Here is a 277043-nt window from a genome sequence, read left to right as displayed (position 1 = left end):
AAACATTAAACTATTTTTGAAAAGATGTAATGTGAAATTAACTTTCTAAATGAGTATGGCTTTTCATATAAAGATTAACTAGTCAGTGGCCATGTCCATGTGAGCATAGACATTACGTCGGTGTCAAGGAACCGTCCTTTTCTTCTCCAGAATATAAAACCACCAGTGACGAAATAAAACATTTATGCCAAAGAGACTCAGGCAAGCCAGATGTCTCGAGTGGTTAAGACCACGCAAACCACGGTGTAAACTAAGGTTGCAAATGGTTAAACTCAGATTTTTCGAACAGTACAGAATAAGAGCAAATCTTAGATGTATAATTACTAGTCTGCGGCTAGAAATTACGTAAATCTCGAATGAGAATACTGACAACCGCCGAAGCATCTATTTTAGGAGTACATTTCCGAATTCTAACCACCTACAACAACGACAGACTGTGTTCCCCCAGAAGTCAACCAGACTTTTGTTGACTCTCTCCAGCAGATGGACCGGCGAACACAGCGAGAGACAACAAGACATACTCGTAAATATGTAAATCGCAATTTAAATTTTCAAATGAGCGGTTGTTCATGTAAAGTATTAGCAATTTCTATGAGTGTAGTTATAAGCTAGGAGTTTCCCACTCTTGAGAGGTCCACACCCCTTCCCTTTGTCTACCAAGCTCTCATATCAGCTTAGCACACTAGAGACTTTTCTATCATTGTTAGTAACCAATATCTGTTATGTAATTGTGTGTGATTATTTAGTTAGTAAATAAATAATTAAGCCAATGTATATGGCTGATTCATAATGGAAACTAGGGTTCGTGCAGATATCTGAATGTCGTAAAATTCTTGTTTGAGACTGATAAAAGGCAAAGAATAATTAATGACTGATCGATGACTGAAATGTAAGAGATCTTTAGATCTAAGAGTTAATTCGGAAGACGTAACTCCTTAAATAAACTTAATCCGTGGCGCCCCAGGTTATTAATGAGTTAATTGTTGCATGATTTAATTCAATCAGGTAGTCAATTAAACGTTAGGTAATCGATTTGATAAAATAGCACGTCATCACATTAAGGATACTAAAGACACAACACCACAAAAGCCTAATAAAATACTTCAAAACAGTAGGCTAACTGCATATCGGGTCTCTCACTGTGTGGTGACTTAAGTACCTCTTTGCCATGCAAATGAACTGAATCCCAAAAACACATTTCCACTGCATTTCAGCCCTGCCACAAAAGGACTAGCTGACATCATGTCAGTGATTCTCTCGTTAACACAGGTGTGAGTGTTGACGAGGACAAGGCTGTCTGTCATGCTGATTGAGTTTGAATAACAGACTGGAAGCTTCAAAAGGAGGGTGGTGCTTGGAATCATTGTTCTTCCTCTGTCAACCATAGGTACCTGCAAGGAAACACGTGCAGTCATCATTACTTTGCACAAAAGGGCTTCACAGGCAAGGATATTGCTGCCAGTAAGATTGCACTTAAATGAACCAATTATTGGATCACCAAGAACTTCAAGGAGAGCGGTTCAATTGTTGTGAAGAAGGCTTCAGGGCGCCCAAGAAAGTCCAGCAAGCGCCAGGACCGTCTCTTAAAGTTGATTCAGCTGCAGATCGGGGGACCACCAGTACAGAGCTTGCTCAGGAATGACAGCAGGCAGGTGTGAGAGCATCTGCACGCACAGTGAGGCGAAGACTTTTGGAGGATGGCCCGGTGTCAAGAAGGGCAGCAAAGAAGCCACTTCTCTCCAGGAAAAACATCAGGGACAGACTGATATTCTGCAAAAGGTACAGGGATTGGATTGCAGTCATTTTCTCTGATGAATCCCCTTTCCGATTGTTTGAGGGCATTCGGAAAAAAGCTTGTCCGGAGAAGACAAGGCGAGCGCTACCATCAGTCCTGTGTCATGCCAACAGTAAAGCATCCTGAGACCATTCATGTGTGGGGTTGCTTCTCAGCCAAGGGACTGGGCTCACTCACAATTTTGCCTAAGAACACAGCAATGAATAAATAATGGTACCAACACATCCTCCGAGAGCAACTTCTCCCAACCATCCAGGAAGTTTGGTGATGAACAATGCCTTTTCCAGCACGATGGAGCACCTTGCACCTGCATTGCCAAGGGCTAAAATAGGAAGGACTTCTATTTCTGACGCAGATCGCGCTGCAAGTCCTGCCTCTCCCATCTCCTCATTGGTTTATAGAAGCAGGTACCCTGATTGAAAGACAAACTGTTTTTCCAGTTGTCGTGGTAATAGTGAAAGTTTATGTGAATATGAAAGTTTAGATGCCAATCACCATATAAGTTCAAAGACGAAAAAAGCCTGGAAGGAGGAGAGGGGACTAGAAACGATTTGGTTGACCATTTTATGTGTGGATTAATTGTCGGAGTAGAGGACCTTGTGCATTTCAGGTAAAACAACAACCAAATGTTTTTTCTCAGGACAAATTAGCTAGCATGTGCAAGCTAGCTAGCTAAATTTCCATACATGTTTCATGTTTTTCGACCTGTCCCCAAATTAATGTAATTGGTTTAGAGTTTGTTTTGATATTTTAACCTGCGTGTCGTGATCGCGTTTGGTGTGGGGGGACAAAATACATTTATACACGATGGTGCACGCGCGCAGCCGGTTTGGGTTCCGTGTGAGGCAGCAGACTTTGTGAAAGTTAATATTTGGGTAATTCTCAAAACTTTAGGCCACGACTGTACAGTAAGGCGTCAGCTTATCTGAACTAACACTTCTGAATTTCTATTGGTGTGCATTTTTAAAGTGCTGAACAAAGGCCTATCTTGTCGCAGCTCGTTTGCTTGCACTTGATTATACTTATACCATTTAAACACGGCTCTAACGGCTCTAACAAATTTACTGAACATAAATGTCATGTTTGTGTATTGTTCAACAGTCATGCCGGCATTCGTTATTATTGAAGGAAAATGCAGTTCTTATCGAGTTACACAAATCCAAAAGGAGCCAGTAAAAAACATTTATTTAAACTAAATCAGCCGTGGTTTTTAAAAAGAGAGTAAATGAGGCTGAATAACTTTGATACCAGACAAGGCTCCGCTGAAAGCCAGGTGTAGCGGTGGTAAGGATTCACACCATGGGGCTGAAAGAAAAGCTCCACTGTCAGGACAGCTTTCTGTAGGCCTTAACAGTTTGTGGGCACCCTTTGTCATCCTTATTGTGCAATTAATGTATTGTTTAGTGTTGTGCCTTTTGTTGGCATGCATCTAAAATACAGGTTGAGTGTGTGGCACCATGATTTACATGCTAAAATCACCACTGCACAGGAGGAACCCTATGACAGCTTCCGGTGTATTGGTTGGGGGGGGGGTAGCATTTCACTTAGTGTAATCAGTATCACATATAGCCTATGTTACTGTGCATGTAGATATGGTTGGCCTTGTTTGATAGGGCAATTGGACGTCTTTCAGTGATATTGCTAAACACACAAGCTGACACATTTCTCCAGGCTCTGAAAGACTACAACTGGGGTGGGGCGTTGCGTCAAGCTCTGGCCCCTTCCCTCCCCAAGGCAGAATTTTTTGAATGGGGGTGTACACTAACAATCTTTTGGGCAAAACTGAAACTGAGCAGACAATGGCTTCAAGTGATTCCTCTAAACAAGGGTTGACAGTGGTTATGACTATGCACATGGATGCATTCCAAAATCACAAAATTATAGGCATGATGCAAGAAATGATTCCAAACAAACAATTGTTGGCTATGCAGCAAGCTAAGTTTAGTAGCTAACAGTGAGTGAGGAGAAACAATACAACAATTAAACTGTTGTAAATCTCAAACTGATACTACTATAAAAAAATATATATGCCTGTTAAAAACATGGCTGTAGCTAGATACTAACTACTTACTTACCTAGGTACATTTGTAGGGTCTGTTCACTGTGCAAAGGTTCAGGTTATGCCATATTTCTTCCTATTAGGCTACATATTGTTCTAAATGCAATCTCTGTGCCTACGTACTTTCACTAGTCTACCCTAATGTTGTTATGCTTGCTCAGTCTTATAGACTACAACGTGTGGTGTATGGGATTCTTTCTGGAGTGGATTCTTGGGAGAGAAACATAATTCCTTTGCCTGCATGTGTCATTGTAGCAAAACTGTATCCCGTGAACTGTATCCCTCTTGATGGACTGGACATGCTGGACTTCATGCAGAAGATGACTCGAGAGGACCTGAATGTCAGCTTGATCATGACAACACTCCAACAGCTTTACAAGTGTTCCCTGAACTTAGTGTTTCTTTGGAATAGCAATTTCATCATGACCACCTCTCCCCATCATCTGCTAACAGATGTTATCAGTTATCTTAGCTACAGCTGTGATTTAACACCAGATGTGATTTACCCAAAGATTTACGGGCGATGCAGTCTTGGTCCTCGGCGTAGACTGACGGATTACTTCATGAAGCAACAAAAAAGCTTTTTAATAATTGAGCATTTTCTAAAATTCAAATGGACACCCTGCAACTGGACACGGACATTTAGACTCCAGTTTCCACTAATCGAAGACAAAGACTGCATCGCCAAGCTAAGGATGGTAGAAAATTCTCTGTGCTACAACAGGGCCTAGTCCTGTAACTCCCAGTATTTTTTGAGTCATTAAATATTATACACTCCTGTATTTTAGATTGCCAAATCAACATTTGGATATATCTGAAACCAACATATTGATGATGGTACAGCTCACATAAATACACTGCTAAAAAAAATAAAGGGAACACTAAAATAACATCCTAGATCTGAATGAATGAAATATTCTTAAATAATTTTCTCTTTACATAGGCGAATGTGCTGACAACAAAATCACACAAAAATTATCAATGGAAATCAAATTTATCAACCCATGGAGGTCTGGATTTGGAGTCGCACTCAAATTTAAAGTGGAAAACCACACTACAGGCTGATCCAACTTTGATGTAATGTCCTTAAAACAAGTCAAAATGAGGCTCAGTAGTGTGTGTGGCCTCCACGTGCCTGTACGACCTCCCTACAGCGCCTGGAGATGCTCCTGATGAGGTGGCGGATGGTCTCCTGAGGGATCTCCTCCCAGACCTGGACTAAAGCATCCGTCAATTCCTGGACAGTCTGTGGTGCAACGTGGCGTTGGTGGATGGAGCGAGACATGATGTCCCAGATGTGCTCAATTGGATTCAGGTCTGGGGAACGGGCGGGCTAGTCCATAGCATCAATGCCTTCCTCTTGCAGGAACTGCTGACACACTCCAGCAACATGAGGTCTAGCATTGTCTTGCATTAGGAGGAACCCAGGGCCAACCGCACCGGCATATAGTCTCACAAGGGGTCTGAGGATGTCATCTCGGTACCTAATATGAGGATTCTGTGTTATGAACTATAGCCCGTTACCATATATGTGATTGAATATTATCTGCTGTTGGCTTGTGTGGATGTATGCATGTGTTATGCAACATAGCTGACTTGAAACATTGTCAACAGTTTCAGGGCCATGGGCCTTTCTCATGATGGAAAAATACAGAATAACATGAAGACAGGAACTGTGCAATGAGTTGGGGGGGGGGGGGGGGGCACATTCAGAACGTAGTGTTGCGAGAACAAACGGTCTTTTGTTAGATAACAGGAGCCAGGTGCGAGATAACGGTATCGAGCATGAGCGCATAGATATTCTTCACAGCAACAGTTACATCTATCAACTGAAGCGTTTAGGGGGCTGGGACCAGCCTCTACGCCAACAATCAACAATAGGCTGGGTGAGTTTAAACCACGCCCAGTCTCTACTCTGACAGGCCGGCTCGGAAGCAGGAACTATCTCTGTCAGGGTATATTTATAATATCTTTGTCAAGAACAAGTCAGTTCTCTGTTTGCCCTGCGAGGTGGGACAGAGAGCCCGTATATACGAAAATTGCATTTACCACTTATTGCCTAGCTAATAAAAAAGACATAGTATTCAATCTGTGACTCATTGTCATATTTATCCTGATACCAGATTCAAATTGACGCAACTCTAACACTAATGGCAGTCAGGCTACCTCTGGCGAGCACATGGAGGGCTGTGCGGCCCCACAAAGAAATGCCACTCCACACCATGACTGACCCAACGCCAAACCGGTCATGCTGGAAGATGCTGCAGGCAGCAGAACGTTCTCCACGGCGTCTCCAGACACTGTCGTCTGTCACATGTGCTCAGTGTGAACCTGCTTTCATTTGTGAAGAGCACAGGGCGCCAGTGGCGAATTTGCCAATCTTGGTGTTCTCTGGCAAATGCCAGGGCTGTAAGCACAACCCCCACCTGTGGACGTCGGGCCCTCATGGAGTCTGTTTCTGACCGTTTGAGCAGACACATGCACATTTGTGGCCTGCTGGAGGTAATTTTGCAGTGCTCTGGCAGTGCTCCTCCTTGCACAAAGGCGGAGGTAGCGGTCCTGCTGCTGGGTTGTTGCACTCCTACGGCCTCCTCCACGTCTCCTGATGTACTGGCCTGTCTCCTGGTAGCGCCTCCATGCTCTGGACACTACGCTGACAGACACAGCAAACCTTATTGCCACAGCTCGCATTGATGTGCCATCCTGGATGAGCTGCACTACCTGAGCCACTTGTGTGGGTTGTATACTACCTTTCTCATGCTACCACTAGAGTGAAAGCACCGCCAGCATTCAAAAGTGACCAAAACATCAGCCAGGAAGCATAGGAACTGAGAAGTGGTCCCGTTGTCACCACCTGCAGAACCACTCCTTTATTGAGGGTGTCTTGCTAATTGTCTATAATTTTCACCTGTTGTCTATTCCATTTGCACAACAGCATGTGAAATTTATTGTCAATCAGTGTTGCTTCCTAAGTGGACAGTTTGATTTCACAGAAGTGTGATTGACTTGGAGTTACATTGTGTTGTTTAAGTGTTCCCTTGATTTTTTTGAGCAGTGTATATTCTGTGAATCGATAAAGGCAGACACATTGAGGTTTGATCGAAAATATCCATATTTATTTTATGGTCCTTTATCCAGCTTCGGTACACTGGCAATGGTGTTTGACTTGGTGGGCTGTGGAAGCTGAGTGCTTAGGGGGAATGGTCTTGTCCCGTCTGTGGTGTACAGCCAGCTGGATAAGACTGCCGAAAGTGGTGTAAGGCTCGTAGATCTTAACCACAAACTGTTTGGACCTCTCGCAGAAGATTCGCTGGTAATGCACGTCCACTGGAAAGACATGGTTGTGTTGGTACCGTTTTACACTTTTTGTGGAATGGACGTAGGGCAACACACCATTGTTGGTAAAAGTGTCAACCGATTGGGAGACAGACTAGTGTAGCGATTAGGGACAATGAGGGACATTGGCAGCTACTTTTGAGAGGAAAGATCATTCAAAGTGAATGGGCTGGGGGGCTGCGGAAGGTGTGAAAAGTCTTAGTAGTGCAGTTCTTAAACAGTATGTATTTATTAAGGATCCCATTAGCTCCTGCCAACGCAGCAGCTACTCTTCCTGGGATACAGCAACATTAAGGCAGTTTAATGTATTGTTGTGTATGGGAGATTGAAAAGTGCTATTTCTCCTCAATCGATTGTTCTCATTCACAACAATACCGTCTATGTACAAACAAAACCCCTTCCTCACCTCAAAGACCTGTAAAAGATCTGTAAACCTCCCCCTGCCCATTGACTTTGACAGGTCATTCTTCTCAATAGTAGCAGGGGATTTTTGTAGACGTGTATTGTGTTTTGAGAATATACATATATATTTTATTTATTTAATAAAATATTTATTTTACCTTCATTTAACTAGGCAGGTCAGTTAAAAACAAATACTTATTTACATTGACGGCCTACTTTTCAGCAGGGCCCGTGGACGGACTCCAGATAACCAGTTTTTGAAAAGGTCAAAAGAGAAAAGGGGTAGACTAAATTAGTCTGGAAGGTGCGCGGTCCACAAGCTACATCTAACTAGCTATGACCCCACAACACAAACCCATGCAAAAGCTTCCCAATTCATGTTTATGCCATGCTTACTGTAATTGAGCTATCTTAGTCATCAACGTGTAAATATTTTTGCCCATTTACCTTCCCCTTGTGCAGAGCAAGGGGTTGGAAACACATGCTGGTGGAATCAAATAATGTACCACCTACAACAAAAACAATTTAAATCACCCCACTAATTGTATTGATCTCTATTAAATTGTCTATCTTAGCACACCGAACATGAACATTTCAATATTATCAGTTAGTTAGCATCACTAGATTGGCAGAAAGACTGCTAGCCAGCTGAGAACCAACTTACCACCCATAGCTATTTATCTTTACTACCAACACACCGAGGGCGAGTTAGCTATTTCGACAATTCTATTTTTTTGTAACAGAGCGTTTTCCATACAAGTGTGGAATAGATGGCTACCAGATTGAGTTACTCTTATTTTCTAACGTTAGCTAGCTTACATCAGCTAATGTTAGCCCAAAAGGTAGAACGAACAGACAAACATGTTTACTCTGCAGAAGGTACCTAGCTAGCTACCTACCAGTCTAGAAGTGACTACCATGGCATGCAAGAAAATGATTTTCAGTGCGTATTCAAAAGATAACTAGCTATATGATTTAGCTGATGGCTTTCAGGACTGTAACGTTACCTAGCTAACGTACCTAGTCCAGCTAATGTTATGTTACCTCTACTGCAATTGAAAATCTTCTTTTCGAAGGGAGAAAACAATGGCACCGCATCACTTCTCAGGTCTCGTCGAAATGGATTCACTATCTGTTCAGCCTGAAAATACTACTGATAATCTTTGGTCACCATAAGCATCATTCTTGATAGCCGAAAAACCCCTGGCAGCATAGGGGTAAATCGCTGGTTGGTAGAATGGTAACTCATTTTTGCGCTTATTTGTAATTAGCGCAGCCAGAAGGAACAAATGTTGCGTCAAGAAGCAGTGCGGCTTGGCAGGGTCGTGTTTCGGAGGACACATGGCTCTCAACCTTCGCCTCTCCCTAGTCCGCACGGGAGCTGCAGAGATGGGACAAGACAAACTACCAATTGGATATCACAAAATTGGTGAGAAAAAGCGGTAAAATAATTACAAATAAGTTACAAAATGACAATGTATAAAATGCCTAGAGAAGTTCTGAGATTATTGCGTGTTGGCTGTTTTAAGTAAACAATGTCGTTTCTACGAATGCTGGACTTTGTGGATCGCTATGAACAGACGAATACACAGGAAGTAAAAACTTCCCAATTCTACCAGTGAAATGAAGATGCGCTCGTTCCAGCTTGGGGTTTGGATAAAGTTGATGTTAATGACAAAAACGTAATGTTGCTAATTTAGTAGGGACTAAATGCCATGGCAGAGCCAGGGTAAAATTCACCATTAACTAATTTCCTGCATGGTGATGTCACCATGGAACGCCAAAACTCCATTCCACCGAAGTAGGCTGAAATTTCAGGCCGTCTATTCGAACAGCTCTTACACTAAAATTGCATTATGTTCACAATTTTCCAGCATTATTCCAACCTCAGTGTGAAAATATATTTTAAAAAAACATGAAGTTCACTGACTGCACTGGGCCTTATCAAACTTGTATGCCATCTGTACATACGAATAAAATGGTTACATTAAGAGCCTAGCTGGTTAGCCACAGAAAAAGTGAGCAGCCTTCCCGCTAGCCATGATTGGCTGGGATGAGTGGGCTGGACATGCCGAGAGTTAAGTTTGGATTGGTCTGCCACATAGCACGCATCTGTCTATTGGAGCTGGTCAGTATGTTTAGGTAATCGTATCAAACGCAGCTTTAAAAAAAAAAGAAATTCCACATTGTAAAACTGCATAAACCTAATGTCAAGTTAAAGTGTAATGTTAGGTTAGCTTGCTGGCTCGCTATCTAACGTTATGTGTATGCTCTCCACTTTCTGGAGAACCGAGTTTTGAAAGTGGAATTCGAGTATGATAGCTAAGGAGATGGAAAAAACAACAGTCTGGATAACATCGTAAAACTAAGGCAACCATGCATGGCATCACACAGGAGAGGCGTCCAACCATGATGTATACTGGTAAGATTCAGATATTTCACGTTTCTAATTTTGACAGAAAGTGGTTTAATTTCAAGTGTACTGTTAACAAATTAACATTAGCTGGCTGGGTCGCTAGCTAACGTTATGTGTATGATCTTATTCCTTGCATCTCAGACACATTTGCTTAGCTAGTTATAGCCATAGAATCTGGTTGGTTAACTACCTGCATTCATGCAGGGTAGTAACGTCATGAGTTGTGATTATGGTCCATTGTTTAGCTAGCTAGCTACATATCTTAACTAATTTTGACAAAGTATTTTAATTTCAAGTTACAGTGTACTGTTAAGCTAGCTAGCTAACATTAGCTGGCTGGCTTGCTAACTAACGTTATGTCATGCATTGGGATTCATTGTTTACCTAGCTAGCTATCTAGCTAAATTTCTTAACAAAGGTCTCGCGTCAGTGTGCCAGAGCGCAGAATAACTGATGCCTTTTTGAAAGCACAACACCCGTTGAATATGTCTGGTGTCAGTGAACTTCGTCAACAAAGCATTTTTAAATTGTTGCCAACAGCAGTTACAGTCACCAACACTCTGGATAACATGAAAAAAGCCTAACCAGCTCTGCTAGGGCGAGTAAAACGGTCAGAGTGGGGTGTTCTCTCATACGTGTCTGGACGTAGCTAGCCAATGTCAGCCAGTTAGCTTAGGTGCTTGACTGTCGTGAGGTCAGAGCTCTTAGAACAACCCTACTTATTGGCCAGAGTGTCCAGTGTGCGCTCTGAATGCGAAACCACAGATAAAGTGAGTAATGTTCAGTGAGCTGTTCTTTCTCTCTCTCTTAGATGTCTGGAAGTAGCTGGCAAGTTTGTACAGAACTGGGATCAACCCTCAAAGAGATGTGTGGCTAAGGCTTAAGAGGGTGTGAACAATGCTGAAATGGGTGTAGACAAAGAGGGGCTCTCCTCTCCAATAGTAGTACCAAAACATTGAAAGACGGTTCTCTCAATAAGGAGTTGATCAGCTTTCAAAGCATAATTTCTTTCCCATTGTTTCCTCAAATGTAGTGTATGATAACCATTTCGTAGCTCTGAGTTTCTACTTTTATCCAATGTAGAAAAACTGAAATTCAAATGTTGCTACATAAGACCGAATACAGGTGGTGAGTCACATATGCTGGGCTAATTATTGTCGATGTGTTAACAAAGCTGCATCTACCCATGAATTTCACACCGCGAAAGACCCCCCCGAGACAGAAAGTGCAGGAAGATCTCACTCTGTAGGAGCTGGATGCCCTGAGAACACCCCACTCCTCCGCGGGTAAAGGGCCTTACCTTATGAACACTCTTGGGGTCCTCTAGCCATGAATAGTACATCTCCTCCACATAATTGGAGCTTGTTCCATTGAGGAAAGGCTCGGCAGCCACAGGCGCGGTGTAGCACCTAAATGGCTGAAAAGTCCTTGGTACGGCCACACGCCTCTGCTGTGAAAAGTTCTGAGCAGTCTGAGAGGCTGTCAGCGGCCGCAGCCGGGCAGCGCAAGTCCTTAAGCGATGCATCGCAGTCCTTTAGCACACAACTCGCCTGTCTCTCCAAAACAATCACAGAGAGGGATGGAGACTCCTTTCACTTCAACCAAACTGCAGTCAAATGATCCACAGGAAAACTTTTTCCAGGGGGCCTTTGGTTTTCGCTTGTCAGCGGTGTTTGTTTCCTAACCTGCAAAAGATTGAGAGGTTGTGTGATTATATAGGCAATGTGTAATGAGTTAACAGAGTGAAAGGGACAGCCTGATGCATTAAAAAAAACAGGGTAAAGCAAACTTATGTCACAGCCAGCACCTGCATATACACAGAGTAATAACAACTGTCAATATTAAATTGCATTATTGGTTTTAAGGGAATGAAAGTACTATTTAATGAGTGTCATCACTGATCCTCCAGGGATGTGAATACTGCATGCACAATGTTGAACTGTGTTATATTTGCTTTACTGGTCAAAGAGATGACTGAGCGCTCTGGTTAATGCGAGTGTTGGCAATGTTAGTCTAGAATGTGTTTTGTAGCATCAGAATATTCATTACTCATGACAATATACACAGGTTGGGCTCAACTATGCCGGTGCAGCTGGATGTGAACTGTTGGGCATTTGCAATAATACATGGCCAATTTAAGCAGTGAGTTGTGTAAAAAATAGTAATATGCGGGTGGGCTATGAAGGACACAGGGATTCTTATGTTTACCTGATCGCTAAAGTGTGTTATTCTAGACAGAAACTGATATGTTTGTCTTATCATAAGCAGGATAAATTGATGGAAGGGTAATCAGTCAGTGTAAAATGAATCTGCCTGCTTATTTTCCTCATAAAATTGAGGCAACTACTCCCACCTCAAATTAAATACAGGAACCTGCTCACATGAGTGACAAGCTAGCATGCTTAGCTAGCTACTTCTTGACAAGTTAGATATCATGTTAGCTAGTATGGAAATAGCTGGAGAGAACATGTTATGTGTAAAGAAAAAAAGGTAGTTAAGAACCCATTTTAACAATATATGTGGTCTTCCTGTATCTACAAGAACATGTATCCCTTCCTGAAGCTACACCTATGTTTTGAGCATATCCATACTTGTAACCTAACATAGCAGGACCACTGTGAAGCAGGCAAGAATAACTAAGTACTTCCGGGTCATGGATTTTTAGAATCCTTCAGAATAAAATTCTTGACCTGTGTACTTTGTAAATTAATAATTAGGGTGAAAATTATGGAAAATGTGCACAATTATCGATATATTTTATACTAGTTATCATAAAGAATAATTTAAATTATATGATAAGCGATAAATATTTTTTTAAGTATTTTTTGTTTTGTGAAAATTGTGCATATAGGCTCTGTATTTAAATATAATTAAATACAAATTCAACAAAAAATAACTTGTTGATGCCTTTGAATTCATTTTTAGAAACACAGGTTTTGCCAGTCTGTGGCTTCAGGCTAATGCGATGGTGCCTGGAGAGCCGGCCAGCAGCGGAGTATATCCTCTCCACACTTGCAGAGCCACTTGGGATGTGTAACACCATTTTTGCCAGTCTTGCCAGGCTGGGCAAAGATGAAGATTATTTTTCTATAGGTAGGCCTAAAAAGGTTTTTAGGCTAAATAACTCAATCAAAACAGAAATCTCCTTGAACGTGGGAATACGCCAAAATCAATAATGGCCTATTGTATAGATAATAGAACAAAACGTTTATAAAAATCGTTGCTACAATGACAATTATCTACCCACCTAATTTATTTTAGCATGCGCAGGTAGTAAGTACACCATCATACTTTTGGGATAAGTGTCTTTTCAGATCCCACAATGATTCTTTAGTTGTGGACATTCTTGCTCTTTGTCCTCAACTTTGTAAGGACACCTTGATATAACACCTGTGTGTTTTATCAGTTTCTTTATGAAAATATTTAGCGAACTCCATGACCGTGGCTAAAGCAATCTAATTCCACCAGCATGCGTTTCCAACCCCTAGCTCTGCACAAGGTGAAGGTAAATTGGCAAAAATATTTACAAGCTGACAGCTAAGATCGCTCAATTACAGTATGAAAAAAAAAAACATTTAACTTGGAACAACTAGCCCACCTAGTGTCCATTTAAAAGCACAACTAATGATGGAATTGAACTCACCCCTAGGTGGCCCATAAAGGGTGGGAAATCAGCTGAAAAGCAGTAAATTTGGCAAAATGGACTCTGAATATATGATTTGTTGCTGTTGCATTTTATTGTGTTGTAACATGCGGTTGGCTACCTGCAAGGCCTGGGAAAGGATAAGATAGTTGGTTGTGGGTGATTGGTGTTGGCCTATGTATTATAGCCAAATGAAGAGTTTCTACTAGAGGTCGACTGATTAAATCGGAATGGCTGATTAATTAGGGCCGAATTCAAGTTTTCATAACAATCGGAAATCGGTATTTTTGGAAACTGATTTGGCCGTTTTTTTTTTTTTTTTTTACATCTTTATTTAACTAGGCAAGTCAGTTAAGAACACATTCTTATTTTCAATGACGGCCTAGGAACTTGCTGCCTCGTTCAGGGGCAGAACGACAGATTTCCACACAGTCAGCTCGGGTGAGTTAATCTTGCAACCTTACAGTTAACGAGTCCAACGCTCTAACCACCTGCCTCTCATTGCACTCCACGAGGAGACTGCTTGTTATGCGAATGCAATAAGCCAAGGTAAGTTTAGTAAGACAAGCAGTCTCCTCGTGGAGTGCAATGAGAGGCAGGTGGTTAGAGCGTTGGACTCGTTAACTGTAAGGTTGCAAGATTGAATCCCCCGAGCTGACTGTGTGGAAATCTAGCATTAAACTTATCTTATAAAAATCAATCAATCATAATCACTAGTTAAACTAGTAATATCGTCAACCATGTGTAGTATCTAGCGTGTCCTGCGTTGCATATAATTTATGTGGTGTGTATCGTTGCTCCAATGTGTACTTAACTATAAACATCAATGCCTTTAAAATCAATACACAGAAGTATATATTTTTAAACCTGCATATTTAGCTAAAAGAAATCGAGGTTAACAGGCAATATAAACCAGGTGAAATTGTGTCACTTCTCTTGCGTTCATTGCACGCAGAGTCAGTGTATATGCAACAGATTGGGCCGCCTAATTTGCCAGAATTTTACGTAATTATGACATAACATTGAAGGTTGTGCAATGTAACAGGAATATTTAGATTTATGGATACCACCCGTTAGATAAAATACGGAACGGTTCCGTATTTCACTGAAAGAATAAACATCTTATTTTTGAGATGATAGTTTCCAGAATTGACCATATTAATGACCTACGGCTTGTATTTGTGTGTTATCATGTTATAACTAAGTCTATGATTTGATAGAGCAGTCTGACTGAGCGATGGAAGGCACCAGCAGGCCCGTAAGCATTCATTCAAACAGCACTTTGTGCGTTTGCCAGCAGCTGTTTATGACTTCAAGCCTATCAACTCCCGAGATTAGGCTTGTGTAACCGATGCGAAATGGCAAGCTAGTTAGCGAGGTCCACGCTAATAGCGTTTAAAACGTCACTCGCTCTGAGAATTGGAGTGGTTGTTCCCCTTGCTCTGCAAGGGTCGTGGCTTTTGTGGAGCGATGGGTAGTGCTGCTTCAAGGGTGGCTGTTGTCGTTGTGTTCCTGGTTTGAGCCCAGGGAGGAGCGAGGAGAGGGACAGAAGCTATACTGTTACACTGGCAATACCAAAGTGCCTATAAGAACATCCAATAGTCAAAGGTTAATGAAATACAAATAGTAGAGAGAAATAGCCCTATAATTCCTATAATAACTTCAACCTAAAACTTCTCACCTGGGAATATTGAAGACTCATGTTAAAAGGAACCACCACTTTATATGTTCTCATGTTCTGAGCAAGGAACTTAAACGTTAGCTTTCTTACATGGCACATATTGCACTTTGTTTTTGCATTATTTAAACCAAATTGAACATGTTTCATTATTTATTTGAGGCTAAATTGATTTTATTTATGTATTATATTAAGTTAAATAAGTGTTCATTCAGTATTGTTGTAATTGTCATTATTACAAATAAATAAAATGTAATATATATTTTTTAATAAATTGGCCAATTAATCTGTATCGGGTTTTTTTGGTCCTCCAATAATCGGCATCGGCATTGAAAAATCATAATCGGTCGACCTCTAGTTTCCACTCTATAAATTGATGTGTTTCGGTAAAAAAGTGTGTTTCTTAAACATAAAGACAAAAATGTCTATACCTTTCAGCTCTTTAATACTAGGTTTGGGCATCGTAATACCATCAAGGCATTTACACTATTACCAGCTTAGTACACAAGGGGGCGCCCAAAAAATGCCAACAAGCACAATAGCGAATTTCCAAGGAGGTTGTTAGTTTGACATGCTAACGAGGGAATCCAGCTCATAAAGTTATACCTATAAGTAGAAGCTATTTAAATGTAATTTTTTGGTGATTTTGGACATTTACAAGCAAATGTGAAAGAGATAATATGCAAATGAACAATGATTTGACGCATTAATGGCTCTCCAGCAGCATGTCTACAACCTGTGTCTTTGTGGAGTCTGGAGTTGCTGGTAAGTGAATGAGCTTACAATGAAAAGGCATTTTTTTCCAAAATGGATGCATTGCTATCACATTTCTAATGTTTAGGCCTATCAAAGAAAGCTACATTTCCTAATGTTTTGCTTAAAGTTAATCTTGCAATTTACCTGAGAAAGACAGTCTGGCTACACCGAGAAAAATAACGGAGAAAAGTAGCTACACATCATTCAGAGCCCCGTCTGCTGATAGAATGCAATTTGTGAATTGTTGTGAATTGAGTTAAGAAGTACAACTGAAGCACAAACTTAGTCTGATGCCGAGCAGAAATTGCAAACATTTAAAATCAACATTTACAAAACTCAGCAAGACAATTCTGCATTAACACGACTCCACCCCACAGGGCCGACATCCCCGTTATTTGCAAGAGGAAGCGACGCAGGTACAGAGGACATAGAGCCGGATGCCTGGTCAGAACCCGGAGAAGGCGAGTGGGACAGCTGCCATTACCGTCAATACTACTCGCCAACGTGCAATCATTGGACAATAAATTAGACAAGGTACGAAAACGATTATCCTACCAACGGGACATCAAAAACTAATATCCTATGTGTCACGGAATCGTGGCTGAATGACAACATGGATATTCAGCTATCAGGAGACACTGCACCGGGAAGATAGAACAGCACACTCCGGTAAGACAGGGTGGGAGGGGGGTGGTCTGTGCATATTTGTAAACAACAGCTGGTGTACGAAATCTAAGGAAGTCTCTAGATGTTGCTCGTATATTGTGATAAATTGCCGGCCACACTACTTGCCTAGAGAGTGCTCAGCTATACTTTGTGGCTGTTTATTTACCACCACAAACAGATGCTGGCACGAAGACTGCTTATTTCCTTATACAGCTGACTGAATGCAAACAGGAAACCACTCAGAGGCAGAGCCCCTAGTGGCCAGAGACTTTAATGCAGAGGAACTTAAATCAGTTCTACCAAATTTCCATAACAAGTTTAATGTGCAACCAGAGGGAAAAAAATTCTAGATCACCTGTACTCCACACAGAGATGCGTACAAAGCTCTCCCACACCCTCCATTTGGTAAATCCAACCACAACTCTATCCTCCTGATTCCTGCTTACAAGCAAAAATTAAAGCAGGAAGCACCAGTAACTCGGTCTATTAAAAAAAAGTGGTCAGATGAAGCAGATGCTAAACGACAGGACTGTTTTGCCATCACAGACTGGAACATGTTCCGGGATTCTTCCGATGGCATTGAAGAGTACACCACATCAGTCACTGGCTTTATCAATAAATGCGTTGAGGACATCGTCCCCACAGTGACTGTACGTAAATACCCCAACCAAAAGCCATGGATTACAGTTATCATTCGGACTGAGCTAAAGGGTAGAGCAGCCGCTTTCAAGGTGAAGGACTCTAACTCGGAAGCTTACAAGAAATCCTACTATGACCTGCGACAAACCACCAAAAGCGTCAATACAGGGCTAAGATTGAATCATACTACACCGGCTCCGACGCTCGTCTTATGTGGCAGGGCTTGCAAACTATTACATACTACAAAGGGAAGCATAGCCGAGAGCCGCCCAGTGACACGAGCCTACCAGATGAGCTAAATCACTTCTATGCTCGATTCGAGGCAAGAAACACTGAGGCATGCATGAGCATCAGCTGTTCCGAATGACTGTGTGATCACGCTCTCCATAGCTAACGTGAGTAAGACCTTAAAACAGATCAACATACACAAGGCTGCGGGGCCAGACGGATTACCAGGACGTATGCTCCGGGCATGTGCTGACCAAATTACAGGTGTCTTCACTGACATTTTCAACATGTCCCTGATTGAGTCTGTAATACCAACATGTTTCAAGCAGACCACCATACTCCCTGTGCCCAGGAACACAAAGGTAACCGGCCTAAATGACTACAGACCCGTAGCACTCACGTCCGTAGCCATGAAGTGCTTTGAAAGGCTGGTAATGGCTCACATCAACACCATTATCCCAGAAACCCTAGACTGCATCCCAAATTGCATTACAGCCAAACAGATCCACAGATGACGCAATCTCTATTGCACTCCACACTGCCTTTTCCCACCTTGCCAAAAGGAACACTTACACGAGAATGCTATTCATTGACTACAGCTCAGCGTTCAACACCATAGTGCCCTCAAAGTTCATCACTAAGCTAAGGATCCTGGGACTAAACACCTCCCTCTGCAACTGGATCGTGGACTTCCTGACGGGCCAACCCCAGGTGGTGAGGGTAGGTAGCAACACATCTGCCACGCTGATCCTCAACACTGGAGCGTGCTCAGTCCCCTTCTGTACTCCCTGTTCACCCACGACAGCATGGCCAGGGACAACCAACACCAAGTTTGCAGACGACACAGCAGTGGTAGGCCTAATCACCGACAACGAGACAGCCTATAGGGAGGAGGTCAGAGACCTGGCCGGGTGGTGCAAGAATAACAACCTATCCCTCAACGTAACCAAGACTAAGAAGATGATTGTGGACTACAGGAAAAGGAGGGCCGAGCACACCCCCATTCTCATCGACGGGGCTGTAGTGGAGCAGGTTGAGAGCTTCATGTTCCTTGGTGTCCACATCAACAACAAACTAGAATGATCCAAAAATACCAAGACAGTCCTGAAGAGGGCACGACAAAGCCTATTCCCCTCAGGAAACTAAAAAGATTTAGCATGTTGCATCACTGCCTGGTACGGCAATTGCTCAGCCTCTGACCGCAAGGCACTATAGAGGGTAGTGCGTACGGCCCAGTACATCACTGGGGCTAAGCTGCCTGCCATCCAAGACCTCTACACCAGGCGGTGTCAGGGGAAGGCCCTAAAAATTGTTAAAGACCCCAGCCACCCCAGTCATAGACTGTTCTCTCTACTACCGCATGGCAAGCAGGACCGGAGTGCCAAGTCTTGGACAAAAAGGCTTCTCAACAGTTTTTACCCCCAAGTCATAAGACTCCTGAACAGGTAATCAAATGGCTTCCCGGACTATTTGCATTGTGTTCACTGTAAGGTCTACCCGTTGTACTCAGCGCACGTGACAAATAAACATTGATTTGATAAGTTTAACTTGATATACATGGAGACTTGATCAAGCTAGACCGATTGACTACCTCCTTGTCTCTTTCTCTCTTGAATCACAATGTTAAAAAAGTATTGATAGGAGAGCATGCAATCTGATCATCTAATTGGCCTTCAATTAACTCACAGAAATTCCACGCGGACGGGGATATCGGACATTTAAAGAAAGTCTACTGGAGGACAATTTATTCTTAACTAGGACAAAATCATTTATAACTGCATTTTTTTCAGTACAATATAAACTCAGCAAAAAATAAATGTCCCCTTTTCAGGACCCTGTCTTTCAAAGATAGTTTGTAAACATTCAAATAACTTTACAGATCTTCATTGCAAAGGGTTTTAAAACACTGTTTCCCATGCTTGTTCAATGAACCATAAACAATTAATGAACATGCACCTGTGGAACGGTCGTTAAGACACCAACAGCTTACACACTGTAGGCAATTAAGGTCTCAGTTATGAAAACATATGATACTAAAAGAGGCCTTTCTACTGTGCTCAGATTGTCCACAATAGGCTGAGAGAGGCTGGACTGAGGGCTTGTAGGCCTGTTGTAAGGCAGGTCTTCACCAGACATCACCGGCAACAACGTCACCTATGGGAACAAACGCCAGACAAGACTGGCAAAAAGCACTCTTCACTGATGAGTTGCGGTTTTGTCTCGCCAGGGGTGATGGCCAGATTCGCGTTCATCATCGAAGGAATGAGCGTTACACCGAGGCCTGTACTCTGGAGCGGGATCGATTTGGAGGTGGAGGGTCTGTCATGGTCTGGGGTAGTGTGTCACAGCATCATTGGACTGAGCTTGTTGTCATTGCAGGCAATCTCAACGCTGTGCATTACAGGGAAGACATTCTCCTTCCTCATGTGGTACACTTCCTGCAGGCTCATCCTGACATGACCCTCCAGCATGACAATGCCACCAGCCATACTGCTCGTTCTGTGCGTGATTTCCTGCAAGACACGAATGACAGTGTTCCGCCATGGCCAGTGAAGAGTCCGGATCTCAATCACATTGAGCACATCTGGGACCTGTTGGATCGGAGTGTGAGGGCTAGGGCCATTCCCCAAATATACGGGAACTTGCACGTGCCTTGGTGGAAGAGTGGTGTAACATCTCACAGCAAGAACTGGCAAATCTGGTGCGGTCCTTGAGGAGATGCACTGCAGTACTTAATGCAGCTGGTGGCGACACCAGATACTGACGGTTACCCCCCTTTGTTCAGGGACACATTAAATTTCAGTTAGTCACATGTCTGTGCCACTTGTTAAATTGATGTCTCAGTGGTTGAATCTTATGTTCATACAAATACTTACACATGTTAAATTTGCTGAAAATAAATGCAGTTGACAGTGAGAGGATGTTACTTTTTCTTGCTGAGTTTATGTTCAGGAAATCCCCTTGTTTGGGGGTACCTTTAAATGTACCTTCAGAGGTCATTCAATTCAATATTCATCAATGATAAAAAAAAAAGCAGTTACTGGCTTAAGAGACAAGACTAAAGGGAAATACATTAACTAATAGCACAGGTAAATAGAAATGAAAAAAGGTACTTTTGAGATACAAAACAAATTAGAGGAAAAACAAAAAGAACTGGAGGAACTTCTTGAGTAACGATCTAATGTAATCTATTACAAAAATACAAAACAAATACAAAAAAGCACCAAATTCTTCTAGGATCTCCAACACAGGAATGCTACCAAAAATAATTTGCAGAAACTAGTCAAAGACAGTCATCTATGATTCTCCGAATTAAATTTTAAAAGAGGAATCTAAGTATTTTAAGCAGATGTTCCCTTTCAGTCTCATCCTTTCAATGACGATTACGGTAAGGAATCTCCACCAAAAAAATATTATTAACAAATGCACAAAAAAATCTGTGTGAAGGCAAAACTAGAGGAATAACTTTAAGGCTTTAAGTCTAGAAAAACACCAGGGCTTGATTGAATACCAGTACAGGTATGTCAAGCATTTTTTGATATACTCAAAGCCCAATGATTAGTATGTTTTAACTACGCCTTTAGAAATGGTAGCCTGTCAGGAACTCAGAAGGAAGGTCTGATTTCACTATTATTAAAACAAGACCCGGATGGCAAATATAAAAGATCAAATTCCATCTAAAAAAAAAACTGGCCTTTCGATAAAGCAAGACTGGATTTAATATATAAATGCTTGGATTTTTTCCATTTCAGTGAGTTTCTTATTCAAATGGGTTAAAGTAACGCATTAGCAACCCCAGGCATAAAACAATAAATAGCGGCTACTTATTAGAGTTTTGAATTGTCAAGAGAAGTTAAACAAGGGTCACGATATCTATTCGTTATGGCCATCCAAATTTTAGCTATTCAAATCAGATCAAATAACTGTAGAGGATTAGAAATCCAATGCTTAAAAACAGAAGGTGTCCATGTATGCTGATGACCCAAGTTTTATATTACGTCCGCAAGCTAGATCCCTGCAATGTCTCAATGAAGATCTAGATCATTTTTCTGTACTCTCTGGACTAAAACCTAATTATGATAAGTGTACAATATTACGTATTGGATCTTTAAAAAATACAACTTTTGCATTACCCTGCAGTTTACCTATAAAATGGTGAAGTAGACATACTTGGTATTCATATCACAAAATATATAAATGAGCGCTCCACAATGAATTTCAATAAACAAGATCCTGCAACCATGGAGAGTTAAATACCTGTATATTTATGGAAAAATTACACGGATTAACTCCTTAGTCATATCATAACTCGGATTACTCACTTATGGCGCTGCCTACTCCTGATGATTCGTTTTCCAATCACACGAGTAAAAAATATTTCGCTTCAACTGGGATGCTAAACCAGACAAGAGCGTGCCTATCTATAATGAATATGAAATGGGTGGGTTGAGATTATTAAATATAAAAGCAATAAACCTCTAAAAAGCTTCACTTACACAAAAGTTTTACTTGAACCCGAAATGGCTCTCAAGTAGATAACTAAGAGAAATAATCCATTGTTTAAAAATTGCCCTTTTGTGCCGCTTACCACGTCTCATTTTCGATTAATTGAAAATGAAACCTTTACAAAATCTCTCCTTTTCAAACAAGCATTGAAGAGCTGGTTACAATTTCACCCCCCTGAAAAGATAACAAATATTATGGTTGAACTCAAATGTGCTGGTTGAAAAAAATATATTTATGGAAAGATGTTTGAAAACTTCTGTTTTTAAACGATATTGTAAATTGGAATGGTAGAGTTGTCTTTTATGGAGTTACCGGAATTGTATGCGAAGGTCTGCTCAATCCAAGATAACCAATTGATTAGAGGATTACTCGAAACATGGAGGAGTTCGTGGCAGTGGGAGGATGTAGGGAACTGGTCTGTGTGTCCAATTCAAGGATCAAAACTGGCGGAGGAATACAAATAGCATAAATAGGATGGTTGAGGTGCAACACTAATAAAAATGATATTTTATAACAAATGCACTTTCTTCAGCGGTGGAAAGCGGTCGGAGTTTCTCTGTTATTTGAGCGGTTCTTGCTATAATATGGACTTGGTCTATAACCAAATTGGGCTCTCTTCTGTATTCCATCCCTACCCTACAACACAACTGATTGGCCCAACCACAATAAGGAAAGAAATTCCACAAATAACATTTAATAGAGAAATCAAAACAATGAAATGACATACGAATGAATCATGTAGTAACCAAAAAAAAGAAGTGTTAAACAAATCAAAATATATTTTATTTATGTGATTCTTTCAAGTATCCACCCTTTGCCTTGATGATAGCTTAGCACACACTTGGCATTCTCTCAAACAGCCTCATGAGGTAGTCACCTGGAATGCATTTCAATTAACAAGTGTGCCTTGTTAAAAGTTAATTTGTGGAATTTCTTTCCTTCTTAATGCGTTTGAGCCCATCCGTTGTGTTGTGACAAAGTAGGGTTAGTATACAGAAGATAGTGCTATTTGGTAAAAGACCAAGTCCATGTTATGGCAGGAACAGCTCAAATAAGCAAAGAGAAATGACAGTCCATCATTACTTTAAGACATGGTCAGTCAATGTGAAAAATGTCAAGAACTTTGAAAGTTTATTCAAGTGCAGTCGCAAAAACAATCAAACGCTAGCTATTATGAAACTGGGTCTCATGATGAAACTGGACCGCCACAGAAAAGACCCAGAGTTACCTCTGCTGCAGAGTTACCAGCCTCAGCAATTGCAACCCAAATAAATGCTTCAGAGTTCAACTAACAGACACATCTCAACATCAACTGTTCAGGGAGAATCTGTTCTTTGGTCTGATGAGTCCAAATTAGAGACTTTTGGTTCCAACCGCCGTGTCTTTGTGAGATGCACCGTAGCTAAACAGGTGATCTTCGCATGTGTGGTTCCAACCGTGAAGCATGGAGGAGGTGGTGTTGATTTATTTAGAATTCAAGGCACACTTAACCAGCCTGGATACCACAGCATTCTACAGCGATACGCTATCCCATCTGGTTTTTGCACTTGGTGGGACTATCATTTGTTTTTCAACAGGACAATGACCCGAAATAGACCCCTAGGCTGTATTAGGGCTATTTGACCAAGGAGAGTGATGCAGTGCTGCATCAGATGACCTGGTCTTCACAATCACCCGACCTCAAACCAATTGAGATGGTTTGGGATGAGTTGGACTGCAGAGGGAAGGAAAAGCAGCCAACGAGTGCTCAGCATGTGTGGGAACTCCTTCAAGACTGTTGAAAACGGACTTCCTCATAAAGCTGGTTGAGAGAATGCCAAGAGTGTGCATAGCTGTCAAGGCAAATGGTGGCTACTTTGGAAACACTCAAATATATTTAGACGTGTTAAACACTTATGGGTTACTACAGGGATCCATGTGTTATTTCATAGTTTTGATGTCTTCACTATTATTCTACAATGTAGAAAATGGTAAAAAAAATAAATAAATAAAATAAACTCTTGAATGAACAGTTGTCTAAACTTTTGACTGCGATTGTATATTTATGTACTATTATAGACAATTGTATGCTGCTTTTGTTGTTAAGGGGAGTGAGGTGTTTCCACAAGTATAGGGTATAAAATGATGTATCTGTTCAATTTGTATTTCTTTATATGTCCAATAAAAATATTAGGGATGCACGATAAAAAAAAAAAAAAAATTAATTTAAAAAAAAAAAAAAAAAAAAAAAAAAAAAAAAAAAAAAAAAAAAAAAAAAAAAAAAAATCGGTGAACATATTGGAATTGGCCAATAATAGCTAAAAATGCCAAAATCGGTATCGGCCAATGATAAAAACAGATGTCCCAGCTGCCATGTATACCTATATAACGTTGGTACATGACGTAATAACAGCACGTAAAATGTTGAGCTGCATGTGCAACACAGCATTCCTAACCAAGTCCACACAATGTCTGCTGTGTGGATCGAGCAGTCATTTGAAAAATAAAATTTCAGCGAGACAACTCAAAGGCGAAATCCATTAAAGCCAACAATGGAATTCATGCCCTTGACAATCAACCGTTCTCTGTCGTAGGTGATGTTGGTTTTCGCCAACTGGTCGAGCACCGGTACCACACTACCAACTGGGCTATTTTTCAGATGTTGCCCTACCGGAGTTAGACAGTAACAGTGTCACTGTTATTAGCTTCACAACATATATATACTACGGAACGCTGTTTGCGTCTTTGCGTGTCAAAAAAGCTAAAGTAGCACTGTCAAAGCTTTTCTGAGTTTTTGGAGTCAACCAGTGCTCCCGCACATTGGCTAACCGGGCTATCGGCAGTGTCCCACCACCAGCCAACCACCCTTTTTACGCTACTGCTACGCTCTGTTCATCATATATGCATAGTCACATTAACCATACCTACATGCACATACTACCTCAATAAGCCTGACTAACCAACCGGTGTCTGTATGTAGCCTTGCTACTGTTATTTTCAAATGTATTTTTACTGTTGTTTTATTTCTTTACTTACACCCACACCCACCTTTTTGTCGCACTATTGGTATGAGCCTGTAAGTAAGCATTTCACTGTAAGGTCTACACCGGTAGTATTCAGCACACGTGACAAATAAACTTTGATTTGATTGGTAATAAACTAAGAAATATTCAGGGAGTCCCATTGCTTTAAGACTTGGTCAGGTGGTTTAAGCATGTCCCAGTTTAAGTCACCAAGCAGAACAAATTCAGACTTTGTGTAAGGGGCCAGGATAGAGCTTAGGGCAGATAGAGTACAGGCCAGTGCTGATGGAGGACGATAGCACCCAGCAACAGATAAGTTATTTGAAAGTTTAATGAATAAAACCAGCTAATCACATTTTTAGTGTACAGACTTGGTTGAGACAACCGAGCACTGAAGGTGATCCTTGGTAAAGATTGCCACTCCCCCACATTTGGAAGATCTGTCTTGCCGAAAAAGGTTATAACCAGAAAGGTTAACGTCAGTATTCAATACACTCTCTCAGTAATGACCAACACATCTGGATTGGAGCTGTGAACACACTTTCAATTGATCTATTTTAAGTAATAAGCTTCTAGTGTTAACGTGCAGGCCCAAAATGAAAAACATACTGAACATAGTGTAATACAAATGGGCTAAATAACAATGGGATTTAAAATGTATTATAATAGTAATATTATTATACATCATGTTTTATTTTAATTACTGTTACCATAACTCCAGTAATCTTTCATTTTAATGCTGTTAAAATATAATGTCAATGTTATAATATTATTTGTGCTATTATGGCTATTCACTTTGATATTGTTAAACAACATTTCAAGTCTGCTAACATTTCCTAATAAAATGTTGTCGACCACTTGTATATATTTTTTAATCATCTTTGCGTGACTTATATTTTGAAGGGAAATCGCCAAGGTCAGCGCTTTATTCTTGCAAGGTCTTGCTATGACCTCTGAGAAGCCAGCAAGAATAAGCAAGTGTAGAATGACGCCTACGCAGAGTCCCTACTTCCGTTTTTCAGTGGAAACGGAAGTTGTAAAATACTTAGAGATATTAGAGAAATGAGATAGATATCACATTGGATATGACAGGAGGAACATAACGCCTCAGCTAGCAGACTGTTGATCAATCGCGTTCACATCGTCATGCTGCGTCACTTGTTGATAAGAACGTCGCCACGCACTCACTTCTCAAAGTCAGGCTATGGATCAAGAAACCTGCCCATTTTTCTCAAAAGTAGGTAATGTCACGCCCAATTGACTGCCATTTCTTCCTTGAACGAGAGCTCGCCTTGTCTCGGAATATCCCAGAATGCACCGCTCAACCCGTGGCCGACGCATGGGCAAAGTACACAACGGGGCGGGGGCTTTTGTATGATTTAAATTAAGTTTCCCCATCTCCTCAAATGTATCTCTGACAGCAACCCTGAAAACCGGATGTTAGCGCTTTTGTGGAACCGCATAGGTTACCATACTTCAAACATTCTCCACTCCCCTTCATCGCCCAATGCGAACCCGCCCAAGTTATTTTCTGAGGAGCCCACTGGTTCTCTAAACGAAATCCCGGTTAAAAATAGGACCAGACCTCATGTACCAGTCGTCCTGCAAAACGTCAATCACTTTATCCTTTAGACGTTGGTTTCCAAAAATATTTCTAGCTAACAAGCTAGAAACTGTTTTATTCTCACAACTGTTGGTCTGTAACTTCATATGAGTTATATAGTCTACTAGATAACTTGACTAAGCTATTAAACAAAGGGGAATGACCTGCTTCAATTACATTATCACTCACACCAGATAGCTAGCTTGCTAACTATCCAGCTACTACGCTAGCTAACCAACGTCGTTACCTAGCAAGGTTGTAGCCACTAACTATTAACGTTATCTACTATGACTGACCAAAAAACATAACGTGTGAATGTTTCTAATTAAAAGATACAATTGGAAAATGTGGAAAAAAATATGACTTTGCTAGTCTCTTTTGATTCGCTAGTTTAGCTAACGTTAGCTAGCTAGCCAACTCCCCGAGAAACGCTAACGTTAGTTAAGCTAACGTACTTTATGGCAGTGACTGCCGGGCCGACAATGTTCCTCTTTCAAGCAACAAAAGCACTTAATTCAAATATCCAGACGTTTAAAGATTTAAATCACGGCTCACCAACTCTGTTCTGCCGCGTTGCCCTCTGTCTTAATGGAAATGACAGCGAGTAGCAACACCAAAAGCAACTGCGGTGTGAGAGTCGAGACACCAATGTGAAGCTAGCCACAATGAGGATTGGCCACAGTTGTGCAATTTGCGGTTTACCTTCAAAATAAAAGTTCCTCAAAGAAAGTGATGCAAATGATTAGAAAAAGTGGAATCATTCCATATTTGGACTAGAATATGCTGAACAAGGTTGGAGTGTTATATAAATTCAACAAAATATAATTAGTTAATTTGACAAAAGAAATCACTCTGTGGCTGTGACTTCAGATTTGCATTGTGGGCATACTATTTCACTGCACAACCTTACCTATGGATTGTGACTCAATGAAAATAGTTATCATTCTACTCAGTGACACCCACAGAACACAACTGTGAACGATTTACACAAATATTAGCGTTGTAGCTCTTATTGCGGGACTGTTGATGTGGGAAAATATACTCCCCAGTCAGAATTTTGTTCGTATTGACATTCATTTTGCACTGAACAGCATTACCTATGGATTGTGGATCAATGAAATGTGGTATCAGTGCCTGGTTTCCTCCAAATGTGACGATTGGCAGTCAGACAAAAGAGTTCCATCTTGGTTTCATCAGACCAGAGAATCTTGTTTCTCATGGTCAGTCCTTTTAGGTGTTTTTTGGCAAACTCCAAGCGGGCTGTCACGTGCCTTTTACTGAGGAGTGGCTTCAGTCTGGCCACTCTACTGTAAAGTCCTGATTGGTGGAGTGCTGCAGAGATGGTTGAACATCTGGAATATTTTTTTGGTACCCTTCTCCAGATCTGTGCCTCTACAAAATTATGTCTCAGAGCTCTAAAGACAATTCCTTCAACCTCATGCATGGCTTGGTTTTTGCTCTGACATGCACTGTCAACTGTGGGATCTTATATATCAATTGAATTTACCACAGGTGGACTCCAATCAAGTTGTAGTAACATCCCAATGATAATCAATGGAAGAAGGATGCACCTGTGCTCAATTTCGAGTCTCATAGCAAAGGGTCTGAATACTTATGTAAATAAGATATTTATGTTGTTTACTTTTCATACATTTGCCCAAAAATCAAAAAACCTGTTTTCGTTCTGTCATTATGGGGTATTGTGTGTAGATTGAAGAGGAGATTTTTTTTATTTAATCCATTTTAGAATAAGGCTCTAACGTAACAAAATATGTAAAAAGGGAAGGGGTCTGAATACTTTCTGAAAGCACTGTACATAACTGACTGTACCATCAGTGTCAATCTCGAAAAAGTTGAAAATTACTGGAGGCCTGTGCTACACAATGCTACAACCATTAACACTATAAATCCCCAACATGTAAGCTAACATTGACCGAAACCAACTAGCCTAGGGCTAGCTAGAGCCCAGCCAAGCTAAATTCGGTAAGCATCAAGTATGAGGATTCTGTGTTATGAACTATAGCCCGTTACCATATATGTGATTGAATATTATCTGCTGTTGGCTTGTGTGGATGTATATGTGTTATGCAACATAGCTGACTTGAAACATTGTCAACAGTTTCAGGGCCATGGGCCTTTCTCATGGTGGAAAAATACAGAATAACATGAAGACAGGAACTGTGCAATGAGTTGGGGGGGGCACATTCAGAACGTAGTGTTGCGAGAACAAACTGTCTTTTGTTAGATAACAGGAGCCAGGTGCAAGATAACGGTATCGAGCATAAGCGCATAGATATTCTTCACAGCAACAGTTACATCTATCAACTGGAGCGCCTGGGGGCCGGGACCAGCTCTACGCCAACAATCAACGATAGGCTGGGTGAGTCTAAACCACGCCCACTTTATTTATAATATCTTTGTCAAGAACAAGTCAGTTCTCTGTTTGCCCTGCGAGGTGGGACAGAGAGCCCGTATATACGAAAATTGCATTTACCACTTATTGCTTAGCTAATAAAAAAGACATAGTATACAATCGGTGACTCATTGTCATATTTATCCTGATACCAGATTCGAATTGACGCAACTCTAACACAAGCTAGCGAACTGTTAAACGTTATTTCTGTACAAATATCAACACTTTACCACATTTTATTGTCACATCGCAAATATGAGCTAAAACGATGTTTAAAAAAGTTCAAAAAGTTCAGACGCCAGCAGTCTAAGGCACTGCATCTCAGTGCTAGAGGCGTCACTACAGACACCCTGGTTTGACTCCAGGCTGTATCACAACCGGCCGTGATTGGGAGTCCCATGGGGCGGCGCACAATTGGCCCAGCGTCGTACGGGTTTGGTTGGTGTAGGCCGTCATTGTAAATAAGAATTTGTTCTTAACTGACTTGCCTAGTTAAATAAAGGTGGGACATTTTTTAAAATCTTTTCTTACATATAAACCATTATCAACCTAGCACACCTCCTATCAACCTAGCACGCCTCCATTACTTACAATGGGGAAAATACCAACAAGTTTTTCACTCGATTAAAACTCTCTCCAATGGCCTTCAAACATCACCAAACTTAAGGACTATGTAATTAACCATGTTACCTCAATATTTTGAGAGTCATATTGCACTTTTGTACATTACATACCTGAATTAACAGAATAAAATGATGAGACAGAGAAAGGTTAGAGGTGTTTAGTAGTAGGCATTCTCCAAGATTGAAGAAGAACCTCCAAGCAAAGCAGTATTGCCAACTCCACAGTAAGGAAAGTAGCTATTGTCTGTCCTAAAAGTCGCAAAATGACGTCATCACATAATTTGCATAATTGGCCATGTGCATGTAATTGTAATGGAAGCTGTAGGAGAGAGGAATAACGTTGCGGGAGAGACAAAAAGTGAGTAAAAAACACCCTAAATATGTTTAGAACTGCAAATGAACTTTCTTCTGTCAATTCTTGTTTTATTTAATGTCACAATTCCAATCCTCCTCCTTTATCCGGGCTTGGGACTGGCAAAAGAGACACTGGGGGACTTATTTGGTTTTTTATTTGATAGTTTTTTAGTTTAGTTTTCTTAATTTGGTTTGGTTTTTAACCTTATGGTCCACTTAGGAGCCTACAAGAAGTCACAGTAAAACATTAACATTTTTAACTATAACATTTTTAACATTTTTTTGTGTACAATCTACATTAACAATAATCTAAATTAACCAAAAAGAGACAATAGAAAAAACTGTCAATGGCAATGTGAGAAAATGATGGTAACTAGTCTGGCCCTAATTCAGGTTAATTGTTTTTTTTAAATGTAAGGCAGGGCGGGATCAGACAGTGGCGGCTTCCCGCGTGCGTGAGGGTGGGGCGGGCCCATGGCAGCACCTGCTGCTCGTTGAGAAGAGTAAGAACAATACGTGCTTTCACGTCAGAGTCTCCAAAAGTCTCCAATAACACCAGAAAAAGTCGCTAGATTTTTCGCTAGTCACTTTTTTGAAAATGTGTCGCTAGAGGGGTCTGAATACTCGCTAAGTTGGCAACACTGCCTCCAAGACCTCACAATCTCACTAAAGCTCCCATTTGACGTCACAGCTCCCCCTAGTGGCAGTAATCATATACATTATACCTAGGAGGCCTAGAAAATGATACAAGGGATGGCCTCATAAAATAACAAAAATATAACAAAAATATGACAAACATTCAGTGCAGATACATTCTCCATAATGTCCATCCTAGTATTCTAATTTCTATACTGCCAAAATAATACTTTTATGTTGGGAGCTGAGGGCCACCAAAGCCTGTGAGCTCCACCACCTTGCGGGGGCTGCTGGAGTGTGTGGTACACAAGGGATGACACCCACAGTTAACACAAATATTAGCGTGTTTAGTATTATCTAGAACCATTTGGTTCACTTTCAATTATGGACTTTTATTTTATAGGTGCATTGCAAATCCCACTATTGTGGTTAATCCTTATTGTGGCTATTTTAACATAGTGCTACACAATGTCAAGTGGAGTTGACTTCAGATTTGTAGTCCACCAACACTTTGAGCCAGGCCAGAAATGGCCAAAAATTGGGATTTGAGTTGCAGAGTCACTGAAAGAGCCTTTTCGTGAGAGTAGTGATTAAACAATGCAATTTCACACTCAATTCAGGCAAATACAGTACCACTCAAAAGTTTGGACAACCCTACTCATTCAAGTTTTTAAAAATGAGTTTTTACTATTTTCAACATTGTAGAATAATAGTGAAGGCATCACAACTATGAAATAAAACATATGGAATCTTGTAGTAATCCAAAAAGTGTTAAACAAATAAAAATATATTTTATATTTAAGATTATTCAAAGTAGACACCCTATGCCTTGATGACAGCTTTGCACACTCTTGGCATTCCCTCAACCAGCTTCATGAGGAATGCTTTTCCATCAGTCTTGAAGGAGTTTCCACATATGCTGAGCACTTGTTGGCTGCAACTCATCCCAAACCATCTCAATTGGGTTGAGGTCGGGTGATTGTGGAGGCCAGGTCATCTGATGCAGCACTCCATCACTCTCAATCTTGGTCAAATAGCCCTTACACAGCCTAGGGGTGTATTTCGGGTCATTGTCCTGTTGAAAAACAAATGAAAGTCCCAACAAGCGCAAAAACCAGATGGGATGGCGTATCGCTGCAGAATGCTGTGGTAGCCATGCTGGTTAAGTGTGCCTTGAATTCTAAATAAATCAGTGTCACCAGCAAAGCACCCCCACACCATCACACCTCCCCCTCCATGCTTCACGGTAGGAACCACACATGCGGCGATCATCCATTCACCTACTCTCTATCTCACAAAGACATGGCGGCTAGAACCAAAAATCTCATCAGACCAAAGGACAGATTTCCACCGGTCTCGTGTTTCTTGGCCCAAGAAACACGAGACACTTCTTATTATTGGTGTCCTTTAGTAATGGTTTCTTTGCAGCAATTTGGCCATGAAGGCCTGATTCTCGCAGTCTCCTCTGAACAGTTGATGTTGAGACTCGTCTGTTAATTTAAGTAATTGAAGCATTTATTTGGGCTGCAATCTCAGTTGGAGTAAACTCTAATGAACATCCTCTGCAGCAGAGGTAACTCTGGGTCTTACATTCCTGTGGCGGTCCTCATGAGAGCCAGTTTCATCATCGCGTTTGATGGTTTTTACGACTGCACTTGAAGAAACTTTCCAAGTCCTTGACATTTTCCAGATTGACTGACCTTCATGTCTTAAAGTAATGATGGACTGTCATTTCTCTTTGCTTATTTGAGCTGTTCTTGCCATAATATGGACTCAGTCTTTTATCAAATAGGGCTTCTGTATACCACCCCCACCTTGTCACAACACAACTGTTTGGCTCAAACGCATGAAAATGAACTTTTAACAAGACACACCTGTTAATTGAAATGCATTCCATGACTACCCCATGAAACTGGTTGAGAGAATGCCAAGAGTCTGCAAAGATGGCTACTTTGAATAATCTCAAATATAAAATATATTTTGATTTGTTTAACTTTTTTGCTTACTACATGATTCCATATGTGTTATTTCATAGTTTTAATGTCTTCACTATTATTGTATAATGTAGAAAATTGTAAAAAATTATGAAACACCCTGGAATGAATAGGTGTGTCTAAACATTTGACTGGCATTGTATGTACAAAAAGTATTTCAGAAGATTTTGTGTTTTTTTGTGTGGCTTAATTCGTGTGAAAATACACACTTTTTTGTGTGTGTCACGTCCTGACCTTGGTTCCTTTTGCATGTTTCTATTTTAGGTTGGTCAGGGCGTGAGTTGGGGTGGGCATTCAATGTTTTTGTTCTATGTTTGGTATTTCTATGTGTTTGGCCTGGTATGGTTCCCAATCAGAGGCAGCTGTCAATCGTTGTCTCTGATTGAGAATCATACTTAGGTAGCCTGTGTTCCCCATTTTGGTTGGGTGTTTAATTTTCTGTTTAGTGTTTTCTGCACCTTACAGGACTGTTTCGTTTTTTTCGTTTATTCACGTTGCTGTTTTGTATTTCAGTGTTCAGTTAATAAAATCATGAACACGTACAACGCTGCGCTTTGGTCCACACCACAACCGGACCAAGCAGCGTGGTAACCAGGAGCAGAGGGTTCTGGACTCCTGGACTTGGGAGGAGATTTTGGACGGTAGGGGACCCTGGGCACAGGCTGGGGAATATCGCCGCCCCCGGGAAGAGCTGGAGGCAGCCAAAGCCGAGCGGCGGCATTATGAGGAGTTAGCACGGCAGCGCAACAGGGACGGGAGGCAGCCCCAAAAATGTATTGGGGGGAACACAGTCTAAGTCAGGTAGGAGACCTGAGCCAACTCCCCGTGCCTACCGTGGCGAGAGGTGGATCGGGCAGGCACCGTGTTATGCTGTGAGGCGCACGGTGTCCCCAGTACGCAGGCATAGCCCAGTGTGCTACATCGCAGCGCCTCGTATCGGCCGGGCTAGAGTGGGCATCGAGCCAGGAGAAATGAAGCGGGCTCAGAGTATCTGGTCTCCAGTGCGTCTCCTCGGCCCGGGGTATATGGCACCAACCCTAAGCACGGTGTCGCTGGTTCGCCAGCACAGCCCAGTGCGGTCTGTTCCACCCCGCCTCACTTGCCGGGCTACAGGGTATCCAGCCAGGACAGGTTATTTTTATTTTTTTACACCTTTATTTTATCTTTATTTAACTAGGCAAGTCAGTTAAGAACACATTCTTATTTTCAATGACGGCCTAGGAACGGTGAGTTAACTGCCTCGTTCAGGGGCAGAAAGACAGATTTTCACCTTGTCAGCTCGGGGGATCCAATCTTGCAAACTTACAGTTAACTAGTCCAACGCAATAAAGACCTGCCTCTCTCTCGTTGCACTCCACAAGGAGACTGCCTTTTACGCAAATGCAGTAAGCCAAGGTAAGTTGCTAGCTAGCATTAAACTAATTTTATAAAAAACAATCAATCATAATCACTAGTTAATGACACATGGTTGATGATATTACTAGATATTATCTAGCGTGTCCTGTGTTGCATATAATCTGACTGAGCATACAAGTATCTAAGTATCTGACTGAGCGGTGGTAGGCAGAAGCAGGTGCGTAAACATTCATTCAAACAGCACTTTCGTGCGTTTTGCCAGCACTCTTCCTTGTGCTCAAGCATTGCACTGTTTATGACTTCAGACCTATCAACTCCAGAGATGAGGCTGGTGTGACCGAAGTGAAATGGCTGGCTAGTTAGCACGCGCTAATAGCGTTTCAAACTTCACTCGCTCTGAGCCTTGGGGTGGTTGTTTCCCTTGCTCTACATGGGTAACGCTGCTTCAATGTGGTGGCTGTTGTCGTTGTGTTGCTGGTTTGAGCCCAGGGAGGAGCGAGGAGAGGGACGAAAGCTATACTGTTACACTTATCTACTTGAGGCTAAATTGATTTTATTGATGTATTATATTAAGTTAAAATAAGTGTTAATTCAGTATTGTTGTAATTGTCATTATTATAAATACATTTTTTATTTAAAAAACAACAACATTAAAATCGGCCGATTAATCGGTATTGAAAAATCATAATCGGTCGACCTCTAGTGTCAATCATGCTTTTTACTCAGGCTACTGTAACAAGGCATTTGCCAGCATTATCGGCCTACTGCCTCTGCTCAGACCTACTAGGATTTCATGGAAATGGCTGTTCGAGCTCACAGCGCCACTCGGGAGGCCATCCATCCTGTTCTGATCTAATGAGATGGATGTAGGATTTTCAACGGCCTAGAATCGAGGCCTTTCCCAGTCATGAAGGACGAAGCTAGGCCCCTCTTGGTTCTCAATGGTGAAGAGTGAACTCAAGTTGGGGTTATATGTCAGATTCTCTTATACCACTTTGCCCAACATGTTATACCCCAGAGGTTGTAAATAAACCCTTATAAAGGTGATATAACTTGAATCATTATTATAGGGCTATGAAACCCTTAGCTGAATGGCTTTAGACTGAGCATTTCTCAACATAGCCTTGTATAAAATGCATAATAAAGAAAATTGTGTAATGGTGGCTCCACAAAATATGTCATGCGTTATGAAGAAAATTGTGTAGGCCTACTGTTGCCTACAGGGAAAAAAGGGTCTTTCTGACGACAAGTGCACCAGTACCCCAAATTATTAAGCGAAAACAAGCATAGAAAACAGTATTGGCATTAATAAACAAAACAACAATGTAAGGCTACTATTATATCATAATTATTTTGGTGACAACCTGATTGATTAACAATATTGGGTTGTTAACACGTTTAAAAATATATATATATAAATAAATGTGGGACACAAAAAAATACAGTGTAGAACATCATTGCCCATCATGCATTGCTCTAATAACTTTCTAAATATTGTTCCTTAGTTTGCCCCCAAAATATGTATTTTCCTATGAATGAAGTCGCACAAAAATGAGTATTTTCCTACATATTAAGTCGCATAAAGATGTGTGTCTTTTAACATGAATTAAGCCACACAAAAACCCGAAATCTGCTGAAATATTTTTGTGCATATTTGCACAAATTGAGTGTCATATTGTGTATATGCTTTTTATTTATAGGTTGGAATAATACTGTTAAATTAGCATAATGCACTTTTAGTGTAAGAGCTGAAAGACCACCTGAAATTACATCTTGCTTGGCTGGGTGTTTTTATTTTTTTATTTTTTACCATTAACAAAGAGAGTTATCCCAATACGTTGCATGGACTCACTCTGTGTGCAATAATAACGTTTAACATTATTTTTGAATGACTACCTAATCTCTGTACCCCACACATACAGATAATTGTACCTCAGTCGAGCAGTGAATTTCAAATATTTTCCAAGCATTTTCCAAGCTGTTTAAAGGCAGTCAACTTAGTGTATGTAAACTTCTGACCCACTGGAATTGTGATATAATTCACTGTAAGTGAAATAATATGTCTGTAAACAATTGTTGGAAAAATTATCTGTGTCATGCACAAAGTAGATGTCCTAACTGACTTGCCAAAACTACAGTTTGTTAACAAGGAATTTGTGGAGTGGTTGAAAAACGAGTTTTAATGACTCCAAATTAAGTGTATGTAAACTTCCGACTTCAACTGTATATATTTCATTTTATCATAATGCACTTTTAGTGTAAGAGCTGTTTGAAAAGACTGCCTGAAATTACAACTTGCTTGGGTGGGTGTTGTTTTTTTACATTTTTTACCATTAACAAAGAGTTTTCCCAATAGGGCACAGACGACCGGTTCCAGTAAGATAATTCTCAATGTAATCACCCGTTGTGATAATAAATATTAACGATAGCGATATTACTGTGCCACAAACATTTCATTTTATCCCGAGATTGCAAGATCATTTGCATGTTGATGTAGTGCCCATCGGTTATGAATGTTTCAGCCTCTGTTGAGAATTCATGTTCTTACCATCAGATGCTGGTGCAAAGAGCACCAAAAAACGACGCTAACCATGAGCGTTGTGGTCTGCATCGTTCAATCACAGAGCAGATACAAGTCACGTGATCCGCGAGCGAATGCATACGTGTGCGTCACTTGCATCTAACTTTTATTTTTTATTTTTATTAATTTCAAATCAATACATAAAGCACATGAGGGAACACAAGCATACATAGATTACAAACAATAGACAATCGAGCTAGGGGGTACAATATCACATTACAATTACACAAGAACCTTAAGGGACATGCATATACTTACAATTCTAACAGCTTTTTTGTTAGTAGAGCATTTAACTGTCTTAAAATACAGTTCAATTTCTTTTTGTAGGGTACGAAAATGTGGTTCTGTTTGTAAATTTACATTTGTGTATATGAAATTTGGCCAAAAGAATAATTACATAAAAATGATTCCGCTTATTTCTATTGTATGTAAAGAATCCAAACAGTACATCTCTCCACAATAGTGTAACATCTTCATAAATGTGTTCAATTATAAATCTACTGGTGTCTTGCCACAGTTTTCTTATGTAACGGTTTTCTTGATGAGAAGGAGAGTCGGACCAAAATGCGGCGTGTCTATTGCAATCCATGTTTAATGAAGTAACACACTAAACACAAACACTACCAAAACAATAAACTTAACGAAAACCTAAACAGCCTATACTTGTGTAACCTAACACAGAACAATGACATCAGGACACTAAGGACAATCACCCACGACAAACTCAAAGAATATGGCTGCCTAAATATGGTTCCCAATCAGAGACAACGATAAACACCTGCCTCTGATTGAGAACCACTTCAGACAGCCATAGACTTAGCTAGAACACCCCACTAGCTACAATCCCCATACATACACACCACATACAAAAACCCATGCCACACCCTGGCCTGACCAAATAAATAAAGATAAACACAAAATACTTCGACCAGGGTGTGACATCTTACATGCATACAATGCCAAAAAAGATGCACAACTGTTTCTGGGTGGTCATTACAAAAAGAGCAATTTGAGTTTATGTTTTCCTTAAACTTCTTCATATAGTGGTTGGCAGGATAATATTTATGAATAATTTTAAAGGAAACTTCCTTAATTTTGTTAACAAGTAGGTATGTGTGTGGCAACATCCAAACTTTTTTCCAACAGATATTATCAATAAATCCATTCCAATAAGGCATGACATAAGGTATAATAATAATACAACAGGCATAATACAACATCCTGAAAAACACATCTGTGGATTCCTGACAGTACGTAGAGCTATACAATTTTCTGTAAAAATTGCTGCAGTATTTAGCGATACATTTTTGGTCATCTGTAATAACACCATCAATGTTTAACTTATGGATAGTGTTATTTTTAGAGTGAAATTTCTCAAGTCTAAAGAAATAGGATGAATTCTGTTCTCCCTCCTCAATCCATTTTTTCCGAGATCTAATAAAGGCTCCTTCTGCTTTTAATCTATATATATTATCCAGTTTATTTTGTAACTCAATTAGTTCCATCTTCTCCTCCCCCAAGAGGTCAGCTGGGGACCTCTGAGAAAGGGAAGTTATCTTAATGATCACCTTTTCCTCCTCAGCTCTTCTGGTCTTAGCAAGATTACTACCATATTTTCTAAGATATTTAGACACCTCAAATTTAAAGAGCTCCCAGTTCTTGCAATAAGATTTTTCTTCACAAGCCTTTTCCCAAAAGTGTGAGAGCAGATCTTTAACCTCAAATGTAACTATATCATTATTTAATAATGAGCTATTTAGCTTCCAGTAGGATGCTCTACCAAGGTTCGTATCAGGGGTAAATATTTTGATATCAATGTAAATAGCCTTATGGTCTGTGAGGGGAGTAGTACAAATATTTGTAGTAACACACTCACTATCAATACATTTGGATATAAGCCAATCTATTCTGGATTGTCTGGAGCCTGTTTTGTTACTCCAAGTGAATGATCTTTCGGCCGGAAACCTCTCTCTCCATATATCAGTAAGATCAAACTTTTCCATAAAAAGTATTAAACCCAAATTCTGATTGGTTGGCCTACCTGGGGGCCATCTATCAGTTGAATTATCTATTGTAATGTTAAAGTCCCCTCCTATCAGTAATAACGAATTGGGAAATTTAGATAACCAATGAAGTATATGTTTCTCTATAGATTCAAGCAACTCATCATTCTCATGTTTGGTGTTGTACCCGTAGAAGTTTACAGTAATGAGCGTAATGTCATTGTCACTGATCACAAGACAAATAAAGTGACCAAAGGGGTCACATTCCGAGTGTAGAATATTACCACCAAAGGTGTTTTTCATTGTAATGACACCAGCAGAGCGTTCAGATCCATGGGAAAGCCAAATATCGTTGCCCCACTGTGACCTCCAGAAGTTGGCATCAGCCAAAATTGAGTGAGACTCTTGAAAAAAGCAAAAATCTGTTCGAAATTGTTTAGCAAATAAAAATAAGGCCTTGCGCTTCACACTGTTTCGTAACCCCCTAGCATTAAGAGATAATATAGACAAAGACAAAACAGCAAAGATTATATAAAAGTACAAACTGTAGTAGGATGAGTCAAAGACGTAGGAGCAGTGAACGTAAACGATAAGGAACCGAGATCTGCACCATTTAAGTCAATTTAAAGTGAAAATAGCTTATTCCATAACCTTTGAAATTCAACTCAACTGGAAATTATGTTCAAGACCAAACCATGGGTTCTTGTAGTAAGAGAGACTAAAAACCCTCTTTAGTATAATCAGGAACTATTCTGAGAAATAAAACAACAAATAATAATTTAAATAAAAGGGTACCTACTATTTTAAGTACATATGAAAACTGGTCATAAAATAATTGAATAACAAAATGTTTTACATATAAACTTTCTTAAGACCTTTTTTGGAAATAAGTATTAATAAATAAATAGAACAATAACCGTGTAAAGTCAGAGCAGACCTGTATACCATTTAAAACAGTATCTTGGTTACTGTATACATAAAACATAAATTCAGCTTTCAATCTTCTTCGTAATTTTGTAAACAAAATAGGTATTCTGGTCATACAAGAACAAACTAATGAATTTAAATTCCTGAGTATTCCTGTAAAATAGTCACCTGATGCTTGTTAGGTAAACCACATAAGGAAAATGAGAATACCATGGCAGAATACCATGGCAACCTGTTCCTTCTGGTGATATTTTAGGGAGGAATATGGATTTCTGAACCGTTGATGAAACCTCGTCCTCCGACGAAGTAAGCAGCCTTCCCCTCACTTCGTGCTATCTTGATCGTTGGCCACAACTTGTTCCTTCTTTCTATGTCTTCCGGGTTGAGATGCTCGGCGAAACGCATACCATGGCTCTGAAGGAAGGCGTTCTTCCTAGCAGCTTTCCAGACAGCATCCCTGTAGAATCTAGAATCTGGTAGTGAATAGGATGATGATACCCCTGGGTCTTGAATCGTTTTGCTGTTGCTTCTTGCCGAGGCGATGTACAACGTCGATGGTATCACCAACTTTGTTCTTCTCTGCAGGCAAAACTTCTTGGCAGATACGGATAGCCTCTCCTCGCACATCTTCATTCTCCACCTCTGGCAAGCCGTAGAGTCTCAGGTTCCATTTTCTTTTATATTGTTCCAGATCAGTGAGACGTCTATGGTAGACATTGTTATTATTTTCCACACTTTCCACATTTTTTAAAACTTTTGCCACTCTCGTTTTCACATCATTAATTTCACCACATGCAAACTCCAGTCTTTTTCAAGCCTTCGATAACCATGGTGTTCGCGCTTACCATTTTCTCAATGGCGTCACACCTGGAGTTGATGAGTAAGGAGAGGGTAGCCACGATGTCAGAGTTCATGTTGGGTTTTTTGGAGGGTGGAGGTTTGCACGGAGTAACCGGTGAAGAGGAGAATTCGTCATCTTCAGCATTCGAAAGCATGCTATTATCCATAGGCGAAGCGCAGTTTTGGCTGTTGTCTATAAGCACGTTTCTCTCTTGTTGATTAGCAATAGAACGGCTAACTTCTTCCTTTCTTTTTTTGTCACGACTTTGCTTGGGCATGCTGAAATAAATTATCCAATTATCATTCCAGTCACAGGAAAGGTCTTATATATTGAACAAATAAAAAATAATAATGACTAAACTTTTTTTTTTTTTTTCACAATCTTTCTGAAGTTTGGTACGGAGCTCGGTAAAAAAAGCGTCTGTTCAAGCAGCCATCTTGGCACCTGCCGTCACTTGCATCTAACCCGTGATCGGATACAGCAGCTATTGCACTGCATAACGTGCTCGCCATCAGATCACGTGACTTGCATCTGCACTGTGACTGGACAACAAAGATCTCAATGCAGTGTGAGAGGAGTAGTTTGTTTGCCTCCTAACTCCGATTATGTACACTACACAGTTTTGTTGTACCCTATTTTTAAAGGCGATTTCTAATCATTTGAATTAGTGATTCACCCCAGAGACTCGGAAGAGAAAAGGTTGAGAACCCCAGGTCTATGGTCCAGAAGACTACAGATACTGTGGAACTACTTTGTGAAAAGCAGAGCGTAAGAGTCATATGAGAAAACTATCATGGCACACAGCTATATTACAGTGCCTTCAGAAAGTATTCACCCCCTTGACTTTTCCATATTTTTGCTGTGGTACAGCCTAAATTTAAAATGGATTCAATTGAGATGTTTTGTCAACGGCATACACACAATACCCCATAATGTCAAAGTGGAATTTCACTATGTTGAAAGTATTCGCCCCTTTTATGGTAAGCTTCAGGAGAAAAAAAAGCTTAACAAGTCACATAATAAGTTGCATGGATTCACTCTGTGTGCAATAATAATGTTTAACATGAGTGTTGAATGACTACCTCATCTCTGTACCCCACACATACAGATAATTGTACCTTATTTGAAAAATAGATTAAACAAAGACCAGGGAGGTTTTCAAATGCCTCGCAAAGAAGGGCACCCATTGGGGGGGACATTTAATATCCCGTTGAGCAATTATTAATGACACTTTGGATGGTGTATCAATATACCCAGTTACTACAAAGATACAGGCGTCCTTTTCCTAACTCCGCTGCCGGAGAGGAAGGAAATGGCTCAGGGATTTCACGATGAGGCAAACGGTGACTTAAAAAAAATGAAATAGTTGCAAAACTGCAAACCCAGCCTACAGTGCCTTCAGAAAGTGTTCACACCCCTTGACTTGTCCAGCATTTTGTTGCGTTACAGCCTAAATTTTAAATGGATTAAATGTAGATTTGTGTCACTTATCTACACATAATACCCCACAATGTCAAAGGGGAAATACATTTTTAGAAATTTCTACAAATTAATAAAAAATGAAAAGCTGAAATGTCTTGAGTCAATAAGTATTCAACCCCTTTTTTTATGGCAAGCCTAAATCATTTCAGTAAAATGTGCTTAAGAAGTCACACAATGCGTTGCATGGACTCACTGTGTGCAATAATAGTGTTTAATTAACATGATTTTTAAATGACTACCCCATCTCTGTACCCCACACATACAACTATCAGTAAGGTCCCTCAGTCAAGCATTGAATTTCAAGCACAGATTTAAGACCATGGAGGTTTTCCAATGGTTCACAAAGAAGGGCACCCATTGGTAGATGGGTAAAAAAAAGAAGCATCCATTGAATATCCCTTTGCGCATGGTGAAGTTATTAATTACACTTTGTATGGTGTATCAATACACTCAGTCATTACAAAGATACAGGCATCCTTCCTAACTCAGTTGCCGGACAGGAAGGAAACCGCTCTGGGATTTCACCATGAGGCCAATGGTGACTTAAAAAGTTACAGAGTTTAATGGCTTTGATAGAAAACTGAGGACGGATCAACAACATTGTAGTAACTCCACAATATTCACCTAATTGACAGAGTGGAAAGGAAACCTATACAGAGTATAAATATTCCAAAACATGCATCTTGTTTGTAACAAGGTACTGAAGTAATATTTTCCTGAATACAAAGTGTGATGTTTGGGGCAAATCCAAAACATTACCGACTACCACTCTATATTTTCAAGCATAGTGGTGGCTGCATCATGTTATGGGTATGGTTGTAATCTTTAAGGATCTGGGAGTTTTTCAGGATAAAAAAGAAACGTAATGGAACTAAACACAGGCAAAATCCTAGAGGAAAACCTGGTTCAGTTTGCTTTCCACCAGACACTAGGAGATAAATGAACCTTTCAGCAGGACAATAACCTAAAACACATGGCCAAATCTACACTGAAGTTGCTTACCAAAAAGACAGTGAATATCCCAGAGTGGCCGAGTTACAGTTTTGACTTTAATCTCCTTGAATATCTATGGCAAGACCTGAAAATGATTGTATAGCAATGATCAACAACACATTTGACAGAGCTTGAATAATTTTGAAAAGAATAATGGTAAAATGTTTCACAATCCAGGTGTGGAAAGCTCTTAGAGACTTATCCAGGAAGGCAGCTGTAATCACTGCCAAAGGTGCTTCTACAAAGTATTGACTCAGGGGTGTCAATAATTACACTACATTCCACAATTAATGGCATTAATATGGAGTTGGTCCCCCCTTTGTGCTATAACAGCCTCCACTCTCCTGGGAAGGCTTTCCACTAGTTGGAACATTTCTGCAGGGACTTGCTTCCATTCAGCCAAAAGAACATTAGTGGGGTCGGGCACTGATGTTGGGCGATTAGGCCTGGCTCGCAGTTGGCATTCCAATTCATTCCAAAGGCCTTCGATGGGGTTGAGGTCAGGGCTCTGTGCAGGCCAGACAAGTTCTTCCACATCGATCTCAACAAACCATTTATGTATGGACTTCGCTTTGTGCACAGAGGCATTGTCATGCTGAAACAGGAAAGGCCCTTCCCCAAACTGTTGCCACAAAGTTGGATGCACAGAATCGTCTAGAATGCCATTGTATGCTGAGGCGCTAAGATTTCCCTTCACTGGAACTAAGAGGCCTAGCCCGAACCATGAAAAACTGCACCCGGATGGACCATCATTTCTCATCCACCAAACTTTACAAGTTGGCACTACGCATTGGAGCAGAGTTCTCCCGGCATCTGCCAAACCTTGATTCGTCTGTCAGTCTACCAGATGGTGAAGTGTGATTCATCATTCAAAGAATGCGTTTCCACTGCTCCAGAGTCCAATGGCGGCAAGCTCAACACCACTCCAACTGATGCTTGGCATTGCGCATGGTGATCTTAGGCTTGCATGCCATGGAAACCCATTTCTTGAAGCTCCCGACAAACAGTTATTGTGCCGATGTTGCTTCCAGAGGCAGTTTGCAACTCAGAAGCGAGTGTTGCAACCGAGGACAGGCGATTTTTACGCGCTACAGCACCCGGCGGTCCTGTTCAGTGAGCTTGTGTGGCCTACAGTACCACTTCGCTGCTGAGCTGTTGTTACTCCTAGACGTTTCCACTTCACAATAACAGCAGTTATAGTTAACCAGGGCTGCTCTAGCAGGGCAGAAATTTGACGAACTGACTTGTTGGAAAGGTGGCATCCTATGACGGTGCCAGGTTGAAAGTCATTGAGCTCTTCAGTAAGGCCATTCTTCTCGCAATGTTTGTCTATGGAGATTGCATGGCTGTGTGCTCAATTTTATACACCGGTCAGCAACGGCTGAACTAGCCAAATCCAGTAATTATTAGGGGTGTCCACATACTTATGTATTTAGACCGCTTCACTTTTTCCACATTTTGTTACGCTACAACCTTGTTCTAAAATTAATCGTTTTTCCCTCCCCTCATAAATCCACACAAAATACCCCCGTAATGACAAAGCAAAAAATACATTTTTTCAAATGTTTATAAAAACATCTGATAAACTATTTACAAAAGTATTCAGACCCTTTCCTTTGTACTTTGAACACCTTTGGCAGCGATTATAGCCTGGAGACTTTTTGTCCTTACGGAAGGTTCTCCCATCTCCACAGAGGAACTCTGGAGCTCTTTCAAAGTGACCATTTGGGTTCTTGGTCACCTCCCTGACCAAGGCCCTTCTCCCCCGATTGTTCAGTTTGGCCGGGCGGCCAGCGTAAGGAAGAGTGTTGGTGGTTCCAAACTTCTTCCATTGAAGAATGATGGAGGCCACTGTGCTCTTGGGGGCCTTCAATGCTGCAGACATATTTTGGTCCTCTTCCCCAGATCTGTGTCTCGACACAATCCTGTCTCGAAGCTCTACGGACAATTTCATCGTCCTCATTGCTTGGTTTTTGCCCTGACAACTGTGGGACCTTATATAGACAGGTGTGCGCCTTTCCAAATCATGTCCAATCAATTGCATTTGACACAGATGGACTCTAATCAAGTTGTAGAAACATTTAGGATGTTCAATGGAAACAGGATGCACCTGAGCTCAATTTCGAGACTCATAGCAAAGGTTCTGAATACTTACGTAAATATCTGTTTTTTATATATACATACATTTGCTAAAATATCAAAAACCTGTTTTCACTTGGTCATTATGGGGTATTGTGTAGATGGGTGAGAAAAACATGTAATACATTTTGAATTCAGGCTGTAACAACATCTGGAATAAGGGGCATGAATACTTTCTGAAGGCACAGTATATGGGGAAATCTTGTTTGTTATCATGGAATAACCACACACATTCAGCAGTGTGAGAAGGCACAAGGGCCTTCTCAGTCATTAATATCATAGACATGCTTTTAGTACAAAGCTTAAAACACGTTATACATTTAAATGATGGCTGCATTTATGTGAGTATGTGGATTTTTTATTTCATATGCATTTACAAATCACCACCACCAATTAGTCCAATCAAGGCAGTCATGACTTTCTTTGAATCACAAAGTGTCAGACATTTTCACTATTGCCAGTTATCACATCATCATAATCATATAGAGAACCTGGAAGATGTAGGAAATGCAGTTCTATCAGGCCAATCAAACCATTTTCACATTCTGCAAACATAAAACATGAAATGTCAACCACAGACGTACATGATCCTCAAATGTCTACTTCCGCATGTAGCCTACACATGACACATGATGACATTTGTTCTTGAAGAAGTCAGTCTTTATTGTGGCAAAGGAAGTTGGCTGTTGTATGCACCATTAAAGAGGTGGGAGGATTGCCATATTGCTATAGGATGCCTCAGTAACGTTTATGCAGGCAGTGTCTTTCAAATGTCTGAGACAGGATGCTTCTAAAGCCACTTGACCTGCCTCCTTCCCGTCATTGGAAAATCATCATGTCCGAATATACAGTAAACACATTTCAGAATGTTCACCAGTTTTCAATGCATAGGCCATTGACCTCGATATAGTTTCTCAAAATGCATACATGGCATGATCACATGAAATGTTACATAGCCCTTAAATATTGACTTATTTTATGTCATATTTTTTTCAAACAAATCAGGGATACAACAAAACCAGTCAAATAAAATGGACACACATTAAAGTGGCAATCAGCAGCTGAAACAATTAAGCGAACAATGGGTATATATCATTAATTCATAAGTCAAAAAATGTGTGTAGCTTGGGTCTAAAGGAATTCCATAGCGACAGCTTGCGAGATAAGTCATGCACTAATGACGGTACCTGTTGGGGCTCCCAAGTGGCGCAGCGGTCCAAGTACATTTTGGGGCGCCCGAGTGGCGCAGTGGTCTAAGTACATTTTGGGGCTCCCGAGTGGCGCAGTGGTCTAAGTACATTTTGGGGCTCCCGAGTGGCGCAGTGGTCTAAGCCACTGCATCTCAGTATGAGAGGTGTCACTACAGACCCTGGTTCGATTCCAGGCTGTATCGCAAATCGGCCGTGATTGGGAGTCCCATAGGGCAGCGCACAATTGGCCCAGCATTGTCCGGGTTAGGGTTTGTCCAGGGTAGACCGTCATTGTAAATAAGAATTTGTTCTTAACTGACTTGCCTAGTGATTGGTCACTGTTTGCATCGTAGAAAAGTGAATAAACTATTAAATTCAGCTTTTAGATGCTACCTCCCACCTCCTCAAATCAAAACCAATTCTGGATTCTATATTGTGTTCTCATTTTGCTGTGTTTCACACCTGTCTGTCAAGCTAATCAGCCATGGAATATAGGCACCCTGCGGGAAATTGAGGAAATTTGCACGCACAAAGCGACAACAAAACACTGGCATCCATATTAGATTTTGATTTGGGGAGGGGGGTTAGCATCTAAAAATGCGATTTGATAGTTTCTTCACTGCTCGGCGATGCAAACGGCAACCTATGAATCATACCCGTCTACCGATTATGGATGTCATTTCGGACGCCGTCACGCATGCTACTAGCATGTACGTTCATTGGACCATGGATTATCTCACAAGCTGTCGCAACGGAATGCCCTTAGACCCGGTTTATTAATCAAATTATTAATAAAGGTCTAAATTTGGGCAATCCATTGGGGGGTAATGGCTAAATTGGAAAATATAAGTATCCTATAAAATGTATTGAATAGAAGAACGGTAACAAAGGGACAGGCTATGAATATCTGTATTGGGTCAGCAAATGCAGAAACCATTTATCAGTCAAAAGGTCCAGGTATAATCTCGCTCATCATCCAATATGTCCACGATATTGTCTTAATTTCCAAAAGGTGAAAAATGAAGATTGATATCCAGCATGGTTTTTAAGCTAAATTAACAGCAACATAAGATTAAGGTTGTAAGAGCAACATTATTGTACTGTATGGGACACACTTATAAGACAACTAATTCAAACAAGATGTAATACTGCAAAACTTTAAATATCTGAGGGTTATCAAGTGATGAAAGGCTGCATATTACCATTAACCAAGTGAAAATTTAAAAAAAAGTTATGTTAAACTCATGTGGCCTGAATCTGATAAAAGCATCTGAGTCGTCAACTGTCTTCAGGGAATAAAGAACACAAATCATCATACAGTAGGACCAAAGAGAGGGTAAACTGCAGGCAGTATGATCCAAACCAGGTACATTTCTGCAGTATCAGTTAAGCCGGCGCATGGATTACCTTCCCACCAGCACCATCAGGTTTGTCTAAAATGTTAATTAAAATGTTTTACTTAACCAACACAAACTCCCCACTATGATCATCAAGGGCTTGTGTGTCATCATCTTGACATTCCTATGACAGTTGCTCAAGGTGAAGTGAAGTGTATGCAATTGGTAGCAGCGGTCTTATGTAGCCAAACATCATCTCTGCTTCTTGCAACAACAACAAAAAAGACACCTTGGAGTGGATCAGAAACTGGTCCGGTTCGTTTTACAACTCTGTATTGCAGGTGTGCCTCTTATGTCAAGTGACTGCATTTCCTGTGTAGATTTTGGCTGACCGCGTTTCCATGGGCTAGACTGGGGGTGGGGGCGCAGGTCTTTGAGGCACAAGTTGTGTTGTAGCAGGTGTTGGTCTAAGAGAAAAATAAACAAACATTTGTCAATTGAGGGCTGACACTTACATCATATAAAAAGGTAGGCCTAGTAAGTACAATCTTTACTTTGAGTAGGGAGGAGGTGGTCTGACAGCATAAGACGGCACAGAGACGGTCCTGCTCGTCTGCACAACCTGCAATGAACAAATATCACTCTCAGTGGAAGGTAACACCAAAACAACTTCAGCATAACAATTGTGAGCCTATGTATCGGGTGCAGGTAATGGCAGCTGTGGGTGGGTGTGAGGGTTAGGAATCATAACTGAGGAAAGATTGTAATGCGGGGATGAATACATGAGTAAACTCACTAAATAGTGGGATTCCCCAAACTAACATTCAATAAATGCAACATACCCTCAAAACACCTATTATTTGTCTATTTCAAGTTTACTAACATATTTGACTCTTATGTGAACAAAAAACTCTATTCCATCAAGATGAACAGAAAGTCTGCAATTGAAGTGAATAAATGTCTATATCCTGCTTTGAATTTGCCCTGAAAATGTGCAGCTATTTTCCAGCATAGACAGAAGAGGTGGTAGAGAGACAAAAGGTGACGGAACAGAAAACCAATAAACACAAAGCAACTTGCTGTGATCTTACCACCAAACCTGGGTCAAATATAAAAGTCAAATACTTCCAAATGAGGTGCGCTTGTTTTGGCTTTGACTGTACACTTTTGGGACTATTCCATTGGTATAATTGTACCAGGCAAACTAAATAATGTGCAGCTCAAGCACTTTAAATTATTTGAAAGATGTTCTATATTTTATTATACAGAGGAGAGATAGTGGGAAAGATAGATGTAGTGTGTGTCACAAAGACATTGTGCCAGATTCGAACCCATGCACATGTGCAAACGGGTGTTGGTGGCAGCGGCACTAACTGCTAGATCACCCCAAACATGATAACTGAAAGTATTTTACATTTGTACGTGACCCAGGTCTGGTTACAACATTGATTAGTATGGGAGTAAATGACTATGGTTAGGATAGAATAGGACAGCATGCGCCCTAACAGCAGAACAGCGGCAATTCAAAACTCCTCAGTTGAAAAGGCTATACTGAGCCACGTTGCATTACTGCTGTGTTTCTGCCACTCCAGTGGGCTGAGAGAGAATCCTCTATTTAAGTTGGGTACAGTAGATGCCAAAACATTTAGCATGTATAGTTACATAAGCACATTCATCATTTTAAACTTTTCTATAGAAGAAAAGCCCAGAATAACACAGAAAGCCCAGAATATTCAAGTGGTGTTCAAATATTTGTGTTGTGTCTTATTCAGCAGAGCCCCAATGATTGGTAGAAAATAAGAATAAAAGGGAATACAGAAGCAATGCCCCACAGACCCTCTTAAGAGCAAATGTGTGTATTTTACCTCCTCTGGTGGTAATAACTGAGCTTGGTGCTTTACATGGGGAAAGAAGAAGGAGCCTCGTCATTACCAAACAAAGAATCCATCAATACAGGTCTGCGTCACGAATGGCACCCAATTTAATGCATACAATTTGACCAGGGCCCATAGGACTCAACCAAAAGTTGTGTGTGTAGGGACCCTGATCAAAAGTAGTGCACTATGGAATAGGAATTAGGGTACTATTTGGGACTCAGATTAGGTCTATGACTTTCAAGACAGTTAAAAATCACCAAGACCTGGTCACACACTCAAGTGACTAAAAACATAAAGTGGTTACAGTAAACATGCCTCAACTTAACATAATGTTGCAACAATGGACTCTGTACATGGTAAAAGAGGTCGCTTTCAGCTGGGGTAGGAATCGGTTCAGGAAACAGAATCGAAAAAGGGTGATTGATTTTTTTTCAAGTAACAGAACCAGAACCGAGGACGAAAGCGATCTATTCTGTTACAGAACAGAACTGTTATTTTAAAAGAATGGGAATCAGGTAATCACGTTCTGCAACAAAGTGCCTATGCAAAGCCCTCACTGTCATTAAGAAACTTATTCCAGTGTCTTCGAAAACTCTAGGCGGCATTATGGTGTAATGTAATCACATCAAATATGTCACATGCGGCGAATATAACAGGTGTAGGTAGACCTTACCGTGAAATGCTTACTTACAAGCCCTTAACCAACAATGTAGAGTTTTCTTAAAAGTAAGGTAACATGTATATATAGGTAGGGGTAAAGGGACTATGCATAGATACTAAACAGCGAGTAGCATCAGCGTAAAGGGGGGGGGTGTATGCAAATAGTCTGGGTAGCCATTTGATTAACTGTTTAGTAGTCGTATGGCTTGGTGGTAGAAGCCGTTGAGCCTTTTGGACCTAGACTTGGCGCTCCGCTACTGCTTGCCATGAGGTAGCAGAGAACAGTCTGACTTGGGTGGCTGGAGTCTGACAACTTTTAAGGCCTTCCTCAGATCGCCTGAAATATAGGTCCTGGATGGCAGGAAGCTTGGCCCCAGTGATGTACTGGGCCATGCGTACTACCCTCTGTAGCTCCTTGCGGTCGGATGCCGAGCAGTTTCCATACCAAGCGGTGATGCCACCAATGAGGATCTTTTCAGTCTCACAACTGTCTTGGTGTGTTTGGACCATGATAGTTTGTTAGTGATGTGGACACTAAGGAACTTGAAGCTCTTGACCCGTTCCACTACAGCCCCGTCGATATAAATGGGGCATGCTCGGCCCTCCTTTTCCTGTAGTTCACAAACAGCTTAGTCTTGCTCACATTGAGGGAGAGGTTGTTGTCCTGGCACCACACTGCCAGGTCTCTGACCTCCTCTCTGTAGGCTGATCGGTGATCAGGCCTACCACTGTTGTTGTTGGCAAACTTGGTTTTGGAGTTGTGCGTGGCCATGCAGTCGTGGGTGAACAGGGAGTACAGGAAGAGACTAAGCATGCACCCGAGGGGCCCCATGTTGAGGATCAGCGTAGCAGATGTGTTGTTGCCTTCCCTTACCACCTGGGGGCAGCCTGGCAGGAAGTACAGGATCCAGTTGCAGAGGGAGGTGTTTAGTCTCAAGGTCCTTAGCTTAGTGATGAGATTTGAGGGCACTATGGTGTTGAACGCTGAGCTGTAGTCAACAAACAGCATTCTCACTTAGGCGTTCCTTTTGTCCAGATAGGAAAGGGCAGTGTGGCGTGCAATAGAGAATGCATCATCTGTGGACCGGTTGGAGCGGTATGCGAATTCTAGTGGGTCTAGGGTTTCTGGGATGATGGTGTTGATGTGAGCTATGACCAGCCTTTCAAACAATGTTGACCTGTTTAAAGGTCTTACATTGGCTACAGAGAGTATGATCACACAGTCATCCGGAACTGCTGGGGATATCATGCTTGGTTCAGTGTTGCTTGCCTCGGAGCACAGAAGGCACTTAGCTTGTCTGGTAGGCTCGCATCACTGGGCAGCTCGCGGCTGTGTTTCCCTTTATAATCCGTAATAGTTTGCAAGCCCTGCCACATAAGACAAGCATCAGAGGTGGTATAGTAGGATTCAATCTTCATCCTGTATTTACGCTTTGCCTGTTTGATGGTTCGTCGTGGGGGCATAGCGGGATTTCTTATCAGCGTCCAGATTAGTGTCCCACTCCTTGAAAGCGGCAGCTCTTGCCTTTAGCTTGGTGCGGATGTTGCCTGTAATCCATGGCTTCTGGTTGGGATATGTACGTACGGTCACTGTGGGGACGACGTCGTCGATGCACTTATTGATGAAGCCGGTGACTGATGTGGTATACTCCTCAATGCCTCCCAATGAATCCCAGAATACATTCCAGTCCGTTCTACCAAAACGGTCCTGTAGTTTAGTGTCCGCATCATCTGACCGCTTCCGTATTGACCGAGTCACTGGTACTTTCTGCTTGAGTTTTTGTTGTAAGCAGGAATCAGGAGGATATAATTATGTTAAGATTTGCCAAATGGAGGGTGAGCGAGAGCTTTGTGCGCATCTCCGTGTACATATTTTCTCCTCTTGTTGCACGCGACATGCTGTTAGAAACGGATTGAGGTTTTCCTGCATTGAAGTCCTCAGCCACTAGGAGCACCACTTCTGGGTGAGCATTCTCTTGTTAGCTTATGGCCTTATACAGCTCGTTGAGTACGGTCTTAGTGCCTGCATCAGTTTGTGGTGGTAAATAGCCAGCTATGAAAAATAGATAAACTCTCTTAGTATATAGTGTGGTCTACAGTTTATCATGAGACTTCCTTAATATTAGAGATTGCGAACCAGCTGTTATTGACAAATAGACACAGACCACCCCTAGTCTTTCCAGAGGTAGCTGTTCTGTCTTGGCGATGCATGGAAAACCCAGCCAACTGTATATTATCCATGTCTTCACTCAGTCAAGACTTGTTGAAACATAAGATATTACAGTTATTAATGTCCCGGTCGTAGGATAGTCTCAAATGGAGCTCGTGCAGTTTACTCTCCAGTGATTGCACGTTCACTGTTGGACAGTAGATAAAGGCGGATTATCCACTCGCGGACAAATTCTCACCAAGCACCCAGATCTGCGGCCCGTGTATCAGCGTCTCCTCTTCATGCGAATGACGGGGATTTGGGCCTGGTCCAGAAGGAGCAGTAAATGTTTCACCTCCGATTCATTAATGGAACTGAGAGGCATGATCAAGGGCTAGCTCTAGTCCAACATTAGTTAAGCCAACGCTCTGAAGTTCAAAGACATTCAAAGTTCCTTCATAGAAGCCGCTCCCTCCGTAGGTATAATTCCGTGGGTGTAATTCAGACTTGGCATGTCATAACATCAAGATGCCCAGCGCTTCATACACAGAGCGCTCCTCGCCGGCAAAATTTCAGTCGCACCCTATGCAAAACACTTGTCTGCTAAATGCATGTACATAGCTTTCCCGCTCCATAGCAAGCTGATCTATCCATTGGTGAAATAATTTAATGTCGAGCTAAGTGAACAAACAAAAAAATATTTAAAAAAGGAACGATGAACTTACTTTTTTGGTGTTTAAACCGTTTCAAAATGGAACAAAAAAAAAATGGTACTGTTCAGAACAAAATGATTGGAAAATTATTTTGGTTGCAACCTCTGCTTTTCAGACAACCTGGTGCATAGCCCGTTTAATGTTTCTCAGTCAAAGACAGACAGATGATGAGATAGAGGGCGAGAATCTACTAGACTCAACTCTGTCATTTATGGGTTAGAGAATTATTTTAAAACATTTTGTGGTTTTAAAGATTACATCCATGCCACCATGAAACTTTCATGGGGAAAGTTTGGTGACTGAGACTCACTCTGTCTTTGACAATGGTGTTGGGGTTGGCTCTCGGAGGAGGGCCTCGGCTAGTGTTGGCCTGAGGTCTGCTGTCGGCCCTGTGCACAGGAGGTAAAAAACAAGTATTTCCTATTATCAAGTTTTGTGTTAATTTCAGATACAAATGCAAGATATAAATCTGTCATTCTCAGTAGCTAGGTTTCCATCCGATTGGCAACAGATTTTCATGCAAATTTTCTAGAATCTGCATCAAGAAAATATGAGCATTTTCCCACCAGTGGTATGTTTCCACTGTTCTTGTATTCTTGTACAGAATAAACATTTAAAGTTCAATGCGTTTCCATCGCGTTTTCAACTGTACTGATAGTTTTGTAACAAAATCTATTGCGTTAAATAGCAAATGTGCCTACTCTGGTCTTGGCACCTGCGCTCTAGTCAACAGCTTGCAGATACAGTGCGGGTATGCTGTGAGGGTAGGCTAGTCTACATGACAAGATTATTACGGATAAGAGCGAGAATATTTTTATTTGTCAAACAGCAGTCAAGCATCGATCACCATGTCACCAGTAGAAGACCCTCAATATTTGTAGGAAAGCGGCATTAAGCTCATCACCGTGCCACCATGTCGAACGAACAAATCATCTGTCGGCATTAATAAAATTATACCGAAACTTCCTGTTTCCATCACAGCTGTCGTGATTATGTTTTTAAACGACATGACTTTACTCGCTTAAAAATTGTGGATGGAAACGTGGTTAGTGACATCAAGTCTGACAAGCGGTAGATCTGTTCTATGTGTACTATTTGTATGCTTGGCCTTGCTTCCCCATAACTTTCGTTTTTGTTTCTTTGTAGCATCAACTTCAAAAGCTAAAAATATATTCTTTGTTATTGAACACATATTTCACAGTGGTTTAGATGGTACAATGATTCTCTACACTTGCTTGTTGTGTCACGTAAGCTGGAATCAGGCAGAAACTTCAGAATTGTTGAAACCAGTAATCGTCAGAGCTAAATTCTACATATTGCGTCTTTAAAGTAAGTCAAGGGCAATCATGAAATAAATATGGTGTATATGGCAAAAATTCAGAGTATAGAATAGAATAACATTTGGGACGCTGTTAATGGAATTTATATGTTTAAATGAACGATTAGAATATTCCACCCTGAAACCATATAATTGTATGAAATTGATTAGGATCATAAAATTATTATTAATGATGCGTGTAGTTTTAGTCAGAATTAGGGTAAAACAACAATTGTACAATATGTCTCTATTGTATCTTAAACACAGACTGCCTGAGCAAAATTCTGTGCCGCCCTTGGCTAGGGGCCACAGAGATTTGGGAGAGGGCAGGGAGTACTTCTCACGGCCTCCCCAATCTTGGGGGAGGATAGGGAGTGCTTCTCACGGTCTCCATAATCTATGACGGCTGGGTAGGGAGACAGTATGTGCGTAGGATACCTTCTGTTTGTGTGTGAAAGTATGTGCGTAAGGAGCCAGTATAAAATGAATGGTTTTGTACAACGAACTGGCGCTCTCGTGAATAAACATTTTTGCTATCATAGCTGGGCCTCCGTCTGTTTCATTCAACCAGTATCTTACAAATCCTGGGTCGCAGACCGAGTAGTTTAATTGAATTGGGTTATGAACATTGAGAACATAATTCTCATAACAGACGCAGACTAAGAGAAGTTGATGAAGTGGACTCACTCGTAGCCCTGGGATCTTTTCCTCCTGCAGAAGCGCCTCTGCAGCTCATTCCTCCTGAAGAAGACGAAGAGGCCCAGTGCCATCAGAGGCAGTACCAGAAAGAAGAAAACCAGCAGCCCATCCCTTGTGGCGGTGTCCTTGTCTGTAGGGGGTAGGAACCAAGTCAGGGGTAGGGACCAGCAGTCCCAGTCAACCTGTCTAACAATACTGAACTTGAATGTATCCTGGGAAATAACATAGACTGACAAGGTCTTGCATCTCAACTGGCTTCAAGTAGCGTCTTATTGTCCTCTTTGAAATGTAAAAAAAAATCTGGACAGGTAAGACTAAATGAGTAAATTCTTACACCCATTTGGTATCCAAAACACACAGATGTCTTCAGATCATAGCAGGTAGATTAGGAGAAGAAGATTCTTCTTTGGACTATGATTCAGATGCGCCCATGGAGTCTGCTCTGAGAGGGCCTTTGTGCTGGTCACTCACCGTTCCACGTAGGGCCGCTGTCCACGCTGCCGCCGTAACCTTTAGCTTCGCAGTAGGGCGGTGCCCAGCCGTTCTCACAGTGGCAGTTCCTGTTGCTGTTACACACCTAAAAGTGGAAAAGGCAAGCGTATTAGACAAAGCCCAGACACCTGTAGGACACACCCCGGGAATCAATTAATTTAGTAGTAGTGAATGACCTACCCCGTGACTGTGGCATTTCTTCTGGATATCACAGTCGTAGTTGAGCACATCGGCGCTCTGACAGTCGTAATTCAAACAGACCTGTGGAGCGATAACGTGAGAAGTCGCTTAGCTAAACGCTCCTACGAGAATGGAGAACAGCGTACCTAATTCTGTACGCAGACGCAAATAACTGCATCTGGGCTTTGCAACTACTGTATCGCCTGGAAATGGTCTCTAACAAAGATAAGACTATGGAATTGAATGGAATTTATTTGGGTGAAAAAAATTATACAATGTACAATGGCTCCCCAGAGGATAGCTCCTAAAACCAACCCATTTCCAAAGTGGTCCTGCAACTGGTTCGACTGGCACCTCTTACCTTGTTCTCCCCACACTTGGTCCCCTCGTTCACCATGCCAGGGTCTGGAACGTCCGAACCCAGCAGAAAGTCAACACCCCAGCACTTGATTCCGGCGATGGGCGTCTGGATGATGGAGGGCTCTATGCCAAAGACGGTGACTGACTGGACGTTCTCACACTGTAGCTTCCCACACATGGCATTCCTATACAGAGTGACAGACAGGTGCACACACAAGTACACATTTTCCTCATGCCGTCAACATACATTGTTGACAACTGTATTTGCTGCCGATTATACATTGACAAGAATGCAAGTCACAGAATTTGTCTGACCTGCTCTCACACTTCTTGTAGCCATTGTTCTGGTAGCCGCAGTTTCCAAAACGATCCCCCTTGGAGTTGACATCTTTGAAACACACCTCTGGGGCAGCCTTTGCCTCTGTACAACAAGTGGGAAATGGATGAATTAACAGTACAGTGTCCATTGATTTATTTGCACTGATTTGTCTATAAATATTGTACTACCAGGAGAAAGAGAGTAGGAACAGCAGGGAGAACAACTGTACCACTAGAGGGCACTCATAAGCAATTGTTCTGGACATTGTGATTTAGAAGGCAGCAGAATTCCTCTTATGCAGAGCAAAGGGGAACTCACTTGGGCCAAAGATTGCCCGGCATTGTCCATCGTAGTGCTGGCACTTCCCATTGTAGCAGTAGGCCTTATCCACTTTGCAGGGGTGGCCATTCTGCTTGAAGACGTCGCTTGGACACAGTGCAGATGAGCCGTTGCAGTACTCCGAGAGGTCGCACTCATCATTGCTACCTCTACACACTGAGCCCCCTGGCAAATACTAAGAGAGTAAAGGCATCACATGAACAGTGTGAATATTATGAACAGTTCAAACTAACTTCAGTACTTTAGCTGGGCTTGACTAAGTTTGCCTGCTGCAATGAAAGTAAATGAAATAGTTGCAAAACTGCAAACCCAGCCTACAGTGCCTTCAGAAAGTATTCACACCCCTTGACTTTCCCCACATTTTGTTGTGTTACAGCCTGAATTTTAAATTGATTAAATGTAGATTTGTGTCACTGATCTACACATAATACCCCACAATGTCAAAGGGGAAATGTGTTATTAGAAAGGTTTCCAAATGATTACAAATGAAAAGCTGAAATGTCTTGAGTCAATAAGTATTCAACCCCTTTCTTATGGCAAGCCTAAATAAGTTGATGAGTAAAAATGTGCATAAGAAGTCACATAATACGTTGCATGGACTCACTGTGTGCAATACTAGTGTTTAATTAACATGATTTTTAAATGACTACCCTATCTCTGTACCCCACACATACAACTATCTCAGTCAAGCAGTGAATTTCAAGCACAGATTCAAGACCAGGGAGGTTTTCTAATGGTTCGCAAAGAAGGGCACCCATTGGTAGATGGGTAAAAAAAAAAAAAAAAAGAAGCAGCCATTGAATATTCCTTTGCGCATAGTGGAGTTATTAATTACACTTTGTATGGTGTATCAATACACTCAGTCATTACAAAGATACAGGCTTCCTTCCTAACTCAGTTGCTGGAGAGGAAGGAAACCACTCAGGAATTTCACCATGAGGCGAATGGTGACTTAAAAACAGTTACCGAGTTTAATGGCTGTGATAGGAGAAACAACATTGTAGTAACTATTAACCTAAATAACAGTGAAAAGAAGGAAGCCTGTACAGAATACAAGTATTCCAAAACATGCATCCTGTTTGCAAAAATCTATGGCAAGATTTGAAAATGGCAATGATAAACACCAACTTGCTTGAAGAATTTTTTAAAGAATAATGGACAACTATTATAAAAAAAAAGAGCAAAAAGAGAAATGTCCATTTTTCAGGACCCTGTCTTTCAAAGATAATTCGTAAAATCCATAAAAATCCAAATAATTTCACAGATCTTCATTGTAAAGGGTTTAAACACTGTTTCCCATGCTTGTTCAATTAACCAGAAACAATGAATGAACATGCACCTGTGGAATGATTGTTAAGACACTAACAGCTTACAGACGGTAGGCAATTAAGGTCACAGTTATGAAAACTTAGGACATTAAAGAGGCCTTTCTACAGACTGTGAAAAACACCAAAAGAAAGATAACCAGGGTCCCTGCTCATCAGCGTGAACGTGCCTTAGGCATGCTGCAAGGCGGCATGAGGACTGCAGATGTGGCCAGGGCAATTAATTGCAATGTCCGTATTGTGAGACGCCTAAGACCGCCTTACAGGGAGACAGGACAGATAGCTGATCATCCTCGCAGTGGCAGACCACGTGTAACACCTGCACAGGATCCGTACATCCAAACATCACACCTGCGGGACAGGTACAGGATGGCAACAGCAACTGCCCGAGTTACACCAGGAATGCACAATCCCTCCATCAGTGCTCAGACTGTCCGCAATAGGCTGAGAGAGGCTGGACTGAGGGCTTGTAGGCCTGTTGTAAGGCAGGTCCTCAACAGAAGTCATCGGCAACAACGTAGCCTATGGGCACAAACCCACCGTCGCTGGACCAGACAGGACTGGCAAAAAGTGCTCTTCACTGATGAGTCGCGGTTTTCTCTCACTAGGTGTGATGGTCGGAGTCACGCATATCGTCGAAGGAATGAGCGTTACACCGAGGCCTGTACTCTGGAGCAGGATCGTTTTGGAGGGTCCGTCATGGTCTGGGGCGGTGTCTCAAAGCATCATCGAACGGGGCTTGTTATCATTGCAGGCAATCTCAACGCTGTGCGTTACATGGAAGACAGCTTCCTCCCTCATGTGGTACTCATTCTGACATAACCCTCAAGCATGACAATGCCACCAGCCATACTGCTCGTTCTGTGCGTGATTTACTGCAAGACAGGAACGTCAGTGTTCTGCCATGGCCAGCGAAGAGCCCGGATCTCAATCCCATTTAGCACGTCTGAGACCTGTTGGATCGGAGGGTGAGGGCTATGACCATTCCCCCCAGATACTGACTGTTACTTTTGACCCCCCCTCTTTGTTCAGGGACACATTATTCCATTTCTGTTTGTCACATGTCTGTGGAACTTGTTCAGTTTATGCCTCAGTTGCTGAATCTTATGTTCATACAAATATGTTAAGTTTCCTGAAAATAAACGCAGTTGACAGTGAGAGGACGTTTCTTTTTTTGTTTAGTTTACAATCCAGGTGTGCAAAGCTCTTAGAGACTTACTCAGAAAGACTCACAGCTGTAATCGTCAAAGGTGATTCTAACATGTATTGACTCAGGGGGTTGAACACTTACCTAATCTAGGTACAGGTGAATTCATGAAGTATTCAGACCCCTCCCCCTTTTTTTACATTTAGTTCCTAATAGCCGTATTCTAAAAAAAAATGGCCCTCTTAAATCGACACACAATACTCCATAATTACAAAGCCATATTTACGTAAGTACTCAGACCCTTTGCTATAAAATATGAAATTGAGCTCAGGTACATTCTGTTTCCATTGATCATCCTTGAGATGTTTCTACAACTTGATTGGAGTCTACCTGTGATAAATTCAATTGATTGGACATGATTTGGAAAGGCACACACTTGTCTATATAAAAAGGTCCCACAGTTGACAGTGCATGTCGGAGCAAAAACCTAGCCATAATGTCGAAGGAAGTGTCCGTAGACAGGATTGTGTCGAGGCGGAGATCCGGGGAAGGGTACCAAAAAATGTCTGTAGCATTGAAGGCCAAGAAAACAGTAGCCTCAATCATTCTTAAATGGAAGAAGTTTGGAACAACCAAGACTCTTCCTTGAGGTGGTTGCCCGCCCAAACGGAGCAATCGGGGTAGAAGGGCCTTGGTCAGGAAGGTGAACAAGAACCCAATGGTCACTGACAGAGCTCCAGAATTCCTCTGTGGAGATGGGAGAACCTTCAAGAAGGACAACCATCACTGCAGCACTCCACCAATCAGACATATATTTAAATAAGTCCTGAGCGCTCTGGAGCAGGTTCTCAGACTGGGGCGAAGGTTCACCTTCCAACAGGCCAATGATCCTAAGCACAAAGCCAAAACAACATAGGAGTGGCTTCGGGACAAGTCTCTGAATTTCCTTGAGTGGCCCAGCTAGAGCCCGGACTTGAACCCGATCGAACATCTCTGGAGAGACCTGAAAATAGCTGAGCAGCGACGCTCACCATCCAACCTGACAGAACTTGAGAGGATCTATATATATATATATAATATATATAAATCGTTTTGCTCCATCATTATGGGGTATTGTGTGTAGATTGATGAGGGAAAAATAAATGTAACCAATTACAGAAAAGCTTTAATGCGGAAAAAGTCAAGGGGTCTGAATACTTTCAGAATAAAACTGTATATTAGTGTTTTATTTTTCATAATGAAAAAGTTTAACATTTTCTTCCACTTTGACAGAGTATTTTGTGTAGATCGTAGACAGAAAATTATAATTAAATCAATTTGAATCACACTTTGTAACAACAAAAGGTGGAAAAGTCGAGAGGCTTGAATACTTTTTGAAGGCACTGTATCTAGCAAACTAGGTAGACGAAAGCAAACGCTAAAAGTATTTGAAAAAAGCTTAATCGTATTTAATTATTGAAGTATCTGGTGAATATTGCTGCTGTTCAAATTCCTTTCTTTCTAATCTGTCCCTAAGTTGTAGTTCATGTAAAAAAAAATGTGATGGTTGACTTGGTTTTTAATACCAAATAACATAGACAGCAGTGCTACACTAAATGGAAGTTACCTGACAATTTTTACAGCACTCTCCATAAGCACACTGTGCTCTACCCTTGAGCTTGCAGGTCTTGGCTTCACAGCACGGGTCCTTCTCACATTCCTGTAGGGGGAGAAACAAACACCATGAACAATCAGTGAGCAGGAGGCCACCATCACAGACTATTACGGCATTCTTCAAAAATACTGCTGTAGTCCGAAACGGCACCCTACTCCCTATATCAGGGATCGTCAACTGGCGGCAGTAGTTCTGAATGGGGTTAAGGAGAAAAAGAGCAAAATGTGGCCTTAATTAGCTGGCTTGCTTAGCTAGCTAGCTTCTCTAGGCTACTCCAGTCAATTCAGGCACTGTTATATGGGATGATAAATAACATTGTGGCTGGCTGCTACGAATTAGCTAGTCTTGGCTGTAGCCGATTATCATCTCACTCTCTATGTCTCACTCTCTATATGTTTTTTAAAGTAGTTAAATGTCCCATATTCCTAGCACGCCTTGTGACTTTACAAACTTGTTGAATACATTATGCATTATGTTTTGTGTTTTAGATGATGTTGTGACCAGTAGAAATTAAATGGTAAATAATGTATTGTGTCATTTTGGAGTAACTTTTATTTTGCATAAGAATATATTTCTGAAAACTTCTATATTAATGTGGATGCTACCATGATTACAGATAATCATGAATTAACCTTGAATAATGATGAGTGAAAAAGTTTGAGGTCATACCACCAAGATATGCGAATCTCTAACCATTACCAATAACAGGGGAGGTTAGGATTTTTGGAGAGTATGATATTAATCCCTCTAACTTTCTCACTCATCATTCATGATTATCTGTAATCATGGTAGCACTTTAGAGCCCTGTCTATGGGCCTATCATCATATCAGGGTTGGAGTATATTCAATTTTAATTTAGTCAATTCAGGAAGTATTCCTCTTTTTCAGTTTACTTCCTGAATTGACTTACCTGAAATGGAAATGATACCAACGTTGCACCATATCACTTTGTAACGGTCACCTTGTCTGAGCCACAGTCACACTCCTCTCCCATGTCCACCAGTTTGTTGCCACAGTAGGGGGCACTGTAGCCCTCTTCCGGACGCGGGATGTTAAGCAGGCAGCTTCCTCCCGTGTTCAGGATCATCTTCTCAAAGTCATCGGCACTGCAGCTGCTGAAGTTCCGCGAGCCACTGAGAGGGAGTAAGAGACAGAAGAAGCTGGGTTAGTACCAGGATATGTGATGGTGTAGAGTGAAGTTTCCCCGAGACGACACTGATGCATTTTCCCCACTAATGGTTAAAGCTAGGATTGGGGCTGGGGAAGCTGATCCTAGATATGTTCTTTGGGGAAACTTTGCACCACAGTAATATTTGACCCTCCTTATGTAAGGACAGATCAGATGGGAAAAGTGGTGAAATTAGTCTGAGGGTCGAGGAAAACTCACGTGGCGCCCGAGTTCATAATACAACTGGTGACCCCGCAGTGGCAGTTACGCTCGTTGTCGTGGTTCATGCCCAGGTTGTGGCCCAGCTCGTGGGCCACGATGGACGCAAAGGACGGGATGTTGTTGTTGGTGAACTGAAGGCAGAGAAAGACAAAGAACACTCATTAGAAATCAAATGAGGGCTATAGGCTAAACAGCGTGGACACACAATTGATACATCCCAAATGGCACCCTATTCCCTATATAGTGCACTAAATTTGACCAGGCTCTGGTCAAAAGTAGTGCACTACATAGGGAAAAGGGTGCCATTTGCGACACACACCCTGCCCATCTTTACTCTAATTGCGTGTAAGACCAGTTCAACTTGACTTGGGTGTTAAGGGCTGTCCACACCAAGGATGATAACTATAACAATAACGAGTGAACAAGAGTGTTCACACTACAACGATAACTACAAAAGCAGTTGAGAACGATAACGAGAGCCAACGTTTGGATCACTTTCAGAGAGATTCTTTATAAAACATTGACAACCAATCAAAAACGCATTCTATTGAAGTGTACTTGGTTGTAGGTGCGCGAGGATGCTCGAAGAGGAGAGAGTGGAGTCAATAGTGGAGCTTTGATTCTTGCACGTTGACAGGTTAATATTTTTAGCACTAATAAGCTTCTTAAATTTGGCTACACAACTATAGCCTCTATCTTCCAGCGGTTACAGTGCGCAATAGACTAACGTAACCTCACCCCATTCCGTACAAATGTGCGTAACCCCGACATTCAAACGAGGCTGCACTGAAAACTAAAATGGGACTGTAGTGACTGTGTTGGCATCAAACTCCGGGGTGTGAACTACGTTTCGATTCAGAGTTGATTGAGATGGTCATGGACTAACAGTATTGGAGGAAAAGATGAGAAAACTGACCCATCTGACGCTGTACGTTACATGTGTCACTACGTAACGTACAGCTCGCATTTGCAACTCATTTTGTGCCGTACAGCCTCTTTCCACCAGGGGTAGCCGTTCTCTCGCAGATTAAAATCATGCTTAACCATATACAGTGCCTTGCGAAAGTATTCGGCCCACTTGAACTTTGCGACCTTTTGCATTTCAGGTTTCAAACATAAAGATAAAAAACTGTATTTTTTTGTGAAGAATCAACAACAAGTGGGACACAATCATGAAGTGGAACGACATTTATTGGATATTTCAAACTTTTTTAACAAATCAAAAACTGAAAAATTGGGCGTGCAAAATTATTCAGCCCCCTTAAGTTAATACTTTGTAGCGCCACCTTTTGCTGCGATTACAGCTGTAAGTCGCTTGGGGTATGTCTCTATCAGTTTTGCACATCGAGAGACTGACATTTTTTCCCATTCCTCCTTGCAAAACAGCTCGAGCTCAGTGAGGTTGGGTGGAGAGCATTTGTGAACAGCAGTTTTCAGTTCTTTCCACAGATTCTCGATTGGATTCAGGTCTGGACTTTGACTTGGCCATTCTAACACCTGGATATGTTTATTTTTGAACCATTCCATTGTAGATTTTGCTTTATGTTTTGGATCATTGTCTTGTTGGAAGACAAATCTCCGTCCCAGTCTCAGGTCTTTTGCAGACTTCATCAGGTTTTCTTCCAGAATGGTCCTGTATTTGGCTCCATCCATCTTCCCATCAATTTTAACCATCTTCCCTGTCCCTGCTGAAGAAAAGCAGGCCCAAACCATGATGCTGCCACCACCATGTTTGACAGTGGGGATGGTGTGTTCAGCTGTGTTGCTTTTACGCCAAACATAACGTTTTGCATTGTTGCCAAAAAGTTCAATTTTGGTTTCATCTGACCAGAGCACCTTCTTCCACATGTTTGGTGTGTCTCCCAGGTGGCTTGTGGCAAACTTTAAACAACACTTTTTATGGATATCTTTAAGAAATGGCTTTCTTCTTGCCACTCTTCCATAAAGGCCAGATTTGTGCAATATACGACTGATTGTTGTCCTTTGGACAGAGTCTCCCACCTCAGCTGTAGATCTCTGCAGTACATCCAGAGTGATCATGGGCCTCTTGGCTGCATCTCTGATCAGTCTTCTCCTTGTATGAGCTGAAAGTTTAGAGGGACGGCCAGGTCTTGGTAGATTTGCAGTGGTCTGATACTCCTTCCATTTCAATATTATCGCTTGCACAGTGCTCCTTGGGATGTTTAAAGCTTGGGAAATCTTTTTGTATCCAAATCCGGCTTTAAACTTCTTCACAACAGTATCTCGGACCTGCCTGGTGTGTTCCTTGTTCTTCATGATGCTCTCTGCGCTTTTAACGGACCTCTGAGACTATCACAGTGCAGGTGCATTTATACGGAGACTTGATTACACACAGGTGGATTGTATTTATCATCATTAGTCATTTAGGTCAACATTGGATCATTCAGAGATCCTCACTGAACTTCTGGAGAGAGTTTGCTGCACTGAAAGTAAAGGGGCTGAATAATTTTGCACGCCCAATTTTTCAGTTTTTGATTTGTTAAAAAAGTTTGAAATATCCAATAAATGTCGTTCCACTTCATGATTGTGTCCCACTTGTTGTTGATTCTTCACAAAAAAATACAGTTTTATATCTTTTTGTTTGAAGCCTGAAATGTGGCAAAAGGTCGCAAAGTTCAAGGGGGCCGAATACTTTCGCAAGGCACTGTACACTTGTAAGAAAACTTCATTATTCATGATTTTTGTCTAAATTAATATAATTATTGTTAATATTAAACTAATATTTCATGACTAGGGTGCCAATTGCATTTTTTTGCACGCCATTACTGCGAGCCATCATGACACTCAAAAGCCAGCACAGCATTCATTTTGTTGGAAAGGGGAGAAATTGTGCTTTACAATGGCATTGATATTACAGTTGATCTGGAAGTATTACGTTTTTTGGGGCGCAAAAATAAGGTCAATTGTACGGACCAAGGCAATGTGCAAAAGTGAGTGAGTTTACGTTATAAGCTACGGACGCAAGCCTCTTTAGTATGTGCACGTTATTCGAATATACGAACTGATGTGTGAGTATGAATTTCTGTGGCCCAAAAATAGGCCTATTTTAACATTGAAAATGTTTTTCTCCATTAAATTGAAATATCCACATGACATTGTTACTTACAAGGCTATACCATGACATTTATAATGATCAATTTAATAAAACAAACTTTTAAATGTCGTTTTTAAAGACATGCGCCCCATAAAAAAGCCTGGTAGCCGTCCGGTAGCCTTCAAGTGTGTAGCTTGTTGTTTATCTTGGCCAATCAAAGCAGCAAAGAGTCTCAATGTGTAACAAGTGTAGTGGCAGTTCACTAATGCAATGCCAGACGGAATAAAATCACAGAGTTAAAAGTTAGCGAAATGAGAAAGAGTAGACTACAACGAGCAACCTTCAGGTAGGCTGTTGTTTTATGTTTTATTTGAATGGGGTCTCCATTGGCTACTCCAGTTAATACAGGCACTGTTATATGGGATGATAAATGACATTGTCTGCTACAAGTTTGCTGGTCTTGTAGCGTCTCACTCTCTGCCTCCGTCTGCTGGCTCCCATCTCACCAGGCACCTTTGCAGCAATAGTGCACCAGGTTTTTCCTCAGGTAGCAATGCTCAGGTTAAAAACAGCCATTTTAAAAAAAAAACATGTATTTTGAAGATCCGGATATCCAACAAAAATTCATGATACTATTCGAATTGTGAAATTATTTAAAATCCTCATCCCTACTCCGTTCTCGTGAAATTCCAGGAAAAGCTATAGGCTACAAAAGACTTACGATGTTTATTTCATGTATTTTGTATTCTAGTCCTAATAGCCTTCACATGGAGAGAAGCAGGCTTGCTGCTGTTAATTGCTGAATGTAGGCCAAATGAGCTGTCGGGGATCACTTTTGGCAAGGGATAACATTTTTGCAATGGAAATGGTTGCACAGACAGAGATGAGCAGAGTGAAAAAGATCCAAACAAATTGATAACCAGCAGAAAAATAGAAATCACTTGCAAACCACTTGAGCAACGAGGAAAGCAATAACGTAAAAAAAAGGTGGAGACTTTCCTATAGTGTGGATGCTCGCCAACGTTTTATAGTTAAATTATACCCATCATCCTTAGTGTGGATGCTCGCCAACGTTTTATAGTTAAATTATACCTATCATCCTTAGTGTGGATGCTCGCCAACGTTTTATAGTTAAATTATACCCATCATCCTTAGTGTGGATGCTCGCCAACGTTTATAGTTAAATTATACCTATCATCCTTAGTGTGGATGCTCGCCAACGTTTTATAGTTAAATTATACCTATCATCCTTAGTGTGGATGCTCGCCAACGTTTTATAGTTAAATTATACCTAATCATTATAGTTATCATCCTTAGTGTGGATGCCTGCAAAAAATAAAGGTTGTCAGTTTCTATATGATGAAAGGCTGTTTAGTATCTATCGAACAAGAAGCAACTACGCAGAGACATGCACGGAGTGTGAGGTGAGGATATTAAAGGAATACTACACTCAAACTATATCTGTTAGTATTTTGGTCATTAGTCCACTGTTAATGCAATCCCCCAAAATGTTGCATGTCAGCAGTTAAGATGGAGCACTTTCAGTACAGAGAAATAACAGGTATGATGTGTTTTACATGACATGATGCATTTGGGAGAGTAATCAGTGGAGTCTCAAGGGAGCAACTGTTAACTCGAAACACAACGACAAGGTTCCAGTTTAACAAACTTTACTATACCATATGAACACACTACAAGGTAGCCATCGCACTCCAGGCTAGGTCCATCAACAGCAAGACTTCCCGCGCAGGCGCACACTTGACAGAGTGATGGCACCATAATAACAGAAATATAGGGATACTTAAACCATGAACTAAACAATCTCCCACTTTTCTTTAAAAACAAATAAAACATAATTAAATGTCCAAGATTATTCAAGTTCCCCATTACAAATGGGTTGTGTGACAAAGTTTTTATTTGTTTTACTCAAGCTGCCACTTTCCATTACCGAGAGCTTGTAGTAGCACAAGACTGGATGCTCCTTTTTTAGTCAGACAGTGGTCGATCATAGCATCCGCTGGATTCTCTGTGCTTGAATAAGTTCCTTGATGCTGCTAATCTCAAGTTTAAGTATTTTCTCTGTGACAGACTTGGTTAACTTCACAGCATCAAATAATGAGTAGTTGTCAGTGACACAAACTACAGGTAGAATGTGCCGTTTTGTCTCATCAGTGGTAAGCTCTGAGAAGAAAGATCACATTGTCAATTCCATCCGCAAGAGCAAGAGTTTCTCCAGCAAGTGTGCTTCGGACAACCCTTCTTATCCTTTTTGACTGCCAAAAGAGGTGAGAATCTTCCTCCTTCACCCATTAACACAATTAGATGTCCACCTTGTGTGCCTCCATCTGTAAGGTTCCCTAGCGACGCATCACTGAAGACAACTAGTTTCAAATAGTCACCTTTTCCAACAAGCTGAAACTTTAAAGTCACTCGTTGTAATTTCAGTTCACAAACAACTTTGTTTGTCTCATGAATGGTTTGTACAGTGGCGTGTTTTGTGTTAGATGCCAAGATGCAACCATCAAATAACAGGTCTACTCTGTCTAGCAACCCATAGGACAATTTCTATCTTTGACCTCAATTGATCAGCTTCAATTCCAGAGGGGAATTCCTTTGTACGGCTCTTGAAGAATCTGTGGATGGGTTGAAGATTCTTGATATAGCTCTCCTGTTGCATCAGTATTGCTCCATCAACTGTAATAAACTCTATGCCAACATAAAAGTTATCATGCTCCTCACGGCCGACCTGGAAAACAGCTTTGAGGTGTGGAGTCACAGTTGTAGCAAAGGTCTGTGAGCCACCCCTGATAAAGTCATCAACATGACAGGCAAGTACTCTAGTCACATTGCAGTCTTGATCAAGCCAATAGAAGACAGCAGGATCCACTTGTGACATTTTTCCACCTCTATTCAGCATTGTTGCCTTGACTTTGTTGTACCAGTAGAGTGATGCATCTGCCAGGCCATACACACACTTTTTTAGTTTCCACAGTGTTCCTTCGCTCTTAGCTTCAGGCGGAGGTCGGATGTGAATGTCCCTTGACAGCTCTGTTCCCTGCAAAAATGCAGATTTGATGTCTATGGGAATTAAGTTTACATTTTTTCTGGCAGATCACTGTCATCAGCAATCGGAGTGACTCTGAGGCGCATGTCGGTGACTCTTTTGGGTGTTCTTTAGCAGCCAGCTCCTCAAAACCTCTAGCCACTAGACGTGCTTTAGGCACTATTCCAGTTAAGGATTCTTTAAGGGTACACATCCACCTTGTTGAGACACATTTTTGGCCAATGTCTTTGACTTCCTCAAACACTCCAATTTTTCCTCCAATTACTGAGCTCATCTGGCTTTGCTGAGTCAAATTACACATCCTTTGTTTCAAGAACATTATCATTTGAATGTCATTCTGCTTTTCTCTATTTTCCATTGGTTCAATTCTGAGATTATCTACCAGTGACAGGTCAGCTGACCCTGTTGTACCAGAAAGTGTAGCTGGCTCAGAGTACTTGTTGTACCAGTTCTGGTGTTTTCCTTTTGCTTTTCCTGCTCGTCCAATGGCGGTTGCTGTATGTGGAATACCACTTTCTCTGTCCATGTATTTAACAGTTTGTCCAGTTTTGATTGTCCAGATTGGAACAACCATGTTGTCTTAACACGTGGCTGTTGTTAAATGTTTTCCTCATTTGAACGCTCAACAATATTATCTGTGGCATGGTTGAAGGGCTCTGCTCCATTTCCTGTGGCAGTTTCAGTGTCCATATCATTGGACGCGACATCTGGTAGGTTTGTGTCTGTTACTGTGTCCTTTTTGTCATTTTCATTAGGAGACTGATTCTCAGCAACAGCCCCTCTATCTTGTTGATCATTTACTTTCCGCAATCTTGAGTGATGCACCCTGACAATGGTGCGCCCGTGCCTCACAAATATCCCCACACCATCTTGGCCAATGACTACTCCCGGTCCTCTCCACTCGACAGTCAACTCGTTTGTAGTACACTTGGTTTCCAGTTTCAACTTCTCATATTTACATGGACTCTGTATGATGTCTTTGTCTAAAATGTTTACACAACAGTGGCCTGAGGTAGTAAGTTCAAGAGTCACTGGTTGTTTAAACATCACTGCCTTGTCATTTTTTATGTCTAGTACAGCCAATCCATTCTTGAGGGAAGCTTTGCATAATAGTAAGGGGATATCTGTAGGGACCACCTCTGTTTCAATGTGACACTTAGTCTGAACAATTTTTGCTGGTATCTTAGCTCTCTTGGTAGAATGGACGATTCTCCCATCTCCAAATTTGAAAGCTCTGTTGCTTGGTGTGTCAATCATATTGTGTACTTCTTTCATATTTAGTTCACTGACATAGCTATCATGCCATTTTGCACCACACACTGTCCGTGTACATGCAGTATCAATCACAGCAGTTTCTAAAGATTCAACTATAAAACTCTCAGTATCAGAAGCAGATTCGTTTGAAAACAGTGTAATTTTACACTGCTCTTCCTCTGTTAGTTTAACTTGTTCATTTTTATGAGGACAGTCTTTAACCCAATGATAAGTGCTTTGACAAATAGCACATTTTGATCTTCCATATTTGTCCAGCGGATTTGTGCCGGGCAATGGCGCCCTCTTCTGGTTGTCTTGAGAACGTGACTTGTTGGCACCTTTTCTCTGCTGCTCAGTGTAACATGCTGCGTCACTCACTTGCATTCCATCTGTTATTGGCGCGACAGACGTCTTCACCAAAAACTATTTTTAGTGCCGACTTCATTGATACAAAAGTCAGCACAGTACAAACAGTTAAAGCCAACTGTTTCTCCCTACCATATAGACAGGCAGTATCTAGCAACTTGAAAGCTAACACCGCATCCGGGAGAACCATGTCGTACTTGCGCATCCTATTGTACCTCTGTTCAAAATCAATGATGTAGTCCGTCATTGCAACCGAAATATCTCTCGTAACACTGTCAAAGTTTGAATATGCCTCGTAGGCACGGTCTTTCTCTTCTTTAAGAAATACAGAATCCAGTGCTCTGATCAAAGTTCCCATACCATCCTCTTTGTTCAAATCCTCAACGGTATTTCCAGTGCTGTATCTCTCGCTCTTCCCTCGAGCGATAATACCACCACAAGTGCTTGCTTTTTAGTAACCCGTGTCCAGATTCCTCTCTTCTCGTCGAAGCGAGGTGGCACATTGTAGTTATTAGCCATCCTCTGCTACCAATGTTAACTCGAAATGACACAACGACAAGGTTCCAGTTTAACAAAGTTTACTATACCATATGAACACACTACAAGGTAGCCATCGCACTCCAGGCTAGGTCCATCAACACTTCCCACGCAGGCGCACACTTGACAGAGTGATAGCCCCGTAATAACAGAAATATAGGGATACTTAAAACATGAACTTTAACAGCAACTTACTGCGTTGATCCCTCCCCCGTGACTCCGCGAGCAGACAGTGCTGACAAAGGCCATCCCAGCAGTGCCCCCAAAGCTCTTCTTCCTGGAGAGACAAAAAATACAGAGAGTCTATGTAGCGAGAGACATAATAAACCCAGTGAAAAATTACTATTTTGTCTCTCCTGGGCCCATGTTCATCAAGTGTCTCAGAGTAAGACTGCTGTTCTAGGATCAGGTTCCCCTGCCCATGTAATCTTACTTATTATGATCGTAAAGGCAAGACTGGTCCTAGATCAGCACTCTGTATTCTATGAGGTTAAAGGATAACTACACTCAAAAATGATGAATATATATATATTTTTTTTGTTGATGTCAGTGGTTAAGTTGAAGCACTTTCAGTAGAGAGCAAAAACTATGATGATGTATAATGCCTCATATGATGCAAAACTGTACAAGGACTCACAGAATAAGCTGGGCGCTGTCGTGGCGTCGCCGTGGCACCAGCTCCTTCTCCCTCCACTGGACAAAGCGGCTGAGCACCTCCCCGGCGCTGCCCTCAATGCTGATGGGGTTCCTGCTGGTCCAGATGTCCAGGCCCACCAACACCACACGGATGTTTAGCTCCATGTACATCTGCATGTTACAGAGAAATGGGAAGAGTGTCACAAATTGAGGCAGATCTATAGACACATCTAGGGTGTCATTTTCGTGCAAAAAATACTGTGTCATGACGTGGCCCTCCCCCTCACCACCCCTCTCTCCCTCCCAGATTCCTGGAGGAGACTCTCCTCAGGGCCAGGCAGTATAGAGAGAGAGTTTCACAGTAGAACAAAGGAACTTCTTCTACGTCACAGAACTTGAGAACTGAACAAAATCCATGTTTTGGAGAATGTGTAAACGGTCGGTGGAGAAGACAGCTACGACGGGTCTGTTTTGTTTCATGTTGTGATCTCATGGAAAACGATACAGCCACATTACCATAACTCTGTTTATACAGGAGCCTCTGTTATGGAGGTTCGCATCTAATTATTGTATAAAATGAATGAGTAAAGATGAAGTCATTGGCCCGCCCCATGAACACAGACATTGATCTGGCGTCATGGGACAGCCCTTTTCTACTGTTTTCCGAATAAATCCTCTTTAGAGGACCTCGGTACGCTGAGGGGGCGAAGGTTTGAGTAGAGACCACAAAAAACTTCAGTAGAAGCAAACCATGTGGAGCATTGGCTACACTGGTGGAAATGGTTGAACTCAGACTATTGATACCGACAGAATAAGAGCAAATCTTCGATACTAATTACTAGTCTGCAGCTTGGAATTATGTACCATGGAATGCGAAGACCGACAACCGCCGAAACATCTATTCTATAAGAACATTTCTGAATGGGACTCTGAAGAATCCATTCTAACCACGAAAGACTTCTTGGAAGCAGATGGAGAGACGAGCGGATGAACTTTCCAACAGAAAGACGGATGATTCCAACAGAGATCTCTGATGACACACTGAGCGTAAATATATATTGATTGCAATGATTCCCGAATGAGTGAGCGTTCATGTGCAAAGGATTAGCATTTCCATTTTTAATTATCAACTTTGTAGTGACTCGTCTTTCCCGCCCTTCTCAGTCCACACCCACTTCCCTTTGTCCATCAAGCCGTCATATCGGCTTAGCCCACTAGAGAACCACCCCTATCATTTCCTTTTAACTATATCTACTGTTTGTTTATGCATTTCTGTGATTATTTAGTAAATAAATGATTAAGACAATTGATGTATGGATGATTCATAGTAAAGGCTGGGTTCGTGCAGATAACCAACAATTTACGACATTTGGAATGAGACCAACGTGAGGTAAAGAATAATTCATTAATTGATCAGATATTAAAATATCTGAAAGTTATATTAGGAAAACTATAACTTTGTAATCTGAAGATTTTCCTTGGTGCCCCGACTTTCTAGTTAATTACATTTACATGATTAGTTTAATCACGTAATAATATTTGATAAAATATTTTTTTAAATAACAGTCTTCACTTTAATGATGCCAAAGACACGACAAAGACACAACTGTTAACATTTATCTCGTAGTGTGATCAATAATTAAAATGAGCATTTTTTACTATACTAGCATTTATTAAACTTAATAGTTAAAAAAAAAATAGATATCCCCTCTTTATAATGCAGATTGTTAAAGAAAAAATTTAAATCACACTTCCAGATTATAATGAGGTTTATATTATATTTTGCACTGTGCACAATTCCTATGCAATATGAAACAATCTATGAAGAAATCATTGCTGTATATTCTTGGAATTGGCTTGTTTGGTATTGCAAACGTTGACTGCAACTCATACCATACTGTGTCGGAGGGTATTTGACCCTGATTGAGCACTTGTTGTATGCATATTTTTTTGTATACTTACACTGTCAACGTAGTTTGCAAGATGAATCATCTCGTCTCGCACTGCAGTCTCATTCCTGTGCATGTAGGTGAACTGTAGAGGGAAAGGACAGAAGTAAGCATTGGCTAGAGTTTCCTTTAGGCCTCATTCAAAACGTTTAAAACGGACTGGACCAAAAGTTCTTAAGCCCAATGGATATTTCAATTAGCCTGGGCATCATGTTTGTGCAATCATGCCACTCCTTGTCATATCTTTGGCATTTGGCAAAGAGTGTAATGATAGCAAAAATAGGTCTGGTACCAAAGCTAGAATTCACACAGGCCATCAAGAAATGAATTTAAGGGGTTTTTCTTGATCAAAAAGGGGATTAGGTGGTGGACGTGGTAATGGGTGCGGTCGGCCAGTCGCTGCAACTGAATTTGCTCCGGGCCCTTGGCAAGAAAACTTAAGGCCCCCACCTTGGTGAAGTTGGGAAATGTTCGCATTTTTAAGCCAATTCACTGAAATTTTACACATTTCTCCATGGAGCTGAGAAAATGTTGCAGTTTTAAAGCTAATTGCCTGTAATTCTACATATTGTGCCTTGGAGTCGAGAGAAAGATTTTATGTCATGGCTAACACTGTTTTCTGATGCGCAAACATTTTAAATTCTCCCCCGTCTAGCTTGAATTTTGGTGATAGTTCTCAAATAAACTCATCAAAAAAAGAAACGTCCTCACTGTCAACTGCGTTTATCTTCAGAAAACTTAACATGTGTAAATATTTGTATGAACAAAACAAGATTCAGCAACTGAGGCATAAACTGAACAAGTTCAGTCCTCATGGACTGCACCAGATTTGCCAGGTCTTGCTGTGAGATGTTACCCCACTCTTCCACCAAGGCACCGGCAAGTTCCCAGACATTTCTGGGGGGAATGGCCCTAGCCCTCACCGTCCAATCCAACAGGTCCCAGACGTGCCAAATGGGATTGAGATCCGGGATCTTCGATGGCAGAACACTGACATTCCTGTCTTGCAGGAAATCACGCACAGAACGAGCAGTATGGTAGGTGGCATTGTCATGCTGAAGGGTCATGTTAGGATGAGCCTGCAGGAAGTGTATCACATGCGGTAGGAGGATGTCTTCCCTGTAACGCACAGCGTTGAGATTGCCTGCAATGACAACAAGCTCAGTCCGATGATACTGTGACACACCGCCCCAGACCATGACGGACCCTCCACCTCCAAATCGATCCTGCTCCAGAGTACAGGCCTCGGTGTAAAGCTAATTCCTTCGACGATAAGCGCGGCTCCGACCATCACCCTGGTGAGACAAAACAGCAACTCGTCATTGAAGAGCACTTTTTGCCAGTTCTGACTGGTCCAACAACAGTGGGTTTGTGCCCATAGGCGACGTTGTTGCCGATGAGGTCTGGTGAGGACCTGCCTTACAACAGGCCTACAAGCCCTCCGTCCAGCCTCTCTCAGCCTATTGCGGACAGTCTGAGCACTGATGGAGGGATTGTGCGTTCCTCGTGCAACTCAGGCAGTTGTTGTTGCCATCCTGTACCTGTCCCGCAAGTGTGATGTTCGGATGTACCGTTCCTGTGCAGGTGATGTTACACGTGGTCTGCCACTGCGAGGATGGTCAGATGTCCGTCCTGTCTCCCTTTAGCACTGTATGGACATTGCAATGTATTGCCCTGGCCACATCTGCAGTTTTCATAACTGTGACCTAATTGCCTACCATCTGTAAGCTGTTAGTGTCTTAACAATCGTTCCACAGGTGCATGTTCATTAATTGTTTATGGGTCATTGAACAAGCATGGGAAACAGTGTTTAAACCCTTTACAATGAAGATCTGTGAAGTTGTTTGGATTTTTACGAATTATCTTTGAAAGTTAATTATATTTAAAAAAAAAAATACAGATCTCATACTACCCCCTTCACAGAACAGAGCAAAATGGCTCTAACCAGATAAGAGGAGCCATATCTCAGACTGGCCAATAAAAAGCGAAGATTAAAATGGGCAAAAGAGCACAGTCACTGGACAGAAGAACTCTGCCGAGAAGGCCAACATCCCAGAGTAACCTCTTCATTGTTAACATGGAGACTGGTGTTTTGCGGGTACTATTTAATGAAGCTGCCATTTGAGGACTTGTGAGGCGTCTGTTTCTCAAACTGGACACTCTAACGTACTTGTCCTCTTGCTCAGTTGTGCACCGGAGCCTCCCACTCCTCTTTCTATTCTGGTTAGAGCCAGTTTGCGCTGTTCTGTGAAGGGAGTAGTACAGAGCGTTGTACGAGATCTTCAGTTTCTTGGCAATTTCTGGAATAGCCTTCATTTTTCAGAACAAGAATAGAAGAACGAGTTACAGAAGAAAGTTCTTTGTTTCTGGCCATTTTGAGCCTGTAATCGAACACACAAATGCTGATGCTCCAGACTCTCAACTAGTCTAAAGCAGGCCAGTTTTATTGCTTCTTTAATCAGGACAACAGTTTTCAGCAGAGCTACTATAAATGCAAATATTTTATCTAATGCTCAATTAGCCTTTACATTTAAAAAAAAACTTGGATTAGCTAACACAACGTGCCATTGGAACACAGGAGTGATGGTTGCTGATAATGGGCCTCTGTACGCCTATGTAGATATTCCATTCAAACATCAGCCGTTTCCAGCTACTATAGGCATTTACAACATTAACAATGTCTACACTGTATTTCTGATCAATTTGATGTTATTTTAAATGGACTTTTTTTTTGCCTTTCTTTCAAAACAAGGACATTTCTAAGTGACCCCAAACTTTTGAACAGTAGGGTACATTATCTTATCTACATCATTTGTCAGATTTGAGTAGTTTAAGTTTACACTGAAATCTTTCTTCCATAAAAATAATAAAAAATAAAAAAATGTTTTGTTTTACACTGTATTGATTAAGCCAGCCCAAAAAAACAAGTATGTGTAACTGCCGTCCAATACGGCGACCGGAGTTTGGGCGAGTGGGTGTATGGAAAGCGAATCAGCTAATTGGACAGATTTGTTGTCACTCAAGACGGTTTTGTGGTGTAAGATGTGGAATTTTAAAAAACACTTCTCAATCAAAACCGCTTTAAACACAACCACATCCACTGCTTTCCAAAATGTACTGTTGAGGGAAGAGATTTTAAATGATGTATAAAACACAGTCTAGGTTTATCAGTCGTTGGACATTCACTCACCCTCTCATTATCCACCACCAGGAGCAGCTCTACATAGTGTGGCTGGAGCAGCACTGCCCGCTTTCTCTGAAGGGAGAGAAAGCACATACAGTACCATAAGCAGAAAATCAGCACGAAGGCACAGGCACACTTAGCACGCACACATACACACCGTGGTAACTCACCCTGAGGAGGTGGCTGACAGGCTGTTTGTGTGTGTCAGAGTGGGTGTGATGCTCTGAGTGGTCCTGTTCAGATGGGGCTAGTTGTTCCGTGTGTGGAGTGCCACACACCAGCGGCTCCGACACCACGTCCTCCAGCCGGTACACTAGGTGCTGGAAGTCCGAGGAAGACACCAGCGGCTCAATCCCATAGCTGGAGTTGTCCATGCGGAGCACCCCTCTGGAGGTTCAAACACAAAAGGCTGATCACACCAGAGTCATAAGGGGTCAATATTATTCATTATTAACTAAATGCTGATTGGTTAAAAGGCTGTGGGATATCAGATCGTATACCATGGGTATGACAAAACATGTATTTTTACTCTTCAAATTATGTTGGTAACAATATTATAATAGCAATAAGGCACCTCAGGGTTTGTGGTATATGGGCAATTTACAACGGCTAAGGACTGTTTCCAGGTACTCGGTGTTGCATCCTGCACAAGAACAGCCCTTGGCCGTGATATATTGCCCATATACCACACTCCCTCGGGCCTTATTGCTTAATTACACCATGGCATTGTTAAATACTCGTTTCTGATTGGCTTGAATGGCATTCGAGAGGGTCCATTTTTTCCCTATAATGCATGGTATATCAGCATGGTAGAATTCAATGGCTATAGTTCATTGTTACATGTTCAATGTTTGAGCTGTTTTTGAATGCAAAAGTCAAAATGAAAACATTGGCATTGTTGAAGTAGATGTTCATAATAGCAAACAAGGACTGATATTTGGTTAGCAAAACTAGCAAGTATGTTTGTTTGGTTACCAGGGCAACTACTGCAGCTATATAGTAATCTCTCAAGCAACTTCAGTGGATGTTAACAAGTCTGGGTAGTCCCTCCCCGTTTCAGTTAGTTTAGTAGGGGAATGGCACATACAGAACAGAATAATTAGCAGTTTTGAGAGGAAGGATGGTACAGGTTCTTTCCTAAAGATAATCAACTAACGGTCATTTAACTAAGATGTTAAATGTTCCACACCCACAAAACATTGCATAAACTGGCTTGTCCTTGCTGTGATACAAAAGCATGAAAGCATGATCATATGGTGTGTGGGAGGTAGGTGAAAAAGACAAAAACAAAACAGCTTGAAAACTGAGCCTGTTAATTACAATTTAGGCCAGGCACTACAAACTGAAATTACATTTTTGCCTCTACCTATACATTATGAGATTTGTTGGTATTCTGGTCCATTAATATGAGTATTTTCAAAAAAGTACACATTAAAAAAAGGTCAAACACTTGATGAAAATGTATATTTTCTTCAGTTAATCATACTATCACCAACATTGTAATGAATGTTAAACACTTTAAAATGGACATCAACTCAGCAAAAAAAGAAATGTCCACTTTTCAGGACCCCGTCTTTCAAAGATAATTCGTAAAAATCCAAATAACTTCAAAGATTCTTGAAATCTTCGGGACTGACTGACGTTCATGTCTTAAAAGTAGTGATGGACTGTCGTTTCTCTTTGCTTATTTGAGCTGTTCTTGCATTAATATGGACTTGGTCCTAAACCAAATAGGGAGATATTCTGTATACCAACCCTACCTTGTCACAACACAACTGATTGGTTCAAACGCATTGAGGAAAGAAATTCCACAAATGAACTTAACAAGGCACACCTGTTAAATTAAATGCATTCCAGGTGACGACCTCATGAAGCTGGTTGAGAGAAAGTCAAGAGTGTGCAAAGCTGTCATCAAGGCAAAGGGTGGCTACTTTGAAGAATCTCAAATATTAAATGTATTTTGATTTGTTTAACACTTTTTGGTTACTACAGGATTCCATGTGTTATTCTCATAGTATGATGTCTTCAATATTATTATTACATTAGAAAAAAAGCCTTGAATGAGTAGGTGTGTCCAAGTTGCAACTGATACACCACACACACACAAAAGTTTGGGGTCATTTAGAAACGTCCTTGTTTTTGAAAGAAAAGCAATTTTTTTGTAAATAACTATTGTAGCTGGAAACGGCACATTTTTTATGAAATATCTACATAGGAGTACAGAGGCTCATTACCAGCAACCATCACTCCTGTGTTCCAATGGCACGTTGTGCTAGCTAATCCAAGTGTATAATTTTAAAAGGCTAATTGATCATTAGAAAACCCTTTTGCAATTATGTTAGCACAGATGAAAACTGTTGTGCTGATTAAAGCAGCAATAAACTGGTATTCTTTAGACTAGTTGAGTATCTGGAGCATCAGCATTTGTGGGTTCGATTACAGGCTCATAATGTCCAAAAAGAAAGACTTTCTTCTGAAGCTCATCAGTCTATTCTTGTTCTGAGAAATGAAGGCTATTCCAAGCGAGAAATTGCCAAGAAACTGAAGATCTCGTACAACGCTCTGTACTACTCCCTTCACAGAACAGCGCAAATTGGCTCTAAACAGAATAGAAAGAGGAGTGGGAGGACTCTGTGTACAACTGAGCAAGAGGACAAGTACATTAGTGTCTAGTTTGAGAAACAGACACCTCCCAAGTCCTCAACTGGCAGCTTCATTAAGTAATACACGCAAAACACCAGTCTCAACGTCAACAGTGAGGAGGCGACTCCGGGATGCTGGCCTTCTAGGCAGAGTTTCTCTGTCCAATGTCTGTGTTCTTTTGCCCATCAATCTTTGCTTTTTATTGGCCAGTCTGATATATGGCTTTTTCTTTGTAACTCTGCCTAGAAGGCCAGCATCCCGGAGTAGCTGGAGTAGCGTCACTGTTGACGTTGAGACAACATTAACAATGTCTACACTGTATTTCTGATCAGTTTGATGTTATTTTTATGGACAAGGACATTTCTAAGTGACCCCAAACTTTTGAACGGTAGTGTATATATTCTTGGATTAAATTGTTGTTTTTCTTCTCATCAATCTACACACAATACTCCATAATGACAAAAGCAAAAACAGGTAATTATTTTGTGCAAATTATTATATAAAAATATAATAAAAAAAACAGTAACATTTACATAAGTATTCAGAGCCTTGACTCTGTACTTTGTTAAAGCACCCTTAGCAGTGATTACAGCCTCGACTCTTCTTGGGTATAACGTTGCAAGATTGGCACAATTGTGGAGTTTCTACCATTCTTCTCTGCAGATCCTCTCAAGCTCTGTCAGGTTGAATGGGGAGCATCGCTGCACAGTTATTTTCAAGTCTCTCCAGAGATGTCCGATCGGGTTCAAGTCCGGGCTCTGGCTGGGCCACTCAAGAACATTCAGAGACTTGTCCTGAAGCCACTCCTACATTTTCTTGGCTGTGTGCTTAGGGTCGTTGTCCTGTTGGAAGGTGAACCTTCGCCTCAGGATGAGGTCCTGAGTGCTCTGGAGCAGATTTTCATCAAGGATCTCTTTGTACGTTGCTGTGTTCATCTTTGCCTCAATCCTAACCTGTCCTTGAAAAACATGTTGCTTCCCCGTAAGGATGGTGCAAGGTTTCCTACAGACGTGACGCTTGGCATTCAGGCCAAATAGTTCAATCTTGGTTTCATCAGACCAAAGAATCTTGTTTCTCATGGTCTGAAAGTCCTTTAGGCGCCTTTTAGCAAACTCCAAGCAGGCTGTCATGTGCCTTTGACTGAGGAGTGGCTTCTGTCTGGCCACTTTACCATAAAGGCCTGATGGGTAGAGTCCTTCAGAGACGGGAGAACCTTCCAGAAGGACAACCATATCCACAGAGGAACTCTGGAGCTCTGTCAGAGTGACCATTGTTTTCTTGGTCACCTCCCTCACCAAGGCCCTTCTCCCCTAATTGCTCAGTTTGGCTGGGTGGCCAGCTCTAGGAAGATTCTTTGTGGTTTGACACTTCTTCCATTTTAGAATGAGGGATGCCAGTGTTCTTGGGGACCTTCAATGCTGCAGACATTTTTTGGTACCCTTCCCTCGACACAATCCGGTCTTGGAGCTCCAAGGACAATTCCTTTGACCTCATGGCTTGGTTTTTACTCTGACATGCATTGTCAACTGTGGAACCTTATACAGACAGCTGTGTACCTGTCCAATCAATTGACTGTACCACAGGTGAACTACAATCACGTTGTAGAAACATCAAGGATGACCAATGGAAACAGGATGCACCGGAGAGCAATTTCAAGTCTCATAGCAAAGGGTCTGAATACTTGTGTAAATTAGATATATTTTTTATAACTGCTTTTGCTTCGTCATTATGGGGTTTGAACCCCGCTCTCCGGTGGGGAGGCCTATTTGATAGCACCTTGTTTTGCTACTAAACCACAGGCTTTGAACACCGTCCTGGTAATCTTGACAGCTTAAATCCCCCCAACCTCTCAAGTCCAGAGCGTTGTCACTTTATAACCGAACACACAAAAAAAGTATTTGTTCTTGCAAATTTGCTGCAAACTAGATTGAAAAATATAAGCAAAACATGCAACAATTTCAGTTCACATAAGGAAATCAATTGAAATAAATTCATATTCATAACACTATGGATTTCATATGACTGGGAATACAGATATGCATCTGTTGGTCACAGATACCTTCAAAAAAAGGTGGTGTGACCTCATGCAGTGCAACATCGTCGCATATAGTTGATTATGGCCTGTGTAATGTTGTCCCACTCAGCTTCAAAGGCTGTGCAAAGTTGCTGCATATTGGCGGGAACTGGAACTCTCTCGTACATGTCAAGCCAGAGCATCCCAAACATGCGCAGTGTGTGACATGTCTGGTGAGTATGCAGGCCATGAAAGAACAAACATTTTCAGCATCTAGGAATTGTGTACAAATCCTTGCAACATGGGGCTGTGCATTATCATGCTGCAACATGAGATGATGGCGGTGGATGAATGGCACAACAATGAGCCTCAGGATCTTGTCACGTTATCTCTGTGCATTAAAGCTGCTATTGATAAAATGCAAATTGTGTTTGCAATTGTTGTCCATGGCTTATGCCTGCCCCATACCATAACCCCACCACGGAGAACCCTGTTCACAACATTGACATCTGCAAACCGCTCGCCCACATGACACCAGACACTATGTCTGTCTGCCATCTGCCCTGTACAGTTGAAACTGTGAATCATCCATGAAGAGCACACTTCTCCAGCATGCCAGTGGCAATCGAAGGTGAGCATTTGCCCACTGAAGTCGGTTACGACGAGGAACTGTAGTCAGGTCAAGACCCTGGTGAGGACGATGAGCATGCAGATGAGCTTCCCTGCAATGGTTTCTGACAATGTCAGAAATTCTGAGGTTATGCAAACCCACAGTTTCCTCAGCTGTCCTGGTGGCTGGTCTCAGATAATCCAGCAGGTGAAGGGGCTGGATGTGGAGGTCCTGGGCTGGGGTGGTTATACATGGTCTGCAGTTGTGAGGCTGGTTGAACATACTGCCAAATTCTCTAAAATGATGTTGGAGGTGGCTTATGGTAGAGAAATTAACATTAAATTCTATGGCAACATCTCTGGTGTACATTCCTGCAGGCAACATGCCAATTGCGCGCTCTCAAAACTTGAGGCATCTGTAGCAAAAACTACACATTTTAGTGTGGGCTTTCATTGTCCCCAGCACAAGGTGCACCTCATATGCCACACCAGTCAGGTGGATGGTTTAACTTGTTAATGTACAATATGTGTATGGAACATTTGACATCTTTTATTTCTCCTCATGAAACACTTTACATGTTGAGTTTATATTTTTGTTCAGTATAAATAGTGTGCAACAAAATGTTGGCAGAAGTTTGCAAATATATGCCACTAGTTGTGAATCTGGGGCACACGTGGCAACAATATTTATTGGCACTAGTAGGAAAAATATTACCAGAAGCCATTTCTTGTGATCACGAGTTTGAAAACCAGTAACTGTTAACGACCAGTCAAGCTAGCTAGCTATCTAGCTACCTACCGAAGTTGTCCAAGTTATTCAACTTCCAAACAACTCTTAAATTGTGTTAGCTAATTGATACGTGGCTAGCAATGTCATGTTTTATGGGATAGAGTGCAACACTTTTTGTTGCTATATCAATCTGTCACCACCACTAACTGGCTAGCTGGTGTTAACATATTTCAAGTTTCAAATGTTATTAGTAGTATGTAAAGGTACGCATGGTATACATCGTCCAACAAAATGCGTTTTTGCAGATTCCTCAACAACGCAACAAAATTATGGACAATAAGAATACAAAATGTTGCAAAATGTATGTGATAGCTAGCTAACTAACTAATGATTTGCTTAAAACACTGATATTTGTAGGTGTTAAGTTGCTGTCTTTAAGCTAATACCAATAATATGCATGCCAATATGCTAGTGTCACTGTTCAGAGGCATGTTAGCTAGCACAACAGCTAAGGTAGCAACAATATGAGCTGACTTGGCATCAAAGCAAACTTTCACTTTTGCAGATGGATACTCTCCCCCTACCCGTGGTGTTGGAAGAGGCTGTATTGGGAGAACACTGTGAGAACAAGTTAAAGGAATGATTGGTTATGGGTGGATTTTTCCTTTAAAGTTATGCGAGTTGGTTTGGAGATACAACATTTCAATATTGTTAATACACAAAGTAACCAAAAACCTGATCTAATTGGCATATCCATAATGAGTTTGCAGCAAATTTTCAGCAAACAGAATGTTCGGCACAAATTTGCCGCAACAGTTTTCCACAAAACTCATATTTTTACATGCAAATTAGCTTACCCCAAATTTGCGGCAAATTGGCAAAAGATTGGCCAGAAGCCTGTTTTTTTTTGTTAAGGGTTACCTTAGTCCAAAGCAGATACTCATGGCCACAGATGATCCCTCCACGCCCTCCACATAGCCCCGATAGTGACAGTGATCCTGCGGAAGGGATAAAAGAGAATGGCGGCTCAGTAATGTCTTAAAGAGTCAAACAACCACATGTATCAAGAGAGGCTATAGGGGAGATGCTCGAAGGCAAGGCCCCTACATGAGGTAATGTCAACCTGGCAAGGCCATTGTCAGTGTTACAGTTGACTCAAATTGCATGGCAAGTTATATCATCGTGTTAGCCACAGTCAATTTAAGAGCCTAATTTCTTGTGACAGAAAATGTGAAATCTTTGGGTGAGGTGATGAATCTTGATTTGGTGTAGCGCCAGGCAAGCGCGTCACTCAATGTTGACGATTCAAGATGGGGCTTGACGTGGAGGTAGAGATTTGGTCCTGAGTTCATGTCGAGGTTTGCAAATAAATTATGAGGCCTACTTCTAACCCATGCACATATTTCAGAGCAATGTCCTTTCAAAGTTAGACATGATTTTAAAAAGTCAACTGAAATGGTTTCACGTGAACTGACAGTGTTGTAGGGGTTAATTGAGTTCCAATTTAAATAACACCATTAAACATGTTTGGCATTTGTCTGTAATCTCCCCCTGGCTATCTATAGGGAAATGCTGTGTCCTATCCTTTTAAGCATTCTTGGCAGCACCCTGCTCTCTAACAATAGCATTAGCTAATTGTCTTAGCCTTCATGCCCAGCATGTAGAGAGTTAGAACTATGGGAGCTCACTGAAACAAAGGTTCAGAGAGTTTCCTCTCAGAGTATAGGGCAATCGGATGGTATGGTAGACCCATCAATAATTCTGTCCATATAATCTTAAAGGCAAAACGGATCCTAGATCTTACACAGACACTTTAGGGATATACACATGACCAAATGTATCAAGACACATTACAAAATCATGGGCATTAACATAGAGTTGGTCCCCCCTTTGCTGCTATAACAGCCTCCACTCTTCTGGAAAGGGTTTCCAATAGATATTGGAACATTGCATGGTTTCTAGGATAATGGTGTTGATGTGAGCCATTACAAGCCTTGCAAAGCAATTCATGGCTTCGGACGTGAGTGCTACGGGTCTGTAGTCATTTAGGCAGGTTGCCTTTGTGTTCTTGGGCACAGGGACTATGGTGGTCTGCTTGAAACATGTTGGTATTACAGACTCAATCAGGGACATGTTGAAAATGTCAGTGAAGACACTTGCCAGTTAGTCAGCACATGCCCGGAGCACACGTCCTGGTAAGCCGTCTGGCCCCGCTGCCTTGTATGTGGACCTGTTTAAAGGTCTTACTCACGTCTGCTACGGAGAGCGTGATCACACAGTCGTCCGAAACAGCTGATGCTCTCATGCATGCCTCAGTGTTGCTTGCCTTGAGGCGAGCATAGCAGTGATTTAGCTCATCTGGTAGGCTCGTGTCACTGGGCAGCTCGCGGCTGTGCTTCCCTTTGTAGTATGTAATAGTTTGCAAGCCCTGTCACATCCGACGAGCGTCGGAGCCGGTGTAGTATGATTCAATCTTAGCCCTGTATGGACGCTTTGCCTGTTTGATGGTTCATTGCAGGGCATAGTGGGATTTCTTGTAAGCTTCCGGGTTAGAGTTCCGCACCTTGAAAGCGGCAGCTCTACCCTTTAGCTCAGTGCGAATGGCTTCTGGTTGGGGTATTTACGTACAGTCACTGTGGGGACAATGTCCTCGATGCACTTATTGATAAAGCCAATGACTGATGTGGTGTACTCCTCAATGTCATCGGAAGAATCCCGGAACATGTTCCAGTCTGTGATAGCAAAACAGTCCTGTAGTTTAGCATCTGCTTCATCTGATTACTTTTCTATAGACCGAGTTACTGGTGCTTCCTGCTTTAATTTTTGCTTGTAAGCAGGAATCAGGAGGATAGAGTTGTGGTTGGATATACCAAATGGAGAGCGAGAGAGCGCTTTGTACGCGTCTCTGTGTGTGGAGTACAGGTGATCTAGATTTTTTCCCCCTCTGGTTGCACATTTAACATGTTGATAGAGATTTGGTAGAACTGATTTAAGTGAATAACTGATGAATTTACAAACACTCAACATCCGTTAAAATATGGTTGTGTCAGTAAAAAGCGTAATTCAATTGTTGTCAACATCAGTTAGTCACCAAAGCGCTGGATAACATGAAAACAGCCTAACCAGCTTTGCTAGGGTGAGTAAAATGGTCAGAGTGAGGTTCTCTCATTTGTGTCTGGAAGTAGCTAGCAAGCTAGCCAATGTTAGCTTGGGTGCTTGACTGCCATTGTGAGGTCAGAACATTCGGATCAACCCTACTCATCGGCCAGAGTGTCCGGTGTGCATGCTCAACGCTCCGAGAGCGAAATGCTTTGAATTTATTAACGGACAATATGACAGCACAGTTGCAGTCACCAACGCTCTGGATAACATAACAGCCTAACCAGCTCTGTAAGGGCGAGTAATGTTAAATGTGAGCTGTTCGGGCATTTGCATCTGGAAGTAGCTAGCAAGTTAGCTTGAGTGCTGTTAGTACAGAACGCTCAGATAAACCTTTAAAAAGATGGGTGGGGCTAAAACTTAAGAGGGTGTGAACGATGCTGAATGGGTGTAGACAAAGAAAGGCTCTCCAGTAGTAGTACCAAAACATTCAAAGGCCGTTTTCTCAAAAGTGAGTTTACAAGTTTATCAACTTTCAAACCAAAATTATCTTCCCATTGTTCCTCAACTGTAGTGTATGATATACAATTTCCTGGCTCTGTCTCTCTACTTTTATCCAAAGTAAAAAACTATTTCAAATTTGGTTACATAAGACCGATTTGAGCCGGACGGTCACATTTCTTACTTCCTGTGACTCGCTCCATAAAAGGTTTGTTAAAATAACAAAACAATATGAAGTTAACAAATCACACGTAGAGCAGAATTTTCCCTCTCAATTCTTTGACTTCATTTAAAAATGTTCTCATTTGTATTGCATTTTCACTAACAAATGTTAGACTATCAAAAAGATTGAGAGCTGAAATACTAGAATTAGGGTGCCCAATCTAAAACACATTTTGACCAATGGGTAAAATAATATGGTCGTTGTGTCGATAATCCTTTAAGACTAATGGTCCAAACCTCATGTATTGAGCATAATCCGTATTTCAGAGGAGAAAAAAAAGTATGCACCATGTCAGCTGTGTTGGATTCTGTGCAAGAATTAAAGGCTACCTGACAAGCTCACTTTCCCATTACACTAATCTTCCTTGAATCCGCAGGACAAGCTATAAAAAGGTAAGATGGATATCGATTGAGACATTACATGTAGCATTTTAGTATATGCTTTTCATATTAGAAATTCCTGTAATTCTTAGATTTCTCACAAAAACAAGAGTATCTGAAATTTCAACGGAGCACTGAGCGTATACCAAGCTTTTTAATTAATTCAGCTCGTGTCATGCACATTTTTCGACCCGCAAAAACAACTTTGACCACAAAATGTTAAATCCTCAAAAGTTGTTACACGAAACTTGCACTGTCAGAGCTTGGTGTTTATTATCAGATGGTTAAGAAATTAGGTTACGAAATTTGACTTTTTGGATATAATGTTAATGATACAGTATGTTAGAGAAAGACCCCACTGAAAAATATATGAATAATCATATTTGTCTTGGTAAAATGTATAACATAAGGAAGTGAAGTTACCACCAAAGTGTGTTTTCACCCACTTTGGGTAGACATCATACTATAGCACACTGACAGTATCCAACACAAACATATATTTCTTGATCCTGATCAACCTTGTCCTACTATTTCGCCCCAGATCCAGTGACGAGAAAATACCCGCAAACTCTGGTTTGCCGACAACTTCAAAATCAGACTCATTTTTGTGGCACAAAAAAAAGTCAGTCGTAGAGCAGGGAAGATATGAGCTATATCAAGGGAAGGGATCCAAGTTAAAGCATTACAGGAAAATCCCCTCTTTTCCAGACATCCTCCATTGACTTCTTCCCAGTAATACCAAAACAAAAAGTCCTCCAGCATGGCTGAGGAAAATGTATTGTATAATAAAAATAGTATATCAGAATATAGTAAGTATAGGCCCCATTCACATTTTGTTCACAGGAGTGTCATTTTTAAACTGCCAAAGTGAAAAGGTCAGTATTTAGCACTGTACACCATGTCTAAATCTCTGCGCTTTGAGATGTTTAAACAGAATAAAACAACTGAAAGATATCCTAAAAAAAAAACTCTAGTCGTATGTTGCAACTGAGAATGTCACATTGCGCCATGGCCCTGCCCAGTGTCTGTGAGAAGGTTCTCCAGGTGTTGATAATAGGAACAGCCTTCTACAACAGACAGAATATGGCAATTTTTGTCATTCTAGGCTCTTGCTAACATTTTCACGACAGTCTGCACAATTAGATTATATAGCTCATCTGCCGATGCCCTTATGGCTCAGGAATCACAATTTGGTTGCATTTGAAATGTAGGCAATGGCATGGAGGCATCAAACAGACCAGTTCCAACATAGGCTTGATGTAGAATTGAATGAGATTGGCAATACAAAAATAATATGATAGGCCATTTCTTGCCTCCTGCTGTGAACAAAGGAACATGTGAGACTCCCGATTGTCAATTACAATAACATTTGACTGACTTGATCACAACAGTACTGATTTTAATCAAAATATTTAAGTGTGTTTCCTGTTACTCAGCATTTGTCATTAGACAGCGATGTCACAACATGCCAGTACGACCATGAGCCTTTAATCCAGATCCACAAATCCCCCTTTCTGATAGGCTCCCTGGGGATCCTGAGTCAGACGACGGGGGATCATGACAACCGGACAGCACAGCCTTCTACAGTCCCACCCTCTAGGGGTCAAACAAAGAGTCTACAAACGTCCTGCCCCCATCTCTGTAATGTCTTGTGATATACTGTTAACATGGCAAGATTACCATCTCTGTGACCTTCTCAATGTAAAACAAATGCAGAAGATGGACGTCTTCACACACCACCCATATTTCATCTGTCTAGCCAAAAAGGAGAGAAAGTGCTGGGGATGGTCTAGTTCTATTCTATGTCCCTCTCCATCACTTCTTCAGTGATCAATAAAAGACTACACATTTAAAACATGTTTTATTTCAAATTAAATCGTTTAAAAGCATTCCTGACTGTACAGTAGGTCTGTCTGTATGCCAGACGGTTACATCATCTTCCCAGAACTGCTGCTCTTAGTCATGATTTTTGTGAGCTAAGTTTGGACTCATTATGAATATGCAGAGGGGGAAACCAGTGCTTAAAGTAAGAACGCGCCATACGCTTTCTTCTGCAAAATGCATACATTTCCACAAAACATAGCTGATACCAGTACTAAAATGTCAGCGTCATATAGGAAGTAAAACAGAGTCAGCAGTAAATAGTGTGGAGGACAACAATGATGACGTGATGAATGTGTGTGTCTTTAACCCAACACAACTCCCTTCCTCCATCAGAATGGGAGTTGCTTCCGCCTGTTCTGGCTCCATCCGAAAAGGAAATTAGTGACGCACCAATATTACATTTTTTTGGCCGATACCGATATTTTCCTTGCCAAAAAAAACAATAGCTATAACCGATATGTAAAATTTTAGCGGCTTTTAAAGCATTTTAGTACAGTTAAATAGTCACACACACACGGACGCAGCGGTCTAAGGCACAGCATCTCAGGGCAAGAGGTGTCACTATAGTCCCTGATCCGAATCCAGACTATCACATCTGGCTGTGCTTGGGAGTCCAATAGGGCGGCGAACAATTGGCCCAGCGTTGTCCAGGTTTGGCCGGGTTAGGCCGTCACTGTAAATAAGAATTTGTTCTTAACTGACTTTCCTAGTTAGAGGTTAGACACACCATATTGACCAAAAAGTTATTTTGGCATTTACGTATGTCCCCATTTCTTTCACTTACTTGCTGTGCTGTTTCGTTGTTAATTTGTTCAGTCGTTTCATTCTCAATCAGGATTTCTATGGAACACCGTTTGGGTCTTTGCATGTCAAAAAAGATACATTAACAATAAGCTTGTTGACCAATCAGGACCTGAATATGACTGCAGATAATTTAACACGTTCATACCTTGTTTACGTAGTTATTACACATTGATTACACTATCAATTGTATTTCAGGTGTCTCGCTGGTGCTGGTCATAAAAAGTTTGTTAGCTCATAGATGCAAAGAATGTTCTCCAAAAACATAGCAAAACGACATCTGTTTCAGTAGCTATATAGTTAGCTAGCTAACTATATAGCTACTGAAATATAGCTAGCTAACTATATAGCTAGGTGTCATCTAAAATAACCCTAATTTATAAGACAGTTCTTATTTGTTTAATGGTGGTCGGACCCATCTAGTTGAAGGTAGCCACAATAAGGATTAGCCACAATAGTGGACTTTGCGGTTAGCCTTCAAAAAAAGTGTCATTGACAGTGATGCAAATGCATACAAATAGTAGAATTAAGCAATAATTGAAAAGATCATGCTAAATGAGGTTGGAATGTTGTTACATAAAATCAACAAAAGGCAATTTGTTAATTTGACAAAAGTCTTGAAATCACACTGGATGTATTATACTTTAGAATTTCATTGGGGGCATACTTATTTCACTGTACAGCCTTGCCTACGGATTGTGGATCAATGACATGGGGGTTTCAGTCTACTCAGTGACACCCAGAGAACATTATCATAGCTCTTATTGTGGGACTGAAACAACTGTTTATTGAGCCAAATTTATTGTCAACCTATGTGTATTGAACACTATTCCCGAGGAAAAACAATACTGCATGGATATTTTGGAGTCCGATAACTGAGGACGTTGGGAGAAAATCTTGGGTATTGAGTAGAGGTCGACCGATTATGATTTTTCAACGCCAAGACCGATTATTGGAGGGCCCAAAAAAAAAACGATACCGATTAAAATGGAAAGATTTTTATATGTGTAATAATGGCAACAATACTGAATTAACACTAACATTAACTTAATACATAAATAAAACCAATTTAGTCTCAAATAAATAATGAAACATGTTCAATTTGGTTTAAATAATGCAAAAACACAATGTTGGAGAAGAAAGTAAAAGTGCAATATGTGCCATGTAAAAAAGCTAACGTTTAAGTTCCTTGCTCAGAACATAAAATATAAAAGCTGGTGGTTCCTTTTAACATGAGTCTTCAATATTCCCAGTTAAAAGGTTTTAGGTTGAAGTTATTATAGGACTATTTCTCTATACCATTACTATTTCACATACCTTTGACTATTGGATGTTCTTATAGGCACTATAGTATTGCCAGACTAATCTTGGGAGTTGATAGGCTTGAAGTCATAAACAGCGCTGCGCTTCAAGCATTGCAAAGCACTGCTGGCAAACGCAGGAAAGTGCTGTTTGAATGAATGCTTGCAAGCCTGCTGCTGCCTACCACCGCTCAGTCAGACTGCTCTATCAAATATAAAATCAGACTTAATTACAATATAATAAACAAACAGAAATAGGAGCCTAGGTCATTAATATGGTCAAATCTGGAAACTATAATTTTGAAAACAAAACGTTTATTCTTTCAGTGAAATACGGAACCGTTCTGTATTTCATCGAACGGGTGGCAATCCTAAGTCTAAATATTGCTGTTACATTGCACAACCTTCAATGTTATGTCATAATTATTTCAAATTCTGGAAAATTAATTACGGATTTTGTTAGGAAGAAATGGTCTCCACACAGTTCGTAACGAGCCAGGTGGCCCAAACTGCTGCATATATCCTGACTCTGCTTACACTGAACGCAAGAGAAGTGACACAATTTCCCTAGTTAATATTGCTTGCTAACATGAATTTATTTTAACAAAATATGCAGGTTAAAAAAATATATACTTCTGTGTATTGATTTTAAGAAAGGCATTGATGTTTATGGTTAGGTACATTTGTGGGACGAATGTGCTTTTTTCGCGAATGTGCTTTTGTTAAATCACCACCCATTTGGCGAAGTAGGCTGTGATTCGATGTTAATTTATCAGACACCTCATTGATTATATGCAACGCAGGACAAGCTAGTTAAAACAGTAATATCATCAACCATGTCTAGTTAACTAGTGATTATGTTAAGATTGATTGTTTTTTATGAAAAGTTTAATGCTAGCTAGCAACTTACCTTGGCTCCTTGCTGCACTCGCGTAACAGGTGGTCAGCCTGCCACGCAGTCTCCTCGTGGATTGCAATGTAATCGGCATCCAAAAACGCAGATTACAGATTATGAAAACTTTAAATCCGCCCTAATTAAATCAGCTATGACGATTAAACGGTCGACCTCTAGTATTGAGTAGACTGTTACCCCATGTCATTGATCCCCAATCCTTAGGTAAAGCTGTACAATGTGAATGTCAATACACACAATAGGCTGACTGGGGAGGTGATTTCACAAGGTCATGCGAAAAGAGCTACAACGCTAATATTTGGGTAAACTCTTCACAGTTGTGTTCTGTCACCGAGTAGACGGATACCCCATATCATTGCTTCACATTCCAATCGTGTTTAACATTATCTAGTCTAAATATGGCATGATTCCACCAATTGTAACCTTCATCACTTTCAAAGAGGTACTTTAATTTTGAAGGCAAAACACAAATTATCCTATTGTGCCTAATCCTTATTGTGGCTAGCTTCACGACACATAACCCGGTCAGGTCGAGCCTCACAAGCAAGCTGCCTGCTTATAACATTGGCTTTGGGCAACATGGTTAAGTAGCAGGCTAGCTATGTATTTTCATGAACTGAAGTTCATTTGGCGAACAACAAGTGACTACCTAGATTCCTAAATCATTTCTAAGAATAATGAAAACGACTGCAGTTTCTACTGGGCATTGTTTTCAGGCTGGTTGTATTGATGCTAGCTCGGTACCAAGCTAAAGCTAGCTACCCCAGAAGTTGTGGACGAACAAATAATGCTTTATTACCAACGTGGCATTGTAAACACATAGCTCGTGGCCGGTGTTAGCTTGTTTGAATAATGTTTTTTACAGCTTTGACAGTGCTACCAATAGTAGTGGTGGAGCTTGGCTTGTATGTGCAAATAGTGTTATTGCCAAATAGTGTCATTTGACGTGTATCTTTTTTGACACGCAAAGACCTAAACGGCGTTCCATAGTATGTCGTGAAGTTAATAGCAGTGACACTATTACTGTAACTCCGGTAGGGCAACATCTGAAAAATAGCACACTTAGTAGTGTGTACTGGTGCTCGACCATTCACGAAAGCAAACTTCACCCACGACAGAGAACGGTTGATTGTCAAGGGCAATGAATTCCATTATCTTGGTGTTAATGGATTTCGCCTTTGAGTTGTCTAGCTGAAAGTCTTACTCTTTCAAATGACTGCTTGATCCACACAGCAGACGTTGTTGGCTAGGTTAGGAATGCTGTGTGGCAGGTGTAGTGCAACATTTTACGTGGCATCATTACCTCATGTACCTACATTATATAGGTATGCACGTCAGCTTTGACATCGACGTTAAACTAGACATCGGGACGATACCGATGCTGGCATTTTTAGCTAATATCGGCTGATTCCGATATACCGTGCATCCCTAGAAATGAACGCCAATTAATTAGTAGATAGAACTATTTTATTGTACCTTCACGATCCTGACAGCAGGGCTGTAACAGTCTTGTAGCGCACAGGAGACCCAAGTTCAACCCAGTCGGTCTCATACAAATAGGACATCCAATCAAAAAGACTAAGAATTCACTGTGGATGGTTGTACTGAAGTGACTGTTTTTATCGGATTGTATGATACTTTTAACATGAGTTTCTGTTTTAAAGAAACATAGTTATCCATTAAATCACACAAAAACAGGTTGGGTAGAAGAGGCCATTTCCACAGCACACGTTTCTATACAAGGCAGTCGCAAATCAGTCAATAAAAAGCTATGAGAAAGAAGTGCATTTGAGAGATGTTAAATGGGTGATACATTGTCAGTGCCCTGTTGGGTTAGGTGATGAGCATACCGGTATTATCATATATCCATGATATCACGATAAATGATAGTCAGGTCCAAAATTATTGGCACCGATTATAAAGATGAACAAAAAAGACTGCATAAAATAAATGATTAAAATACTGAGCTAAAATGTATTTTTATTATACTAATACAATTGCTCATGAAAACAGAGCTCTTTGGCCATACATACCAGTGGTGGGTTTTGGGTTGAAAAACCCCCATACCTACTACAAAACATGGTGGTGGATATTTGATGTTATGGGGCTATTTGGCTTCCACTGGTCCTGGGGCCCTTTTTAAGGTCAACAATGGCCTCTAACTTTTTCCAGTATCAGGACATTTTATCCAAAAGCCTGGTTGCCTCTGCCAGGAGGCTGAAACTTGGCCACAAGTGGATCTTCCAGCAAGACAATAACCCCAAGCACACATCAGAATCCACAAAGAAATTATTAATTGACCACATAATCAACATTTTGCAATGGCCATCTCAGTACATAAGCGCAGACAAAGCATATCAAGGTTCTGGTAAGATTATGTTTGGAGAAATGGTCTAAAATCCCTCCCAATGTGTTCTCCAATCTCATAAAACATTATAGAAAAAGGCTCAAGGTATTCAAAACAGATGTATTAGTTAAAGAATATAATTTCCCAAATTTTGAGCATGCAATATAGCTCAGTATCTGTATTATATATTTGTGCCAATAATTTTGGACCTGACTGACTGTGCATGTACACACACACAGAGTGTACAAAACATTGGGAACGTCTGCGTTTTCCATGACAGACTGACCAGGTAAAAATCTATGATTCCTTATTGGTGTCACTTTTTAAATCCACTTCAAATCAGTGTGGCTGAAGGGGAGGGGACAGGTTAAAGAAAGATTTTTAAGCCTTGAGACATGGATTGTGTGCCATGGAAACCCATTTGAAATCTAAGATTTCCCTTCAGTGGAACGAAGAAAAAACTCCAAAGACCATTATTCCCCCTCCACCAAACAATACAGTTGCCACTATGCATTGGGGCAGGTAGTGTTCTCATGGCATCCGCCAAACCCCGATTCAGACTGCCAGATGGTGAAGCATGATTCATCACTCCAGAGAACCCGTTTCCACTGTATACCTCCACTACACTACTTTGATACACATCCGTAGGGATTAAGTAGTGAGTATAAGCAATGCCCACTGAACGAAATGTGGGTATACGGATTATACCTGCGTCTACAACACTGGCCCTTCGCGTTTTACAAAAAGTGCACTCCTACATGAGTGCGCTGGCATTATGGTTTCTGTCCTTTCAGAATCAAAAACCTGTCACACACTGAAGGCCTATTGGTTCGCCACTGTGCAAACATGTCTATAATAACAGATAGGCTGTTAAGATATTCATGTTTCAAGTAAGGAGTATATACAGGTGCCTTCGGAAAGTATTCAGACATTCACTTTCAGCACATTTTGTTATGGTACAGCCTTACTCTAAAACGGATTACATTTAAAAAAAAAAATCCTGAGCAATCTGCACAAAATACCCCATAATAACAAAGCAAAAATAGGTTGTTCAACATTTTTTCACATGTATTAAACAGAAATACCTTATATAAATAAGTATTCAAACCCTTTGCTATGAGACTCGAAGTTGAGCTCAGGTTCATCCTGTTTCCATTGATCATCCTTCAGATGTTTTTACAACTTGGATTCCACCTGTGGTAAATTCAAATCAAATTTTATTTGTCACATACACATGGTTAGCAGACGTTAATGCAAGCGAAATGCTTGTGCTTCTGGTTCCGACCATGCAGTAATATCTAACCTAACAATTTCACAACAACTACCTTATACACACACAAGTGTAAAGGAATGAATAAGAATATGTACATAAAATATATATGAATGAGTGATGGCCGAACGGCATAGGCAAGATGCAGTAGATGGTATAGAGTACAGAATATACATATGAGATGAGGAATGCAGGGTATGTAAAGATTATATAAAGTGGCATTGTTTAAAGTGGCTAGTGATACATTTATTACATCAATTTTCCATTATTAAAGTGGTATATTGGTCAGTATGGCTGCTGCCAACATAAGTCAGTATGCTGGCAGCAGCCACTCAATGTTAGTGATGGCTGTTTAACAGTCTGATGGCCTTGAGATGGGAGCTGTTTTTCAGTCTCTCAGTCCCCGCTTTGATGCACCTGTACTGACCTCGCCTTCTGGATGATAGGGGGGTGAACAGGCAGTGGCTCGGGTGGTTGTTGTCCTTGATGATCTTTTTGGCCTTCCTGTGACATTGGGTGGTGTAGGTGTCCTGGAGGGCAGGTAGTTTGCCCCCAGTGATGCGTTGTGCAGACCTCACTACCCTCGGGAGAGCCTTACGGTTGTGGGCAGAGCAGTTGCCGTAGTTGCGGTGATACAGCCCGACAGGATGCTCTCGTTTGTGCATCTGTAGAAGTTTGTGAGTGTTTTTGGAGACAAAACAAATTTCTTCAGCCTCCTGAGGTTGAAGAGGCGCTGCTGCACCCTCACCACGCTGTCTGTGTGGGTAGACCATTTCAGTTTGTCCGTGATGTGTACGCCGAGGAACTTAAAACTTTCCACCCTCTCCAATACTGTCCCGTCGATGTGGATAGGGGGCTGCTCCCTCTGCCGTTTCCTGAAGTCCACAACCATCTCCTTTGTTTTGTTGACATTGAGTGTGAGGTTATTTTCCTGACACCACGCTCCGAGGGCCCTCATCTCCTTCCTGTAGGCCGTCTCGTCGTTGTTGGTAATCAAGCCTACCACTGAAGTGTCGTCTGCAAACGTAATGATTGAGTTGGAGGCGTGCATGCCCACGTAGTCGTGGGTGAACAGGGAGTGCAAGAGATGGCTGAGAATGCACCCGTGTGGGGCCCCAGTGTTGAGGATCAGCGGGGTGGAGATGTTGTTACCTACCCTCACTACCTGGGGGCGGCCCGTCAGGAAGTCCAGGATCCAGCTGCACAGGGCGGGGTCGAGACCCAGGGTCTCGAGCTTAATGACGAGTTTGGAGGGTACTATGGTGTTAAATGCTGAGCTGTAGTCGATGAACAGCATTCTTACATAGTTATTTATTTTGTCCAGATGGGTTAGGGCAGTGTGATTGCTATTGCGTCGTCTGTGGACCTACTGGGGCGGTAAGCAAAATGGAGTGGGTCTCGGGTGTCAGGTAGGGTGGAGGTGTTATGGTCCTTGACTAGTCTCTCACAGCACTTCATGATGACGGAAGTGAGTGCTACGGGGTGGTAGTCATTTAGCTCAGTTACCTTAGCTTTCTTGGGAACAGGAACAATGGTGGCCCTCTTGAAGCATGTGTGGACAGGAGACTGGTATAAGGATTGATTGAATATGTCCGTAAACACACCAGCCAGCTGGTCTGCGCATGCTCGGAGGATGCGGCTGGGGATGCCGCCTGGGCCTGCAGCCTTGCGAGGGTTAACATGTTTAAATGTTTTACTCACTTTGGCTGCAATGAAGGAGAGCCCACATGTTTTGGTAGCGGGCCGTGTCAGTGGCACTGTATTGTTCTCAATGCGAGCAAAGAAGTTGTTTAGTCTGTCTGGGAGCAAGACACCGTGGTCCGCAACAGGGCTGGTTTTTCTTTTGTAGTCCGTGATTGACTGTAGACCCTGCCACATACCTCTTGTGTCTGAGCCGTTGAATTGCGACTCTACTTTGTCTCTACACTGACGCTTAGCTTGTTTGATTGCCTTGCGGAGGGAATAACTACACTGTTTGTATTCGGTCATGTTTCCAGTCACCTTGCCCTGATTAACTTCATTGGGATAGGGGGCAGCATTTTCACTTTTGGACGAATAGCGTGCCCAGAGTGAACTGCCTCCTACTCAGTCCCAGATGCTAATATATGCATATTATTATTAGTATTGAATAGAAAAAAAACTCTGAAGTTTCTAAAACTGTTTGAATGATGTCTGTGAGTATAACAAAAAAACTAATTTGACAGGCAGAAACATGGGAAAAAAATCTAAACAGGAAGTGGGAAATCTGAGTTTGTAGGTTTTGAACTCACCCCTATTGAATACACAGTGGGATATGGGTTATTTTGCACTTCCTAAGGCTTCCACTAGATGACAACCGTCCTTAGAACGTTGTTTCAGGCTGCTCATGTGAAGGGGGGCCAGATGGGAGCTGTTTGACCAAGGGGTCTGCCTGCAGCCTCATTCTCAGTCACGCGCTTTCACTTGAGAGGTAGCTCTCGTTCCATTGCTTTTCTACAGACAATGGAATTCTCCGGTTGGAACATTATTGAAGAGTTATGATAAAAACATAGTAAAGATTGATTCTATACTTATTTTGACAAGTTTCTTCGACCTGTAATATAACTTTTTGAATGTTTCGTCCGAATGGACCAGATCGAGCTTTTGGATTTGTTTACCAAACGCCCTAACAAAAAAAGCTATTGGACATAAATGGACATAAATGATGGACATTATCGAACAAAACAAGCATTAATTGTGGAACTGCGATTCCTGGAAGTGCATTCTGATGAAGATCAAAGGTAAGTGAATATTTATAATGCTTTTTATGAATAATGTTGACTACCCAACATGGTGGATATTTCTCTGTCAGGTTTGGGCTCTGAGCGCCGTTCTCAGATTATGCTTTTTCCGTAAAGTTATTTAAAAATCTGACACAGCGGTTGCATTAAGGAGAAGTGTATCTAAAGTTCCATGTATAATAGTTATGAATATCTCTGAATTCATGTGGCTCCCTGCAAGATCACTGCATGTTTTGGAACTACTGAACGTAACACGCAAATGTAAAATAAGATTTTTGGATATAAATACTTTCCCAAACAAAACATACATGTATTGTGTAACATGAAGTCCTATGAGTGTCATCTGATGAAGATCAAAAGGTTAGTGATTAATTTTACCTCCATTTGTGCTTTGTGACTCCTCTCTTCGGCTGAAAAAATGGCTGGGTATTTCTGTGAGTTGGTGTTGACCTACATAATCGTTTGTGGAACTTTCGCTGTAAAGCATTTTTGAAATCAGACACTGTGGCTGGATAAACGAGACTTTTATCTTTAAAATGGTGCCTAATACTTGTGTGTTTGAGAAATTTGATTTATGAGATTTCAGTTGATTTGTTTTTGGCGTCCTGCAATTTCATTGGTTGTAGGCGAGGGGTTCCGCTAGACAGGTTAAAAGCTGTGGTTCGCTCTTTGGTTGGGGAATATTCAAATAGACTGGACATGATTTGGATAAGGCACAAACACGTCTAAGTAGTTAAAACGCTGTCAGTTACACGCCAAACTTTAGGTCACACTATTACTGCCTGCAGATGATATTCCGCTGAAACTAGGCAGCACGCATGTGAATATATTTCACATGCTTTGCGATGGTGTAGGGTAATTCATGCATGATTTCACGATGTACTACATAATTGATCAGTTATAAGGCTTAAAAATCCTTCTTTAACTTGTCTCCTCCCCTTCATCTACACTCATTGAAGTCAATTTAACAAGTGACATCAATAAGGGATCAGACTGACCAGATGAAAGCTATGTCATGGAAAGAGCAGGTGTTCCTAATGTATACCACAACATCAAGGACATATCATTGATATGAAAATATGGATATCGCCAAGCCTTAGTACCCCTAGGTTATCTTAAACGGTCTTACCTGCATTGGAGGTCTGTTGGTTATTAGAGATCCATCCTTGGCATGTGTGTACACAGTGAAGTCCTCGGGGAGCAGTAGCCTTCAAAACAAAACACACGCTGAAGTTACACCCTCTGTCAGGAATTACACATCAGAACATAAGTATCAGGGCCGGGCAAAGAGTCAACATCATAAAGTCTGATTAAAAATGTATGGTAATTTTAAATTAAGTAAAATTGTGAGACTTGCTTTACCGGTTATATTTTGTTGTTGTGGTAGTTAAAGCAGTTCATATTTACTTGAACACTTGACTTTATCCATATTTTATGTTACAGCCTTATTCTAAAATGGATTCAAATGTTTTTCCCCCTCAATCTACACACAACACCCCAAACAAAGCAAAAAAAAGTTAAAATAAAAATTTAAATCAAAATAAAAAAAATGTAATATAACATTTACACAAGTATTCAGCCCTTTACTCAGTACTTTGCTGAAGCACCTTTGACAACGATTACAGTCTCGAGTAGGTTGGCACACCTGTACAGTCGTGGCCAAAAGTTAAGAATAACACAAATATTAATTTTGCTGCTTCAGTTTGTATGATGGCAATTTGCATATACTCCAGAATGTTATAAAGAGTGATCAGATGAATTGCAATTAATTGCAAAGTCCCTCTTTGCCATGCAAATGAACTGAATCCCCCAAAAACATGTCCACTGCATTTCAGCCCTGCCACAAAAAGACCAGCTGACATGTCAGTGATTCTCTCATTAACACAGGTGTGAGTGTTGATAAGGACAAGGCTGGAGATCACTCGGTCATGCTGATTTAAGTCAAATAACAGACTGGAAGCCTCACAAGGAGGGTGGTGCTTGGAATCATTGTTCTTCCTCTGTCAACCATAGTTACCTAAAAAGGAAACATGTGCTATCATCATTTCTTTGCTCAAAAAGGGCTTCACAGGCTTTCTTGGGCACCCTGAGGCCTTCTTCACAATAATTGAACCGCTCTTCTTGAGGTTCTTGACGAACCGATAAATGGTTCATTTAGGTGCAATCTTGCTGGCAGCAATATCCATATTGCTGCCAGTAAGATTGCACCTGAATCAACCATTTATCGGTTCGTCAAGAACTTCAAGGAGAGCGGTTCAATTGTTGTGAAGGCCTCAGGGCGGCCAAAAAAGTCCAGTAAGCGCCAGGACCGTCTTCTAAAGTTGATTCAGCTGCGGGATCGGGGCACCACCAGTACAGCGCTTGCTCAGGAATGGCAGCAGGCAGGTCTGAGTGCATCTGCACAAACAGTGAGGCGAAGACTTTTGGAGGATGGCCTGGTGTCAAGAAGGGCAGCAAAGAAGCTACTTCTCTCCAGGAAAAACAACAGGGACGGACTGATATTCTACAAAAGGTACAGGGATTGGACTGCTGAGGACTGGGGTAAAGTCATTTTCTCTGACGAATCCCCTTTCTGATTGTTTGGGGCATCCGGACAAAAAGCTTGTCCGGAGAAGACAAGGTGAGCGCTACAGTCAGTCCTGTGTCATGCCAACAGTAAAGCATCCTGAGACCATTCATGTGTGGGGTTGCTTCTCAGCCAAGGGAGTGGGCTCACTCACAATTATGCCTAAAAACACAGCCATGAATAAAGGGTACCAACACATCCTCCGAGAGCAACTTCTCCCAACCATCCAGGAACAGTTTGGTGATGAACAATGCATTTTCCAGCATGATGGAGCACCTTGCCATAAGGCAAACGTGATAACTAAGTGGCTCGGGGAACAAATCATCAATATTTTGGGTCCATGGCCAGGAAACTCCCCAGACCTTAATCCAATTGAGAACTTGTGGTGGTCAATCCTCAAGATGCGGGTGGACAAACCAAAACCCACAAATTCTGACCAACTCCAAGCATGGATTGTGCAAGAATGGGCTGCCGTCAGCAGTTAATTGACAGCATGCCAGGGTGGATTGCAGAGGTCTTGAAAAAGAAGGGTCAACACTGCAAATATTGACTCTTGGCATCAACTTCATGTAATTGCCAATAAAAGCCTGAGACACATATGAAATGCTTGTAATTATACTTCCGTATTCCATAGTAACATCTAACAAAAATATCTAAAGACACTGAGGCAGCAGACTTGGTGAAAATTTATATTTGTGTCATTCTCAAAACGTTTGGCCACGACTGTATTTGGGGAGTTTCTCACATATTTCTCTGTAGATCCTCTCAAGCTCTGTTAGATTGAATGGGGAGCGTCGCTGCACAGCTATTTTCAGGTCTCTCCAGAGATGTTCGATCGGGTTCATGTCCGGGCTGTGGCTGGGCCACTCAAGGACATTCAGAGACTTGTCCAGAAGCCATATATTGGATGACCAAAAGTCCTCGGTTCTTGCAACGTATTGATTGGTTAACATTTTTAAAACATATTTTTTCCATATATGGACACATCCTATGCGTTTTAATCAAATATATTAACTGAGCTTGTCTGATTCTTTAAGCTCAGACTTGCGGTATGTAAAATATATATATATTTTAAAAAGACAGCAAGTCTCGCTCTCCTCCCTGCTCCAGCGACCACCACAGAACATCAAAGTGTTAAACGCGCTGTCCGTGTTGCTGAAGCTGGAACCTAATTACAGCCATTTGTGACTGAAAAGTTGTTACCGAAATCTCTAATTTGTTTAGGAAAAATACTCCTTATTCTCTCAACTCTTGCCCAGTTAACGTGATACATGTATGCGTCTCATGCACGTGACCAAAGACATATAGCATGGGAATAGTATTACTAGAGAACGTTGGTAAGGTAATTATTAGGGATGCACAATATATAGGTGAACATATCAGAATTGGACGATATTACCTAAAAATTCCAACATCAATATTGTCTCGATGTCTAGTTTAACGCCGATGTGCAAATCTGATGGCAAACCTGACGTACCTACTTTATATAGGTATGCACATGACAATGATTCCACGTAAAATGTTGCAATAGATGTGCGACACAGCATTCCTAACCTAGCCAACAATGTCTGCTGTGTGGATCGAGCAGTCAACAAGTCAAGCACTCATTTGAAAGAGTAAGAACATTTCAGCGAGACAACTCAAAGGCGAAATCCATTAACACCAAGATAATGGTATTCATCGCCCTTGACAATCAACCGTTCTCTGTCGTGGGTGAAGTTTGCTTTCGTGAATGGTCGAGCACCAGTACACACTACTAAGTGTGCTATTTTTCAGATGTTGCCCTACCGGAGTTACAGTAATAGTGTCACTGCTATTAACTTCACGACATACTATGGAACGCCGTTTGGGTCTTTGCGTGTCAAAAAAGATACACGTCAAATTACACTATTTGACAATAACACTATTTGCACGTGCAAGCCAAGCGCCACCACCACTGACTGCAGTTTGTCGTCGTAACCGATTTCAGTGGGCAAATGCTCACTTTCGATAGCCACTGGCACGCTGGAGAAGTGTGCTCTTCACAGATGAATCCCGGTTTCAACTGTAACCAGGCAGATTGCGTTGTGTGGACGAGCAGTTTGCTGACGTCAACGTTGTGAACAGAGTGCCGCATGGTGGCGGTGGGTTATGGGCAGGCATAAACTACAGACAACAAACACAATTACATTTTATCGATGGCAATTTGAATGCACAGATATAGCGTGACTGAGGCCCAATGTCATGCCATTCATCTGCCGCCATCACCTCATGCACAGCCCCATTTCGCAAGGATCTGTACACAATTCCCGGAGGCTGTAAATGTCCCAGTTATTCAATGGCCTGCATACTCAGACGTCACCCATTAAGCATGTTTGGGTTACTCTGGATCAAAAGTGTATGACAGCGTGTTCCAGTTCCCAACAATACCCAGCAAAGTCGCACAGCCATTGAAAAGAAGTGGGACAACATTCCACAACCAACAGCCTGATCAAATCTATGAAAAAGGAGATGTGTAGCACTGCATGAGGCAAATGGTGGTCATGTGAAATCGATCAATTTGGGCATAATGAATTCATTTCAATTGACTGATTTCTTTATATTAACTGTAACTCAGTAAAATCTTGGAAATTGTTGTTTATATTTTAGTTCAGTGTACTTTGGATGTGGGGCACATTATCAGAAATTACTACATTGACTACATGTTTATACACTCTCCTACTAGAATACCACAGTATAAGCAGACTAATAATAGCGCACAGAAAACAATGAGGCATTGTTGGAGTTTTAAATAAGCTTTGAGTATTTAAAAAAAAACGTATTTGGAAGATAGCGGCATGTTCATGAAGTCCTCTCTGGGCTGGAGGGGAATAAGTGGGAAGAGGGATCCAATGACCGTAAAGGGGAACCCCTTCCCTTGGAGCACTTCTTGGGGGAACACAAAAGTTAACTGAGCAACGCTTGGTTTTATTATTTTTTTTGCCTGATTCCGTTTTACCAGATTTCCACTCTCACTCTCAAATTCATACTTAGAAAAACAACCAAATTGGATGTGCTTAAACCACATCAGGAGACCACTTTTGAGGTCTGTCAAAAATAGAAGAAATTGCATTTTTGGGTGTAATTACCTTTCAATACAAGTGCGCACCAGCAAGAGAATGTGGTTTGGTTCGCAAGGTTTCTGTAGCGCTCATGTGACTGCAGCATTTTCGAAACAAATGGCCACTGGATTTATACAAATAATCATTACATAATTCTGCCAGGAAGGCATAGGATACTAGTTAACATTTAAATTAGTTTTTTTGGGAAAGCCTTTCCATCTCTACCAGGGTTATCATTAGAATCTTCACTAACGGCTACACAAAGAGTAGAGATACGCATGCAGACGGGCATTCCTGTGGCATCTCAGAAATTTGCAGGAAAAAACAAAAATCACTAATGTATTTTGTTTATGTCTTTAGTTGTAATTTAGTTGACTTCTTGCCAAGTTCAAGTCAAGTTTTTTTATTTTTTTTATATTGTTGAAATCCGTTTGCATTCTCTGCAACACTGATTTTAAATGGGCACTATATAGAGTACCAGTCAAAAGTTGACACACCTACTCATTCAAGGGTTTTTTCTTCTTTATTTTTACTATTTTCTACTTTGTAGAGTAATAGAAGACATCAAAACTATGAAATAACATATGGAATCATGTGAGAAAGTAGCCATCATTCTTGAAAGTAACCACCCTTTGCCTTGACAGCTTTGCACACGCTTGGCATTCTCTCAACCAGCTTCATGAGGGAGTAACCTGGAACGCAATTCAATTAACAGGTGTGCCATGTTAAAAGTTAATTTGTGGAATTTATTTCCTTCTTAATGCATTTGAGCCAACAAGTTGTGTTGTGACAAGGTGGGGAGGTATACAGAACATAGCCCTATTTGGTAAAAGACCAAGTCCATATTATGGCAAGAACAGCTCAAATAAGCAAAGAGAAACGACAGCATCATTACTTTAAGACATGAAGGTCAGTCAATTAGGGGGAAAAAAATCAAGAACTTTTAAAGTTTCTTCAAGTGCAGTTCCAAAAACAATCAAGCGCTATGATGAAACTGGCTCTCATGAGGACCGCTGCAGAGGACAAGTTCCTTAAAGTTAACCGCACCTCAGAATGCAGCCCAAATGAATGCTTCAGAGTTCAAGAAGGCATCTCAACATCAACTGTTCAGGGGAGAATCTGTCCCTTGGTCTGATGAGTCCTTAATTTGAGATTTTTGTTTCCAACCGCTGTGCCTTTGTAGGTGAATGGATGACTTGGTCAGGTTAGTTTTACCCTACTGATGATGGGTTGTTGCAGTATTAATAGTAAGGTAAGACTACCACATCGACATCATACATGAGTTTATGTGTGGTTCCCACCGTGAAGCATGGAGGTGGTGGTGTGATAGTGCTTTGCTGGTGACACTGTCAGTGATTTATTTAGAATTCAAGGCACACTTAACAAGCATGGCTACCACAGCATTCTGCAGCGATATGCCATCCCATCTGGTTTGCGTTTAGTGGGACTATAATTTGTTTTTCAACAGGACAATGACCCAAAACACACCTCTAGACTGTGTAAGGGAAATTTGACCAAGGAGAGTGGAGTGTTGCATCAGATGACCTGGCCTCCACCATCACCAGACCTCAAACCAATTGAGATGGGTTGGGATGAGTTGGACCGCAGAGTAAAGGAAAAGCAGCCAACAAGTGCTCAGCATATATGGGAACTCCTTCAAGACTGTTGGAAAAGCATTCCAGGTGAAGCTGGTTGAGAGAATGCCAAGAGTGCTCAAAGCTGTCAAGACAAAGGGTGGCTACTGAAGAATCTCAAATATAAAATATATTTTGATTTATTTTAACACTTTGTTACTACATGATTCCATTCGTGTCATTTCATAGTTTGGACGTCTTCACTATGATTCTACAATGTAGAAATAAAGAAAAATCCTTGAATGAGTAAGTGTCCCCCAACTTTTGACTGGTACTGTATATCTGCCGTTGATATGGCAATGTAGGAGGATAGAGTACTTTAGAGCAGCCAGGAGCGTGTCTTTGGTAATGGGACGAAGGGCACTCTTTGAAAACAAGAGAAGAACAAGCAAAACAAGCAAAACGCAGGTACAAGCAAAATGCAGGTACAGTAATGCATGTGAATAATGAAAACACATTAGGGGGGAAAAGAACGAAAATATTTCAACGCACGCTCAGTAGACCCTTTAAAAACCCTTTATTCATAGGCTACTTTTGGCTGATGACCAGGATAAAAAGACGCACCTATGTGATGCTGCTAAACCAGCCTTGATTAAGGGGAGGGTAGGCCGTGATTGGTTTTTAAATCAATATAAATGAAAATGGGGGGAAAGCAATCGTTTATCAATATTCAAAAAAGGCACTCGTACATCTGAGCAATCTTTTTTTTACAGGTCATGGTTGAACAAGATGAAGGAAAACGGAAATCGCACACTGCTCTTGATAGTATGTCTGATCTTTAATAAGCTTACGTTTCGGCCTTTATCCAGCTCTGACGAAGGCCGTGAGGCTGATACGTAAGCTTATTAACGATCAGTGATACTATCAAGAGCAGCGTAATGTTTATCAATATGAAATTCACTGGCCCAAAAGGCACAGCTCTCCTTCCATGGGAACTGTGCATCATGGTTAGATAGGCTGCACTTCCTCACTCAAAATCCATGTCATTATCAACTGCGTTACCGTTAAGACCTGTTTTTTTGTGGCTCTTAAAACAGTCACATTCGCATAGCATGAAATTGTCACTTTTGCCCTCGTTTTTAAGGACACACGTCAAATATTGTCACCCCTCCCACCTCACAATAGCAGACAATTAGCATATGCTCTTTGGCAGGGTATTTTTTTATGAACAACAGAGCCTATAAGAACAAAACTATCATTTAACTGCATCTGTAACTTCTGGCCATGTCCTTGGCTGACAACAATTGAGCTGACAAACTTAGTCTCCTAAGCAGGTAGTGTTAACAACTAGAAAATTGTCAACTCTGCATTTCTCTGTCAAAGTGCACAATTTCAGAAAACCCTCAAGTTTGCCGTGGGGGCAGCTCTCCAAAAGACAAACTACAAGTGTACCTTTGGATTCCGATATCACTATGAGGAAAGCGTCACTGTAGCTTTAACAGACTGGTAGTAGAGCACTGCCTCTTAGCCACGCAGTGTGCAGGATAACATGGCATAATGGACCTAGCCACAGACCAGCCTAACGCAAATTCATTTGGGGGCAGCTCTGCAACTTTTATAGATGAAACAGAAATGCTGCGGTGTATATTGAATTGCTTCATAAACCATTCCCTTCAAAAGGTCTAATGGGCTGCAGGCCGAGTTGCCCAAGGCCCTTGCACTCTGCCCCATCCCTGGTCGGGAACAACCTGTCACATCACTTGACAGGAGTGCTATTGGACAGTTGCTGAATCCCAAAATCAACCCCTAACCCCTGGTTACTCCTGCAGAAATAATCATAGATGTTGTCATTACTGCACCTTGACTTCTAAATAAGCTAGGTTGAGTTTAACATATTGCTAATACTAACTATGAGAGAAACACAACAGAATAGTGGCCGAGTGCCTCTGACCAGAATATCGTCCGCCAAATTCTGTTCATTTTCCAACAAATCCTACATGCAGGGGATTGGGGACTAGAGGTAGATTTGAAATCAGTGTGTGATACTGCTATACTAAAACCCTGTCAATAATCATCTGCATGACTGTTGTTAAAGATATTTAAGGAACACCATTACATTTAATCACTTTAAATTAGATAAACAATTTCGACAAGTAGGCTTGGGCTGTATACCGGGATATTTGGAAATAGCCACGGGAAGGTCTTTTTTAAATAAATTGCAATATTTGTAGATACTTTAAGTAAATACCTGCAGTCAATTTAGACTGCAGGTATAAGTTTAGAGATAAAGTTCATTGCGTTCTTCATATCACCTGTCACAATAACTTCATAACGAAAAATCATTGGTAGTCCCAGTCACGTGGTGTTTGTTAACAAGCACACAACGACAAGATCGGAGCCTTGTGAGTCACACACTGTTGTGCAGCACTCACCAGGTGATCGAGTTAGAATATGGAATTCACAACTAAACGTTTGCCAGCTAGATATCTTATACCTATTAAGTTAACTGTCAAAAATGTACTAACTGCTCTACGGTTTGCTAATTTAGTAGCCAGATGGCGATCTAGCTAAGTGGTTAGCTTCTTCCAAAATCAAGCTTATTTTGGTAACAGCAAAGAATCCCATCCTGGATCAAGAGCCTTGCTGTCTAATATACTGCTCAAAAACATAAAGGGAACACTTAAACAACACAATGTAACTCCAAGTCAATCACACTTCTGTGAAATCAAACTGTCCACTTAGGAAGCAACACTGATTGACAAATTTCACATGCTGTTGTGCAAATGGAATAGACAACAGGTGGAAATTATAGGCAATTAGCAAGACACCCCCAATAAAGGAGTGGTTCTGCAGGTGGTGACTACAGACCACTTCTCAGTTCCTATGCTTCCTGGCTGATGTTTTGGTCACTTTTGAATGCTAGCGGTCCTTTCACTCTAGTGGTAGCATGAAACGGAGTCTACAACCCACACAAGTGGCTCAGGTAGTGCAGCTCATCCAGGATGGTACATCAATGCGAACTGTGGCAAGAAGGTTTGCTGTGTCTGTCAGCGTAGCGTCCAGAGCATGGAGGCGCTACCAGGACAGGCCAGTACATCAGGAGACGTGGAGGAGGCCGTAGGAGGGCAACAACCCAGCAGCAGGACCGCTACCTCCGCCTTTGTGCAAGGAGGAGCAGGAGGAGCACTGCCAGACCCCTGCAAAATGACCTCCAGCAGGCCACAAATGTGCATGTGTCTGCTCAAACGGTCAGAAACAGACTCCATGAGGGTGGTATGAGGGCCCGACATCCACAGGTGGGGGTTGTGCTCACAGCCCAACACCGTGCAGGACATTTGGCATTTGCCAGAGAACACCAAGATTGGCAAATTTGCCACTGGCGCCCTGTGCTCTTCACAGATGAAAACAGGTTCACACTGAGCACGTGACAGACGTGACAGTCTGGAGACGCCATGGAGAACGTTCTGCTGCCTGCAACATCCTCCAGCATGACCGGTTTGGCGTGGGTCAGTCATGGTGTGGGGTGGCATTTCTTTGGGGGGCCGCACAGCCCTCCATGTGCTCGCCAGAGGTAGCCTGACTGCCATTAGGTACCGAGATGAGATCCTCAGACCCCTTGTGAGACCATATGCTGGTGCGGTTGGCCCTGGGTTTCTCCTAATGCAAGACAATGCTAGACCTCATGTGGCTGGAGTGTGTCAGCAGTTCCTGCAAGAGGAAGGCATTGATGCTATGGACTGGCCCGCCCGTTCCCTAGACCTGAATCCAATTGAGCACATCTGGGACATCATGCCTCGCTCCATCCACCAACGCCACGTTGCACCACAGACTGTCCAGGAGTTGGAGGATGCTTTAGTCCAGGTCTGGGAGGAGATCCCTCAGGAGACCATCCGCCACCTCATCAGGAGCATGCCCAGGTGTTGTAGGGAGGTCATACAGGCACGTGAAGGCCACACACACACTACTGAGCCTCATTTGGACTTGTTTTAAGGACATTACATCAAAGTTGGATCAGCCTGTAGTGTGGTTTTCCACTTTAATTTTGAGTGCGACTCCAAATCCAGACCTCCATGGGTTGATAAATTTGATTTCCATTGATAATGTGTGATTTTGTTGTCAGCACATTCAACTATGTAAAGAAAAAACATATTTAATAAGAATATTTCATTCATTCAGATCTAGGATGTGTTATTTTAGTGTTCCCTTTATTTTTTTGAGCAATGTATTTGTTTTGTACATGATGCAAACTGTGTGTAACATGTTTTATTTACTTGTATAACTTAATGATCTGGGCTATCTGTCCTGCAAATACTTGGGTCAGAGGATGGATAAAATGTACGCAAAGTGCTTGTTAGTAGTTAGTTAACATTCTCCATTGGATGTGTACTTGTTAGCATTGCTAAGCTTTGGATTAGAGGATTAATGGGGTTTGAAAATAGCGCCCCTTGTATTCAGTGCCGGTATTAACAAATATCCTGGTATGGAGCAAGGTCAGTATGAAGGTATGACAATCTGGATACCGCCTAAGCCTATCTACAAGAGAAGACAAAGGAGAACATGGGAGGTCAATACATACTCATTCTTCTCCAGGACAACAACGTGCTCTTTTCCCATGGCACTGATGATATAGGACACCTGTAAAAGCAAAGACAACTAGAGTCATTTCAATGCTGGATTTGGATGGACAAACAAAGGGGAGTGGCAGGGTAACTCAGTCATTGGGTGCATTCATTAGTGCACACCGTAGCAAAACATTTTGCAATGAGAAACACGCTGCAACAAAAACAAGCATTTCTTATCGAAAACGTTCAGGCTAGTACCTCCCTGTTTCAGGCAGTTTGCTTTCAATTGGTTCCTAGTGAATGTACCCAGTACTTAGGTGTGTAACCAACAGACCCCAGAGGAATGAAAGCAAGCAAGTAGTACTTGGATGCCTGTCGATGTATAAACATGGGCTATATGACTCACCAATCAAGGCAAACCAAATAAAAGCAAGACCAAAGCTATTTGTAGATGTCTTCAAGATACTGTCATTGAAGCTGAGAAAATAGAAGGCAGCCAGTCAGTCAGTGCCCTCGGTCTGGAGTCAGAATTTCTTAATAGGTTAAATGCTGTCTAGCCTGAAAGGACATTGACAGTGCCTCTGAGGCACTGTGTGTTGTGAAACCCTGTGAAGAGACTAATTTTGACACAGTTATTCCAGTGAATCAGAATCGTCTCTTGGTTACAGATTAATCACTTTCATCGAGGCGCAAACCCTCGAGATGCATTTGAAGGCCGAAAACAGTAAACACTGGTCATCTTGAATGCTCCACCAACAATTTAGTAGTTCTTGTTTTTTTGAAACAGTGTTTTGGTCAATAGACCTTCATCAGGGTTTACAGAGGCTGCGTCCCAAATGGCACCCCATCCCCATTCCCTACATAGTGCACTACTTTAGACCAGGACCCATAGGGCTCCGGTGAAAAGTAGTGTACTATATAGGGAATAGGGTGTAATTTGGGAAGCAGCCTCAGAGGCATGACAGATGGTTGAACTGTGTAATTGTGCCACTAGTCTCTGACCTTTCAATCATGACATTAGGAGGCTGCAGAGAGGAAGACCAGTTGTAACTGGAGGCAGATTAGTTAGTTTAGTTCTGCTGATGCCAGTCAGTCAGTGCAAGCGTGTGTGCTTGTCTGAGTGAATGAGTGAGTGAATTAGTGACAAAAACATATCTTTCCTTGTTGACAGAGGTAGATGAGGTTGGGGTAGGGCAGGGAGATAAGGCCAAAATACAGTATGGTATTTTTCAAATATGATGGTATTTTATGTTTTTGATTAATAAAAGCTCTAAATTTGCTTTATGAGTAGTGCGTGACCCTACAGTGGCAACATATTCTAAATGATTTCAAAATGGGTCTTTCTCCATTCGGATTGTTTTATACTGTTCAATTCAACTTCAATCTAAAATAATTTCCTGCATTTCCATCAATTTCTGCACTCACTTGAAACCATTTCCACACTGCCACGATATGGGCAAAAATACTAGGCCTTAGTTTTAAACAAATGTTGCAATTGCGATTTAGATCAAAACACTTGGGTGAACTTATGTAATCATGGAAATATGTTTATTTTAATTCTATAGTTAAAATATAAATAATGGTGGGCACTTTGATTAGTGTTGTTTGACATGACAACAAATGAAAATACCATGGGCGAGTTATTGTGACAGGGTAGGCTCCAAAGTGATGTTCAGTGTTTCCTAGGGGACCCTATAAATATTTGGCCAAATTAAATCTTTATTTACATAGCCAACATATTCATGCTTCGCCTATTCCTCTTTGATTTAGAAGATACTGTTGCACAAACAACATGCTGATTTAAGCCTCCACCAGTACTGGTATCAGGCTGTATTAGCTAGTTACGTTTGCTCTGACACAGTACTTTTATTAGCTAGTTAGCTAACTAGCGATTAGCATTAGTGGCTAACATGATTTAGCTTAACTTGCTAAGAAAATACAAACTTGTTGTTTGCAGGAGTAAGAAACACAATCTAATATTGTAATTATAGAACGCTTATGGATTTATATTGTCATCGACATTGTTGCATTGACCATGCAGAATGAAATAATGTGTCTCGTGGTCAAGCAACAACAAATGCACTCCTTGAGTGACTAGATCTCTGTGTGTGTGTGTGTGTGTGTGTGTGTGTGTGTGTGTGTGTGTGTGTGTGTGTGTGTGTGTGTGAGAGAGGACTCAAGTAGTGGAGTAACCTCTAACAATGGACGTTACACACAGCGTATCACATTTAACAAACCAAACATTAAAATACCGTTATAGAAGGTGAAGTAAAAACCCAAACCGGTCTGTGCATAAATACCAGTATATAGTAAAATACAGTATACTGCCCAGCCCTAGGTTGGGTGTAGGGGACCAATAAAGACAGGGCCAGGTCTGCAGCTGTCAACTTGATTCACTGGCCTTGTATTTACTTGGAAGACCGTCATTGTAAAAACAAAATCTTAACTGACTCGCCAGGTTAAATAAAAAAAATATATACATTTTTTAAAATACTCTAGAAAACAGGAGAAAAGCCCTTGTTTGTTTGTGCCATATAGCAGGTGTGACATGAGGTGGAGGCTAACCACAGGTGTTGGTGCTTTTTCAGACTCCTCCTACCCCCCCATAGTGTGTAGGCATCTGTTTCTCACAGATGGTTCCTGTGAAAAATCCGCAGCACGGCTGGTTGGAGAAGTTTTGGCATAGGCTAGAGGTGCTCTGGACAGGTGTTCTAAATGCTGTCAATTCCATGTCAATTCCATTGCTTCAGCCATTTTGAGGCTGACTGACATTCCCCTAGCACTGTCTAGCACTCCCCCCCCCCCCCCCCCCCAGTGCCTTCTAGTCCCAGGATAACTGAGGCCAACACCCATCCATCCATCCACACACCACAGCCAAAAACTGATATTCACCCTCTCATCTTCAACCACCCAGGGTTTATGACTGCAATGCCTTGAGTTAGCAAATTCACCATATTTTAAAGAGTGGGAAGAGATAGACAAGATGACAGAGAGGGTAGAGAGAGAATGTGTCACAAGGCAGTAGGCCAGGTTCGAACTCATGCCGACCACTAGAGGCTAGACCATCCAAGCCATGCAAATTAATAAACTCCAGTCACTTATGTAAGGGTGCACATACACTACATTTTAGTCATTTTTAAGAGTGACTTACAGGAGGAACTAGGATTGAGAAACTAGGGTTAAGTGCCTTGCTCAAGGGCAGAGATTTTTCCCCTAGTAGGCTCGGCGATTCAAAGTCCAAGGTCCACAAAGAAATGAGAGCTCTTTTGTCTGAACACACCCTCAAAACGTTCACACTCCTTCATATGGAATTCTCACATTTCACCCACTCCTCAAAGTCTCTACGAAAGGGGGGGGAGGGGGGGGCTGTCTGTTTGGAAGGCAACATGCTCCAACACGCTATCCAGGAAGGAAAAGCAGCTAATACACAACCATAGTAAAAACTCTGGTTCATCCACTGTCTTGAGAGTCTAGAACATAAAACCAGCGACTCCCAGAATTCGAAGATGTGACATCACAGACAATCTACAAACAAAATGTGGAGGATGGCTTTTCAGAGTACAAATACTGTAGAGTTATTTCTTATTCAGAGTTTGAGGTCAGAGTGAATAGGAAGTGGCAGTGGGCTACCTAGAAATATTACCACGCTGACATTTCCTGCCAGAGTTGTTAGAGAGCTGGAGAGGGAGAGACAGGGATCCCAAAACAGGGAGGGAAGTCAGGAGGAAACTAACTCACTATCAGCACCACACACACTGATAAACGCTGACAGCAAGGACTGAACAGCAGCAACAATGCTTTCTCTCTGTATGTATTGCCGTGGTTTACCTGGTTAGAATCTGAACTATCCATGTCTCTCCTCTGCTTCCCAAAGCGCTTGGGTATGGTGACTTCATATGAGGAGAACTGCGAGGTCTGATGCGATGCTGACCCTACAAGAGGAATAACACCATTATGACTGTTATATTGTGCATAGTATTGCAATAGATCATCAACAGACAGTTACATTAGTAATTTCAGAGGACCATAACAGTAGTCAAGGAGCAGTGTGGTATCAAAGCAGTCATACCTTAGAAATACCACTACATTGCCAATGTGAGAAATATTTTTCAGTCTACGCTACTGTATATGGTCATGTTTATAGCAAATCATTTATATTCATTCAACTGCTACGTGACCTACTGAGGCTTTGTGAGTGAGAGGGAGAGACCACTGTTTCACTGGAGGCTTGAGGTCAGGGCAAAGAGCAGGGGAAAATACAGGCATCTTCCATCCCCCTCACAGTCAGGAAAACTGCTCTCTGAAGATATGAGATAGAAGTGCTGATGATGCTAACCCCACAGTCTCTCCGGCTGCCCGACGTCAAGCATACGTTTGGGCCTGGTTGCCAACACTGCGCTGGCTCACAGCCTGGCCCCTCCTGTGTGAGTGTCCTTCCCAAACACAAAAGGACAACTGACTCTTTTACTTCTTCTCACCTGAGCTGCCTTGTGGGGTGGCCTATAGAGAATGAGTCGTAGAACAAATAGTACTATAAATATTTGCTCAAACTTAACATCTAGCAAATGTATTAATTATTCTTTGAGTCGAAAAACAACAGATTATATAGTAGGCGTCGACCATGTCTGGTTTGGGGAAAATATTGGTAGATCGTCATCTTAGTTCGGGATGAGAGCAATCCTACACGGAGATACATTTTGTGAGAGATGGACAACAAACAATTACAATCTCTTCAAACAGTGGCCAAATCATTTTTGTTGTAGAGATTAGCAAGAAAATAGGCATTCTTTCGTTTATTCTGTCACCTGGCTTGTGGGGGTCATTGGTGTTTCCTGAAAGGCTAAATGGAAGGAAAATGCCACACAATCCCATAGGGCTACATAATGTACAGTAGAGTCCCAACACTCCGTTCAAGGAAAGGCTAAACTCACTGACAGGGAAAGATGTTTGTAATTAAACAGTGACGCATATAAGCAGCTGAGCCCCTAGGACATGTTGCTCAGTTTACAAAAAATACTGGTGGATAACAAACATGTGCATAGGGCCTACAAACATGAAATAGGGACTATTATCTGACATATCCTATTAGTTAATGTTAGGCCTAGATGCTGTTTTCCAAACTCTCCAGGTTATATGACAACATAAAATACAGTGGGTTGTGTGTGAACAGCAGACAGGAATATGATGAGCCTGGTCAACAATAACATCACTGTCTCTTTGGTTCTTTTGTCTAGTAAAGGCCAATGGGTGTGTGGAGATGTAACTGTGTAGTGAAACTCCGCCTGTCACACTTTCCATGGAGTGTCACCTCGTTGCTTCAACCCACACGAAGCAACGGGCCAAGGTTCCGGTCTAGGATCACGGTTTTGACTGCTCCTACAGTCTTGCGTCGGTACTGCACTTTAACTGATGCTCAGTCTAGAAAAACCATTTCCATAGATGGCCACATAGTTTGACTTCCCCATCTTAATAGAAATGTTCTTATGTATATTTTGTGCACAAAGGTGATGACTAGATTTATTCCCCATCACTCACAGCCAAATATATTAACATTTGATAATCAGCCCCAGGCTGTGTCACAACCAGCAGTGATCGGGAGTCCCATAGGCCCAGCGTCGTCCAGGTTAGGGTAGGGTTTGGTCATCAATGTAAATAAGAAAGTTAACTGGCTTGACTAGTTAAATAAAATAAAAAGTTAATGTCTGCCATGTTTTTGGACAACGGAATGTTATCACTGTTCACGCTGCTCCCTGTGCACATTGAGTGCTAGTGCATGTGAAGTTGTTTATATGCAACCCGGATATAGCCGGTCCCTGAATCGGCATACGCAATCGAGAGTAGACTACGTTGAAAACAATCTCCAGTTCTTTATACCTCAGTGGGTTGGAGGGGATGGTGAGGTCTGTGTTGACGAGTAAAAATGGCAACCTTGTCACATCCTGTTGGAGTGTACATCTGTGCTGGATTTTGGAACAATCTACATCTCAATTACTCAACATCCTTACAGGTTTTGAAACGATCAAGTTGCCCAGACTGGTCTACTATGGTTGCATCTTGGACAACAAAAAAACTAAACAACCAAGGTCGATGTAACATACAGTAAGGGCTTTGTCCCTGCTCAACAAACACACACTTACATAACCACAACATGCCATTAGGCTTGGTTTATTTGTCACAGAAAGGGGACCTTCACCATTAAATTAATTTTCCTGGCTACGGCCAAACTCTACACCACACCCATGAACGTTAGTTTCTTCTCCACAATGAGTATTGATCTAGGTACCTCCGACACTTCAAATGTGAACACTTTGGGGCCATCTGGTTGGTTCAGAAACCAATGGGTTAGGCCAGAACACGTGGGTAAAGCGATGGTTTGAAAATTTGTCATTGGCTTTGATACTCTGATTGGTTAGACAATCCAATCGCTGATTACTTTTTTTTTTTATACATCACCCCTCGTCACCACATACAACTTCAATGATGGCAGTCTAACACAGAACCCAAACTGGCTGCGCGGTGCGCCATCGTCCATAAATGTATTTTGTCCCCCCACACCAAACGCGATCATGACACGCAGATTAAAATATCAAAACAAACTCAACCAATTATATTAATTTGGAGACAGGTCGAAAAGGATTAAACATTTATGGCAATTTAGCTAGTTAGTTTGCACATGCTAGCTAATTTGTCCATTTTAGCTAGCTTGCTTTTGCTAGGTAATTTGTCCTGGGATATAAACATTGAGTTGTTATTTTACTTGAAATGCACAAGGTCCTCTACTCAGACAATTAATCCACACATAAAACGGCCAACTGAATCGTTTCTCGTCATCTCTCTTCCTTCCAGGCCTTGACTTTTGACTTTATATTGCGATTGGCAACTTCCATAAATTAGGTGCATTACCGCCACTGACCTTGTTCGTCTTTCAGTCACCCACGTGACTATAACCAGTGAGGAGATGGGAGAGGCAGGACTTGCAGAGCGATCTGCGTAAGAAATAGAACTGATTCTATTTAAGCCCTTGGCAACGCAGACGCTGGTTGGCGCGCATGAGCAGTGTGGGTGCAAAAATTTTATGATATAGATTTCTACATTTATTTTGCAAAGTGACGCGAGCAATGTAGTCAGCCTGTAAGTCTAAAGTATGTAGCGAACGACAGAGCAGCGGAAGAATAAAGTGTGAGCCGTCAAGCTATAAATGAATGCCTTGCATCTAGGAAATTAACAACTGTATGGTAGGCCGATTAGCTCTCTATATCATCACAAACACTGACCCTACACACCTCCAGTCCCTGCTCACTCCGGTGCCCATGCCATCTGTCCATCCAATGATATTATCTGATTTGATTGATACTTTTAGGAAACACTGTCGCAGGAAAAACTAATAGCTGAAAACTCCCATGACCCACCACCACTTCCTGTTGAGGATGCATCCCAAATGGCACCCCACTCCCTTTAAAGTACAATACTTTTGACCAGAGCTCTCTGGACCCTGGTCAAAAGTAGCACACTATAGGGAAGAGGGCCATTTGGAACACGTCTCAATGGGCATAGTCGTGTCTGGCTTTGAAGCAAAAGTGGCATTAAGTCCGCAACAAATGAAATAGGCACATTTAGGATAATATTGAGACGGATAATATTGAGACGGAATATAATATTGAGACGGATGTAGGCTAGACAGAAGATCCGATCCGCTTGCTTACAGCTGCACTAGGTTCAGACAGGCCTCCTGTTTAGATTAAGACACTGCGGAGCTGGCACTAGACATGGGACAATTCAGGTATATTTTCTGAGCCATTATCCCCCAGAGAAGATTGAACGACGGCAGTTCTGGAAAAACAAGCACTTTGTCATCATGCTAAGTAGCAGAATCCACAGCAGCCATTTTTGGAATGGCACTAGAACATAGCGTTGAACAACAAAAGGATAGTCAGCCAATCAAAGACATTTTATTTTGACATTTCCACAGATGTAGTCCGCATGGAGCCTGATTGGCTGACTATACTTTGTAGATCAACCCAATGTTTTAGTGCAGGGGTCTTAAACATTAGCCAAAAAAAATCCATGTCTTTTATCATCAGGTGAATGATGATAGCAAGGAGAAGTAATCAACATATTAAAATGAATAGATTTGGTAGACAGTGTTGGGGAAGCTACTGTAAAAATATAGTTTAACAAGCTACAAATTACTTCACACTGGAAGAAGTTAAGCTACACTTAAGAAAATATACTTTAAAAGTTTTTGAAAAAGTAGTTCACTACATCTAAACTGTTTTGTGATAAATTCTTAAATCTAAAACTGAAATATCAAAGACTATAAATTGCAATAACAGATCACACTGGAATAAGATGTTAAAATAATGTGTAATTAAGCCTATTAAAACACAAACTGTTCCAAGTGACAATTAAGCAGGGCTGAAGCAGTTTAAACAAAGGTTAGCCATGTGTTTGCAAAAATGTATGTCCAAGTCAAGAAAGCGTACCAGCAGCACTTGCCACACTGGTAGCCTATTCGCAGGTGCTTTTTCAAAGCCTTTGTCAGTCACTCCAGTGAGTAATTGACTCCAATGAATAATTTGCTCAACATTATGGCAGAGAAGATATTCCCTTTTCTACTGTAGGTATGGAATTCAAAATGTTTTAATTCAGTTGTTGATAGCAATATTCATTAAAAAAAACACATTTTCTTGTGAACCCCTAGCCCCCGGTTAAATACCCCTGTTCTAGGGCCATTACAAAATGACTGCTGTGGCATCTGCTACTTAGCATGAGGACGAAAAGTAGGGTTGGGAGATATGGCCTGAAAATCCTCAACATTTCTTCCAACTTACGGGCAAATCACAATATATTTAGAGTACCAGTCATTCAATTGTTTCTTTATTTTTTACCATTTTCTACATTGTAGAATAATAGTGAAGACATCAAAACTATGACAAACACATACGGAATCATGTAGTAACAAAAAAAAAAAAAGTTAACCAAATCAAAATATATTTTAAACTCTTCAAAGGAGTCACCCTTTGCACACTCTGTTATTTCATAGTTATGTCTTCACTATCATTCTACAATGTAGAAAATAGTAAAAATAAAGAACACATACAAGGATTTAAAACTTTTGACCAGCAGAGTGTGTATATAGAACCAGCATAGATTTAAGTATGAATTGGATTGAGCAATAAAAGCCCCACCTTTATTCCGTAGGCTTGGATCTGCACTGTGCAGCTGTTGCAAGAGCACATTTTTCACTGGCTGTCCACTGTTTTCAAAAACAAAGATTGATAGGCAGCTTAAACTTCTTGAATTCAACCCATTATTGGGTTCAAATACACATTGAGATTTGTGAACAGCCATCCACAACAACCACAATCCGTAAGGCGCAAATAGCTAAATGAGAGAGCAGCAGAGTGATTCACATCAATGCGCCATGTAGATATCAATATGAAGTGATATCAGTATCGCCGTAGACTACACCATTGCAGTCATCCTTACCTCAGAGTTTATTCAAGTTGGATCATCTTTGGATGCCGACAGCAGTCGCAACTTTGGAAGACATAGCTTGGACTGTAGCCTACAAAAGCCTATAACTGTTATTTTCCTGTAATCCATCAAACCCATTTGGTGCGTCATCATAGTGGTCTCTGACTTGTGGTAAGACTTTCTCAGGTGGAACAAACTTAAACTTGCACCTTTTTTCAATGCTAATTTGAATGTCATTGAGAAAACAGAATTTAAAAGTAATCCTCTAGTTTTTCAAAAGTATTTGTAATCTTATTACAATATTTTTTGCTGGTAACGTAGTTACCGTTCTTTGGAAATCCGTTACTCCCCAACCCTGATGCTCCTAACAGTACTTAGTAACGCAATGCTGTGCGCAACAAGCTGAGCATTGATTTTCCAGAATCAAGGTTCATTGATACTCTTGTTTTAGTAGTATGCTCTGCACACAATGAGTTGTGTGACATAAAAAGGTATCGTTAGAAAGGTTAACTTCCATTTTACAGTAAAATAATGTCTCAATGTGCTTCAGTGTCCATATGACCGATTATGTTAGACCAAACCTCAAATAGCAAGTTGAAACAGCTTGTCAGAGAGGAAGAATTCCTCTCATCATTGTTGTTGTGAGTGGCAGGGACTTGGTGTGTGCGTGTAAACAGAGAGGAAGAGGCAAAGCGAGAGGTTTCACTCTCCCTAAAATCTTTCCAAAACAATCCCAATGCATTTATATGGGTTTATTTTAGACCTAAGCTTGTCGCCTGCCTTAGGGACAACAATTCCCATTGTTAGGGCGGAGACATATGCATCTCATCATTATATACAGATACCTCGTGTAAATGGGAAGGTACACACAGCACAGAATGAGTGAAGGAGATAAGACATCATGAGTGGGAAAAAATCAAACTATAACAGCGTTAATTCTTGCAACACAGGCATTTGGAATACCATGAAAAAACAAATTCTAATTAATCTAAGTAATTCAATATAAATCGCCCAGCCCTAACAAAGAGGGAAGTACATGTTTTTACGTTTTCCGACCAATATCTGGCGCCATCTCCACTGTGTGTTAATCTAAACAGGAGGCTTGTTCAAACCTAGTGCAGCTGTAAGCAAGTGGGTTGGATATGCTGGCTAGATGTAAGTCCTTATAAAAGGTGGTAAGATGGTTAAGTGTGTACACAACCCTGTCCAGTCCAACATAGCAAGCTTGGTAATATAGGCCTAAGTGCTGACAGTAGCCTACAGACTCTATTGAAAGTGGACTAATATTACACCTGACCAAGATAACTGTTGAAAATGTTCACTTGTGGGAGTTTGTTAGCTATATCAGGGGTCTTCAACCTTTTCTTTTCCAGGGACCCCCTCCCAGGCAAACCGGCAACTCAGGGACTGTATCACACTTCAGCAAAAACATTAATGTTTCCAGTCTTGTCTATACAGGTGAATGACAATGGCAAGGAGAAGTAACTAACATTTTAAAAATAATAGATTTGGTAGACAGTTGGAGAAATATATATAGTTAACCAAGCTACCAATTACTTTACACTGGAAGAAGATACGCTACACTATATATAGTTTACTTTGTTTCTTTGAAAAAGTAGTTCACTACATCCAAACTACTTTCTGATAAATTATCATATCTAAATCTAAAATAAATTACATTGACTATGAATTGCAATAACAGATCACTCTGGTGTCAGGTGTTAACAGAATGTGTAATTAAGCCTATTAAAATACAAACATGGTTTCAAGTAACAATTAGGCAGGTCTGAAACCCAAAAATAAAAAGGAAATTGTCTACTCACCCAGATCTTATTTTATCAAAACAAATAGCATGCAGTTCCAGTATTTAGCTACACCAATACAACATAAAATGTATTAACTACTGAAAACAATTGCAAGATTTGAATTTAGTTCAACTAACACCAAGCTACTGCAAAGTGTAGTTATATTACAAGTTGAACTACATGCAGTTTAGTACTACAACACCGGTAGACAGTTTATTTTGACCTCCCCCATAATTGGAATTGGAAGTGTAAACTAACATATCTTTCTAACTAATAGACTAACTCAAAACACATTTTCACTGAGAGCAGCTGTTTAAACAAAGGTTACCCATGTGTTGCCAAAAATGTATGTCCAAGTCAAGAAAGCTTACCAGCAGCACTTGCCACACTGGTAGCCTATTCACAGGTGCTTTGTCAAAGCCTATGTCAGATACTCCAGTGAGTAATTGGCTCAAATGAGGATAATTTGCCCAATATTAAGAGTTGATAAATAAAGTTGACATTATTAGAAAGATATTATCCTATTTTCTACTGTATGTATGCAATTCAAAATAGTTTTTTTCTGTTATTGCTAGCGATATTCATAAAAACATTCAAATAAAATATTTTTTGCGGACCCCCAGTTGAATACCCATGAGCGATATGATTGGGTTTATGAGGTTTCAAAGCTTTTGATAGCCTTGGGCTACTATAATTGTACCAATGACACATGGCAATACTCATAAGGCCTTGGTGGTTAATTAAGGTGTTACTAATATAAAACAGCAGTGTAGTTTAAAATAACTTGATTCCACTAATTAGGGACTTTTCTTTTAAAGGTGAAACACCAATTCCACTATTGTTGCTCACGCTAATGTTGTAACCAACAACACACTGGTCAAATAATGACGTCTAGGAAGTAGAAAGCTCATGGTAGCGTAGTTAGCACTTCTATTACTAGACTGGGCCAACTACTTCCATTACTAGACTGGGCCGTGTATCTGTCTGGATTGAGAAAACATTCAAAGCACGTGCAGGGATGTAGTTCAATTGTGTGCAACTGCAGCCCGCAATTCGGGGTGCTCCTGCATGTGGGCATTTATGAATCTGCAGGAACACCCCCTCGCGCATCCCATTGGTTCCTTCATAAACTCTCCGCCTCGTGCACAACATCTTCATGCTGGTGTGACACTTTTGAATGTGGATCGAAAGGGAAATAAAAATAACATTCACCACCGTGTAACGGAGTCCTCTTTGCTAGCGATACCGATAGACAGAGTCCTTCGCTCCCGCTTTCACAGGACTAATGGAAAACAGTGCCCGAAAGGCGGAGACGAAGGTCACCCTCTTCCGGTCGCCCCCTGCCTCTCGCTAGTACAGCAGGCAGGGGCAGGAGCGACACTGTGTGCTAGCTTACTAGGTAACTAGCACACGGTGTCTCCCCCGCTTACCGCTAGCTACGCAGGTATACAGGAGGCACGGGCGACACGTGAGCTAGCTAACAGTACTAGCAGACAATGTCACCCTCGCCCCCACCTGCTGTGTACCAGTGTCCTCCTTGGGAGTAGTTGGCTAAGTTAGCACAATATCTTTCGCTAGACAGTATGTAGTAGATATAGGTAGTTACCGTCTTGTCCCCCCTCCCCCTCTTCTGAGGTGTATCAGCGGTTGGCATCCAACATTATGCTAATGGTGCATTAGCGTCATCTACTGTAGTGGACCGTCCATGTACTGGTGTCATAGCTTAACAAGTTACCAATATTAGTATAAAGAGGGGTTCCTACAGATGCAGGAACGCCCCTAATAGCGGGCTGCAGTTGCACCCTTCTCATATAGTTAGCCAAATTCTAGAATCCCTCTTGCTACATAGTAGCGGTCGTTACCACATTAACAAAGTAATAAACCACGACTTAAAATTATGACCCAAAAGCAACATTTTATATATACATTTTTACGATAGACAATTTGGACTTTGTGACTGGAAACCTAGAATATCCGAGAAGGAAAGCCGCTCGGGCTATGTTGTAGCCGTTGCTCGCTATAATGTAACGTTCACTCACCCTCGCTGCAGTCGCCAAGCCCATTGAGTAAAGCGATGACACAAATTGCTTTAAAGCACGGATGGGACAATAACGGCATACCCATGTTTATCTAATTGTCAACAAAATATTGAAGTAGGGATCTTCTTATCCAGGCGTTGCCTTCCAAGCAATTACGAAGTGCCTTCTCCACATTCTGTAAAAATCCTTTAGACAATTACCTTGCCATATCGTAACAACTATTGCTAGCTCACCAACAAGCAACTGCTTTACTGCTGCTGGCTTTGGCTCTTTTCAGACGATAGATCTAGCAGGATCGCATGATCAGTGACTATAATAGTGAACAATAATACAGATTTACTAATCTTTTTTAATCGAGTTTCGTTTTAGATCAAATGAGTCCTAATGTCATATCCAGTAAACCCGAATAGAATGGATAAAACAGCGCATGCGTGTTGATGCGTCAGACTTTGTAGTGCGGTCGTCACTAGCTGCCAGCCAGTAAGTCATATATCCCTCCCATTTATAACCCATAACGCTGATCTCAAATGAAGACCAAAAAGTATGTTTTTTCTTGAATTTTTACGATATACAATTTTGACTTTGTGGCTGTGTTATCTAGTGGAAATCCCTAAGCGTGTACCAACCAAAATAACATAGCTCGTCTGTGACAGTTGCATGCACTAAATTATGCACTCCTACGTGCATACTATAACGTTACGAAAAGCACAAATATAACTACTATTAAAGGTTTAGGTAACAGTGATCCTGGAGTGTCGCTGGCACTTGATATAACCAACCTGAAAAACCAGGTGTGCTGAATTTAGGCAATTAGAGAACTGATCAATAATCAATAAGCCCAGTTTGTCTGGTGCGTTGCTTAGTTGGAAGGAAACTGCAATACATGCGACACTCAAGGAACAGGGATGCCTACCACAGAAATATCTACGTGTTTAGTAGGATCAGTTCTTTATTGCTAGTCCCTTGAACTCAGCCAATGGCTGAGCAGAGCAGATGTCAGAGACATTTTGTGATTCTCCTGCCGGTTTCCACTAGATAACACAACCACAAAGTCTAATTGGCTACAGAAATGTACTGTTTGGTGAGGTTTAAAATCAGATTTTAAGGAGATCATTTGTAGAAATGGGCGGGGTTTAGCATAATTATGACTTGTGGCAATGTTAACTAGTGAAGTCCTTCTCTGCCTCCTTTTTTGTCTTTATTTATTAACAAACATTAACAAAACAAAAGAGGAATAGTCACATGCTAAAACGCATACATAACATTTGTCACATTGTCAGGAATCCTACACAAACAAATCATATTAAATTAATAATACTACAGGTTGATTGCCTTGTTTTTCATTTTAGTTAAAGTAGTCCCATATTGTTTAAATTCATTTACAAAGTGAATCAGACCATTTGCATTTGTGAATATGAAATGTACCCATTATTATTAGCAGTTGAAATAAATATACATCCTTATCAATATCAGAATTTCTGAAATAAATCATCAAAACAATTAAATTGTATATGTTCTGTTTTCTTTATAACAAAGTTGTGTATATCAATCCAAAAATTCTACTATAAATATAGAAATCACACAGAATCAAAATTCAGCTTGACTCTTTCCTAACAGGTTTCACAGGATACATTTTATGTAACATTTTAAATGAAACTTCCTTTACCTTGTTACTGATACCATATTTTTTAGGAATCTTCCATTCTTTAGTCAAGTGATTTTTTCTTTTTTTCTTTCATCTTTATTTAACCAGGTAGGCCAGTTGAGAACAAGTTCTCTTTTACAACTGCGACTGGCCAAGATAAAGCAAAGCAGTGCTACAAAAACAACACAGGGTTACACATGGGATAAACAAGCGTACAGTCAATAACACAATAGAAAAATCTGTATACAGTGTATGCAAATGAAGTAAGGAGGTAAGGCAATAAATAGGCCAATAGTGGCGAAGTAATTACAATTTAGCAATTTACACTGGAGTGATATATATGCAGATGAGGATGTGCAGGTAGAAATACTGGGTAGCAAAAGAGCAGAAAAACAAAATCAAATATGAGGATGAGGAAGATAGCTGGTTGGATGGGCTATTTATAGATGGGCTGTGTACAGCTGCAGCGATCGGTAAGCTGCTCTGACAGCTGACGCTGAAAGTAAGTGAGGGAGATCTAATTCTCCAACTTCAGTGATTTTTGCAATTCGTTCCTGTCATTGGCAGCAGAGAACTGGAAGGAAATGCGGCCAAAAGAGGTGTTGGCTTTGGGGATAACCAGCAAAATATACCTACTGGAGCATGTGTTACGGGTGGGTGTTGCTATGGTGACCAGTGAGCTGAGATAAGGCAGAGCTTTACCTAGCAAGGACTTATAGATGACCTGGAGCCAGTGGGTTTGGCGACGAATATGTAGCGAGGACCAGCCAACGAGTGCATACAGGTCTCAGTGGAGGGTAGTATATGGGGCTTTGGTGACAAAATGGATGGCACTGTGTTAGACTGCATCCAATTTGCTGAGTAAATTGACATCGCCGAAGTCAAGGATCAGTAGGATAGTCAGTTTTACAAGGGTATGTTTGGCAGCATGAGTGTTTCAAAATAGGAAGCCTATTCTATTTTTAACTTTGGATTGGAGATGCTTAATGTGAGTCTGGAAGGAGAGTTTCCAGTCAAGCCAGACACCTAGGTATTTAGAGTTGTCCACATATTCTAAGTTAGAACCGTCCAGAGTAGTGATGCTAGTCGGGTGGGAGGGTGCGGGCAGCAATCAGTTGAAAAGCATGCATTTCGTTTTACTAGCATTTAAGAGCAGTTGGAGGCCATGGAAGGAGTGTTGTATGACGTTGAAGCTCGTTTGGAGATTTGTTAACACAGTGTCCAAAGAAGGGCCAGATGTATACAGAATGGTGTCGTCTGCGTAGATGTGGATCAAAGAATCACCAGCAGCAAGAGCGACATCATTGATATATACGGAGAAGAGAGTTGGCCCGAGAATTGAACCCTGTGGCACCCCCATAGAGACTGCCAGAGGTCCGGACAACAGGCCCTCCGATTTGACACACTGAACTCTATCTGAGAAGTAGTTGGTGAACCAGGTGAGGCAGTCATTAGAGAAACCAAGGCTGTTGAGTCTGCCGATTAGAATACGGTGATTGACAGAGTCGAAAGCCTTGGCCAGGTCAATGAAGACTGCTGCACAGTACTGTCTTTTATCAATGGAGGTTATGATATCATTTAGGACCTTGAGTGTGGCTGAGGCACACCCGTGACCAGCTCAGAAACCAGATTGCATAGCGGAGAAGTTACGGTGGGATTCGAAATGGTCAGTGATCTGTTTGTTCACTTTGCTTTCGAAGACTTTAGAAAGGCAGGGCAGGATGGATATAGGTCTGTAACAGTTTGGGTCTAGAGTGTCACCCCCTTTGAAGAGGGGGATGACCGCAGCCGCCTTCCAATCTTCAGGAATCTCAGACGATATGAAAAAGAGGTTGACAGACTAGTAATAGGGGTTGCAACAATAGCGGCAGATAATTTTAGGAAGAGAGGGTCCAGATTGTCTGGGAATTAGTGCTGCAGGATGCAAATTTCTGTTTGAAAAAGCTTGTTTACAATGAAATATAAACCAACCTAGATAATCCTACTGCTGTGGACAATAAAACACAACCACATAACCTAGCAAGAGGATGAAAAGTAGGGTTGGGCGATATGGCCTAAAAATCATCTAAATTTTTTCTAATTTATGGGCGATTCACAATTTAGATAAACCTTTAGCCTTGGACAATAAAACCTGAAATTATAATGAAATATCTCTCAGTAACCAGAGGTTCCATTTCTTTGTTTTCTCAATTGAGTACCACAGTATAAGTTATAATACCCATAAAACCAAATGTTTTTTTTCACCATACATTTTTCCATCTGGGATTTTAGAACTACTTCATACCAGTGTTGCCAACTTAGCGACTTTGTCGCAATATTTAGCGAGTATTCAGATCCAACAAATCTAGCCACATTTTCGGGTGTTATTGTAGACTGAAGTGAAAGCACATATTTTTCTCACTCTTCTCAAAGAGCAGCGGGTGCTGCCGTGGGCCCCACCCCCATCCCAAAGCACTCACAAGCGGCTCAGTCCAACAGCAGCAGTCCCTCCCAGCTGCAGTCAGAGCAGGAGATGTTCAACCCTCCGCGTCCAGACTGCAAATGAATTGCGCATGCGGGAAGCCGCTGCTGGCTGATCCCGCCCTGGCATACATTCAGGGCGGGATGTAAATGTTAAATGTTTGTCTAAAATAATTCACTGCACAAAAACAAATCACTGCATTTGACTCACACACCCTCAGTCACTTACTCACCTTGTCCACTGTGTGTGTGGCTCTCTGTGACATAAGCTAAACATCTAGTTGGCTAGCTCATCATGTCTCAGTCTAAACTGTACACTCAAAAATACAGAAATGAGTGGGAATCAAACCCTGAATTCAACGACTGGTTGAAGCCGTTTTTGGGGATGATACACGGGCATATTACCTGTATTGTAAGGCTGATTTCTATGCCAAACCGACCGTGGACAATGTGTTTTCTGTCCAGATAAATATTGTGATACAGCATTGAAAAGACCTACCACTGACCAAATGTCTCTTTGTTTTCCAGTCCCAACCGGAGTGCATCCTCAGACCAGCCGGTGCATGGACATCCTGTTCCCAGGCCGTCATTGAAAATAAGAATTTGTTCTTAACTGACTTGCCTGGTTAAATAAAGGTAAAATAAAAATAAAAAAAATCCTGTGCCAGTGTGATCCGAGCGCGAGCGTCCAGTTGTGGAGACTACAGCACATCGAGCCTATGGATTGACAGGTCAGTAACTCATCAAGTATGATACAATATTGTGTAAAACATTGAATTTGTAAATGCATCAACATTTTTACTTTATGTCCCCTTTTCGCAATGTTTCAGACATGAGGTGTAATATGCGGAACATCAGGCTCACACCACAAGAAGCAGTGCATGAGCAACTCCACCTTCAGCAAGGAGATCTGCTGGAAGTGGTGTACTCGCTCTCTCACTCTGGGGGTAAGACATAATTTAAAAACATCACAGTTAAAGTTAACTACATTACTTCAGTTGGCTGCTTTGAGAAAAACTTGTATGTAATATAACCTATTATGGGAGCCTAGTGTGTGTGTATGAACTATGAAAACAGGTACTGACAGGAGGAGCAATATGAGTCTGGCATCCAACAACTGTGATCTGAGAAACCTGTTTAGCAGTGGAGTAACGCGCTTGGCCCTAACCACTGCTCCATATTTGCTGGCCATCAACCTTCCTCTCCTCATGGTGTGCCAGTTGGGGTTGGTGTGCTCACCAACTGTTGCCTGCCGTATAGCCTCCTGCTGCTCCACCGACAGTGCCATGCCAGCCAGGATGCTCAAAGTGGTTGTTCTGGATCCAGTTCAAGGACATATGCCATTCCAGTGAACCTGGCCAGGTGACTGTTCCGTAGCCACTGAAGATCCTCCTCCGTGGGCTCTCGGGACAAGTCTTTGTAGTCTTCGGCCGGGTACAGCTCCTCCACTGACTGCTCCTGGTTGGGCACGGTTGCCTTCCTCACCCCGCATTCCCCGTCCAATATTGTGAACTGCTGAAATATGTTGCATGGCTACACTTATGAGCTCCAGTGAGACATTTGCATGTGATAGAGAGAATCCCCTGGCCACCTGCCAAAAGGAAGGATGTTAAGTGACTTGTGCCTTTCAATGCATGACTTTGAACACCTTGAAATGCATTTAAAATCAAATCCATTTGAATTTTTCGCATGCGCCGAATACAATCTTACCGTGAAATGCTAACTTACAAGCCCTTAGCCAACAATGCAGTTAAGAAAAATAGTTAAGAAAATATTTACTAAATAAACTAAAGTAAAAAGGTAACAGTAAAATAACAATAATAACAGTACAGAGTCAATGTGCGGGGATACAGGTTAGTTGAGGTAATATGTACTATAGGTAGGGGTAAAGTGAATATGCATAGATAATAAACAGCGAGTACGGTCAAATTTTCTGAATGGTTCATATAAACAAATGATCACTTAAATTTTAAAAAATCCAACTTTATTTTATTCACTATTAAGAATAAGAAATATTGTTTAAAAAATGACCCAGAATCTCAATTCATGAGAAAGAAATGGAACAAGTCAAATCCACTAGATTCCTCAGTGTTCTAATTGATGAAAAGTTCACCTGGAAAGATCGTATTCCATTTGTCTGCAGCAAAGTGATGAAATCTGTTTGGTATATTCAGAAATATTAGTGGGTTGGTTCATCAGGCTTGCTTCCTAACTCTATACTATAGCTTAATTTACCCACATCTCCGGGCCAGTAAATATGCCTCCAACCTATGCAAATTACTCATCATACAAATTAAATTTGCAAGACTAGCCACCTCCTCTAATTACCTGGCTCCATCTGCACCTTTGTTTAAGAAACTCTATATCTGGTCTATTTACAACTTTAATGTATGCCAATGATGCACTTTCATCTACAAATACTCATACCTCCCAGAGTGTTTACCTAAACCCTGAAATGGATTCTTCCAGTTTAATTCTGAAATCCATCTATATAACACAAGACAATGTGATAACCACCCTTTCCACTGTCGCACCTCACATAGTCAATTCTCTATCAGATATAGAGGTACCATAATCTGGAATTCTTATCTTCACATTGACAAAACATAATTCCTGAGTAACTTCAAGCAAAAACTGGGGGTCAGCCTGATGAAGCAAACAACTCAGTAATCTCCTCCATATAGCCCAACTCTCACGTCCACACACACATTTAAACAAAACATGTTCCGTTTATTTTTTGGGGGTGATTGCTTATCGGTTCATTTGTACATTTATGATTAGTGGGTTTTGTTATGTGTTTTAACAAATCTTATTTATTTTTGCACTTACATACACTACCGTTCAAAAGTTCGGGGTCACTTAGAAATGCCCTTGTTTTTGAAAGAAGAGCACCTTTTTTTGAAATACAGTGTAGACATGGTTAATGTTGTAAATTACTATTGTAGCTGGAAACGGCTGATTCTTTTAATGGAATATCTACATAGGCGTACATATGCCATTATCAGCAACCATCACTCCTGTGTTCCAATGGCACGCTGTGTTAGCTAATCCAAGTTTATAATTTTAAAAGGCTAATTGATCATTAGAAAACCCTTTTGCAATTATGTTAGCACAGCTGAAAATGGTTGTCCTGATTAAAGAAGCAATGGAACTGGCCTTCTTTAGACTCGTTGAGTATCTGGAGCATCAGCATTTGTGTGTTCGATTACAGGCTCAAAATGGCCAGAAACAAAGAACTTTCTTGTGAAACTCATCAGTCTATTTTTGTTCTGAGAAATGAAGGTTATTCCATGCGAGAAATTGCCAAGAAACTGAAAGTTTCGTACAACGCTGTGTACTACTCCCTTCACAGAACAGAGCAAACTGTCTCTAACCAGAATATAGAGGATTGGGAGGCCTCGGTAAACAACTTGAGCAAGAGGACAAGTACATTAGAGTGTCTAGTTCGAGAAACAGACTCCTCACGAGTCCTCAACTGGCAGCTTCATTAAATAGTACCCACAAACACCAGTCAGTCTCAATGGCAACAGTGAAGAGGTGACTCCGGGATGCTGGCCTCCTAGGCAGAGTTCCTCTGTCCAGTGTCTGTGTTCTTTTGCCCATCTTAATCCTTTCTTTTTATTAGCCAATCTGAGATATAGCTTTTTCTTTGCCACTCTGCCTAGAAGGCCAGCTAGCAATGACTAGTCTTGCTGAAGTCTTCTCTTTTGCTAATAAGCATTTGGATTTCTTTTGAGTAAATTGACTATATTGATAAAACTCACCTTGTCCGAGACAGAATTTGCATGGTTATCAATACGTCACGCCAAGGTAAGCCTACAACAAACACATACTTAGTTTGAAGTGTTTATAAAATTCACAATGTAAAGAATTATTGGTAAAAAAGATCTATGGAACCATTTCCATGTTTGATTTCTAGGGTTTATGGGTATTATGACGTGTCCACGGTGGCGGACTTGGGCTCGTAAAACAAGAGGTTAGCTCTAATTTTGAGTGACTTTTTGATTGGTTGTCATATGCACGCTATTTTCATGTGCAACGCCCCCCCCCCTACGATTCCTCATCAATTTGCTACGCCCCACGAGAGGTAAACAAGCCAACCTAAAGTTAGCTAGGACTAAGACATTATTGAGTGAGCTAAGACAGACGTAGTCAATATAACTACTTGTTCAGCACAGAAATGTACAGCATCAGAATTCAGAACATGGGTCGTTCTTACAGTATTATCCCTGTACACCACGTCAGAACCGTAGGATAAATAGAGAGGGCATAGTTGCAGACAATGAAAGCTCTTATAATATTCAATGATGACATATCTCTAAAACAGGCTATAGGCTACATGTGCACCACCAAGTCAGAACAGTAGGCTAAGTTATGAAATTATAAGGGTGAGGCTAACAGCTTAGTACACAACTACTAACAGCTTACTACACAACATGCTTAGTATTATCTTATTAGCTACAGTATACTGTACTTATCTCCCTGGCATATTCCATCATTTATGTAGCAGCATACAATACATTTTTGGACTCACCATTGTTTTGCTCACTTGAACAGGAAGGTGGTGCGGCGGTCCTTGCTGTCATCAAACTTTGTCATCAAAGTCTGGAATTCTCTGGATTTAGGGTGCTTTCAAGACAACTGGGAACTCGGGGGGGGGGGGGGGGGGGGTGATCTTCGAGGCTATTCCATGATCTTCGATTCGGAGCTCTAGAAAGAGGCCTGAGTTCCCGACTTGGAATTCGATCACTGAAAACGTATTTTTGCAGTCGGAGCTCCCAGGTGTCTTGAACTCACTGAAGTCAGAGATTTCCCAGTTTTGAGTTTCCAGTTGTTCTAAAAGCGGCAGAAGTCATGCTGGACAGCATGTCCAATGTATTCAACCTTTTCTGGCCCATGGTGTTGCATGTGAATGTTTATCCTTTTAAAGCTTGGAAATGAGACCCTTAAACCCAGACTTGGACCACACACCCTTTCCACTGAATAGCAGGCTAGTGACAGCTTTGCAACACAGTTAGTTACTGATTCCTTTCAAACCACTCATTGTTAAATTTGCAATTTCCAACTTGTTGTGTAATGTTTATGTCCAATGGCTGATGAGCAATGATACGTTTATCTATAATTTCTCTTTATGTGACAAGGATTGAAAATGATTTTCCAATAGATTCATGATGATGGGTTGTCTAGCTTGCTAGCTAAGATTTTGAAAGTATGATGTTGACATGTTCAGTCAAATCAAAGCAACGGTAGATAAGTGATTTGACATCATTTCATCTGTGGCCATTGACTTTGAGCCTTCTTGGATGGGCACTTCTAATGTAACTCTATGGCAGCACCCAAGGGGCTTGAATTTTCAAGCTCTCCCCACATATTTTGCAGTGAAGCTGTGTCCCTATGAGTGACAGAACACTGAGCCAATCACGGCGCGACGAGAGAAGATTACCAACCCCTACGCTCTGGTTTTTCCCCACCTGCCCTGAATGACGGGTCGCCACTGATGGTATGTACTTTGAATGTATAGAATGGCACTGCAATGCATACATGTAATGTTGGAATGGAAATAATAGTGATGACACACCAATGAATGATATACATTTTTGTATTTGTACAAATGTAATAAGTAATAAGTGTTAGTTAGCATGAAATGTTTGCATGATAGGCCTATGAGACATTGAGTAGCCTAAATAAAGTCATACAACTGTATCATAAATTACTCGGTGACAGGCAGCATAAGGTCTGAAAGAGGCACTACAGAAAGTACTTTTACTGGATTAAACTGTTAAATTCTGGGTTAAACTTGGAACATTACTATACTCAGAAGGATAGTGTCGAACAGTGAACGAGACTGGTTTTTACCTCAGAAGTTACTGGTTATCTGTAGGTGTCATGTATTGTCATGTTGTGTCTTGTTTCTGTCCTTTCCCTTCACCCTGTCTCCCTCTGCTGGTCGTTATTAGGTTACCTTTTCTCCCCCTCTTTCCCCCAGCTGTTCCTTGTCTCCTCCTAACTACCTCGTCACCCCTTTTCCCACCTGTTCCCTTTTTCCCTCTGATTAGTCCTCTATATCTCTCTCTGTTTTTGTTTCTGTCTTTGTCGGATTCTTGTTTGTGTTATTCATGCCTGAACCAGACTATCGTCATGTTTGCTGCAACCTTGTCCTGTCCTGTCGGAATCTGCCGGTCCATCTGAGCCTACCTATGTTTTGTTATTAAAGAAGCTCTGTTTACGTTAATTCGCTTTTGGGTCCTCATTCACGCACCGTAACAGAAGAATCCGACCAAGAATGGACCCAGCGACTTCGGATCCTCTCCACTCAGCCGTCGAGATCCAGGGAGCGATGCTAGGCAGACACGAGCAGGAATTGTCTGCTGCTCGACATGCCGTTGAGACCCTGGCCACCCAAGTCTCCAACCTCACAGAACAGGTTCACCATCTCCGCCTCGATCCACCGGCCACTTCCAGGGCTTTCGAATCTCCGGAGCCCAGAATCAATAACCCGCCGTGTTACTCTGGGGAGCCCACTGAATGCCGCTCGTTCCTCACCCAGTGTGATATTGTGTTTTCTCTCCAGCCCAACACTTACTCCAGGAGCACTGCTCGTGTCGCCTACGTCATATCTCTCCTTACTGGACGGGCTCGTGAGTGGGGCACGGCAATCTGGGAGGCAAGGGCTGAGTGTACTAACCAGTATCAGGACTTTAAGGAGGAGATGATACGGGTTTTTGATCGATCTGTTTTTGGGGAGGAGGCTTCCAGGGCCCTGTCTTCCCTATGTCAAGGTAATCGATACATAACAGACTACTCTATTGAGTTTCGCACTCTTGCTGCCTCCAGTGGCTGGAACGAGCCGGCTTTGCTCGCTCGTTTTCTGGAGGGTCTCCGCGCAGAGGTAAAGGATGAGATTCTCTCCCGGGAGGTTCCTTCCAGCGTGGATTCCTTGATTGAACTCGCTATTCGCATTGAGCGACGGGTTGATCTTCGTCACCGAGCTCGTGGAAAGGAGCTCGCGTTCTCCGTTGCCCCCCTCTCCGCATCACTACCATCTTCCTCTGCCGGCTCGGGTGCTGAGCCTATGCAGCTGGGAGGTATCCGCATCTCGACTAAGGAGAGGGAACGGAGAATCACCAACCGCCTCTGTCTCTATTGCGGTTCTGCTGGTCATTTTGTCACTTCATGTCCAGTAAAAGCCAGAGCTCATCAGTAAGCGGAGGGCTACTGGTGAGCGCTACTACTCCTGTCTCTCCTTCAAGATCCTGCACTACCTTGTCGGTCCATCTACGCTGGACCGGTTCGTCAGCTTCCTGCAGTGCCTTAATAGACTCTGGGGCGGAGGGCTGTTTTATGGACGAGACCTGGGCTCGGGAACATGACATTCCTCTCAGACAGTTAAGGGAGCCCACGGCCTTGTTCGCCTTGGATGGTAGTCCTCTCCCCAGGATTCAGCGTGAGACGCTACCTTTAACCCTCACTGTCTCTGGTAATCATAGCGAAACCATTTCTTTTTTAATTTTTCGTTCACCTTTTACACCTGTTGTTTTGGGCCATCCCTGGCTAGTTTGTCATAATCCTTCTATTAATTGGTCTAGTAATTCTATCCTCTCCTGGAACGTCTCTTGTCATGTGAAATGTTTAATGTCTGCTATCCCTCCTGTTTCCTCTGTCTCTTCTTCACAGGAGGAGCCTGGTGATTTGACAGGGGTGCCGGAGGAATATCACGATCTGCGCACGGTGTTCAGTCGGTCCAGGGCCACCTCTCTTCCTCCACACCGGTCGTATGATTGTAGTATTGATCTCCTTCCGGGAACCACTCCCCCCCGGGGTAGACTATACTCTCTGTCGGCTCCCGAACGTAAGGCTCTCGAAGATTATTTGTCTGTAGCTCTTGCCGCCGGTACCATAGTCCCCTCCTCCTCTCCCGCCGGAGCGGGGTTTTTTTTTGTTAAGAAGAAGGACGGGTCCCTGCGCCCCTGCATAGATTATCGAGGGCTGAATGACATAACAGTGAAGAATCGTTATCCGCTTCCTCTTATGTCTTCAGCCTTCGAGATCCTGCAGGGAGCCAGGTTTTTCACTAAGTTGGACCTTCGTAACGCTTACCATCTCGTGCGCATCAGGGAGGGGGACGAGTGGAAGACGGCGTTTAACACTCCGTTAGGGCACTTTGAATACCGGGTTCTTCCTTTCGGCCTCGCTAACGCTCCAGCTGTCTTTCAGGCATTAGTCAATGATGTCCTGAGAGACATGCTGAACATCTTTGTTTTCGTTTACCTTGACGATATCCTGATTTTTTCACCGTCACTCCAGATTCATGTTCAGCACGTTCGACGTGTCCTCCAGCGCCTTTTAGAGAATTGTCTTTTTGTGAAGGCTGAGAAGTGCACTTTTCATGCCTCCTCCGTCACATTTCTCGGTTCTGTTATTTCCGCTGAAGGCATTAAGATGGATCCCGCTAAGGTCCAAGCTGTCATTGATTGGCCCGTCCCTAAGTCACGCGTCGAGCTGCAGCGCTTTCTCGGCTTCGCGAACTTCTATCGTCGTTTCATCCGTAATTTCGGTCAGGTGGCAGCTCCTCTCACAGCCCTTACTTCTGTCAAGACGTGCTTTAAGTGGTCCGTTTCCGCCCAGGGAGCTTTTGATCTCCTCAAGAATCATTTTACATCCGCTCCTATCCTTGTTACACCTGACGTCTCTAGACAGTTCGTTGTCGAGGTTGACGCGTCAGAGGTGGGCGTGGGAGCCATTCTTTCTCAGCGCTCCCTCTCTGACGACAAGGTCCACCCTTGCGCGTATTTTTCTCATCGCCTGTCGCCGTCGGAACGTAACTATGATGTGGGAAACCGCGAACTGCTCGCCATCCGCTTAGCCCTAGGCGAATGGCGACAGTGGTTGGAGGGGGCGACCGTTCCTTTTGTCGTTTGGACTGACCATAGGAATCTTGAGTACATCCGTTCTGCCAAACGACTTAATGCGCGTCAGGCGCGCTGGGCGCTGTTTTTCGCTCGTTTCGAGTTCGTGATTTCTTATCGTCCGGGCTCTAAGAACACCAAGCCTGATGCTTTATCTCGTCTCTTCAGTTCTTCAGTAGCCTCCACTGACCCCGAGGGGATTCTCCCTGAGGGGCGTGTTGTCGGGTTGACTGTCTGGGGAATTGAGAGGCAGGTAAAGCAAGCACTCACTCAAACTCCGTCGCCGCGCGCTTGTCCCAGGAACCTTCTTTTCGTTCCCGTTCCTACTCGTCTGGCCGTTCTTCAGTGGGCTCACTCTGCCAAGTTAGCCGGCCACCCTGGCGTTCGGGGTACGCTTGCTTCCATTCGCCAGCGTTTTTGGTGGCCCACCCGGGAGCATGACACGCGTCGCTTCGTGGCTGCTTGTTCGGTCTGCGCGCAGACTAAGTCCGGTAACTCCCCTCCTGCCGGCCGTCTCAGGCCGCTTCCCATTCCCTCTCGACCGTGGTCTCACATCGCCTTAGATTTTGTCACCGGACTGCCTTCGTCAGCGGGGAAGACTGTTATTCTTACGGTTGTCGACAGGTTCTCTAAGGCGGCTCATTTTATTCCCCTTGCTAAGCTTCCTTCTGCTAAAGAGACGGCACAAATCATCATCGAGAATGTTTTCAGAATTCATGGCCTTCCGTCAGACGTCGTTTCGGACAGAGGTCCGCAATTCACGTCTCAATTTTGGAGGGAGTTTTGCCGTTTGATTGGGGCTTCCGTCAGTCTCTCTTCCGGCTTTCACCCCCAGTCTAACGGTCAAGCAGAACGGGCCAATCAGACTATTGGTCGCATCTTACGCAGTCTTTCTTTTCGCAACCCTGCGTCTTGGTCAGAACAGCTCCCCTGGGCAGAATACGCCCACAACTCGCTTCCTTCGTCTGCGACCGGGCTATCTCCTTTTCAGAGTAGCCTCGGGTACCAGCCTCCGCTGTTCTCATCTCAGTTCGCCGAGTCCAGCGTCCCCTCCGCTCAGGCTTTTGTCCAACGTTGCGAGCGCACCTGGAAGAGGGTCAGGTCTGCACTTTGCCGTTATAGGGCGCAGACTGTGAGGGCTGCTAATAAGCGTAGAACTAAGAGTCCTAGATATTGTCGCGGTCAGAGAGTTTGGCTCTCCACTCAGAACCTTCCCCTTAAGACCGCTTCTCGCAAGTTGACCCCGCGGTTCATTGGTCCGTTCCGTATTTCCCAGATCATTAATCCTGTCGCAGTTCGACTTCTTCTTCCGCGATATCTTCGTCGCGTCCACCCGGTCTTCCATGTCTCCTGTGTCAAGCCCGTTCTTCGCGCCCCCGCTCGTCTTCCCCCCCCCCCCCCCATCCTTGTCGAGGGCGCACCCATCTACAGGGTCCGTAGGATTTTGGACATGCGTCCTCGGGGCCGTGGTCATCAGTACCTAGTAGATTGGGAGGGGTACGGTCCTGAGGAGAGGAGTTGGGTTCCCTCTCGGGACGTGCTGGACCGTGCGCTGATCGATGATTTCCTCCGTTGCCGCCAGGTTTCCTCCTCGAGTGCGCCAGGAGGCGCTCGGTGAGTGGGGGGGTACTGTCATGTATTGTCATGTTGTGTCTTGTTTCTGTCCTTTCCCTTCACCCTGTCTCCCTCTGCTGGTCGTTATTAGGTTACCTTTTCTCCCCCTCTTTCCCCTAGCTGTTCCTTGTCTCCTCCTAACTACCTCGTCACCCCTTTTCCCACCTGTTCCCTTTTTCCCTCTGATTAGTCCTCTATATCTCTCTCTGTTTTTGTTTCTGTCTTTGTCGGATTCTTGTTTGTGTTATTCATGCCTGAACCAGACTATCGTCATGTTTGCTGCAACCTTGTCCTGTCCTGTCGGAATCTGCCGGTCCATCTGAGCCTACCTATGTTTTGTTATTAAAGAAGCTCTGTTTACGTTAATTCGCTTTTGGGTCCTCATTCACGCACCGTAACAGTAGGAGTCAGATGGCTTTGGAATGTGTAGGGGAGACAGGTGGATATCTTAGAACCTAACAATTTCACTGAGGGAGAGAGGGTAATGTATAAGGTTTACATTATGTCAGGATATGTTATGGTTAGCCATCAGGGATCCTCTGGGAGGAGAAGAGACACAGTCTGGTATCAATAAGCATGACAGCCTTGAGTTGGGGAGGAGTTAAGCCCTTTGGGGTCGAGGTCAGGTCAGATGAAGTGAGGAAGAACAGATATCACTAAGGTTGTGTCTAGCAACAGAGTGTATGCATTGGCTGTACAGTTGTGGAGGAGGAGACTCAGCCTAGGAGAAAGGGTTAAATATCAGTGCTTGTCTGAATGCAGCTGTATTGACCCTTTGGGAAGAATTAAACTTGGTTAAGCTTTCCTAGCGTCTGTGGAGTCATTTACTCTTAAAATTAGAACCTTACAAAACTAAGTGAACCCCACACATCGTTTTCTTATGTAAGAACTACTAGCATACTAATTAAACGTGCTTCAATATCTTTTATATTGTTACCAATTTCACATTTATTCTGAATGAGGATGGGAATTAAGAATCTATAGCAGTCAGCATTATAACATCTTTCTGTAGGGTTCAGGGCTCAAAATGAAAACCTGCCTGTCTGGAGAGTTTCAGCAAATTTGGAGAACTGCGTTCTTTGGTAAAAGAAGATTATCCATATGCATTGGCACATGATGTTAAAAAGTGGTATCAGGCAACATTATTTGAGTGACAGAGAGAGTTACATGAGTATCCACGTTGAGAAAGCATCCCTTACTACAGATCATAGTCCACTGTCTACTTTAATAGGGGCCATAGCAACTCATAAATAGTGTCTTCAAAGTGAAACACAATGTCTGACAAAAAGCTCTAGGTCTTTTAATGAGGTATTAATTTTGTAATTTACAAATGCAAGCAAATTATATTATTGGTAAACAATGTCTTAATGCCAGCATAACCTAGTGACATACACTATATATATAGAACTATGTGGACATCCCTTAAAATTAGTGGATTTCGGCTACTTCAGCAACAGTGTCTGGCCTTCACAGAGCCCTGACCTCAACCCCATCGAACACCTTTGGAATGAATTGGAATGCCAACTGCGAGCCAGGCCTAATCGCCCAATATCAGTGCCCGACCCTACTAATGTTCTTGTGGCTGAATGGAAGCAAGTCCCCGCAGAAATGTTCCCACATCTAGTGGAAAGCCTTCCCAGAAGAGTAGAGGCTTTCTCCTATAGAGCTAAATTTTTATGGAATGGTCTGCCTATCCACGTGAGAGACGCAGACTCGGTCCACAAATGCGCTGGCTTGGCTACCTAGAACTTTTCATTCCACATTATTGATGGAAATTATATTTTTAATTACAGGTGCATACTAGATGATGCACCCTGCATAAAGCAAGCTCAGCCCTATTTGTTCTATTGTCCAATTGCAGTTGTTGTGCAACCCCCTGCTCTTTTAGTCTCAAATTCATTCAACAATTACAAGATTGCTGTAGTTCGACAGGTCTTTCATCTGCCCTCGGGTTTCAAGTTGGAAAAACTCATAGCCCACTGAGTGTTTTACAATGTTATGGTTGGAAATCTGTCCAATAGAGACCTTTCACTATTTACAGGAGTTCAGCGATCCATACATCAGAACCAGCATCATGCCACTATGAGGCTGAACAAGAATTGTTCCACTGCACCAGGTTACAGAGTGATGACACATTCACTCGACATCTAGACTGAGTACACTTTTACAGTCATTCCATGTTTGCTTCATGCATTATCATCCTGTAAAATAAAGTACATTTTGTACATGCTCTTGGTTTGCTTTACCTTTACATTAGTAAATGTTGCATTACATTGACATTTTTTGTTGACTTATTCTTATCCCTTTTGGTTTTGTTGGTGATACTTTCTGTAGTCGGATCTTTTTGGGCCAGACTATGATCTACTATTAATGTTTAGGGTATTTCATGTACATGCATTGCCTAAATTAGTGCTGAAGAAAAATGGGTGGTACAGTAGTAGCTAGCTACAATGCATGGATGACTCACAGTATTGCTATACTATGTAAACAGAAGAACTCCCAAGAAAGAAAAATGGTTAACTTCAGTGGGGTAAGGAAATGTTCAGCCTTAAATACATTTGATTAGCTAGCCGATTTCGAGTTTTGTTCGGCTTTCTATGGGCCGAACAATGCTAAATAACGTTAGCTATGCTAACTAACATTAGTTTCTACTTGGTAGCCACAAGATTGTAACGTTTCACAGGTTACAGTTGTCTAATATGTTACTCGTTTTCGCGTAGACGGGTTGTTATAACGTTTTGAAATGTGTGTGATGATTTATGCGCACTATGCATGATGTTAACGGCAAACGATGTAGGAACTCCAAACGTCTCTGCTTGTTAGCTACTGTGTGAGTTATCCCGGAAGAGCTTGCTGGACCTGAAAGTGCTGGGGCGGTCCTTTGTAAAAACAATAGGTCATGATTCGTTCAAATCGAAACCGGGATATCCAACCAGTGTAGGGTGCCGCCTTGAAGTCTGAGGTACAGACTCAATATTAGCGTTTCTTGCAACACATCAAAGCCTCTCAACTAGTCAAGGACGTAAAGAGGCCGATGTTAGTAAGATTAGCTGAGCTCACCTGTCAAGTAAACACGCCAGCCGAGTCCGACGGTCAAAGTTGATGTCACTTCAGTGAAGGTAATTGGTATAAATACCACCAAATGTAATTTCTAATTGTTACTTTGGTAATGTCGAGACGTTAATTTGCACACCCATTCAACAGCGACATCAAAACAATGCTGAATGGCTGTCCTAGCTACAGTAGCGCACCTACGATATGTCTTTAAATATACCAGATAGGTACAATGTAGTTTTTTATAGGGGCATCCATAATAATACGGCGCACCTGGAGAAATTAGGGTCACGTAACTTGCTCAAGCCGACAGTTTTGACCTTGTCACACGTGTATTCGAACCAGTGAACTTTAATTAGGATACTGGCCCACTGCGACAGGCTGGCTACTTGCCGCCGGAAAAGCGATACTTGCATGCGAAATTTTAGCCACTGAATATTAATTAACATGTCATTGCCAATATCTGTACAAGGAAAGATTTGTCAAAGGGTAAAATCTACTAAACTTAGTCCACTCTGTTAGTAACCGATTATAGTTTTGGAAACGGAACTGTATCGAGATCAAATGTTTCGTCGATGAGAAAATTCGCAGAATTTCGGCCAAAATCCATCTTCTCCTTTCCCACTGCCGGTCACTGGGCTTCCTCTTACCACCATATTTGGTAGTGAGTGGAAACGCCAACCGGATGCTTCACATTTATACATCCAGTGAAATGTCTCATTATAAACTGGGTGGTTCGAGCCCTGAATGCTGATTGGCCGACAGCCGTGGTATACCAAGGCTATGACAAAACATTTATTTTTACTACTGTAATTACGTTGGTAACCAGTTTATATTAGCAATAAAGCATCTTGGGGTTTTGTGATATGGCCAATATACCACAGCAGAAGGCTGTATCCGTTGTGCATAAGAATAGCCCTTTAGCTGTGATATATTGGCCATATATCAAACCCCCAAGGATGCCTTATTGCTTAATTGTTTGAAAGGGATAATCAACGAGGGGATATGCAGTCTATGGAAAATAATGAACTACATGGAAAGTGCGTTCTAAGACCCGCTGGCAGAGTGGAACTGACCTTCCATGGAGTTGCATTATTTTCCAGAGTACACATAGAGCCCCGAGTTGATTATACCCTTTAATACCATGGCTATAATTTAACACATTTGACAGTAGAAATGTGTTCAACATCCACTGAAGTACATAGCAAGTTTACTAGATGGCTATAGTAGTCCCCATGGTAACCAAACAGACTTGCTAGTTGAGCTAACCAATCGATCAGTCCAAGCTTGCCACTGACAATCAAATTTGACAATGCCAATAATGTTTTCAATTAGACTTTTTCAAACGCCGCTCAAACATAGAACATTAAGAATTAACTCTAGCCATTGAAGTATACAAATATAGTGTGTGTTCTAGGACGTTATACCATGGCATTGTTGAATACTCATTTCTTATTGGCTTGAAGGGCATTCTAGAGCGTGCATTATTTCCCTATAACGCATGTTATATCGGCACAGCAGAATTCAATGGCTATAGTTCATTCTTACAACATTTCGTTTGAGCTGCTTTTTAAAGCAAAAGTCTAATTGAAAACATCGGTATTGTTGAATTAGATTTTCATAATAGCAAGCTAGGACTGATGAAAGCAAGTGTTTGGTTACCATGGCTACTACTGTAGCTATCTATTTAATTTGCCAGCTACTGCAGTGGATGTTGAACAGATTTCTAGCAGCAAATGTGTTTATCACTTTTATTCCATGGCTATAATTTATCAACAAGGGGCTATGCATTCTATGGAAAATAATGAACGACGTGGAAGGTGTGTTCCACAACGTGCTAGCTGATGTCAAATGTATTTCTCAACTCCTAATATTGAGCAAATTACTCATTGGAGCCAATTACTCACCGGAGCATCTGACATAAGCTTTGAAAAAGCACCCGCTGGTAGGCTCAGTGTAGCAAGTGCTGCTGGTAAGCTTTCTTGACTTGGGCATGGTTTATAGATAGGGCCATGCCTCATTCATTAAACATTAGCTTACATTTTCTATCATCTGACTCTTTCTGCCAACTGACACACACCTGTCACCAACCTAAACAAAAATGTACCTTTTTTTCTTGAGCTTACTGAGTATACACCTGATCTTTCCATGAGACTGACCAGGTGAAAGCTATGACCCCTTTTTGATGTCACTCATGAAATCCGCTTCAAATCAGTGTAGATGAACGGGAGGACAGGTAAAAAAAGAGACAATTGAGAATGTGGGTCATTGAGAATGGGGCAAGGAAAAATATTTAAGTGCCTTTGAACGGGGTAGGGTAGTAGGTGCACGGTTTGAGTGTGTCGAACTAACGCTGCTGGGTTAAGTTTCCCTTGTGTATCATGAATGGTCCACCACCCAAAGGAAATCCAGCCACCTTGACAACTGTGGGAAGCATTGGGGTCAACATGGGCCAGCATCCCTGTGAAATGCTTTTGACACCTTGTCAATGCCCCAGTGAATTGAGGCTGTTCTGAGAGCAAAAGGGGGTGAGGGGGGTGCACAACTCAATATTATGGTGCTCCTTATGTTTGGTATACTCAGTGTATGTCCTAATGTTACAACAATTCAGTGAAAAGCATTAGCTGACACACCCAAAAATGTTTGTGGAGGTATTGATTAACAGAAAATAAATGATCCAAAAATGTTATGAATAAACCAACATTTTGACAGTGATTGAGATTTACCCATTCAATTGTTGGGAGCATAGATGGGATGTGCAACTTTCTATGCATCTCTTTGCAGGGACCAGGCTTGTCCTGTGGGGTCACCTGCAGTTATGAATGTGAACAATGATGTGGAAAAGCTTTTAAATGGTGAAGGACTAGAAGTGAACGACGAGTTCGATTCGGCACCCGCAGAGGTCCAAGCAGTTGCCTTGAGGAAAACGATAACCTACATCGTCAGCGCTGTCATCTTCAATGAAAAGGTAGTGAGCAATGAACTCTGTAAGGATAAGGGATTAATTCACCAAGCTAAAGAGCTAAGTTAGTTAATTAGGTCACTTACTAACCTGACACGTTACTATTCTATCATGCAGAAGTCCACATGGCCTAAGGACATTAGACTTCTGTGGCCTTTGTCTAAAATAAATGTACAGATGGAATTGATACCCCTTGACTTAACACAGCTTGAATTCAAAATAGATTTCTTACCCATCTACACACACATACACACAATACCCCAGAATGACAGTGAAAACATGTTTAGAAATTAACACAGAATGAAATACAGAAATAAGTTTTGATTTGTGTTCACGCCCCTTTGCTATGACACTCCAAATTGAGCTCAGGTGCATCCATATTCCTTTGATCATCCTTGATGTCACACCAAACTTTGAGTCCACCTGTGCCAATTCAATTGTTTGGACATGATTTAGAAAGACACACCTGTCTATATAAAGTCCCACAGTGCACATCAGAGCAGAAACTATTCCATGAAGTCCAAGGAATTGTCCATAGATCTGAGAGAATTGTGATGAGGCATATCTGGGGAAGGGAATGTCGTGTCTTTACTGTCATTACATTTTAGACTTTGTTTTTATCAAAGATTCTCTATAATTAGTATTACGCGATCTAAATGATTAATCATGTAACTAAGTAACTAGGAAGTCGGGGCACCAAGGAAAATATTCAGATTACAAGGTTATAATTTCCCAATATAACCTTTCAGATATTTTCATATCTGATCAATAGTCTTCTGATGAATTATTTACGTTACCTCACGTTAGTCTCATTCCAAACGTCGTAAATTGTTGGTTATCTGCACGAACCCAGTCTTCACTGAGTCATCCATATCAATTGTCTTAAATCATTTATTTATTAAGTAATTCACAGAAATGCATAAACAAACAGTAAATATGGTTACAAGAAATGATAGGAGAATGTGCCCTAGTGGGCTAAACCGGCATTGCGGCTTGTTAGACAAAAGGGAAGTGGGGGTCGACCAAGAAGTCAGAGTTAACAATTGAAATGCTAATCCTTTACACCTGAACGCTCACTCTCTCATTCGGGAACAATTGCAATCAATGTATATTTACGCTCAGTGTGTCGTCTTGATCTTTGTTGAAAAGTTAGTTTCTGTCCTCCCTCTCTGTCGTGGTTAGAGTAGATTGTTCAGAGTGACATTCATTAATTTAGTTATAGATTGGATATTTCGGCGGTTGTCGTTCTTCGCGTTCAATGATACCGAATTCCTAGCTACAGACCAGTAATTAATAAAGACTTGTTCTTATTCTGTTGGTATCGATAGTCTAAGAGTTTAACCACGTGGTATGGTTAAGATTCAGCAATGGTCTGCAACCTTTGTCCCCTCGTAATGGAGGAAAACATGGTCTGATTAGAATTTCTCAAAGTTGGTTGTATTCAGAATTGCAGAAAAGGGCTGTCCCAGGATGCTTGACACTAACTGGGCTCATGGGCAGTCCTCTGATTTAGTTAAACTCAAAAGGGAATTGGAGTTTCCTTCATTACAATCCAAAATCACATTACACAATTTTACAAACAGTATCATACTCATTCATCTTATACAACAATTAGATGTAAACCTCATGAGGCTATTATATGAACATAGTTATGGTAATGTGGCCACACAGTCTCCCATGAGCTTCCCCAAGTTGTAACAAACGGACTAGTTCGTAGCCGGATTCTTCACCGATCTTTATTTTTTCTTAAAATTTTACCCCTTTTTCTCCCCAATTGTTTTTTTTTGGTAGCTACCATCTTGTCTCATCGCTACAACTCCCATACGGGCTCGGGAGAGACGAAGGTTGAAAGTCATGTGTCCTCCGATACACAACCCAACCAAGCCGCACTGCTTCTTATCACAGCGCGCATCCAACCCGGAAGCCAGCCGCACCAATGTGTTGGAGGAAACACCTGGCAACCTTGGTTAGCGCGCACTGCACCCGGCCCACCACAGGAGTCGCTGGTGCACGTTGAGACAAGGATATCCCTACCGACCAAGCCCTCCCTAACCCGGACGACGCTAGGCCAATTGTGCGTCAACCCACGGACCTCCCCGTTACGACAGAGCCTAGGTGCGAACCCAGGGTCTCTGGTGACACAGCTGGCGCTGCAGTACAGCGCCCTTAACCACTGGGAGGCCCTTCACCGATCTTTTATACCTTCTCCGGAAAACATAAACGTTGTTCTGAGGTGGAAGAAATTCCTTTGTTCTCTATGAAACTTCACTCTCTCTATACTGTGTGGCCATGAGGAGATCATCAGGAATTTACGACCTCTCTCTGACCACAGCAGTCTAGTTGAAGGAGGAAAGGGGAGGCAGGGAGAGGGGGATGGGGCTTGCTGTACCCAAAGAGGGCAACTTCATGACAGGTATAAAACAATTTCTAGAGTGTTGAAAGTTTCCAAGGACTCCATCATTGGGAAATGGAAGAAATGTCAAACTACTTTGCCTAGGACTGGACATCCAACCAAACTAAGCAACTGGGCAAGAAGGACCTTGGTCAGGGAGGTGACCAAGAACCCAATGACCGAACTACAGAGTTATTTGGATGGGATGGAAGAACCTGCCAGTAATAATCATTTAGTTATCCCAAAATATGATTTGGCACCTAGCCATGCAATATCATAAGGTACCGCCTTCATTACCTTGTTTAGGTAGCTAATTGGATCCCAGGGCGGGGTAAAATGTACATATGTTTTCCACTTTTGCAGACAGCTGCAGCTAGCTTTTAAGCTTTGGTAGTGGCGCACTGAATAAAGCTAGTCGGCAAAGCTTTGATCAGCAAGGATATCCAAAAATGTCTGGGTGCTGCCAAGAGCAAAAACTGAGGACCATGGTGAAACCGATGCCGAGTAGCCTGACCAGAGGTTGAGGAGAGCAGCAAATGCAATACCCACCCATTCCCCTCGCCGCCTGCTGACCAACAAGATCGAAATGAGCCATGGCCTAGCACCAGCATGAGGGTAACATCACAAACACCTGCACCTCTGTTACCCCAGCCACTAGCACCTGACAACATCTGTGAGGAGCCAGCACAGGTTTGTCTCGACACTTACCTGTGCCGCATTTTCAGTAGAAAGCTCCTGGTTCAAGAACAGAGTGGCTTGAATATTCCCGCAAGGCAGATGCTGTCATCCTCTGCTCCAATACTAATTTGGATAGAGCTTCACTCAAACTGGCTACTCAACTTGGAAACATGCCAATGACAACACTAAAGGGCGGGGAAGCATACCTCTTTAAAAAGCATGTGAAATGCATGATTATGAGAAACATGAAGCGCAATGGAAAGAAATCCACTCCTGTGAATACTGAGCAGCTAATAAATTATTTCAGGGATTGTGGATCTTGGGAGTTTATTGCAGTAAATGAGCGTCCTTTGGGAAGGAGTTTGGATGCGATTGACTGAGGAGGAGGAAGCAGTAACTTTTGAGAAAAGGCAAGGAACTTGCAAAATCATTTAGCACAATTCCACGTAATACAATACATCATGACCTTCAGAATGAAATCATAGCTCGCAAGATTGTCAGAGGAAATTGGTGAATTGTGGTATACATTGAAAGTAGATGGAACCAAAGATCCAACTGGATGTGATTAACATTTCTATTGTTATTCGATCTATAGACGCAAATAGTGTGCGAGAGCGGTTGCTGCCAATGGCAACAAGCAAACAATGTGATGCTTTATCACTTACTAACCTTGTTATCTCAGAGCTAACAAATGTTGGCCTCAGCATTAAATATTCTAAGTCAATGCTACGACAGGGTTAGTTTGATGTCCGTGAAACACGGGGTTGTGCAGAAAATATTGCAAGATCAATTGAATCACTTAATGCCACATGTGATAACTTTAAATCACCAACTGCATTTGAAATGGGGTGCACGCTAGGTCGACTGAGGAGGCAGAATGCATTTTTCAATGTGTGTAGCTCCCTGTACAAATTATTTGGGAAACCCACGGCTGCTGCACAGCACACTGGGGAAAACTTAAGACTACTTGATCAGAGATGCTCTGGCCACCTCGGCACAGTGTCAGTAATTTTGAAATCAAGTGACCGTGAAATCAAGTAAACAGCTCTGTAAAATCGAGTCTACTCACGTATATGGCACAGATGTGAGACTTGAGGCCAAGGCTTATTGTAAGCAGCGATAGAGCCAAACTTTGAGTTTATTGCTAACATGACTTTCAATTCTGGGTCTCCATTTCTGAACACAGCAACTGATCTGCACGTCGGTGTCAAACTTATCCAAGTGCGTTGAAAAACTCCAGTGTGACAATGAATTTGAAAACCTTTGGGAGGCATGCCAGGAGGGCATGAGCACCTCAGCTCCAAGTAAACAACAGATACTGATGAGAAACTCTGGAAGAGTATGTAGTTGAATGCACAGTGCGTCAGCATGATTATGGAGACGATAGGACGTGTAAACTTTTTTTTCAGTACTTTGGATGCCGTGCTGGGGGAAATGTCATCACGATTTATTGAAGGAAATAGTCAACTGGTGGAAGATCTGTCCCATGGATCCTGAGACTTTAGGGTGTGAACAAGGTCAAGCCATTGTTGGATCTAACCAAAACTGAACCAGTGGAAGCAGAGTTTGTGGCTCGCACATTCTTGCAAATGGAAATCGCAACCACTGCCAGCCAGCAACAGCAAATGGACGCTACAAACAGGCTGACCACACTACTCACGTGCGCAAGCGTTGCAAAATATATTTAGAAATCTGTTCAATTATTGCGCTTGCAAGCGTCTGTGTTGCCAAGGGCTAAAATAGAAATCGGTTCTATTTCTGACACAGATCGCACTGCAAGTCCTGCCTCTCCCATCTCATTGGTTTGTAGAAGCAGGTACCCAAATGCCATCTCCTCCTTGGTTATAGCCACGTGGGTGACTGAGATGAACGATTTCAGTGGCGGTATTGCACCTAATTTATGAAAAGTTGCCAATCACAATATAAAGTCCAGAGAAGAAAAAGCCTGGAAGGAAGAGAGATGACTAGAAACGATTCGGTTGACCGTTTTATGTGGATTAATTGTCGGAGTAGATGACTTTGCATTTCAGGTAAAATAACAACTCAATGTTTATCCCAGGACAAATTAGCTAGCAACCGCAAGCTAGCTAAATTTGACAAATTAGCTAGCAAGTGCAAGCTAACTAGCTAAATTGCCATACATGCTTTTTGACTTGTCCCCAAATTAATATAATTGGTTGAGTTTGTTTGATATTTTAACCTGCGTGTCATGATCGCGTTTGGTGTGGACAAAATGCACGATGCCGCACAGATAAATGTTTGTACATTTGAACAGAACAGTTTTATTAGAGCTCCCCATGGATTTAACATGCCCCCTCAGGAATGTCATTCTGGAGTAAGGTCTGCAAGGGGTATGAATAGTTCCTGGTACTGTTAAAAAAAAAAATTAAAAGACATCTCATTACACTTTTCATCAAAGTGTATCTTATTGTGTGTGTCACCTGTATTTGCAGAATGAGGTGCTCATGGTGCAGGAGGCCAAGGAGAATTGCTACAAACAGTGGTACCTTCCAGCTGGCCGTATGGAAGAGGGAGAGAGCATTGTGGAGGCCATGAGAAGGGAAGTGAAGGAAGAGGCTGGATTCGACTGCAAACCCATTACCCTGGTTCTGGTCCAAGAACAGGGGCCGCAGTGGATCCGATTCGTTTTCTTGGCGGAGATTACAGGTAAAAGTTTATCCACGTATTACAGCTTTTCATACAAATAGCAGGCTTAGTTGTGCTCAGCTTATATTCTTCAATAATAAGTGGGTGGGTATATACACACCTTTCAGCCACACCTGTTGCAGGTGTATAAAACCAAACACACAGCCATGCAATCTCCCTAGCCAAACATTGGCAGAATGGCCTTACTGAAGAGCTCAGTGACTTTCAACAAGTCAATTTGTCAAGTTTTGAACTTCTTGTTCCTCAGGAGTCGGCAGCATTGATTAGTTACTTTTCACTGCTGTTCCTGCATATTTTCCTCCCTTAGGAGGCTCCCTGAAGACGATGGCAGAGGCTGATGCAGAGTCTCTCCAGGCTCAGTGGTGGGACCAAGACTCCCCACTCACCTTGAGGGGTCGTGACATCCTCAGACTCATCGATACCGCCCTGAAATACAGAAAGAAGCCCTGGCATCCTGTGGCTCACCCTATAGACATGTGCTGCCATGTTGTTGTACAGCGACTTCTCCTCACTTTCAGCAGCTCTGATGGGGTGCTTTGGCTCCTTTTGGGCAACATTAAGGACCTGCACCTCCCTGTGGCCGTGTCTGTGAAAACCCACACAGTCACATGGGCGGCCAACACATTGGTACAAGAGGCCATGCCCTCCTCCTACTACGACCTCAACGTCAACACAAGGGGAATCCTGGGACTACAGCACAATGGAAGGGTCCCTGGGAAGACAGATGGACTCTGCTTCAACACAGTGGTGTCTTTGGAACACACTGGGGAGGGGCCACACACCAGTCAACCACCACTGATCGAGAGCCCTCGCTTTCAGTGGTACAAAGTGGAGAATCCTCAGCTAAGAGACAAGATTCAACAGAGAATAACTACTGGGTCCTTCCTTCCAGTGCATAGTCTCTACTAAGGGAGGTGGTGAAATGACATTCCAAAAACAATACACTTTTTACTTGAAGATGATTTTGGGAATACGTGGGGCAAGTACCTGTCTATGAGCGGCCAAAATACATATGTACCTTTGAGAGCAGACATTACAACGTTTATCAATTTGTACATTTGTCATTTAGCAAACACTAATCCAGAGCGACTGACGAGTACATTTTTACTTTTTCGTACTGGTCCCCCATGGGAATCAACCCTTGCGTTGCAACAGCCACACAGGACCACCATTCTGAAAACTGCTGGAAAAGATTGTGAAAAATGGACTGCAATACAGAATAGGGTCTATAAACTTTTGATCAAACGTTCAATCAAGTCTGCTATTATTCAAAAACTACATTCAGCTACCAATCATGATCTAGCTTCATATGATCCATTTTAGATAAGCCACATGAAATCTAATACCAATGCAGAAAAATCAAATTACTGTTATGACAGGTTGACTCAGCAATATGACATTGTGGCTTCTGACAGAGTACGAAGCAAAAATAATCTCTTCAGCTATCACATTGTAGTAGAGGGACGCAAACTTCAATGCAGATACTCTCAGCATTATATTTGGTTGCACTGCTGCTCATGTTGCTGAGTCTATTTAAAATTCAAGCTAAATACTTTGAGGCTCATCTCAATTAAGTGGCATGATCATACTTTACAAAGGATTGTACAGAGACTGATGTTTAAAACAATGTATTAAGACCGATGTGTTGTGACCCTGGTCCACATAAGACACCAGACATCACCTCAACACAGAAATAAAACGTGAGAAAAGGCAAGCACAGGTTAGTGTTTTTTGTCGTGAATCTTGTTCTGGAAGCAACTCCAGAGTGGTTGCTAGCTGGCACAGCCACGAAGTACAAGTCTTTTAAACCTAACCTTGTATTAAAACATTTGCTTTTTGGTATTAATTTATTTAGACTTTGTACCTGGCCCATCTAGCGGAAACCGCTCTGTTCTGCCTCCAGGATGGACTCATCGCCATGCAAACAGAAAGTATCAATAGTTAAACTGGATGACGCACAGTTTTAGGTTGTTCCAACCAGTCTCACAGCCCAGATGATCATGTATCAAGCTTCATTAAAAGTGCTGACCCAGGATCAGTTTAGTCCATAATGAACATGATCCTACATAAGCACTATGAATACCGGCTCAATCCTCATTCTAATACATGTTTCAATATCTCAGGAACCAGGGATAGCCTACAGCAATCTTATATACGCAACTGTTACAAAGACGAGATGGAACGCAACCTTTTACATTGATTTGACCGACTGCATACATTACTTCCAGGTGTGATAATTTGCTTAAGATAGTCATTATATAACATAAGCTAAACTCAAAGCAAAACATGTCAGCATTTACAATAAACTTAAAAATGGAGATGAATCTTACACATTTGCTATTCTCCATCTTTGGAGAACAATTAAATGCCCTTGTACCTCCGGTCATCTATGGCTTTGTTTACTCGTGCAACCAACAGAAGTAAGCAGCTGTGACTGGTGTCGTCCGTCTGACTGAGTGTTCCGTTCAAGGATTCACAAGGTGTCAGTGTTCTGCAAGTTTGTGTTGTTGGCAGGAAGTTTGACAAAGGCAATGGCTGCCAGCTCCTTACAAAACTCCTCCAGGATGATCACTCCCTTAAGCAGGGGCATGTGATCCACTCTGGGAAAGCAAGATCCACACAAAATCATTGTCATTTCCTCAGTCTGCTTCTCAGGAGGGTGGTTTTTGTTATTAGGAAGAACACATGTATTGGTGTAGTGGCCGGTCAACGCACATTAATGGCATTTACACCTTTTTTATATTGCACAAGTGTTTTACGCACATATTGCATTGAAAATATAACTTCATTCAGCGTGCATGGTGATCAGGTTAACCACTACATCACATTCAGGACGCACACACTTACCAAATAATTAATTTCAACTAATATATACAGTGTGTATTCAGACCCCTTTTCCACATTGTTACATTAGCCTTATTCTAAAATTGATTCTTTTTTTTAAATTGAAAAAATGTCCTCAATCTGCACACAATACCCCATAATGACGAAGCGAAAACTGGTTGTAAATGTACTAAAAATAAAACGTATTCAGACCCTTTGTTATGAGACTCAATTGAGCTCAGGTGCTCCGAGACAGGATTATGTTGAGGTACAGATCTGGGGAAGGGTACCAGAAACAAATTGTCTGCAGCATTGAAGGTCCTCAAGAACACAGCGGCCTCCATTCTTAAATGGAAGAAGTTTGGAACCACCAAGACTCTGGCCAGCCCAGCCTAACTGAGCAATTGGGAGAAGGGCCTTGGTCAGGGAGGTGACCAAGAACTCGATGGTAACTCTGACAGAGTTCCTCTGGAGATGGGAGAACATTCCAGAAGGACAAGCATCTCTGCAACACTCCACCAATCAGGCTTTTATGGTAGAGGCGCCAGACAGAAGCCACGCCTCAGTAAAAAGGCACATGACAGCCTTGAGTTCGCCAAAAGACACTTAAAGGACTGACGATGAGAAACAAGATTCTCTGGCCTGAATGCCATTTGTCACGTTTGGAAGAAACCAGGCACTGCTTATCACCTGGCCAACACCATCCCTACGGTGAAGTATGATGGTGGCAGCATCATGCTGTGTGGATGTATTTCAGCAGCAGGGACTAGGAGACTAGTCAGGATAGAGGGAAAGATGAACAGAGCAAAGTACAGAGATCCTTGATGAAAACCTGCTCCAGTGTTCTCAGGACCTCAGAAGGGGGCGAACATTCACCTTCAAACAGTACAACGACCCTAAGCACAGAAAAGACAACGCAGGAGTAGCTTCGAGACAAGTCTCTGAAGTCTCTGTCCTTGGGTGGCACAGCCAAAGTCCGGACTTGAACCCGATTGAACATCTCTGGACAGACCTGAAAATAGCTGTGTAGCAACACTCCCCATCCAACCTGACAGAGCTTGAGGATCTACTTTGAAAAATGGGAGAAACTCCCCAAATACAGGTGTGCCAAGCTTGTAGCGTCATACCCAAGAAGACTCGAGGCTGTAATCGCTGCTTCAACAAAGTACTGAGTAAAGGGTCTGAATACTTACGTAAAATGTAATCAGTTTTTATAAATTAGCAAAAAAGGTATAACACAGTTTTTGCTTTGTCATTATGGGTAGTGTGTAGATGAGGGGGAAAAACATTTAAATTCATTTTAGAATAATGCTGTAATGTAACAAAATGTGGAAAAAGTTAAGGTGTCTGAATACTTAACAAATGCACTATGTTTCTCTATGGCACTTACCCAGACTCCCCATCCAGGCCCATCAGCTGCCTTCGGACATGCACAAGCTTCTCTGTGAAGTTTGGGATCACCTCGATCCTCTGCATCAGTTCTCCTATCACCTGTCAAACCAGGAGAAACATAATTAGGAATGTATTTGTGAAAACTATAGCTCGGTAAAACCTCAAAGACAAGGAAGGAGGTGAGTGTAGTGGTCACCCACCCTGATGAGCACAGAGAACAGGGAGCGGGCTCCAGGGGCCAGGATGATGTAGGGGTCCAGCAGGTACTCATGGAGGTGGGGGTGAGGGAACACGGCCAGCCTGGACAACACAGATGTCACCTGGAGGTTCAGCTCATAGGGCTAAGAGAGAGAGAGACACACACACACACGTCACAAGTGAGGGGATGTTTGTGACTAAACACAGCACTCATGGTGGTCACTAATGTATTATGATGACTATGCAATAATTGTACCATATACAAAACACAGTTGTACTGAAAGTGTGCCATCTTGAGAGCTTGATTGCAGACATGCAAAACATTTTGGGATAGTATCAACAGTGGACCAATGAACAAAATACAAAAATAAATCCCTTCAAGGCTACCTGCTCAAGGATCCGGCCTATTCTGTCAAACAGGACTTTGAGGAAGTGACCTTCGAAAAAGTCAGAACTGGATACAGACAACTCGGTTGGTTTGAGGGACTCCGGCCAATCCCAATCGAGCGAGAATGCAGTGCACTCTTTAAACTAGATGTAAAAAAAGAAAACAATCTAATGTTTTGCATTAGATCTGAGACCTAAATGTATGCAATTATGCTACTCGTGGTAATGACTTTCACTACTTGAAGTTCTCCGCTCACCTGCTCATGAGCATCATGGACATAAGTTTCATATCGGGCACCTTGGACATGTTGAGAGGTTTTTGCTTCCTGAGGGACCAAACACAGAAAACTGCAAAACAAAACGACAGTATAAAGTTTAAAAACTGTAAAGCGAGTTATAGCTGCTAAAATACAAGAAGTAGTTCCTTCATGAGAGATGTCTGATCAGTTTTCTTTATGACCCGAATGAGGGGATGAATGTTGTGCCTAGACTCAATTAACCACCAGTAATAAAATTAACTGCATAGAGAAATGTATCCGTGTTCTATTTCATTTTGTGTTTAATGGCACCTGTTTACAATGTCCAATGCTTGAGTTTGCCCACTGCAGCGATGTTCTCTGATGAGCTGTGGTCGATGCAGAAGCTGCTCTGAGCTGTTGAATTCATCCTCGCCGTACATGTCAGTGAAGAAAGGGTCCTCCTCTAGTTCTCTGTTCAGGTACAGGGGGAACACAAAAATATATGGATAGTATAGAAGCCATTCCTGAGTGGTATTGATGACTGTATACTCCATTTGGTCTGTCATGAACTAGTCATAGTCATGATGAACTAGTCATAGTCATGATGAACTATGCAATTCACACAATTACAATGGCTCGTAACAACCTTGATTTTTATTAGCCCCTACAGAGAGGTCATCTGTCCATTGGAGCTCTACCTCTGGATGAGTTAACTCACTCGTTCTCCTCCACGGGATCAGTGTCAGTGAAATGCCTGCAATCATCCCCTCCCCCCAGAGTGCGTGTCAAGTAGCAGCGGTTCTCCAGGTTCCTCAGGACCAGGTTGAAGAGAATGTCCCTGTGAGGCTTCTGTAGAAGCGCTTCAAACAGGAGCAGAGTAGTGATACTGATCTAGGAGGCAGAGAGAAAGTACAGCACGTCACCAGCAGTAACCAGAAATAACGCTGGTACTTTCTTAGTATAGCTTAACTATATTCATAGTAGCAACATGAGAGATGTGAACTCCAGTTGTCTTGTCTTTATGTTCAGCCTTTACTGAGGGCTACAGTAGCAGCATCTTCAGCTTACCTCATCGGAGATGTGGTCACAGTGCTCTATAAGTTGATAACGCAGCACATGACTCTCTGTGTCGAAGCGCTGCTCGCTCTGTGTTTGTCTGCCTAGGAGGAACGAGACCAGCTCTTCCACCATGGCAGGGGATTGGATGTGACGCACCGAGCAGCACAGCAGCGCAGTGTTCACCAGCACGCCCATCTCAGACCTAAAACACAAACCACTGTTTAATAATAGTCCCTATGTCCCAGATACAGTGCATTCGGAAAGTATTCAGACCCATGGACTTTTTCCACATTTTGTTACAGCCCTATTCTAAAATGTATTAAATCATTTTTTCCCATCAATCGTTATACAATAAAAAAAAAACAGAAATACCTTATTTACATAAGTATTCAGACCCTTTGCTATGAGACTCGAAATGGAGCTCAGGTGGATCCTGTTTCCATTGAACATCCCTGAGATTTTTCTTCAACTTCATTGAGTCCCCCTGTGGTAAATTCAATTGATTGGACATGATTTGGAAAGGCACACACCTATCTATATATGGTCCCACAGTTGACAGTACATGTCAGAGCAAAAACCAAGCCATGAAATCGAAGGAATTGTCCGCAGAGCTCTGAGACAGGATTGTGTCAAGGCACAGATCTGTGGAAGGGTACAAAATAAATTCTACCACATTGAAGGTCCAAAACCAGTGGCCTCCATTCTTAAATGGAATAAGTTTGAAACCACCAAGACTGTTCCTAGAGCTGGCCGCCCGGACAAACTGAGCAATCGGGGGAGAAGGGCCTTGGTCAGGGAGGTGACCAAGAACCCAATGGTCACTCATGACAGTGCTCCAGATTTCCTCTGGAGATGTGAGAAATTTCCAGAAGGACAACCATCTCTGCAGCACTCTACCAATCAGGCCTTTATGGTAGAGTGGACAGACAGAAGCCACACTTCAGTAAAAGGCACATGACAGCCCACTTGGAGTTTGCCAAAAGGCACCTAAAGACTCTCAGACCATGAAAAACATGATTCTCTGGTCTGATGAAACCAAGATTGAACAAAGTACTGAGTAAAGGGTCTCAATAGTTACGTCAATTTGATGTTTTTTTTAAATAATCATTTGAGAAAATCAAAAACACTTTTTGATTTGTCATTATGGGGTATTATGTGTAGATTGATGAGAAAAAAAATATGTAATCCATTTTAGAATTTTGCTGTAATGTAACAAAATGTGGAAAACGTGAAAGGGTCTGAATACTTTCCGAATGCACTGTATATGTACAAAACCCCATTGGAGAAAATGTAAGTGGGGGTCACTTACATTTGGAGCAGCTCATGCTGTAGAACACCGACAAGCCAGCAATGGTGAATTTCTTTGGCTAATTTCACAGCGAGGCTCTACAAAAACATCAAATATAATGCACTCGACATCCTCTCTTGGTGGAAACTCAATTAAATAGTCAAGTATTTCTGCTTTTTAATTATTATTATTTTTTGTTACCTTTGGTGCCTCCCTCATCAGATGGTCAAGGAAGTCCAGCCAAGCGAAAAAGCTCTCCATGTGCTCACTACCAGGAAACGACTGGCTTTCCTGCTTACCGCTCTGAGAGAATGCAACACTGCACAAAACATCAGGTCCATTACTAAATCAAAACAAGATGATAACTCTACAAGTAAGGTTGTGGGGCTTGCTTTAGCTCTAAGTATTTTTGTGGTAATGGAAGAAGTTTAAAAGTTTTACTTTACTGCTTTAAAACAAAGCAGTTACATAGTCAAATTTTGTAAAATAATTGGTCTCATTACTTTGATAGATGATAATCAACCTTATTATTTTGGATTGTGGGGCAGTTAGATCATAAAAAATGTCTAAACTACAGTTGTTGCATTTGACAACTGCAAGACAGGACAAAGTGATCTGTCAGAAGATGGGAATAAAAGGCAAGATCAAGTGGACAACACTTAGGAAAGCAAAGCAACTGAATCATTCATTATGTGGGTTTCAGATAAATAGATCCACAATATACTTTTGTAAAATGTGTAATGTAAATTAAGTTTGATTTTAGTTGAATGATAATTTAATGAACGATTCATTTTTCTGAGTGACTTGTTTATTTTAGCAGTTTGTTTGACCTGTTGGCTGTAATGAATTCTACAGCATGATTAATATGCGCACCTCTGGTGTCTCTGGAGACGTATTCTGACCAACAACTGTCTGTCCTATATGAGTGCAGTTAAAATAGATCATGCTACAGACAGTAAAAAAAAATTAAATAATAATTACCACATTTAGAACTGATAATTGATCACATGGTGCAAGATGTCATGTAATTAATTGATTATTGAACATTATGATGGACACAGCTTTGTAGAACCAAAACATAAACAGCCCATCTGCTCAACAAACTCAAGAACAAAATTTGGGGTGCTGCAGTTCGAACGATAATGAACTTATCACCCATATGGCAGTCAAGCAATGCATTCCGAGTCATTCAAAATTTAGTCCGGTTGCGGTCACAACTAGACCTTGTTTCAAATGTACCAAGAAATAATCTTATTTGTATTAGATGTCGACCGATTAATCAGAATGGCCGATTAATTAGGGCCGATTTCAAGTTTTCATAACTAGTCCAACGCTCTAACCACCTGCCTCACGAGGAGCCCGCCTGTTACGCAAATGCAGTAAGAAGCCAAGGTAAGTTGCTAGCTAGCATTAAACTTAATCACTAGTTATAACTACACATGGTTGATGATATTACTAGTTTGTTTATCTAGCGTGTCCTGCGTTGCATATAATCGATGCAGTGCGCATTCGCGAAAAAGGACTGTCGTTGCTCCAACGTGTACCTAACCATAAACAATGCCTTTCTTAAAATCAATAACACAGAAGTATATATTTTTAAACCTGCATATTTAGCTAAAAGAAATCCAGGTTAGCAGGCAATATTAACCAGGTGAAATTGTGTCACTTCTCTTACGTTCATTGCATGCAGTCAGGGTATATGCAACAGTTTGGGCCGCCTGGCTCATTGCGAACTAATTTGCCAGAATTTTACGTAATTATGACATAACATTGAAGGTTGTGCAACGTAACAGGAATATTTAGACTGATGGATGCCACCCGTTAGATAAAATACAGAACGGTCCCGTATTTCTATTTTTCGAGATGAGTTTCCGGATTCGACCATATTAATGACCTATGGCTCGCATTTCTGTCTGTTATTATGTTATAATTAAGTCTATAATTTGATAGAGCAGTCTGAGCAATGGTAGGCACCAGCAGGCTCATAAGCATTCATTCAAACAGCACTATCGTGCGTTTTGCCAGCAGCTCTGCCGTTTATGACTTCAAGCCTATCAACTCCCGAGACTAGGCTGGTGTAACGCTGTGATGTGAAATGGCTAGCTAGTTAGCGGGGTGCGCGCTAATAACATTTCAAATGTTACTCGCTCCGAAACTTGGAGTAGTTGTTCCCCTTGCTCTGCATGGGTAACACTGCTTTGAGGGTGGTGGTTGTCGTTGTGTTCCTGGTTCGAGCCCAGGTAGGAGCGAGGAGAGGTACAGAAGTTATACTTTTACACTGGCAATACTAAAGTGCCTATAAGAACATCCAATAGTCAAAGTTATATGAAATACAAATTGTATAGAGAGAAATAACCCTATAATAACTATAACCTAAAACTTCTTACCTGGGAATATTGAAGACTCATGTTAAAAAGAACCACCAGCTTTCATATGTTCTCATGTTCTGAGCAAGGAACTTAAACGTTAGCTTTCTTACATGGCACATATTGCACTTACTTTCTTCAACACTTTGTTTTTGCATTATTTAAACCAAATTGAATGTGTTTCATTATTTATTTGAGGCTAAATTGCTTTTATTGATATAAGTTAAAATAAGTGTTCATTCAGTATTGTTGTAATTGTCATTATTACAAATAAAAACTTTTTTTTATATTGGCCGATGAATTGGTATCGGCTTTTTTTGTCCTCCAATAATCGGTATCGGCATGGAAAAATCATAATTGGTCGACCTCTAATTTGTATGCCAAACGTACATTGTTTAAAGCACACTTTTACAAGTTTCACAAATTACAGAGCCAATAAGCCCCTTGTGGTGAACTGAACGAGAGGCTTGTAGAATCATGAGTATTTTGTGCTTTCAGTACATTGTTCGCCAGAAGGGCTCATGCATGCTCTGGGCCACTAAACTCACTTCCAGTGGGTCTGGGGGAAACTGTGGATGTCTGCAGGCTCCAGCGTAGCCGGGAGCTGGCTGAAGAGCTCACACAACCTCTCAGCTAGTAGCTGACACAGTGGGGTGCTTTCAGCCAGGCACACAGCAGTATCTTCCTTTGGTATGCTGACAAGGAGCAGCAAGCTCTCAAATGCTTTCAGTGCAACTCTGCTTTTCTGAACAAGGAGACAAAGAAATGTGGCAAATTATTGATAGCGTGTTCATTTACAAGCCTCAAATTCATGAATTATGTATTGGTTTGTAAAATAGTCCTTGCTGAACACACCTGGCTTCTGCTCAAGTGGACCAAGACATGGATGAGGCCTGCATTGGCTGGGAAAATAGTTGAGGGAGAGTCAGTGGGTGAGTGCTGTTGAGGACTAGAGGTGGAGGCAGGGTTGGAAGCTGTGAGGTAATTGGAAGACACAGTTTCTCCACTTCTCCCTTTTTCTGTATCCTCAGAGGTAGAAATAGACCTCTTGGAGTGATTATCCTTTTTAATCTACATGACAAGTAAAACAGTGTAAAAAAGAAATAAATACATCAATCATACATTGACATTACTTCAGATGATGCAATGAAATCAACTACATCTAGTCAACTACTGTCAAACTAATGACGTGATAAAGTACTACTACCACTACTTTTAATTTTCGAACTTCTACCATTAGTACTACTATTCAGTATGCCCCTTGCCTACACATGTTTAGTGCTTGAAAATGCACAACCAAATCAAAAAGGTTGAATTTTAAAGTACCTCTAAAATGTAGTTGAGAACATACGGATCTTGTTTCACCCTGGAGCAAACAACAAACATAAACTGAGCCTCCTCCTTCTCAGTCTGCGATCCCGGAAGACCACACAGACGAACCAGCTTCTGTTGAGAGCAATGTCAGGAATTTTGGGAGGACAATTTTACAGTTAAGGAAAGCACATTTAAAATATCACTTTATCTTGGTAAAGAGACAACGATAGATAATAGTATTTCACAGAATGCGGTGGTAGCCATGCTGGTTAAGTGTGCCTTGAATTCTAAATAAATCACAGCCAGTGTCACCACCAAAGCACCCCATCACACCACCTCCTCCATGCTTCACGGTGGGAACCACATATGCAGAGATCATCCGTTCACCTACTCTGCGTCTCACAAAGAAACGGCAGTTGAGTCCAAATCTGCGATTTTTGGTTTATCACACCAAAGGGCAGATTTCCACCGGTCTAATGTCCATTGCTTGTGCTTCTTGGCCCAAGCAAGTATCTCATTCTTATTGGAGTCCTTTAGTAGTGGTTTCTTTGCAGCAATTCAGCCATGAAGGCCTGATTCATGCAGTCTCCTTTGAACAGTTAATGTTGAGATGTGTCTGTTACTTGAACTCTGTGAAGCATTTATTTGGGCTGCAATTGCTGAGGCTGGTAACTCTAATAAACTTATCCTCTGCAGCAGAGGTAACTATGGGTCTTCCTTTCCTGTGGCGGTCCTCACGAGAGCCAGTTTCATCATAGTGCTTGATGTTTTTTGCAACTGCACTTGAATAAACTTTCAAAGTTCTTGAATTTTTCCTGATTGACTGACCTTCATGTCTTAAAATAATGATGGACTGTCATTTCTCTTTGCTTATTTGAGCTGTTCTTGCCATAATATGGTCTTGGTATTTTACCAAATAGGGCTATCTTCTGTATACCACCCCTACCTTGTCACAACAACTGATTGGCTCAAACGCTTTAAGAAGGAAAGAAATTCCACAAATGAACTTTTAACAAAGCACACCTGTTAATTGAATTGTATTCCAGGTGACTACCTCATGAAACTGGCTGAGTGAGAGAATGCCAAGAGAGTTCAAAGCTGGCTACTTTGAAGAATTGCAAATAAAATATATTTTGATCTGTTTAACATTTATTTTGGTTACTACATGATGTCTTCACTATTATTCTACAATGTAGAAAACAGTAAACATAAATACAACTTTGACCGGTACTGTGTATAAATAAGGTATTTATTTTTTATACATAACCAAAAATGGCTAAAAACCTGTTTTCGCTTAGTCATTATGGGGTATTGTCTGTAGATTGAAGGATTTTTTTTATTTTTTAGAATAAGACTAATGTAACAAAATGTGGAAAAAGGTGTCTGAATAGTTCCTGAAGGCATAGTTCCTGAATTTCCAACAGCCATAGACAACAACATAGTGACAAACAATAACCAGAACAAATGACTCCTTACCTGGACTGGCCTATACACATTGAGGATGTGAAGCATTGGCTTTTGGATTTGTACCAGGATCTTGGAGAAGAACACCAGGACCTGCTGGTTCATTCCTGGGGGGTACTGGCAGGACGAAGAGATCAGTGTCGAAGAGAGGGTTATCAAAACGTACTACAGATGACAACATTTCACCTGCTGTGTGTGTGGTACCTGTGCTTTGCCTAGGGTGCAGAGGGTCTCCAGCAGTTTGTGCTGTAGGAGGTACTCCATACAAGGGCCCATCTCCTCCTGCCCCTGTTGGGCCTCTTCGAAAACTAAGATATCCAGCATCTGCTTCAATCGCCATGGAATGTCTGTCTGCTTTACAGGCCTCGTTTGACCTGGAAAAGCATCACAGTTGAATGCACTCTCAACATAGGCCATTATGAACACATGCCGAATATGACAGCAGTATTAAAAGGAAATAGACCTACTACCGACAAGTTAGTTCGCAATGTAACTCAGGCCAAGTTCGCTTGGTGGCACATCTGGGGTATTCAACATTTTCTTAATTTCAACAGTGTCTCAATCTCACCAGTAGTTTCAATGTAATAATTGGTTATCCCTTTCCAGTGGTCCACAAAAGAGTCCAATAAATTTACTGGCGGCTCCCTCTAGAAAATAGAAGATTGGAAACATGAGATGATTCAGCTCAAAGAATGTGTGCCTAAATAATTATGTCCTATCCAGCACAAAACATATTCCATTGATCAGTTGCGCTTCGCCCTGTCTTGTATGAGCTTGTCACTCTACCCATCCCCCAAGAAAGTTGCCCACTGATGGAATGTGGTATCATATGTATGTGGAATTCCACTTGAGCAAATATGGAGTCAGGTCAGTCTAGTCCATAGAGAATGTTAGAGGTCTCCAGTTGCCAAAAAGCTATATTAGCATGGCAAAAGCCAATGAGGGCTTCCACTATTTTAATGTCGTTAACTGGTTGTGACTTCCAATTTCTTTGGCTGATCTCTCCTGGTGATTATGTTGGAGTCATGTCCAACCGGGTCATCAGCCAATCGTGAAGAAGAAAATTGCCTACTTGCTTTCACAGGCGCTATAATATCAGAGATACAAAGATGAGTAATCTATCTATCTCTATGGGATAGCTGGAAATCTTTATCAACAAACATTTCAGACGCCATGGCATAAGTAGTTTTAAGGTAGCAAGCTAACGTTAGATACTTGCCGAATGATTAACACGTATACACAACTTCATAATAACATTGGCATTATTCAAAAAACATATTACACCAAATAAATTAATCTAGATAGCTTGCCACCATTTTGTTAGCTAGTATTGACTACTTGGCTAGCTAGCCAACGCGTTGGATTAGACTGCAACTTGTTATTTGGCGCTTCATTTAACTAAATGTTAGGTCTGTAAATAGTTAACTTTTAGCCGCTAACTAACTTTTTTAGCCGTTGGCTAACTTTATATGGGACAAAGTCAAAGAAAAGTAGTTAGCTGCTGCTAGCCAATTAGCTTGCATCATACAGTGTCTACCCAGCTAGTTAAATCCAGGAAGTGGAGTACGAAAAGGGCTTGTCAACCAATACTTACGGTCTCCAACGCCTGTTGAAAGAGGTGTGTCAGTTTACTGAACATATCCATTATTTTCGTCGAATTAATAAAACGTTTTACAAAACATGGTAAACATTTTTCCGTTTGCTAGCTCCAAATACGATATTGCCACAGATAGAACTAGCCAGATGTTTCACCGGATGTATAAATATGAGGCATCCGGTTGGCGGTTCCACTCACCACCAAATATGGTAATGAGAGGAAGCCCAGTGGCGGGCAGAAGTCTTTGCCTAGAAGTTGAAACATTTATGCATTGTTTAGAAGGAGTGCGAGGGCATTTTAGTGTGGGCGTTCCCTAACGGAAATATGCAAATACATACTCGCTAATGGCTCTGCTCACCTCCATGCTTGTTCTGTCCTCTATGATTAATTTGCTCCCATTGGAAACGACAATGGGTTAGTTATATAAAAAAAAAACTTTGATATAGCTGACATGACTGAGATTCCCTAATAACACTCCACTTTCATACAGCTATGACTTTCTCATATCAGGTTAGAAGAACTGTTAAATGTTTAGGGTCACTTGTATCGAAATGGCATATTTTTAGGGAGTCCTGACCCATTGTTGTTCTTGTCAGTCATTGGCTCGCCTTGAATAGGGGGGAATGTGTACTCCCAAAGGCATATTGCCAGCCTCAGAAGATGATTTCCAGACAAATCACACTTTATTTTACCTGGCCTTAACACATTGTTAATCAGAATATACAGTGTTTACAGATGGTTTATACACACTTTTATTTTTCTCATGACCAGTTTACTATATGAAGTCATCTGATAGTCAACTAACTGTTAACTGTTTTTTTATGATTGCATTCAACATGGAGAAACAAGCAACTACACTTCCACAATGTACATTTATCCAAAACATTTTCCCCCAGAAACACTTTATTGAGCAAACACAGATGTTTTAATTACTGTTTTATTACCACAGTTGTCAGATTACAGCAAATAGTAGGCCAACCTAACATTTAATACACAAAGTCTCTATTAATAAAAACATGGGAACATTACAATAGATGTCACTGTATCACAACATATTTCAGGAATGCAAAACATCTCAGTGATACTAAGTAAAAATATCATGGTAAAAACACTTTATAAAAAGATATCTGCAACTATGTTTAAATTATACCACAGAACTGTATACGGTGAACATGACTTCAATTCATATCCATATATAATGTATTTTTCATGACTTCAACATTGTGTATTTATTGTAACTCAATTAGTGATGAAAACAGTGCAAAGTTAAGTCTGATGAATTGCAATACATACATAGACAAATTAGACAATACAAACTGTTCTTTAAGAAATGAAAGAAGGAAAAACAATGAAAGTGGTACACCTCAAACTGAGAGACATTCCTGAGTTCCTGAGTCAGGCTTTACAAGGTTTTCAATTGAATTACCCTCACAGGAATCTCTTATTAATGCAGCTGTTTTAATGGAGAAACAAGCCTGTTTATCTAAGGGCCTGTCGCAAATGGCACCCTATTCCCTATATAGTGCACTACTTTTCACCAGACCCTTATGGGCTAAATAGAGGAAGGGGTGCCATTGGGGAAGCAAGTATAGTGTATTGTATTATCATCAAGATGGATGACATTTCTAATGACAAAAATGTTTGGTAGAAAATAGGAAATGTATACAAGATAATTGTTACCGAAACAGCTAGTATAGTACTAAGTAGAAGGCATTGTCTCCCACTCCTACAAAAATAATGAGAAAAAAAGAACACATGGTACATTTAATTGAACAATTATACTTACTTATATTCCTTAATTTAATTGTCTTGATATGATTATCTCATTGGGGCAGAGTGATGTTCATAACAGATTCCTTTTATCAGATTATCAGACCATTTAGGCCAAAACTTACCTTCTTTCTCTGAAACACCTTGCCATGCTCAATAAATAGGGCAGAAGGGGCTCTTTTCAGTGAGTTTTTAGCGGAGGCAGTCCTTCGCAATAGTGGGGTAAAAAAACCACCCTGTGGAGACAAGGCCAATTAAATGAGCACAGACCTTAGAAAAGACCCATGGTGGCAGGAGCATGGGGGCCACAGTAGTCAACTTCACCACAATATCAAAGTGACCCAGCCAAGAGGATATAAAACACATACTCCAATACAATGACGTACTGGTAAGAAGAGTAGTAGCATGTGATTCATTTTTCTTCTTCCTGGAGCTTAACAAGTTCTGATATGCTGATTGGTATTGTTGAGTTGGATTTGTTTACAATGTGTCAAACAACTTTGGTCACCCTTTCAAACTCTGTAGGAAAATGATTTATTTGAGGCTAATGATTGCAAAGACCTCATCTTTGAACTGCCCCTCTGGTCATTGTATCTAAAGAGGGGGAAAGCCTATTTATGTGCACTGTATGCTAATTGCTTCTCAACACACAGGCATCTGTACAAACGAGGGGGAAAGGCATTTTACACAGACATTATGTTAGACAAGAATGGAATAAAGGGAGAAAATGTGTCCAACCTACAACAGGAGAAAATATTAAACATTTCCTTGAAGTTTTCCCCCTGATTTATTAACGAGTTTGGATACCATGTGACATTATGAAGCCTTATGTATTTTCAGTTTAACACACCAGTGCTGTGTTGAGCGTTCTGAACAGCAAGTGGCAGCATTGTGCCACAAAGCTTCTCAGAGAAGGAGTGCTGATCTCAGATTTTAAAAAATAAATTTTTGATCAAAATGAATAAGATAACATGGACAGGTGAAAATGTGGGACCAGATCCTACATCAGCACTTCTAGTCTGAGACACTTTATGAATATGTGCCCTGGATATTTTCATGGATAAGACCTCTGGATGGCATAACAGGGTTGTGGGTGGCAGCGTAGAGTTGTGTTACCTGTGCCCGTTCTGTACAGAAGGCCAGAGACTGTCTGAAGGAGGTACATTTGGCGGTCTTCCCTGCAGTGATGAGGTTCATCTCTGACCCAGCTCTCAGCTGTACCCTTCTCTTCCCAGTCAAGTCCAGTTTCTGAACCCCCCGCTCCACCTCACACGATTTCCTACCTGTTACAGAGCAGTCACTGTCACAAATCTGCATTAAATACCTACGTTAAAGACTAATATATATATATATATATTTACTAACAATGAATGAAGTTAGTTATAGCACCAAATTTTAAGATGGAACTCAACTTTGTCTCAAAGACTCGAATGATGGCAGTTTTGTTGAGCGGAAAACATGATATCATGTGTTTCTAAGAAGCCCTTACAAGGACCTTCTGCCATGAGGCGAGATTCTGCTGCCATGACCAAACCACCAGAAACGACGGCTTAGCATCAGCACTCTCCAAACTCCGAGCACATAGGAGCATTTCCCTCCACAACTCCAAGAAGGAATCCAAGCTCACTTCTTAATAGTGAGTAAGAACTGTAGTAACTGTGGCAGTACATTCCCTCTTGGTATGCACACTCTTTTCAGCAGTGTTCACAAGTCCCATATCTTCAGCAGCCTTGTCCTAGATCTGTTTGTGCTACCATGTCAACTCCTTGTGATGTTTGGCCTGAAAGCACAAACAGATCTGGTAACAGGCTAGATCTTCAGGCCTCAGCACTTCAATAGCCCATAGCCTGGGGGTGTTATATGAATTAGTCCCAGACTTTTCTTCTTTAACTAAACTGCTCAAACTTAACAAAAACAGGGGGGGGGGGGGGGTAGACCAGAGTAACCGTGTTCCCACCACTATAATTATAAAGTGCTATGCGTTTGTGTCTGTGTAGTGTTTTACATTGATGCAACAGCACGCAACTGCAGCATAAAACTATGGGATGATGGAAAATTCTGTTCAGAGAATCTGTTATAACATATCATTATGTAGACACTTTTATAATGCAAGCCAGATGTAGTGGAATTGTTTCACTTAAAAGTCAAAAACTTTAATGCAGGAGAATGATAATAATATCCAAAGTTACATATTCTTCCCTAATCATATTCTCTGCACAGATTTGGGGAATAACCTCCATACAAACATCTTTAACTTTCTATTTGGCTCCCGTTCTGAATAACAGATGGAGTGGCAAAGAGATTGGACAGAAATTGGTCTTAAAGTACATATTGATGTGAAATCTAGGCAAACCCTCGTCTCTTTGCATTTGGAATGTGGAATACAATATGTGTTCGGTACTAGCTAGTAGCCGGCTACCACCAAGTACTCTACCTTGCACGTTAGAGACTGCTGCCCTATGTACATAGAGTCATTGAACACTTGTTCACTTGAATAATGTTTGCATACTGTTTAACCCACTTTATATGTAAAAACTGTATTCCAGTCAAACCTCAAACCTATACACATTTTCTATTCAGATACCATTCACTCTAGTTCGGAAGCTAATTTCCTGCAATTCTATCCATTTTGACATGGGGTTTTGTACTGTGTATTGAAATCAAATCAAATTTTATTGGTCACATACACATGGTTAGCAGATGTAAATGCGAGTGTAGCAAAATGCTTGTGCTTCTAGTTCTGACTATGCAGTAATATCTAACAAGTAATCAAAACATTTCACAACAACTACCTTATACACACAAGTGTAAAGGAATGAATAAGAATATGTACATATAAATATATGGATGAGCCATGGCTGAACGGCATAGGCAAGATGCAGTAGATGGTATAGAGTACAGTTGTCACGACTTCCGCCGAAGTTGGCTCCCATGCCTGTTCAGGCGGTGCTCGGCGGTCGTCGTCACCGTCCTACTAGCCGCCACCGATCCCTTTTTCGTTTGTCTGTTTGTTTTGTCTTATTAGTTTCACCTGTGTTTCTGTTGTTTGGTTTAATGAGCTTCCCTATATTTAGTAGGTAGACCCGCCCCTGTTTTGTGCGGGATTGTCTTTATGTTACGTGTGTGCATTTGAGGTATTTTCTTAACTTGGCACCCTGTGTTTTTTGGGTTGTCACGTTGTATGTCCGCACCCTGTATTGTTGGGCTTATCATTTTGTGTGCCGAAGTAAAGAGCACTTTTCCCTGAGGTTTATCCGGGATTTTGGTCAGGTGGCTTCTCCCATTACCTCACTGCTGAAGGGAGGACCGGTGCGCTTGCGTTGGTCAGCAGAGGCGGGCAGAGCTTTCAGTCGTCTGAAGGAGCTGTTCACCAATGCGCCCGTGTTGGCGCATCCGGACCCCTCTTTAGCGTTCATAGTGGAGGTGGACGCGTCCGAGGCGGGGGTCGGGGCCGTGCTGTCCCAGGGCTCGGGCGTGCCTCCCAAGCTCCGCCCTTGTGCCTTCTTTTCGAGGAAGCTCGGTCCGGCGGAGCGGAACTATGACGTGGGGGACCGGGAGTTGTTAGCTGTAGTCAAGGCTCTGAAGGTGTGGAGACATTGGCTTGAGGGGGCGAAACACCCTTTTCTCATCTGGACTGACCATCGTAATCTCGAGTATATCCGGGGAGCGAGGAGACTAAATCCGCTTCAAGCTAGATGTTTTTCACCTGGTTTCGGTTCACCATCTCGTACCGGCCAGGCTCCCAAAACACCAAAGCCGACGCGCTGTTCCGCCTCTATGATACCGAGGAGCGGTCCGTTGAGCCAACTCCCATCATTCCACCTTCATGTCTTGTGGCACCGGTAGTATGGGAGGTGGACGCAGAGATAGAGAGGGCCTCACGGTTAGAACCGGACCCCCCTAACTGTCCAGCGGGGGCTCAGTACGTGCCGAGGGGGGTCCGGGATAAGCTAATCCGTTGGGCTCATACTCTCCCCTCCTCGGGTCATCCTGGCATCAAGAGGACAGTGCGGAGTCTTAGAGGGAGATACTGGTGGCCCACGTTGGCTAAGGACGTGAGATTTTATGTCTCCTCCTGCTCGGTGTGCGCTTAGAGCAAGGCTCCTCGGCACTTGCCTAGAAGGAAGTTACAGCCCCTCCCCGTTCCACAACGGCCGTGGACACACTTATCGGTTGACTTTCTTACCGACCTTCCCCCGTCCCAGGGAAGTACTACGATCCTGGCCGTTGTCGATCGGTTTTCTAAGTCCTGCCGTCTCATCCCGTTGCCCGGTCTCCCTACGGCCCTGCATACTGCGGAGGTGGCCTTGTTTACCCATGTCTTCCGGCACCATGGGGTGCCTGAGGACATAGTTTCTGATCGGGGCCCCCAATTCACATCCAGAGTTTGGAGGGCGTTTATGGAGAGACTGGGGGTCTCGTCAGCTTGACCTCGGGTGTTCACCCCGAGAGTAATGGGCGGGTGGAGCGCGTAAACCAGGATGTGGGCAGGTTTCTGTGGTCATATTTCCGGACCGGTCTTGTGAGTGGGCGAGGTATGTTCCTTGGGCTGAGCTCGCTCAGAACTCCCTCCGCAACTCCTCAACGAACATGTCCCCTTTTGAGTGTGTGTTGGGTTACCAGTCGGTCCTGGCCCCATGGCATCAGAGCCAGACAGAGGCTCCTGCGGTAGAGGAATGGGTACAGCGCTCCAAGGATACCTGGAAAGCCGTCCAGGAATCGCTAAAGTTAGCGAGAGAACGGCAGAAGAGGAGCGCTGACCAGCACCGCAGTGAGGCCCCCGTGTTTGCACCGGGGGACAGGGTCTGGCTCTCGACCCGAAACCTGCACCTCCGCCTGCCCTGTCGGAACCTGGGGCCGCAGTGTGTGGGGCCGTTTAAAGTCCCGAGGAGAATAAACGAGGTGTGTTACAGGTTACAACTTCCTAGGTATTACCGTATTAACCCCTCGTTTCATGTGTCTCTCCTCAGGCCGGTGGTGGCTGGTCCCCTGCAGGAAGGTGAGGTGCCTGAGGTCCCTCCGCCCCCTCTGGACATCGAGGGGTCCCCGGCGTACACAGTACGTGGCATTCTGGACTCGAGACACCGGGTGAGTACCTCGTGGACTGGGAGGGGTACGGTCCGGAGGAGAGATGCTGGGTTCCGGTGGGGGACATTTTGGATCCTTCTCTCCTGAGAGACTTCCACCACCTCCACCCGGAGCCTCGCCCTCCGGGTCATCCTCGAGGCCGGTGGCGGCGTCAGGGGGGGGGGGGGGTACTGTCACGACTTCCGCCGAAGTTGGCTCCCCTGCCTGTTCGGGCGGTGCTCGGCGGTCGTCGTCACCGTCCTATTGTCTTTATGTTACGTGTGTGCATTTAAGCAAGAGGTGGATTTATTTTCTTAACTTGGCACCCTGTGTTTTTTGGGTTGTCACGTTGTATGTCCGCACCCTGTATTGCTGGGCTTATCATTTTGTGTGCCGAAGTAAAGAGCACTTTTCCCCAGTGGAACTCTCTGCGTCTGATTCCTTCACCCACCTAGTCCCGTGTGACAACAGTATATACATATGAGATGAGTAATGTAGGGTATGTAAACATTATATAAAGTGGCATTGTTTAAAGTGACTAGTGATACATTTATTACATCCAATTTTTTATTATTAAGTGGCTAGAGATTTGAGTCAGTATGTTGCCAGCAGCCACTCAATGTTGGTGATAGCTGTTTAACAGTCTGATGGCCTTGAGATAGAAGCTGTTTTTCAGTCTCTCGGTCCCCACTTTGATGCACCTGTACTGACCTCGCCTTCTGGATGATAGCGGGGTGAATAGGCAGTGGCTCGGGTGGTTGTTGTCCTTGATATTTTTGGCCTTCCTGGTGTAGGTGTCTTGGAGGGCACGTAGTTTGCCCCCGGTGATGTGTTGTGCAGACCTCACTACCCTCTGGAGAGCTTTACGGTTGTGGGCGGAGTAGTTGCCGTACCAGGCGGTGATACAGCCCGACAGGATGTTCTCGATTGTGCATCTGTAAAAGTGTTTTTGGAGTGTTTTTGGTGACAAGCCAAATTTCTTCAGCCTCCTGATGTTGGAGAGGCGCTGTTGCGCCTTCTTCACCACGCTGTCTGTTGGATGGACCATTTCAGTTTGTCTGTGATGTGTATGCCGAGGAACTTAAAACTTTCCTCCTTCTCCACTACAGTCTCATCGATGTGGATGGGGGGGTGCTCCCTCTGCTGTTTCCTGAAGTCCACGATCATCTCCTTTGTTTTGTTGACGTTGAGTGTGAGGTTATTTTCCTGACAACACATGCCGAGGGCCCTCACATCCTCCCTGTAGGCCGTCTCGTCGTTGTTGGTAATCAAGTCTACTACTGTAGTGTCGTCTGCAAACTTGATGATTGAGTTGGAAGCGTGCATGGCCACACAGTCATGGGTGAACAGGGAGTACAGGAGAGGGCTGAGAATGCACCCTTGTGGGGCCCCAGTGTTGAGGATCAGCGGGATGGAGATGTTGTTTCCTACCCTCAGCACCTGGGGGTGTCCCGTCAGAAAGTCCAGGACCCAGTTGCACAGGGTGGGGTCGAGACCCAGGGTCTCGAGCTTAATGACGAGTTTGGAGGGTACTATCTTGTTAACTAAATGTTGAGCTGTAGTCGATGAACAGCATTCTTACATAGGTATTCCTCTTGTCCAGATGGGTTAGGGCAGTGTGGAGTGTGATTGCGTCTTCTGTGGACCTTGCCAAACGTCAGCCTCGAAACCTTAATGACTTGGAGAAGATCTGCAAAGAGGAGTGGGACAAAATCCCTCCTGAGATGTGTGCAAACCTGGTGGCCAACTACAAGAAACGTCTGACCTCTGTGATTGCCAACAATGGTTTTGCCACCGAGTGCTAAGTCATGTTTTGCAGAGGGGTCAAATACTTATTTCCCTCATTAAAATGCAAATCAATTTATAACATTTGTTATAATGTTGTTATTCTGTCTCTCACTGTTAAAATAAACCTACCATTACAATTATAGACTGATCATTTCTTTGTCAGTGGGCAAACGTACAAAATCAGCAGGGGACCAAATACTTTCAAATACTAGTCTCTCAAAGCACTTCATGACAGAAGTGAGTGCTACGGGGCGATAGTCATTTAGCTCAGTTATCTTAGCTTTCTTGGGAACAGGAACAATGGTGGCCCTTTTGAAGCAGGTGGGAACAGCAGACTGGGATAGGGATTGATTAAATATGTCCCTAACACACCAGCCAGCTGGTCTGCGCATGCTCTGAGGACGCAGCTAGGGATGCCGTCTGGGCCGGCAGCCTTGCGAGGGTTAACACGTTTAAATGTTTTACTCAAATACTGTATTCTCGACATTGCTCATTCTAATATTTCTGCATTGCATTTTAGTTACTGTTTATACACACCAAATATTATTTATTACTGGACACAGCTCAATCTAATATATCTACTACTGTACATATCATTCTTAGCATATCTTGTCTAAATTCATCCGGTGTATATACGTGTAGATTGCATTTGGATTTCTGTTACAGTGCTATTTGTGTTGTTATTTGGATTCGTTCTGACATTTCTTGATTTCTTGTTGTGTTTTTTAATTTGTATTTTATTATTTGTGTACTTTTACTACATTGTTAGGAGCTAAGAATGTCACTGCATCTGCTATAACATCTGCTGAACTGTGTGCGTCACCAATAAATGTTTATTTGATTTGACTATAGTCTAGTGCAGGGATGGGCAACTGGCGGCCCGCCCCCCTTTTGAAGGCCCTCAGGCGAGGTCTCAACTTACCCTTGCAAGTTAGAATAGTAGAATACACAAGGTGCAATTTCAAAATTTGGTTGTGTATCATCAGTTTTTCTCTTGTTATGTCAGTCACTGAAAGTCAGTCAATTAGCCCATGTCAGCAAACATTTTTTAGATTGCTAAATTAGTTTAGTGGCCAGCCACTGCAGCCCTTCATGATGAGTTCAGTTTTTTGTGGCCCCCAGCCCCATCAAAGTTGCCTATCCCTGGTCTTGTGCCTGATAAATTGCAGGATATGTCCAAATGGCCAAATGCAACATCGAGAGCATCCTGACTGGTACGGCAATTGCTCGGCCTCTGACCGCGGGGCACTGCAGAGTGTAGTGCCTGCGGCCTAGTGCATCACTGGGGCTAAGCTGCCTGCCATCCAGGACCTCCCCACCAGGCGGTGTAAGAGGAAGGCCCTAAAAACTGTCGAAGGCCCTAGCCACCCAGTCATAGACTGTTCTCTCTGCTACCGCATGGCATACCGGAATGCCAAGTCTAGGACAAAAAGGCTTCTCAACAGTTTTTACCCCCAAGCCATAAGACTCCTGAACAGGTAAACCCTGACTATTTGCATTGTGTGTCCCCCAACCCCCCTCCTCCCAACCCTTCTTTTTACTCTGCTGCTACTCTCTGTTTATCAAATATGCATAGTCACTTTAACTATACATTCATGTACATACTACCTCAATTGGGCCGACCAACTAGTGCTCCAGCACATTAGCTAACCGGGCTATGCATTGTGTCCCACCCACCACCCGCCAACCCCTCTTTTACGCTACTGCTACTCTCTGTTCATCATATATGCATAGTCACTTTAACCATATCTACATGTACATACTACCTCAATCAGCCTGACTAACCGGGGTCTGTGTGTAGCCTCGCTACTTCTATAGCCTCGCTACTGTATATAGCCTGTCTTTTTACTGCTGTTTTATTTCTTTACTTACCTATTGTTCACCTAATACCTTTTTTGCACTATTGGTTAGAGCCTGTAAGTAAGCATTTCACTTGAAGGTCTACCTTTTGTATTCAGCGCACGTGACAAATAAACTTTGATTTGATTTGGTATGTCTGTGGTGTCTCCTACAGAGGAACACCTGAAGGGGTGAACATTAAATCCGACTTACTGTGATTGTTAAAGATATCAGTGTTGCTGTAGTTGACTGAATCCTTCGATGACACTGAGTCTCCCCTGGCGACGTTATGGGAATTCTGGAACTGATGAGAGCAAAACAAAGGAAATCCGTTGAAATTTCAACAGCTAACAGTAGGTCCATCAAAGTCACACTGGCTTCTTTTGACTGTTGTCAACTGTACAGTTTACTACAAACAGAAATGTATGCCTATGACCATCACCTGACCGTGTCCTTATTCAAGTCTGAAGGTACAAATTCTCTCTCGACTCTGGACACACAATGTATTAGGCTGGAATTCAAACCAACAAAGAATAACGAACTGTGCACTACAATAGACTTCAAAGGCAATTTCCCAGACATTTGTGGAGATCGGTTTCATAAAATCAAGATTCAAGCATAAAGCACCATTAAAAGTTCATTAACCTGCATTGGTTTGAATCCCAATCTCACAAAACCCAGGTGAAGTGAACGGTAGAAAAGGAGTTAAGTCAGAACAAAAACATTTCCCTATACAACATATCACCCCCCCCCCCCCCCCCACCCCGAGAATGGGCCGTACCATGTGCTCCAGTATGGCCGTGTTGGAGTAGATGGGTTGTGAGCGGCCGCTTCCACTGTGCTGGTGAAAGGGGTCATCTATGTACATGTTTGAGGTTGGGAACCTTTGCTCCTTCAAACCACTGATGGTAGGGGGAAAAAAATTAAAAACATTGTTCTAGGTCCGTATGTATCAAGTGTCTCAGAATAGGAGTGTTGATTTAGGATCAGTTTAGCTTTTTAGATCACAATTAATAAGATTAAATGGACAGGGAGAGCTGATCCTAGATCAGCGCTCCTACTCTGTTTTGCAGATCCAAACCAAGGGATCTAGTGATCATCATAAACATTTATTACCTGAGGGCTCCAGCAGACTTTGAGTCATATAGAGAGTCAGCCTGATCCTGGCTTACACTCCCGTCCTGTAGGAGCTGCAACCACTGCTCTTTCTCATCTGCACAGCTGGCCTGGACAGAGACATGGACGAACACAGAAAGAGAGGGATAGAGAGAAAGAAGACGGAGAAGGGGAGTTTCAACAACACACAATGCTCTGTTCCAGGAATGGATTGGTGAATTTTGATCCTGCACAGCTCCTTTTGTTTTGTCTTGTTTTATATTGAATATAAACCTGTGGGAAATAACTTGATCACCTTTGGTAGTCATCGCATATTAACAAGCTTTTCTTTAAAGTTTTTGAAGTGTGAAATATCTTTCCACTATGATCTATATTAACTATACTGATGTAAATGAATCGGCAGGTAGCCTAGCGGTTAAGAGTGTTGGGCCAATAACCGAAAGGTTGCTAGTTTGAATCCCTGAGCTGACTAGGTGAAACATCTGTTGATTTGCCCTTGAGCAAGGCAGAACCCTAATTTCTCCTGTTTCAACATACCCTAATTTCTCCTGTTTCAACATACCCAAATCTGCCGTGTGCAAATTGAATTTGTCCCCCCCAAGCTAAACGTCACGACACAACCAATTATATTAATTTGGGGACTGGTCGAAAAGCATTAAACATTTATGGCAATTTAGCTAGCTAGCATGCAGTTGCTAACTAATTTATCCTATTTAGCTAGCTTGCTGTTGCTAGCTAATTTGTCCTGGGATATAAACATTAGGTTGTTATTTTACCTGAAATGCACAAGGTCCTCTACAATGACAATTAATCCACACATAAAATGGTCAACCAAATCGTTTCTAGTCATCTCTCCTCCTTCCAGGCTTTTTCTTCTTTGGACTTTATATGGCGATTGGCATCTAACTTTCATAGTTACCACGATGACCGACCAAACTCAGTTCATCTTTCAATCACCCATGTGGGTATAACCAATGAGAAGATGACAAGTGAGTATCTTCTCCTATAATCCAATGAGGAGATGGGAGAGGCAGGACTTGCACCGCGTTCAGTGTCACAAATAGAAATTACTTATATTTTAGCGCTTGGCAATGCAGACGCTCATTGGCACGCGCGAGCAGTTTGGGTGCAATAATTGAATAACATGTATGTTTAAATTTATTTAGCATGCGTGCAACGTGAACGGTGTGGTCAGCATGTAAGTCGCTCTGGCTAACATGCTGCGAGCGTCGGAAAATAAATGTAGAAATCCATGTTAATCAACTATTGCACCCACACTGCTCGCGCACGCTAACGAGCATCTGCGACGCCAAGGGCTAAAATCTAACTCCTTTCTATTTCTGACGTAGGTCGCGCTGAAATTCCTGCCTCTCCCATCTCCTCATTGGTTTATAGAAGCAGGTACCCACGTGCCATCATCTCATTGGTTATACCCACGTGGGTGATTAAAAGACGAACTGTTTTGCCCGGTAGTTGGGGTAATGCTATGAAAGTTTAGATGCTGATCACCATATAAGTTCAAAGATGAAGGAAGGAAGAGAGATGACTAGAAACGATTCGGTTGGCCGTTTTATGTGTGGATTAATTGTCGGAGTAGAGGACCTTGTGCATTTCAGGTAAAATAACACCTCAATGTATATATCCCAGGACAAATTACCTAGCAACAGCAAGCTAGCTAAATTGGACAAATTAGCTAGCAAGTGCACGCTAACTAACTAAATTGCCATACATGTTTATTGCTTTTCGACCTGTCCCCAAATAAATATAATTGGTTCAGAGTTTGTTTTGATATTTTAACCTGCATGTCGGCATCGCGTTTTGTGTAGGGGGACAAAATTCATTTATGCACGATAGCACACGATACCACACGATGGCACACGTGCGCATCCGGTTTGGGGTTCCGTGTAAGAGCATCTGCTAAATTACTATAAAATAAATATAATAAAGTCATAGTGATCCATTAACTATTCCTGACCCCGTTATTTCTGCATACAGTCTAGTCTGTCTATATCCTTACCAGGGAGAAAGGGTAATGTTGATCTGTCTGTACCTAGGGGGGACTTCACCCCCGGAGCCCTTACCTCCAGTACTGCCACCTGGTCTCCGTGTTGGACCACAGTGATGCGGTAGGCCTGAGGTGTGTCGGGGCCAGGTCGAACCTGGCAGCCTTTCAGCTGCACCGTGTACTGAGGGCACTCTTCACAGCCCTCGTCTCGGAACATTTTCAGCACCCCGCCCTGTACTTGGCACAACAGGCTCTGCCACTGGCAGTTCATCAGCACATTCAGGAACCCTGCAGCCCAAACAGGAATGGGGTCAGAGGTCACGAGAGTCTTGAGATCGTGCCAGACCAGGCTATCATCTAACTATTATGGTCAGGACTGTCTGGCACTAACGCCTATGTTCAGGACTGTCTGGCACTAATGCCTATGGTCAGGACTGTCTGGCACTAATGCCTATGGTCAGGAGTTAGCAAGACAGCACAAACAGATCCAGCGCAGGCTACCAGACAGAGGGCGGAAAAAGAACACATGACAACAGAAATAAACTGTTTGGTGGGAAATTTCAACCTGGTCTGAGGTCAAACTCTTACACAAAGATGACAATATCATACGGTTTGTACATTTCTTTGGCCATTATGCGTTCTCTAGTCATGAAGTTCAAACCCAAATCAATGGACATTGAAAATAAGTCACCATGGAGAGGTAGCTATGCATGTACGTGGTGTGACTTCCACCACCTTCTCTATCCCCAGTTATCTAATTGTACAATCAAGGCTACAAACAAGCTGGGCAGGGCCTATGGCTGTGTCTGAAATGGCTCCACATTCCTTATAGAGTCCCCTACTTGTCACACTGGTATAACGGATTTGGAGACAGGCGCAGGAATACATAACAGGGGTTTTAATACACCCAAAACAAACACGTATACAGACCACTGGAATGCACCCAAACAAAAGAGCGAGGATAAACCTCATAGAACGACACGAGACCCTTAATACAAAAATGATGCAGCACAAAAGCTGATACAACTCACACAACCAACAGAAATGGGAACAATAATTGACAATACAAGGGTGAACAAAAGGCACACTTATACAATTACTAATCAGGGGAGAATGGGTACCAGGTGTGCGTAATCAAACAGTTCAGTGACACCTAGAGGGCAGTGACATAGACCTCCGGAACTAGTGCACAGAATGAGCAGCAGTACCGGGGGGATCCGTGACACTACTGTTGATCAGGGCCCATAGGGCTCTGTTCAAAAGTAGTGCATTATGTAGGGAATAGATTGTCACTTCAGACATAGCCTATTGTAATGTGTGCGCTGAGAGTGTTTTAAGGGAGTGAGTGTTTTAATAAATAAACATACCGTAATACAAAACAAGACAACACACATACATGACACTGGAACAGAAACAATGACGCCTGGGGAAGAAACCAAAGGGAGTGACATATATCAGAGTCCAGGTGTGTGATGACACGCAGGTACGTGTAATGATGGTGACAGGTGTGTGACATAACGAGCAGCCTGGTGACCTCGAGGCCGGAGAGGGAGCACACGTGACACCTATATCTAAAACCACCAAATTTGTACCCCACAAAAACAGCAACAAAATATATAATAATATAATTAAATATAATGTTGGCCTGGCACAGTTCATGGAGTTTGCTAACCTGTTGAGGACACCTCCAGACTCTAATGGTGCAAAAGGTGACAATCCAATTCCCCAGGAATCCCCCGTTCACAATGAGCCAGTATTAAAGCTAGACCAAACAAGGTTAACAATACCACACTTCATCACAGCAGTGGCGTGCGGTAAGGTCTGAAACCGGGTAGGCACTTTTGGTATTTATCGGTGTCATGCCGTTGGCCTGGGGGTAGGTTTATGACAGTCATAAATACCTCTTCCCCCTTTTTTCCTCTCTCTACCCTACTGATGTTACATTTGCAAAACCCTTGGTTAACATAGAGATTCTGGGAACCTCAGAAGGTGGGGGGAAATTAACTATATTCTGGTAATCCGACCAATTGAACATATGCGGTGGTAATTAATGAATATGATGTCAGTTCAGGTTGTCATCTGAGACATTCTCATCAATGATAATATGACATAAACTCTACAGTGGAAAGTCTACACATCAGAGTTATCGGATTCACATGGAATTGTTGTTCAATTTCAATGTTTGAAATTCTTAATTATTCGTGATGGGATGAAATGTGATTTTAGCTTCTAAAATGTGAGATTTGGGTTTTCATAAGATAGGACTCTGCTCAATCAGTGGACCGCCCCTGTGAAGGGACATGGGCTATAAAACTTTTCAAATACGCCCTCCTCTCCCTTCCTATATAAGCCCTTGACGACAATATAACCTCCTGTTCCGAGGACGTGAGGACGACGGTCCGATGTCAGAATGGTTCAGATAGTGACTACAGAACAAAGCCAACATCAGCGTGAGCCTTGGTTGCGAATGGTATGAACTTTGAACTCTTATTCACTACAGAAGTGATACCTCCTAGCCGTTGAGTTAGCAACAACCGTTGCAAACGTGGGTTAGGAAGGAACAGACAGAGTATTCCGTCTATCACACAACGACGTTACTACAACGTATCCAATTGACCACCAGAGACTTTCTTCAAAGGACTCGGTTTGGCAACACGGCCTTCCATCTACCACCAACCTACCGAAGCGCAGCTCAGAGTAAATATTTATTGCATTTTCCTTTTCCAAATGGGCGGTAATTTAGAATGCATAAGATACTGTATTTACGATAGCACAGCTTCGCCCTTTGTTCCTCAGTCTTCCCGCTCTTTCACTCAAACCCAGCCCCTTTTCTTTTGTGTAACAAGCTGTCATATTTGTTCCGCCTGCTAGGGATGTTTTCCTTTATAACGTAATTTGTAATCAAGTTATGATTTAATTATGTGTATGTGTAATTCTGTGTGATTAGTTAGGTATTTAGTAAATAAATAATTAAACCCAATTTTGTATTGCTGATTCAACTTGTTAGCGAGGGTTCGTGCAGATAACTAAGAATTTACAACTTTCAGATGAGAATGAATTAAGATGACGATTAATAGTGACTGCTATTGATATAAAATATTACTAGGTCTTTAAGAGTTTATTCGGAAGATAACAGCTCTATAAATTTTATTTTGTGGTGCCAGACTCTCTAGTTAATTACATTTACATGATTCGCTCAATCAGGTAATATTAATTACGGATAAATTATTTTATAGAATAGCACGTCATATCACTTAATCCGGAATAGCCCAAGACACGACATTGGTATGACACGATCACAAAGATAAGCTATAAAAATAGAGTCGCATGCTCTATATATAAACTCCCAGTAATTTATTGGGTAAATCACCAACGTTTCGGGAAATCACTGTGCACAGTAAATGCAGAAATGCAGCATATGATCATAAAGATAACAAACAATCACAACCAACCATCAAGCAAGAGCAAGCAGGCAGCGCAAGCATTAGACACACATTCACAGGCCCTAATAGCGTGTGCCCCACGCAACTGCCATGCACGAACAGGTGACTTTCAACACCACAGATAGCGACCCAAATGCCAGCGAGTAGGCCTACTTTTAGTCAGTGCTACATACACAAAATTCCTAGTAGTCAGCGCTACCATAGGCGGCTGAGCAAACGGAGCCGCTGCATCACCACATTCAAAATAAGGGTGCAAACATATGTTTTTGCACCCTCACTTTTTTTACCAAAAAAGTATCATGATCCATTGGGTAATTTGACATTTTCAATGAATAGTAATGTTTTGAGCTTGTCTGTATTAAAATAGATATGTCCATTTTATAAACGAAGCAAAAATAGAAATGCCCCTTTTCCAGGACCCTGTCTTTCAAAGATAATTCGTAACAATCCAAATAACTTCACAGATCTTCATTGTAAAGGGTTTAAACACTGTTTCCCATGCTTGTTCAATGAACCATAAACAATTAATGAACATGCACCTGTGGAACAGTCGTTAAGACACTAACAGCTTACAGACGGTAGGCAATTAAGGTTTATTATGAAAACTTAGGACACTAAAGAGGCCTTTCTACTGACTCTGAAAAACACCAAAAGAAAGATGCCTGCTCTTCTGAGTGAACGTGCCTTAGGCATGCTGCAAGGAGGTATGAGGACTGCAGATGTGGCCAGGGCAATAAATTGCAATGTCCGTACTGTGAGACACCTAAGACAGCACTACAGGGAGACATCGGTACATCCGAACATCACACCTGCGGGACAGGTTCAGGATGGCAACAACAACTGCCCGAGTTACACCAGAAACGCACAATCCCTCCATCAGTGCTCAGACTGTCCGCAATAGGCTGAGAGAGGCTGGACTGAGGGCTTGTAAGCTTGTTGTAAGGCAGGTCCTCATCAGACATCACGTCAACAACGTTACCTATGGGCACAAACCCACCGTTGCTGGACCAGACAGGACTGGCAAAAAGTGCTCTTCACTGACGAGTTGCGGTTGTGTCTCACCAGAGGTGATGGTCGGATTTGCGTTTATCGTCAAAGGAATCAGCTTCACACCGAGGCCTGTACTCTGGAACGGGATCGATTTGGAGGTGGAGGGTCCATCATGGTCTGGGGCGGTGTGTCACAGCATCATCGGACTGAGCTTGTTGTCATTGCAGGCAATCTCAACACAGTGTGTTACAAGGAAGACATCCTCCTCCCTCATGTGGTTCATCCTGACAATGCCACCAGCCATACTGCTCGTTCTGTGCGTGATTTCCTGCAAGACAGGAATGTCAGTGTTCTGCCATGGCCAGCAACGAGCTGTTGGAATGGAGGGTGAGGGATAGGGCCATTCCCCCCAAAAATGTCCGGGATGTCTCACAACCAGAACTGGCAAATCTGGTGCAGTCCATGAGGAGGAGATGCACCGAGGGGGATGTTACATATTATTTAAGCTGCATGCACTACGAGAACATGTTTTAACTTCCCTTTGCCTTTTTAAACCATGGGCATGTGACAGTAGGCTTAATATTACATGACTCAATCTGTGAATTTGTCTTCTCCCCAAGCTGTTTTAACTCCATTTTTGCCATATATTTTCCCAACATCAATCGGTTAAATCACTTACAAGAACTAACAGTCCTGGCTGAGCCTCATATGCAAGCACAACCGTGGTCACTTTTTTATTTTATTTAACTAGGCAAGTCAGTTAAGAACACATTTTTATTTACAATGACCGCCTAGGAACTAAATAAGAATTTGTTCTTAACTGACTTGCCACAAAAAGTGGCCACTGATCAGGGGCAGAACAGATTTGGGATTTGATCTAGCAACCTTTCGGTTACTGGCCCAATGCTCTAACCACTAGGCTACCTGCCGCCCCACTTCTGTCACACCCTGATCTGTTTCACCTGTCTTTGTGATTGTCTCCACCCCCCTCCAGGTGTCGCACATCTTCCCCATTATCCCGTTTATTTATACCTGTGTTTTCGGTTTGTCTGTTGCCAGTTCGTTTTTTTTTGTCAAATTTACCAGCATTTGTTTCCCTGCTCCTGCCTGTTTTTCTGCTCCTGTTTTCTAGTACTTTATAGTTTTGACCATTCTGCCTGCCCTGACCCTGCCTGTTGTTCTGGACACTTTATACCTTCTCTGGATTATTGACTCCTGCCTGCCTTGAGCTGTCCTTTGCCTGCTCCTGTTAGGAATAAACTTGTGTCTTAAACTCTGTCTGCATCTGGGTCATACCTCAAACATGATAACTTCCTAGTTACAATGTAGCCAAGCTGTGTCTGTATGCCCATACTCAAACTAAAAAAGCACAGGGTATTTGTACCTTCATAAAACAGCTCTGCTTGGTAAGTAATATTGTCCAAATAAGCTATTTCTTCCCTCCTTGCATCACATATGTATGTTGCTGAGACATGTTGTAAAAATGTTCAAACATGTCAGAGGTAGGGATGGGCATGAATCTTGACGGACGTCAAAACTCGATCTTTAACCAGAGATCATAAATATTTTTGGTGAATTGTGCATAAAAATGTGACATTTTTTCTTGAAGACAACGTAAATTTGCTTTGACTCTAGTGTTCCATAGGCCTGCATTTGCCAGACATAAGAATGAAACCAAGCCAAGCATCACGTAGTTCTTTTCCCTAAATTCCTTTTCCCCTCTGTCTCACTCAATTGGGTTCTGACTGCTCCCTCTACAAAAGCGTCCTGAGTGTGCACACAAGCTCCAATTAGGCCTACAGAAATACATGCCTATAAAAACATATCTAACTGATGGGATACACAAGCTACATTCCTTGCCAAATGATGACAGTTGTATCACATTCAAAATGTGTTCCAACAACGAGCTGCAGTTTTGGAATAATTGTGTCTCGTCTATTTTCCGCTTAGGCTACTTTGCTACTCAGAATCATTAAGCCTACTCCCCAAACAGATGTGGTAGCTGTAATACATCCCCATGCAGTGTTCAATGTGGAATTGCCCATTTAGAAAATAACAGGAAGAATAAACTGTACCGAACATGTATATATTAAAAAGAAGAAAGATTTTTGATTGTCACCCTGACATTTTTTTTATTCAACTCGTCAAATTGAGTCCCGTTTCAAATGATCACTCTTTGAGAATAACTGTTCCATGCATGAGATGCGCATCACTTCGCACTGCCAACTTTTACAATTTGGAAAAATATTCTGTTCTATTTTATTTTGTTACATTACATAGTTTTTTTACTATAAAATAGTTGTGTCTTGACTGTGATAAGGGCTCGGGAAATAAGAGTATTGTCTGCTAAAGCAAGCGCCACTACTGAGGTTACTGCCTTTTTGAAGATTGTGTTCCACGATATAATATAACCAGTTTATATTACAGTTTCAATAAATCAATCTGAAATGGTACTTGTTTTTCTATTGACCGAATATACACTGCACAAAAAACCCTAACCCTAACCTTAACCCTAAAAACATGTAAAGTGTTGGTCCCATGTTTCATGAGCTGAAATAAAAGATCCCAGAAATGTTCCAAATGCACAAAAATATTATTTCTCTCAAATTTTGTGCACAAATGTGTTTACATCCCTGTTCGTGAACATTTCTCCTTTGCAAAATAATCCATCCACCTGACAGGTGTGACATATCAAGAAGCTGATAATGGGGACAGTCCCCATTTTTGGTGGCCTGTCCTCGGCTGGAGCTGTCCCCGTTTTTAACTGTGCATTAACCTCTTGAAGCTAGGGGGCACTATTTTTATGTTTGGAAAAATAACGTTCCCAAAGTAAACAGCCTATTTCTCAGGACCAGATGCTAGAATATGCATATACAGTGGGGCAAAAAAGTATTTAGTCACCAATAGTGCAAGTTCTCCCATTTAAAAAGATGAGAGAGGCCTGTAATTTTCATCATAGGTACACTTCAACTATGACAGACACATTGAGGAAAAAAATCCAGAAAATCACATTGTAGGATTTTTAATGAATTTATTTGCAAATTATGGTGGAAAATAAGTATTTGGTCAATAAAAGTGTATCTCAATACTTTGTTTATATACCCTTTGTTGGCAATGACAGAGGTCAAACGTTTTCTGTAAGTCTTCACAAGGTTTTCACAAACTGTTGCTGGTATTTTGGCCCATTCCTCCATGCAGATCTCCTCTAGAGCAGTGATGTTTTGGGGCTGTTGCTGGGCAACGCGGACTTTCAACTCCCTCCAAAGATTTTCTATGGGGTTGAGATCTGGAGACTGGCTAGGCCACTCCAGGACCTTGAAATGCTTCTTACGAAGCCACTCCTTCGTTGCCCAGGCGGTGTGTTTGGGATCATTGTCATGCTGAAAGACCCAGCCACGTTACATCTTCAATGCCCTTGCTGATGGTAGGCTTTGTTACTTTGGTCCCAGCTCTCTGCAGGTCATTCACTAGGTCACCCCGTGTGGTTCTGGGATTTTTGCTCACCGTTCTTGTGATCATTTTGACCCCACGGGGTGAGATCTTGCGTGGAGCCCCAGATTGAGGGAGATTATCAGTGGTCTTGTGTGTCTTCCATTTCCTAATAATTGCTCCCACAGTTGATTTCCTCAAACCAAGCTGCTTACCTATTGCAGATTCAGTCTTCCTAGCCTGGTGCAGGTCTACAATTTTGTTTCTGGTGTCCTTTGACAGCTCTTTGGTCTTGGCCATAGCGGAGTTTGGAGTGTGACTGTTTGAGGTTGTGGACAGGTGTTTTTTTATACTGATAACAAGTTCAAAGAGTGGATGACAGAGGAGCCTCTTGAAGAAGTTACAGTTCTGTGAGAGCCAGAAATCTTGTTCGTTTGTAGGTGACCAAATACTTATTTTCCACCATAATTTGCAAATAAATTCATAAAAAATCCTACAATGTGATTTTCTGGATTGTCTTCTCTCATTTTGTCTGTAATAGTTGAAGTGTACCTATGATGAAAACTACAGGCCTCAATCATCTTTTTAAGTGGGAGAACTTGCACAATTGGTGGCTGACTAAATACTGTTTTGCCCCACTGTAATTGACAGATTAGGATAGAAAACACTCTAAAGTTTCCAAAACTGTCAAAATGTGGTCTGTGAGTTAAGCAGAACTGATATTGCAGGCTAAAACCTGAGGGAAATCCAATCAGGAAGTGCCCCTGTTTTTGAAACCTCTATGTTCTTAAGCATCCCCATTGCCCATTTAAAGGGATATCAACCATATTCCTTTTTCTATGGCTTCCCTAAGGTGTCAACAGCCTTTAGACATAGTTTCAGGCTTTTATTTTGAAGAATGAGCGTGAACGACCACATTGCGTTAGTGGATAGGTGGGGGCACTCAGAGTGAGTTGTGCGCAAAAGAGAAAGGAAGCCATTGTTACTCCCGGTCCTAGTGAAAAGCCAACTGTCCCGGTTGATATATTATCGAATATATATTTGTCTTGTTGGAAGACAAATCTCCGTCCCAGTCTCAGGTCTTTTGCAGACTCCAGAATGGTCCTGTATTTGTCTCCATCCATCTTCCCATCAATTTTAACCATCTTCCCTGTCCCTGCTGAAGAAAAGCAGGCCCAAACCATGATGCTGCCACCACCATGTTTGACAGTGGGGATGGTGTGTTCAGCTGTGTTGCTTTTACGCCAAACATAACGTTTTGCATTGTTGCCAAAAAGTTACATTTTGGTTTCATCTGACCAGAGCACCTTCTTCCACATGTTTGGTGTGTCTCCCAGGTGGCTTGTGGCAAACTTTAAACAACACTTTTTATGGATATCTTTAAGAAATGGCTTTCTTCTTGCCACTCTTCCATAAAGGCCAGAGTTGTGCAATATACGACTGATTGTTGTCCTATGGACAGAGTCTCCCACCTCAGCTGTAGATCTCTGCAGTTCATTCAGAGTGATCATGGGCCTCTTGGCTGCATCTCTGATCAGTCTTCTCCTTGTATGAGCTGAAAGTTTAGAGGGACGGCCAGGTCTTGGTAGATTTGCAGTGGTCTGATACTCCTTCCATTTCAATATTATCGCTTGCACAGTGCTCCTTGGGATGTTTAAAGCTTGGGAAATCTTTTTGTATCCAAATCTGGCTTTAAACTTCTTCACAACAGTATCTTGGACCTGCCTGGTGTGTTCCTTGTTCTTCATGATGCTCTCTGCGCTTTTAACGGACCTCTGAGACTATCACAGTGCAGGTGCATTTATACGGAGACTTGATTACACACAGGTGGATTGTATTTATCATCATTACTCATTTAGGTCAACATTGGATCATTCAGAGATCCCCACTGAACTTCTGGAGAGAGTTTGCTGCACTGAAAGTAAAGGGGCTGAATAATTTTGCACGCCCAATTTTTCAGTTTTTGATTTGTTAAAAAAGTTTGAAATATCCAATAAATGTCGTTACACTTCATAATTGTGTCCCACTTGTTGTTGATTCTTCACAAAAAAATACAGTTTTATATCTTTATGTTTGAAGCCTGAAATGTGGCAAAAGGTCGCAAAGTTCAAGGGGGCCGAATACTTTCGCAAGGCACTGTACTTGCTTGCGCTAGTTTTAGAGAAAGCTGCTGTGGAAAACACGTCCAGAAGGTAGCAAGTGTCAAGTGAAACCACAACATCACCACAAATGTCTTTTCTAGCCAGGTAAGTTACAATCGTTTGAGACACTAGCTACAGTAGTGATTTATAGAATGTCACAATTTATTATATAGATAGATGATCTGCACTATAAGGTTTTAAATAGGCTATGCTAGCTAACGTTAGCTATGTAGACTAGGTTAGCTAGCTACTGTTATGGTAGCTAGGTTATAAAACATTCACATGTACCCATGCAGCGGACGGGCTATTTTGAAAATATTATTATATTAAATTAATGCGATATATGAGAATATTTATTTGTAGATTACAATTTTAATAGTGTGAAAATGTATTTTTAAATGTTTATGGATAACATCGGCATAATGTTTTCTGTTAGAGAGTGGAAAGGAAGGAGAGGATGAAGACTGGATAGGAAGAACTGTGAAGGAGATATTTTCATTTTTATTTATATTAATTTTAATTTAACCTTTATTTAACAAGGCAAGTCAGATAGAGGAGGAAATGTAAAGATATGATTACAGAGCCTGCCAAATTATTATTCCAAACAATGTTTTTGAGAGAAAATACAAAAATGAGGCAACCAATGGGAATCTGTTAACCAAAGTATTTTATCTAATAGTGTACTATTTATTATTAAAGATTGGAGAGGAAGGAGAAGATAGTGGAAAGGAAAAATTAAGGGAGTAAAAAGAGTGAAGCGATTAGAGTGTAGAAGAGTGAGGTGGAAAGGTAAAGAGAAAGAAATAAAGAAAGAGAAGGAAGACGAGTGAAGAAAAGAGGAGAAAGATTGGAGGAGAAGTTAAGAGTGTAAGGAGAGTGACTCAAGGAGAGTGACTCAAGGAGAGTGAAGAAGAGCAGACGGAGGAGGTACAATGGCTCTTTCCAAGAAACGGAAATTAAATTTTAAAGGCAACATGATGAGAGAATTTCCATTTATACACTCAGGTCAAGACGATAGAATGGTTCACTGCACCCTTTGTAAGTCCCCTTTTCAATTGGCAGCGGGGAGGAACGACAGTGGTAGAACATCAACAGACGAAAAAGCATAAAGCCTCTCTGATTGCCCGTGTTAGAATGCCCTCTGTCACCACAATCTTCAAGGTAGAGCCTTTCCAAGAAGAATATGATTTAGCTGTGCAGGAGGGTGTCTTTGCATACCACACTATGCGACACAATCATAGTTACAGATCTATGGACAGCAGAGCACAACTGACACGGAAGCTTTATGAGCCAAAGTCTACATGTGCTAGGACAAAATGTGAAACAAAACTGCTTGATTTTGTTGAATTGAAAGGAGAAACAGCAGAGGAAATTGCAGCTGAGATCCTGGTGGTCATCCAAAATTTTTACCTGGAAAACAAAGTCGTGGCTTTCTCTGCCGATAACACAAATACCAACTTTGGAGGACTGAATAGGCTAGGGTGGGTCAATGTCCATACCAAAGTTAAAAATGCTCTGCAGCAGGAGGTGATTGGCTTAGGTTGTCCTGCCCACACCATTCATAACACGGCCAGAACAACTTTGGATATGATTCCCCTTGATGTTGAGTACCTGCTCGCAAAGATATTTGGATATTTTCATATTTTCACCGTCAGAGTAGAAAGACTGAAGAGTTTTTGTGAGTTTGTTGGCCAGGAGTACCATAACATTTTAGGACACAGCAATGTTCGCTGGCTGTCCATGCTTCCTGCTCTAGAAAGAGTACTGAAAATGTACGTGCCATTGAAATCCTTTTTTCTTTCTGAAGACAAAAGCCCTGTTGTCCAGCGAACAATGTTCGAAGATCCACTGACTGAACTTTGGCTGGCCTTTGTCCATGGAAACCTGACCGTATTCAGTGACACGATCAAGATGCTTGAAGGCCAGGACCGCTGTGCGGTGGAGTCAGCTGCAATTCTGGGAAACGTTGAGGCAAAAATTTACTGCAAGACGTGATGACAACTACATTCCAGTTTTGGTCAGAGGACTTCTGAAAGAGCTAGAGGAAAATGGAAAGAGAGCTTTCTGAAAACATCCCAATCCTTCTTCACTACGGCTGTGAAATTACTTGCAAGAATGGGGAAAGCACACAGATAATCTATAAGATTTACATTGTCTCCTTTAAAAAGGCAACCTCAGTGTGAAGAGATCCAGAAGGCAGCAGCCACACTGCAGAAAAAATGCTCCAATGTGACCATCAATGAGGATGCATTGTTTGATGAGGTTACTGGCCTGCAAGAGTTCCTAAAGGGGGGATCGCTTGAAGAATGGAAAACATCTGAGACACCGCTTAGTCAAAGATGGAGCAGGGTGGTTACCCACTTCAAAGAGAATGAAATCCTACACACTAACCTGGCTAGATTAGCATCTGTTGTCATGTGCTTACCTGGAAGTAATGCACCAGTCCAGAGAGTGTTCTCCCAAATGAATGATATATGGACAGCAGCAAGAAATAGGTTCACTGTTCCTACCATCAAGGCCATGCTTAATGTGAAGACAAACTTCAACCTCCCCTGCCAGAAGTTCATGGAGAAGCTGGCCAAAGACAGAGCAATCCTGAAGAAAAGACATTCTTCTGAGAAATATACAGATTAGGTTGGTATACATTTATTATATAGTTACCAATCTCATCATCATCTTATTTCTTTATTATTTTGTAAAGTATTTCACATATACTATTGTTTCTGTTTTTCCAATTTTGCTCATGTTCTCTTCTGCTCTTATTCTACCCAGACTACAGGCCCACTGAATGGCTGTTCAGATTGGACAGTTCTGTCTTGTCTGTAGTGTTTCTGTAATATAGTTGTTTTCTCTATCACAGTGTGCCTGTTAGACTAAATGCATGCAACTGGAATTGTCCCCCTTTTTTATTTCATAGTTAATAACATTAGATATTTTAATGATATATTGACCGCCAAACTGAAAATGTCCCCGGTTTTTAATTCCAGAAATCGGGTAAATGTATTGTTGAATGCTATAGGTAAGTTGTTCAAGTCGCAGTAACCGGCTTTTGTCCACCGCTTTTACTGGTGGAGAACAGCAGGCAGGGGAAGCAGTAGAGTCGGCTGCTAGCAGCGAAGCCACAGAGCCAGCTTATCCGTTGATACCACAGATTGAAATGATCGTGTATCTTCTGTCCCTTTCTTTGATGTAGGTCAGGTGTTGAACTTCCATCTCTTATCACACCCTGTTTCACTAGAAAATGCAATTTTGAAAACGGTTTCAGATGCAATATGTTATTCATCCTGATCAGCTTACAGTACCATAGCTATCAGCAAAACTAACGTAACCGTCAAAAGGCAGCAGATGACTTGTGATGTCCATAGGCAGGAGCGAGCTCTGCCTATCCTCCTGCTTATCCCATTACTTTGTTCACACCAATACGCATGCATGCAATATGCATGTATTATTTGAGTGCAATGAAAATGAATGAGACATATTGACACATGAAAAGGCAGCAAAGCTCTCTGCCTGCCTTTAAGCATCCGTTGGTTGTCAGTATAAAGTAGACACACATGCGCAAGTCATGTCAATGCCTTGAATTGAGTTTGAAGGGCTGGAGAAAGTCACATGGCGAAGCATGGCAAATTTGGGAAGTACTGTACACAACATGCAACGATTTCAACAATTTGAATGAGTTACAGTCAATTGAAATAAATTAGGTCCTAATCTATGGATTTCACATGACTGAGCAGGGGCATAGCCATGGGTTGGCTTGGGAGGGCATATGCCCACTCATTTGGGAGCCAGGCCCACCCACCGGGGAGCCAGGCCCAGCCAATCAGAATTTGTTTTCTCCCATAAAAAGGGCTTTATTACAGACAGAAATACTCCTCAGTTTCATCAGCCGTCCGGGTGGCTGATTTCAGACGATCCCGCAGGTAAAGAAGCCGGATGTGGAGGTCCTGGGCTGGCGTGCTGTTGTGAGGCCGGTTGGACGTACTGCAAAATTCTCTAAAACAACGTTGGAGGCGGCTTATGGTGGAGAAGTTAACATTAAATTCTCTGGCAACAGTTCTGGTGGACATTCCTGCAGTCAGCATGCCAACTGCATGCTCCCTCAAAACTTGAGACATCTGTGGCATTGTGTTGTGTGATAAACTGCACATTTTAGAGTGGCCTTTTATTGTCCCCAACACAAGGTGCAACTGTGTAATGATCGTGCTGTTTAATAATCTTCTTGATATGCTACACATGTCAGGTGGATGTATTATCTTGGCAAAGGAGAAATATTTGTGCACAAAATTTGAGAGAAATAAAGCTTTTTGTGCATATGGAACATTTCTGTGATCTTTTATTTCAGTTCATGAAACATGGGACTAACACTTTACATGATGCGCTTAGAATTGTGTTCAGTATAGTTCAGAAATCGATATTATCATGCAGAAAAAACATACAATGATTATTGATCAAATTTATATTTACTTACTTTTCATTACAGTTCTTTTTTCATTCATTTTCACATTTAATACTGACTGCACTTCACTGCTTCACGGAGTCCTCAGTGACTCATTCAGTCCCTACGAAGCAACTTAAGATGGAGCTATTGATAGTCTTTGAAACAGAGCAGCATTTGTTAATGTTGACAAACGGGGGAATTGGCTTACCTTTATCCTTAATTTCCACACTGCTGGGAGCAGAGGGCAGCACCAACATTTTCTCTTCATCCGAGTCTGAAGTCTGAATGACTGTGCTTGACTGCAAGGGAAACAACACATGAAAGGGCAGCATTGAAAGAAAACCTGAGCCACCTTATTCAGTCAAATTGAGTTAATTTAATGTTAATGTTAACTAGGGGCAGGAGTAGCTTTAATTCTTATAGTGGCAGAAGACTTACCCTGCAAGAGTCCAGTCTGTCACACTTGAGTAACAAGGAGAACCTTTGGGACTCTGGCTCATAGTAGGAGGAGCCCTTCACCTCCTCAATGATCTAGGGGACCAGCCGGACAACCAGTAAGAATTGAAAACACATTACACACAACATTTTTTGGTGCAGTTTCCCAAACACAGATTAAGTCTAGTCCTGGGCTAAAAAGAAAGATTCATCTTTTTAGCCCAGGACTAGACTTATTCTTACAGGACTATGCTTAATCTGTGTCCAGGAAACTGCCCCATAACACCTACAGCCATAGCCCATAACAAACATACCCTATATCTCCCAATCCTACTGTCCATTGCTCCTATCCTGATAATAACCTGTTAACAACCGCCATTTATCTCAGATAGGCTAGGCATGCCTGTTTGGACAATCATGGGTATTACACATCCAAAAAGGCATTTCCTCTTACCCCTCCCTTTGCTCTCTTTCAGTCAATTGCTGTGTCAAACCGTGGGACTATAGTTGCCATGTCTGAGCCAGAATGGCCCATAAGGCAGGAGCCCTCTCCTGTTTCTATAGTGTCAGGCAGTTTGATGTACATGTACACCCCTTGGACAGGACGCTAGTCTATCGCAGTCCTCTGTGGGACTATGCTGTAATGACAAACACCTCCAAACCTTCCTCCATTCCTCCGCCTGCTGGCAGCTCTGGAAGCCCATCACCACTGTGTCGGAACCAGTCACAACTTTGAGCTCGTGCTGCATCTTCTTGTTGTGCTTGGACTTGTAAACCACCTGGCAGCCCCGCAGGTCGAGCTCCAGCAGCGGGTAGAGGTCCTTGGCACATTTGTAGCACTGTGATTCAACATAGAAAAAGGATACCTGAGCTTGTTGCAGGTGTGTGGGAGTAATTTGATGATATCTTCAAAGAAAAGGAAACCCCACACAACACTCTTGCCAGTATCACTTTGTCTAACATTTTACTAATTTAGCAGCCACACTTATCCAGAATGACTTACAGGCACAATTAGGGTTAAGTGCCTTGCTCAAGGGAACATCGACAGGTTTTTCACCTAGTCGGCTCTGGGATTCGCCCCAGCAACATTTTGGTTACTGACCCAACACCCTTAAGCACTAGGCTGCCTGCCCCTCCACTTGTAGCACTAGAAGCAACTTGAAACAGTCAAATAGGACAAACAATTTATGGGCTATTCTGTAAATAAAAAGCATGAGCTGGCGCACACCCAGAGAAAATGATTTAGTGTAGAGGTGCTGACTAATGGTGAATAAACTGTAAGCCATAAATTACTGGCTAAAAAACACCAACGTTACAGCATCAATGTGCCTTTTTCAGGGTAATGTCATGAATGCTTGAACCAAGTTATGTTATGTTATGTTGCAATTAGTGCAACCAATGACAATAGTGAGGTATGTGTCGTAATTGCTAGGTTGATCAGAATGAATTTTAGCGAAACTGTTAAAAGACAACAGTCCACAGCATATTGAATATATTATGCCATTGTTATCATTAGTATTAGCATTACATCAGCATCAACATGCATCAACATTCATCGTTTCATTTAATTTCACCTATATATTTAAATATTTCCAATTTCATTTAATGTTTGTGTAACAGTTAATCTTTTGGTTCAACCATAATGCATAACAAGCATCATCAACAGGGGGAACATACGCTGGCTGATAAGCTGTAGAAAGAATACATTAATTTACAAGACCTGTTCACAGAAAATATAATTGGTCATAAGAAGGGTCTGAGATCAGTCAACATTCAGACCACTAGGGGTCAATGGTTTTTTATTCTGTGAATACTACATAAAACAGAGCCATACAAACCCTTCCTTCCTTCCAGACATTTCAAGGTTAATGCATTTTTACGGCTATAGTAAGCTACATGGATGAAACATGTTCAAAACACGTTTGTCGACACCTAGCAGATGATCGTACAGTGTTTTGTCCTTAGGAATGTGCTTACCAACAGCAGATTGTTGCGGACGAGAAAGAGTTGTTTGGTCCATTGGCCCAGCCATTTCTTCCTCCACAGGTAGCCACAGATGCGTGACTCAGAAGTAGGCCGCAGACAGGTCTGGGAGGCACTCCACTGGATGTAGTGGGCCCGGTCCTTCACAAACTCCTCATCTTCCTCACCGTATGACTCGTAGTGACTGCTGTCTGAGTCACCTTTGTCTGGAGAAAACACAGACACTCACGCGAGCACACATGTACACACAGATGATGCATTTCAGTATTTATTTTTTTGACACACCTGTTTGACACCACTTTTCAGAATGTGGTAAAAAGAGATACGCTGGGTTTTTACGTAGATTAAAATCCACAGTACACAACTGTGGAAGTTCGAAGGTTTGAGGATGAAAAATAGCACAAATACATGTATAACACATGAATGGAACTTTCTGATGTAATTCTTTGACTGTAGAAATGGCACAAGGTTACATCTATCCCATTGTGAAAGTAACCCAAGTTGCTGGCAATGGCTCTTGACAGAGAGAGAGAGAGAGAGAGAGAGCGAGAGAGAGAGAGAGAGAGAGAGAGAGAGAGACTGCTGTATCTAATGACTTGTTGAGCATACCTGTGGAGGGATTGTCTGGAACAAAAGGCTCAGCCTCCTCGTAGCAGTCCTCATCTAAACCTTCTGGAGGTTGGGGGGGTACCGCCGGCTCCTGGCTCTGAGGTAGGAACACAACAAGTGGTAATGACAGGGAGCCTTCATGACTCACAGGACTGTAGTAGGGCAGTGAGACATGACCTGATCCATGGCTACGTCCCAAATGGCACCCTATTCCCTATATAGTGCACTACTTTGGACCGGGGCCCATGGGTGGGGAATAGGGTGCCATTTGAGACACAGACGAGATCTATCTGTGCTTCAAAGTCTTCGCAATAAGGCAGTTGATTGGTCTAAATTTTTAAACGTGTATTTTTCCATATATGTTTGAATAAAATCAACTATATGTAGGTTACTTTGCCTGATGCTTTAAGCACTGCACTTAAAAATCAAGACACACAAATAAATAAAGAGGGAGCCAGAGATTAATATATCCTAACCAGAAGAAAAATATCTGTTTCCGACCCTCCTCCCGCTGCCTGCTGCTGCTAGCCTTCACAGATTCTGCCATTAACCTCCTGAAGTTGCCGGTAATAGGCTACACCAGCAGTCGGCAACCTTTTCCATTTGGAGTGCCAAGTTATGGTACCATTTCTACTAATCTGCGTGCCAGTTATGATTTTCATATGCACATTTTCGTGGAACAGTTTAATTTAATTTATAATAAAGTCTTCATATCTCAAAATCAATATCATGTGGTTAAATAAAAATTATATCTAAATGAAAATTAATCAAATCTAAAAGTAACTTCTATTGCCATTGCCAATATGTAAAAATAGCCTACATAAAGCTAAAAAATAAAAAAATTGCAGCCAGCAGGTAGAAAATATCCAGATAAAAATAAATATCTTATAAAATGACATAGGCTATGCATAGCCTGTCTGCAAGGAACTTGAAATATTGTTTCAACTATTAACTTGGGTCTGGCCTGCTAGCAAACTAGCAACATTGTATAAACTATTCTGGGCCTTTAGTGCTTGTGCCAGTGAGTTCCGGACAGACAGACACAGCTGTATGCTATTTATGCAAGGATAAAAAATAAATCAGGTAGGCCTTTTATTTGACATTTCCAATGGATCAGAGCATGACATTTTTTCACCTTTCATGCTGAGTGGTTATTGAAAGTGAGAGAGCTGGATTTTTTCTCTCAAATAGGCTACGTTGAGGAACTATTGTCATTCTCAATGAATCTAAAAACAGACTGTTTACTTACTTCAGCGGTTGTTGATTACTTAACTTAGCTTCTCAAAGTAATGTAAGACAATCAGAAGTAGTATCAGATCCCCAAATGGGCTCATTTATAAGCCTACATTTGCGTGCAGGCCAGGTAGCCTAGACCTAGTTCTATGCGTAATCAGGAGCATGTCCTTACTCAAGATTGACAGCCAAACAAAAGACAATGGATAAATTGACAACTCGTAAATGGAATGAAATAAACCAAAACTTTTCCCTCACAAGTGTATCATAGGCTGTGCACTCTACAGACATGTCCAATCCTACAATGGCAATGGTAAGACTGTGTCGTGACGTTACTTTCATTAGTCTGATGACTTTACACTCGCAGCTGCAGCATGGCAATGTTCTGGTCTAGTCTGGGAGTTTAGTTTATTTTCTTCACCTCGTGTAGAGGTTCCAAGTTCCAACCATTTCCAACATGTAGCGACCACTCTACGCTTTTCTGGTGTAATGTTAATTTCAATACCAATTGTTTTATGCACTCTCTGGAAATGGGCGGTTCCGTCAGGCTGACATGCTCTTTGAACTCACTCGAGGCGTGGCAACTTACTGTGCACAGTTTATAGAAGACAAATTATATTATGGCTCCTAAAATCACATTCCTATATTAACAGAAATACTTTCATAATTTGTCATATTTCATATACAAAGTTAAGGATGGAAACTTGACAGATAAAGGTCATGTACTTTTCAAATTACAGCATATCCTTTAATAACCTTTTTAATGACATCACAAAATAAAAACCAATATGACATTAGTTTTCTATAGATCATCTCTGACCATTCCCCACTTTCTTATGTTAGAAGACCTCTCTGGATCTTCTCTGCTTTAATTTAGGACAGGTTGTGAGCTGTCAAACCCGGCCCAGTTCCCTCTTCTGTGGGTGAGAGAAGGTCTGGTTACTGTCATCCATTGCCAAGCTGATCTGACCCATTCTGATCCTTACAGGACAATCATGACAACTGTAATAATAATAAATTAAATGCATTAAGAAATTACCGTAACCAAACAAACATTTTAGATGAGAAATTATGGTAATTATCGATAAATGTACTACTGGTGATACTGGTATGCCATCTCCGCAATGGATTAGTCCACTCAGACAGGCGTGAATCAGACAGGTGTCTCTTGTGCCATATTAAAAAATATATATATTTGCCACTGCTTGACTAAGAATCTTGGTGGGCCAACAACCTATCAACCAAACAATCGACCAGTCGACTAAATGGGGTCAGCCTTACTTCGATAATAGAATACATACAAGTAATTGCCAAAATAAAGGAAACACGTTGTCACGCCCTGGCCATAGAGAGGCTTGACTGATTTCCGTATTTTAACTGTAACTCAGAAAAATATTTGAAATGGTTGCATGTTGCATTTATATTTTTGTTCAGTATAGTTTAATCCATCTGCATTTCATACATGTATTCAGAGGTAAATGCTAATTGAAGCTTTTTAAAATTATTAATATAATTCAAGTTAAAAATCAGAAAATGTATTTCATTTTTGATTTGCATATGATAGCCACATTTTTAAAATACAACATTATTGACACCTTGACACTGAAATGTTCCTGCTAATATTTATATTTTTGGAGGGAAAATATTTGCCTATAAATATTGATTTAATTCACATATCTCCATTTCCATCATGAATCGGAAACTGAGGAAACTCCTGGCTATTGCGGCAATCTATCAATTGTGGAACCTACAACGACGGCGCTCCATGTGGGTTCAACCCTGATATCCCGAAGCCGGTATGGAGAATACCATCATCTGGTGCAGGAGCTGCGGTTCGACGATGTGTTGTTCCAGGGCTATTTCAGGCTTGATAAAGCCCAGTTCGATGACCTGCTGTCCAGGATGGGACCTCGTAATGCAAGCACAGACACAAAATTTGCAAGAGCAGACACGACAATGGTGAGCTGAACATCTCGCCATTTGTCTGAGGTAAATATTGTCAATCAATTCTAGAATCCTGACATGTTATTATCAATTGATAAATATATAATGAGTGAGACAATAGCCTCTATGAATAGATCAGAACAACAACAAAAAGCAATGTAAAGCTAAATGTTTCATAGCCTACATTGAACACATTCTTTATGGGAATTACAGTGCATTCGGAAAGTATTCAGACCCTTTGACTTTTTCCACAATTTGTTATGTCACATCCTTGCTCTAAAATGGATTGAAATAAAAACAAGTCCTCATTAATTTACACAAAGCGAAAACAGGTTTTAAGATTTTTTTGCAAATTTATTGAAAATGAGAAACAGAAATACCTTATTTACATAATTATTCAGACCCTTTACCATGAGACTTTTCAGGGACTGGGAGACTCTTCAGGATCGGGGTGAAGATGAACGGAGCAAAGTACAGAGATCCTTGATGAAAACCTGCTCCCCTTGAGTGCTCAGGACCTCAGACTGGGGTAAAGTTTCACCTTCCAACAGGGCAACGACCCTAAGCACACAGCCAAGACAATGCAGGAGTGGCTTTCGGACAAGTCTCTGAATGTCCTTGAGTGTCCCAGCCAGAGCCCAGACTTGAACCCGATCTAACATCTCTGGGGAGACCTGAAAATAGCGGTGCAGCGACGTTCCCCATCCAACCTGACAGAGCTTGAGCTAAAGGGTAGAGCTACCGCTTTCAAGGAGCGGGACTCTAACCCAGAAGTTTATAAGAAACCCCGCTATGCCCTCCAACAAACCATCAAGATCGAATCATACTACACCGGCTCAGACGCTCGTCGGATGTGGCAGGGCTTGCAAACCATTACAGACTACAAAGGGATGCACAGCCGTGAGCTGCCCAGTGACACAAGCCTATCAGACAAGCTAAATTACTTCTATGCTTGCTCCGAGGCAAGTAACGCTGAAACATGCATGACAGCATCAGCTGTTTTGGATGACTGTGTGATCACGCTCTCCATAGCCAATTTGAGTAAGACCTTTAAACAGGTCAACATTCACAAGGCCGAAGGGCCGGACAGATTACCTGGACTTGTACTCCAAGCATGCGCTAACCAACTGGCAAGTGTCTTCACTGACATTTTCAACCTCTCCCTGTCTGAGTCTGTAATACCAACATGTTTCAAGCAGACCACCATAGTCCATGTGCCCAAGAACACGAAGGTAACCTGCCTAAATGACTACCAACCTGTAGTACTCACATTTGTAGCCATGAAGTACTTTGAAAGGCTGGTCATGGCCCACATCAACACCATTACCCCAGAAACCCTAGACCCACTCCAATTTGCATACCGCCCCAACAGATCCACAGATGAAGCAATCTCTTTTGCTCTCCACACTTCCCTTTCACACCTAGACAAAAGGAACACCTATGAGAGAATGCTATTCAATGACTACAGCTCAGCGTTCAACATCATAGTGCCCTCAAAGCTCATCACTAAGCTAAGGACCCTGTGACTAAACCCCTCCCTCTGCAACTGGATCCTGGACTCCCTGACGGGCCGCCCCCAGGTGGTAAGGGTAGGTAACATCACATCCGCCATGCAGATTCTCAAAACGGGGGCCCCTCAGGGGTGCGTGCTCAGTCCCCTCGTGTACTCCCTGTTCACTCATGACTGGACTGCCAGGCACAACTCCAACACCATCATTAACTTCTTATGGCTGCAGGGGCAGTATTGAGTAGCTTGGATGAAAAGGTGCCCAGAGTAAACTGCCAGCTCCTCAGTCTCAGTTGCTAATATATGCATATTATTATTAGTATGATAGAAAACACTCTAAAGTTTCCAAAACTGTCAAAATATTGTCTGTGAGTATAACAGAACTGATATTGCAGGCGAAACCCTGAGTAAAATCAAACCAGGGAGTGGCTTGTATTTTGAAAACTCCATGTTCCATAGCCTGCCTTTGCTCCATTTAAAGGGATATCAACCAGATTCCTTTTCCTATCGCTTCCTCAATGTGCCAACAGTCTTCAGACATAGTTTCAGGCTTTAATTTTGAAAAAATGAGCGAGAACGATAACATTGCGTCATTGTATGCCAGGTGCCAGCAGCGTTTTGTATGCGTAACAGAGTTTGGGCTGCCATTGCCTTTCCCTCTCCTACTGATAAAGACAGTTGCGGTTGATATTTAATCAATTATATATTTTAATAACAACCTGAGGATTGATTATAAAAAACGTTTGACATGTTTCTGTGGACATTACGGAAACTATTTGGAATTTGTCTGCGTTGTCGTGACCGCTCTTTCCTGTGGATTTCTGAACATAATGCGGCAAACAAACGGATGTATTTTGGATATAAAAATAATCTTTATGGAACAAAAAGAACATGTATTGTGTAACTGGGAGTCTCGTGAGTGAAAACGATTAATTTGATTGCTTTTCTGATTTTCGTGGCCATGCTACTTCATGCTAAGTGTACATAATGTTTTGTCGGGTGATTCGTAAACTTACACAAACACTTGGATTGCTTTCGCTGTAAAGCATATTTTCAAAATCTGACACGACAGGTGGATTAACAAAAGGCTAAGCTGTGTTTTCCTATATTGCACTTGTGATTTCATGAATATAAATATTTTTAGTAATATTATTTGAATGTGGCGCTATGCAATTCAGCGGTTCTTGATGACAATTATCCTGTTAACGGGATTGCAGCCATAACAAGTTAAGTTTGCTGATGACACAACAGTGGTAGGCCTGATCACCGACAACGATGAGACAGCCTTGGAGGAGGTCAGAGACCTGGCCGTGTGGTGCCAGGACAACAACCTCTCCCTCAACGTGATCAAGACAAAGGAGATGATTGTGGACTACAGAAAAAGGAGGACCGAGCAAGGCCCCATTTTCACCTATGGGGCTGTAGTGGAGCAGGCTGAGAGCTTCAAGTTCCTTGGTGTCCACATCACCAACAAACTATCATGCTCCAAGCACACTAAGACAGTCGCGAAGTGGCCACGACAAAACCTATTCCCCCTCAGGAGACTGAAAAGATTTGGCATGGATCCTCAGATCCTCAAAAAGTTCTACAGCGGCACCATCCAGAGCATTACTGGTTGCATTACTGCTTGGTATGGCAATTGCTTGGCCTCTGACCGCAAGGCACTACAGAGGATAGTGCGTAGGGGCCAGTACATCACTGGGGCCAAGCTTCCTGCCATCCAGGATCTCTATACCAGGCGGTGTCAGAGGAAGGCGCTAAAAATTGTCAAAGACTCCAGCCACCCTAGTCATAGACTGTTCTATCTCCTACCGCACGGCATGCAATACCGGAGCGCCAAGTCTAGGTCCAAAAGGCTTCTCAACAGGTGCTACTCTCAAGCCATAAGACTCATGAACACCTGAACATCTAATCAAATGGCTACCCAGACTATTTGCATAGACCCCCCCCCTCCTCTTTTACACTGCTGCTATTCTCTGTTTATTATCTATGCATAGTCACTTTAACTCGACCTACATGTACAGAAAGGAGTCTATAGATGTAGGATATTTTGCCTTTAAATGATTGTGCTGTAGCACAAAGTGTTTCCACTTCATTCAGCTGAGCTCTAAACCTCCTCTTGGAAGTAAATGAGGAAATGAAATGTCTAATTTTAAGATATTTAAAAAAAAATCTTGGCACATTGAATTCACTGCAGAGCTCTTGAAAGGATTTCAGTGTAGTGGTTTTCTGATGAAATAGGTCTGAAAAGGTCCTGATTCCTAGAGTATGCCAGTGTGACAAATAAAATTTGATTTGATTTGATTTAATGAATATAATTGAGCTTAGGAGCAATGAACCACGGGATTGGGCTTCTATCTGAATCCACGTTGAGTCTTTTTGTGATCCATGTTAGCATGTTGCGGATTTGGGCAGACCAGTAGTACAATTGAAGGGAGGGAAGGGCAAGACCACCCTTAGATTCAGGTTTTGAAAGAGTGGAGAACTTAGGTTTTTTATTGCCCCATATAAATTTGGCTGATGCTTTGGTTAGTTGTTTTGAAAAAGGAAAATCGGGAGATAGCATGGGAGCATCTGAAATAAATAGTTCAATCTAGGGAGAATGTTCATATGGATGACATTAATTCTTCCGACTAAACAAATAGGGAGTGAGATCCAGGTTTGGAGATCGTTCTTGATTCGATCCAGGAGTGGAAGATAATTTTCCTTGAAAAGGCTATTCAGATCTGGTGTTGAAACCTCTGTGTCTTCCATTGGAATGGACAGTGTGTCTTTATAGAGCTAGTGAGTGTAAGATTGAGAGGGCAAACTGGATTTCTTAAAAGTTTTCTTATATTCTGAAAACTTAGCATACTGAGCAATTGTGTCTAAAATGGGAGGGATTTCTCAGGGTTGGATATGTAGAGCAAGACATCATCCGCATAGAGAGAAATCTGCAGAAACACCCATAATACTTGGATTGCTCTTTATCAACTCTGCCAGAGGCTCCACCCCCAACAAGTAGAGCAGGGGGGATAGCGAGCACCCTTGTCTTGTGCCCCGTCCCAAAGGGAATCTGTCAGAGTTCAGGGCGTTAATAGTCACCATGGCATTTGGATGAGAGTATAGGGACTTAATCCATTTAATAAAGTTTGGGCCCATATTGAACTTTTCTAAGACTGAGAACAGAAAGCTCCACTGCATCCTGTCAAACACCTTCTCAGCATCCAGGGAAGCCAGCAGGACAGGGGTCTTCTGTGCGTTTACTTGATCAATAATATCAAAAAGACGGCGAATGTTTTCAGAAGAGTACCTGTCTCTAATAAATCCAGTTTGGTCCGCTTTTATTATTTTGGGAAGAAGAGTGTTTAGTCTTTTGGCGAGCAATTTGGTAATTATTTTGTAGTCGAAATTCAACAAGCTTATGGGCCGGAAGGACGAGCAGGATAGAGGGTCCTTGTCTTTTTTGAGCAACACTGTAATGTGAGCTATGTGCATAGAGTCTGGGAGAGCTCCGTTTTTGCAAAAATCATCCAGCATTGGCATGAAAATAGGGCTAAGCTGGGGCCAAAAAGCTTTGTAAAACTCTCTGGGGAATCCATCTGGGCCTGGGGACTTACTAGGTGGCATGGAGGTAATTGCCTCCAGGACCTCCTCAGGAGTGAAGGGGGAGTTGAGATCTTCTTGGTCGTTCTCTGATAGTTTAGGTAGCGAGATTCCCTAAAAGAAGGAACGGAGTTCTGCCTCCGTATGTTTTCTCTCAGAAGTATATAGTTTGCAGTAAAAATCATGAAAAGTTAAATTGATATTTTTTGGGTCATGTGACTTCGTTCTCTGCTGTTCGGATAGCCATGATTGTACGCTCTGACTGCTTTTTTTTAAAATTGGTAAGCAAGCAATTTACACGGCATATTGCTAAACTCATGGTATTTCAGTTTAGTAAAGAATATTTTTTTTTTTATCTCCCGACTATAGTCCAAGTTCAGTTTGGCTTTGGCTGCTTTAAGTTGACTCTAGGAGGTGCTCTCTGGGGATAGTTTGTTTACTTTTTTACAGAGTTTCAGCTCCCTCTCAAGATCTAGCATGTGTGCTTCCATTGCTTTTTTCTTAGAGGAAGCATATACAATTAGATTACCTCTTAGTATGGCTTTGGCAGCTTCCCACATTGTGGCCGGAGAAACAGGAGAGTCTTTGTTGTCTTGTGTGTAGTTGTCTATCCATGTAGTTACCAATGTATGGAACGCTTCATTTGATAACATGGAGGTGTTGAATTTCCAGCTCTTTGACCTCAGAATAGGTCAAAGCGGAGGTGGACAAAGGCGTGATCTGAAAGTGCTATGGGTTCAATTGTACACGTGGCTGAATATTTTAAAATCTTTGGGATAAAAATGTAATCTATACGGGAGTAGGTGTTATGGACATTAGAGTAGTATGTATATTCCATAGATGAGCTATTAGTCTCTCTCCAGATATCTATCAGTCTCCAGATAGCTATCATCTCTTTAGTAAGAGAGTTCAACATCTTTGCAGATCTAGGATTTGTGAAGGGGACTTGAGATTATTTGTCCAGGGTTGGGTTGAGGGTACAATTAATATCTCCAGCCAGCACTCCAAAGGAAACACAATGCTCATTGAGCAGGGATATCATTTTTGACATGAAAGCAGTAGTATCTGTGTTAAGGGCATATATGTTTAAGATAGTAATTGGTTGCCCATACAGTGACCCAGTTATCAAAATAAATGTCCCCTCCAGATCAGAAATGTTTTGGTAAATTATGAATGGAACATTCTTATGGATAAGTATGGCTGTACCTCTACTGTTTGACTTGAAAGATGAGAAATACACCTGTCCCACCCAAGCTCTGCGGAGTTTGGCATGTTCGGCATCACAGAGGTGTGTCTCTTGTAATAGCGCAATGTCTGTTTTTACCTTTTTTAGAGCACATGGTACATTTTTCTGTTTTATTGCATGACCTAGACCATGGCAGATCCATGTCAGTAGATTTAAGGTACTAGTCATCATCATCAAACAGTAATCGAACTCTAGTGCAAGTCATCTCTGGGTAAAGGTGGATAATAGTTACAGCTGCTATCACATCAAATTAAAATAAATGGTGTACATAAAAGAACAATCTCTGAACAGCCCAACCGAGTTCCCAAACAACTCGACACATCCCGTTGGATCTATTACCCCCACGCTCAGTTTCAATTCTGTGTTCCGAATTAACAAAAGAAACCGGGAACAGTTAGCAACGCACAACATCTCCCCCTGCCCACCAAAGAAATGCCTCATCCTCTCCGCCCCGCATTGAGTGACAACGTAGCCCCCGCCCAGACCACATTAAAAAAGAGGAAGAAAATAAAATCAATAGCCCAGCCTACATATACCTCCTCCAAAGGACATAGGGCTAATCGTTTGGACCAAATAAAACTGAAATGTTGGGGAAAATCCTTAAGAGGGATCTATAGGATAAGTCGTTTGTTTTTATTAAAACGTAATATCAACAGGATAAGGCCATAGGCATAAAATTGACACATTGAGCTTCTCGTTAGGTCTGTAAATGTGTCGTAATCGACAGCCTATGAATGGTGAAAATGATAACTACAAATAATAATAATAATAATAATAATAATAAAAATTGGGAAATAAAAGTAGGCTGAAACGTTAGTAGGCCTAGGTTAGGCTATAGAGCCTATCCCTCTCAGCTAAAAGAAAATAAATATAAATTAGAAGGCTATAATATCTTTGGATGGTCTTTGGATGGTGGCTATATGTTGTCTTACCTCCTTTAGTAATAACAGTAATCGCTTTTAGTCATTGGTCCATTTCTCAGTGACCAGGATTGTCCTTCAAAAAACGTTTTGCTTCTACGGGAGTTTTGAAGTGTCGCAGGGCTCCTTGGTGAAGAATCCTGAGCTCATTTGGGTATTTGAATCCCCTAAAGATGCTTCGGTCAACGGAGTATTTCTTCACCTCGTCAAACTCTCTGCGCTTTTGGCGTATTCCAGCTGACAGATCCTGATGTAAAGTGAGTTTGGCATTTCCCACTGTAATGGTGTTGATTTTCGCCACCTGTAGGACTCGTTCCTTGTCGGTGAATCGCAGGAAACGTGTGGTGATTCGGAGCGGTGGTTGTCTGGCTGCTGGTGGGGGCCTCAGTGCTCAATGGGCCTGTTGGTGGACAGGTGGAGCCACTCGGGAAGTTTGTCTTGCAGGTAGTGGGTCAGTGGCATGTTTCCCTCTTATTTTTCACCCATATTTAATAGAACACAATTATTCCTTTGCCCCCTGTTTTCCAGGTCCTCTGTTTTATCTTCCAGATGCTCTATTTTATTTTTAGCATATGCTATTGTTTCCATGGCGTCTGTCAGTGAGTTTTCCATGGATAGGATTCGCCCCTCTGCCTCATCCAGGCACCCCACGTTGATGGTTATCTTGTTGTTGATGTCAGGCAAAGCATTTTCCATGGTTGTCACCTTGCCCCCTATAGCACTGAGCTGAGAGTTAATGCCATCTAATTTGATGTTGAGTTCTGTACGTTGGGATCTCAGCTCAGAAAGGATGTCTTCGACAGACTGCGAGTTTGGCATTTGTTGGGCCTCGGGGGGGGGGGGGGGGTCCTCTTGCTCCTGGCTAATGGCGCTAGCTTTTTCCGAAGCTAGCTGTTTCTTGGAGGCTTTTTCCGCCGCTAATGCTTGAGTCCGGGTAAAAAATGTTACCTGCAATGTCGCCTTTTGTAGCCGTCATGACATTTTGACTAAAGCTAAAGGAGTTTCAACTTGAAGTGGAGATAAGATTAAGAATTGGAAACTACTTGTGTGGAGCTCTTAGTTCATGCGGCCATCTCGTTCAAGGGTCACACGATCCCCTTTATTTTTTTAAAAGTTATTTTTTAAATAATAGCACATTTATTTTAAATTGTATTTTTTCTTACCCCTTTTTCTCCGCAATTTCGTTGTATCCAATTTGGTAGTTACAGTCTTGTCTCATCGCTGCAACTCCCGTACGGACTCGGGAGAGGCGAAGGTCGAGAGCCGTGCGTCCTCCGAAAAAACCCAACCAAGCCGCACTGCTTCTTGACAATGCCCACTTAACACGGAAGCCTGCCGCACCAATGTGTCAGAGGAAACACCATACACCTGGTGACTGTGTCAGCGTGCACTGTGTCAGGCCTGTCACAGGAGTCGCTAGTGCGTGATGGGACAAGGGTATCCTTGCCGGCCAAACCCTCCCCTATCCCGGACAATGCTGGGACAATTGTGCGCTAACCATTGAGTCTCCCGGTCGCGGCCGGCTGCGACAGAGCCTGGACTCGAACCCAGAATCTCTAGTGGCATAGCTAGCACTGCAATGCTGTGCCTTAGACCACTGCGCCACTCAGGACACACCTTTTCATTATAACGTTGGAGGAAATATGTTCCTATATTATATTCCTATTCTTTTTTTTTAGGGGGTACATCAGTTTTAATATTGCAGGTAGAATGTAGCTTCCATCAATGTAATTGTCTGCATCACTTCCAATCCCCCATATATTTTTTTGCAAATACGTTCCTATAGTGTTTGAGGAACTTGTTTGCTGGCCTCATAAATGCTAGCTAATATTTTGCTACGGAAGTGAAAGAGAGTCTTAAGTGGATTTGCGAGAGAATTATGGGCAGAGTTTGATGGTAAACACAGCAGCCTCCTATGGGTTCTTCAAAAGTGCTCTTTCTCTTGGGGTTCTGGTCTGACTTCCTGCCTGTGTGTGTGCATGAGTGTGTCTGTGTTTGTTGTGTGTGTGCGTGCGTGCGTCCACAGAACGGAAGGGTACCGCTGAGCTCATCGTCTCCGGGGGGTTCTGACTCAGACCGTCGGACTTCCTCCTCTCTTCTTCTGTGTGGGTATTCTATCACTCCATCTCGTAGACAAATGTAATTGCGACATGAACATCCACTTCCTCTACTCTGGCTCCATCTCCACCAATGGCATCATTGATGAAGAGGAGATGGCCTCTCGCATAAACAGAGCATTTCCTCTTCCGCTGATACTACCCCTGGTTCCCTCAACCGTTCATTCCCACTTTGATCCTCAGCATAAACCCTGATTATGAATCCCCATGCTGGGATTCTCTGTGAACCTGTCAATAGGCCGGAGGAGGCCGTAGGAACAGAGTTCCATACAGCAGAGGAGAAGGGAGGCTCAGTTTACAGTGTCTGAGCTGATTATCTCTGGAGTAGGCTACACCCTTTTTGTTGTCTATTTTGGGTCGCTCCCCCTGCCAACTTGAAAAAGCCCCCGTTCGAGGCAGTAGCGTGCCCTCTGACCTTTTGTACTCCTCAACCCTCGACGAGACATGCCTGGACCTCACCAAACCTCAGCAGGGCCAGGGACTCTCTCATTAGCAGCCCACATCACAGACTGCCACCCCCTTCCTCCCCCTCGTTCCCCTCATGCCCCTCAGCTACTAATGCTTCATGGCCTAGCACTTTCCCTTGTCATTATGTTCACTTGCTCTAGCAAAGGCCCTGTAAAGAAATGCTGTCACTGGATCTTTACCTCCCTGCTGCAACTTTCTCTCCCAGTCATCTGAAGAGGAGCACAGGACCCAGAGTATCTTCGTCCCACCTGAATTTACTCCCAACATTCAAAAATGTCTGCCGCGTCACATAATCAAAATGGTTAACTAGTGCTGCAGATATTTTTTTGTGACACAATAACAGTTCTCTGAATTTAGAAAGCAACCTATTCTTACAATGTCACATAGGCATGTGTTTCCCTTTTAGTTGAAATATTTTATAAAGCAGGCCAAATGAGTCCTGTGAATGTTCGTCTCACATTCTTGTGTGATAAAAGCACACTAAATTGTACCTGAGGCAGCTAATTACAACATCTCAGGACTCCAACAACAAGACACCCCTTTTCACATATCTGTCCCAACACAGTTGAGCAGCCCTATCTTAAATGGCCAAATGTCCAGTTGATTTCAAATGCAATGGAAAAAAAAATCACAAAACCAAAGATACACATCATCAACTATAATGTATCACATATACCCAAAATATCCTGGCAACTGTGTAGCTAGGTGTCTGGCTAGACTCTAAACTCTCCTTCCAGACCCATATCAAACATCTCCAATCGAAAATCAAATCAAGAGTCGGCTTTCTATTCCGCAACAAAGCCTCCTTCACTCACGCCGCCAAACTTACCCTAGTAAAACTGACTATCCTACCGATCCTCGACTTCGGCGACGTCATCTACAAAATTGCTTCCAACACTCTACTCAGCAAACTGGATGCAGTTTATCACAGTGCCATCCGTTTTGTCACTAAAGCACCTTATACCACCCACCACTGCGACTTGTATGCTCTAGTCGGCTGGCCCTCGCTACATATTCGTCGCCAGACCCACTGGCTCCAGGTCATCTACAAGTCCATGCTAGGTAAAGCTCCGCCTTATCTCAGTTCACTGGTTACGATGGCAACACCCATCCGTAGCACGCGCTCCAGCAGGTGTATCTCACTGATCATCCCTAAAGCCAACACCTCATTTGGCCGCCTTTCGTTCCAGTTCTCTGCTGCCTGTGACTGGAACGAATTGCAAAAATCGCTGAAGTTGGAGACTTTTATCTCCCTCACCAACTTCAAACATCTGCTATCTGAGCAGCTAACCGATCGCTGCAGCTGTACATAGTCTATTGGTAAATAGCCCACCCATTTTCACCTACCTCATCCCCATACTGTTTTTATTTATTTATTTTTATTTTTCTGCTCTTTTGCACACCAATATCTCTACCTGTACATAACCATCTGATCATTTATCACTCCAGTGTTAATCTGCATAATTGTAATTATTTGCCTACCTCATGCCTTTTGCACACAATGTATATATAGACTCCCCTTTTTTCTACTGTGTTATTGACTTGTTAATTGTTTACTCCATGTGTAACTCTGTGTTGTCTGTTCACACTGCTATGCCTTATCTTGGCCAGGTCGCAGTTGCAAATGAGAACTTGTTCTCAACTAGCCTACCTGGTTAAATAAAGGTGAAATAAAAAAAAATAAATAAAAAAAATAGCTCTGGCCAAGCTCATTAGTGCACGTTTTTGTTTTGAATCCAGTCACTAAACAAATTGGTGAATCATTTTGTCTATGGAGTTCAATACAGGGAGTTAGTGGAGGAATGTGCACTTACCCCTTTCCGTAGCCATTCGGTAGAGGCAGAGGACAAGGTCTCCTCGGCTGAGTCCGGGTCTGGTCCTGACTGGAACAGACCAACTGGGGGTAAAGGTCACAGCCAGGTCACAGGTTAAATGTCAGATATCACATGCACATACTGAGGAGAGAAATGCATTCATGTACCTGTGCCTGACAGCTGGGTTTCCCTGAGATCATTGCTTGGGGACCCTGATGGACAGCTCATGATCATATACTCAGCATCCTCAACTGGAACACAGGAATACAGACACACAAAATATCTCAATGGATGGGTTATCAGATCTAAGTCCTACTTCTGGTCAGATGTTTCCAAAATATGTCAGTATCCAGAATTCCAGCTATGCAAGACTCTATTTGACAGTTTGTTCATAGTTTTTGGGCCATACTGAACAAATGTATGGTGCATCGATTCCTCCTTATAAACCTTGTGTAGCACCATGTGATAAATAATCCACATATTTTTATTCTTCAGGCAAACATGGGCCTGTCTCTTAAAATGATAAAACAGACATATGTTGCATCCCAAACAGCACCCTATTTGCTTTATAGTGCACTATTTTTGACCAGAGCCCTATGTGCCCTATATAGTCCCTATGTGCAGGGGGCCAAAAGTAGTGCACCATAAAGGGAATAGGGTGCCATTTGGGATGCAGACATGGTCCATGGAGTTTAGATGACTGTACTCAGGCAGATTAATCTCCTGGCCAGAGATGAGAGGCTAGGTCCCAGACACACTTCCCATGATTCTGCATGGGAGTTGGAAAAGACTTGGAGCGCCAGGAATCCTGCTGGTCGTGCTACAAGAAGCGTGCTCTGTCATCCATGCCCAGATTTCCTTCCACACCGACACAGTGGCCAGCAGGTTAACCGAGACACAGCAGTACTTTACAAGGACAGCGGAATCTCCTATTAAATTAAGCAGATATCTGAACTATGTTGTCATTACAGCCACTTCCAGATACAACAGTGTGTTTATTGAATGGTCAGATGCATGATGATTGCATTCTAATTAGCATCAGTGTAGGTAAAGGTAGCAAGAGTGGCAACAACAGTAGAATAGTAGTTAGTATTGTTTTGTTAAAAGGGTGGTTAACTAACATTTGCTGTTGGGCAACACAGAAAGATTGGCTACTCCTGGAATCAACCATAAAACACTGCCCAAGGTTGAGTTAGCTGGAGAGGCGTTAACCCATCTGGACAAGAGGAATACCTATGTGAGAATGCTGTTCATTGACTACAGCTCAGCATTTAACACCATAGTACCCTCCAAACTTGTCATCATCATCCTGGGTCTCGACCCCGCCCTGTGCAACTGGATACTGGACTTACTGAAGGGCCGCCCGCCCCCAGGTGGTGAGGGTAGGTAACAACTTCTCCACCCCGCTGATCCTCAACACTGGGGCCCCACAAGGGTGTACTCCCTGTTCACCCACGACTGTGTGGCCACGCACGCCTCCAACTCAATCATCAAGTTTGCGGACGACACAACAGTGGTAGGCTTGATTACCAACAACGACGAGACGGCCTACAGGGAGGAGGTGAGGGCCCTCGGAGTGTGGTGTCAGGAAAATAACCTCACACTCAACGTCAACAAAACTAAGGAGATGATTGTGGACTTCAGGAAACAGCAGATGGAACACCCCCCTATCCACATCGATGGAACAGTAGTGGAGAGGGTAGTAAGTTTTAAGTTCCTCGGTGTACACATCACAGACAAACTGAATTGGTCCACCCACACAGACAGCATCATGAAGAAGGCGCAGCAGCGCCTCTTTAACCTCAGGAGGCTGAAGAAATTCGGCCTGTCACCAAAAGTACTCACAAACTTCTACAGATGCACAATCGAGAGCATCCTGTCGGGCTGTATCACCGCCTGGTACGGCAACTGCTCCGCCCACAACCGTAAGGCTCTCTAGAGGGTAGTGAGGTCTGCACAACGCATCACCGGGGGCAAACTACCTGCCCTCCAGGACACCTACACCACCCGATGTCACAGGAAGGCCATAAAGATCATCAAGGACAACAACCTCCCGAGCCACTGCCTGTTCACCCCGCTATCATCCAGAAGGCGAGGTCAGTACAGGTGCATCAAAGCTGGGACCAAGAGACTGAAAAACAGCTTCTATCTCAAGGCCATCAGACTGTTAAACAGCCACCACTAACATTGAGTGGCTTCTGCCAACACACTGACTCCCGAGGCTGACAGGGCATTTGGGGAGCTCTAGGTACGTTTCCTCTCCGGACCATCCGGATCCTACCCATCCCTTCGTGGTAGAGGTGGACGCCTCGGACACTGGAGCAGAGGCGGTCCTTTCACAGTGGAAAGAAGGGGACAAGAAACTGCACGCATGTGCATTTCTCTCCAAGCGGTTCTCAACAGTGGAATGCAACTATGATGTAGGCTACCGGGAGCTCTTGGCAGTTAAGTGGCCCTTGAGGGATGGGAGACAATGGTTGGAGGGGGCACCTCATCCTTTCGTATTCTGGACGGACCATAAAAACTTGCTCTCCATTCAAGATGGTGTAGCAGTGCAAACGTTGTTTGCCGTTCTCCCGTGTAAATGTTGTATTTATTGTCTTTTTAAAATATATTTACATTTATTTTCAATTTGCTAAATTGGCCTTTCTATTGCCTTACCTCCTCACGCCATTTGCACACACTGTATATAGACTTCTTTCCTATTGTGGTATTGACTGTACGTTTTTTCATTACATGTGTAACTGTGTTGTTGTTTGTATCGCACCGCTTTGCTTTATCTTGGCCAGGTCACAGTTGTAAATGAGAACTTATTATCAACTGGCCTACCTGGTTAAATAAAGGTGAAAAAAAGAAGCTAAGAGGTTGATAAAATAAAACCCTTACCTTTGAAGATCTTCTTCTATTGGCACTCCAAAAGGTCCCAGCTACATCACACATGGTCCTTTTGTTCGATAAAGACCTTCTTTATAACCCCCAAAAACTCAGTTTAGCTGGTGCGCTTCATTCAATAATCCACCGGTTTCCCTCCTTCAAAATGCATTCAAATAAACCAATAAACCAATTACCAATAAACTTATCCAAACAAGTCAAACAACGTTTATAATCAAACCTCAGCTACTCTACTAAATATATAAACAACACAATTTAAGACGGACAATCGTTATTGTCTTTACCGGAGATAAACAACAAAGAACATCTCATCCACGCGCATGAAAACACTACAGCCAAAATGGGAGCCACTTAGAAAAAGTACAAATTCTAGCTCATTTTTCCAAAAACAAGCCTGAAACTCTTTCTAAAGACTGTTGACATCTAGTGGAAGCCTTAGGAACTGCAATCTGGGAGGATTTCGCCTCATAATAAACATGTCAGACATTGAAAACAGTGGTAGGCTGTTTTTAGAGTGTTTTCTATTCAAATTTACCAATTTTATGCATATCCTAGCTTCTGGGCCTGAGTAACAGGCAGTTTACTTTGGGCACACTTTTCATCCGGACGTCAAAATACTGCCCCCTAGCCCAAAGAGGTTAAAGAAGCTGCCAGTTGAGGCCTTGTGAGACGTATGTTTCTCAAACTAGACACTCTAATGCACTTGTCCTCTTGCTCAGTCATGCACCGGGGCCTCCCACTCCTCTTTCTATTCTGGTTAGAGCCAGTTAGTGCTGTTCTGTGAAGGGAGTAGTACACAGCGTTGTACAAGATCTTCAGTTTCTTGGCAATTTCTCGCATGGAATAGCCTTCATTTCTCAGAACAAGAATAGACTGACGAGTTCCAGAAGAAGGTTATTTGTTTCTGGTCATTTTGAGCCTGTAATCGAACACACAAACGCTGATGCTCCAGATCTCAACTAGTATAAAGAAGGCCAGTTGAATTGCTTCTTTAAGCAGCACAACCATTTTCAGCTGTGCTAACATAATTGCAAAAGGGGTTTCTAATGATCAATTAGACTTTTAAAATGATAAACTTGGATTAGCTAATACAACGTGCCATTGGAACACAGGAGTGATGGTTGCTGATAATGGGCCTGTGTACACCTATGTAGATATTCCATTAAAAATCAGCCGTGTCCAGCTACAATATTAACTTAACAATGTCTACACTGTATTTCTAATCAATTTGCTGTTACTGAAATGGACAACAAAATGTGCTTTTCTTTCAAAAATAAGAACATTTCTAAGTGACCCCAAACTTTTGAACAGTAGTGTACATATCGTTAGCAGATGTTAATGCGAGTGTAGCGAAATGCTTGTGCTTCTAGTTCCGCCAGTGCAGGAATATCTAACAAGTAATCTAACAATTTCCCTAACAACTACCTAATAATCACATATCTAAAGGGATGGAATAAGAATATGAACATATAGATATATGGATGGGCAATGGCCGAGTGCCATAGTCAAGATGCAATAGATAGTATAAGATGCAGTACATACAGTTGAAGTTGGAAGTTTACATACACCTTAGCAAAATACATTTAAACTCACTTTTTCACAATTCGTGACATTTAATTCTAGTAAAAATTCCCTGTCTTAGGTCAGTTAGGATCACCACTATTTTAAAAACGTGAAATTTCAGAATCAGAGTAGAGAGAATTATTTTTTCATCTTTTATTTCTTTCATCACATTCCCAGTGGGTCAGAAATTTTCATACACTCAATTAGTATTTGGTAGCAATGCCATTAAATTTTTTAACTTGGGTCAAACATTTCGGGAAACATTCCACAAGATACCCACAATAAGTTGGGTGAATTTTGGCTCATTCCTCCTGACAGAGCTGGTGTAACTGAGTCAGGTTTGTAGGCCTCCTTGCTCACACACACTTTTTCAGTTCTACCCACAAATGTTCTATGGGATTGAGGTCAGGGCTTTGTGATGGCCACTCCAATACCTTGACTTTGTTGTCCTTAAGCCATTTTGCCACAACTTTGGAAGTATGCTTGGGGTCATTGTCCATTTGGAAGACCCATTTGCGACCAAGCTTTAACTTCCTGACTGATGTCTTGAGATGTTGCTTCAATATATCCACGTAATTTTCGTTCCTCATGATGCCATTTATTTTGTGAAGTGCAGCAGCCCCTCCTGCAGCAAAGCACCCCCACAACATGATGCTGCCACCTCTGTGCTTCATGGTTGGGATGGTGTTCTTCGGCTTGTAATCCTCTCCCTTTTCCTCCAAACATAACGATGGTCAATATGGCCAAACAGTTCTATTTTTGTTTCATCAGACCAGAGGACATTTCTCCAAAAAGTACGATCTTTGTCCGCATGTGCAGTTGCAAACCATAGTCTGGCTAATTTATGGCGGTTTTGGAGCAGTGGCTTCTTCCTTGCTGAGCGGCCTCTCAGGTTATGTTGATATTGGACTCGTTTTACTGTGGATATGGATACTTTTGTACCTGTTTCATCCAGCATCTTCACAAGGTCCTTTGCTATTGTTCTGGGATTGATTTGCACTTTTCGCACCAAAGAACGTTCATCTCTAGGAGACAGAACGCGTCTCCTTCCTGAGCAGTATAATGGCTGCGTGGTCCCATGGTGTTTATACTTGCGTACTATTGTTTGTACAGATGAACATGGTACCTTCAGGCGTTTGGAAATTTCTTACAAGGATGAACCAGACTTGTGGAGGTCTATAATTTTTTATCTGAGGTCTTGGCTGATTTCATTTGATTTTCCCATGATGTCAAGCAAAGAGGCACTGAGTTTGAAGGTAGGCCTTAAAATACATTCACAGGTACACACCTCCAATTGACAATTAGTCTATCAGAAGCTTCTAAAGCCATGACATAATTTTCTGGAATTGTCCAAGCTGTTTAAAGGCAGTCAACTTAGTGTATGTAAACTTCTGACCCACTTTAATTGTGATACAGTGAATTATAAGTGAAATAATCTGTCTGTAAACAATTGTTTGAAAATTACTTGTGTCATGCACAAAGTAGATGTCCTAACCGACTTGCAAAAACTATAGTTTGTTAACAAGATATTTGTGGAGTGGTTGAAAAACTAGTTTTAATGACTCCAACCTAGTGTATGTAAACTTCCAACTTCAGCTGTATGTCTTGGCTTATTTTGTAAACTGTAAACTTTTGAACACTTGTTTTTTTTACCTCTTTTTCTCCCCAATTGGTAGTAGTTACTGCCTTGTCTCATCGCTGCAACTCCTGTACGGACTCGGGAGATGCGAAGGTCGAGAGCCTTGCGTCCTCCGAAACACAACCCAACCAAGCCACACTGCTTCTTGACAAAACGCACATCCAACCCAGAAGCACCAATGTGTTGGAGGAAACACTGTACACCCAGCGACGTGGTCAGCGTGCACTGCGCTCAGCCCAACTCAGGAGTCGCTAGTGCACGATGAGAAAAGGATATCCCTGTCGGCCAAACCCTCCCTAACCCGGACGACGCTGGGCCAATTGTGCGTCAGCCCATGGGCTTCCCTGTTGCGGCCAGGTGCGGTGGAGCCTGGGCTCGAACTCAGAATCTCTTGTGGCACAGCAAGCACTGCGATGCAGTGCCTTAGACCACTGCGCCACCCGGGAGGCTACTTGTTTTGTTTTTTTGATAAATAAAAGCATGTTAATGAAAACTTCTTAGGGCTGCAATCCCGTTAACAGGGTTGATATGACAACAGCCAGTGAAAGTGCAGAGCGCCAAATTCAAACAAGAAATCTCATAAATAAAATTCCTCAAACATACATGTATCTTATACCATTTTAAAGGTAATCTTGTTGTTAATCCCACCAATGTCTCAGATTTCAAATAGGCTTTACAGCGAAAGCACCACAAATTATTATGTTAGGTCACCGCCAAGTCACAGAAATATTCAGCCATTTTTCCAGTCACAAAAAGCACAAATAAAGATACATTTAATCACTAACCTTTGATGATCTTCATCAGATAACACTCATAGGACTTCATGTTACACAATACATGTTTGATTTGTTCGATAAAGTGCATATTTATATTTAAAAAATCTCAGTATACATTGGCGCGTTATGTTCACTAGTTCCAAAAACATCCGGTGATATTGCAGAAAGCCACATCAATTTACAGAAATACTCATTATAAATGTTGATGAAAATACAAGTGTTAGACATGGAAATATAGATAAACCTCTCCTTAATGCAACCGCTGTGTTAGATTTCAAAAAAAGCTTTACGGAAAAAGCAAACCATGCAATTATCCGAGAACGGCGCTCAGAAAACAAATAGATATATCCGCCATGTTGGAGTCAACAGAAATCAGAAATAACATTATCAATATTCACTTACCTTTGATGATCTTCATCAGAATGCACTCACAGGAATCCCAGTTCCACATTACATGTTTGATTTGTTCGATAATGTCCATCATTTATATCCAATTAGCTACTTTTGTTAGCGCGTTTGGTAAACAAATCCAAAGTCACGAAGTGCGTTCCCTAGCTGCAGACGAAATGTCAAAAAGTTCCGTTACTATCCGTAGAAACATGTCAAACGATGTATGGAATCAATCTTTAGGATGTTCTTAACATAAAACTTCAATAATATTCCAACCGGAGAATTCCTTTGTCTTCAGAAAAGCAAAGTAGCGCGTGTGACCAGCACGTGACTGCTGGCAGACCGCTAACTCAATCTTCTCTCATTCTCTCCCCCTTCAGAGTAGAATCCTCAAACAAGTTTCTAAATACGGTTGACATCTAGTGGAAGCCTTAGGAAGTGCAGCATAACCAATGTGTGTATTCAATAGGGGCTGAGTTGAAAATCGACCAACCTCAGATTTCCCACTTCCTGTTTGGATTTCTTCTCAGGTTTTTGCCTGCCATATGAGTTCTGTTATACTCACAGACATCATTGAAACAGTTTTAGAAACTCTGAGTGTTTTCTATCCAATACTAATGATAATATGCATATATTAGCAACTGGGACTGAGGAACAGGCAGTTTACTCTGGGCACCTCTGGGCACCTTTTCATCCAAGCTATTCAATACTGCCCCTGCAGCCATAAGAAAGGGAGAGGGGAGCTGGGGCAAAGGCAATATGTGAGTATCAGGATAACTACATAAAGCCAAAGATAGTGGATCAATGAAGATACTTTTGTTCACTCAGGCCGTTTACCATTGCCGATTTAAAGGGGTGGCTCTCCCATAGACACCAATGTGATAGCAGCTGCATCTGGTCTACTTACACTAAACACAAATATAAATGCAACATGTAAAGTGTTAGTCTCATGTTACATGAGATGAAATCAAAGATCCCAGAAATTGTCCATATGCACAAAAAGCTTATTTCTCTCAAATGTTGTGCTCACATTTGTTTCTATCCCTGTTAGTGAGCATTTCTCCTTTGCCAAGACAATCGCTCCACCTGACAGGTGTGGCATATCAAGAATCTGATTAAACAGCATGATCATTACACAGTTGCACCTTGTGCTAGGGACAATAAAAAAACTATAAAATGTGTAGTTTTGTCACACAACACAATCGCACGAATGTCTCAACTGTAAAATCTTTGAAGTTGTTGCATGTTGTATTTATATTGTTGTTCAGGGAAAGGGAAAGGGAGATATCTAGTCAGATTTACAACTGAATGCATTAAACTGAAATGTCTTCCACATTTAACCCAACCCCTCTGAATCAGAGAGGTACGGAGGGCTGCCTTAATTGACATCCACGTCTTCAGCACCCAGGGAAAAGGACAGCAGGGGTTTAGTCTAGATTACATTTCTAAAATGTAGGCACATGTTTAGTAGGACACAACTTTGCCATTGTTATCATGTCATCAAATTTACCTAAGACAGATGGCAATGTTGTCATTTCCTAGAAAAGTTTGTCAAAAATAGCTAGCAATGCTAACATTAGGTAGCTAAAATCCAGTGGTCTTCCGTCAATCTTAGCTAGCTAGCTAACATTACACAGCATCTAAAGTCAATCTGGCAACAACAAAATGATGACAAAAGGTTTTCCTACACTCTTAGAAAAGAACGCTCCATCTAGATCCTAAAATGGCTCATTGGCTGTCCCCATAGGAGAACCCTTTCCACAGAGGGGTCTACATGGAACCCAAAAGGGTTCTACCTGGAACCAAAAGTGGTTCTCCTATGGGGACAGTCGGAGAACCCTTTTGGAACCCTTTTTTAAAGAGTGTACTAATTATTTGCCTCATTTGTAAATGTAATTGTACTTTCAAACCACTGTTAATGCACTTTTGATTAAATCAGCACTCCTTGAAAATGCATTGAATAGAATGCTTGATCAATCGGACTTGCTCCTCGGATAAGGGTTTGCTTGTTCTTGAGAATAGCCATAGCTATTAGTCAGTACATCATTCATATAGTCAGCTTGCTAGCTAGATAGTTGGCTGTGCTAGAAATTATATAATCATGCCAGCTAATTGTTTCAATGCACCTTCCAAATGTGAAATTATAAGACAAAAGGACACTTATATTGAAAAGGCTGTTCCTTTATGTCCTCTTTATTTTGAAGGTTGCTAGCTAGCTAGCTAATCTCGTTCCCAGAGACTTCCGGCCAAATACGTTGTGCGCAATAGCCTGTGGACGAGGTTACTAGCTAACAAACCTTTTGCGAGGGAACGCAAAACATTTTGTGCAGGAACGCAAAGCATTTTACGAGGGAATGCAAAGCATTTCACGAGGGAATGCTAAATAACGAGCTATTTTTTGTTGTGTCCCTTCAGGTGTTCTGTAGTAATGGCTGCCAAAGGTCACCAAGTATTCTCTGGGGTGTGAAGACATATGCAATAAAGACATCTTCTGTCTTTTTTAGTTAATTTGGAAGATATTTTTCACTTGAAAATGTGGAGTAGGTTGTGTAGATCTACAGGAAAAGAAATCTAATTGAATCTCCTTTTAAACTTTATTTTAAGGCTCCAAAATGTGAAGACTGTGCAAGGGGTGTGTGTAAGCTCACTAGGTACTGTAAATAAGTAACAACAACAGTGTCCTACCAGGGGTGTCTTGCAGCTTGGACAGCAGCTCTGAGATAGACTTCTTTTGGGCCTGAGCGATGTAGCTGAGGTTCTCACTGTCCAGCACCACCAGGAAGGAGTGCAGATCTGTGATCAGACGGTTCAGCACTGCGGACACAATAAGGGTGTATTCATTAGTGCACAGGAAAACGTTTTGCAATGAAAATGATTGTTTATTGTTGGACAAGTTCATGTTAGTCCCTCCCCATTTCGTCTGTTTGCTTCCATTTGGTTCCTAGTTTTTACACCCCAGACGTCAACAATGGCTCAATCCCAATACTCCCCCTTAGCCTTCCCCCTCTGGTTTGTGGGCCACATCGAGTCGGAGTGGAGTTCCAATTCAACTTTGATCGAGGAGTAGTGCCATTTCAGCCCTCTAGTTGGCCCTCCAAAGCAAGCAAATCAAGATGCAGACTTCCTATCGAGTGGTTATCAAAACACCCATGAAGCTCTACGACCTAAGATTCTATAGTTGCTTCAGGAAGATGGCTGACAAAAAAATTAGGATGGAAGAAAATGTAAGTAAGTATAAATTCCTAACGAATCATGCACAAAAAATAATACAGTTAAGAGGAATATGTTAGTTAATGTAAAGACAAATGATTCTCCATATTGTTTGGTAATAAAGTTCATTTACGAAAATAGCTATTTAACAAGCAAGCTAACTAGCTAACGTTTGCCAACTAGCTACCGGCATACATTTATCTTTAAACAGTTGAAGTTGTAAGTTTACTTAGCCAAATACATTTAAACTCAGTTTTTCACAATTCCTGACGTTTAATCCTATTAAAGATTCCCGTCTTAGGTCAGTTAGGATCACCACTTTATTTTAAGAATGTGAAATGTCAGAATAATAGTAGAGAAAGTGATTTATTTCAGCTTTAATTTCTTTCATCACATTCCCAGTGGGTCAAAAGTTTACATACACTCAATTAGCATTTGGTAGCATTGCCTTAAAATGTTTTAACTTGGGTCAAAAGTTTCGGGTAGCCTTCCACAAGCTTCTCACAATAAGTTGGGGGAATTTTGGCCCATTCCTCCTGACAGAGCTGGTGTAACTAAGTCATGTATATTTTTAGTTGTTTTCAGGATTTTGCTAATTCTCTCTCGACCCCAGTTTCATATCAGGTGACTCCACATGGGGTTGCGATCCCTGTTTGGGAACCACTGCCCAGGGCCCACTTAAGATGTAACCGGGCCCTTGCCTTCAGAAGGTCAAAGTCATTAATGGCGCAATCCCAATACCTGCTACTTAGCCCTCCCCCTTGTTTTTGAGTGTCCCTCGGTGGGGGAGTGGCAAATCGAAAACGGAGCAACTAGTGGTGGAGAAATAAGGTCAGTATTCATATAGTGTCTCAGTATTCATAAGGGCGCGGCCTCAGCTTCATTTAAAAGCGAATGCGTAGATTTTTTATTTGTACTTGTACGCTGATTTGTCCTACATGGTTTGCATTCACCGGGTAGCTGTTAAAAGTACTAAAGTCACCGGTGCATTATGTCAGCGTTTGAAGTCGGCCTGGTTATGCCTTGTAGCCTGTATTTAGAGGCTCTAATACATCTTTATATTTCTTAAAGTTGTCTCAAGATGTTAATGCTTTCTATTTATAAGCAATTATCCTTTCATGTAGTTGATTTATCTTATGACAATTTTGTTGTGGTGATACACATTTTCTTTGACATATAACTTGCATTTGTTTGTTTAGGAATTTTGTCAGAACCCTTTTGTAATATTATTTATGCATGTTTATCACAATGTCTATAAATTCATTGCTTGAATATTAATTGCTTATTGGTTTAAATATTGTTGATAAAATATAATTTACTGGCCTTTTTGTCCCTTTTAGGAACCATGGCTGGACATTTTGTTGAAAATAAAACAATGGTTCCTCTAAAACTCCTAGCTCCTGAAAGGGATTGTGTGGCTCTATTTCAACTGCAAATCTATTTTAAATGGCCCTTCGAGACAGATAGAGCAAGCAATCACAGAGTACCTATGGAGATCAGGAGTTCGGACCCCAATGATGTCCTCCAAAGTACCATGGACATGGCTGGACAGGTACACCAGTACGCCAAGATGACCCCATTCCTCCTGGAAGCTTGTCTAACCTAGCACATAGGGGACTCCAAAAGCAGGTGGTGCCTCTTGAGGCATATGCACCCCCTGGCTCTATGGGATAGGAAGTCAGCGTCTAACAGCATCCCATACTGAATGAAGTCGCACTACAAAGAGTAAAAATTCAATTGTGACAAGGACTTAAACTTCACAGAGCACGCCTCAGTCACAGGACAGTAGACATTACTCCACTTGCAGTCGTGCCTCCCTGAAAGACCAACAAACTAGTATTCTGGAGGAGAAACAAAATAGGGATAAAGTTGAGGAAATTAAAAGACACATGGAGGAGGGAAATTGCATGCACAATGCCTTCAGATTGATGCTTATGCCAAAGCAGCTCAAATACTATAGGAGACAGCAACAAGGGAAAGGAAAATGATTGCTAGGAAACTAAAACTTGAGAGGTGAATCCGCCAAGCAGAACTTGACCTCTCGTCACCTGAGCTTGTGTGCAGCTTCATTCAACAGAACCTCTTGGAGGATGAAGTAGCCTCTGCTCCTAGACTGTCAACATGTCAATCTAGCTATCTGGCTAGCCCTCACTACCCCCCCCTCCTGCTCAAGATGCTACACTAACTCATCCTCAACCTCTGCTAGCCGCTAACCATGCTACGCTAGCTCCTCAACCTATGCTAGCTCTATCTGACAATGAGCTAGCTCCCCTCAATCTCTGCTAGCTCCTGGCAATGCTACTCTAGCCCATCTCCAACCTCCGCTAGGCCCTGGTCATGCTTGCCCCTCTCCAACTTCTGATAACCCCTGGCAATGCTAGCTCCTCATCCGCTAGACCCAGGTCAAGCCGTGCTAGCTCCCCGTCAACCGCTAGCACCTTGTCAAGCTCCGCTAGCTCCTGAACAAGCCCGCTAGCTCCCCCTCAACCGTTACCCCCTGGTCAAGATGCGCTGGGAAACACCATGGTCCACTTCAAGCTCATCACAAAGATCAGGATCCTGGGACTGAACATCTCCATCTGCAACTGGATCCTGGACTACTAGACGGGCCGCCCTCAGGTGGTGAGGGTAGGCAACAACACTTTTGCCACGCTGACCATCAACATGGGGTCTGCTCATGGGTGTTTGCTTAGCTCCCTCCTGTACTCCTTAGCCGCGCATGACTCCAACACTATCATCAATTTTGCTGACGACATGACGGTGGTAGGATGATGAGGCAGCCTATTTGGAGGACGTCCGAGACCTGGCAGTGTGGTGCCAGGACATTAACCTCTCCCTCAAGACAAAGGAGATGATCATGGACTACAGGAAATGGAGAGGCAAGCACACCCCCATCCACATCAATGGGGCTGTAGTAGGGCTGTCTTGGTCGACCGAGAGTCGTCCTGTTCTTTGGGACAATCGATTGGTTCAACTTATTTTTCCATATATAGACAGACACAACTTTTGTGTTTGAATAAAATCAACTACATATGCACTGAGGTTGTCTGATCCTTTAAGCAAACTGTTTGATTCAATATTTAAGACACACAAATGACTCAAGAAAGAGCTTGATAGTCACACTGTGCGAACAAAAATGACAGTGAGTGCCTGTGTGACGGGCGCAAACTGTCTCGCACTCCTCCCTACTGCAGCGAAAAGGCACCCCAGCACAGCAAGTGTTAAAGGCGCTGTCCGTGCTGAAGTTGCAACATAACTTTAGCCAAGTAGTTTCTTACTTGTTTCTGACTGAAAAGTTCTGTTAACGAAATTACTAATTTGTTTAGGAAGAACAATCCCTATTCCCTCAACCCTTGCTCTTTTTATGTGAAACATGTAAGCATCACATGTGACCAATAGGGCCTGACCTATAGCCTATCATAATCACATCAATAAATTGGTTATAACAAACTCCGAACACAGTCATGTCGACAGCAAAATGGATGAGGAGGACGTGAAAAAGTAACTTGTTATGTTAGAATGTTTATTGGTTGCTCAGGAGGGAAAGGGGAAGATTGTTGTTAGATTGCAATATTATAATATTTTTCTGACCAGTTGGAACAGTGTAAACAACACTAAATAAATAAGTGTACTAAAGAGTCTTTTCTAATGGAAAAATATATAAAATCTTTATTAAGGCAGACTAAGAACATGTTTGCGGTTTGTTTATTGTTTAGGCTAATTATTCAATGCTACCTTTGTTATTTAATTTTAAACCTAAAACGCTTGATTGCATTTCAAAGCATGAATGTATGTGATGGCATGAACAAATTAATGATTGATTGATTGATACAATAACAATAGGATGCACTCTTAGGCCTACAGCTTGATGGTGGTGATACAAGGCTACTATACAAAGCCTACTAATGATAAAGACATGACTTACTTTTATAACGATGACGATAATAATAATTGTAACAATAACAATAAGAAGGAGATCAAGAAAAAGTAGGGTATAGGAGCGAGAGCTGTGTGCATATTATGTGACAAACAGGTGCTATTAGATTCCAATATTACTTTTCTGCCTGTTTGGAGCAGTGTGAACAACACTAAACAAATTACAAGTAATTTATCTGTTCTAACAAGAAAACAAGTTGTAACGCCTTTATTACAGCATAGCAAATATTTAAAACAGACAAATCTGTGAAATTGCTTTATCCAATATATTTGCCATTGTATGAGGAATGGTGCTCATGGAATCATTAGGCTTTTAAGCAAACACTCAAACAGACAACAGAAGCAACATCTGTCTTATTTCTATGGATATATACATTGCATTCGGAAAGTATTCAGACCCCTTGACTTTTTCCACATTTTGTTTGGTTACAGCCTTATTCTAAAATCATAAATCTACACACAATACCCCATAACGACAAAGTGAAAACACGTCTCAGTATTCAGTAGTCAGACCCTTTGCTATGAGACTCAAAATTGAGGTCAGGTGCACCGTTTCAATTGATCATCCTTGAGATGTTTCTACAACTTGATTGGAGTCCACCTGTGGTAAATTCAATTGATTGGACATTATTTGGAAAGGCACACACCTGTCTATATAAGATCCCACAGTTGACAGTGCATGTCAGAGCAAAAGCTGAGCCGAGACAGGATTATGTCGAGGCACAGATCTGGGGAAGGGTACCAAAAAATGTCTGCAGCATTGAAGGTCCCCAAGAACACAGTGGCCTTCAGTCTTAAATGGAAGACTCTACCAAGAGCTGTCCGCCCGGCCAAACTGAGCAATCGGGGGAGAAGTGCCCGATAGTCACTCTGACAGAGCTCCAGAGTTCCTCTGTGGAGATTGGAGAACCTTCCAGAAGGACAAAAGGTACTGCAGTGTGTTAAACCACTGCGTCAGTTGGGAGCCCAATGTGTATTGTATGTTGACTTTGACATGTTGTGGCTTTCGAGTGCCTTGTTTTCTATTCATACACATATTTCATTAGGGATTATATATACACACACACTACCGTTCAAAAGTATGGGGTCACTTAGACATTTCCTTGTTGTTGAAGGAAAAGCACATTTTTTTGTCCATTAAAATAACATCAAATTGATCAGAAATACAGCGAGACATTGTTAATGTTGTAAATGACTATTGTAGCTGGAAACGGCTGATTATTTATGGAATATCTACATAGGCATACAGAGGCCCATTATCAGCAACCATCACTCCTGTGTTCCAATGGCACGTTGTTAGCTAATCCTAGTTTATAATTTTAAAAGACTAATTGATCATTAGAAAACCCTTTTGCAATTATGTTAGCACAGCTGAAAACTGTTGTCCTGATTAAAGAAGTAATAAAACTGGCCTTCTTTAGACTACTTGAGTATCTGGAGCATCAGAATTTGTGGGTTCGATAACAGGCTCAAAATGGCCCGAAACAAAGACCTCTCCTGAAACTCGTCAGTCTATTCTTGTTCTGAGCAATGAAGGCTATTCCATGCAAGAAATTGCCAAGAAACTGAAGATCTCATACAACGCTGTGTACTACTCCCTTCACAGAACAGTGCAAACGGTCTCTAACCAGAATAGAAAGAGGAGTGGGAGGCCCCGGTGCACAACTTAGCAAGAGGACAAGTACGTTAGTGTCCAGTTTGAGAAACAAGTCCTCAACTGGCAGCTTCATTAATTAGTACCTGCAAAACCCCAGTCTCAACGACAATAGTGAAGTTATATGATTACGCCTTCCTACGCACTTCTCAGACTTACCTTAAGCAGGTGCGTAACGAGCTTTGCAGGCATGGTTCGCTTGCCTGCACTGAATAACTCAACTGATGAAAATCATCCCACTTGCTGGCCAACACATTTTCTTGTGGAGTTTTCAATCAATAGGTTATTCAGTACATTTATCTAAAGCCATCCCTTTGAATTTGGTGTTTCTTTTCATTTGAATGTTCTCGACCGACTCACTAGAATATAGGGAGAGAACGATTCAGAATACTAGGGATCAATTAAAGAAAACCATGTAAATACACGCATATCCGTAAACTTTCCAGCACCAATTGGTAGATTTAAAAAATACTCTGATCTTGCATATTATTTATTGTTAAGAATGTATTGATGAATAATCATTTTTTTTAAACGGTTTGGAGAGCCTTAACAAACTAAATACAATGGGGAATAAAAAATACGGTGGTTTGATTCATCCTGAAAGTTGCCATATTCGCCTCCCAGGTGGCGCAGTGGTCTAGGGCACTGCTACGCAGTGCTAGCTGTGCCACCAGAGACTCTGGGTTTGCGCCCAGGCTCTGTCGCAGCCGGCCGCGACTGGGAGGTCCGTGGGACGACGCACAATTGGCCTAGCGTCGTCCGGGTTCGGGAGGGTTTATCCTTGTCTTGTCGCGCACCAGCGACTCCTGTGGCGGGCCGGGCGCAGTGCATGCTAACCAAGGTCGCCAGGTGCACAGTGTTTCCTCTGACACATTGGTGCGGCTGGCTTCCGGGTTGGATGCGAGCTGTGTTAAGAAGCAGTGCGGCTTGGTTGGGTTGTGTTTCGGAGGACGCATGGCTTTCGACCTTCGTCTCTCCCGAGCCCGTACGGGAGTTGAAGCGATGAGACAAGATAGTAACTACTAATAATTGGATACTACGAAATTGGCGAGAAAAGGGGGGTAAAATTTTAAAAAATAAAAAAAGTTGCCATTTTCAATTGTTCAATCCATTAAATATTGGAAGGTGAGAAAAGTGTACAAAATCTACCCTAATAATCCTCACTAAACATGGAACTGTGATGACAATGTAAAGTTGTCTTTAACCGTGTGCAGGCTCCAGGTTTAAACTGCTATGTATTGCCTGCATTCCATAATGATTCAAATAGGCTACATGTCCCAAAGTATTGCACAACTTGTAATACGTTAGCCTAATATGATCCACTATTGCTAGCGATCCTCAGGAACAACTACATGAACGTGACAGAGAAAAGAACGGTGAACAAACAATGTAATTGAATAATGCAAAATCTAAGGAAACTAACACTAGTTCTATAACTGATAGTTGTTAATATTTAACGATACGTATTGTTAAAAGTAATACAATGAAAAGTCCGGGCAAATAATTAAAATGTTCAAGAAATCATAAATCAACTTGGTAGTGACTGTCGTATAAGGATCAAATGGTTCAGATTAGCTTGGCAAGGGTTGACAATAACCAGACCCTCTCCCACCCGCAAAGCAGGGGAGGAGGGAACTGCCGGGTTGACAGCTCACAATCAGTTGTAAATTAAGCAGCAAAGGACTCTCTTTGCCCTCCAGTATTGGATAAAGGAATGTCCTTTGTCTCCTGAGACTTTTGCCCGCAGAAAACTCTAACGTCCAAAAAGTGAATACCGGAACAATATTTCTAGCAAAATGTGGGGAATGGTCAGTGGGGAACTACGGAAAACTAATGTAATATTCGTTTTCGTTTGATGTCATTAAAAACTGTATGGACTAAATACTGTAACTTGGAAAGTATATCCACTTTATCTGTCAAGTTTCCATCCAATACGTTGTGCATATAATAAAAAATGAAATGCGATTTTAAGATGTATAAGATCATCTATCTCCTATAAACTGTGAATAAGTAAGTAGCCATGCCCCGAGTGAGGTCGGACAGCATGTCAGACAGACGGAGCCATCCCCTTTGGCCAGAATGCATAAAAAGCCTTGGTAACGAAATTAAAATTACACCAGAAAAGCGTGGAGCGGTCGCTACACATCTGAAATGGTTGGAACTTTGAACCTCAACACGAGGTGGAGAAAATGAACTCACCTATCAGACCAGGACATCGCCAGTCTGCAGCTGTGCGTGTAAAGTGGTTCAAACTCTGATTATCCACATAGGTGGAGAAAGGAGAGAACTCCCCTCTCAGACAATCACTGGTACGGCTAAGAAGTTCTGCGGAAACCAACGGAGACCGGACAACTAAGGATATTCAAATCAAATCAAACTTTATTTGTCACATGCCGAATACAAGTGTAGACTTTACCGTGAAATGCTTACTTACAAGCCCTTAACCAACAGTGCAATTCAAGAAGAAAATATTTAACAAGTACTAAAATAAAATAAAAAGTAATAATAAAAGTAACACAATAAGAATAACGAGGCTATGTACAGGGGGCACCGGTACCGAGTTAGTGTGCGAGCATAGTTGAGGTAATCTGTACATGTAGGTGGGGACGAAGTGACTATGCATGGGTAACAAACAAACAGCGAGTAGCAGCAGTGAACAAAAGCGAGGGAGGGGTCAATGTAAATTGTCCGGTGGCGATTTTATGAATTGTTCAGCAGTCTTATATTTTGGGGGTAGAAGCTGTTTTGGTCCTAGTCTTTTGGTCCTAGACTTGGCGCTCCGGTACCAGAGAAAACAGTCTATAACTTGGGTGACTGGAGTCTCTGACAATTTTTTGGGCTTTCCTCTGACACCGCCTGTTATGTAGGTCCTGAATGGCAGGAAGCTTGGCCCCAGTGAAGTACTGGGCCGTTCGCACTACCCTCTGTAGCGCTTTACGGTCAGATGCCGAGCTGTTGCCATACCAGTCGGTGATGCAACCGGTCAGGATGCTCTCAATGGTGCAGCTGTAGAACCTTTTGAGGATCTGGGGACCCATGCCAAATCTGGTCTCCTGAGGAGGAAAAGGTTTTGTCGTGCCCTCTTCGCGATTGTCTTGGTATGTTTGGACCATGATAGTTCGTTGGTGATGTGGACACCAAGGAACTCTAAACTCTCGACCCGCTCCACTACAGCCCTGTCAATGTTAATGGCGGCCTGTTTGTGACCTCTTGTGGTCACGAAAAGGCCGCCCTTGTGACCTTTATGGACAATCAGAGCCTTACACGTGAGACCCAACCAAACCCCTTTCCAAGAAGTCTTGGTTTTCGACAGAGATAGATGACCGAAAGCATTTACACGTAAATACAGTCATGATTTCTTACTCCGGGCAGTGGTTCGTGTGCTAAGTAAATGATAACTGTGAGAGTAGTTTCCAAATGTATCAACAATAAGTCTCTTTCTACCCCTCTCTCTTTTGGTAAACAAGCAGTCATGTTAGTCCGCTAGGGACTTTTTCCTCATGTATTAGGTGTGTGTTTGTTCGGTGTTATTATTTAGTTAACAAGTAAATAAATAGTTAAACCAATGTGTAGTACGGAATCATGAGTAAGGCTGGGGTTTTTACAGATCCAAGAAATGTTGACTGTTCAGAATGATAAGGTTATGATTAATATGTTGACAGTTTTATGGACGTTATAGGTAAAGACCTGAGTTTAATTTGGGAAATGGTAAATCTTTAAATAACTTAATCTGTGGTGCCCCAAATCCTAATGAGCTAATTGTTACATGATACCATTAAATTAGGTAACAATCAAACATAGTGGATAAGTACTCAGATTAATGAAAGCAAAGCCACGACAGTAGGTTTAGCTCTATACTATAATTTGTGCATGGCTACAGAAGCCTATAGCTTGGGTCTCCAAATGTTCTAAGGTCAGCATTTTATAAACTTCACTGTGGAAAAGGTGATATGTTAATATGCTTCACTTTGCTGTCATATGACTAAAACAATTAATTTATATTTAAATTCCCCTTATCCAAACAACTCTCATTTACCTAGTTCTTATCAATCAATAGAGCTTATCAATTTCTAAATTACAGTGAATTGTGTGGTGGTTTCAGCAGCATCATCTTGGTAAGGCAGGATTTACACATTCAAACACACACCACCAGTCCACGTGAAGGGTTAACAGTTTATTCTTTATCAGGTACTGGCAGTGTTCCTGATATACACAACTCAAACAAACAAAGTAAATATTGTCGTCACCAGTGGAAGGTCCTCCACTCTGGTCTTTGGCTTTCACTCCATGTTGAAATCTTCAGTTCGGTTATACCTCTTTCGCTACCATATGCTCAGTCTCACCAATAGTCTCCGTCACCTGCTGAGGGTCAAAGGAAAGACAAAGAAAGCAAACCTAGGGCGCGGTTAAGTAGAGGCCCTGAGTGGTTTCACCTGTCTGCAGTTTAGTCTCGAATTACAACTGGAGACAGATGCGGCTGTTCTGCTGCAGTCTGGAAGTTTCCCCTGAGATGTCCCTGGTCTTGCCTCTGGGGAATACTTCCCATTGCTGTCTGTGGTCCTGGCAGCCAGAAAACACAGAAACCTCGACAGGTGGCTCGAACTTATTCATTGCTTCATCGCATGTAAAATTGGTGGAATTATGAGGGAATTAAGTCAAGGTCCGAATACGGTGGATCTGTAGACACCTCCACTACACCTTCATTTCTTTCATGTCCAGCCCAAACTAATAGCAGGTGAATAGCATGCTATTTTAAATGCTTAAGTTCAAAGTAAGAATACGGGTAGAGAGAAAAGTGCATAAAAAGGGAACTTACATTCCATTTATGCATGCTTACCTCTGATTGAAATACCCCCTAAGAGACTTACCTAAAAAGATTCACAGCTGTAATCGCTGCCAAAGATGTTTCTAATATGTATTGACTTAGGGGGGATGAATACTTATCTAATCAAGATATACAGTGCCCTCCTTGATTGTTGGCACAGTGAATATTTTTGGGGACTGATACAATGACTATAAGGTTAATGTGCCATTTGTCTGCTTTAATTTGAAGCTCCACATCGGGTGAACCGTTTAGAAATGACAGATATTTATCTGTCTAACTTTCTCACTCATAAATATTCACGATACATTCACGACTTATCTGTAATCAAGGTAGCATCCAGATTAATGTTGAAGTGTTTAGAAACACATTATATTCTTATTTACAAAAAAAGTGACTCCAAAACGACACAAATGATTTACCATTCAATTCTATTTGGGCACAAAATAATCTGAAACAACCAAAACAAACAGAAAATGCATCCAACAAGTTTGTAGAGTCACAATCACAAACATGATGTAATCATTGCGCGCTAGGAATATGGTGTGAAATATAAAACCTTTGACTATTTTAATACACATAAACTCAGCAAAAAAAGAAACGTCCATTTTTCAGGACCCTGTCTTTCAAAGATAATTCGTAAAAATCCAAATAAATTCACAGATTTATTTGGTTTAAAGGTTTAAACACTGTTTCCCATGCTTGTTCAATGAACCATAAACAATAAATTAATGAACATGCTTACAGATGGTAGGCAATTAAGGTCACAGTTATGAAAAGTTAGGACACTAAATAGGCCTTTCTATTGACTCTGAAAAACACCAAAAGAAAGATGCCCAGGGTCCCTGCTCATCTGCGTGAATGTGCCTTAGCCATGCTGCAAGAAGATGGCCAGGGCAATAAATTGCAATGTCCGTACTGTGAGACGCCTAAGACAGCGCTACAGGGAGATAGGACGGACAGCTGATCGTCCTCGCAGTGGCAGACCACGTGTAACAACACCTGCACAGGATCGGTACATCCGAACATCACACCTGCGGGACAGGATGGCAACAACAACTGCCTGAGTTACACCAGGAATGCACAATCCCTCCATCAGTGCTCAGACTGTCCGCAATAAGCTGAGAGAGGTTGGACTGAGGGCTTGTAGGCCTGTTGTAAGGCAGGTCCTCACCAGACATCATCGCCTAAGGGCACAAACCCACCATCGCTGAACCAGACCGGACTGGCAAAAAGTGCTCTTCGCTGACGGGTCACGGTTTTGTCTCACCAGGGGCGAGCGATGGTTGGATTTGCGTTTATCGTTGAAGGAATGAGCGTTACACCGAGGCCTGTACTCTGGAGCGGGATCGATTTGGAGGTGGAGGGTCCGTCATGGTGTATCACAGCACCATCGGACTGAGCTTGTTGTCACTGCAGGCCATCTCAATGCTGTGCGTTACAGGGAAGACATCCTCCTCCCTTATGTGGTACACTTCCTGCAGGCTCATTCTGACACGACCCTCCAGCATGACAATGCCACCAGCCATACTGCTCATTCTGTGTGTGATTTCCTGCAAGAAAGGAATGTCAGTGTTCTGCCATGGCCAGCGAAGAGCCCGGATCTCAATCCCATTGAGCACGTCTGGGACCTGTTGGATCGGAGGTTGAGGGCTAGGGCCATTCCCCCCAGAAATGTCCGGGAACTTGCAGGTTCCTTGGTGGAAGAGTGGGGTAACATCTCACAGCAACTGGCAAATCTGGTGCAGTCCACAAGGAGGAGATGCACTGCAGTACTTAATGCAGCTAGTGGCCACACCAGATACTGACTGTTACTTTTGATTTTGACCCCCCCATTTGTTCAGGGACACATTATTCCATTTCTATTAGTCACGTCTGTCAAACTCGTTCAGTTTATGTCTCAGTTGTTGAATCTCATTATGTTCATACAAATATTTACACATGTAAGTTTGCTGAAAATAAATGCAGTTGACAGTGAGAGGACGTTTCTTTTTTTGCTGAGTTTATAAGTGAATTTGTCCCAATAGTTTTGGTCACCTAAAATGGGGACTATGTACAAAAACTGCTATAGTTTCTAAACTAAATGTGTCCTCCAGTATTTTGTGTAGATCGTTGACAAAAAAAAATGGCAATTAAATCAATTTTAATCTCCACAATAAAATGTGGAGAAATCCAATGGGGTTGAATACTTACGATATGCACCGTGTGGCCAAAAATAACTAGACTCAAGAATATAGACGAGCTATGTGACTATGTGCTGATACTGTATGTGTGATGATGACAATGTATTTTTATGTAGAAAATAATCAAAGGGAATGGAGCAGAGCTTCTGTTCTAGCCCAACAGTTCTGCCACCACAGAGCTGCAGCCTGCAGTATGTGGGTGCTGCAATCAGAGGCCCTTTGTGCTGCAGTAGTCCCATTATCTCTCTACGTGTTAACAAAAAACGAAAATGACGTGAGGGGTTCGGGTCTTTCTACTCTGAACTGCCACATAAATAGACCACATAAAACAAGTCCCTTGTTATGTCCTCAATAGTTTTTAAATGGCTTCATGAAAAGAACGCCTTTTTGCCTGGGCGGCATTGAGGATTATTAGTCTTGAATGAAGCCGTCTCACTCACTAGCTCAGTTGTTTTGATTCATAATTCATGCATCACTCCAGGCAGGCACACAGTGAAAAAACAAAGTCAAAGAGTTCCTCTCATAGTGGGAATTACATAGAGACCAAATACATGCAGGGCAATCATCATTTTTCACAATGTCCTCCAACTATGCCACTCTCTCTTTAACTCCTCCGTGTTTGTTTTTCCTGTAGGAATCAATGCTTTACAATCATGCTTTGTTTCATGATGCCCCCCACCTTCGCCAGCAGCTCTTTGTTCAAAAACATAGTTCTTTCCTATACAAGGTCACGTGCACAGTCACAATTATTATTGAGACAACATACATTAATAATCTAGTAATCTTAATGTAGTAAATCTTAATTGCCAGCAGAGAAATCAACCCTTCAATGTGGTATTATACTAACCCTCTGAGATAAAGTGCTTCTTTTGTTACCTCATTGGTGTGAACTGCACATAGTGACCTTCAGACAAGACAGATTCGACAAGAAAGCGCTAAAACCAAGTCACTAAACAAATACTGTCTGTTAACCTGGTGGCAATGTTTAGCTGGTAGGGCAAACAAAGATTAAAGATGTACTGTGTGACAGCCTCTGGCTATTTTGGACCTGATCTTAGGCAGCAGGCTCTGAGGGCCTATATAGTGCACTACTTTTGACCAGGGCCCATTGGGGCAAGTCTCCCTAATGACGTCTTCTCATATACCCCCCGCGCCTGCGGTTCTTCCCTAATAGCCTAAACTTTCTATTACCGCAGTACCCTACCCTATGTAAATGAATAGAAGGGTGATTACTATCAGTCTTTGCATGGAGACTAAGAGGATTACAGAGATATACACTGAGTATACAAAACATTAAGAACATTGCTCTTTCCATGACATAGACCAGGTGAATCCAAGTGAAAGCTATAATCCTTTATCGATATCACTTGTTACATCTACTTAAATCAGTGTAGATGAAGGGGAGGAGACAGGTTAAAGAAGGATTTTTAAGCCTTGAGACAATTGAGACATGGATTGTGTATGTGTGCCATTCAGAGGTTGAATGGGCAATACAAAAGATTTAAGTGCCTTTGAACGGGGTATGGTAGTAGGTGCCAGGCGCACCGGCTTGTGTCAAGAACTGCAACGCTGCACTGCGTTTTTCACGCTCAACAGTTTCCCATGTGTATCAAGAATGGTCCACCACCCAAAAGACATCCAGCCAATTTGACACAACTGCGGGAAACATTGGAGCCAACATTGGCCAGCATCCATGTGGAACACTTTCGACACCTTGTTGAGTCCGTGCCACGACGAAGTGAGGCTGTTCTGAGGGCAATAGAAGGTTTGCAACCGCACCAAGTGCCATGCTGGAAGACCATACTCAGTCTGTTGAAAGTCTTCCAATCGTCCACATGGCAAGCTGTGTTTTGCTACCACCAGAAAGATTGACCATTATTTAGTTTGTCTAAGGACAAAGAAAATGGAGGCTGTAGGAGAAGCTATTCAAGTAAGTAAATATATGTTTAAAGTTATCAAAAACAATGTATTATTAGCTAGCTTGCTACAAAAACGTAGTGTGCAGCCTTACTAAAATAAGCTGCTAACGTAATGATTGCTAGATAGCTAACATACATACTGTATAGCAGATGTTCGCTTAATTCGCTACCGGGCCACACAGAAAGGATAAATAATGCATTTTTAATTTTCTTAATTGGTAAAATAAAATAAAATGACATACAATTTTAGGCTATTTGTGCAGTCATTACATTGAACTTGGTGCAGTCTGTTGGTCCTTTTCTCACCACTCTAATATCTCTGTCACGCCCACAACAGTTTACAGATTTTGAACTAGAGTAATGCGCGCACGGAAAGTTTATCACGGTCTGCGTGAGTGGTGTTGCCCGTCAACTTTGTACTAGCTAGCTACATTAGCTGACATGATTAAAAACAAACAAACGTCGCTGGAGAGCTTCTTCGGAAGGGGTAAAGGAGATAAAAGGCCCAACAACAATGTCGATAATGCAGAGACAGCAGAGCCCGAGACTGCAAAAAAAAAGAAAACCTCATTCAATAGAAAATACCTTACCTGTGCGACATATTCAACCTGCTCAATGAACTCAATCTGTCACTTCAGGGGAGAATGACAACTGTATTTAAGTTGGCAGATAAAGTGGCTACATTCAAAGCCAAACTGGAACTGAGGGGATGGCAAGTGGACAGGGGCATATTTGACATGTTTCAAACATGCAGTGATTTTGGCAGAGACTGAGACGGGGCCGTCCTTCTCCCAGCTGGTGCGAAATGTTTTAATATTTAAATGTTTATTTCACATTTATTTAACCAGGTTGGCCAGTTCTCATTTACAGCTGCGGCCTGGCCAAGATAAAGCAAAGCAGTGCGACAAAAACAACACTGAGTTATACATGGGATAAAGAAATGTATAGTCAATAACACAATAGAAAAATCTGTATACAGTGTGTGCAAATGTAGTAATATTAGGGAGGTAAGGCAATAAATAGGCCATAGTGGCGAAATAATTACAATTTAGCAATTAAACACTGAAGTGATAGATGTGCAGAAGATGAATGTGGAAGTAGAGATACTGGGGTGCAAAGGAGCAAAAAAAGAAATAACAATATGGGATGAGGTACTTGGGTGGGCTATTTAAAGATGGGCTGTGTACATGTGCAATGATCGGTAAGCTGCTCTGACAGCTAATGCTTAAAGTTAGTGAGGGAGATATAAGACCCCAGCTTCAGTGATTTTTGCAATTAGTTCCAGTCATTGGCAGCAGAGAACTGGAAGGAAAGGCGGCCAAATGAGGAGTTGGCATTAGGGATGACCAGTGAAATATACCTGCTGGAGCGCGTGCTATGGTTGCGTGCTGCTATGGTGACCAGTGAGCTGAGAAAAGGCGGGTCTTTACCTAGCAAAGACTTATACAGTGGGGCAAAAAAGTATTTAGTCAGACCAATTGTGCAAGTTCTCCCACTTAAAAAGATGAGAGAGGCCTGTAATTTTCATCATAGGTACACTTCAACTATGACAGACAAAATGAGGGGAAAAAATCCAGAAAATCACATTGTAGGATGTTTAATTTAATTTATTTGCAAATTATGGTGGAAAATAAGTATTTGGTCACCTACAAACAAGCAAGATTTCTGGCTCTCACAGACCTGTAACTTCTTCTTTAAGAGGCTCCTCTGTCCTCCACTCGTTACCTGTATTAATGGCACCTGTTTGAACTTGTAATCAGTATAAAAGACACCTGTCCACAACCTCAAACAGTCACACTCCAAACTCCACTATGGCCAAGACCAAAGAGCTGTCAAAGGACACCAGAAACAAAATTGTAGACCTGCACCAGGCTGGGAAGACTGAATCTGCAATAGGTAAGCATCTTGGTTTGAGGAAATCAACTGTGGGAGCAATTATTAGGAAATGGAAGACATACAAGACCACTGATAATCTCCCTCGATCTGGGGCTCCACGCAACATCTCACCCCGTGGGGTCAAAATGATCACAAGAACGGTGAGCAAAAATCCCAGAACCACACGGGGGGACCTAGTGAATGACCTACAGAGAGCTGGGACCAAAGTAACAAAGCCTACCATCAGTAACACACTACGCCGCCAGGGACTCAAATCCTGCAGTGCCAGACGTGTCCCCCTGCTTAAGCCAGTACATGTCCAGGCCCGTCTGAAGTTTGCTAGAGAGCATTTCGATGATCCAGAAGAATATTGGGAGAATGTCATATGGGCAGATCAAACCAAAATATAACTTTTTGGTAAAAACTCAACTCGTCGTGTTTGGAGGACAAAGAATGGTGAGTTGCATCCAAAGAACACCATGCCTACTGTGAAGCATGGGGGTGGAAACATCATGCTTTGGGGCTGTTTTTCTGCAAAGGGACCAGGACGACTGATCCGTGTAAAGGAAAGAATGAATGGGGCCATGTATCGTGAGATTTTGAGTGAAAACCTCCTTCCATTAGCAAGGGCATTGAAGATGAAACGTGGCTGGGTCTTTCAGCATGACAATGATCCCAAACACACCGCCCGGGCAACGAAGGAGTGGCTTCGTAAGAAGCATTTCAAGGTCCTGGAGTGGCCTAGCCAGTCTCCAGATCGCAAACCCATAGAAAATCTTTGGAGGGAGTTGAAAGTCCGTGTTGCCCAGCAACAGCCCCAAAACATCACTGCTCTAGAGGAGATCTGCATGGAGGAATGGGCCAAAATACCAGCAACAGTGTGTGAAAACCTTGTGAAGACTTACAGAAAACGTTTGACCTCTGTCATTGCCAACAAAGGGTATATAACTTTTGTTATTGACCAAATACTTATTTTCCACCATTTGCAAATAAATTCATTAAAAATCCTACAATGTGATTTTCTGGATTTTTTTCCCTCATTTTGTCTGTCATAGTTGAAGTGTAGCTATGATGAAAATTACAGGCCTCTCTCATCTATTTAAGTGGGAGAACTTGCACAATTGGTGGCTGACTAAATACTTTTTTGCCCCACTGTAGATGACCTGGAGCCAGTGGGTTTGGCGACGAATATGAAGCGAGGGCCAGCTAACGAGAGCATACAGGTTGCAGTGGTGGGTAATATATGGAGCTTTGGTGACAAAACGGATGGCACTATGATAGACTACATCCAATTTGCTGAGTAGAGTGTTGGAGGCTATTTTGTAAATGACATCGCCGACGTCAAGGATCGGTAGGATAGTCAGTTTTACAAGGGTATGTTTGGCAGCATGAGTGAAGGAGGCTTTGTTGTGAAATAGGAAGCCGATTCTATATTTAATTTTGGATTGGAGATGCTTAATGTGAGTCTGGAAGGAGAGTTTACAGTCTGACCAGACACCTAGGTATTTGTAGTTGTCCACATACTCTAAGTCAGAATCGTCCAGAGTAGTGATGCTAGACAGGGCGGGCGGGTGCCGGCAGCAATCGGTTGAAGAGCATGCATTTAGTTTTACCTGCATTTAAGAGCAGTTGGAGGACACGGGAGGAGTGTTGTATGGCATTGAAGCTCGTCTGGAGGTTTGTTAACACAGTGTCCAAAGAAGGGCCAGAAGCACACAGAATGGTGTCGTCTGCGTAGAGGTGGATCAGAGAATCACCAACAGAAAGAGCGACATCATTGATATATATATACAGAGAAAAGAGTCGGCCCGAGAATTGAACCCTGTGGCACCCCCATAGAGACTGCCAGAGGTCCGGACAACAGGCCCTCCGATTTGACACACTGAACTCTGTCTGAGAAGTAGTTGGTGAACCAGGCGAGGCAGTCATTTGAGAAACCAAGGCTGTTGAGTCTGCCGATTAGAATACAGTGATTGACAGAGTCGAAGCATTGGCCAGGTCGATGAAGACGGCTGCAAAGTATTGTCTTTTATCGATGGTGGTTATGATATCGTTTAGGACCTTGAGCGTGGCTGAGGTGCACCCATGACCAGCTCGGAAACCAGATTACATAGCGGATGGGATTCTAAATGGTAGGTGATCTGTTTGTTAACTTGACTTTCAAAGACTTTAGAAAGGCAGGGTAGAATAGATATAGGTCTGTAACAGTTTGGGTCTTTGAAGAGGGGGATGACCGTGGCAGCTTTCAAATCTTTAGGGATCTCAAACGATACGAAAGAGAGGTTGAACAGGCTAGTAATAGGGGTTGCAACAATTGCAGGTGATAATTTTAGAGAGGGTCCAGATTGTCTAGCCCAGCTGATTTGTAGGGGTCCAGATTTTGCAGCTCTTTCAGAACATCAGCTATCTGTATTTGGGTGAAGGAGAAATGGGGGAGGCTTGGGCAAGTTTCTGTGAGGGGTGCAGAGCTTTTGACCGGGGTAGGGGTAGCCAGGTGGAAAGCATGGCCAGCCGTTGAAAAATGCTTATTGAAATTCTCGATTATCGTAGACTTAGACATCGTAGACAGTGTTTTCTAGCCTCAGTGCAGTGGGCAGCTGGGAGGAGGTGCTCTTATTCTCCATGGACTTTACAGTGTCCCAGAACTTTTTGGAGTTTTTGTTGCAGGATGCAGATTTCTGCATGTTTGAAAAAGCTAGTCTTTGCTTTCCTAACTGCCTGTGTACATTGTTTCCTAACTTCCCTGAAAAGTTGCATATTGCGGAGGCTATTTGATGCTAATGCAGTACGCCACGGGATGTTTTTGTGCTGGTCAAGGACAGTCAAGTCTGGAGTGAAACAAGGGCTATATCTGTTCTTAGTTCTACATTTTTTGAATGGGACGTGCTTATTTAAGATGGTGAGGAAAGCACTTTTAAAGAATAACAGGCATCCTCAACTAATGGAATGAGGTCAATATCCTTCCAGGATATCCGTTGACAGCGATCACCTTGCTTCGCTGTCAACGGAGTTCGAGCGTGACTTCCCAACCGCCAAAGACCCATGAAGTGCGAAGGATTGGATCCGCGACCCATTTGTGAATGTCCCAGATGAATTCTCCATGTCCGTGCAGGAAGATCAACTCATTGAGGTCGCAAATGATGGTGGCCTTAAAAGTATGTTTGAGAACTTAATCTCTGCCGACATCCTGGATTAAAATCAAGGCTGAATATCCTGAGATAGCCACAAAAGCACTGAAAACATTGCTTCCATTTCCAACATCCTATCACTGCGAAGCGGGATTTTCCACAATGACGGCAACAAAAATGAAAATAAGGAATAGACTGGACATACGGAACACCCGAAGGGTGTCACTGTCTCCCATCACCCCTAGATGGGACTCAGAGCTCCCATTGATTCAGCGACATGGTGAGTTGCAATGTTTTTATTATATGGTCTCTAGAGAAAAATATGCACTGTTTTTATAATATCATCATGTTAGACCTACTTAAACTAAAATGTTATGAAAGGCAGCTATACTAAACATATAGGCCTAATTGTCTATATGAGACCGGTCCGTGTTGCAAAAAAAGGTTGGGAACCGCTGCTGTATAGCTCACCAGTTTACAAACGTCATATTAGCTAGTTAGCTATCTTGATGTATTTATCGTTGTAACTCTAAATGCATTTGGAGCTAGGTAGCGAACAGCCATGGAAGAGGGTGAAAGGATTAGCGAGCACTTCCAGCTGTCAGAGAAGCTAGAGTATAGGAGTATAGTATAGACTCTGGATAGGGCAGGTAAATGTGAGGGACATTATGAAACTATTCTCTAGTTCCAGTCCCTGGCGAGGAAAAACTGAGGACAGAGAAATCTAGCAACATAATATTCAGGGCTGTCTAATTTGAGTATAATACAGCCTGTTTCTTTGTTATGTTTTATGTTGTTATATACAGAGATCTGTCAAACCCTGTCTGTAGAAGAAGAGGTCCCAATGAATGCCCCAAGAGAATAAGGGAACATCCTTGTATACCATGGCTTATATGTTAGCAACTTTTGTGAACAAAAATACAGTTTAAAAGTCACACAATGTATAAACTTATTACAACTGGAGCAGGCCAGCCCTGCTGGGTGTGCAGGCTTCTGTTCCAGCCCAGCACTAACACACCTGATTCAATATAGCAAACCTAATTAGTTAATTTTCAAGTATTCTATTGCTGGGCTGGAACAGAAGTCTGCCGCCCCACCTTTACATACAAGTTAGATACGTGTACACTTGATATGATGATATGAAAGCAACTTAAGTTAACTATTATTCAATATGAACTGTTGATTGTTCATGTTGATTAATCACAGATCACAATCCTGCAATAAAGAGGGGAAGGGAATCTGTTTCTAATTTGTCTGTTTCTGTGTTTTTTGTTCAGTCATTAGAGCTCTCCAATTAATTTTATTTGATTGTCACAATCAGAGGCCAAATTGAACTCCACACTGCATTCATTGCCTTGCGCCTCTCAAATGTTGTAACAATATTAACATCCACAAGTCAATAACTCACAAAATTTAAACCTATGTATGCTGAAAAATGTGTATAATTAAAATTAACCTTGTAATTTAGTGATTCTAAATTCTTTAACCTTCGCATTCCTGTCTTGAAGAACCATCTTGGACTCTTCTTTCAGGCTTTTCTCACAGACAAGTTGAGCCTCAAGCTCTTTCTCTTTCTCCTTCAGCACTATCGTCAACTTGTTGAGTTTTGATCTACCTATTGATCTGATTGGTTACTAATAATATCATTTAAAATCCCTCAAATTGTGTCCCATATGTGTTTAGACACGGTGACCATTTACGGCTACCGAGTGGCTATTGTGGCTAATGCCCTTGTCCAGAAGCAAGCATCAGTTAGCCTCGAGCTAGCATCAAGCTAGGCCCATCTCTCGGCTAGCAAATGAAGTACACCAACTACAATACCTCTCTTGCCAATTGGCCTGGACCCTTTGTGACACGGAGCCCCGCCGATTTATAACGACTTGTCTTCTCTAGTAATTCGGCCAATGGGCTCTCAACCGGCCTCTGCGTGCATCATGGATGTCAGTGAAGACCCATCTGATAGCCCCGGCCCACTAGCGCCCTGAACACCGTGTCTCCTGCTCACCTAGCATAGTAACGACTACCGAATGGCTCCCTTTTTCATCTATTGCTGCTCATTGGACCCTATGATCATTCGGCTACACAGCTGATGCCTGCTGAACTGTTCATTAACACCGTACTTCATTTTGCCTCCAGAGATGCAACCTCTCTCATTGTGACTCAATGCCTAGGTTTTCTCCACTGTACTCGCACCCTACCATACCCTTGTCTGTACAGTCGTGGCCAAAAGTTTTGAGAATGACACAAATAATAATTTCCACAAAGTTTGCTGTTTCAGTGTCTTTAGAAATTTTTGTCAGATGTTACTATGGAATACCGAAGTATAAATACAGGTATTTAATAAGTGTCAAAGGCTTTTATTGACAATTACATGAAGTTGATGCAAAGAGACAATATTTGCAGTGTTGACCCTTCTTTTTCAAGACCTCTGCAATCCGCCCTGGCATGCTGTCAATTAACTGCTGAGCCCATTCTTGCACAATCAATGCTTGGAGTTTGTCAGAATTTGTGGGTTTTGGTTTGTCCACAAGTTCTCAATGGGATTAAGGCCTGGGGATTTTCCTTGCCATGGACCCAAAATATTTATGTTTTGTTCCCCGAGCCACTTAGTTATCACATTTGCCTTATGGCAAAGTGCTCCATCATGCTGGAAAAGGCATTGTCCGTCACCAAACTGTTCCTGGATGGTTGGGAGAAGTTGCTCTCTTTATTCATGGCTGTGTTCTTGGGCAAAATTGTGAGTGAGCCCACTCCCTTGGCTGAGAAGCAACCCCACACATGAATGGTCTCAGGGTGCTTTACTGTTGGCATAACACAGGACTGACGGTAGCGCTCACCTTGTCTTCTCCGGACAAGCTTTTTTCTGGATGCCCCAAACAATCGGAAAGGGGATTCATCAGAGAAAATGACTTTACCCCCAGTCCTCAGCAGTCCAATCCCTGTACCATTTGCAGAATATCAGTCTTTGCCTGATGTTTTTCCTGGAGAGAAGTGGCTTCTTTGCTGCCATTCTTAACACCAGGCCATCCTCCAAAAGTCTTTGCCTCACTGTGTGTGCAGATGCACTCACACATGCCTGCTGCCATTCCTGAGCAAGCTCTGTACTGATGGTGCCCCGATCCCGCAGCTGAATCAACTTTAAGAGATGGTCCTGGCGCTTGCTGGACCTTCTTGGACGCCCTGAAGCCTTTTTCACAACAATTGATCCGCTCTACTTGAAGTTCTTGATGATCCGATAAATCGTTGATTTAGGTGCAATCTTACTGGCAGCAATATTCTTGCCTGTGAAGCCCTTTTTGTGCAAAGCAATGATGACGGGCACGTGTTTCCTTTTAGGTAACCATGGTTGACAGAGGAAGAACAATGATTCCAAGCACCACCCTCCTTTTTAAGCTTCCAGTCTGTTATTTGAACTCAATCAGCATGACAGAGGGATCTCCAGCCTTGTCAACACTCACACCTGTGTTAAAGAGAGAATCACTGACATGATGTCAGCTGATCCCTTTGTGGCAGGGCTGAAATGCAGTGGAAATGTTTTTGGGGGATTCAGTTAATTTGCATGGCAAATAGGGACTTAGCAATTAATTGCAATTTATCTGATCACTCTTCATAACATTCTGGAGTATATGCAAATTTCCATCACACAAACTGAGGCAGCAGACTTAGTGAACATTAATATTTGTGTCATTCTCAAAACTTTTGGCCATGACTGTACATTATGCCCTGAATCTATCCTACCACGCCCAGAAATCTGCTCTTTTTATTCTCCGTTCCCAACACACTAGATGACCAGTTCTTATAGCCTTTAGCCGTACCCTCATCCTACTCCTCCTCTGTTCCTCTGGTGATGTAGAGGTTAACCCAGGCCCAGGCGCTCGCATCTGTTGATTTATGTAACCGTAAAAGCCTTGGGTTCATGCATGTTAACATCAGAATCCTCCTCCCTAAGTTTGCTTTATTCCCTGCTTTAGCACACTCCGCCAACCCAGATGTCCTAGCCATGTCTGAATCCTGGCTTAGGAAGGCCACCAGAAATTCTGGAATTTCCATCCCCAATTACAACATTTTCCATCAAAATAGAACTGCTAAAGGGGGTATCTACTGCAATCTACTGTAGAGATAGCCTGTAGAGTTCTGTCATACTATCCAGGTCTACGCCCAAACAGCAGCATACCACCCTGCATACCACTGCTGGCTTGCTTCTGAAGCTATATGCAGGGTTGGTCCTGGTCAGTTCCTGGATGGGAGACCAGATGCTGCTGGAAGGGGTGTTGGAGGGCCAGTAGGAGGCACTCTTTCATCTGGTCTAAAAAAATATCCCAATGCCACACTGCCCCGTGTAGGGTGCCGTCTTTCGGATGGGACGTTAAACGGGTGTCCTGACTCTCTGAGGTCATTAAAGATCCCATGACACTTATCGTAAGAGTAGGGGTGTTAACCCTGGTGTCCTGGCTAAATTCCCAATCTGGCCCTCAAACCTAATAACCTCCAGTTTACAATTGGCTCATTCATTCATCCCCCTCCTCTCCCATGTAACTATTCCCCAGGTTGTTGCTGCAAATGAGAACGAGTTCTCAGTCAACTTACTTGGTAAAATAACAGATAAATAAAAAACAGTTTGAGCTTCTACTTGTAAACATCCATCTCTCCAGAAATAAGTCCCTCACTGTTGCCGCTTGTTATAGACCCCCCCTCAGCTCCCAGTTGTGCCCTGGACACCATATGTAAATAGATTGTCCCCCATCTATCTTCAGAGTTCATACTGTTAGGTGACCTAAACTGGGATATGCTTAACACCCCGGCCTTCCTACAATCTAAACTAGATGCCCTCAATCTCACACAAATTATCAAGGAACCTACCAGGTACAACCCCAAATCCATAAACATGGGCACCCTCATAGATCTCATCCTGACCAACTTGCCCTCTAAATACACCTCTGCTGTTTTCAACCAGGATCTCCGTGATCACTGCCTCATTGCATGCGTCCGTTATGGGTCCGCAGTCAAATGACCACCCCTCATCACTGTCAAATGCTCCCTAAAACACTTCTGCAAGCAGGCCTTTGTAACTGACCTGGCCTGGGTATCCTGGAAGGATATTGACCTCATCCCGTCAGTAGAGAATGCCTGGTTGTTCTTCAAAAGTGCTTTCCTCACTTTCCTCACCAAATAAGCATGCCCCATTCAAAAAATGTAGAACTAAGAACAAATATAGCCCTTGGTTCAATCCAGACTTGACTGCCCTTGACCAGCACAAAAACACCCTGTGGCATACTCCACTAACATCGAATAGTCCACGTGATATGCAACTTTTCAGGGAAGTCAGGAACCAGTACACACAGTCAGTTAGGAAAGCAAAGGCTAGCTTTTTTAAACAGAAATTTGCATCCTGCAGCACTAATTCCCAAAAGTTTTGGGACACTGTAAAGTCCATGGAGAATAAGAGTACCTCCTCCCAGCTGCCCACTGCACTAGGAAACACTGACACCACCGATAAATCCACAATAATCGATCATTTCAATAAGCATTTCTCTACGGCTGTCCATGCTTTCCACCTGGCTAACCTAACCCCGGCCAACAGCTCTTCACCCCCCACAGCAACTGGCCCAACCCCCCCCCCCCCCCCCCTGCTTCCCCTTCACCCAAATCCAGACAGCTGATGTTCTGATAGAGCCGCAATATGTGGATCCCTACAGATCAGCTGGGCTAGACAATCTGGACCCTCTCTTCCTAAAATTATTACACTGTGTTAACAAACCTCCAAACAAGCTTCAATGCCATACAGCACTCCTTCCGTGGCCTCCAACTTCTTTAAATGCTAGTAAAATGAAATGCATGCTCTTCAACCAATCGCTGCCCGCACCTGCCCGCCGGACTAGCATCACTACTCTGGACGGTTCTGACTTAGAATATGTTGACAACTATAAATACCTAGGCGACGTAATTTACAAAATAGCCTCCAACACTCTACTCAGCTAATTGGATGCAGTCTATCACAGTGCCATCCGTTTTGTCACCAAAGTCCCATTTACCACTGCGACCTGTATGCTCTCGTTGGCTGGCCCTCACTACAAATCCATCGCCAAACCCACTGGCTCTAGGTCATCTATAAATCTTTGCTAGGTAAAGCTCCGCCTTATCTCAGCTCACTGGTCACAATAGCAACACCCACCCGCAGCACGCACTCCAGTTCTCTGCTGCCAATGACTGGAACGAATAGCAAAAATCACTGAAGTTTATCTCCCTCACTATCTTTAAGCGTCAGCTGTCAGAGCAGCTTACCGATCGCTGCAGCTGTACACAGCCTATCTGTAAATAGCCCATCCAACCAACTACCTACCTCATCCCATATTTGTTTTTCTTCTCTTTTGCACACCAGTATTTCTACTTGCACATCCTCATCTGCACATATATCACTCCAGTGTTAATTGCTAATTTGTAATTACTTCGCCACTATGGCCTATTTATTGTCTTACCTCCTTACTTCATTTGCACACACTGTAAACAGATTTTTGTATTGTGTTGACTGTATGCTTGTTTACCCCATGTGTAACCCTGTGTTGTTGTTTTTGTCGCACTGCTTTGCTTTATCTTGGCCAGGTCGCAGTTGTAAATGAGAACTTGTTCTCAACTGGCCTACCTGGTTAAATAATGGTGAGAAAAAAAATAATGTAGCCTAAATTTTCTGGTTTGGATGATCGTGTTACGCTGATGCACTTCCGTGAATGTCTGAACATTGCATCCCAAAATAAACTGGTCATATTCAGGACATAATGTTGTAAGGACTGTTTGAGCCAAATCTTTCTGTGAAAAAAACAGTGTTGCCAGCTCAAATGCTGACTGTTGCATCAATCGAAATGGGACGTTATAAATAAGCTTTCTAATCACACCGGTTTGAGCATATGCTGCAGGGACCACTGTTGAATGATCACACCCATGTGTTGGTACGCTTCAAAAGGCTAGAAGAGACCCAGCTTTTGTCAAATTAACGTCATATTTCACATTTCGTAGCAGATTAGGAGAATTTAGGCAGAAGGTTAGGAGAATTAGGTTAAGGTTAGGAAAATAGTTATGGTTAGCTAAACCCACCCCCCCAAAAAAGTGCCACAGGCTCGTGGACGCGTGGTCACGAGAGTTAGCTCTCGTTCCATTGCTTTTCTTCAGACATAGGAATTCTCCGGTTGGAACATTATCGAAGATTTATGATGATAACATACTAAAGATTGATTCTATACTTAGTTTGACATGTTTCTACGACCTGTAATATCACTTTTTTAACTTTTCTTCCGACGTTCAGCTAGACCTGCACTGGCGTTTGGATTTGTTTACCGAAAAGGAGAAGCTATTTGGACATAAATTATGAACTTTATTGAAAAAATCAAACATTTATTGTGGAACTGGGATTCTTGGGAGTGCATTCTGATGAAGTCATAAAAGGTAAGTGAATATTTATAATGCTATTTCTGACTAATGTTGACAACAAAATATGGCGGATATCTTTTTGGCTGCTTTGTCTGAACGCTGTACTCAGATTATTGCATGGTTTGCTTTTTCCGTAACGTTTTTTTGAAATCTGACACAGCGGTTGCATTAACGAGAAGTGTATCTCTAATTCCATGTATAACACTTTGTATTTTCATCAACATTTATGATGAGTATTTCTGTAAATTGATGTGGCTCTCGCAGCAGAACTAGGAAGCAGTCTTGGGAAAAGAGGGTGGCAAAGAAGGGAGTTGCAAACATAGGATCTGTGCTCCAGTATTCCCTTTAGGGAGTTTTTCTTTACTATCCCCATGAGAAGGACTGTCACCAGGAAGGTATACATTTCACTAATTGTGGTTGTCCCAGCCACTCCTGGCTCTCTCTTCTCCTGTAGCTCCAGGGCATAGCGATTGGTCTCTGCTATGTCTCCCACCAGCTCCTCTGTCAGAAACAACCTGAAGCACTCTGCCTCAGATGGAAATGGCAAGGGGTGTTGCACTCCAGATTGGGACTCGTCAACGCAAACAGCAGGGCCAAAAGGGGTGAAATGGCTGGCAGCCTTCCAGCTACCACAGAACTTCTGTACTTCATCCACTGTCGGTCTGCCTCCATCACCACCAGCATCTTCAAAGGGAACAGGGACTTTGTCAGTGGACAAGGGGTCCTCAGATTTAGGGTTCTCAATGGCTGGGGGGCAGCTCCTCACTGTCACTGTCAGAATCTGATTCCTGACTTTCAGACTCATTGTCAGAATTTTTAAAAATCTCCAGAATTTCCACATTTGTGAGTTGTCTCCTTTTGAAAGACATTGCTAATGCTACAGCTTAGCTCACTAGCTATATACATAAACAACAACACTGAATGGCTCAGAGTGGGAGTGAGAGGTTACATGATTGACTGCCTGCACGCGCCATTTGTATCAATAAATCAATATCAGAAAATGTTTTGTGTGGTAATTTATATATTTACTGTTTTTTTCACGTTTTTCAAGTTCCGGTGATAAATCATGCATTCCGATTCTTGCATAGATTGTAATGGGCACATATTATGTGTGTAAAACACTTTTTTGAAGGTTGTACTGATTATGATGAGCTAAGCTAATTCCAGCTATGTGTGTGGAGCCATGTTTGTTGACATACAATGCATTCTTGGTTTCACGTAATCGTCTGTCGGACCAAAGATGCTATAACAAAATGAGGTGACTAAGGGTTCGCTCATTTTTTGAGAACTTCAGGAAGTGAATGGTGGGATGTGAACGATGGTAGACGACACACCCCTTCAAAATGCATACTATTAACAGAGCAAACTCATCTTGTCTTCTCTTATTATCTTTGGTTTGTGTGAGGGAAAAAAGCATGGCGGTGCACTGAAACTAATTGTCGGATTACTTTCGATTTCTAGAAAGTGTTTTACTCAATTATTTTGATCAATGGTGAGCTCACCCGTGATGTGATTAATTATAAATAGTGACTGCTATTAGCTAATTCATATTGTAGTTTGTCAGCCGAGAGTTATATAAATATGACCGCTTGTGTCTTTCCTCCGTTAGCGCTAGGACAAATGTAGCCTACATTTTTCCGGTTTGGATGATTGTGTTATGCTATAGATACTTCTGTGAATATCTGAACATTGCATCCAGAAATAAACTGCTCACATTCTGGACATAACTTTGCAAAGACTGTGTTTGCGTAAATAGTTTCTGAAAAAAGTGTGGCCAGCTCAAATGTGGATTGTTGCGCCATTCGAAACTGGCCGCCCTAAATAAGCGTTCTAATCACATGGGTGTGATCGTATGCTTCAGGGTCCACTGTAGAATGATCATACACGTGTGATGGTACGTGTGAAAGGGTTAAATGTCACACATGAAACCATATTTTCACGTATTAAATGTTGAGTTCAAATGTTAACACCACCTTTTCACATGTGAGGAGAATGACATGTTTTCACCTCACATATGAATTGCAGTTTCACATGTGAGATTTGCGGTTTCACATGGGAAAAACATTCACTTGTGAAAATCTCACATGTAAAATTTCAATCAATTGAAAATCTAATTTCTAATGCTCAGGTTCACACGTAAGAAAGCATACAGTGCATTTGGAAAGTATTCAGACCCCTTCACTTTTCCCACGTTTTGTTACGTTACAGCCTTACTCTAAAATTGATTTTTTTTAAATAATCTCAATCTACACACAATACCCAATAATGACAAAGCAAAAACGTTTTTTTAGAAATGTTTACAAAATATTCTACTTACATAAGTATTCAGACCCTTTACTCAGTACTTTGTTGAAGCACCTTTGGCAGCGATTACAGCCTTGAGTCTTCTTGGGTATGACGCTACAAGCTTAGCACACCTGTATCTGAGGAGTTCTCACATTCTTCTCTGCAGATCCTCTCAATGTAAGTACTGACGCTGGAGAAGAAAAGCAGGTACGGGGATTTGAACATTTAATGTGGAACAGACATCGAACAGAACAGGAACAGCGTCAGAACCAGGTAACAAAATGACAAACGAACATTGATCTTGAAGCGGGGAACAGAGCTAGGGAACAGACAAATGTAGGGGAGGAAATAAACACAAGTGATTGAGTCCAGGTGAGTGCAAGGAATTGCTGACGAGGGGAGCAGGTGTGCGTAATGATGGTGGCAGGAGTGCATAATGCTGGGGAGACTGGCGCCTTTGAGCGCCAGGGAGGGAGAGCGGGAGCAGGCGTGACACGCAAGCTTTGTCAGGTTGGATGGGGCTAGTCGCTGCACAGCTATTTTTAGGTCTCCAGAGATGTTTGATTGGGTTCAAATCCGGGCTCTGGCTAGGCCAATTAAGGACATTCAGAGACTTGTCCTGAAGCCTTGGCTGTGTGTTTAGGGTCTTTGTCCTGTTGAAAGGTGAACATTCACCCCCTATCTGAGGTCCTGAGCACTCTGGAGCAGATTTTCATGAAGAATCTCTACGTACTTTGCTCTGTTCATCTCTCCCTCCATCCTGACTAGTCTCCCAGTCCCTGCTGCTGAAAAATATCCCCACATGATGCTGCCACCGCCATGCTTCACCGTAGGGATAGTGCCAGGTTTCCTCCAGACGTGACAGTTGGCATTCAGGCCAAAGAACTCCATCTTGGTTTCACTAGACCAAATAATCTCTTTTCTCACGGTCTGAGAGTGTTTTAGGTGCCTTATGGCAAACTCCAAGCGGGCTGTCATGTGCCTTTTACTGAGGCCTGATTGCTGAGTGCTGCAGATATGGATGTCCTTCTGGAAGGTTCTCCCATTTCCACAGAGGAACTCTAGAGCTCTGTCAGAGTGACCATCGGGTTCTTGGTCACCTGCCTGACCAAGGACCTTCTCCCCTGATTGGAGGCCACTGAATGATGGAGGCCACTGTGTTCTTTGGTGACCATCAATGCTGGTCACCAGATCAGTACCCTTCCCCAGATCTGTGCCTCGACAAAATCCTTTCTCGGAGCTCTACGGATAATTCCTTCGACCTCACGGCTTGGTTTTTGCTCTGGTGTGTGCTTTTCCAAATCATATCCAATCAATTACATTTCCAAAAGGTTGACTCCAATCAAGTTGTAGAAACATCTCAAGGATAATCAATGGAAACAGGATGCACCTGAGCTCAATTTCGAGTCTCATAGCAAAAGGTTTGAATACTTATGTAAATAAGGTATTTCTGTAAAAAAATATATATTTTAAAAATTAGCAAAAAAAATGAAAAACCTTTTTGCTTTGTCATTATGGGGTATTATGTGTAGATTGATGGAGAAAAACACTAAGCACACACCCAAGACAACGCAGGAGTGGCTTCGTGACAAGTCCCTGAAAGTCATTGAGTGGCTTCCTTCTTTTCACTCTGTCATTTAGGTTAGTATTATGGAGTAACTACAATGTTGTTGATCCATCCTCAGTTTTCGCCTACCACAGCCATTCAACTCTGGAACTGTTTTAAAGTCACCATTGGCTTTACATTTATCCCATTTTAAATGCAGGCTGCAACATAACAAAATGTGGGAAAAGTCAAGGTGTGTGAAGACTTTCTGAAGGCACTGTATGTGAGCTTAGTTCAACTGTCGTACCCCATCAGAACCCAAAATATTAGCTTGTTTAACTCCGTCTTTAAACAAATTAAGTGCAAACAGCCTAAAAATATGGTTAAAACTACCATTTTGATATCATGGATAGTCAATACATAGCAACTAACTGTGGCACGGAGTACACTTTTAATGTTTCAATGAAGGATTGCCGCTTCCAACACCTTTAATAGAGTAATGGTGTTATTATATGGTAATAGTGTTATTTTATGGTGTAACAATAATGATTGTACGAACTTTAACCCAGGTGCAGAGAAACACAGCAAGCAGAGGTAAGGATAAATCCAGATATTTTACTTAGAGTCTTGACAGAAACAAGGCAACCGCACAAGAGCACACTAATAAAACATGAGACCTAAGCACAGATACAGGCCAACTGAGGAACCAAAATAACATGGCAACCAGGTGAACAGAGAAGTTAATTAAACACAGGTGAATCTAATAAGCAATACTCAGAGTAACCTGGAAACTAGAAAACAAGGTAAGAGTGCCCTCCAAAGGTAACCTATGGAAACAACAATCAAATAAAACAGAAGCTGTGACAATATGGTGCAATTCTCTTGGGAGTGAGTTACTTTTGTTCCATTAATATCAAGAAAAACTTCTGAAGTCGAGAACAAAATTCTTGGTATTGCAAACAAAAATAATGATATTGAAAGCTAAAAAACAGAAACTCCAATGTTTTGAGAGCAAAAAAAAAATATTGCAACAAAATATTTTGTAAATGTAGTTAGATTTCCATCCAATATGCAGAGCCGGGCGGCCCAATACAATCACTACGCAAAGCTGCGTAGGGCCCCGAAAATTATGCAAGGGCACTGCATCCCCCTCGTGTCAAATCAGGTGTCAATGTTTATAACTTAGATGAGAGCATGAAACGGAACTATCCTTCTGGTCACGAAAAGAGAAAAAAAAACTAGAGTAAATTGTAGGAACAGCAATCAGGTAAACTTGTGTTCTCTCCTCTCCATGTTTGATGTCAGCAAATAACAGTAACATTAAGTTGATTTGCTAGCTTGCAGTGCATCTCTCTCTAGTCTGTCTGTCTTGCTAACCCAGCTGGGCAGTGCATCTCTTGGTCTGTCTGTGTCTTGCTTGCTTGCACTTCCAGGGCTGTCACTTCCAGGGCTGTGTTCTGTGACTTTGTGTCTGACAAAAGTGAGAGTGAAATACAACTATTTATTATGTTTGATAAACGCCAATGGGCAACGGTGTTTAAAAACTGCAGCTCGGAAAAGATAACTGCGACGCGTGTAAACATGCGTTCATATGCGCGTGCACGTAATGAAACTCTCTCTTCAGCAGCAACCTCTGTGGGGACCAGTTGTCACGCCCTGACCTTAGTTATCTTTGTTTTCTTTATTATTTTTGGTTAGGTCAGGGTGTGACGAGGGTGATATGTGTTTTTGTCCTGTCTAGGGTTTTTGTATGTTTATGGGTTTATCCAATCTAGGTGTTTTTATGTCTATGGTTGCAGAGATTGGTTCTCAGAGGCAGCTGTTTATCATCGTCTCTGATTGGGGACCATATTTAGGTAGCTACATGCCTTGCATAGTTTGTGGGTTATTGTCTATGTATAGTTGCCTGTGTCAGCACTCAATGTTTACAGCGTCACGTTTGTTTTGTATAGTTTGTTAAGTGTTCTTCGTTCATTAAAAGAAGAATGTATTCTAATCACGCTGCGCTTTGGTCTCCTTAATACGACGAATGTGACACCAGTCCAGACAATATATGGGCGTGATGGCACTCCTCATAGGCGCACATCATTTTCAAACAAGACAAAGATTATCTAAACTCAGCAAAAAAAAAAAACGTCCTCTCACTGTCAACTGTGTTTAATTTCAGCAAATTTAACATGTGTGAACATAACAAGAGTCAACAACTGAGACATAAACTGAACAAGTTCCACAGACATGTGACTAACATAAATTGAATAATGTGTCCCTGAACAAAGGGGGGTCAAAATCAAAAATAACATTAAGTATCTGGTGTGGCCACCAGCTGCATTAAGTACTGCAGTGCATCTCCTCCTCATGGACTGCTGTGACACACCGTCCCAGATCATGACGGACACTCCACCTCTAAATTGATCTTGCTCCAGAGTACAGGCCTCAGTGTAAAGCTCATTCCTTCGATGATAAACAAAACTCTGACCATCACCCTCGATGAGACAAAACCGTGACTCGTCAGTGAAGAGCACTTTTTGCCAGTCCGATCTGGTCCATTGACGGTGGGTTTGTGCCCATAGGGGACGTTGTTGCCGGTGATGTCTGGTGAGGACCTGCCTTACAACAGGCCTACAAGCCCTCAGTCCAGCCTCTCTCAGCCTATTGTGGACAGTCTGAGCACTGATGGAGGGATTATGCATTCCTGGTGTAACTCGAGCAGTTGTTGATGTCATCCTGTACCTGTCCCGCAGGTGTGATGTTCGGATGTACCAATCCTGTGCAGGTGTTGTGCCACTGTGAGGACGATCAGCTGTCCGTCCTGTCTCCTTGTAGCGCTGCCTTAGGAGTCTCACAATACAGACATTGCAATTTATTGCCCTGGCCACATCTGCAGTCATCATGCGTCCTTGCAGCATGGCTAAGGCACGTTCACACAGATGAGCAGGGACCCTGGGCATCTTTCTTTTGGTGTTTTTCAGAGTCAGTAGAAAGGCCTCTTTAGTGTCCTAAGTTTTCATAACTGTGACCTTAATTGCCTACCGTCTGTAAGCTGTTAGTGTCTTAACGACTGTTCCACAGGTGCATGTTCATTAATTGTTTATGGTTCATTGATCAAGCCTGGGAAACAGTGTTTAACTTCTTATAGGCAGGTGGGATGGTAGCACCTGGCCAACATCCGGTGAAATTGCAGAGTGCAAAATTCAAATGACAGAAATATCAATATTTAACAATCATGAAAATACAAGTATTATACATCAAACTAAAGCTTAACTTCTTGTTAATCCAGCCGCTGTGTCAGATTTCAAAAAGGCTTTACGACGAAAGCACACCATGCGATTATCTGAGGACAGCGCCCCGCATACAAAAGCATGAAAAACATTTTTCAACCAGGCAGGTGCGACACGAAAGTCAGAAATAGCTATATAATAAATGCCTTACCTTTGAAGATCTTCTTCTGTTGGCACTCCAAAAGGTCCCAGTTACATCACGAATGGTCCTTTTGTTCGATAATGTCCTTCTTTATATCCATAAAATCTCAGTTTAGCTGGAAGCGCCAGATTCCCTCCTTCAAAATGCATACAAAATGAATCCCAAACGTTACCAGTAAACTTATCCAAACAAGTCAAACCATGTTGATAATCAAACCTCAGGTACCCTAATACGTAAATAAACCAAATTTAAGACGGAGAATAGTATGTTCATTAACGGAGATAAATAACAAAGAACGCGCTTTCATCCACGTGCATAGAAACACTACAGCCAAAATGGGAGCCACTTAGAAAAACTACAACTTCTAGCTAATTTTCCCAAAAACCAGCCTGAAACTCTTTCTAAAGACTGTTGACCTCTAGTGGAAGCTTTAGGAACTGCAATCTGGGAGGACTTCGCCTCATAATAAACATGAAACCCATTGGAAACAGTGGTAGGCTGAATTTTTTATTTTATGGTTTGTCCTCTGGGTTTCGCCTGCCATATCAGTTATGTTATACTCACAGACATTGTTGTAACAGTTTTAGAAACTCTAGAGTGTTTCCTATCCAAATCTACCAATTATATGCATATCATAGCTTCTGGGCCTGAGTAACAGGCAGTTTATTTTGGGTACGCTTTTCATCCGGATGTGAAAATACTGCCCCCTACCCAAGAGAGTTTAAACCCTTTACAATGACGATATGTGAAGTTATTTGGATTTTTTACCAATTATCTTTGAAAGACAGGGTCCTGAAAAAGGGACGTTTCTTTTTTTGCTGTGTTTCATCTCTCAGTCAAGTTTTACTCCGGACAACTCTGGACTAATGCAAGATGGAAAGCAATGGATTGACATTGACTACTGATTTATATATTGATTTACTGGGCAATATGGATGCACATCCCTCAGTAAATAATAACCATCAAGTATTCAGCCAAGCCATAGCATAAATAGTATTTTATATTTGAAAATGTATTGAAAGGAAATCTAAAATTAATAATAGTATTGTTATCTATAATTTACAGGTGCTATTCTTAAATTTGTCAGTAGAGGAGATGCTGGATCATCAGCCAGTACAAGAAGAAACTCAGTACATCCACATCCAGCCTCAGCCAGTACGAACACAGACCCAGTACAACCGGCTTCAGCAAATACTAACACAGACCCAGCACTGGCAACTTCAGCAAGTACTAACACAGACCCAGGTGAAGTACAGGCAGCCTCAGCCAGTACTAGCACAACCAGAGGTGTACAGCCAGCATTAGATACAAGCAGCTCAGACCCTAATAGAACAGTTGCTGCTCCACCAAATTACCCAGAAGATTGGCCCCCAGTCTTAAAATACTTTATGAGGACTGAGTTAGTGTGTAGAGGTCCACTCAAACCAGGACTGGATTTGTTTTACCCTAAAGGCAAGTCTAGATGATGTTTCCATTCAGGCCTAATTACAGAGACAGCTGTCAAATGGGGAAAAGATTACCAGGAGCTGGCTTTCATACTCAATCAAAAACAACGCTGTGTATTGTTTTTGTTGAAAGCTCTTTTCTACAAAAGAACTGCACAATCATAAAGGAATGTGTGAATGACTGGTCAAATATTAATGCCATTCTGAAACACCATGAGGGTAGTCCTGAACACACCAACAATATGATTAAGTGGAGAAAACTTGATCTGCGCCTAAGTCGGTGACAGACTCTTTACCAGAATCAAATGACAATTTTGGAGGCTGAAAGAAAGAGATGGCGGGATGTCCATACTAGAGTCGACCGATTATGATTTTTCAACGCCGATACCGATACAGATTATAGGAGGACCAAAAAACAAAGTGTTGGAGAAGAAAATAAAAGTGCAATATGTGCCATGCAAAAAAGCAATATCATCAAACGTGTAGTTAACTAGTGATTATGATTGATTGATTGTTTTTTATAAGATAAGTTTAATGCTAGCTAACAACTTACCTTGGCTTCTTACTGCATTCGCGTAACAGGCAGGCTCCTCGTGGAGTGCAATGAGAGGCAGGTGGTTAGAGCATTGGACTAGTTAACTGTAAGGTTGCAAGATTGAATCCCCGAGCTGACAAGGTAAAAATCTGTCGTTCTGCCCCTGAACAAGGCAGTTAACCCACCGTTCCTAGGCCGTCATGGAAAATAAGAACGTGTTCTTAAACGACTTGCCTAGTTAAATAAAGGTGTAAAAAAAATATATAATAATAGGCCAAATCGGTGTCCAAAAATTCCGATTTCCGATTTTTATGAAAACTTGAAATCGGCCCTAATTAATCGGCCATTCCGATTAATCGGTCGATCTCTAGTCCTTACACGTTTAATAAGTATCACCCGTCTCTGGCTGAAAGAAACCTAGCATTCATGGGTTCATCAGACAAACTCTTCCAACCAGATAATGGAACCTTCCTAAAGGAGGTTGAATTACTGGCTAAATTTGACCCCGTTATGGAAAATCATCTTCAATTTTGCTGAGATGGAGAGACACATGCTCATTACCTTTGGAAGTGCAAATAGAATGCACTGATATAGATTGTGATAGACAAGATTCTGGAAGCAATAGTGACTCAAGTATCTTGGACTGTACACCTGACATTAGCCAGGAGCGAATGTCCATTTATTCTGAGAAGCGTGGCTTTAAAGGAAAAGTCAGAGATCAAGGAGCACTTCCTCTGCTTTGTGAATGTTGAGGTTACAACAGGCTTGAATCTGTCCACTGTCATCTTAGATAAGCTGAACGAGCTGAAGATTCCATATGAAGATTGCAGAGGGCAAGCTTATGATAACGGGGCCAACACGAAGGGCAAGCACCAAGGAATTACAAGCCAGACTGCTAAAAAAAAATCCCAGAGCTGTGTTCGTCCCATGTGGAGCACCTACTCTAAACCTTGTCATTGCAGATGCTGCCAAATCTTCAAAAGATGCAGTTGGGTTTTTTGGGCATGTGCAAAAGCTCCTCACCTTCTTTTCAGCTGACATACAAAGATGGAGTGTTTTGAAAAACACGGGAACATAAATGTGAAGTCATGGAGTGACACAAGATGGGAGAGTAGGCTCCAAAGTGTTCATGCAATCAGGTATCAGGCTTCTGAGGTTTGGGAGGCTTTACTGGAAGCCAGACAGATGGTCAACGATCCTGTGACCAAAGTGGAGGCACAAGCACTTGGGTCCTACCGCTTCTTGATTTGCTGTGTCATATGGTGTGAGTTACTGACAATGACAAACAAGGTAAACAAGCACCTCCAATCCGCCTCAATGCAGTTGGATATCGCAGTGAATTTGATCTCAAATGCAAAGGCCTCCCTCACAACATACTGGGAAACTGGATTCTCTGAGGCCCAGACAACAGCCAAAAGCATTTGTGAAGAAATGAATGTGGAGGCTGTTCTGAAAGAAAAGAGACTGGGAAACAGCAAGAAGCATTTCAGCTACGAGGCTCCTGATGAACCAGTGACTGATGCACTGAAAAACCTTGAAGTCAACTACTTCAACATTGTAGTCGACTCTGCTGTGACATCCATGGATGAGAGATTTGAAACACTCAACCAGGTGAAAACCAAATATGGAGTGCTGTTGAACTTCAGCACTGCCTCTCATATGTCCAGTGAATCTTTAAAGGCTCACTGCATGGAAGTTGAAAACACTAACCTTCAGAGATGACTGTGACATCAGTGGAATGGATCTGGCACACGAGATTCAGAATTTACCTGATCTGCCATCAGATAAGATGACTGCCATTGAGCTCTATCCTAACCTTTGGATAGCCCTAAGAATTGCAGTCACCCTACCAGTAACAGTAGAATCGGCAGAGAGGAGCTTTTCAAAATTAAAACTCATCAAAAGCTACCTGTGGTCTTTCATGTCACAGGAACGTTTGAGCGGTCTGGCCACCATGAGCATAAATCATGACGTGGGGAAACGCATGTCCTATGATGACGACATTGATGATTTTGCCTCAAGAAAGTGGAGAAGATAAATATTTTGATGGTATGATTTTAATTCAATCATTTAAAATGTTTATACGCAATAACATTTAAGATTGTATGGCAGAAGTGCATTTGTGTAAATGACTGCTTAACAATGTGACATACTTTCTCAATTTCTTCCAGACAGTCCAGATAGACTGGTACCCATGCTGATGCTGAAAATGCCCAGGCTGTAGAGGGAACCAAAGTTAATCACACAGCTGTATAGGTTTTATTTTACCATATTGAGACATACAGCTGCAGACATAGCCTAAAGGCTTATGTTTACATTATATAGCCAAAGCTAATCACATACCTGTATAGGTTTTATTTTACTATTTTAAGACATATATCTGCAGCCATTTCCTATAGGCTTATGTTTGTATTGTATAGACAAAGCTAATTATATAATATTGTGAGGACTGGACTAATATATCGGTGAACAAATCGGAATCGGACGATATTAGATAAAAATGGCAACATTGGTATCGGCCCGATGTCTAGTTTTACATCGATGTGAAAAACCGATGTCAAAGCTGACGCGCATACCTATATAATGTAGGCACATGACATAATGATGCCACGTAAAAGTTTGCGCTACATGTGCAATACAGCATTCCTAACCAAGCCCACAAAGTCTGCTGTGTGGATCGAGCAGTCAACAAGTCGATCAATCATTTCAGCGAGACAACTCAAAGGCGAAATCTATTAATGCCAAGATAATGGAATTCATTGCCCTTGACAATCAACCGTTCTCTGTCGTGGGTGATGTTGGCTTTCACGACTGGTCAAGCACCGGCGGAACACACTAACGTTACCAAGTGCGCTGTTGTTCAGATGGTGCCCTACCGGAGTTACACTGTGATAGCGTCACTGCTATTAGCTTCACGACATACTATGGAACGCCGTTTGGGCCTTTGAGTGTCAAAAAAGATACACGTCAAATAGCACTATTTGACGGTAACACTATTTGACGCGTTAAATAAGCTTTTAATTTAACACATCAAATATTAATATTATTTGACACACCGTTCTATTATAGAATGTTGTGTGTTCTGAATTTGCACATGCAAACCAAGCGCCACCACTACTATAATGGCACTGTCAAAGCTGTACAAAAAAGTCTGCAAACAAGCAAACACCGGCCACGAACAATGTGTTTACAATACCGCGTTGGTAATAAAGCATAATTTGTTCGACCGCAACTTCTGGGGTAGCTAGCTAGCTTTAGCTTGTTACCTAGCTAGCACCAATACAGCCAGCCTTAAAACAATGACCAGTAGAAACTGCAGTCATTTTCACTATTCTTAGCAATGATTTAGGAATCCTTGAGAGTAAGTATTAGCTAGGTAGCCACTTGTTATTCGCCTATTGAAATTGAACTTCAGTTCATGAAAATAAATAGCTAGCCAGCTACTTAACCCTAACCCAAAGCTAACGTTATAAGCAGCCAGCTAGCTTCATCTGGTGAGTGAGGCTTGGCCGGGTTATGTGTTGTGAAGCTAGCCACAATAAGGATTATGCACAATAGTGGAATTTGCAGTTTGCCTTCAAAATAAAAGTACCTATTTGAAAGTGATGAAGGTTACAAATGGTGGAATTATGCCATATTTAGACTAGATAATGTTAAATAAGGTTGTAACGTGAAGCAAAATGGGGTATCAGTCTACTCGGTGACACCCACAGAACACAACTGTGAAGAGTTTACCCAAATATTAGCGTTGTAGCTCTTACCGCAGGACTGTGACTGTGTGAAATCACATTGACATTCACATTGCACTGTACAGCTTTACCTAAGGATTTGGGATCAATGAAATGGGGTAACAGTCTACTCAATACCCAAGATATTTTTTCCTAACATCCTCCTCAGAGGTATCAGACTACAAAACATCCACGCAGTATTGTATTTCCTCATGAATAGTGTTCAATACACATAGGTTGGCAATAAATATGGCTCAATACACAGTCCCGCAATAAGAGCTACAATGCTAATGTTCTCTGGGTGTCACTGAGTAGACTGATACCCCATGTCATTGATTCACAATCCAAAGGTAAGGTTGTACAGTGAAATAAGTATGCCCCCAATGCAATTCTAAAGTACAAAACATCCAATTTGATTTCAACAGATTTTTGTCAAATGAACTAATTGTTGTCTTTTGTTGATTTTATATAACAACATTCCGACCTCGTTTTGCATAATCTATTCAATTATGGCATAAATCTAATATTTGTATTAATTTGAATCAGTGTCAATGTAATACTTTTATTTTGAAGGCTAACCGCAAAGTCCACTATTGTGGCTAATCCTTATTGTTGCTAGCTTCACATAGATGGGTCCAACCACCATCAATCAAATAAGAACTGTCTTATAAATTAAGGTTATTTTAGATGATGACACCTAGCTATATAGTTGATATGCTTTTAGGGAAGAGCATTGTTTGCATCCATGAACTAGCTAGCTTTTTTTTATGACCAGCAAGACAACTTTACCAGTATCAATCGCTGTGACATATGAAATACGAGTGATAGTGTCGTCAATCTGTAATAAATACGTAAAAATATTATGAACGGGTTCAATTATTATGTGACGTGCAGTCATATTCAGGTCCTGATTGGTCAACAAGCTTATTTGACACATCAAATAAGTTTTATTTCACATGTACCTTTTTTGACATACAAAGACCCAAACGCCGTTCCATAGAAATCCTGGTTGAGAATGAAACGACTGAACAAATGAACAACGAAACAGCACAGTAAGTAAGTGAAAGAAATAGGTTTTGATTATGTTAGACTGGTAATGGGGACATATGTAAATGCCAACAAAATAACTTTTTGGTCAGTGTGGTGTGTGTGTAACCTTTATTTAACTTGGAAAGTCAGCTAAGAACAAATTCTTATTTACAATGACGGCCTACCCTGGCCAAAACAGGACGAGGCTGGGCCAATTGTGCGCCACCCTATGGCACTCCCAATCACGGCCGGATGTGATACAGCCTGGATTCGAACCAGGGACTGTAGTGACACCTCATGCACTGAGATGCAGTGCCTTAGACTGTTGAGTCCATGTGTGTGTTAACTATTTAACTGTAATAGAATGCTTTAAAAGGCTGAAAAACTGTTTAATATCGGTTATCGGTATTGGGTTTCTTTTGCAAGGAAAATATTGGATATCGGTATCGGCCAAAAATGTCATATCGGTGCATCATTATCAGGCAGCCGAACCAAAGCTCAGTGTTATTTTATTAGTTTCTACATTTATATTTAACACATTTTCTTATTTATGTTAATGTTAATATTCACTTATCTTAAGATTCTATACAAAATATTATATTCAATAAATATTGTTTGTTTATACCTCATTCTGTTCTGTATACACTACCGGTCAAAGATTTTAGAACACCTACTCATTCAAGGGTTTTTCTTTATTTTGACTATTTTCTACATGGTAGAATAATAGTGATGCAATTTTTTTTGTAGTAACCATGTTTCCAACCTTTTTATGTGAGTAAAATACTTTGGATAAAACATTTCATATCAGGCCTGATGGAAACAGAACATTTATTTTTGTGAGAAAACCATCAGTATAGTTGAAAAGGTAATGGAAACCCATTTAACTTGTATGTTTTATTCAGTACATGGGAATTTAACCGCAAAAGGTTTTTTTCTGTGCACTATGTCATCATACACATCACATCTTCAGAAGAGGGAAAAACACACATGAAACTACACACGTTTCTGAAAACCACGTTATTTTCAAATGTGGTGTTTTTTGGAAGGGGAAACATTGGCCAGTATTCATAAAGTATCTGAGTAGGAGTGCTGATCTAGAATCAGTTCCCCCATGTAATCGTATATATTATGATCTAAAAGGCTAAACTGTTCCTAGATCAGTACTCCCACTATAAATACAGGCCCTGAAGGATTGTTCACTGAAACCATCCCAGAGGTGTACAAGGCTTGAGGAAAACTTATTTAATTTGCATTGAGATCACTGGCCCTGTTGTTTCTGGTCTTCAAAGTAGGTGACCATTCATTTCAAACCACACAGAGAGACTATTGACAGAATATGCTAAATCCGTGGACTTTGAAGTTCATTATACATAAGTCATGTTTTCAAGTGGGAGCTTTTCAACTATATATTTACAAAACTAATGCTGTTTTAAACTGGTAGCATTTTCCACATTTAAAAATGCTTGAGACCTCCACTCCACAATGTAAAATAAGGGACTAAAGCAGTGGTAGTCACAAACATTTCTGAGGGAATCACTTTTGTAAAGGGTCTGGGGGGGGGGGGGGGGGGGGGTCACAAAGTCAAATTGACTCAGACGTTATATTAAATGGGTTTATACATGATATTTAAGATTCTATTAACATGGACCATCAAGCTATTTCATTATCCAATTCTCTATTTTAGGACAATTGGGTATCAAAAACAAATGTGCAATATAATTTGATAAATCTTTAGAATTTGACCTTATTGACATTATTTCAATGAAAGTTATAGCACAAGATACACTACCGGTCAAAACTTTTAGAACACCTAGGTGAAGCTGTTTGAGAGAATGCCAAGAGTGTACAAAGCTGTCATCAAGGCAAAGGGTGGCTATTTGAATAATCTCAAATATTGTAACGTTCGTCGTTAAGGGTAGACTAAGGCGCAGCGTGATTTGAGTTCATCATATTTTATTAAAATGTGAACCAGCAAAAAAACAATGAACAATACAACGAAAGAAAAGCTTCTTCGTGAAAAAATACATGCAACCAAACAAAGACAAGATCCCACAACTGAAGGTGGGAAAAAGGGCTGCCTAAGTATGATCCCCAATCAGAGACAACGATAGACAGCTGCCTCTGATTGGGAACCATACTAGGCCAACAATGAAAAAGAAAACATAGATATACAAAAACTAGAGTACCCACCCTAGTCACACCCTGACCTAACCAAAATATAGAGAATAAACAGGGATAAGGTCAGGGCGTCACAAATATAAAATAGATTTTGATTTGACACTTTTGTGGTTACTACATGATTCCATATGTTATTTCATAGTTTTGACGTCTTCACCATTGTTCTACAATGTAGAAAATAGTGCAAATTTAACAACAAAAAAAAAACTTTAATTAGTAGGTGTTCTAAAACTTTTAACCAGTTGTGTGTGTCAAATCAGGTAATGGCAAATTTCTTTCTGAAGGAAGTTTGGTTTGGAGTGATTGAAATACATCAGAAAGCTATTGGAAAGTTCAGAAAAACATCAGGGATGATCATCAAACAATCTTATTTATGATCAGTTAATTTCCCTCAGTTATTCTGCACAGCTTGTGTCGTAGGTGGAAACAGAAGACATGTACGTGTTCCTGAGAGTCCTGGCTTTCAGGGATGTGGTTACAGTTGCTAATAGCTCCTTAAATTCCAGAGCCAAATTCATAGGAAGGAAACGATTTTGAGATGCGCCAGAAGCGCTATAATCCACTTTTCCCGCTTTGTTTGTCCCAGCCACTAATAAGGCTACTCTGGGGTTACTCACATAACCAAGGTTCTATGAACTAAGCGGCACATTCAGCTGACTGAGGAAAACACAACACATTATTTTTGATTACACGCAATGACTACGCCTGGGCTAAAGCTATGGTAGGACATTCATGTGTTGTTGATGTAAAGCTATGAAAAGTCTTCAATGGTGACAGAAGAGTTCCTGCTCTGTTGTGCCTAGTCTCTAAATGAGGGACTCTGTAATGGGGTCGGTGGAGTGGGTTGAGGTGTGTGTGTGTGTATGCGTGCTCTTTAGAAGCGGCAAGATGGTGAAAAGTAGATGTGTCTTAATGAGGAATGTTGATCTCCTAAATTAAAGAGGTCTCTATCCTACCATCAACACAACATCCTGTTTCTGGGCTGCTATGGGCTTGGCACTGCAGCCTTTGAAGTTGCTGTGTGTTTGCCACACATATGTACACATGATCAAAACTGAGATCAGCGATATATACAATCTGTGGCTATGGGGCAATGGCTGACAGACTGTCAGCTTTGGCATGATGGCTTTAAGCTGTACACAATCACCTACCTTAAGAACAATTCACTCAAGCTGTGTGAATGTTGAATTTCATGGGTAAAGTCTATTTCTGGTCAAGACTGAAGAAAGGCTGAAGTGTTTAATGCCACCCAAATGCAATTTGTGTGTGCGAGAGAGAGAGGGACAGAGAGAAGACAGAATGTGAGTGGGTGAGTGTGTCTTGCAGCTTGTCTGTTTTGGGTGGAGAGCCTGCGCTTGTTTTCCTTTTCATCCAGTGGTGACCAGATAATGACAGCAATTGGGTAGAAGGAAAGCGGTGAAGAGAAAAAGCTGCTCTGATTAGCATTTGTGGAGCAGTGAAAGAGATGCAGGCCATGTGTCTTGGTCAGGATGTAATATTATCCATGATGTAATTTTGTTTCCAAACAGGGTGAGTTTTGGAGCACTGAAAGCTAAATAAAAAGCCTGTTAATTCAAGGTAAAACAAGTTGCTTCAGTGCTTCTGAGAACTCCTTTAACTCCTTGAGAATTTAAATGGGCCAGACTTTACCCTTAAAATAAACAATCCTACTGGTTTTTCTCTCTAGAGATTTCGTAGTTGTTGGGAAAACAGAGTAGGGTATTTCCGATTGCTTTTCTTCCTGCTATTCCATGATAGAAACCACTGAGTCACATTATCTCACTGAAAAACACGATGGACTCAGGGTCACTCACATGAGCTCTTTTTTTGGACTTCCATGGCGTCAATAAAACTTCCTGCATTAGCCAATGAGTCTAGTGTCACTAAATTCCAAATAGATAAATTCATGGACTGATTATTAACTGTTGGCCTAATTAAGCAGGTGGTGCGCACTGATGTTAAACAGGAAGAGCAGGGCTCTACTATCACATTTCTCTTCGCTACATTTTGTAGCATTGCGGCTGCACTGTTGCGCGCAAAGAAAATGCCACAACGTGGAAAAAATGTATATGCATTTATGTAATATCATAGTAATATATAGGCTAGTAGCCTGCGTTATATCCCAATCAGTTAACCTACTTGAAGACCTAAAGGTTATGCATATAATAACAAAGTGATAGCCCCTAAGTCATGTCAGGTAGGCTAGATGTTGATCAAAATGAATACAGCTTGGAAGAGAATTTACTAGCACGTTTAAACCTCGTATCCTGGTAGCCTACTTAACCATAACAAATCGGTGCAATGAATGCCCATGGTTAGGTATTGCTGTCTGTATTTATTAGATAAATGGATAGTCCCCTTGCATCCCACTGATGTTCAGCCTACCTTTTTGTTTGTCCATCCCTGGAAATGCTCAAAGCGTCCCTGGGAAGTTTATTTTCCCCCCGATATCATAGCTGTGTCCAATATGAGCCACTGTTCTCTCCGACGACAATATCTTAGCTTGAGGTTCTATAGGTTGAGGTGATGAGACTAGGCTAGTCAACAGTGAAACTCCAGCTCAACTCGTCGACCAGCAAAAACCATAAGAAAAGTCACTCCCCTTCTCACTTTTGCAAAAAATCTACATAAAGCGACCACTAGGGGCGGAGGACCACTGGGGAGGTGGCGTGTGTGTGTGTATGTGTGTGTGTGTGATGGGTGGGTCATGCACCCCCAAAATCTGAGGGAGCACAAAGTATGTGAGGATGGCTAGGGGATGATATCCTGAAGTTGGAGAATTTAGCATTTTTCAAACACCTGAAATAGCTTTCCCTGCAATCTAGAGCGATAATCATTATGCTTAATTCTATGTCAAAAATATATGTATTGTTCTACATTTCTAAGCATTCCTCTTGAGCTGTCTGTATCCTCCTGACTGTATCCTCCTGACTGGGGGGCGGAGGGGGGGGGGGGGGGGGGGGGGGCAAGATATGCTTCTCTACAGCTCTGCTAAAATCTGGGTAAAAGATTGAAAGGAAGGTTATGCTTATTCAGTACATTTAGTAATTGATTGCTTTTCTAAAGTCTACCACTTTTGCCAGCAGGTTTGCCAGCAAAACGTTAGACAAGCAATCTACTCTAACTTTATTGATAGCCTGAAATGGCTTATTGGTACCTAGTTATGAGGTTGGAAGATTGGGAACCTATCTGGGCTAGCTAAAGCCGACTTCATAAAATGTATAGGTGGCTAGTGGCTAATTACAAATCTGAGGGGGCAGGTGCCCCCTATGGGCATGACGCGTGTGTGCGTGTGCATGTGTGTGTCAAGTAAAGATAAATGGATAGTTCACCCAAATGACAAAATTACATATTGGTTTCCTTATCCTGTAAGCATTCTATGGACAAGGTATGACAGCAATCCTTACTTTGGTTTGGTTTTGTTTACCTGTTTTCTTTTGTGCATTTGTGGCACAAATCCAATAAAAGTCAATGGGAACAACATAAGCATTTTCACACTTCATGTCCAAATCATTGCTAAGTAACTTAATTGAGGTACAAAAATCATTTTATTTAATACTTTAGGATGATTTGGACATGAAGTGTGAATACGTGAATATTTTTCCCATTGACTTCCATTGGATATGTGCCACGAATGCTACAAAGTTAGTATTTGAAACAGTGGCCAGGTAAACAAAACCAAAGCATGGATTGCTGTCATACATTGTCCATAGACTGCTTACAGGGTAAGGAAATTAATATAATTTTGCAATTTGGGTAAACTCTCATTTTAAGTTAAGGCCAGACATAGCAAAAATGTTTCAAATCACCCTTACTGGAGATGCCAACGACCAACAATATATAGCCTACACAAAGATGGAAAATACATTTTCCTCAAACCAAAAAATGCATTTTATTTCCACTCACCATTGATCATTTCAGTCCTCTTTCACCTTAGTTTAAATGAGAAAATATGCTTGTGTGCATTCATTGCTGTGTATGTTTTGCACCCTAGTTGCATCAGAATACACAAAATAATGTACAATATCTGAGCTCAATCTTGCAATGGTACTAATCAATCATATACACTTTCTTCATTATATTAGTTATCAAATCAGGTTAATCTTAAACTACATAAAACTCAGTATTTTAATGACTTACAGATTCAAAAAACCTAGGATGTGAGGTACAAACCAATCACTCTAACTCAATATTTCCTTAAATGTTTTCCCCAGCCCACTTTCAAATACAAAGCATGAAGATAAGCTTAGATGATGCTGTGACAATGTCTTAACTACCATGAGAGTGCTTGATACAGTGAGAGCATTTGAAAGCATTATGAATAGGGAGTATCCTCAGTCAGGTCTCCCATTGGTAAAGATAATGTCATCAATATTATATACTGGAGCATGGAATCTAGAAGATTGTCTATTACCCTCATCATCGAGTGAACAGTTTCCAGCTCAAGGGCTTGTTCATAATGCAATCCTTCCGGGCCCCTTGTCTTTCAAAAAACACAGGCAGAACTAAAACCAAAAGCAAAGCAGTCACAAAGTGGATATGTGCAATGACCACTCAAAAATGTTCTTAGATAGAATACACTGATGTTCCATGGTTGACTTTCATACATCCCTAGTTGGGGCTCTAGAGGCACATCAGATGTGTGCCAACTCAAAACATTTTGTGACAGTGTCTTTGCTACCACCTCACCTGATGATAAGAAAAATGACTGGAGTGAGGCCTGACCAGGACCTTAACAGGCTCCACACTGTAACTATGTCCCAAATGGCACAATATATAGTGCACTACTTATAGTGCACCTAAATAGTGCACTACTTTTGACCAGAGTCCTATTGGCCCTGGTCAAAAGTAGTGCACTATATACCAAATAGGGTGCCATTTGGGAAGAACTTGACTGTAGCATTCAAGGCACAGGGAAAGTGGACAGAAAGGCTGAGTCCTTTAGCCTACATCCATCCAAGATTTGTTTTTGTTTTTTTGTGCCATGACATTGTCAGTTAGGGGGTATAAGAGGCCACACCTCCACCCGGCCACTGCTTCAGTCCAATATGGAGGTTGATGTGGTCATAGCGGAACACAGGAAGCAGCCCCTTGTGTCTCTTGCTCTCAACTCCTTCTGTTCCCCCAGTGGTGACCCTCCTAGTCCATTGTCCTCCTGTCCTCATTTCAATGTAGTGCATTTGTAAGGGAGGTGGTTATCTTCCTTCTTTTTAATGATGAATGTGTTTATTTACCCTACATTCTTGTATTGATACATGAAAGGATTTGTTTTCTAATAAAAAATAGCTGTACATTATTTGGTCACAAAAGCAACATGTCTAAAACCCTTCTGGAGTGGTGTACAAACTTGATATATATAAACAGGGCAGTGGCCAGTGTTGTAAAGGTAAGCGTCCAACAAGATTTTGAAGCTAACTTAGCCTATGAATACTCCTTAATGTTCTCACCTTTTAAAACAGGAAAACTGCACTTCATCCAACATACCAGTAGTAAAATAATAAGAGCACACTTTTTTTCAAGTGGGCAATATGTACTGTTTAGACAATCATTCAGTAAGAAACCTATATCTATATATAAGTCGTGGATGATTTTGATCATTTGTATGTTTGCATGTCTGGATAGGGTTAAGATGCAGACATATTGGAGATAAGGTTTTATGTTCTATAAATCTACACCTGATGTGTAGAGTGACTGAGTCTGACAGATTGTATTGTGCATCACAAATGGCACCCTATTCAATATGTAGTTCACTACTTTTGACCAGAGCCTTATGGGAGCCCTGTGGGCCCTGGTCAAAAGGTTTGTACTACATGAGAATAAAGTACCATTTGGGACACAATAGTCTCTAAACCAGCACACCTTAAAAAACTTTAACTATTGATTTACAAATTATTGATTTACACTTCAAATTGTTATTTATTTAAAAAAATAAGTGGACTATTCAGCTTAGTGCAATGTTTGTATTTTGAAATAGGGAATTTTTCAAGGTGCATTGAAATTGAGGCATCCATCTAGTGCTCCAATTCTATAAACGAAAACGTTTTATTGGTATTTGTGGTTTAATTAATAAATCGATATGGCTTCACATGTGGCAGTGCTCTAGTAACTGAGAATTAGCCATCCATAACTTTGATTAGCAGTAAAACAGCTTACTGTAGGTATATATGTGGGCAGTCCAATCTAACTCTATTGGTGGGCCTGTCAGTACGGACCAAATACAAAGACTTCATGAAATCTCTACTTGGCCCAAGCCTCTGTCCTCTTATTAGGTTTCTTCTCTGCTGCTGCAACTACAATTCAAGAGTATATGAAGGCTCTGACCCTTTATAGAGTTGTTATAGAGTTGATATAAGGAATGGGGATTCAAAGCATCCGATTTGGCAAAGATATGACAGACATTAATTTAATCTCCCTTCCTGGGTTGTTGCATTGGACAGTTTATGTTTATCTAATTTCCCAAGGAAGTGTGGTGGCTTTTGATGTGTAGGTAGGTCTCCTCGCTAAAAAAGGGAAACCCTCTTCTTCAAGTCATTCCGCTTCCAGAGGGAGAGGCGATCAAATTCCTCAATGGTCATCCCAAATAGATTCTGGAATTCCTCCATGGACAGATGCCTCTACAAAGGAGATGGCCAGATCATATATCAGACAGACTTCACAATCTACAGGTAACTGCCAAAATAATGAAAATGCAAGTAAATAACACAAAGTATTTTGAAAGTAGGTGCTTCCACACAGGTGTGGTTCCTGAGTTAATTAAGCAATTAACATCACATCATACTTAGGGTCATGTATAAAAAATGCTGGGCAGGACATTATTTTGTCTACCATGGCTATGCCCCCATAGGATGACAATGGCTCCATCCACAGGGCATGGGTGGTCACTGAATGGTTTGACGAGCATGAAAATAATGTAAACCATATGCCATGACCTTCTCAGTCACCAGATCTCAACCCAATTTAACACTTATGGAAGATTTTGGAGTGGCCCTTGAGACAGTATTTTCCACCACCATCAACAAAACACCAAATTATGGCATTTGTCCTGGAAGAAAGGTGTTGCATCCCTCCAATAGCGTTCCAATCACTTGTAGAATCTATGCCAAGATACATCGAAGCTGTTCTGGCTCGTAGTGGCCCACTTATTAAGACACTATGTTTGTGTTCTCTTTATTTTGGCAGTTACCTGTACATGCTCCACATCACAAAACCGGCTCCGGGGTTAAGTTTACCATGGTACAGATCTAGCATCATCTTCCCCTCCCCCAATCCAAACCTTAACCATTAGTGAAGAAAAGGCAAAACTGACCCAAGATTAGCAACTAGAGGCAACCATACACCCAAGACCCTAACTGTAACTAATGTGTTAAACGACATGGCCAGCGGTTTGCACAATTAAGTTATTCTAGAGATGTAAAGCAAGGGAGTACTGATCCTACCTCCAGTCTCATCCTGTCTACTCCTGGTGGGAGTTTATTCCTTCTCCTGTGGGTCACTAGGAGCATTTCATATGGATATATCTATGGAAAAAATTGGTCAGCCATCTCAGAAGGAAGGTCAAAGCCATAACTCTGCATCTATAGAGGCTTATACTGTCAGCACAAAGCTTGCCATTGAATGTGTCCCAAATGGCACCCTTTCCCCTACATAGTCCACTAGTGCACTATATAGGGAATAGAGTGCCATTTGGGATGTAAACATTAATGTACAGTACAGTGCCTTGCGAAAGTATTCGGCCCCCTTGAACTTTGCGACCTTTTGCCACATTTCAGGCTTCAAACATAAAGATATAAAACTGTATTTTTTTGTGAAGAATCAACAACAAGTGGGACACAATCATGAAGTGGAACGACATTTATTGGATATTTCAAACTTTTTTAACAAATCAAAAACTGAAAAATTGGGCGTGCAAAATTATTCAGCCCCCTTAAGTTAATACTTTGTAGCGCCACCTTTTGCTGCGATTACAGCTGTAAGTCGCTTGGGGTATGTCTCTATCAGTTTTGCACATCGAGAGACTGACATTTTTTCCCATTCCTCCTTGCAAAACAGCTCGAGCTCAGTGAGGTTGGATGGAGAGCATTTGTGAACAGCAGTTTTCAGTTCTTTCCACAGATTCTCGATTTGATTCAGGTCTGGACTTTGACTTGGCCATTCTAACACCTGGATATGTTTATTTTTGAACCATTCCCTTGTAGATTTTGCTTTATGTTTTGGATCATTGTCTTGTTGGAAGACAAATCTCCGTCCCAGTCTCAGGTCTTTTGCAGACTCCATCAGGTTTTCTTCCAGAATGGTCCTGTATTTGGCTCCATCCATCTTCCCATCATTTTTAACCATCTTCCCTGTCCCTGCTGAAGAAAAGCAGGCCCAAACCATGATGCTGCCACCACCATGTTTGACAGTGGGTATGGTGTGTTCAGGGTGATGCGCTGTGTTGCTTTTACGCCAAACATAACGTTTTGCATTGTTGCCAAAAAGTTCAATTTTGGTTTCATCTGACCAGAGCACCTTCTTCCACATGTTTGGTGTGTCTCCCAGGTGGCTTGTGGCAAACTTTAAACAACACTTTTTATGGATATCTTTAAGAAATGGCTTTCTTCTTGCCACTCTTGCATAAAGGCCAGATTTGTGCAATATACGACTGATTGTTGTCCTATGGACAGAGTCTCCCACCTCAGCTGTAGATCTCTGCAGTTCATCCAGAGTGATCATGGGCCTCTTGGCTGCATCTCTGATCAGTCTTCTCCTTGTATGAGCTGAAAGTTTAGAGGGACGGCCAGGTCTTGGTAGATTTGCAGTGGTCTGATACTCCTTCCATTTCAATATTATCGCTTGCACAGTGCTCCTTGGGATGTTTAAAGCTTGGGAAATCTTTTTGTATCCAAATCCGGCTTTAAACTTCTTCACAACAGTATCTCGGACCTGCCTGGTGTGTTCCTTGTTCTTCATGATGCTCTCTGCGCTTTTAACGGACCTCTGAGACTATCACAGTGCAGGTGCATTTATACGGAGACTTGATTACACACAGGTGGATTGTATTTATCATCATTAGTCATTTAGGTCAACATTGGATCATTCAGAGATCCTCACTGAACTTCTGGAGAGAGTTTGCTGCACTGAAAGTAAAGGGGCTGAATAATTTTGCACGCCCAATTTTTCAGTTTTTGATTTGTTAAAAAAGTTTGAAATATCCAATAAATGTCGTTCCACTTCATGATTGTGTCCCACTTGTTGATTCTTCACAAAAAAATACAGTTTTATATCTTTATGTTTGAAGCCTGAAATGTGGCAAAAGGTCGCAAAGTTCAAGGGGGCCGAATACTTTCGCAAGGCACTGTATCTACAGATGTCCTTCTGAATTGTAAAGATATGGATAGGTTTGTAGCTGACATTAAAGACTGCTTATTGTACTTATGCAATCATAAGAATAGTGGAAAAACAGATCAACATTAGGGAAAACACATTTCTAGCATTTCAAGTCTGATCAGAAATGGATGTCAAACAGCAGACGTCCTGACCTTCTCAGCCAGCACACTTGGCAGTGAGTTTCCCCTGTCCATTCTTCCTCTCTGAGAATCTCCATTCTAAATTACAAAGGCCAAAACAGCACAACTGTTAACATGTTACACACAATGAACTAACCATACACAGTATTCACATCAGTGTAAATCAAAATGGCAAAATGTTTTGATCCAAATGTAGACAAATGGCTCTCGACAAGATTAATACCATGTTTTCAGATGACATTGGTACAAACATTCTTACCTGGAGGCCTGTGGAGAAAGAGAAATGCTGCGTTAGAATGTGCTTGACATACAGTCCACTGTTACATGCTTTAAATGCTTACATACAGATGTCGGATAATAAGATGATCACTCTAATAAGATGAGCCTCATGATTGCATACAAATGATCAGTTCTCTTTATCTCCATGCGGGGGTAGTCAAGTCATTGAGATCAGGCCTGCTATCAAATAATATTCTCTCTCACTCGCTCAAACGCTAGGCCTAGGTCCTATTACTGCAACATTCAAATGTACAGTGCATTCTGAAAGTATTCAGACCCCCTTCACTTTTTCCACATTTTGTTACGTTAAAGCCTTGTTCTAAAATTGATCAAATAGTTTTTTCCTCATCAAACTACACACAAAAGATTTTTAGAAATGTTAGTAAATTTATTACAAATAAAACCCAGAAATATTACAAAATTATTCAGACCCTTTACTCAAATAAAAGAAATGTGGTTACATACACATGGTTAGCAGATGTTATTGCGAGTGTAGCGAAATGCTTGTGAAGCACCTGTGGCACCGATTACAGCCTCGAGTCTTCTTGGGTATGACACTACAAGCTTGGCACACCTATATTTGGGGAGCATCTCCCATTCTTCTCTGCCTATCCTCTCAAGCTCTGTCAGGTTGGATGGGGAGCGTCGCTGCACACAGGTCTCTCCAAAGATGTCCGATCGGGTTCAAGTCTGGGCTCTGGCTGGGCCACTCGAGGACATTTAGAGACTTGTCCCAAAGCACTCCTGCATTGTCTTGGCTGTGTGCTTAGGGTCATTGTTCTGTTGGAAGGTCGACCTTCGCCCCCTGTCTGAGGTCCTGAGCACTCTGCATCAAGGATCGTTCTGTACTTTGCCCCATTCATCTTTCCCTCGATCCTGACTAGTCTCCCAGTCCCTGCCGCTGAATAACATCCCCACAGCATGATGCTGCCACCACCATGCTTCACAGTAGGGATGGTACCAGGTTCCCTCCAGACGTGACGCTTGGCATTCAGGCCAAAGAGTTCAATCTTGGTTTCATCAGACCAGAGAATCTTGTTTCTCATGGTCTGAGAGTCTTTAGGTGCCTGTCATATGCCTTTTACTGAGGAGTGGCATCCGTCTGGCCACTCTACCATAAAGGCCTAATTGGTTCTCCCATCTCCACAGAGGAACTGTGGAACTCTGTCAGAGTGAACATCTGGTTCTTGGTCACCTCCCTGACCAAGGCCCTTCTCTCCCAATTGCTCAGTTTGGTGGGGAGGCCAGCTCTAGGAAGAGTCTTAGTGGTTCCAAACTTCTTCCATTTAAAAATGGAGGCCACTGTGTTTATGGGGACCTTCAGTGCCACAGATCTTTGCTTTGACACAATCCTGTCTTGGAGCTCTACAGACAATTCCTTCAACCTAATAGCTTGGTTTTTTTGCTTTGACACGCACTGTCAACTGTGGGACCTTATGTAGACAGCTGTGTGCTTTTGCAAATCATGTCCAATCAAATGATTTTACCACAGGTGGACTCCAATTAAGTTGTAGAAACATCTCAAGGATGATCAGGATGCACCTGATCTCATTTGAGTCTCATAGCAAAAGGTCTGAAAACGTATGTAAATAAGGTATCAGTTTATTTTTTGATACATTTGCAAAAAATGTATAAAAACCTGTTTTTGCTTTGTCATTATGGGGTATTGTGTGTATATTGATGAGGAAAAACAAACATTTAATACATTTTAGAAGGCAGTAACGTAACAAAATGTGGAAAAAGGGAAGGGGTCTGAATACGTTCGAATGCACCGTACAAAAATGTATTTGAAATGCAGCCATACACATTATATAGCTTAATAACACAAAATATAGTGGTCTCAAGTAGGCTATGACATAAAAGTGTGAATTGTATCCTAAGATTACAAATGAGCTGTCAAAGGTTTGTTCAACCATGGCCTGTGGTGGTCTAGTGGTTAGTGGCGATGCCTTCAGTGCGCACATAGGTCTACCGTGTCAGCATGGGTTTGATTCTGGCCCACGTCCTTCTGGCACAAATAACTCAAACCCCCTGATACACTTTAGTCGCACATTTCAAATATGGACAGTCAGGGATATTTTACCTCTGATCTTGGTAAGAAATGACCAAACACACACCAGACACTTTTGGATAACATAAATAGGAAACAAATAAAATAATCACAGTAGGCTTACTAGGTTACACCAATATTTCCATTCATAGAAAGTGTTGGGTAAATAGCCACAGTAGAGGAAGTCCTTTGTCAAATACTTGTCAAATAGATTAATCACCCTTTGTCCTTTTTTGAACAGACTGTTGTTCTGATGACAATACCAATCAGAGGGTGAACATATCTTGAAAGACTGGTTGCAAGCAGGACTAAGGCAGAGAGGAAGAGGCGGAGTGAGAGTGCTCACTCTCGCACAAAATCTGTCCTGAATAAGCCCAATGTGTTTACAGTGCCTTGCGAAAGTATTTGGCCCCCTTGAACTTTGCGACCTTTTGCCACATTTCAGGCTTCAAACATAAAGATATAAAACTGTATTTTTTTGTGAAGAATCAACAACAAGTGGGACACAATCATGAAGTGGAACGACATTTATTGGATATTTCAAACTTTTTTAACAAATCAAAAACTGAAAAATTGGGCGTGCAAAATTATTCAGCCCCTTTACTTTCAGTGCAGCAAACTCTCTCCAGAAGTTCAGTGAGGATCTCTGAATGATCCAATGTTGACCTAAATGACTAATGATGATAAATACAATCCACCTGTGTGTAATCAAGTCTCCGTATAAATGCACCTGCACTGTGATAGACTCAGAGGTCCGTTAAAAGCGCAGAGAGCATCATGAAGAACAAGGAACACACCAGGCAGGTCCGAGATACTGTTGTGAAGAAGTTTAAAGCCGGATTTGGATACAAAAAGATTTCCCAAGCTTTAAACATCCCAAGGAGCACTGTGCAAGCGATAATATTGAAATGGAAGGAGAATCAGACCACTGCAAATCTACCAAGACCTGGCCGTCCCTCTAAACTTTCAGCTCATACAAGGAGAAGACTGATCAGAGATGCAGCCAAGAGGCCCATGATCACTCTGGATGAACTGCAGAGATCTACAGCTGAGGTGGGAGACTCTGTCCATAGGACAACAATCAGTCGTATATTGCACAAATCTGGCCTTTATGGAAGAGTGGCAAGAAGAAAGACATTTCTTAAAGAAATCCATAAAAAGTGTCGTTTAAAGTTTGCCACAAGCCACCTGGGAGACACACCAAACATGTGGAAGAAGGTGCTCTGGTCAGATGAAACCAAAATTGAACTTTTTGGCAACAATGCAAAACGTTATGTTTGGCGTAAAAGCAACACAGCTGAACACACCATCCCCACTGTCAAACATGGTGGTGGCAGCATCATGGTTTGGGCCTGCTTTTCTTCAGCAGGGACAGGGAAGATGGTTAAAATTGATGGGAAGATGGATGGAGCCAAATACAGGACCATTCTGGAAGAAAACCTGATGGAGTCTGCAAAAGACCTGAGACTGGGACGGAGATTTGTCTTCCAACAAGACAATGATCCAAAACATAAAGCAAAATCTACAATGGAATGGTTCAAAAATAAACATAAACAGGTGTTAGAATGGCCAAGTCAAAGTCCAGACCTGAATCCAATCGAGAATCTGTGGAAAGAACTGAAAACTGCTGTTCACAAATGCTCTCCATCCAACCTCACTGAGCTCGAGCTGTTTTGCAAGGAGGAATGGGAAAAAATGTCAGTCTCTCGATGTGCAAAACTGATAGAGACATACCCCAAGCGACTTACAGCTGTAATCGCAGCAAAAGGTGGCGCTACAAAGTATTAACTTAAGGGGGCTGAATAATTTTGCATGCCCAATTTTTCAGTTTTTGATTTGTTCAAAAAGTTTGAAATATCCAATAAATGTCGTTCCACTTCATGATTGTGTCCCACTTGTTGTTGATTCTTCACAAAAAAATACAGTTTTATATCTTTATGTTTGAAGCCTGAAATGTGGCAAAAGGTCGCAAAGTTCAAGGGGGCCGAATACTTTCGCAAGGCACTGTATATGGGCTTAACATGCAGACCTAGAGACTTATTGCCTGCCTTCCTTTCCTGCCTTTTGGACAACAACTCCCATTGTTAGTGCGGAGACATGAGCATCTCGTAATTTTACAGATCTCTGACTAAGGTAAACAAACACTGACATCTTTTAGGGAGCGGTAATGAGGTGACCAATAATGGTTGCAATTGAGATGTGAATTTAGCACATATTGATGGTTTAACGGGACATCAACTGGTGATAATCTAGTTCCATCGATGGTTGCAATAGGCCCTTGTTATTTAATTATATTTCAATAGGGTACATTTTGTATGCTACCCTTTAGTCTATTCATTGTCACATAATAAAATGTGTAAAAAAAACAATAGGCTACTGTTTGTTTCCCTGGCTGAGT

The 277043-nt window shown here is 41.8% G+C and overlaps 5 protein-coding genes and 1 long non-coding RNA gene across 22 annotated transcripts in view; 1 reads left to right on the top strand and 5 right to left on the bottom strand.

The window, feature by feature from the left end:
• The window catches only part of ogdha (oxoglutarate dehydrogenase a), a 72864-nt gene extending 45420 nt beyond the window's left edge, over positions 1 to 27444 (bottom strand). For 3 of the 7 annotated variants that reach the window (XM_090238154.1, XM_090238152.1, XM_090238153.1), the window contains exons 1-3: positions 27285 to 27403; positions 22437 to 22567; positions 11309 to 11693 (exon numbers count right to left, since the gene is read on the bottom strand). In XM_090238154.1, the coding sequence (XP_090094280.1) occupies positions 11309 to 11533 (225 nt within the window). In that variant the 5' untranslated portion in view covers positions 11534 to 11693; positions 22437 to 22567; positions 27285 to 27403. Of the gene's footprint in view, positions 1 to 11308; positions 11694 to 22436; positions 22568 to 27284 lie in introns of all 7 variants that reach the window. The other 4 variants (XM_090238155.1, XM_021606719.3, XM_021606721.3 and 1 more) reach the window with 3 other exon arrangements.
• Positions 27445 to 37260: 9816 nt separating this feature from the next.
• On the bottom strand, positions 37261 to 40919 carry LOC149982904 (uncharacterized). Its single transcript, XR_016496731.1, has 2 exons — positions 40462 to 40919; positions 37261 to 40320 (listed from the first exon to the last, which is right to left on the bottom strand). It is a non-coding gene; the product is annotated as an uncharacterized LOC149982904 (long non-coding RNA).
• A 4488-nt stretch (positions 40920 to 45407) lies between these two features.
• On the bottom strand, positions 45408 to 123506 carry adam9a (ADAM metallopeptidase domain 9a). Of its 4 annotated transcripts, none has more exons than XM_021606716.3 (23): positions 122843 to 123506; positions 113350 to 113453; positions 109536 to 109594; positions 98869 to 98947; positions 83183 to 83259; positions 76436 to 76652; positions 76272 to 76337; positions 73095 to 73166; positions 71134 to 71303; positions 70692 to 70773; positions 62218 to 62351; positions 61792 to 61963; positions 60783 to 60875; positions 56684 to 56879; positions 56362 to 56467; positions 56048 to 56231; positions 55687 to 55767; positions 55486 to 55591; positions 55003 to 55144; positions 53308 to 53386; positions 49464 to 49493; positions 48153 to 48220; positions 45408 to 48065 (listed from the first exon to the last, which is right to left on the bottom strand). In XM_021606716.3, exons 1-23 carry the CDS (start codon positions 122925 to 122927, stop codon positions 48005 to 48007), a joined length of 2463 nt encoding a protein of 820 aa, XP_021462391.2. In that variant the 5' UTR covers positions 122928 to 123506; the 3' UTR covers positions 45408 to 48004. The 4 variants fall into 4 exon arrangements, with proteins under 4 accessions (XP_021462391.2, XP_021462393.2, XP_021462392.2 ...); XM_021606718.3 differs by lacking the exon at positions 122843 to 123506 and adding an exon at positions 122410 to 122584; XM_021606717.3 differs by lacking the exon at positions 49464 to 49493 and having other exon boundaries at positions 122843 to 123319.
• Positions 123507 to 140350: 16844 nt separating this feature from the next.
• On the top strand, positions 140351 to 154551 carry nudt18 (nudix (nucleoside diphosphate linked moiety X)-type motif 18). Of its 2 annotated transcripts, XM_021606714.3 has the most exons (4): positions 140351 to 140586; positions 143306 to 143489; positions 149007 to 149220; positions 149528 to 154551. In XM_021606714.3, the coding sequence occupies exons 2-4, from the start codon at positions 143340 to 143342 to the stop codon at positions 150127 to 150129; spliced, it is 966 nt and encodes a 321-aa protein (XP_021462389.1). In that variant the 5' UTR covers positions 140351 to 140586; positions 143306 to 143339; the 3' UTR covers positions 150130 to 154551. The 2 variants fall into 2 exon arrangements, with proteins under 2 accessions (XP_021462389.1, XP_021462390.1); XM_021606715.3 differs by lacking the exon at positions 143306 to 143489 and having other exon boundaries at positions 140449 to 140586.
• fhip2b (FHF complex subunit HOOK interacting protein 2B) lies at positions 150833 to 163576 on the bottom strand. 2 transcript variants are annotated; one of them, XR_016496730.1, is made up of 17 exons: positions 163345 to 163566; positions 162319 to 162397; positions 161955 to 162124; positions 161763 to 161867; positions 160299 to 160418; positions 159828 to 160043; positions 159521 to 159717; positions 156808 to 156925; positions 156628 to 156704; positions 155328 to 155520; positions 154958 to 155150; positions 154590 to 154730; positions 154278 to 154368; positions 154021 to 154164; positions 153636 to 153776; positions 153434 to 153534; positions 150833 to 151820 (listed from the first exon to the last, which is right to left on the bottom strand). XR_016496730.1 is itself a non-coding variant. In XM_021606713.3 (17 exons), the coding sequence occupies exons 1-17, from the start codon at positions 163393 to 163395 to the stop codon at positions 151694 to 151696; spliced, it is 2244 nt and encodes a 747-aa protein (XP_021462388.2). In that variant the 5' UTR covers positions 163396 to 163576; the 3' UTR covers positions 150833 to 151693. The 2 variants fall into 2 exon arrangements, 1 of the variants encoding a protein (XP_021462388.2); XM_021606713.3 differs by having other exon boundaries at positions 154978 to 155150; positions 163345 to 163576.
• Positions 163577 to 164270: 694 nt separating this feature from the next.
• On the bottom strand, positions 164271 to 265439 carry si:dkey-220o5.5 (actin filament-associated protein 1-like 2). 6 transcript variants are annotated; one of them, XM_090238143.1, is made up of 18 exons: positions 265196 to 265344; positions 253905 to 254031; positions 229542 to 229653; positions 219180 to 219308; positions 209402 to 209485; positions 209235 to 209317; positions 194401 to 194497; positions 193786 to 193997; positions 192471 to 192647; positions 191812 to 191904; positions 191582 to 191672; positions 177009 to 177220; positions 174928 to 175037; positions 174593 to 174713; positions 174025 to 174115; positions 166234 to 166400; positions 165243 to 165353; positions 164271 to 165073 (listed from the first exon to the last, which is right to left on the bottom strand). In XM_090238143.1, the coding sequence occupies exons 5-18, from the start codon at positions 209466 to 209468 to the stop codon at positions 165047 to 165049; spliced, it is 1659 nt and encodes a 552-aa protein (XP_090094269.1). In that variant the 5' UTR covers positions 209469 to 209485; positions 219180 to 219308; positions 229542 to 229653; positions 253905 to 254031; positions 265196 to 265344; the 3' UTR covers positions 164271 to 165046. The 6 variants fall into 6 exon arrangements, with proteins under 6 accessions (XP_090094269.1, XP_090094270.1, XP_090094268.1 ...); XM_090238144.1 differs by lacking the exon at positions 253905 to 254031 and having other exon boundaries at positions 265196 to 265387; XM_090238142.1 differs by lacking the exon at positions 229542 to 229653 and having other exon boundaries at positions 265196 to 265377.
• Positions 265440 to 277043: the final 11604 nt, after the last annotated feature.

This window comes from Oncorhynchus mykiss, chromosome 6 (genome assembly GCF_057628025.1).
Source record: "Oncorhynchus mykiss isolate SJ-2025 chromosome 6, ASM5762802v1, whole genome shotgun sequence".
In the NCBI taxonomy this organism is placed as follows: Eukaryota; Metazoa; Chordata; class Actinopteri; order Salmoniformes; family Salmonidae; genus Oncorhynchus; species Oncorhynchus mykiss.
Note: the sequence above shows the minus strand (reverse complement) of the source record. Positions and strands in the feature narration are given on the sequence as shown.

Excerpts from the sequence above, each read along its gene's own strand:
- adam9a (XM_021606716.3), bottom strand. The coding sequence starts at position 122,927 with ATGGGTATGCCGTTATTGTCCCATCCGTGCTTTAAAGCAATTTGTGTC. Across the intron at positions 83,260-98,868 it reads CCAACAGACCTCCAATGCAG|GATCACTGTCACTATCGGGG; the intron begins GTAAGACCGTTT and ends TCCCTTCCGCAG. Across the intron at positions 76,338-76,435 it reads CTGTCAGCCACCTCCTCAGG|AGAAAGCGGGCAGTGCTGCT; the intron begins GTGAGTTACCAC and ends CTCTCCCTTCAG.
- nudt18 (XM_021606714.3), top strand. The coding sequence starts at position 143,340 with ATGAATGTGAACAATGATGTGGAAAAGCTTTTAAATGGTGAAGGACTA. Across the intron at positions 143,490-149,006 it reads CTGTCATCTTCAATGAAAAG|AATGAGGTGCTCATGGTGCA; the intron begins GTAGTGAGCAAT and ends CTGTATTTGCAG. Across the intron at positions 149,221-149,527 it reads TTTCTTGGCGGAGATTACAG|GAGGCTCCCTGAAGACGATG; the intron begins GTAAAAGTTTAT and ends TTCCTCCCTTAG.
- fhip2b (XM_021606713.3), bottom strand. The coding sequence starts at position 163,395 with ATGGATATGTTCAGTAAACTGACACACCTCTTTCAACAGGCGTTGGAG. Across the intron at positions 160,419-161,762 it reads ATGTGTATAGGCCAGTCCAG|AAGCTGGTTCGTCTGTGTGG; the intron begins GTAAGGAGTCAT and ends TGCTCTCAACAG. Across the intron at positions 155,521-156,627 it reads CAGCATGAGCTGCTCCAAAT|GTCTGAGATGGGCGTGCTGG; the intron begins GTAAGTGACCCC and ends TTTGTGTTTTAG.
- si:dkey-220o5.5 (XM_036980386.2), bottom strand. Across the intron at positions 209,318-209,401 it reads AACCCAGCTGTCAGGCACAG|TTGGTCTGTTCCAGTCAGGA; the intron begins GTACATGAATGC and ends CTTTACCCCCAG. Across the intron at positions 191,673-191,811 it reads ACAGACTGGACTCTTGCAGG|TCAAGCACAGTCATTCAGAC; the intron begins GTAAGTCTTCTG and ends TTTCCCTTGCAG.